Source organism: Dromiciops gliroides, chromosome 1, assembly GCF_019393635.1.
Source record: "Dromiciops gliroides isolate mDroGli1 chromosome 1, mDroGli1.pri, whole genome shotgun sequence".
In the NCBI taxonomy this organism is placed as follows: domain Eukaryota; kingdom Metazoa; phylum Chordata; class Mammalia; order Microbiotheria; family Microbiotheriidae; genus Dromiciops; species Dromiciops gliroides.
Window position 1 is genome coordinate 222,818,376 of NC_057861.1, and position 288,358 is coordinate 223,106,733.

The 288,358-nt window shown below is 39.2% G+C and overlaps 2 pseudogenes; both read left to right on the forward strand.

The window, feature by feature from the left end:
* Positions 1-45,029: 45,029 nt before the first annotated feature.
* Positions 45,030-210,074, forward strand: LOC122747555 (annotated as a pseudogene).
* LOC122737839 lies at positions 155,065-155,149 on the forward strand (annotated as a pseudogene).
* Positions 210,075-288,358: the final 78,284 nt, after the last annotated feature.

The window sequence follows — 288,358 nt, forward strand, 5'->3', positions numbered from 1 at the left end:
TTTTTAAATTCAGTGCTGACACCATAAAGGCCTTTTTGAGTGCTTTACAAGATCACTTGGAGGAGCAAGTCTGGGAAGTCATTTTTCTTTAAAGCATTTAATAAAATTCAGTAAAAAGAGAAAAATGTGTTATATCTATAGTTGTTTTGTTATTGTTCCTATCACCATTTGTTGGTATTACTACAGTGAGAGTTAAACATTGTGCAGTTAACCTTACTTGGAATGGTAATAGAATTGATCGGTACTATAGACTAAGAGCTTTGAGAGGTTAGGCCTGCATAGACTAAATATTTTCTCTTCTCCAAAGCACAATACAGGATTTTGCATGTAGAAAGCAATTAATAAATTTTGTTTTCAGTATTGCCCATTCTTTCCCCACATGTTTATGCCTGTGTTTACAAATAATTATAATGGAAATTTTCACAAATTATATTAAATCTTTCCTAATTTGAACATTCTGTGTCACAACCTTAGCTTTAGTCTTGCCTCATATTTTACAAAGAAAATTGAGGCCATTGGCCCTGAGCACCCTCTTCTTCCCTTTCTTTCTCATCTCCCAATCTCTCCCTGTCTACTGGTTCATTCCCCACTGTCTCCAAATGGTTCCCCAGCCTCAAAAAAACCTTCATTTGATCTTTCCATCCTAGTTAACTAACCTCCATTATCTCTTTTGTCCTTTGCTGCTAAACTCCTTGAAAAGGTCATCTACAATAGGTGCCTCCACTTTCCTTTCATTCTCTTCTTAACCCCTTACAATAGAGGTTCTGACTTTATCAATCCACCAAAGCTGTTCTCTCCAAAGTTACCAATAATCTCCTAGTTGCCAAATCTAAATGGTCTTTTCTCAATCTTCATTTGCTTTGACCTCTCTGAAGCCTTTGAAGCTACTAATCACTCCCTCCTCCTGGATACTCTCTTCTCTCTAGGTTTTCAGGACATCGCTCCCTCTATCTACTTTGCTGGATCCTCTTCCATATCAGATTCTTTAACTATAGATATCCAGGGGCAGCTAGGTGGCACAGTAGATAAAACACCAGCCCTGGATTCAGGAGGACCTGAGTTCAAATCTGGCCTCAGACACTTGACACTTACTAGCTGTGTGACCCTGGACAAGTCACTTAACCCTCATTGCCCTGCAAAAAACAAAACAAACAACAACAAAAAAACAACTATAGATATCCCACAAGTTCTGTCTTGGGTCCTCTTCTCTTCTCCCTCTATACTACTTCACTTAGTGATCTCTTCAGCTCCCATGGATTCAATTATCACCTCCAAACTGACAAGTCTCAGATTTACCTAATCTGTTTTAGTCTTCTTGTTTCTAGTCTAATCTGGAACTGATTTTGATTACTGTTCTGACAAGTCACTTGATTGACAGTACCCAAATGGCTGAGTGAGAGATGACCCCCATATCATTAGCCAGTCATTTCCTGTCAAGATATATAAGAGACCCCATCATCCAACCTGTCATAGCGAGGTCAGGAACAAAAAGGACCCAATGCTTCCTTTCTCCTCCCAGAAGCCTCCTATCTAAACTGGAAAACATCAAATGTCACTTCCTGTTGCCAAGGAACTGACCTTTCAAGCCACATGGCTTGCCCTCAGATGCCTTCTCCTCATGGTGGAGCTTTCCTACAGTAACTCTCCAGCAGGTGACATCACTCCAATTGTTACACTCAATACCTCCTAAGTTTCTTCTTGAAGAAACAGTTCACAATATATGAATATCTGTGTATGTGTATGTATAAGTGTGTATGTGTATATGTATATATTCACATATACACATACACACATATGCATGTGTGTATATGCATGTGTGTTTATATATTCATGTATATGTGGATGTGTATATATGTGTATTTACATATAAACAAATACATATATATCTTTTTCCTTTTATTTATTAATCCTCAGACATATTTTCCAACATATTTTTAGCACACTCTTTTATGTTCACTTCTGCACTCAAGTCACTGAGTATTAAGAATATGTTGAATTATTGGATGGTAGTATTGAGTCCCAGATAAGCCAAGTGATTTGCCCATAATCAGTAATCAACTCAGGCCTTCTTATTGTATATCTATACTTCTTTCTCCTTCTCTATGCTGCCACCCCGCGTAAACTGGGTAAGGGCCATTGTATTGTGAGCGATAGAGTACTCTAGAGATCATTTAGTCCAACTCTCTCATTTTATAGATGAGAAAACTGAGGTTCAGAAATGTGAACCAATTTGCTCAATATCATGCAGCTCGTATCATAATCAATATTAAAATCCAAGTTCCCAAATTCTAGATCCAGTGCTCCTCCATTTTTATGCTATCACACAGCAGATAGGACTGGGAGAGTGAGGCACACATGCATAAAAATATAAATAGCCGCCCAAGACATTAATGGTACCTCCGTTGATCTGGTAGAAAACCCCAAAAGATACTCTCTACTATGTTTGACAATCAATGTCTTGGCCCTTTCCCCACTGGAAGACTTGCCTGGTACTTGAACATTGATTAGAGCTGCTCCAAATTTGGGGTACCCTCTTCTCATCTGCCCTTATGCATGCATATGAAAATACATTTAAGAATAAACACACAAATATAGCCACACATTCACCCTTTATAACCAGAAAACTGCTTGGAAAAATAGTTAATTCAGAAAGGATCTCGCCATGCCTCTGGGAGAACTAACTGGACTTTATTCCTCCCAGCACTCAGCATAGCCATGGTGCAATAGTCTTACCCTGATTCTATATTTCTGCTCTTGAATGATTAATCTTGGATCCTTAGTGTTCAGTGTTCTGTATATGAATTCTGGCCAGTTTGTTTGTACAGTTACATTATGATAAGTTCTGAGTGATGAATACAAGAATCTTCTTTATAAAATCCCTGAAAGAAGGTCATCCAGCCTCTTCTTGAAAACTTCCAGGAATAGGGAGCTCACTACCAATAAAGTCAGCACATTTTATTTAACAATAAAGAAATAAATTTTATTGATGTCTTTTGTTTTTTTATCAGACACTTCCAGACACAGACACAGCAAATTAATTTTCCCTAATAACAAAGAAAAACAATCAGACCAATATTCCAAAATCTTCCAACACTCAGCCAAAAGGATTAGGAAGCTTCTTCATCCCTTCTCAAAAGCAAAGGTTGCTCATTACTCAGTATAAACTTTCATTTTTGCATTCATTTCATTTTATATTATTGAAATTATTGAATATATTATACTCCTGGCTCTGTTTGCTTTACTCCACAATATTTTATACAAAATATCCAGTGTTTCTCTGGATTCCTCATATTCATCTTTTTTTAGAGTGCAGGAAAAATTCATTACATCCATGTGCCACAAATTCCTCAACTATTTCCCAATCGATGGGCACCCACTTTGTTTCTAGTTTGGTTTGTTTGTTTTCTAATGACAAAGTATAACTGTTAATATTGGGGTTTCTTTGGGACATTCTTTTCTGTCTTTACCCTCCTTTGGGTATGTGAGCAATAGTGGAATCTGAAACACTGAATAGTTCAAGACTCTTTCTCCCATAATCCTAAACTTTTCCAGAATGATAGACCCTCATCCCATTTTCAAATAGCTGAAGATGTTGGGAAGTCCTCCCTCATTTTGAACTCCAGTTGTCTTCCTTTTAACTCTTACCCACTGATCCTAGGTTTGCCATCATTTGGTTTTCTACCAAACAAGGTCATTTATTTTCAAATACTTTACTGGAATGTTAAGGAAAGTAAATGTTACCAAGTGAGGAATTCAAACAGCCATTACCAGGATTGTTGAAATCATCATTGGTCACTAGGCCTTTTCATCTTCCCTTTATCTCTTCAAAGGTATATATTAGATCAGCCTCCCTTTCATATCTATGAGAGCATCAGAAACATCTGAAATTTAACTATTTTAAGCCCACTGTTGCTACTACTGCTATAACTAATTATTATTAGCAGTAATTATTAACAGGATCCAGGTTTTGCTGTTTGCCCACCCAACCCCACATTATCTTTATCTAACCTGTTATTATGGCCACTGGTTTGTTTTTCAGGGATAACAGATGCATATAAACAGAATGAAAAAAGAAACAAATAGATCTAAAGGCATCAGTGTAGATCTAAGAGGTGACAGGCATGTTTGAGAACAGGTGAACAGATCAAAAGCAGGTGAGCAGATTTATGTCCACAACTGGATTAGAACTTTGCTAGTCTGGAAGTTTTCTGAGAAATCCAGGTTTAATTAAAGCATTTATTCTAAGTCTTTCTAAGAGAGATAACCAGGATATAAAGGAAAGGGGGAAGAATGCAACAAAATGGAAAGAAATAGATTTTGAAGAAAAACAAAGAAATAGAAGCATTTACTAGAAAATGGCATATGTGCTATAGAGGAAAGAGCTAATGGATTTGGAATCAAAGGATCAAATAATGACTTTACCACTTAGAACCTGATAAAGAAAAAGTACCTTCTTCCCTTGTCCATTGTTGAATACTTGAATTAAAAAGCATTTGCTAATCACTTACTATGTACAAGAGAGATAATCCCTGCTTTCACTCTAATGACAACTAGCTGGTATAGGGCAGTGGTGTCCAACTCAAATAGAAATGGGGCCAAAAAAGGGTATAAAGTGCTTTGCAAACCTTAAAGTACTATATAAATGCTAGGTAGTCATGGGGGAGATTTGGGAATATTTGGGAGTTGTGGTCAGGGAAGAAATTGGCTGGTAAGTCACAGGAATGGTGACTTGATCCATAGGGCAATCAATTGGAACTCCCTTTCCAGAAACAATGATAAGATTGATTTGATTATTGAGGCCAGAGTAAGAGATAAAAAGAGGCAGTAAGACAGAGATGGCAAAATAGCCTCTGTGAATGGCTCGATGAGATGTGATGGATGACTGAATCTGGTCCAGTTTGGTGGTCCGGGACAGTGAGATATACTGGACTATTTGAGTTTGTGTTTATTCACTTACCAGTCTAAACAGTTTGACCAAAGGCAGAAATTCCAAAATTGAGTGGATTAACTCCCCTCAGGGACTGATGACAGCTGTTCCACACTTGCAAATTATTTTCTTTGACTTTTGTCTTTTTCCTTCCTAAATAAGTTGAAAATTGAACTTAAGCGGTATTTTTAATGAGTTTTTCGTGCCTTTTCCAAAAAACATGTTTTTATAGGTGAGGTAAAGAGTGAAGAAAAGATCAGAAGTACTAAGGAATTAGTGGGTGAGTAGAGAAAAGAACCTGGTCTTGGACAGTCAGGGCTTACTAAAGGCCAAGCACATCAAGCAAACAGCAGGTTTAGCCAATAAGAGAATAAAGCAACCAAAAAGACACTAGAAGTCAAAGGGAGCAAAGAATAGGCATTCATTACCTGGAGGACTGTGTGGATCATGCCTGGTGAAAACACCAAATGAGGGAAAGAGTGCCTTAATTACCCCATCTGTAAAATGGATGTGACAGGTTAGATGACCTCTCAAGTTTCTCGCAGTCCTAAAGCTATCATGCTGTTATCCTACTATTCCTAAAACCTGGAGCTGGCTGTGTGTCCTTCTCCATTTTCAGTAACTCCTTATTACCTCCTCATCCTGGAGTTTAAAGCTCTTCCCGATCTTGCTTCAGCCTACTTTTTCCTGGTTTATTTAACATTATCTCCTTCTAGCTACTTCAGCTACCTGGATAGCTATTTCAGCTATAAATCTAGAAGCAGAATGGACACCCTCAGAAAGCAGTAGGTGATATTCTCCCTTAATGGTGAAGGCTGGATGACCACTTATCAAGTATGTTGTAGAGGGGATTGGACTAGACAGACAATGAAGTCCCTTCCAATTCTATAATTCTGTGATTCTGTTTCCTAGACTCAACATTCCAATTCTTCTCTCTTCCTTTGACTTTTTACTAGCTGTTTCCCATGCCTGCAGTTCACTCCCTTCTAACCTTTCACTGTGAGAATCTTTAAGTTCCCTTAAGGCTCAGTTCAGGTATCACCTACTAATAATACCTAACATTCATATGTCATCTACTACATGCTACATGGGGTGTTCAGGGAGGACTAGCACATCTCCTGTGAGGGTTTGCTGAGCCCTTTTCAGTGCACTTTTTGGTGCCTACCTTCACCCGACTCTCACCTGTGGTTCCAAGTAGTTGTAGCACGGACAGTGACCATGCCCACAAAACCATCTCTGTAGATGGGCTAAACCAGGTTGAGGGTAACTGACAGGCCTCCAATGCCTCGTGAGTTAGGGAGATGTCCACCCCAAGCATACGAAGACTTCCCCTGGCAGAATGGGTGGATGAGAACAATTTAACATGAATGCACTGAAGCAGAAGCTATGAAGTGCTTAGAGTTTGGTTAGACATCGAAGGTGCCAAGGTCATCCATTGCATCCTGGGCCACCGTATCCAGGCATCCTAATTTTTGTCTTGCCAGTGGATTTTGATGACTCTAGAAGAGAGAGTGAGGCTAATAACTCTGCACAACTCTGCCTCCCTCAAATCCAATTCAAGTACAAGTCTAGACATTGTATTGGTCTTCTTTGAAAATGAAGGATGGGGGGGGGCAGTGGCTAGGTGGTGCAGTAGACAAAGCACCAGCCCTGGATTCAAGAGGACCTGAGTTCAAATCCGGCCTCAGACACTTAACACTTACTAGCTGTGTGACCCTGGGCAAGTCACTTAACCCTCATTGCCCTGCAAAAAGAAAGAAAAAGAAAATGAAGGATGAACAATAGCAGCAACAACTACTATATGCCAGGCACTGTGCTAAGCGCTTTATAAATATTATCTCATTTGATCCAAACAATAACTCTGGGAGGTAAATGCTATTTTACCAACCCCTTTTCACATTTGAGGAAACTGAGGCAAACAGAACCCTGAAGGCTCTAGCCTTCTAATCACACTTAAACATCTCAACCTGAAAAACCTACTGGTCTTGCACACTCAATATTTCCAAAATTAAATGTATCATCTTCCTCCCAAAAATCTGTCCCCTTCCAAATTTCCTAGTTTCTATTAATGGCACCATTATCCTTTCAGTCACCCAGGCTAATAACCTTAGTATTATGTTTGATTCTTCCTTGTCCCTCACTCCCCACACCTGTAAGTTAACAAGGCTTGTCAATTCTACCTTTATACTTCCTGCAAGTGTCCCTTCCATTCCATCACCACTACTATTACCTTAGTCTGAGCCTTCATTACCTCTTTCCTGCACTATTAAAATACACTACCGGGGGCAGCTAAATGGTGCAGTGGATAAAGCACCAGCCCTGGATTCAGGAGCACCTGAGTTCAAATCTGACCTCAGACACTTGACACTTACTAGCTGTGTGACCCTGGGCAAGTCACTTAACCCCCATTGCCCCGCAAAAAAAAAAAATACACTACCTTACACTATTTTCTTCCCCCTTCCATCCATCATTTGCAACACTACCAAAATAATCTTCCTAACACAGAGATTTAGTAATGTCACATCCTGACCTGAAATCCTTCAGCTGTCTATGAGGTGCCTAGGAGACTGGGCTTAAAGTTAAAGAAGACTTAGCTTCAAATCCTACCTTTTACTTACTAGCTATGTGACCTTAGGCAAATCACTTCACTTCTTGGGGACTCCATTTTCTTATCTGTACAATGAAGGAGTTAGATTTAGTACCTTACAAGGTCCCTTCTAACTCTAAATTGATTATCCTAAGATATATATATATATATATATTCAAGGTTTTCAACAATATTGCCCCAAACTGATTTTCTAGCCTTATTACATAGCCTTTCCCTTTATATGCTCTGTGTTTCAAGCAAACTGGATGATCACAACTTGGATCAAATGATATGTGGGGCAGCTAGGTGGCGCAGTGGATAGAGCACTGGCCCTGGAGTCAGGAGGACCTGAGTTCAAATCCGGCCTCTGACACTTAACACTTACTAGCTGTGTGACCCTGGGCAAGTCACTTAACCCCAATTGCCTCACTAAAAAAAAAAAAAGATATAATGTATGTAAATCATTTTGAAAACCTCAAGATGCTACTTATTGTCAGTTATTATTTTTTCTTACTCTTTAAAGCCTCTACATTATACAAGATATCCTCCACGTTTGGAGCAGCACCACTTATTAAAGTACTTCTCTTCCTTCAGGGCTCAGATAAAGTATATCTTCTTCCACAAAATTTACCTTTATCTCATCCAGCTAAAAGTGTTCTTTCCTCCCCAGATTTGACTTCTTCTATGCACTTATCATGTTCTAATTTGTATTATATTATTTGTGTATCTGTCTCCATCCCCTCTCCAACTAAATAGGAAGGTTTTTTTGAGAGAAGGCACCATCTCTCTCAGTAACTTATATGCAATTGGCATTTAATGTTTGCTTGATCGAATTGAATTACATTAATTCCAACTGAACTGAAGATTTGGACAATTTCATGGCTGAAGGACCCAAACATTCTCTGTAATTTGAAGCATCTCAGGAAGGCAAGTCATCCTCACAGTATTTTCAGATCGATCCAAACCAGAAAGTAGTACCCCTGAAAAAAAATCTGTTGTGGGGATCTGGCCCACGAGAAGATACATTCTACCTACCCTGGATTCTAGATCAAAAAGGGTATTGGCTAAATTGAGAATTCATATTCAATCATTTGTGTGATTTTCTTGTGAAAATAGTATTATGCTCTTTTAAACTAATGTTCTTTACCTCTCCTCTACAAAAAATCATTCATATTGCCCCCAAAATCAATCTCTCTCTCTGACTCTGTCTCTCTCCCCGCCTACACACATTCCCACCATGTACATTGGACACCAGAATATTCGTGAAATTAACAAGCATTTGTCTGGTGCTGATATTAGTTCTATTTCTTTTCATATGAATTTAACAATCATCATTCAGGCATTCAGTGCATTTTCATTTAGTAAACAGGTGACCAGGTTGCCACAAGAGAGGAGACATAGCTACCAACCTCTGAGAGCAGCAAGGCAATAGCTTCTGCTGATAGCCCTGACCAGGACAGTAGCTCTTCCACCCCTGGGCCAGCAGGAGCCAGCAGTAAATTACAGGAAGAATGTCAGATATTTTTCTACATTGGCCTACTACCCTGCAGTTATGGAGCCTGCCACCTTGAAGGAAGGAAAGAGAAGAAAGCAAGATCAAACCTCTATATATCATAGAGCAGTAGGGCTGGAGATCTGATGACTTTCCTGGCAGATCTCTGTTCCCTTTTATTATGTGTTTCCTTCAAACCTCTGCCCCCTTAGTCTTATGTAGCAGACTATGTGGCAAACTTTCCAGGGTACTCAAGACAGAGACAAGCAGTGTTTGGTGTTGATCAATCAGGTTCAGCAATAGTCATGGATTTGAAAAGACTTCCTGAGAGATCTCTGAACCCTCACTACCCACAATGATCTGGCTTAGAATGTGGATTACCTTCATTAATTATTGATAATGAAGCATTCTCAAAATTGAAACCTGTCAAATTAAGTATATTTAATAAGCATATTCAGTAGGGGCACAGTGGATAGAGTTCCATGCCTGGAATCAGAAAGATTCATCTTACTGAGTTCAAATGTGGCCTCACACACTTACTAGCTGTGTGACCCTGGGAAGTCAACCCTGTTTACCTCAGTTTCCTCATCTATAGGATAAGCCAGAGAAGGAAATGGCAAACCATTCCAGTATCTTAGCTAAGAAAACCCCAAATGGGGACGCAAAGAGTTGGACAAGTCTGAACAACAACAAAATTAGCATATTCAGATGTCCTTTGAGTTAGATCCAGCCCCTCCCTTAAAGGAAGAGACTTTTCGATATGTTTCCTCTAGAACTGCTCCCATCAATAGACATTTTACCAACAATGCTGCCCCTATTGGAGTATGGGACCTAGGTTGAAATATAATTCAGGAAAATGTGGTTAAAATTAAAATCGAGGAAGATCTTAAAGGGGAAAAATGAAGAGAATAAAATGCAAAAGTACAAATTCATCAGATGTGTGTGTGTGTGTGTGTGTGTGTGTGTGTGTGTGTGTGTGTGTGTGTGTGTGTAGGCCACTAATCCCCACACTTTGATGATGGCAGGTGAGTTGAAGGTCGAGCCTCTGGACTATCTTAGCAGTATAACCTCCTTCCCCAAACTCAAATCCACCACCCTTGTAATCTTGCTAAGGCAGCTCTGGCTACCTGATCCCTGCAGTAGCATCCCAAAACTCGGACACTGGGGAGATGGCCCTCATCTGCCACGCCTTGGGGAGAGCTCTAACCTTGCAGGTTTGTCCTTTGTCTTAAAGGCACATGTGGTCAACAATATCTTCAAATAGCCATCAACACTTGTCAAGGACCCTTTTAAAAAAACCTACTTCTCAAACCTTCTAATTCCTTTTATATTTTCTTTAACAATCTTTTTTGGCCCTTCTTCAATGTTTTTTCTTTATGACTTTCAGTTGCCAATGGATAGCTCAGGTATCAAAAGTTACCCTCACTGTGATTTCATTCATGTTTGATTAATTCAAGCTGTATATTGCTTTTAAGTTTCTGCATGTGTTGGCAATCTGTCCCTGGAGCATCAGGCTTTACAGCTTAGCAGAGCTTTTTGGATCAAATCCTGGGTAGGAGAGACTCTTTTTGGACTGGGATCCTTCATATCAGGATTATATCTTCCCCATTACCAGGTAAGCCTGTGTAAGAATGGCCTCTGTCTAAGTCAAACCAAGTCAAACCACCAACGTTTATCTGAGATTCTAGCATTGGTCTAAATAACAGGGTTTGGGGAGTTTTTCAGCTAGGTGTTGGCTTCATTGTTTACTGGACTCTCTGTTCTTATTCCAGAGTTGTTCATTGTCCAACAGCCCTGGATGAGGTTATCCCAGGTCTGCTTATGAACATCCTGAGCATGAGGCTATATGGTTTCAGCTGAGTGTGATCAGTGCAAAGCACATTGAAAGCATTGAATATTAGTTAGTTCATGGCATGATTTAGCATCAGGGGTACTTAGTTCAAGTCCTAACTCTACCATCTATTACCTACATAGCTTTGGGCAAATCCCTTCACCTCTCCAGTCAATTTTTGGTGTCTATACAAAGGTGAAACTGACCTGGATTAGAAGTAGCTAGGTGGTAAAGTGGATAGAGCTTCAGGTTTGGAGTCAGGAAGACCTGAATTCAAATGTGGCCTCAGACACTAAGAAATTTAATAGATGAATTAGGGTATGTAGGTTGCCCAGTGGATAGAGTGCTGTGCCTTGGGTCAGGAAGACTCATCTTTCTGAGTTTGAATCTGGCCTCAGACACTTTGTAGCTGTGTGACCCTGGAAAAGTCACTTAACCCTGTTTGTCTCAGTTTCCTCATCTGTAAAAGGTGCTAGAGAAGGAAATGACAAACCACTCCAGTATCTTTGCCAAAACACACACACACACACACACACACACACACACACACAAATAGGATCACTAAAAGTTAGATAAAACTGAAAACAACTAAACAATGTCCTGGATTATCTCAGAGGTCCTTTCCAGCTCTCACTCTGTGACCCTTTGAAGGAGCTGGACTAACTTCTAACTGTAAAGCCTATGATCCTATTTGTGGGGATGGTGGAATCGTGAATGGACTTTAAAAGCACAAAAGAATGAAATCAAAAAAGTAAATTAGGCAAACCTAAGTGAACCCAGATCCCAGAGCCATCTGGAGCCCAGGGACGGATCTCCACTGCCTTAATCAGACACAGTGTTCGTCTTGCCTCCTAAAAGAGAAGCTAGGAGCCTGATTCTGAGGAATGTGGGCTGCCTCTCATGCATTTTAGCCAGACTCTACTTATGCGTGTCCACTATTATGTATGGCGATAGCTGTTTGTGTTGGCAACCAGAGAGAAGTGGTATCTAAAATCTTAATCTAATTGAATTAGGTGAATTTCAATTTCTAATGAGAAGTGGGAAGCCATATACTGTTACATTTCTTTCCCTTTCCCTGCTATGTTCCTGTTATTTAGTCTGGGATGGCGTTTTTAAACTATCTTCAAAGCCCCACATTCTGTAAGGCCTCAGGGAGCAGTGGATAGAGAGTTGTCCTTGGAGTCAGAAAGATCAGCATTCAAGTCCCTCCTTTGACAGATACTGAGTGTGTGAACCTGGACAAGTCATTAAATCACTAGATTGGGAGCTCCCTGAGGGCAGGTGTTGTCTTTTGTCTTTCTCTGTATCCCCAGAGCTTAGCACAGTGCCTGGCACTGTAGGTGTTTATTGACTGCCTGACTAACTGAATCTCTCAATGTTCCAGACAATTCTCTGAATCTCTAAATTGCAAAGATATTTTGAATCTGTGTTGATAGAAGAAAATTATCACTGGGAACTCCCTGCCCTGATTAAATCACAGATCCAATTTTGTTTGTTTCTGTTTGTTTGGGTTTTTTGTCGGGGCAATGAGGGTTAAGTGACTTGCCCAGAGTCACACAGCTAGTGTCAAGTATCTGAGGCCGGATTTGAACTCAGGTCCTCCTGAATCCAGGGCCTGTGCTTTATCTATTGTGTCACCTAGCTGCCCCCCACAGATCCAATTTTTTTTAAAGTTCTGGGTTCAAAAGCTCCCAAAGAGGCACATGATAATAGGGTTAGAGATTTAGAGCTGGAAGTAGGGGTGTGCTGAGTCAGTTCATGTTGCCAGAAAAGTCTATTGTTAATATTTAGTGTGAGAATTTATCCCTAGAAAATCAGCCACTACAAATCAGGACTTGGTCGATCATTTTGTTGATTTCTAGACTTAGGGAAGTGATGGAGAAAATATTAATAAAGTAGAATAAATTTTAAAGTGTACCTTGTGTACTTTTTTTGAGAACCACCTGTTAAACATTTACTGTCAAAATCTCTATCTAAAAGGAACCTAAGAGGTCATCAATTCTGATTCACACCCCAATGCATTTTACAGATTAGAAAAGTGAAGTACAGAAAGGTGAAGCGACTTTCTCAGGATCCCACATTAAATTTCAATTGTTTTCAAAAGTCATCTTGGGAGGGTGAGAAGGGGAGAAAATGTGGCACTCAACGTTTTATATTTAAAAAATCAATGTTAAAGCTGTATTTACATGTAATTGGAAAAAATAAAATACTATTAAGGCTTGGTGTTTTTTGTAAAGTCATTTTAGAAAATGATTATTCACTCCCACTCCCACCTACCCCTCAACTCGCACTCTCAAACCTAGGTTGTAAAAAGAATTAGACTTTGGGATTGAGAACTTCAGGCATTTGTGATGAGCATCAGTGAGACATAATGTAATTTGGGAAGATGTCAGAAACTTGCTGTGTTTCCACCCTGACTGCCCCTGGCTGCTCTGCTCCTAAATGAAGCCAAGAGCAGGCATCCCATTTGGCATAGCCTATGACAGGACGAATGATGAACTCAAACTTCTTAGAGGTGACCTGGGTGTTCAGATACAGTGTTCCTCTGCTGGTGAATCACTACAGTGTCAGAGAAATACAGCCCTCTGGATAACAACTTAGATTGAAACCTCGAGCTCCAGAGTCAGGTATCTTAGAGACTCGAATCACCTGCCAACACCAAGTCACTTCTGTTTGTCCCCAACATGCAACCTGAGTCTAACTGGCTTTTCTACATGCAAACAGACATTGAACATGTTTGGGTTTTGGCTGATTGCCATTTTTGACTTTCACATTTTTTTTTATTCTATGGTGAATAATTAGACCTTGCTTTGGAAAGTAAATGAATTTTTGGCACTGGGATTTTTTTTCCTCTTCAATTTCTAGAGGACATTTCTGTTATTAATATATCAAACTTGGCAAATCAGATAATATTCCTCCTTGCATTCTGTCCTCTATACTACGCAATGAAAAAAAGAAAAGGGAATCAATAACCTTGGGATTTTTTTTGAACAATCAATTAACCAATAAACATTTATTAATCACTTAATATACAGCAGGCACAATGCTAGACTCAGCATACAAAGACAAAAATGAGAGTCTCTGCCCTCAGGAAGCTTACCTTCTTTCAGAGGAAACAAGATGTACATATATAAGTGCATGCAAAGACACACACACATATACATATATATGTAATATGTCTGGGGTTCTACCTTCTTGGAGGTCTTCAAGTAGAAACAACTATCACTTGTCAGTTATCTTTTAATGGGAGTTCTTTACATGTATAGGTTGGACTAGACAGCCGTGAGGTCCCTTCCAACTCTCAGGCTCTATGAATCTGTACATAGAATGTAAGTGGGATGAAGAGAGGACCTAGCAGCTGGGTGAAGGGTGAGGGAGAACCAGGAACATTCACTCTAAAGAGAAACAAGCTCTGGGATTCTCAGTCTGGGATTCATAGACAACTGTGAGTCTGGTGCCCTATTCACTGTACTAAAACTATCTATATCTCTAAGGGTTCAAGTTGCTCTAATAAAAGAGGCAGAGTAATGTTTAATTTTGACAACTCCTGTGATAGCATCAGAACTCCTTGAGTTTATTTTACATTGATAGGTGTTTCAAGTAATCACTTTAACTGAACATTTGTAAAGCCCTTTATCTTTCAAAATCACTTTTTAATCACTCATTAGTTGATTTACAAAACAATCTCTGTGAGGAGAGATCAGCATTATTATCCTTGCTTTAAGCCCAAAAGAAAAAAAAAAAACATAAACTCAAGAGGGTAAGTAATGTGTCTGTGCCCACACAGCAGATGAGAGAGAAATCTGACATTAATGATCTTGAGTTGCTAACTGACCTTTCCTGATGCCCCATGGTTACCCAGAATTAGCTGTCACTTTTTGGCACACGTTTTCAATTCTATTGTTGGACTACAATAAGCAAAACTAACTGGATCCATTTTTTGTTTGTTTCCCAAGAGAATGCTCCCCCTTTTTTCCCATTCACGCATTTGTATGAGTCTGTTCTGCCTTTGATTTATGATTGTGAGAATCCCCACAAATCTAACGTTCATGATCTGAGATATGAAAGTGGGAAAACACAGAACATGTTCTGCTAATAGTAGTTGGTCCAATTTGTCTGGAACATAAGGTATGTATAAGGTAATAATGGAATATAAAGCATACTGCCAATATGCTTTAATAACAGGATGATGATGGTGGTGGTAGCAATGATGATGATTGATGATTGAATGTATATAATACCTATTGTGTGCCAGGAACTCTGCTAAGCCCTTTACAAATATATCTCATTTGATATTCACAACAACCCTGCTAGGTAGATACTATTATTATAATCCTCATTTTACAGTTGAGGAAACTGAGGCAGAAAGAATTCAGGTGACTTGCCCAAGGTCACAGAGCTAAGTGTCTGAGGTCATATTAGAATTCAGTTTTTCCTGACTCCAGGGCAGCTAGGTGATACAGTAGATAGAATGCCAGACCCAAAGTCAGAAAGACCTTAGTTCAAATCCAAACTCAGACATTAGCTGTGTGACTGTGGGCAAGTTGCTTAATCTCTATCTCTTTCAGTTTCCTCAACTGTAAAATGGGGCTAATAATAGCACCTACCTCCCAGGGCTGTTGTGAGGATCAAATGAGACATCTGTAAAGCATTTAGCAGTGTCTGGCACAGAGTGGGTGCTTAATAAATGTTTATTTCCTTCCCTTCCCTCCCTAGCATCCTTCCTCTACTAGATCCAAGAGTCTGAACCCTATGACTTAGATGCCACATCTCACCTCATGATTCAGAATCCCTCAGCCTAGGTTTGGCCCTAGGATTTGGGATGTCAGAGAGCAAAGTCCCTCCTGCCTCAATCTGAGACTTTCTTTAGTCCTGTCATCAGAAGAGGAAAGAGCTAAGCACCGCCAAGTGCGTAGCCACTTGTCAGTTCCTTGTATATAACATTTAGCCATCTCTGCTCTAGGGATAAGGTTCAGATCTCAGACAGCAAAGTCCCTTTCCTCCCATCCTGGGAGACGGGCACTGCAGCTTCCCCATAAACTGCCTGGTGCAGTGGAAAGAGCCCTTGATTTGAAGTCAGAGAACCTGGATTTCAACACCAGCTATACCACTGACCAATTGTGCAATGTTTGGAAAGTTATTATGCTGGCCCCAAGTCTTCTCATTTGTAAACTGGAGGGGATTGGGGGGGGTGGGAATAGATGTTCTTTAAGGTCCTTTCCATGGACCTATCAACCTATGAAGAGTGGAAAGGAATTGGCTTGTAGTTCTACCTCAAACAGAGTAATGATTGATGTAATTGGCAGGGGACACAAAGAAGAGAGAGAAAGAAGAAAAAAGAGACATAAAAACAGAGAGAGCGAGAGAGAGAGAGAGAGAGAGAGAGAGAGAGAGAGAGAGAGAGAGTGACACAGAGAGAGGACAGGAGGGAGGAGAGAGAGACACACAGAGAGAGAGAGTGTGTGAGAGAGACAGAGACAGAGAGAGACAGAGATAGAAAAAACATCACTAAATCATTTCTAAGCATAGAAGAAAACCAAAAAGTATACAAAGAAAAAAATAATTTGAGAGAAAAGAAATGTATCTCTTATTGCATAACCATCTTTTGTCAATCAACTAGATTGTGGTAGAAAAATTGGGAGTAAAACTTCCATCATATACCTGAACTTGGCATTCAGCTTCTATAGAAATTCAGCTTAATGAAGGACAGTTTTAAGACACAGATATCTCTTGCAATATCTTGAAGTTTTTAGAAAGATCCCCAATCTTCCCTTAGAGTTCAGTTCAAAATCTGTTTGTAAAATAAACAAATAAATGGATGGATAGATAGGTAGGTAGGTAGATAGATGGATACATAGATGATAGATAGATGATAGATAGATGATAGATAGATAGATGAAAGCAGAAAGGGGGCTAAAATCGCAATATCAAAACTCCAGAGCCATATAAATACTTCTTTGCAATCATTTTGTGATACAGACAGGATAAAGCTAAGACTTGGAGTCAGGAAGTCCTATATTTTAATCTTGCCTGAGAGACTTACTAGCTATGTGATTCTGGTCAAATCATTTAATTGTTCTTTTTTTTTTCTTTCTTTCTTTTTTTTTTTTTTTTTTTTAGTGAGGCAACTGGGATTAAGTGATTTGCCTAGGGTCACACAGCTAGTAAGTGTTAAGTGTCTGAGGCCAGATTTGAAGTCAGGTACTCCTGACTCCAGGGCCAGTGCTCTATCCATTGTGCCACCTAGCTGCCCCCATTTAATTGTTCTTTACCTCAGTTTCCTTATCTGTAAAATGGGGATAGTAATAGCACTTTGTTCAGTCATGTCCAACTCTTCATGACCCCATTTGAGGTTTTCTTGGCAAAGATCCTAAAGTAGTTTGCCATTTCCTTTTCCAGTTCATTTTACAGATAAGGAAACTAAGGCAAACAGGGTTAAGTGACATGCCTAGGGTCACACAGCCAGTAAGTATCTGAGGCAGGATTTTAATTCAAGTCTTCCTGACTCCAGACCTGGTACTCTCTCCTCTTTACCACCTCACTGCCCCAGTAATAGCACTTACTTCACAAGTTTGTAGTGAAAATAAATATATGTGATATATAGATACATTATATAGATAGAAATAGATAGATAGATAGATAGATGATAGAAATGCTAGCTATCATTCCTTTTTTAAGCAGCTATTTGTGTGTGACTTCCCTAGATCCAGCTTAGGTGGCTTTGGGAGTAGAGCATGGGACTTGGCATCTGGAAGACCTGAATTCAGACACTTACTAGCTATGTAACCCTTGGCAAGCCACTTAACCTCTGGCTACATCAGCTTCATCATCTGTTAAATGGGGAGAGAAATAAAAGTATGTACCCCATGGGCTGGTGTGAAGATCAAATGACATAACATATGCAAAGTGCTTTGCACACCCTAAAGCCCTATAAAAGTGCTGCTTATTGTTATTGTAAGCCAATCAAAGGGATCTAGCCTTTTAAAAAAATAACCTATCTGGCAAACCACAAAACATGTCACTTGGAGGGACCTGGGGCCTGCCTCGTGGGACACTGCCCATCCACAACAGGCTATCTTCAACTTAGAGGTGGAACAGGAACCCTGCAGGGCACAAGCCTTTAGAGCCACTGCCAGCTTTGTGAGATGAAAAGCCATCCCACAGAGAAGACCTTTTGATGTGTCAGTAGTACAGACCAGATTAATTGAGTTGGACAGAGAGTTTAGCCATTTCCAAAATAAATTTCCCCTATACCCTTCAGTTTGTCTAACTGATAAAACAAAGGTGAGGCCCCAAATATCCTTTCCTGTTTCTCCATTTTCACCTATGGAATTTGGGCCAGTCAATCCATTGATACATGTGAAAACCCTGATGACTTACAAGATACTACCCCCCTAAACACACACACACACACACACACACACTTCTGTCCTATCATCTTCCAAAAGTTAATGTAGACTTTCCAGTCTAGATGGAACTCAGCTTGAGTGCTTAATACATTACTCACCAGATGTGAAAGGCCCAGGGGTCAATATCTAGTTAATATTTACCCTGCTGAATCTGGCCAGTGGCTGATGTTTTATGTGCTTACATCTTGAAAGCTGAAAACTAAACAGTAAGTATTTGGAAAGAGAAGGGGTCTAAGGAGAGGGCTGCCTTGGTGGAGGGAGGAAGGAGGGCTACAGTTAGTAGAAGGAGTATTTGCCTATGTTGCCATTTAGAATTGCTCTGACCAGTACTGTCAGCTGCTCTCTTTGTTTTATGAAACAGTTATTTTCAAAAAACAGATACAAAGACAAAACAATACATCCAGTCTAGACCCATTTTAGGAAGTTCTAAAGCAACCGGGACTTAGCGCCTGCCTCTGCTTACATTTTACTGTAGAACTGTAGTTTTCTTTACATATCAGGATGAATAAGTTATTAGTCAGATGAAGGGTGTTATGACTGAGAGCCTGAGAGAGTTGTCACCAGCTACACATATATAATAAAAACAAAAATTTGGAAATATGGATAGAGATGGAGGATGAAGCCTGGAAGGGGCTTCATCTTCTTGAGGCTGTTGCTATTTTGACCATCTTTTGCATAGAAAACTCAAAGGATATTGGACCATGGGAGAATTTTGGTGCCTAAGATCCAGAGATCTTCTTGGGGGGGGGGGAGAACCTCCCCAAATTAATGAAATAAATTTGAAGGCATGACATGCCCCAAAGGGAGCAACTTACAAGGAATTCCTAAGACTAAAATAGTTATCTGCAACAATGGATTATGATTCAGCCCAAGAAACAGTAAAGTTTGAAGACAAAGTAAATGCCTTCAGACTTTCCTTACTATATCTAATTGTATTGTATTCTAAAATAGTCCAGCCCCAAGAGGAAACGACTATCCTTCTGAAAAGAAAAGTTATCCACTTACCTTAAGTAAGACACCTAAAATTCTGGGAGCTAGATGATGCAGTAGATAAAGCTCTGGGCTTTGAGTCAAGAAGACCTGAGTTCAAATCTAACCTCAGACACTTACTAGCTGTATGACCCTGGGCAAGTTGATGGGTCTCAATTTTCTCATTTGTAAAATGAGAGGATTGAACCTAATGCCATCTAATGTATCTTCCGATTCTAAATCCTCTGACTAAGAACTTGGATTCTTCTTCCTGTAAAAAATAAAGAGTTAGAAACATTTACCTAGTCTAAAACTGGATATGAAATGGCTTACTGCCCCACTAAAACATCTAAGCTTAATCATCTGGACACTAAAATAAAAGAAAGCTAGTATATAACCCATTACTCTTATAAGGAAGAAATACTACCTCAGCTAAAGGAGACAATACAATACAAGTGAAAGAACATTGCAGTTGGGAAGGGGAAGGAAGAGAATGAGCATTTATTAAGCACCTACTAAGTGCCAAGCACTGTATTAATAAGCACTTTACAAGTATTCTCTCATTTTATCCTCATAACAATCCTGTAAAGAAGATGCTATTGTTACCTACATTTTATACTTGAGCAACTGAAGCAATTGAAGTCAGAGGACCTGAATTCAAATGTTGGCTCTTTTCCATGCAATTTATATGAGCAAGTCATTATTATTATTTTTTTTTCAGGGCAATGAGAGTTAAGTGACTTGCCCAGGGTCACACAGCTAATAAATGTCAAGTGTCTGAGGCTGGATTTGAACTTATGTCCTCCTGAATCCAGGGCCAGTGATTTCTCCACTGTGCTACCTACCTTCCCAGAGCAAGTCATTTTTGAGCATGCTCAATGATTCCAGCTGAAGCCAGATGCGAGAAGCAAAACAACAACAACAAACAACAGCAACTCACAATCACATACCCCAAAGTATAAAATGCATAGCAGACACCATAGTGGCAAGAATGATAAGGCCAACAGGAGTTATGAATGACTCACCTAAGACTAGTAGTGAGAAAGCCCAGTCAGATTAGCATAATGATGTCACAGAAAATACTGATGACCCTACAGCATTAAAGGTTCTTCTTTGTGCATGTGCCTGTGCCTGTGCACGTCCATGGGCATGCCATACATGTTTTTATACTTATTTTATTTTCAATTCATGGAACAAAGCATGTTTTCTGTGTGTATGCCCCTTCTCCATGATTTCCTTTGCCACACATATTTTCCACGTGTGTCCTCTAGCCACTTATGTTCCCTGATCACATGAATGTTCATTTATAGTCCAGTGGAAAAGTATACTGGACTTGGAGTTAGAAAAGACCTGAGTTCAAATCCTACCTCTGACACATATGGGCTATGTGACAATGAGCAAGTAACTTAACATCTGTTAGACTCAGTTTTGCTACCTGTAAAACAATGATAGTACATACAGTACCTACTTCAGGGTTGCTGTGAAGATCAAATGAGATAATGTATATAAAATACATTGTAAGCCTTAAGGAGTTGAATGAATGGAAGTTATTAATATGTATTATGACTAGTTTTACATCCCCTGCTCTAGCTCATTCCCTACCTAGTTGAACGTAACTCAGTTGGAGACAATTGAGATAGAAAAAAGACTATGGGAATCTGTTTTTGTTATTCTTGCTACTGAATAACTCTAGTCTCTTCTTTATGGCCCCCAAACCCTGATTTTTCAAATTGCCCTCATCTTCAACTTTCAGAAAATGATTGAGACCTATCCCCCTAAAGCAAAAGTATCTTCTCTCAGAACCTGGGAAGCAGCTGCAGGGAGAAAGGGAAGAAGACATTGGTACATGACGAGAATACTATACCTAAAATCAGGAGAGCTTATTGTTAGTACTTCATCCCTGTCCCCAACTCCCAGCTTCAGCATCTTCTGCTTCCAGGACCATGCTAAAGTCACAGAATCTGAGAGATTAAGGTAATTTTTAAACCTGTTATTTTATCTCCTATATTGGAATAATAGTATCTGTACTATCTACCTCATGGGGTTCCTGTGAGAATCAAATCTAATGAGATGCAGCAGAGATCATCGGAAGAACCACTGCTCTATTTTATGCCCCCCCCCAATCCATTTGATGAAATTACAGAGAATGGAACTTTGCCAAAAGATGACCACCTCCATAGAACTACTCTTGTGTATTAGTGCCTTGCTAGTGTGGTAAAAATTATTTGTGGTAAAGATTAATATCGAAAATTTTAGCTGAATCATTTGGGAGGGGCCACACCTGGCCCACCCTGAGACTGCACAGGCTACTAAGCTGCTTTTGAAGGACCTCCCCTTTTGGGGAGGAAAAATGCCAGACCTCCCCTTTTGTGGAAGGAAAACTCCACAGGAAGTGAGGCAACTTCTGGTGGGTGGGGTGTTCAAAAGGTGACGCTCATTCAGCCTGGAGAGCAGTCTGGTGTTTTATGCTCAGTCTTGGGCATGCTGGTTCTCGGCCTGGCGGGCAGTTCAGGATTGGTGAGTTTTATGAAGGAAAATCCTAAATTCCTTTGAACTAGCTTAATCTCTGGGATCGCATAGACTAAGCTTAGAGTTAAGACTGTCCATTTGTATTTCTACTTCCTTATTTCCCTAATTGGTTTCACCTTTGTGGTCTAATTAATTCCCAAGCAATAAAACCTGATCCTTTATGAACTAAAGCTCAGAGGCTCCTTTTCTTATTGGCCTGGGAGGTATATATAAAAGGGAAAGTTTAAAGGGGAGATTAATGCTCCATATATCCAATTTTGGCCCTCACACTAGGAAGACATGAGACACTCCTGATTAGTCCCCAGTGACTTGGGTTGCACAGAACATAATTGGTTACTGAAAATCAGACTCTTCTCAGAGGAACCCACCCATGGTCTATAACAGTAGGCTGTGAAAATGGTTAAATCTGTTTTTTGGATGATTATCCCTTTTCTCACACTTTTTTCTTCCTTGTATTTCCAGCAAGGAGGGGAGAATTTTCTCTTTGTACAACAGCTATGGAGGCTTGGAGTTGAATGAAGCACACAGTAGTGGGGAACTTGGTTGCCCAAGAAATCCTGAAGAGAGATTCTTTGACTCTGAATTCTCATTTGACTTCCTTTGCTTTTTCCTCTCCTTTTTCTGAACACAGGTCAGTGACTGACGATCCTGAGGAATGGGCATTTTCCTCCTTAGAGTTACCCCATGGGTAATCCTAAGACTGAGAATTCTGAGTTCCAGAGTTTGGTGCCAGCTTCTCAAAGGAAGATACACTCTTCAAACAGCATCTCAGAGAAGTAGATGACCATTACCAGAATCAAGAGCCTAGAAATCTAGGTCTTGCCAACCCTCCATGATATTTGCTGTGAATTGTTCTAACAATATAGGTTCAAGGGAAATATCAGATATCTGTTCAACAGTCTGACAAAAAAGTCTTTATGTTCCAGGAGAAATAGGAGTGCAATGGAATATTTGCATGTTTTAGCTTCTTATATGTGTTCATGCACATCTTTGAGTCTTTATCATCTTACAAATTTCCTATGTCAGAAGAAATAAAATGGTGTCCTATACCCAACATGGTACCTTTGTGGGAGGGGAACCTGTTACTTCCTCCTGGAGAGAACCTAGACATGAGCCACATCTAAGCTTTGCTTTAGAAAGTTTCCTGGGGGCAGCTAGGTGGCGCAGTGGATAGAGCACTGGCCCTGGAGTCAGGAGTACCTGAGTTCAAATCCAGCCTCAGACACTTAACACTTACTAGCTGTGTGACCCTAGGCAAGTCACTTAACCCCAGTTGCCTCACTAAAAAAAAAAAAAAAAAAAAAAAAAAGTTTTCTGGAGGAATCTGGGTCAAAGCATTAATCCAGAGAGAAACATACTCATTTGGGATGGTGTGAAAGAGGCTTCTGTAATTGAATTCTAAGCCCATGTGAGCCCAGCATTCCCTTAAGACAGCTCCCTTGAAGCCACAGCTAACAGAGACAATGTGAAGTGTTTTGTAAAATATAAAACACTATATAAATAGTAATTATCATTACTACTAGAATCATTTATCTTCTATGTTCAGAATAGTCATCCTGGTCTTTAGTATCCCTACTTATGTTCTTTTTTTTTTTTAATGTGGTGCAATGAAGGTTAAGTGACTTGCCCAGGGTCACACAGCTAGTAAGTGTCAAGTATTTGAGGCCAGATTTGAACTCAGGTCCTCCTGAATCCAAGGCCAGTGCTTTATCCACTGTGCCACCTAGCTGCCCCCCGACTTAGATTCTATAGCCCACCTTCAGATATTTTGGATGTCTATGCAACATTATGCTTTATAGTCAGGCAAAGTATGCTATAATGTCAGGAACATCAAGACATCCCTCTTCTGCTGATAGAGTGTGAATGCAGATCCCAGGCATATTTTTTGTTAACTTTCTCTTTATTTTTCTTGTTTTCTTTTTCTTTTCTTTTTTGGTCTGTGTTCTCTTTTGCAACATGGTAATATGGAAATAATTTTTGCATGACTGCTGTAAGGGGCTAAAATTCTAGCTATACTGTCTAAAATTCTAATGTGTGGTCACCAATAAATTAGAAGCTTTAGCAAGAGTTTAGACTTTTAAGCATTTATTAAGGAGCATAAGAATTTGGTGAAAAGAGAGAAACAGAGCTAGATGCCAACATCTATCTATCTCAGGGAGCCATCATTTCTAGCTCCACTCCCCATGAGGTCCAGACGAAAGAGAGCAAGAGAGCCCGCCTCACCCCTTCTTCTTCCCACAAGCCTCCTGTGAAACCGAGAACATCCCATCCACACACACACACACACACACACACACACACACACACACACAGCTCCAAGCTAATTGGCTGGTAGCTTTGATCAACAGTACCTATGAGCAAACATTACTTCCTGACCCCAAGGAACTGACCTTCCAAGCCACATGGCTTGCCCTTAGATGCCTTGTCCTCATGGTGGGGCTTTCCTACAGTAACTCTCCAGCAGGTGGCATCACTCCAATTGTCACACTGCCCATGTATAATCTATATCACAGTGCTTGCCTTCTCAAGGTAGAGAAGAAAAAGGAAGAAAGGGAAGAAATTTGGAACTCAAAAAATTATTTTAAAATGAATGTTAATGGGGGCAACTAGGTGGCACAGTGGATAAAGCACCGGCCCTGGATTCAGGAGGACCTGAGTTCAAATCTGGCCTCAGACACTTGGCACTTACTAGTTGTATGACCCTGGGCAAGTCACTTAACCCCCATTGCCCCATAAAACAAAACAAAACAAAAATGAATGTTAAAAGTTGTTTTAACATGTAATTAAGGGACAAAATCATTCTTTTTAAAAAATTGTCACTATTCCCTTCAAATTCCTCCTTCACTAATGCTACGCATTCCACCAATGGAGCTTCATTATTTGGAACCCAAGTGAAGTATACTTTCTTAGTATTTAAAAATGGTTAATTATCTGAGAGTGGTAACACATTTGGGGGGGGGGCGGGACAATGAGGGTTAAGTGACTTGCCCAGGGTCACACAGCTAGTAAGTGTCAAGTATCTGAAGTCGGATTTGAACTCAGGTCCTCCTGAATCCAGGGTCAGTGCTTTATCCACGGCGCCATCTAGCTACCCCAAGTGGTAACACATTAAGATTTATGGGTCATTTTTACTTCATTGTAGCAGAGTTTATTTTATCCTTTGATAGAGCTGTACCAGGGGGAATAGGGGAGAGATTCAAAGATAAATAATAAGGCAAAATCCATGTCTTCGTGATCCCCTTCATCTGACAGGATAATATTGCACATATACAAATAACTGATATCAAACCATGATATCTGCATTAAAGAAATACAAAATTCTTTGAAAAGTCTGAGGAGTGAAAAAGCACCGATGGTGCATGAGATCAGATTAGGGAAGTGCAGATGGAAGAGGTAGGATTTCAGCTGGGTTTAAAAGAAGGTATAGAATTGCATAGAATCACAGAATTTCAGAGTTGGAAGAGACCTCCATGGCTATCTTGTCCAACCCATATCCAGAGAAAAATCCCCTCTACAAGTAACTGGACAAATGATCACCTCGCCTCTGTTTGAACACTTCTGATGAGGGGGAACCTTCTTCCTCCAGAATAAACTCATTCCATTTGGGGCTAGTTCAAATAAATATACTTTCTGCTACTACTACCCATTGTTTCTACTTCTGCCTGGGTGGGGAGAGGGAGGATGGAGAAAGATAGAGCAAGTCTAATCTCTCTCCTACATAAGAACCCTTCAAATACTTAAAGACAAATCACTGTTGTCCATAGGCCTTCTCTGCTGTAGGCTTTGTTGTTGTTGTTCAGTCATTTTTCACTTGTGCCCAGCTCTTCATGACCCCATTTGGGGTTTTCTTGCAAAAGATATTGGAGTGGTCTGCCATTTCCTTCTTCAGCTCATTTTGCAGATTAGGAAACTGAGGCAAATGGGGTTAAGTGATTTGCCCAGGGTCACACAGCTAATAAGCATCTGAGGCAGGATTTTGAACTTAGGAAGATAAGTGTCCCTGACTCCTATTTTTTTTTTCAACTGAATCAACTAGATAATGGCTAAACAAATTCGGATAAGAGAGGTAAAAAAGTAACAGAAGGGAAATTATGAGGGACTCAGAGAAACATGGGGAGACATATTTGCATGAACTGATATAGAGCCAAGAAAGCAGAATCAAGCAAATATACACAGATACAAAGTGACAATAACAATGTAATTAAAGACAGTACTTCAAAGCAGCTGATCTCGGATTAAATGCAATAAACAATCTCCATCTTCTTGATAGAAAAGCAGATAACTATGGGCCATGTGGTCACTGTGTTCATAGTTTTTGCTTAACTGTTTTTGGGGGACTACATAGGGTTATATGAAGAGGGGAAAGATGACATGGTATCAGAAATGGAAGTGGTATAAGAATTAAAAGGGATCAATACAACATTAAAAAAAAAAGAAATGCATTGGCAATGTACACTCACCCCACCCCCCACCATGGGTAGAGATTTACTAAGGGGGGACAGCAGGCAGAGTCTGCCACATGGGCACCAGCTCCCTTCCCTACCCCCTCAGTCCCAGTCAGCAGAGCCAGCTTGGACCTAAGGCTTAAGCAGAACCATATGGTAGATGGAGGAACTTCCAAGCTTTCATTTAACCCTGTATTGGCCCTCTAAGAGATATTAGGCAATCTTCTCTTTCCATTACCCCAAAAGGAAGAACTACATTTATTTCAGCAATAGTGATGGTTTACATTGTGGAGCATTAGTGCTAAGGATTTAAAAGTGCTGGGGAGAAGGAATTACATTTGCTAGCCCCTGGACATCTCACCCATATCACTTGTGGGTCATATTTTCCCTACTGCTTCCAAACAAAGACCATAGCCTGGTTGTGTCATTCCAGCCAGCTCCTCTCCATTCCTCTGGAGTTTCTATGTGTCTATCAGTAGAGTAATATCATAGGACCATAGCTTCAGATCTAAAAGGGACCTCTGAAGTCACCTAGTCCAACCTCTTCATTTTATAGATAAGGAATCTGAGACAGAGAAAGATTTAATGATTTACACACAGCAAGTAAGTGTCAGAGCCAGGCTATCCCACTAGTCCTCTGTCTCCCCCTCCCTCCCTCTCTCTCTCTCTCTCTCTCTCTCTCTCTCTCTCTCTCTCTCTCTCTCTCTCTCTCTCTCTCTCTCTCTCTCTCTCTTTCTCTCTCTCTCTCTCTCTCTCTCTCTCTCTCTCTCTCTCTCTCTCTCTCTCTCTCTCTCTTTCTCTCTCTCTCTCTCTCTCTCTCTGTTAACAATTCATTCTTTCCATCATCATTTGTCTCTGCTCCATGGAAGGGAATATGTGACAAAGAAACAGAAAGGGGCTTTGGCTCTAAACTTTCCAGGAAGGAAGAAAATACCCTTTTTCTACTTCCCGTGTTTAGGTAATTGCAATGTCAGGCGGATTTTACTCATTAAGTGCTTAGGCTAATTGGAAGGAATAACAAAAGTCATATCCAAAGTCCATCAGAATGCATGAAAAACATTTATGAAGCATTCACTACATGCCAAGCCCTGAGCTCAAGGACTTAGGATACAAATACAAAAGCCAGGTAGCTGCTTTTGTAGAACTCACACTTGCAACATTTCTCCCTTCTCTCAGACACCAGCACCTAACTGACACAGGCCCTCATCATCTCATGCCTAGACTACTGCAACAAGCTGATGGTTGGTCTCCCTGCCTCAAGTGTCTCTCTCTCCACCCTAGTCCATTCTCTTCTCAGCAGTCAAAGTGATTTTACTTAAGCACAGATTTGAATCTGTCACTCTCTATTCAAAAAAACTCAATTGGCTCCCTATTACCTCAAGGACCATCTATAAAAGGCCTTTTAAAGCCCTCCATAACCTGGTAACCTTTTCAGTCTTCCTTTATCTTCCTCCTTTCCATGTATTCTTCTTTCTTTCTTTCTTTCTTTCTTTCTTTCTTTCTTTCTTTCTTTCCTTCTTTCTTTCTTTCTTTCTTCCTTCCTTTCTTCCTTCCTTCCTTCCTTCCTTCCTTCCTTCCTTCCTTCCTTCCTTTCTTTCTTCCTTCCTTCCTTCCTCTTTCTTTCTTTCTTCCTTCCTTTCTTTCTTCCTTCCTTTCTTTTTCTTTCTTTCTTTCTTTCTTTCTTTCTTTCTTTCTTTCTTTCTTTCTTTCTTTCTTTCTTTCTTTCTTTCTTTCTTCCTTCCTTCCTTCCTTTCTTTTTCTCTTTCTTTCTTCCTTCCTTCCTTCCTTCCTTCCTTCCTTCCTTCCTTCCTTCCTTCCTTCCTTCCTTCCTTCCTTCCTTCCTTCCTTCCTTCCTTTCTTTCTTTCTTTCTTTCTTTCTTTCTTTCTTTCTTTCTTTCTTTCTTTCTTTCTTTCTTTCTTGTGAGGCAATGAGGGTTAAGTGACTTGCCCAGGTTCACACAGCTAGTAAGTGTCAAGTGTCTGAGGTCAAATTTGAACTCAGGTTCTCCTGACTCCAGGGCCTCTGTGCCACCTAGCTGCCCCTCCATGTATTCTTATGACCTAGGAACACAGGCCTCCTTGGTTTTCCTCTCATAAAACACTCCATACCCCAACAGTGCATTTTCACTTGCTGTCCCCAGTGTCTGGAATTCTCCCCCTCCTCACCTCTCCCTCTTGGCTTCCCTGGTTTTCTTCACATCCCAACTAAAATCCCACCTTCTGAAGAAAGCCTTTGCCTATTCCCCTTGATAGTAGTGCCTTCCCTCCGAAATTATTTCCAATTTATTCTGTATATATCTTACTTACACATAAGTGTTTGCTTGTTGTCCTACCCCTTTGCCATTAGATTATCAACTCCTTGAAGGCAGGAACTATTTTTGCTCTTCTTTATGTCCCCAGAATTGAGCACAGTGCCTGGCACCTAATAGGTACTTAATAGAATTTCCATTAATTTGATTTGAAGATAATGAGGTTAACGACATATGTGGTGGAGGAGTGACCAAAAATAGAAGTCAGGATCGGAGAATTCACAAAGATGGTGAGTGAAACAACAGGGACGTCCCTATTCTAACATATATTCACTAATGTTCTCAAATGGATTCATGGATACACTGAATCACCCTTTCCAGATTCAATGATAGTGTTGATTTAATTTGAATTTTCTGAGCAAGAGGTAGCAAGGTGGAGGAAAGGAAGGGTACTTGTGGCAGGACAGAAAATGGACAAGTAGAGACTGGGCTGAAGTGCCAGGGAATGAAGAGTCCAAGTGGTTTAGTTCCAAGCTCAATTTCCCAAAAGCAGATAAGTGGCCTGGGGAAGGCTTTGTCTGAGGTTTGAAAATTGACCATTGCTGGAGGCCTAACATGAAATAAATGAATCAGTTCTCTGATTTGTAATGGCAACCTGTGCCTACCATTATTCATCATCTCTCTCCTTTGAACCTCTCCAGAGGCTGGCTTTATGCCTATTCTAGCCAACTCTCTTTATCCTTTCTTTTACACACACCCTCAATGGGCAATTTGCTCCACTTTGCTATTAAGAAAGGCAAGTTTGTATTATCTGATCACTTACAATAGGGGCAGTTAAAGTGGCCCTTGCTGAGGATTTCCTATCAAAGCAGCTAATTCTGTCCCTAAGGGCTCAGGGAATGAAGACAGGCAGAGGTTTTACAAAGCAACAAGCAGAGTCCCAATTCCCTCTATAGGAAATTGATATGATTTGAAAGGATTTGTCAAAATAGGCACGTGAGGTTTGCGTTAACCTCTCTGAAAACTGAAGTAGAAGAATGATTCTGTTGTGAGCTGGATATAGCCGATCTGCAGGTTAAAGCCTCTGAGCCCTTCTTTGGCTTGGCTGAGAGACATCTGGAATCATTCCACTGCCATGTTTTATTAGAACATTCAAGCCACCTCATTAAAGGCCATGGAGGAGACTGGGAAAGCCAGATGATTGCTATCAGATCAATCACAGATTGATCCCATGCCATCTGTATACATCTCCATTTGTCATATCTGTCTTTTAGTATGGCCACCAACTAAACAGGTTTCAAATTACTTTTTTTTTATCAGTGTTTCCTAGGATTTGCAAAGAATAACGAGTCCCATCACATTTTCCAGACATTGCTGTTGAGTGAATGAGTTGATAAGAAACTAACTCATCCATCAAATGACTCTTAATGAAATTACTGAAAAGTGGCAGCTTCAGGATTTAACCAGGAACCTTTCCTATCCTGTCTTATCCTTTTCTATCCAAGTCTAAGATGGTTAAATGACAATCAAGGTGTGTCCTTGTATCACTGAGGGAAGGAAGCAAAAACAAATGGGGAATCATTATATTATAGAATTCTACCTAAAAGCAATGTGTAACGATTGGAATGACGCCACCTGCTGGATACTTACTGTAGAAGAGTTCTTGGCGGGAGGAAGTGACACGGACTAGTGGGAGGAGGAAGGAAGAGACTGGCGCTGACTCTGGGGGTCTTTCCTGAGGACGCTGGAGGAGAAGGGAGCTAGAAATGTGCTCTCCCTTTAATAGATAGGAATCTAGGCCTTTCTCTCTCTCTTTACCAAATTCTTATTCTCCTTAATAAATGCTTAAAAGTCTAACTCTTGCTATTATTGGCGACCACTCATTAGATATTTTAGACAGTTTAGCTAGAATTTTAGCCCTTAACAAATGCCACATCTCCATATGAACCCCTCAAAAAGTCATTTTACTTAGAAAATAGGAGTATATTTGGAGTTGTAGGACCCAGGTCTGAGACCTCTGCCACTTACTAGCCAGGTGATCTCAGGAAAGTCAATTAATTTCTCTGGGTCTTTCTCATCTGTAAAATCTGGTTGTTGGACTAGCCAGTCTCTAATGCCAAAGAATCCCAACAAGTGATGTCCCTGTGGTGGACTGTCTTCTAGTTCAAAGACTGAAATTCAGGAACTTTTGATTATCTTCCATAAGGTCTCTCTCCTACTCCATCATTATTTAATGATTTTTATAGAAGTTAATTGGGGCAGGGTTGTATCTTCAAGGGAAGTGTGCAGAGGAGAGTACTTTTGATTATAGCCACCTCCAATGGGATTATCTCTGAAACACTCCAGTGAAAATGTCATTTCTTGGGTATAGAGAGACAGGGTATCTCACCTCAGGTTTCCCCCACACTCTTGATCTCATCCAACATCCATAAACAAAGCAAGGCCTGTCTGCCATGCCTTAACACTGAAATGTTGATGAGGGTGTGTAATAGAACATTGGCAAGCTTTAGACAAACAGAATTACAATATTTATATTAACGCTCACAATAGGCGTGGTCAATTAGCCAACATCTGGAGCCAGAGGCACACAAAAGGCTCATTATGGAAAACATACCAGATATATCTCTTGCAAATATTGTGTTTTAAGGAAGCATTAACCACATTCCACCAAGTCATAGAAAGGCTTTCAATTAATGAAAAGATGATGCCTTTATCACTTAACTAGAAATCAGCAGATAGCTAAGTTTTGGAGCTAATCAAGATATTTCATGTGTTCAGGCTTGATCTTCATTTCTCCAACATGTTCTCTCTGGCCTTTCTTCACACTGAAAGAGAAACATTTATCTTCCAGTCAGACAACTGGACTTTTCATTACTCTGGCTCTAAGCACCTCAACTGTATTATAAACCCTTTATGAGCATGCCTTATTCCACTCTGTACGCTGTCCTCAGCACCAACTTGCCTAGCACAGTGCTTTGCACATAGTAGATGTCTGTTCTTATCTATTCCACACCTGTGATTTCATTGTGACAAGGAACTCTCAGTGTGAAAACTCCTACAAATGCAGTTGGCATCTTCTGTGTAATTTATAGTCTTGGAGATTTTCCTGGGGCACTGATAGGTTAAATGATTTGCCCAGAGTGACCCAATTGATATGTGTAAGAGGCAGGATTTGAATCCATGTTTTCTTTAATGTGAGGCCTCTATCCACTAAGCCACAATGTCTTAATAAAGAAGTGCTTAATAAATTTTTAGTAAATGCTTCCAATCGTCCTAGGTTGATTTTTTTCCCTTTTTCCTGCAGAAGTATTCTTTGCCCTTCTGACTTTGCTGATTACATCCAGGATGCCATTTTATGAACTAGCCAGAATAAATAACATATTGTAGCTAAGCTCCCTGCAATATTTCACTCATACAGTGAAATAGGATGGTAAGAGTGCTAGACTTTGTGTCAGGGAAAACCTGGGTTTTGCTCTGCATATATATATATATATATATATATATATATATATATATATATATATATATATATATATGGCTGTGGGGAAGTCACTTAACCTTTCTGGACCTCATTGTCATCAGTAAAACGGGGACAATCATACCTAACCTAACAAAAAGGAGTTAATGCAGAAAAAAGTATTTTGGAAACATTAAGGCATATATAAATATCCACTATCATCATTAGTATTATTAGGCAAAGCAGGAAGGAATTACTGGTAGAATAAGTCTACTTTATTGTTGATAACAAAAGCAAGCTTCCAATATAGAAGCTTGAAGGTAATCAAGATCATTTCTCATGGGGAATTCAGAAGGGGAAAAATGAACATTTTACAGTTTTAGAGAAAGGGAAAACATATCTTCATGTTCTATAATGAATGATTTTTAATTCTTTTAATCTTTTGAGCCAAATGATATAGCTTTGCTCTAAAATAAACTGCACGGTAACACCGGCTATCATTATAACATTATAAATTAATTATAAATGCTAGGTATTATTATATCACCAGTCCCTGAAAGAATCTTGCCAGAAGCCATTCCTAAGCTCCTGCCTTTGATTTTTCTTTCTTCTGGTCCGTTGCTGTAGCTCCTCCCTCTCCCCCCTTTAATATTAGCCCTTCTATTTGGCTTCCAGGCATAGGCAGTGGCAAGTAGGGAGGGGGTGTTCTGAAGGGGTTTTCTTTAAGTGGGGAGCACACACAATAAGCCCTTGTCACAGCACTTGTTCATGCCTTTAAGTTCCTGCCTGGTGAAATCCCTCCTGGAGTTGTCATGAAGCACAATGAGAGGTCACTATACAGAGGATGCCTGTCTTGGGCCAGCACAAAGATTCCTACTTCAAGGAAAGTCTAGGCTTTGATGGAATACAGTTAGACACTTTTTGGAAAGTGACACAAGAAGGACAATCTTGTCTGATGACCATTTTTGTCTGAAGCTTCATGCCCCTGGGACTAGTTCAATGATCGTTTGTGTCATCTCACAGTAGGGTTCCGTTCATTTTCAAAAAGCCCCAGTGACTCCCCTCTGCTCCCTCTCCTCACTTTCTCCATCAAAGAATGAACACCCTTTCTTTTAGAACCCAAGTTCTGAACCTGGAATCCACAGACCTCCACAGATAGATCTCCAGGGGTCTGTGAACTTGGGCAGGAGAAATGATATCTTAATTTTCACCGACCTCCAACCAAAATTTAGCACTTCTTTCATAAAGTTTGTTTTTAATAAAACATTATTCTGAGAAGGGGATGGCAGTCTTCAACAGACTTGCCAAAGGGGTCCATAATACAAGAAAGTTTAAGAACCTCTGCTTTAGAGATCCATCCCCAACCTTCTCTTGAGACCTTCCACTAAGGCAACAGTTAAATCACTGTATATGTGTGTGTGGGGGGGGGGGACTAAGAGAAGTATGAGTTAGACAAACCAGTTATTTCAATGCTGTGTAGATCTCAAATCCAATTTTACTGAAATTCACACTTTTGAACCACTTGGTCTAACTTCTCCTGGACTTGTGATGTCTCCGTAAAACTGACTAAAAGCTGATTCTTTAACTCGGTTCTTTAGATGCCAGTCAGGTTCAGAGGCAATAACCACAGCCCAGTGCAAAGAACACTGGATTTGGAGTTTGAGGACCTGGGCCTGACTATGTCACTTATGTCTATGACCTTAGGCAAGTTGCTTGTTCTTTATAGGTCTCAGTTTCCTCAACTGTAAAAAGGGGGAACGGGGGGAGGGGTGGACAAGATGGTTTCTAATATCCCTTCCAGCTGTAAATCTCTGAACTCATAAACATTCTTTTGTTAATGTCCAAGTTCCAGGGAGACTGAGACAACCCAAGAGCAGCCCAGCTGAACTAATTAAAGCGGGAGTGTGTCTGGTCATGCTCAGTCTCCCACAAAACAGGAGGGAATAAAGAGGGCAGGAGATCTCTGAGAGCTCAAATAGGTGACCTCCCTCAGAAGGCTTCCCTACTTTCAATTTTTCTCATTAAAAAAGAACATTTTTCACCTAGACATCCACCCACGAGAATAAACCAGCAAGCCCCCGTTCTTTTCAGGTTGCTGGGCTAGGACGTCCTAAGGCTCCTCCCCGCAAAGTGAGTGGGCCAAACCCTACGAAGCTGCTTCGTGTAGCCGCAGCCAAAGGACCTGGGCAGCAGCTGGACAGGTGTGTCCCAGACCGTCCGCCCCGCCCCTCCTCCATAGGCTTTATCTCTTCGGGTGTGATTGCTCCCCGGCTTTCCGCGATCCCCGCCCTAGGTGGAGGGGTTTGCCATCTTCCCGGAAGAGTAGACCCTGGGCAGTTAATAGGCGGGCTGGTGGGCACCTCGCGGCGGGGTAGGGGGGGGGCGGAGAGGGCTGCGGGGCAGGTGCACTTCAGCCTGCCACTGAGCAGTAAATTTCGTAATTACAGGTTAGGGAAGTGGAGGTGCCCTTTGATGTGAGAGACTTTCTTGTAGTTGCTACAACGGATACAATTTGGCCAAGATATCAAATACAGATAGTAAAAATTTAATTAACAAATCAAAGCTTTTATCTGAACTTAAAAAAAAAAAAACAACTGAAGCCAACAGGTTTCTTCAATCTGAGAAACTCCAGTCAGAGATGAAGAGGAAAAAAGCAGGATCTTGTAGTGCAGAAAACTTACAACCTTTCCTTGGTGATTGCCTCCAGAGATAAAGCTTCTCTTAACTGCCTGTTCTTTGCAAAGAGGTTTTCAGGCTTCCCTGTAAAGTGAATCCCTTCTTAAATGGCCTTATTTAACGTTTGGGGGTTTTGTTTGGGGGGAGGGGGGCGTTGCTCTCATTTAACTCTTTGTTCTGAAGACAACGTGTGTGTGTGTGTGTGTGTGTGTGTGTGAGAAGCCTGGCTATAAGGTTTCCTGTGTACTCTTATGTGGTCTTAGAAATTAGTTATGTGCCTAGGACATTTTTTTAAAAAGTCATTCAATATTGACTCTTCAAAATCTCATAAGACTATTTCTAATACATAGATCCAGAGAGATTCTTTTTAGATGCCAATTTTATCTATCATGAGAAAACAAAAGGGCATGAGTCTAGAACAGGTTTCTTAAACTTGGGGTCCATTAACTTTTTAAAAGAATATTTTAATAACTTCATTTCATTCTAAATTAGTTTCTTGGTAATCTTAAGTATTTTCTTTTATGAATTTAAAAACATGATTCTGTGAACGGGTCCTTAGACTTCACCAGACTGTCTAAGGCATCTATGACAATTTAAAAAAAAAAAAAAGGTTAAGAACCATTAGAATAGAAATTCATTTACTCATAAAAGGAATTCTTTTTTAAGATGCAAAGAGACATTGCAAGGTAATGGGAAACTCACAAAACATTTTAAGGTACTACTAAATAATCTTTTTAAAAATAAAAATAAAAAATCCTCACTCTGGACTAATATTTTACAATGACCTTCTAGGTGATCATCAATGTTCTAGGCACTATCTACAGAAGAAGAAAATACAAACCAAAAAAATAAAATAAAATAAACAAACACCTTTACATTTATATAACATTTTGCCAAGTGAGGCACCTTAGCATAGTGGATAAAAAAGGTATTCAGGGAAGACTTGGGTTCACTTACCATCTTTGAAACATCCTGCCTGTGTTACTGACCGTACTCTTGAATCACTTACCCCCTTAGGGTACCCTAAGCAATTCTTTGAGATTACAGGTCACAATGAAGGTCTTGACCTGCACTGGTAGAAGAAATGTTCTTCATCCTGGAGTTCCCTACTACGACATCACAGGTTTGGTCCCTATTCACTGAGGATACTGCCTCCTCCCTCAAAGACCGTAGGACCTAGTGGGGAGAAAAGACTAGCATAAGAGATTCACCCAACATAAACACATGGTTAAGAGCATTTTTGTGTGGTTCAAACTTTAAAATGCCATGAAAATTCCAAAAAGAGAGCTGAAAGAGTCAAAGAAGACTTCATAGAAGAGGAGGAGAAACTTGAACTAGATGAAAGATAAGTGTCAGACCTAGAGTCAAGAAGATTAGTCTTCCTGAGCTCAAATATGGCCTCAGACACGGTCTAGCTGTGTGACCCCAGGTAAGTCACTTCACCCTGTTTGCCTCAGTTTCCTCATATGTAAAATGAGCTGGAGAAGGAAATAACAAACCATTACAGTACCTTTTGGAAGAAAACCCCAAATGGAATCACAAAAAGTTGGACAGCTAAAACGACTGAACAACAAATAAAAGGGTTTTTTTTCTTCCTTTGTTATTCAAATGGAAAAGTGAAAATAAAATAAAAATACTTAAAAAATCAACAGCACTGTAGTTTCCAATTTATTTCTTCAATTGACTCAGCCTATAATATATTTAACAACAGAGATTATTTTTATGTGAGGCCTGTTTTTAATGCACTCCTTCCTAATTCTTTGGCTTTTGCTTAATGATGTTTTAGGACAGGAGGGATTCTTTTTTTTTTGTCTATGTATCCATTGTTTCTACAACATATAGTAGGTGTTTGATAAATACTTGTTGAATTGAACTGAATAGACTAAGAGCTGTGACAAAGCTCAGAAGCTGGCATAGAAGACCCACATGGAACTTAGATCACTCTACAATGAGGGATTCTGTGCCCAGTGCAGGGAACAGAACGATGCATCTGGAGTCAGAAGAGGAAGATTTGAATCCTGCCACTGCTACCTTGTGACCCTGGCCAAGTCACTTAATCTCTGGGTTTCAATTTCTTTTTTTGTAAAATTAGAGTCTTACATCCCCCAAAAGAGAAAAAGACCTATTTGTACAAAAATGTTTATAGCAGCTCTTTTAGTGGTGATTAAGAATGGGAAATCAAAGGAAAGACTTGTACGAACTGATGTATAGTGAAGAGCAGAACCAAGAGAACATTGTGCACAGAGACAACAATACTGTTTGATGAAAAACTGTGAATAACTTTTCTCAACAATACAATGATCCAAGACAATCCCAAAGGACTATCCATGAAACATACCAGCCACCTCCAAAGAAAGAACTGATATTGATTGAACACAGACTGAAGCATGCTATTTTTCACTTTCTTTAATTTTTTATTAATTTTCTTGTACAAAATGACTAATATAGTGGTGTTTTACATAATTTCACATGTATAACCCATATCTGATTGCTTAATGTCTCAAGGAGGGGGAGGTAAGGAAGGAGGGATAAAATTTGGAACTCAAAACTATGAATAAAAAATGTTTATTTAAAAAAAACAAAAAATGGAGTCTTGGATAAGATAAATATATTAGATAAATTCTATCAATATAATTAGGGGTTAAGGGCATCTGTGAAACTGATGCCCTTAGGAATCTTTATTTTCACTAGCCTCTAAATAAAATTTAGCATTTCCTTCAAATATTTAAAAATATTATTCTGAGAAGGGTCCAATGGACTTCACTAAACTGCCCAGGGGGTCCATGGGCCATAAAAAATGTTAATATCCACTGATAAAGAACCTCTTCTCCAGATTCCCCAAAAGAACTAGTAGTTGTTTTTGAGAGTTGTCTTAAAGTGTTATTGGCAATGTAGGATTACAGGCTCAAAGATGTAGAGTGATAAGGGAAAATAGACATCATCTAATCCAATCCCTTCATTTTGCAGATGAAAAAACTGAGGCATGGATATTAAATGACACAAGGAATTGAGCCAGTGCTGGAATTCAAGTCCAGGTTGTCTGATTCCAGGTGCCGGGATTACACTATGCCACACTGACTCTTCCACTCCACTGTGACATGTTGGCATGTCTTCATGCACTTAAGCTTCAATTTTTATGAGATTGGCTATAAGCCAGGTCATGATGGAAATCAAGTTCCAATCCAATGAAAGGACAACTTCATAATCTCCACCTACTTGGGACTTGCTCTCAGGTACTTGCTGAATACACCCTATCTCATTTTCTTCCATTTGAGTTCAAGGTAGACAATTTCCACCAAGCAAGACAGGCAAATTTCTAATACACCAGATTACCTGGCAGTGTCCTGGGAGAGCAGAACACTGATTTCCCTTCTCCCAAAGGGGTAAGGTGAAAAAAACTAGTGATTTACCTGAACTGGCAAAATGCCCAATACTTCTCTGAGGTTGCCCCACTCTGCTTCTGCTACAAAACCCAATTATTAACTTGATTAAATCTGACAAACTTATGATGAGAAGTAATAAAAATAAGGATAAGAATGTTGTTGCTGAGTTGTTTCAGTCATGTCTGACTCTCTGCGATGTGCTTTGGCAGTATTTCGGCAAAGATACTGGTTTGCCATTTCTTTGGCTCATTTTATAGATGACCTAACTGAGGCAGAGTTAAGTGACTTGCCCAGGGTCATGAGAAGCATTCTATCCACTGGACCACTGTGCCCTTAGTATAAGAATAGTTAGCATTTGTTTAGTGCTTTAAACTGTGTGAAGTATTTTACAAATATTATTTCATTTTATTGTCACAGCAATCCTGCGAGATAGGTGCTATTATTATCTCTATTTTGCAGACAGAGAAACTGAGGCAAGTAGCTGTTAAGTGACTTGTCCAGGGTCACCCAGCTAGAAAGTGTCTGAGGCCATATTTGAACTCAGTTCTTCCTGACTCTGGGTCCAGTGCACTGTGCCACCTAGCCACCAAACTGACGAAAGGGGCAAAGGACCTTGGTATTACACCGCCCTTCAGGCATCCATTCCTGAAGAAAGAGTGAAACTTAGTGAAGGGCCGAAATGAGGAGCTTCCTTGTGAATCTACTTTGTCTCCTTGCAGTTACAGAAATCCTGAAAACCTGAGTTGTGCAAGTTACATTTTGTGAGCATTCTGGGAAATGTAGTCTCCTGTGTTGCTCTTCTCAAGGCTTCCCAAGGATTCCACTTATTGGAGGACTTGATGTCTGGGTTGTGATTCTGATGTAACCTGCCACTTTCCCATGAAATTCAAGGATGGACTGCACATTTTAGACTGCTCTGTCAGCTTGGGGTGATGTCTGGGTATCATTCATGTGCTGCCATATCCCTCTCCCCAATGAATTAACTGAAATCTCTATAAGGGAAAAGCAGCACCAGTGAACCTTACTTTTACTTAAATAGCCAAGCAGAAGCCTGGAGCCCATGTAGGACCTTCTGTAGGATAGTTCTATTACATGACTCAGGGAACCCCTAGTAAGATGCCCGAAGTTGACAGAATAGAATAAAGATGAGGAAAATAGGAACTGGTCATTTTAAAGTGATTTTATTTTTTATTCAGTTCTATGATATATAATCTATCGATACAGATATATTCTATGATATACAATCATGATATCAATACAGACATATTCTATGATATACAATCATGATATCAATACAGATATATTCTATGATATACAATCTATCAATACAGATCTGCAACTATTCTACAACTTACTGACACTAAAAAGCCACATAACTTGACCAGGCTCACACCACCAGTACTTGTTAGAGATGAGACTTGAATTCAGGTCTTTTGGATTTACAAGCCAGCTCTCTTGCCATCAGCAGCCTGTATCTCACAGGAGCATGTAATTCAGAGCTGAAAGGGACTAAAACGATTCAACAACAACACTTTGAATAAAAAGGATGATGATGTGTTACCACTAGTGGACTGTTTCTTTTCCTCGGTTATCCAGTCCTATTTCCAGAAGCAGTGGAAAGGGAATAGGAATAATTGTGTGGCACCGTGATTGAAATAAAGGTCCTTACAAGGAGTTTCCTTCTTGTCCCACTCTCTCACTCTCTCCTTCAGAGGAAAACAAGCCCTGGCAGATTCATCATTGAATGTTCTGCTCATTCCCATTTCCTTCCTGGCTAACTCTCCTTCCCGTAGAAGGGGGTAAGAAGCACAGTTCCTCTTCAACTTCTCATTCCAATCTTCCTCCATTCCCCACACACTTGAACTCCCAGAGGCATCTCTTCCCATTAAGAAGTTAAGGAAGGGGGCAGCTAGGTGGCACAGTGGATAGAGCACTGCCCCTGGAGTCAGGAGTACCTGGGTTCAAATCCGGCCTCAGACACTTAACACTTACTAGCTGTGTGACCCTGGGCAAGTCACTTAACCCTAATTGCCTCACTAAAAAAAAAAAAAAAAAAAGTTAAGGAAGACTGAGCCAAAGGGAGTATGTGTTGCTAGAGGCCACTGTTTATCAGTTTGAGATCTAAACTACAGGTAAGAACCAGGAAAGTTATTTTCCACCCTACATTCTGCTTTCCAAAGCTGCAGTCAAAGGTGGGAAACACAAACACAGTTGCCTAAGCCACCTCATCAGAGGCTGTACCCAGGAGGAAAACCTCTCTCTCTCTCTCTATGCCTGTAAGGAAAAACTCTCCATGCCCATGTGCCTCCACCCTAAAGACATTTCAGTTTTCCCTAGATCCCTGACCTTACAACCTCTTTCCACTCTCTCTTCTATCTCTAGATAGATGATAGATAAGTGGATAGATAGATAGATAGATAGATAGATAGATAGATAGATAGATAGATAGATAGATAGATAGATAGATAGATAGATAGATGATAAAGAGAAAACATTTATTGAGCATTTACTGTGTGCTGGACTCTAATGCTAAATGCTGGGAATACAAATAAAAGCAAGCAATACAGTTCCTGCCCTCCAAGAGTACAGCCTCTGATTGCCTGGCAAAATGGATCCACTGGACAAGGAAATGCAAATCACTCCAATATCTTTGCCAAGAAAACCCCAAACGGGATCGCAAAGAATCAGACATGACTAAACAACATTTATATAGTACTTTAAGGTTGGCACAGTGCTTTACAAAAATGATCTTATTTGATCCTCACAACAATCCTGGGAGGTTAAGTACTATTATTATCCCCTTTTTACAGATGAAGAAATCAAAATGGATAGTTGTTAAGTGACTTGCCCAGGGTCACACAGTAAGTATCTAAGTTTGGATTTGAACTCAGGTCTTCCTGATACCTGGTCCATTGTCCTATGTATTGTGCCACCTAGCAACCCCTTCAATATACCTTACACATAGTCATTTAATCTTTGCCTGAAAACCTCAAATGATAGGGGACCATAACCTTCCCAGGGCACCCCATTCTACTTTTGAACAGCTCTGATCATTAGGGATTGTTTCCTTATATCAAGACTAAATCTGTCTCTTTGCAACTCCAACCAAGTGCTCCTAATTCTAGGCTATGCCCTCTTCCTTGAAACAACCCTTCAAATCCTTAAAAAATCAATCAGTTATTGTGCCTACCACAAAGCCATTTTCTCTCAATAAATAGTCCCAGTTATTTCCACTAATTCTTCTATGTCTTGAGCTCAAGGTCCTTGACCAATCTAGTCACTTTCCTCTGGATTCACTTTTTCTTCAGTTGTTTTAGTCATGTCCAACTCTGCATGACCCCAGTTGGGTTTTTTTTTTTTTGGTAAAGGTACTGAAGTACCTTCTCTAGCTCATTTTACACTTGAGGAAACTGAGGCCAACAGGGTTAAGTGACTTATCCAGGGTCACATGGCTAGTAAATGTCTGAGGCTGAATTTAAACTCAGGAATATGTCTTCCTGATTCCAAGCCCAGTGCTCTATCTTCTGTGCCACCTGGCTGGATGCTCTGTAGCTTATCAATATCCCTCCTAAAATGTAGCACCAGCTCTTGGCACAATATCCAGATGTTGTATGAGCAAGGTGGACCATTGGGTCACTGGTCTAGACATTCCTATGCCCCTATTAATGAATTCTAAGATTACTTTAGCTTCTCTAACTATTACATTGTCATTTGCCCAGGCTCACACAGGAAATAAGTGTCAGAGGAGGCTCCTAACATCTCAGATCTTTTCCAAAGTGCTATCTAACCACACTTCTGCCATGTCCCTGTCCCCATCTTTTACTCATTATGCTGATTTTTTTCAAACACAAGTGTAAGCATTTAAATTCATCCAAATTAAATTTCCTCTCACTAAATCCATTCCAACACAAAGGCTGTAAAGATATTTTTGAATCTCAGTTCTCTCCCTCAGCATGTTAACTATCTCTCCCAGCTTTGTGTCATCTGCAGATTTGACAAGCACTGTAGTTATGCCTTTATCCAAATCATTGCTACAAATGTTGAACAGCACAGAGCCCTGACACATTGCACTAGAGACCTTCCAATTTAACAGTGAACCATTAATGACTACTCTGGGGGCACAGTGGAGAGAGTTCTGGGCCTGGAGTCAGAAGACCTGAGTTCAAATCCAGCCTCAGACATTTACTTTTGGTGTGATGTTAGACAAATCATATAACCCCTACTTGCCTCAGTTTCTTCAACTATAAAATGGAGATAATAATAGCACATGAGGATCAAATATTTGTAAAATTACTTGGCATAGTGCCTGACAGCAGGCTCTATATAAATGCTTATTTCCTTCCTCTTTCATCTAGCCCTCATGTATCTTTTCCATAAGGCTGGGGGTCTGGGATGGAAAGGAAGGATCTCTGTCAATGGATTGATCCTACATAAATGAGCCTTAACCCTTTTTAATCCTCAGGAGCACAGTCACCTCCTTGCTAGCCTACACTGCTAGCCAACACCTCTGCTACAGACCTCCATACCTTCCATTTCCTTGGCATGGCCCAACGCACCATTTTTGCCTGACCCCAATCCCCACATGTCCATAGGAAACCACAAACAGCAAATCTTTTGCATTTGTCTTTGATTTTGCTATTCCTTTTTTTAAATGACATTCATTCTTTCTTTGTATATTCAAATCCTCCTCTCTCACTTTATTTCCTCAATGTTCATGATGTCTCAGATAGAGAGGGAATAAGTTCTCTGTCACTAGCCAATAGTTTAAGGTCTTTTTCCTCTCTTGTGCTCAGCCTTCATCCTTGATCCCTTTGTCCTAGACACTTTGGGCCACCTCATATTAGATGAAAACCCCTCCTACCTTCTGCTTCTTCTCTGAAGCTGCTAAACCATCGTGGAAGGTTTGGTGGGCTGGGGGTTTTTTTGTTTTTGTTTTTGTTTTTGTTCCGGAAAGAGCCTAGCAACAGGATTTCTATGTTTCTCACCAAAGAAGTTTTATTGAAGGCATTAAAAGTTTATAGCATATACAAGCCAGCAGAAAAGCACCACATAAAATGTGTTCTTTAATTATAATGAGATGGCGGCCAACCAACCCAAAGAAACCCTTTTTCATAAAGGCTCCTTTAACTTAGGAAGAGTTCAGTGTCTTTCACTCTGTTATCACCATGTATCTCTGCTTCACTCAACAAAGCATTAATAAAACTCCAAAGTGTTTAAGGTGGAGCCAAACACCCATTTGCCCTGGTCAATCTGGTTTTATGCTTTTCAGGGAATGTAGCCCTGAAACAAGTTCTGTTCCCTAGATCAATACTTTTATTACATTAAGATCTGGGGATGAAAGGGACAGGATATGTTGTGTTACTGCCTGCCAAGAGTCTGTGAAAACTATTTTCATTTTTGCTAAGAAGTAAAATATTTATATCTCCACATAGTACAGTTACTAAGAAATAAGTATATTTATAAATAGCCACACAACGAGCACATACAGAGCCACGCTGTATTCACAGACTGAAAAGAATCCTTTGGAGTTGCAAGCATCCCTGTCCAATCCCTGCAAACCCTGAGTGAACAGAGCCAAAGAGATCCATGGCCATGAACTTCAGACCATTCCAAATTCTTCAACAAACTAATAAGTAGGTGCCAATGTTGGTTCCTAACTTTGGTCACTTGTCTTGTTTCCCTTCTGTTTTCTCCATCCAGGAGAAAGACCTGTGCAGTAGAGATGACAGAACATAAGCTACTACCACATAAGGGATACCCAAGATAAATATGGACATGGTAGGGGAGCACCTAATTGCCCTTAAAAATTCAAGTCACCTGGCCCAGATGAACTATATTCTGATCCAAAAGAAGTACTGGATGTATTTGCTAAGCTATTGTCAGTGATCTTTGAAAGATTAGAAAAAAAAAAGCCAGAGAAATCCACAAGATTTACAAAAGGGCAAATGTTCAAGAAAAAGGAAGAAAACAAAATCTGAAAATTATAAGTCAATAAGATTGACTTTGGCAAGACAAGGAAAAGACTGGAGTATCCAAAGCCTGGACAAAGGCAATTTTTACCAAGGAAACTCACTTTTTAATTCAAGGTTATACCAAAATCATTGTCAGAAGGCCAGGTATCATTTGCACATCTTTATCTTGACTATGGAATATCTACCCCCTAAAAAAGTGTTTTGAGGATTTTTTATATCCAATTGGCCTAGAACTCTGGTCTCTCTTGAGAGAATGATTCGTTCAGATTAATATATTGATGTATTGAGAAATAAAATTATTCTGAAATTACAGAAATTCCCAAGTAGAGATGGAATACTACAACACAGACTTGCACCATGCCACACAACATGAAAGCTTCAGAAATGTATGCCAAAGATGGACATAAATATGCTTTGGTGGGCTAAGAACGCAAATTCTATTGAAAACCTATGGACTATAATCAAAGCTAGACTTGAAAGATCAAAAGTATCAAAAGTATGCTTTATATGCAATATGATTTTTTAAAAAAAAATGTGGCTTCACTACAAAGAATTACAGAAAACTTGTCAAAATCTTGTGATCTCACTGTCAAATTATGTAAAACTGGTGACTGCGTCCAAAGGTACCCATAATGCATCTAGTTCTTCAAAGACATACAAAATTGTCTTACAGTATGTCAATTATTTTGCCTTGTTGCAATTAATGCACACACCAGTGTAGCTAGAGATGTAAAAGATAGATAGAAACACTGGCCACAGACACTTTGGATCCAGAGATTATTTGGCCAACTTGCTCTTTTCCTCTCCCATATATATCAATAGAGCCTGGTTTGATTTTTTTAATCCAATTCTCACTTTTAAACTGACAAGGAGAGGAGAAAGCCATATTCTGGCCATAACAGCTAACCCTCGGTGCTTCAGGAGCTTGGATTACAAAGGCTATGAAATCGGAGGGGGGCGGAGAAAAACCTTAAAGGATCCTAGCCATTTTTGTCAGCCAGTCTCTCTCTACTCTTTACTGCTGAGTTAATAACAATGTGAAGGGGGGTGTAGGGGGGAGAGAAGTGTGCTGGCACCAGATACAATTACGTGACCAAAATACTATGGCCTTCAAAGTTCAGGCGGTTGTCAGTGGGATTCAGAAAGCAAGCACCAAGCAGTGGCTGAGGTTCTACCAGATGTTTTGGAAACTGAGACTTCACTGTCGGGCAGTAGCAGAAAACAGACCTAACTTTAAGAATACCCAGGTGATGATGACTCCAATTCTTCAAGAGATGGCAATATTCAAAATCCTTCTGGAAATAGTCTTAGCATTCATGGCTGTTCCACATGTGTGTCAACACATTATCATGGTCTGAATAAAAGTCCAGAGAGGGTCCTTGGGTAGATTGAATAAAGTTCTCCAATACCTTGGTTTATAGGTAAGATTGATTTTGTGTTGGCCTTCATTTAAATGACTAGAAATGAGTCCCTTGATATTCACAGTGCAATAGAATGAAGTAAAGGGGATGGTGTAAAAAAAAAAAATCCCAAACCAAAAACACATTCACTTTATTTACTAGCTCTTGTATTTTTCTGTAAATGATTCTCTTCTCTGCTCCATCACGGTAAAATGGTGAGTGTGTTGCATGATAGAGCCAAGTTAACCACAATAAAGGTAAGGATTGAATTGAAAAATTTGCGAGTTTTAACAAATGAAAAAAAAATCTACCAAGCATTCTAAGTCATAATTAGACACATTCTTCCCCTAAACTACCCACCCAAAAAAGTAGTGTTAGTTCAGGGCTCAGTCATGTTACATTTTAAGTTCAATAGAATGTAGATGCATAGTTCTGTCTATACTTGAAAATAAACACTCTCTCTTTTGGAGGGGGAGAGGGGAGAGTGGTGATAGGACTTTCCCCCTCTTTTTTTCAATTAACAAGCATTTATTTTCTCTCTACAACATTCCCATCCTCAATTTTAAAAGGTGGGGAAGGGGCAGCTAGGTGGAGCAGTGGATAGAGCACCAGCCCTGGAGTCAGGAGGACCTGAGTTCAAATCCGACCTTAGACACTTAACACTTACTAGCTCTGTGACCCTGGGCAAGTCACTTGGCCCCAATTACCTTACACACACACACACACACACACACACACACACACACACACACACACACACACAGGTGGGGAAACCCCTTCATAACAAGTATGGATGGTCCAGCAACACAAATTCCCAAACTGTCATAGTAGGAGGTGGCTGCCATACTTTATCTTCAGTCCTCTGGAATCATGGTTTATCTTTACAATGATAAGAATTTTAAAGTCTTTCAAAGTTGTTTTTCTTTACAATTCTGTTCCAGTTAAACATACTATCTCTTGCATCTTTCTCACACGTATGTGAGATAGTTAAGGGAAATATTTTAGTTGTGTCTATATTCAGGATCAGCCTCATTGCCCAAAAGTCCTTTATGACTAGATTGTGAAACCAAATGGCCTTAAGACTAATATGACATTTCTCCCTTAAATAACTCAGTCTTTTTTGTTTTATTTGCGTGGTTTTTGTTGTTGTTAGATGTCAGTAGTATTGCTCTCTAAATCTCTTGAAAGATGTTGGAAGTGCATTTCGATATTTCTGGATCATTTTTCTACCTCGTCACCTTCCTTCTTTATCTCCTCATTTGTGTTTCCTCCAAGTACTCAAAGTAAATGAGAATCTCTCACTTTCATTTAATTATTAACATTTTTGTATTATTTCTTGTTGAGGGGGCATTTCACATCCCATCAACTCAATGGACTTTGGCCCACAGAGTCAGAGAGTAACAGAATATAAGAGCAAGAAGGAACCTTAGGAATCATATAGTCATTCCCCTTCATTTTACAGGTGAAGAAATTGAAACCCATGTATAAGTGGAGAACTGACTTGGTCTCAGGTTTTTTATCTGCAAATAGGGCAACAGACTATGTCAATAAATATGAATGGATTAATAGGGTAAGTGTTGGCTTGTTTTGTGACCAAATATTTATTGGACAATGGCCAAAAATAAGAAATTGTTATTTATCTTGAATGCTGAGTTTTGGGCAAAGACTTTGATATTTTGATGGATTCATGAGCTCATCAATGTGTGTTTTCCTTCCAGTGATTTAGTTTGCCACCCATCTATATCTGCCCATCCTGTGTGACTCTAAACATCCCCAAAAGAATCCATCAAATATGCTAACAGTCTTCCTCTATTTCACATGGATCCCAGTGGAGTTCACCAGCTGTCCATCAGTTATCCTTTGTTCTTGCCATGTGTCCAGCTTATCATTTCTGTTCTCAAATTTTCTGATGCCATCTTTTGTGGCACTTCTCCACTCAATTTGTTAGGAATCTTTCTTCAGCTCTCTTGACTTTGCATGGATCCCAATGGAACACATGGTGGGGGCATAGGTTATTCCTTGCTCTCCTCAAATGCTAGCTATTATATGACCAATCTCTTATTTTCCATTCATTCACCTCTCTAATGACAACATTTGTACTGCTTCTCTGTCACAGATTTGTGCCAGAGAAGATAATTTGTGATGCATTGCAACCTGCTCACACCCACCATGTGCCTCTCCATTGCCCTTTGGATGACCCTCAACTTTAATTCTTTAGAGACTCTGGTATTCCATGACTCACAGCTACACAGCATCACCGGAAGTATAATGTTGTTTAAAAGATGGGGCTTTGTTTCAGGGAGACCCTTGGGGTCATTAAAAGCACTACATAGTTTCCTGAAGGCAATCCAGTCTGCTTTCTTCCTCCTGTTCAGTGTTGGGTCCAGTCTGTCATCCCTCCATAGAATCTGTCCAAGATACCTCTCCTGATGAATGAGGTCTATGAGCTATCCATCCAACTGCATGTCATAGTCTAGAAGACAATATGGATTCTCTTTTTGAGGGAAAAATGGCTTTAATTAGTGGAAAATGAGAAGACTGGACAATTTGGAGAAAATTTTGAAGGGGAGTTCTGGATACTTTCAAAGGCTTTGAGGTCAATGGTACTGGTTCCTTATATCTAAATTTACTTCACAACTCATAGTTATCCTTTCTTTGATACAAACAAGCTACTATTGCTACTTCTAATGTATTAGAAACAAAGTGACTTTTATAGCTTTATTTATATTTGTTAGAGTTTTATTTGACAAATAAAAAAAGAGGAAGAAAAAAAGAACAGAAAAGAAGAGATTTTACTAAGTAATTAAGAAAGAGAAACTAAAGAGGGACACCCAAAAAAGAGAGAATGGACTATGAAATGGAAGGACTGGGAAAAGTCCGATAGCAGGATTCAATTTCCCTTGTTGAAGAAAAAAAAAAATGCAGTGATGAGGATGAAATCAGATCAAAGAATTTGATCCAAGTGGTGTCTGCCTAAGACAATTTGGTCATTTGGGTGGTAAATTGTCCTTGAGGTAGGAGGAGAAGGGATAAAGAAGTATTCATAGAATCATTGAGTTTTTGAATCTTAAAGGGCCACAGAGGCCCACTACTACAAGAATTCCTTCTAAAATATCCCTGGTCACTCAGCCTCAGCATGGTATACTAAGTGGCAATATGACAGCATTTAGAAAAAAAAAACACAACAATTCTAGAATTCAGAAAACCTTGGTTTAAGTCCCTGTTTTCCCAATAATAGTATGGCCATGAGTAAGTCACATAACTTCAATTTCATTAGTTGTAAAATGAAAGATGAGATGATCCCAGTTCTAAAATTTGATATTTTCATTATTCTCTAATTATATATAGTAACAAGGAACTTCCTTTTTTGCGGGGTGATGAGGGTTAAGTGACTTGCCCAGGGTCACACAGCTAGTAAAGAAGGGGGCAGCTAGGTGGCACAGTGGATAAAGCACCAGCCCTGGATTCAGGAGGACCTGAGTTCAAATCCAGCTTCAGACACTTGACACTAGCTGCATGACCCCGGATGAGTCACTTAACCCTCATTGCCCTGTGCAAAAAAAAAAGGGAGGGGGGTGAGGATTTTTTCCAATTTGTTATTTTATTTATTATTTTAAACATTCTTTTTTTTTTTATAATTGTGAGTTCTGAATTCTCTGACCCTCCAGCCTTTCCTCCACCCATTGAGAAGGAAGATAGTATACTATCAACTATATATATATATAAAGTTATGCAAAGCATATTTTCAGATTAGCCATGTTGTTAAAAAAAAAAAAAGAAAGAAACAAAGTGAACAAAGTATGATTCAATCTGCATTCGGAGTTCAGCAGTTCTCTCTGGAGATGGACAGTATTTTTCATCATGGGTTCTTTGGAATTATCTTGGATCATTGTCTTGGTCAGAGTAGCTAAGTCTTTCACAGTTGTTCATCCTTACAAAATTGTTGTTACTATTGTATACAATGTTCTCTTGGCTCTGCTCACTTCACTTTTCATGAGTTCATAGGAGTCTTCCCAGGTTTTTCTGAAGTCATCCTGTTGATCATTTCTTAAGCACAATAGTACTTCATCACAATTATATACTATTATGTTCAACCATTCCCTAATTTATGGGCATCCTCTCAAATTCTAATTCTTTGCTACCACATACCCACAAAAAAGTTTCTATAAGTGTGTTTGTACAAATAGATCCTTTCCCCTTTTCTTTGATCTCTTTGAGATATAGATGTAGTAGTGGTATTGCTGCTGAGTCAAATGGTATGCACAGTTTTATAGCCCTTTGGGCAGAGTTCCAAAATGTTCTTCAGAATGGTTAGACAAATTCAAAATTCTACCAATAATGTATTAGTGTACCAAATTTTTCCACATCCCTTCTAGCATTTATCACTTTCCTTTTCTGTCATGTTAGCTAAACTGATAGGTATGAGGTCGTACTTCAGAATTATTTTAATTTGCATTTCTCTAATCACTAGTGACTTAAGAGTGTTTTCATGTGACTACTGATAACTTTGATTTCTCCTCTTGAAAACTGCTTGTTTGGGGGCAGCTAGATGGCAAATGCATAAAGTATTGGTCCTGGATTCAGGAGAACCTGAGTTCAAATCTGGCCTCAGATACTAGGCACTTACTAGCTGTGTGACCCTGGGCAAGTCATTTAGCCCTCATTGCCCAGCAAAACAAAAACAAGAAACAGAAACAGAAAAAAAGAAAAAGAAAACTGCCTGTTCATATCCTTTGACCATTTGTCAATTGGAGAATTGCTCTTATTTTTATAAATTTGGCTCAGTTTCCTATTTATTTGAGAAAGTAGGCCTTTATCAGATAAATTTGCTGTAAATTTCCCCCCAGTTTCCTGTTCTCCTAATTTTTGGCTGCATTGGTTTTATTTGTGCAAAACCTTTTTAATTTCACATAATCAAAATTATCTATTTTACTGCCTGTGAGCCTAACTATCTCTTGTTTTGTCATAAACTCATCCCTTATCCACAGATCTGACAAGTAAAATTTTTCCATGAAAGGAGCTTACTTCTTCAGGAAGCAGCCAGTTATACAATTGGATAATTCTAGCAGCAAAGTTCTTTTCAATATCAAGTATCAATTATTCCCCCCACCTTTCACCTACTATATAATAGAGTTATAGAAGATGAAAAGTATATGAGACCTTAGTTATCATATAGTCTCATTCTCTTATTGTACAGTTTAGGAAATTTAGGTCTAGATAAATTCCTTTCAAGTCTCTATACAACCAATTAGTGACAGAAACAGGACTAATAATAATGACAACAATAATTACAGCTAGAATTTATATAGCATTTTAAAGTCTGCAAAGTGTTTTACAAATATGATCTCATTACATCTTTCGGACAATCCTGGGAATGGTAGGTACTATTATTATCCTCATTTTACAGATGAGGAAACTGAGGTAAGCAGAGGTTAAGTGACTAGTCTACAGTCCCACAGTTATTGTCTAAGTCTAGATTTGAACGCAGGTATTCTTGATTCTAGGTTCTGCTCTCTATCTACTATACAGCTTAGCTCCAAAGTCACCTAATTCATAGCCCAGGTCTCTTTCCACAATGTACTTTGTCTTCTCCTTCCTCTATAGGACCACATACCAAATGTTTGATAAAAAAAAATAATCAGGCATCCCCTTAACCTAAACATCCCTGGGTCCTTCATTGGAACCACAATTCTTCCTGTGGGATGATTTTCAATGACCTCAACATCTTGGATGCTTAAGTTGTGACTATCCCACTTAAAATGTAACAACCAAAAGTAAATTTAATATCCAACAAAAAAAGCCTGAACATCACAGAATACAGTTGGACTTTTTCATCTAAGCATAATGATTTGTAAGAGGGTATTTTAATAGATTTTTATTGCAATCTTTTATTTTTATATCATCTACATCCCCCCATATGCCTTTCCCATCCCAGAAAGTCCTATCTTATAACAAATAATAAAAGAAAAAAGAGGAAAAGAGAAAATCCATCAAAACTGATCAATACATTAAAAGCCCTGACACTCTAGTAATGTTACACATCTGTGGATCACTCACTACTCCCACTACAAAGGAGATGAAGGGGAATATTTTCTCATATTTTTACTTTAGGACTGAACTTGTTCTTTCTATTCTGCATTATTCATTTTCAATGTTTTACAGTAGTTATTACCATTTACATTGTTGTAGTCATTGTTTTTATTGTTCTCCTTACTCTCTTTGCTTCACTTTATATCAGTCCAAATCAGTCTTCCCATGCTTCTTTCTACTCATCATTTCTGTTTGTTTGGTTGGTTTTTTTGTGGGGCATTGAGGGTTAAGTGACTTGCCCAGGGTCACACAGCTAATAAGTATCAAGTGTCTGAGGCCGGATTTGAACTCAGGTCCTCCTGAATCCAGGGCCGGTGCTTTATCCACAGCACCACCTAGCTGCCCCTCTATGTTTCAACTTTTTTTGTAGTGACTTCCTTGAAGTATATGCCTGGCATTATAATCTCTAGGTCACAGGATATGAACATTTTAGCCACTTAATTTGCATGATTCCAAATTGCTTTTTAGAATGATTGTACTAATTCACAGTTCCACCAACAATGCATTAGAGTGTCTATCTTTCCACATCTCCTGTGAGGGATGTTTTTAAGTCAATATTCATAATTCAGGGAGTATATATAATTTACTAAAGCTCTCATGGATAAAAAATATTTAAAGCATATCTTGCTAACTTTACACCTTTGGGCACTAAGGGCAGAAGGCCTTTTTTTATGTTTGTCATTAGGGGAAGGGATAAAGACGGATTTTGGAGGGGGGGTGTGATGTTTCTTTTTCTACTTAGATCAACGATAGCTTTTACTTCAGAAGGAATTTGATCACCTGAATCCATTCTGGAACCTCTCTTGAAAGGTAAGATTGCTCTGTTCTCAACAAGGTCTTTATGAGTTTACCGGGGCCAAGTGATTTGACAAGGTGGCTTAAATTTCTGTTTTCACTAAATACCCCCTTTGAAACATTATTTAGACGTGTCTCAGACAATAATAAACAAATTGTTTAGGCATTATCCATCAACACACCTCTACCAAGCTCTACTCAGATGCCTCTTTGCAGTAAGCATGTGACTCTGAATCTTTAAAGACATATTCTATACATCATAATCACTGTTTCTCACCAAAATGAAATGCTTTTGGTCAAGTGCTAGTGATGGATTGTGACTCTGCCTGAAAACTAGTCTCACTAAATTGGGAAAGGAATGCCACTAGAAGATTGTCCAACAGGTGATAAACTTTATTTTGTCATAGGAACTCATAAATGCCATCCACTTAGATGTAGAATGGGGGATAGCTCATAAGTCATAGATATAGAGTTATTAGGGCCCTTAGAAGTCATCTAATCAGGGGGCAGTTAGATGGCGCAGTGGATAAAGCACCGGCCTTGGAATCAGGAAGACCTGAGTTCAAATCTAAGCTCAGACGCTTGACACTTACTAGCTTTGTGACCCTGGGCAAGTCACTAAACCCCCATTGCCCTTCTAAATAAAGTCATCTAATTAAACCTCCTTATTTTACAGATGATCAAACTATGTCGTAAAGAGGTCGATTGATTAACCTTAAGTCACACGGGTTTTAAGTGGTGAAACCAGAATTGGAACCTAGTTTTTCTAACTCAAGATCCATTATCCATTCCACTGCCTGCACCATGTGCATGCCTATGAAATCTTATATGTATATTTGATATACTTAAGTATTACCAATCTAATCCTGTGGTATTTGTGGGCATTATTCACATTTGCTCAATATTTACTCCCCCTGAAAAAACCTGATGTGTTCTCAATGGCTTCATTTGAAAAGGACCCCAAATCAGGGACTCTTCATAAGTACAATAAGGCTCTAAAAATTCCTTAAGATCTTTGTAACAAAGTTCTGGAAAGTCACTCTTCCCTAAGCCATGACCCCAACTCCACAGGCTGTATCTGTAATTAAAGAACTCCAGTGCCTCCCCTCCTATGACTTTCTATGGTTCTGTCCTTGGTTGGTGAGGAATGCACAGTGAAATGTAGTCTACCGTGAGTCTGAAATGGGAATGGGAAAAAGAACAACAAAGAGATGAGAATGAGGGAAACAAAACACAGGAACAGGAAACATTATGGCTATCTCGTCTTCCAGATGGTCCTGTGATTCCCCAAAGTCCCTCTTCCACACGGGGTAAATGAGTCTGACCAAATTCCCTTTAGAGCTCCAAAGGCCGTCTGATGCAACCCTCAGTTCCTAAGAAAAGAAGTAGTCCTTTCTCTAACAGTGATATCCTGAAATTGATTCATTGCTAGGATTCTTTTATATAGGGCAAACTGTTTGCTTGTTGCCCAAATAGTAGATTAAATGAAACTTTTCTTGGCAAACAACCAGGTTAATTTTTCTTTCACTGTTTAGTGTGTACACAGAGGCTGAATTTCATCTACTTTCATCAATAACCAAATGTCTTTTGTTAAGTGACACTTTATAATATTGTTTTAACCATTTTTTTTTTTACGAGAAAACTGAAAGCAAGGCAATTAGCCAGAAATCACATAGGAAGCCAGTGGTAAAGCCAGAATGTAAAACAAAGGTTTCAAGATCACCAAGCCATAGTTTCCTCCTGTGCCTGCAGAACAACGTGTTTTATCATGTTGCCTTTGCATTCAAAGCAATTTTAGTCCTTAGCAAGTGTAAAAAAAAAAAAAAAAAGAGAAAACCTGAGCAACACTAATGAATTTTATTAGCCAATTTGGATCCTTCCAGTGGTAGAGATGGAAAGAGCTAGTTGAATTCCAGGCAGCATTTTCATCATCTCTCCTAACAGATCTGGCTGAATTTCATGAGCCTTATAATGAATGACTGGTTTAGCAGCCATCCCGATCCTGTTTCCTAACTGAGAAGAATGCTGAGATAAGAAGAGGGAGATACTGAATATCACCATTGACCAGATGTTCTCCATTTCCACTGAGGACCAAACAAGAAGAAATGGACTGGGGTTAATGTTTCAGCTGATTGGATTGAGGAGAGAAGCAAGAGAATTTCCTGACCCTGGAATAGTTCAATGATGGAGTTTTTCTTCTCTGATAGTATTTTAAAACAGCAAACATTCTTAAGTATCTACAGAGCCATTACTAGGGTGGGGTGACCTGGGTTTTGCCCCAGGAGCCAACACTTAGGCAGTGCTTCCTCCTCAGGGATGTCCTGGGACCATCTCCATTCCTCACAGTCCTCTGCCAGTCCATATCACCACAGGATTTTGGGAGAGAGCACCAGGACAGGGTTAATAAATCAAAAGCTAATGAAGTAGGGAGCCGCTAGGTGGCACAGTGGATAAGGCACCAGTCCTAGATTCAAGAGGACCTGAGTTCAAATCTGACCTCAGACACTTGACACTTCCTAAATGTGTGACCCTGGGCAAGTCTCTTAACCCTCATTGCCCTGAAAAAAAAAAAAAAGCTAATGAAGTAGAATGTGGGTGAAAAGAGGGAAGGGCACAACTGTACTCATGATCAGACTGTCTCTACTAAGGCCTACTTGTAACACCACCATCACTATACACTCCCTCACTCCCCAAAATTGAATTTATCCAAAGTGGCAGCTAAGTGGTATAGTGGATAGAGTGCTTGACTTGGAGTCAGGAAGACCTGAGTTCAATCTTCAAAGCCTCAGTGACTTACTAACTGTGTGACCCTGGGCAAGTCACTTAACCTCTGTCTGCCTCAGTTTCCTCAGCTATAAAATGTGGATAATAACAGCACCTACCTTCCAGGGTTATTGTGAGGATAAAAATGAGACATCTGTAAAGCTCTTTGTAAACCTTAAAGTGCTGTGTAAATGCTATCTGTTATTATTGAATGCCAGGATTTCTGGGCCTAAAAGCAGAGACAGTGGTCTTATAACTTATAATCTCTTCTATCTTTCTAAAAATCTATTATTATGTCTTTAGCTGGTTTGTAGCCATAGGCTAGTAGTCATTTGCCTTCTTAATAATAAACTGTTCTCTCCCTGGGTCACTTTACTTAATTGCCTTTTTTTTTAAAAAATCCCTTTGTATGTACAATTAGGAGATAGATGGCAAGGTTATAATTATCAAAAGCTCCAATAGATCTAGCAGCCCTATTAGAACAATGTCCTCATATACTAGATTTTAGAAAAAGAAAAGCCCATAGAAGGAATGCCTGAGGGTAGAGTAGCCAAGAGGGGCCAATGAAAACAGACTATAAGAAGCTTCCAGCTATCTGGGAACAAAGGACCATCCCTGGGCATGGTGAGCAAGAGTGAATTTGTCTGCCTCATAATAGCTTAAGAGGGTGATGTGTCCTCACGTGGAGGCTTCTTTCAGCAGAGCGTCACTGTGAATCACAAGATCCATTAATGGACGCTTGTGGAGAGAATAAACAAAGATATCACACTATGAGACATTCGCCAAAGTGGGCTCCGAGGGATGCTGCCCTCCAGCCAGACTCCAAGCATCAAGAAGCTCAGCATCAGCCCTGCCTGGACTTCACAGATCAAAGATTTTTTTTTTCAAAAGGAAGTTCTGAATTTGACAGGATTTTCCTGGACATGTTCAAAACAGGAATCACATGAGAGTCCAGAAGTAACAGTCTCCCATGCATGCAACTCTAATTACAAGAAGGTCAGGTACACACAGGACATATACATAGGAACAGGCAGATTCCACAGGGGCACCAAGAAAGAAAAAACATAAATTAAAAAAAAAAAGATCCTCCAGCTCAACAATTCTCAAAGCCTGTGGCAGAGTCCAAGCAAAAGTAAGGAAAGGGGAAGGGGGGAGGAGGGGAAGGGCAGAAGTAATTCCCTGTGCTCAAAGGAAGCAAATTAATTCCTTGACATTCATATCGCTACTTTTGACACCTTGATAGAAAGAATCTGTTTGAGCATTTGAAAGGCCTCCCCTCTCCACCACCACCACCAGGAAAGGAGAAAAGGGAGCAGAAGAGTTCAAAGTGAATAATTACCTGTTATTGATGTATTATATTTAAAGACTCTGGCTGAGGATTAAAGCCAATCCCGGGGCTGTTAACAGCCCGCTGTAAACAAGTAATGAATCAGAGAGAGCAGAAGGGGGGGAAAAACTGAGGGATTTCCCCCATTCATCTTGGAGGTCTCAGTCAGGTCAGACAAAATGCACCACAGGTACATTACAATAAAGCACCTTCTTGGATACCAGAACAATGCATTGACTTCTGCTGTAGTTCTGTTTCCTGGCACTGAATTCTGCCATACTTTCACCATAGAATGGATAGACCCACTTCTTACTTTCCTTTTCCAAGACTTCAGTAGGAAAAAAAAACAGTAAGATGTTCTCACTTTGGACTGTTTCTGCATGGTGAATGAAGACGGCCCTATCTATCCCTTGTTCCCTCAGCTTCCAATTCCTTTTTCCCACTTGCCTGTCTGCCCTATGGAGAAAATTTGGGCAGTCCTGAAAATCCAACAAAGACCATGTAGCTTCCTTTGCCCTCTTTGCCTCCTATCCCTGGACTTGATGATCCAGTGTTTTTGTTTCCCCATCTGTGGTATCTGATTCTGTGATCTCTCAGCTGAGGCCTATTATTCTAATAAAAAACACTTCCAGGAAATTGGTCCAAGACAGATTTAATTTGATGTGGAAAAAAAATTCCAAATGTACAATATGTCCATCGGAAATTGTGACCGGCTTCAGCTTTCAAGTCCCCAGATCTGAAGATGACACAGTGCTTTGTAGGAAATGGAGAGGAATAATGAATTGGGGAGGGGGAGGCCTCAGGAAGAGGAGGGAGTTGGATTTTGTTTGTTTTGCTTTGCTTTGCTTTGTTTTTCGTTTTTATGATGAAGCAGAAATGTCCTTCCACTGAGGACAAGACAAATTTTGGCCAACAGAATGACCATGATTTTGAACAAACTATGCCAGCAAAGCCCTAATTCCATGAGGTCAACAAATAGCCTGGAAAACACTGCTACCCACAGCCACACATATCTCAAGAAGCTTCTCTGTTTCCAAGTCAGGTCAAGGAAGGATTTGGATTTGGATTCCGGAAACCTGAGTTCAAATCTTCATTCTGCTACTTCTTATACGACTTGGGCAAGTCATCTTGCCACTCTGTGTCCAAGTGTCCTCTAGGACATCAGGAGGGTAGGACTAAATGATCTCCATGATTCTTTCCCCACAGAAAATATCCCTGAGGAGCATGGGCCATAGGAAGTCGAAGAGGTTCCAGATTCATATTCCTAAAACACTTTCACCTTCTGGTACAAAACCTCAAAGATTTATTGCCTATAGGTCTAAACTCCTTCATCTGGCATGCAATCCTCTCCAATCCTCTGCCTTAACCCATCTAATAAACTTAAACTTCTACAACTCTGCTACACCAAGCTTTAAAATCCTGCCTCCTATGCCCCCCCCAGCTCCACCTTATACACACTAAAATAGCTTCTCTCCTACTTCTCAGCTATCCATTCTTCAATATTCACCTCACATCCCACCTCCTCTATGAAGCCTGCCCTGACAATTCCAGCCAACAATAATTTCTCCCCCCTCTGAATTCTTATAGTCCCTTGTAATGCTACCTTTTCATCAATGTTTTTCATTTTCAGCCTTAAATTATAAACCATTTCATGAGTACGGCTCTATCTCATGGCTTCCTTTATGTCCCAACTAAAATCCTACCTTCTACAGGAAGTCTTTCCTGATGATCCCTTTAATTCTAGTGCCTATTGATTATTTCCAATTTATTCTGTATATGGATTGTAACTGGCAGTTTTCATGTCATCTCCCCATTTGACTATGAGCTCACTGAGAACAGGAACGTTTACCTGTCTTTGTATCTCCAGCACTTAGCACAGTGTGTGGCGCATAGTAGGTAGTAGATTGTAAGTTAAATAAAGGCAGAAACCATGTCCATTACTTCTATTTGATCCCCATAGAGCGTAGACTAGTGCTTTGCATGTTGTAAAAGGCCAATCAATTCATTAATTGATTGCAGGGCTGATCTTGGTTTTCAAATCTACTTCAAGTTGACTGAGTTTAACAAGTTACATTAATTTTAAATTAAAACTATTTATTGTCATGTGAAAAAAAATGTTCTAAATCACTAGTGATCAGAGAAATACAAATTAAAATAACCTTGAGATAACATTTTACACCTATCAGATCAGCTAAAACAATTGCAAAGAAAAGTGACAAATGTTGGAAAGGATGTGGAAAAATTGGGATGTATGCATTCTTGGTGGAATTGTGAATTGATCCTAACATTTTGAAGAGCAGTCTGGATTTTATGTCCAAAGATTTCTTAAACTGCCTATATCCTTTGACCCAGCAATACCACTCCTGGTCTATTTCCAAAGATGATTAGGGAGAAAGAAAAAGAAAGTATGTGTTCTAAAATATTTATAGCAGCTCTCTTTCAAGTGGCAAAGAACTGGAAATTGCAGGGATGCCCATTAATTGGGGAATAGCTGAACAAGCTGTGGTATGTGATTGTGATAGAATACTATTGTCCTATAAGAAATGATGAGCTCAGGGGCAGCTAGGTGGCGCAGTGGATGGAGCACCGGCCCTGGATTCAGGAGGACCTGAGTTCAGATCTGGCCTCAGACACTTGACACTTACTAGCTGTGTGACCCTGGGCAAGTCACTTGACCCCAATTGCCCCACAAAAAAAAAAAAAAAGAAATGATGAGCTCAATAATCTTAGAAAAACACAGATAAACTTGCATGAAATAATGAAGTGAAACTAGTTGAACCAAGAGAACATTGTATACAGTAACAGCAATATTCTTTTAAGCATTACTTTGAGTGAATAAGCCATTTTGACTACTACAAATAAATATCCAAATTAACTATAAACTCTTTTACCTTTTAGCAAACCATAAACCTCTGGCTGACACTCAAGCTATCTCATGTTTAGACTAAGTAGGACTCACCTGTGCAATGTGTAACAGTAACTCCCTTCTAGAGGAAAAAGGAGGGTGGAAATGTGTTCTGACACATTTACACAGAATAGTACACATAATCAAATCTTTATGAGAAGATAAGAATGATTTTTTTTAATTTTGTTTTGAATTCTTGGATCAATAATAATAAAGTAAAGTAGAAAGAGCCCTGCATTTGTAAATAAAAGTCAGAAAATCTGGATTCAATTCCTGACTCATACTTACTTATTACCTGGGTAACCTTGGGCAGCTTATACCCCAAGCTGCTAGATAATATAGTGGATAGAGCGCTAAGCCCAGAGTCAGGAAGACCTGAGTTTAAATCTGAACTCAAAAACTTACTAACTGTGTGAACCTGGCCAAGTCACTTAACCTCTGTCTACCTCAATTTCCTCAACTGTAAAAAAGGGATAATAATAGCACCTACCTTCCAGGGTTGCTGTGAGGACCAAATGAGATAATATTTGTAAAGCACTTAGCACAGAGCCTATCACATAGTAGGTGCTATATAAAATGTTAATTCTCTTCTGCTTCTAACCTTGGGCAAGATGATTCTCTTCTAACTCTAAAATCCTATTTACATTACTAAAACACTTTGAGGTTTTTAAAGCACTATTCTGACAACACCCTATCAGTATTATTAGCCTTATTTTACAAATTAGGAGACTGAGGCTTAAAGAGATTGTGATATGCTTATGCTAACAGAGCTAATCATATCAGAGCCATGATTTGAAATCAGGCCTCTGACAACAATTCCAATTCTCTATCAATCACTCTACCTCCTTCCCTCAGTTTTACAAAGTGCTGGCTATAATATGGCTTGAAAATGCCCAGCCCTCCTGGGAAGACTTACATTAACTGATGCAAAGTAAAGTGAGCAGAACCAGGAGATCATTTTACACAGTAATAGCAATATTGTAACAATGATCAACTGTGAAAGATTTACATACACTGATCAAGACAATGATTCATGACAATTCCAAAGCACTCATGATAAAAAGAAATACTCTCTACTCCTAGAGAGAGAACTGACTGATGCACTGAGTTCAGATTGAAGTATATTTTTTCACTTTATGTTTGTTTCTTCTTCTTCTTCTTCCTCTTCTTCCTCCTCTTCTTCTTCTTTTTCCTCCTCCTCCTTCTCCTTCTTCTTCTTCCTCTTCCTCCTGTTTTTGCAACATGGCTAATATGGAAACAAATTATATATTGCTTGCTTTTTCAATGGGTGAGGGAGGGCCAGGAGGAAGAAAGAGAATTTGGAACTCAAAATGTAAAAGAAAAAAGTGATTGTTAAAAATAAATATTTTTAAAAGAAATTTCAAGATCATTTCAATTCCTTTAAAATATCTCTGGGGTTGCAACTAGGTGGTGCAGTGGACAAAGCACTGGCCCTGGATTCAGGAGGACCTGAGTTCAAATCCAGCCTCAGACACTTGACGCTTAATAGCTGTGTGACCCTGGGCAAGTCACTTAACTTAAAGGTCAAATGACAAGCAGAAAGGCATATGTAGGACTAGGGGACTAGAATTTTCCCACAGAGGCCAAGGTTGACAGAACCCAGGCATGGGCCCTGCCTAGGAGTAGAAAGGCCTGGGGCTGACCCAGTGACCTTGTCTCAAGGGCCACTTCCTAGAATGTCTAACTGCCTTGGGAAAGGGGGAAATTCAGGCATCAGCAGCAAGCTGAAAAGACCCTCTCCCACTGCTTAGCTGCTTCTCTTGAGTCATGAGACCAGGAACCCTATTTTGGGAGGGCCTATGTCCACATGCCCAAAGAGAGGCCCAGTTTCAACAACCTGAAAAATCAGAGGGGCAGCTAGGTGGCACAGTGGATAGAGCACTGGCCCTGGAGTCAGGAGTACCTGAGTTCAAATCCGGCCTCAGACACTTAACACTTACTAGCTGTGTGACCCTGGGCAAGTCACTTAACCCTAATTGCCTCACTAATAAACTAAAATAAATTTTTAAAAAAAAAATTAAAAATCAGTGGCCTGGGAGTCAGGAGGATTAGGTTCTAGTCCTTACTAGACACTAGACATTAGCTCTAAGTGTCAGTTCCCTTTTCTGTAAAATAAGAGTCAGAAAGATCGCTCCAACTCTAACAATCTGTGAGTCTATGAAAGTTGGACTGGATCCAACTCTACCATATCTCAGTCTCAGATTCAGTAACGGTTCAATAAGCCTTCATCACCTTAGACAAGAAGCTTCTTTCTAGAACCTCAGTTTCCTCCTCCATAAAATCAAGGAGTGAAATTAGATGTTTCCTAAGGCCGGCTTTGCTGACAGAGTAACCAATTCACTCCATCCCCAGAATCAGGCTGCTTGTGATGTAGAAGGCAAAAAAGGGTTAATAGAAAAACCTAAGACCCAAGCTCTAATACAGATATTAGCTCTAAAAGGGAGTTAGATCCCAGTTAATGGATAACTTATGTTAGGATCTCGTACCCATAGTGATCAACATCCATAACAGACCAGAACGGGTCAGGACAAAATAACAATAAAGGAAAAAGACAACCTATGGAAATTCTAATGAAAAATGATTATATTTTGAAACTAGCCAAGGGAATCAGAAAGAGACATGCGCAGAAAAGGCCAAATTTGTCCCCAGATTCACCTTATGACTTGTAAACCCCCAACACACACCTCCACTGAAAAAGGTACCCGCCTCGGGGGTTGGCTTGGAACTCCAAATTAGGATAAGCCCTCCCCTGAAACACCCCTAGGTGGAAAATATTATAAAGAGAAAGACAGACCCTCCTTTGTACCTCCCCAAGGTGGAGATTATTATAATGAGACTGATAATCAATTTATCCATACTATAAATATGACTGTCTTTCCTTTCCTTATTTGAGAGATACCTTTCCACTATTCTGGTTCTCTTCCTGTGGTCACCCACAATATTGCAATAAAATTTGAGGAACTGAGTCACTGAGTCTTGTAATTCTTTTGGGATGACTCATGACCAATTTGACCCCCAAATTCCATCCCACATCATTTGGATGCCAAAAATAAAGGAACAACTGACCTTATCATCTAGTTATCAGTGATAAAGTTATGGACCAGACCTATGATTTCATTCATTTAAGGAACTCCCAGCTAGCTCCCTCTACCAATACAGGTTGGCACCTTAGAGAATTGTCTAGATAGTTATCAGTAATATTTAATTTAATCATAAGACATCCAAATAGCCAGGCTCCTCAGAAATGAGCATTCTCCCCATCATCCATTTTGTGGCATCTTAGGATCTTTATCTTCCCCAATAGGGTCAGTTCTCCAAACTCCTCAGCCCAAATGAGGGTACCCTTCATATTGCATGCTCTAGTTATTGCTGTGCCTATAGCATTTGCCTTGCCAGACAGGCTTAGATGAGATCATGCATGGAAAATGCTCTTCACATTTTTAAGTCCTATGTAAGATATTAGCCCTTATGACTATTACTGCCCATATATGGAGCTTTCCCTAAGTAAGAAACAGACTTTCAACTCAGCCTAAAAGTACAATAGTATTAACAGTCATGTGTCTGACACACTCTGGAAGAGGGATACACTTTATAAAGTTGACTTCTTGTTGGTAAGCATAACAACCCTAACAAGGAAACCCAAAGTACTTAGAAGTTCAGGCTTGGTAAATTTGGCCCTGATGACTTAGAAAAGGAGAACTAGTTCCCACCCAAGGAGTGGTTTATTTATCCTACTTTATCTGAAGCCAGAACCAACAATGTTAATACTGAATAGTCCTACATGTTTCTTCCTATTTTGGCAGAGTTAAACAGCTAGCTTATTTGCAAATCTGCAAATGGAGCAAATTGCCAAATGATAATTCCATAAGATAGAGAAAATACTGAGAGACAGAAGCATGACCTGGGTATAATTAACTACGTGGATGTTGGTTTTCCTTTTTCAGTAATTCAAAAGAATTAAAACTCTATTAGTATACGTACTAAACCAGTAAATGACATCCCTTTCAAGCCTTAGTAGGCATGGTCTTCATGAGTACAGTAAAGACCTATGGAGAAAAATGCTAAAAACAAACAAACAAAATAAAAAAACATCTTTTGGAACTATAATAGGAAAAGATCTCTAATATTCAGGATTGCAACTGGTCCTGGGAGTATACATAGCATTTTGGTACTAATGGTTCCTCATTCATGAGTTTCAGTTAAGTTTTTCTGCCTTTCAAATAAAAGCTTTATTCTGCATTACTGAGAACTGCCTGCTTACAAGAGGTAAATCTGTTGGGAGCAGGGTAAGGAGAAGAGAAGAACTGTAATAGAGAAGAAATCAGCTGTTTTGCTTGTAAGATCAAAAGTACCATGCCAATCCCTTCTCTTCTACCATCTAGTTTTTAAAGAGTAAAGTGGAAATATTGAAAAGAAAAAATTACTAGAATATAGGATAGAAGGAAATGAATAATAACAATAATAACTCTGAATATGAATTTGATGAACTCACCCATAAAAAAGGAAGAGGATAAGGGGCAGCTAGGTGGCGCAGTGGATAGAGCACAGGCCCTGGAGTCAGGAGTAGCTGAGTTCAAGTCTGGCCTCAGACACTTAACACTTACTAGCTGTGTGACCCTGGGCAAGTCACTTAACCCCAATTGCCTCACTAAAAAAAAAAAAAAAAAGGAAGAGGATAGCAGAATGATTAGAAAGTATCAGAAAGCAGAATCCAACAATATGTTAACAAGAAACCCACTTGAAACACAAAATCCACAAAGAGTTAAAATAAGGTGCTGTAGCAAAATTTATTATGCTCCAACATAATAAACTAAAATAAACTTTTAAAAAGAGGGGTAGCATTGGTATTTTCAGAGATGATTGGAGTAAATATGGAAAAATAGAAAGATATAATAAAAAAATTCATTATACTTAAAAGAACTATAGAAAATGAATCAGTATTAACACCTAATAACATAGCATCTAAATACATAAATGAAAAGCTAATCAAATTGACAATAAAACTATAATAGTTAGATAACAATGCACTACTTCCAATATTAGACAGAGCTTACCAAAATATAAATAAGAAATAAATTAATAACCTGAATAGTACTTTAGAAAAATTTGAGATGATAGAGCTCTATCTGTTATTAAATAAGAATAGAAAGGAATTTACATGCTGCACAGTGGCATATATCACTTTTGCAAAAATTGAGAATGTATTGGGGTAAAGACTGAACAGAAAATGTAGCAAAGCAGAAATAATAAACACATTTCCTGATTATAATGGGGAAAATTGTATTCAACAAAGGGTTCTTGAAGAAATAATTTAAAAATAATAAGAAACTAAACAAAATAATTCTAAAGAACTGCTGGGTCAAAGAACAAATCATAGAAACAATGGAAATTTCATCAAAGGAAATCACACTAATGAGACAACATACTAAAATTTATGAGATTCAATTCAAGCAGTTCTATGAGGAAAAATTATATCTTTAAATCCTTTCATAAATAAAATAAATAATAGATCAATCAACTAGGCATAAAATTAAAAACAACAAATCAAAACTCCCCAACTAAATTTCAAAGTATAAATTCTGACAATTAAAAAGATTAATAAAATTGAAAGCAAAAAGACCGCTGAATTGATCAATAAAACTAGGAGTTTTAAAAAACCAATTAAATAGATAGTTAACTAATCTGATTTTAAAAGAGAAGAAAATCAAATTATATCAAAAATTAAAAAGGAGAACTTACAATATTTGAAGAAGAAATAAATGAAATTATCAGAAACTATTTTTCCCAATTATATGCTAACAAACATAACTTAGAGGAAATACATAAATGCTTAGAAAAAATATAACCTATTCAGATTAACAAAATAAGAACTATGTTATTTAAATAACTCAATTGCTGAAAAAGGAAATGGAGTCATAATTGAACTCCCAAAAGGAAAAAACACAATTCCATTGCCAGATCTATACATAACAATCAAAGAACAACTAATTCTAATGCTACATAAGCCATTTGCAATAGTAAGAAAAGAAGGAACCTGTCCAGGCTCATTCTATTATACAAATATGGTCTTAATACCTAAAACAGAGAGAGACAAAACAGAAAAAGAAAGCTATAGATCACCATCCCTAATGAATATTGATACAAAATTTTTAATTAAAATTAACAAAGAGATTGACAGTATATATGGAAGAAAAAGGGGACAGCCATCCCCCAACATTTACCATTCACAGATCAAACAACCTAGACTAGCAAAAGGAGCAAAGCACCCTGAGGAAGAGATGGGAGAAGTGCACACCACGCAGGTTAAATCACTTCTACCACCTTGACCAATATCTCCCCTCAGACTCAGATAGAGACAGCCTAGGACCCTGAACCCAAGAGCCTTTGGAATAGCAATGCTTCCAGTCCAGTACTCTCAGCCAACATCCTAGCAAACAACCCCATGTGGAGATGCAGCCAAATCTATTGAAGACTCAGAGAAGAAGGTTCTTAACACTGCCAAATTGTTCAACAACAGAAACTGATATGATTTTATCAAGTGGAAATGATGTTAAAAAAGAAGAACTTAAGGACCATGGAACTTTTCCTTCTGACTTGTAGCTGAAACCTTCCATATGTTCTGTTTTCCCCAATAGACTGTGAGTTCCTTGAGAGCAGGTTAATGTCTTACATATATATATATATATATATATATATATATATATATATATATATATATATCCCCAGAGTTTACAGTGTTCTGCAAATAGTAAATACTTAATAAATGCTTCATTCATTCATTCATTCATCTCATTCATTCATTCACCTAATATAGTATCCAGGTAGATATTCTTATATTTTAAAAAAGTTAAATCATAAACAAATTATAGGAGTAAGGAAGAAAGCATTTTGCAAACCTTAAAGCTCTATATAAATGCGAGCTACAGATGAAGAATGTACAGGGTCAGCCAAAAATCATGATGTCTTAATAACTTTTTGAAAATTATTTTTTCTTTATTTTTTACCATTATTTTTCACACATCATATAAATTTATTTCCTATATATACTACATATGATGCTATGGTATTATAAATTAAAAACAAAAAAGGAGTTATTAAATATTGAAACCCCTTTATGACTATTGACCCACCCTTTATAACTAAACAAGTAATAAAAAGGCTCACACAAGATAAAGTAGACAATTTCTACTATATACAATTAAAATACTTGTGCACAAACAAATCTAATATAGTAAAAATTTTAAAAGAAAAAGGTAACTAAGAAATAATCTTTACAAAATGTTTCTTTGATAAAGTTCTCATTTTTATGATTTATAAGGAATTGATTCATTGAAACCATTTCCCAACAAAAGATTAAGGCATATGGGGGGGGCAGTTAAGTGGCACAGTGGCTAAAGCACTGGCCCTGGATTCAGGAGGACCTGAGTTCAAATGCAGCCTCAGACACTTTGACCCTTACTAGTGGTGTGACCCTGGACAAGTCACTTAACCCTCATTGCCCCACCAAAAAAAAAAATTAAAGAATATGCACAGGCTGTTTTCAAATGAAGAAATCTAAATTGCCACCAATCTAATTAAAAATACTTTAAATCACTAATAAGTATAGAAAATTAAATCAAGTCTAAGGTCCAACCTCACATCTATTAGACTAGCAAAGGTGACAAAAGAAGAAAATGACAAGTGCTAAGGGGCTATAGAAAAACTAGTACACATTCAGAGAGAGAAAGAGAGAGATTTCTAGCAGTTCTTTTCATGGTACCCCAAAATTGGAAACTAAGAGGCTGTCCATTTGGAGAATAACTAACCAAATTATGGTATGTGAATATAATGAGATATTATTATGCCAAAAGAATTTATACATTAGACAATTTTAGAAGAAATTGAGAATACCTTTATGAATGAATGCCAAATGGAGTAAACAGAACTAGGAAAACAATTTATACAGTGATAAAAACATTATATAGAGAAACAATTTTGCAAGACTTAAGAAGTTTTATCAGCACAATGAAATATATACACCATGAGTCCAAAAGAATAAAGATGAAACATACCACTCACTTCTTGACAAAGGTGAGGAATATAAAATGAAGAAACATATTTTTGACATAGCTAATGTGGGAATTTGTTTTAACAGACCATGTAGATTGTATTGAGGAATTTTAAGGGGGGAGAGAGAAAGAGAGAAAAAGAGATAGCTTGCTCAATATGGAAAGGAGAGTGAGAGGGACAAGCTCATGTTTTTTAAGTATTATTTAACAAATTTAAAAATGGAAAAGATTATATAGCTAAGGAAAGACTATGACTGTACCACATCCAGTGAAAACTACATGATTAGAAAAGAAATGGTACAGCAAGACCAGCACAATTTCAACCCAAAAAGATCTCAGTAGTCCTTCAGCATCACAGACATGAATTGCCATGACCCAATGTGTTCCCTACATGTGATTTCCCACTTATGCTCCCAATATGTGTCATTCTTTCCAATGATTCTTGTATTCATCAATGTACCCTATATTGTAGGGGGGGGGGTGGCAGGTAATGTTTTACTGTTAATTGTTTTACCAAGCCATTTCATTAAATGCCTTTGGTTGTTTTGTTTTGGAGGGGCAGGGGGATCATTTTAATCAGTTCTTTATATCTTGGACATGAAATCTTTGCCAGAGAAATGATGTCAATTTTTCACCAATTACCTGTTTCCCTTCAAATATTATCTATGTTGGGTTTGTTTGTATAAAACCTTTTTTATTTTATGTAATCAAAATTGTCCATTTTATCTTCCTTATCCTCCTTACCCATTTATCATTAACTCTTTCCTTCATTAATAGATCTGAAAGGCAATTTCTTCTGTGATCCTCTAATTTGTTTACCGTGTGACCTTTGCCATCTAAGCCATATATTCCCTAGGAGCTTAGAGAGCTTAGAGCTTAGATGTTGTGAGATGTTGGTCTAACCCCAATTTCTGCCAGACTTTCATCCAGTTTTTTCAGCAGTTTTTTGTCTAATAGTGGGTAATTCCCCCAGTAGCTGAGGTATTTGAGTTTACTGAATACTAGGATACCATGCTATGTTTGCTTCCTTCTATATATTCTATGTCTAATCAGGCAGCTATGTTGCAGTGGATAAAGTGTTGGATCTGGAGTCAGGAAGATCTAAATTTAAATCCCACTTCAGATACTAGGCAAGTCACTTAAACTCTCTCAGTTAAGTATTGTTTCCCCAAGTGTAAAATGGGGGTATGATAATAGCACCTAGCTTATGGAGTTGTTGTGATAATCACATGATATAACATGTTATATATATATATATATTCTATATACATATGAATATATGTTCTGCTATTTATGTTCATATAGTATATATTCTATAAGACTTTAAGTGCTATATAAATGTTACATAGTGGTTGTGGCAGTGGTGGTAATAATACTTTAATCCACTGATCTGCCTCTCTATTTTTTCACCAGTATCAAATTATTTTGATAATAATCCCTTTGAGGTGCTCCTTCCTTCCCACTTTTTCTCATTATTTCCCTTGAGATTAGTAACCTTTTGTTTCTAGATCTATAAAGTAATACTTTGGGACTTTAATTGGTATGGCACTGGATAAATAAATCTAGGTAATACTATCAGTTTTATTATATTGGCTTACTCTACCCATAAATAGTTGTGGGCTTTTTTTTTAAACATTCAGGTTTTTTAACATTCAAGTGGAATGCAATTGGCTCTTTTGTCCTTTATGGATTTCAGTTTCTTCTTCTCATCTAGAATCTTCCAGAAAGAAGTAAAAACAAAATAGGGAATAGAAAGCAAGAGAAGTTATGAGGAGAAATAAGCACCTACTCAGCATTGCTTAGCTGAGTGACTCACTTTGCTTCAAGGACCCTAAAACTTGATATTATTGCATTTCAAAGGCACTAGAGGCAGTGTCAATAAGAACAACAGAATAAAAGTACTAAGGAGATAGAGGGTGATAGAAAAGGACTGAAGAATAAAGCTTTTAGAGGCAATATTATTTTGTAAAGGAAAAATTGTGGGAAGAAAGAGGTTAGGTAAAGGTAATGAGGAAGTAAAATGAATAAAGGCACAGGGAAGTTAAGGGATTCACTCCAGGTCCCACCACAAGTCAATGGCAAAGCCAAAATAAAATTCCAAGGCCCCTGAGAGAATGTGCTTTCTGCTAATCCACACTGTATCTCACAGCCAATAGTTATTTAAACAGATACAAGTGGTTCATGTTATGATGAAGTCAGTTGTAATGAAAATTCCACGTCTGTGAAACATGTTGATGGCCAGCTGGAGTTTCCTGCACAGTTACATTCCATTAACCCCAAGATGTTTTTGTTGAAGTTTCACCTACATTCTCAAACCCAGGTTGTTGGGGCTCATTGATCATTCAAGCAAGCACTCAAAACCGAAGTTTATACAACATAAGTTTGATAGGGGGCAGTGTGGTACAATAGTGATGGGTTCCCTTGGAGATCCATCTTGTTCTGTACCTTTTGAATTTCAGACCAATAATTAAGTTTCTTTATTGCTGTAGTCCAGACAACATTTTGGTTGTCTGAGCCCATATTGTCCCTTAGTTGACTAAGTAGCGAGCTAGGTGAATTTATACTTACTCACCAATCAGGACAGCTCAGCCCAAGGACTATAGAGTCAAAGCTGGATGGATTAATGAGGCACATGATTTCTGGATTCAATGTAGATGGGTCCAGACCAGGTCAGCTCCAGAGTTTCTCCAGAGCACTGAAATCAGAGGGAGTGGGATATAAATGAGAAAACAATTGCAGGAGCATAAGATTTAGGCTGAAAGATCAGTACTGGGCTCCAAGGCAAGATCCAAGGTGTGTGTGTGTGTGTGTGTGTGTGTGTGTGTGTGTGTGTGTGTGTGTGTGTGTGTGTGTTTGAATGTAACATTTGTCTCATTCAAAACACCTCACCAAGCTTCAATCTTTTATGGTAGCTACTTGTATTCCCCAACTTCACCTTGTACTAACATGCCAGTATAGTCTCAGGCTAATCCAACATAACTCTTCATCCTTCAATGGTTCTGGTGAGGCTTGGAAGAAGCATCAGATGAATTTTAATCTGTCTTGTTATGGCACCAAGGAATCTTTTACGCTGTGTAACTTGTTTGATGAGACATCTCCCATTGGAATTCAAGCTGTCAGATCCCATTTTTAATCTCCATCTTCCAATATTTGGAATTGCACTTCACCCTTCCATTAAGCATTTTTGTGAGAGATTTCCTCAATGATTAGGCACTGCAAATAAATAAATATGTGCTTGTATATAAGGGGAAAAGCTATGAATAACTTTTCATGTGATTATGTTGCCTCATCAGTAACACCAAGTGTTACCCTCCACTAAGGCTGTTCCATGTGTTTATAATTAATGGCTGCATACTAGGTACCTTCAGCATATATCCTGGCTCTTGAATTCAACATCAATAATTTTGAGAAGATCCAATAAAGCCTGGGGAAGGGTTTGGCCATTAGTAGCTTAATATGAATACTTTAAAAGCCAGATAACTGTTCACTCTCCTTTAGGTTACAAGATGTGGTGATTTTTCCATTATGTTTGGCTTTCACATATGTGCGTGCTTTGTGTGTGTGTGTGTGTGTGTGTGTGTGTGTGTGTGTGTGTGTGTGTGTGTGTGTGTGCAATGCTGGGAAAGGAAAGTTTCCACTGTATTATTCTAGTGGTGGTTATGGATGACAAAAGGACCATATTCCTCATTAAAGTTAACAATTCTTTTTAGGGGTTTGTTTTAAATTTGTATGGCTCCTTGTGGGACCATTTCTATGTTTCATTTCAGATAATGTACATATTGTTTGTTGTTTGTCCTTGGTTTTCAAGGAGAACCAATGACATCATGTGATGATGTCTTGACTTGAACATGAATTGAATTGAAGTGAGGCAGAGTTGCACAAAGTCTTCAGCCTCACTCTCTCTTTTAGAATCATCAAAGTCCAGTGGCAAGACAAAAGTCAAGACAACTAGCAACGGCCAGGGATGCAGTGGATGACCTTAACATCTCTGATGTCTGATTAAGTTCTAAGTACCACACAGCACTTGCTTCAGCTGTCTTCATGGGACAAATTGTTACCCACAATTCTTCTGGGGGAGGTCTTCACATTCTCCTAACTCACCTATAGGTTTGAGGCCTATCGGTTACCCTCAACTTGGTTTAGTCTGTCTGCCAAGACAGATTACTGAGGGTGTAGCTACTGCACCTGCTATAGCTTCTCAGAGCCACAGGTGTGAGTGGAGAGCCAGGTGAACACCAAAGGTGGATGAGCAGCCCTGAAAAGGGCTCAGCAAGCCCTCACACCAAAGATGCTCGTCCTCCATGAATACCTTGTATACCCGTTATATATAATATACCTAAAGAAGATACTTCTGAGATCCGGCTTTGTGAACTGACTAAATTATTCTTCTGCAAATGACAAACTATCCTTCATACTAGACTTGTTCCTTTTATACTCCTCCTATCTCTGGTGCTTCCCACCTCACCCCCACCTCAAACCCCGAAAAGACACTGTCCCTGGCCATCATCCCCAGCAGGAGATGTACTTCCAAGCATATTCCCAACACACTGAATCAGGGCCTCTTGCAGACCATCCCTATCATTATTACTCAGGTCCTCTCCTCCTTTGAGGACACATATCAACCTATCCAGATGCTGATGTATGTTACAGAATAGGCCCCTTGTCATAAGAACATGAAGCTAAAGAGACTTCTGAAATCACCTAGTCCAAACCTCCCATTTTACATATGAGAAAACAGAGACCCAAGGAGACTAAATGACTTTTCCAATGTAGTACAAATAGTAAGCGTCAGAAATGGGATTTGAACACAGGTCCTCAAATTAGAGCCAGTGATATCTCCATTATATGATAATGCCTACCTCCTTCCTCAAGGAATTCAGTACCTGGATTATAACCTCTCTCTCTCTCTCTCTCTCTCTCTCTCTCTCTCTCTCTCTCTCTCTCTCTCTCTCTCTCTTTCTCTCCCTCCTTCCCTTCCTCCATCCTTTATACTTGAGAACTTTGATTTCCATGTTCCTGTCCCCTAAACCTCCTAAATCCCAGTTCCTCAATTTCCTTACCTCTAATAATCTGTACCCTTAATTATATTCCCTCCCATCTTCCATAGAAGCTTACCTTACTGATCATTCCCTTCCTTTCTCTCCCTAATTTTCAATCTCTCCTTGTCCATTGGCTCTTTCCTTAAGGCTTACAAACATTTTCAATTTCCCCCCATTCTTATAAAGCCTTAATTTGGTCCACCACCACCTTCAACTACCATCTCTAAATCATCCTATTACCTCTAAACTCTTCTTTGCCTTCACTTTCTCACAACACTTCCACTTTGTTCCTTACAGTCTAACTTTTGGCCCATTACTCAATAAAAACTATTCTCTTCAAGGTTGTCAATGGTATGATTGTCATACTCAATGATTTTATCTCAGTCCTTGTCCTTCTTGACCCCTCTGCAGTTTTGGACATTGTTGATCACCTCTTCCTCATAGGTACTCTTCCTTCTCTGGGTTTTCATAACACTATTCTTTACTTATTTTCCTCCTAATTGTCTGACTACTCTTTCTCAGTCTCTTTTCCTGAATCACTATCCATGCCTCAACACCTATGTGTGAGTATATTCTACCCTCTGAAATCCTAATTCCAAACTTACTTCTCTTTTTATGTTTTCTTTCTTGGTTATCTCATTAGCTCCTACGAGTTCAACTATCACCTCTTTGGAAGAGAATCATAGATCTATAAATCCAGTTCTAGTTTCTCTCCTAAACTCCATTTTTCCAATGACTCTTGGATATCTCCAACTAGCTATCCAATAAATATCTCAAACTCAATATGTCCCAAGTAGTACTTGCCCTTCAAATTCTTTCCTCTTCTTAACTTCCCTATTTCTGTTGAGGGTACTTCTACCCTTCAAGTCACCTAAGTTTACAACCTTGCAGTTATCCTTGACTCTTCTCCTGAACTCCTCACATCCAAATAGTTGCTAAGTCTTGTTAATTGTGCCTCCATAATATAGTCAACACAGACACTGTGTTAGTTCAGTTCCTCATCCACCTTTGCCTGGACTATTGAAATAACTTCCTAATTGCTTTCCCAATATCCAATCTCACCCCTCTCCAATCTATACATCTTCCCTTAAGTTGCCAAATTGATATTCCTAAAGCATCAGTCTAACCATGTTGCTCCCTGCTCAAAAAAAAATTCCATTGGTTGCCTGTTTCCTCTAGAAGTAGATTGAAACTCATTTGTTTGGTTTTTAAAGCCCTTCACAATGTGACTCCAGTCTCCCTTTTCTGGTTTGTTATATATCACTCTCTTTCACATACCCTACAGGTCAGCCAAATGTGCCTATATGCTATTCCCTGTATTCAACATTCTGTTTCCCTCTTCCACTCCCACATACTCACTTCTCACATCTGCCTTACAGACTCACCGGATTCTTTGTGATCAATATTAATTTTTAGTTTTCTCTTTCATATTTCTTTTTGAACCATATTTGAGGTTTTGGTGATCTATGTTCTCTGGGGATTCTGTCTTTTATCAGGTACTATTGGTTCACTTTCATATTATAATATTTTCTAAGTGAACTTTTAATCCTCTCTGAAGTTTTACAGAATTTGTAGAATTGGCCAAATGGGAAAAGATGCATAAAACTTTACTGATGAAAATAACTCCCTAAAAATCAGAATTAACCAAATGTTAAAAGAGGTACAAAAGCTCACTGAAGAAAAAAATTGTTTCTTAAAAAGCAGAATCAGGCAAGTGGAAGCTGATGACTACATGAGACATCAAGAAACAAAACAAAACAAAACAAAACAAAAAGTCCAGAAGAATGAAAAAAAATAAAAGGAAATGAAATATCTTCTTGGATAAACAACTGACCTGGAAAATAGATCAAGGAAATATAAAAAAGGTTTTACTCATTTTTTCTTCTGTTTTTACGTTCTTTGTTGATTTTTCTTCATGTGCACTAGGCTTTTCTTGAGATTTCTTCGCCTGTATATCTTTGGTGTTTCTGACTTTTTTCTCATATTCCTTCATCACTCATTCTCTGGTACCTCACCTTCCTTTGTAGTCAGGCTCCTGCCTTGTCTGAAGGGATATGAAGCTTGCTTGAGTCTCTGTTCTGAGTCACTTTTAGAGGTTGGGAATACACCCAATTTATTTTCTAGTCCTCTTTCTCTCTGGCCAGATGTAGTTACCTCTGTCTACTTGTTTTTAGACCATTTAATGCCTCCAGCCATTCTCCTTTCTTTCATATGGTAGGATAAAATCAAATTTGTTGCTCCCTGTAGGATGAAGGTTGGAGGTATTCATTCAGGAAGAGTTACCCTGGAGGCTTAGGAGGGTGAAAGGGAGTGGACTTGCCTTAACTGGTTTCCCAGTTTCTTTTTCTTCTTAGGCAAAATAGTTCCTCTTGATTGTGTTTTCAGTTTACCTGATACCCCTCTTTTATTTTCTTTTTAATTAATTTATTTATATTCTTATTTATGTTGTTTATATTTATATTATTTATTTATATTCCTCCTTTCCTTCACATGACTAAGGGCATTACCATCAACATCTGCCTCTTCTTGGTGGTGGGAGAGGGGGCACTTCCTACTCTAGGGACAATGTCCAGGCACAACCCCATGAGCTGGCTCATGTTTGCTGCCCTGTGCATGTAGAGTCAAGTGAGGAATGGGCATTGAGTACTCTAAAGTTCTTTCTGGCTAATTTGTAAGCATAATAGAAATCTGGCCTGGGGGAGTCCAGCCCTTATGGACATACTCAGTTTCATGTAATCCCAACATCAATTTTGGAACATGTACCAATATTCCATAATTCTTTCTGGCACACTCACTACACTTTTTTTTGATTGACTACTGATACAGAATTCAGTTGCATACAAGAGACTCCCATAGAGGCAACCTTCTCTTTCCTGCCTGGCTGTAAGGAAGCAGTAATTGTTGTAAACCTCCTGGTAGGAATAGTACCAATGGCCTACTGTCCTCACCCAGGTCTACATGAAGTCATGAGAACAGAGTCCTTCTGTTTCTTCTGTCTCTGTTCTATCTATTCTTTCTTGCCCTAAGTGAAAGCATATCAGAGATAGAAGGGACTAGGCTGTGACATTGTGAGCTTCAAAAGGTCAGAAGAGCACCAGGGGACCTAGAATTAGAGTTCATGCTAGAATTTGTAGACCTGGTGAGGAATGAAGCACTGGTTGACCTTGCCTAACCTACCCAGTCCAATAGTGTTTTTTGCAAAGGAACAATTTTTACTTCATCCGTTAGCTACACTACATTCAAAGTGAACTTGTTGGGGAAAATTATCTGAAGCAACTGTTTTAAGTGAGCCTAGTCTTCCTAGGAGCTGAGTGGGTAGAGGGGAGTTTGTCCCTAGCTCAGGGGAATGTGTTTGTTCTTCTAGCCTTGCTCTATATTCTCAGGAAAACATCCCATCAGTCAAGTAATGTTAAAGGTGTATTAACTGGCACTGGCAAGTGATGTTGGAGAGAATATACCAGAATAGGACCCCAGACTGACAGCATGAGAAAAGTCCTCCTGCTCCTCAGGACAAGTACCCTTATAATGTTGAGGGGGAAGATGTGGTTAGCTAGCCTGCCAGGGACCCAAGTCAACAGAGCAAATGGGAATTGGGATAAGGATTCTAAGAGCTTATTTAGGCTACATAAATTTTCAATGCACTATTTTGCTTTTGTATCCTCAGCAACTAGTACAGTGACTGACACATAATAGTCACTTAATAAGCATCTGTGGAATTGACAAGACAGAACTAATCTGGAGATACCCGTATACTGGGAGTCTGGGGAGTAGATGAGTCCCAGAAGGTTCTTTTAAGTCAGCTGAGTTGGAAGTCAAGTCCAGAGAGGTCAGCTAAGACAGGTAACAGCAGGCAAGCACTTCATGTCACAGGGATCCATAGAGCCGAATGTATAGGCTTGTGTACAGGCAGGTAGAGTTAGGAATGAATAGGCAGGAGCTAAAAGTCTAGGCTTGCAAGGTCCAAGGTTGGGAAGGGCATGCGATATGAATCAATCTTGATCAGACCTGTGCAAATGCACAGAAACAGCAGGATTATTCTGGCAGCTGTGCAAAGGATGGATTAGAGAGGAGGGTGACTAGAGGCAGAGTCTTTGGTTGCACATGCTCTGTACCTATACATTATGTGGTAATGAAGGCTGCCTCAGGTCTCTCCCCTCTAAACCATCTTTTTACACAGTTGCCAAAATAATCCTCCTGTTTCTGTGTATACATACGGGTCTCACCATTCCATTTCGTGATTCCCTATAATAGATCACATAAGACATCAATGTCAGAGTCAAAGTCTCTGCTCTGATACTAACTACCTGTTTGACTTTGGGGAAATCACTTGAAATCTCTGAGACTCAGTTCTCTACCTACAAAATTAAAGGTTTGATATGACCTAAGATCCTAGCTCTAAATTTATGATTCTATGTCCTTAACTCTAGTATTTAAAACCCCTACAATCTGGCTCAACTTACTCTTCAGCCTTTTTTCCTACTAACCCCTTTCATAAAGTTTGTTGTTGGTGGTAGTGATGTCCGTCCTTAATTCTCAAAGAAGATCAATGACATCATGAGTATGAGGGCTTGACTTGTGAATGAATTGGATTTAAGTGAAGCAGAGTTGCATAAAATTGTCAGCCTCACTCTCTCCTCTAGGGACATCAAAGTCCAGTGGCAAGACAAAAGTCAAGACAACTAGCAAAGACCAGGGATGCAATAAAGTTTGTCACCTTCATACTAGACTTCTCGTCTTTTTCCACCTACTTGTAGTCACAGAAACTTTTAGGGGCAGTCGATTAACTTCATTTCCTTTGCTTATGGTTTTCCAGAAACAAGCAGATGGGGTCCTCACCACAAAGATGTTAATGCTGACAAACAAAACACTCACGTCCGGAGAAGGGAAATAGCAACTTCCAAGCAGATGACCTTGGGAAAGAGAAAATTATCATTATCAGAAAGAAATGAAGGGGGTGGGAAGCATGTCAGAGGCACTTTGTAAGGCAGCTTGAAGGATCTGTCTTATAAACATAACTATGCTCTCTGAGAAGCTTCCATAATCTCTCTGGGATCACCAAACACAAAAAAAGTTCCCTTCCCGTGGATAATATTTGGAAAGGAAAGCTGGGGAGTAATCGGATGCCTTTAAATAGGCTTTCACTTTTTAAACAAGTCCACCAAGATAGTCTAGCCTTGATCACACCGCATCCCTGGCCACCCTCTCCAACCCCTTAACACAAGCCATTCCATTGACTTAGAAGGCAATTCTTCCTCATCTCTTCCAGCTAAGATCCTTCTCTCCTTTCAAGACATAGCTCAGGTACCATTTACCCCCATGAAACCTTCCCTGATCACCCCAGCTGAAAATGAACCAGACCTCTTCAAATACTCTTTATGCCTGTGTTTGGGTTTTCCTCTACCATTATTGAATTATACCTTTTGTCATACATATTTGGGTACATTTTTTTATCCTTCCTATTATATATTCTGCAGGCTCTGTGAGAATAAACATGTAATCACTTTTCTTTTTCATTCCCAGCCCCTAGTTAGTATGTGATAAGTCCGAATTTAATTTAATTCATCAGCCAGCATCAGAAACCATCTTTCTACAATGGAAAAAGCTCAGGGTCCAAACTAAAGAGATTTCGTAAGGTCAGACAAATGAGTGGAATAACCAGCGACAGAAGCCAGAACATCTGGCCTAGAAATAGCTAAGAGGCAACATAGCCTAGTAGAGAGATGACTGGAAAGCAAACCAGAAAACCTTGGCTGAAGTGCAGGCTAATTGACCATTTGTATGACCTTGGGTAAGTGATTTAACTTCTTAGGGCTATACAATGAAGAGTTGGAATCGATGACTTCTGTGGTCTCATCCAGTTCTAAAATTGTAACAATAAGATTTTTGAGTTTGTTACAAACTCAGGACAAAAATTCTCAGTACCCCAGGGTCAGGATCTAGATAGGGAGCTTAATAATAGCTGAATGTCAGCAGCAGTTATAATGACATTCGATAGTAACTTTTCAGTGGAAGGGGTTCTTTATATGCTTCCTGTCTAGGATCCAAACTGGTCTCAGAGTGTGGGCAAGCTTGAGTTCACAGGGTCAGATATATAAATACTCCTCCTGGCTTCTTCATAATAGCAGTTTCTAAAATGATAGCCACTTTGTAGGAGGGTATAGAATAAAGCATATCAATGGCCAGGAACAGTTTTTTTTTCCTTCCAATGTGCAAAATATGGTACCATATTAGGCACTGGAAAAAATTTCTGATCTGCAAAATATCTTTAAGCCTAGAAGGTTTTTTAAAACTTAATTTAATTCAACAAGAACTTATTAATCACATAGTAGGTGCCAAGCACTATACCAGGAGACAGGGATACAAAGAAAACAAATGGAATGGTTCCTATATTCAAGGAATTCACATTTAACTGAGGGAAAACAACCCCGGGGTCCTACGGTCGTACAAAGGAAGTCAGATGTCATCTGGTCCATTTCATCATAGATGAACAAACTGAGACTCAGAAAACTTAAGTGTTCTTTCCAGAGCTGAGATTTCAACCCAGTTCCTCTGATTCTAAATCTAGGTCCCATGCCATCACTTCACACTTCTTTTCTTCATTTTAATTAGAATAACGGATTAGGAATTTCAGGTTCTGTCCCTGAGTAAATCCTTTCAACTTGGTGCTTCCTTATGAAATGGGGGTTCTCAATACTGGCTGATGTCACGGGGGAGTAGTGACATTGAGTAGGTTGGTGTTTTCTCATGGCTCTAGGTCATTTGGCCCCAAATCAAACCCCTAAGAACAAAGCTCTGTCATCCTCTTTGGCAATTTCCATTACTGGAAAGCATGAGGGACCTCAGCAGCCTGCTCCTCACCTGATGTGAGCCCTGAAAACAGTTGCATAATTCTATTGAGCCTCCACTGCATGTGGCATGATCAGAGATCAGCAACATAAAAGCTTCCCACAATGGTCATGGGAAAAATCATCAGGCCAGGTTTCTTTTTGTTCTTTTGGGGCATTTGATTAACTTATTTTCTCTTGCATATAGTGTTCCAGGAATAAGCAGATGGGCTCCTCACAACAAAGATGTTCGTGCAGACAAACAAAGCACTCATGTCAGGAGAAAGGAAATATCAATTTCCAAGCAGATGACCTTGAGAAAGAGAAGAATTATTATTATCAGAAAGAAATGGAGGGAGTGGAAATGTATCAGAGGCATGATTGAGTAAGACAGCTTGAGTTATCTGTCATATAAACATAACTATTCTCTATGATAAGTTTCCATGATCTCTCTGGGATCACCAAACACAAAAGTTCTCTTCCCACTTATAATCTTTAGGAAGGAAAACTCAGGAATGATTGGTTGTCTTTAAATAGGCTTTCATTTTTCAAACAAGTCCACCATGATAGGGTCAAAAAAAACAAAACATCTCCTGTGAAATGGTAAGGGTTTAAGAGACTGAAAAAATATTCTCTCTAGGCCTTAGACACTAAATGAGACTGACATTTCACATATGGAGAAGCAGGCATAACACCAACAACCACTTACCCCTTGATCCCAGAAGCAAAGTAGGCCAAGGAGCATTTGAGTAGACAAGTCTGACCTCCACAGTTCTACCTACTGTATATAAGTTCAAAATAAAGAGTCATTGATGACTTGTAGTTGTATAGAAAGTAAAAGATGAATGAATGCAGGGTCAGCTAGGTGGCATAGTGGATAAAGCACCGGCCTTGGATTCAGGAGTACCTGAGTTCAAATCCGGCCTCAGACACTTGAGACTTAACTAGCTGTGTGACCCTGGGCAAGTCACTTAGCCCCCATTGCCCCGCAAAAAAAAAAAAAAAAAAGATTAATGAATCCTTGTATCTCCCCTAGGGTCCAGAACAGTGGTAGGATCCAGTAGGCACTTTATGTCATCCTAGTCTAAATTTAAGAATCACTACTGGGCTCAGAAGAGCTATATTCACTCCTTACCCCTAAGGAGCCCCTTTTTTTCCCCAACCCATGCATGTGCTCTGAACCAGGTTCAGTCAGTCCTCAGGAATCCTTGCCTCAATGAGAGGGATCTATCCCCCCTTTTCTCATACTCATTGTCTCATCAAACTCCTACCTCAAGGGACCCTCAAAGACAAATTATTTAAAATTTAGATTTTGGCTCATGTTTAGGGATTCCCCAAAAAGAAGAGAATAAAAAGGTGTTCAATGTATAACATGAATCAAGTATGAGACAAGTATTTATTTCCCACATGCAAAATAAATGCTAAAAGACCCAAAACTCAGCCTGCATTGACAGATTGACTTACAATAAGATTCAGTAACTTAACTCATAACTAGTTTCAATCTCTCTCAGGAGTCTGACAATTAAACAATATCAGAACATAAAGTAATTCATGAGATTGGAAAATAAACATGGAAACATTTTGCATTGACTCCACATTGTCCAAACAGCTCCTTGACATCTTCTTCAGTGAAGAAACTCTGATCTCCATGGATCAGCTGGACCTGTTGAACCTCTAGACCACTTACTTTGATAAGATCACCTCCAAGGTTAGACTCACCCAGGGAAACAGAGAGAGAGAGAGAGAGAGAGAGAGAGAGAGAGAGAGAGAGAGAGAGAGAGAGAGAGAGATCAGAAAAGGCAGCCAGGAGGCCAGGAGCAAATTTGTCTATCAGAGTGCCCCATTCTAGCAGCCATGAGAGAATAGTCATCACATGCTAGAGTGGGAAAGAGCCACCCTATTCCCAACCCCTCACTGGAAATTTGAGTTATGTAATGCCACCTAAAAGGTCAGTGGAAAATAGGGGAGTTGCCTCTCCTTTTAAGTAATAAAGTATCCTGCCTCCCTACAACTGTCACTAGAGTGAAAATGGACCAAGGGACAAAATCAAGGTTTCCTTCATCACACCAAAGTGTCAAGTCTTTTCATTCCTCAGCTACCATATGGCCCAAAACATCATCCTCATAGGGCCCAAACACTTAATCATCACATTCCTGGAGTCCATGAAACTTTCCAGGGAAGCTATAGATACGCACCCTGTGGGATCACCTCTGCATGGCAATTCAACCTCAACTACAATAGAATCATAGATTTAAAGCTGGAAAGGATCTGAGAGGTCACTGAATTCAGCTTTCTTGTTTTACCAGTGAGGGAACTCAGGTGCAAGAAGGTTTGTTTTTGTTGTTTTTGTTGTTGTTGTGTTTTGTTTTGTTTTTGTTCAAAACCTAGATCTGAAGCCTGCCTTAAATGCCGACTTATTTATGCAACCCTGAACTAATCACTAATCTTCTTTGAGACTGTTTCCTCATTAATACAATGGGGATAATAAGAGCCCTGATTTAAAGGGTTGTTTTGAGGATCCAATGAAGTACTAGTATATGTCAAGTGTACTACAAATATTAAAGTACTATATAAATGTCAGTTTTAATAACTATTATGTAAATTATTTTTAATTTCATAAATTTTAGTTTTTTAATATTAGTATTTTCCCAAAGTCACATAGGTAGTAAATGGCAAAACTTGGATTTTAACCCATGTCCTCTGACTCTACATTTGTTGAATTGAACTAAATCCAATTTTCTGAAATAAATTAATCCAGATTGTGGGAGGGAGGCAGAGCCTGAGCCCTGTGCCCATATTTTGAGGTGACCTATGGAAAGGAAAGTCTTGCGATAATACTATGAGGGAGATCTGACAAAAATTTCTTGCTCTGATTAAATGGTACGGATTAAACAAGATGAAACCAGCTCTCAGATTCAATTCCCTTGACTTAATTCTGTATTCATTTTACTTGACCCTTAGAGAACTACGAATTCTCCATTAGACCATGATATACTTGACAACAGGGTCTGTCTCTTACATGTCTTTTTATCCCCAGAACTTAGTTAGCATAGTACCTGGTATATGGTAGGAACTTAATATTTATTAACTGATCAAGTAGCTGATGATCTCTGGGAGGCTTAAGAGCTAAAGAACATTCCCTTTCCACTATGCCTGGGAAGTGAGTATGGAGAAAAGGAAGCTTTTAAAAGGGAATAAGTGAGGCTACCAGATGTTCCTAACTTTTAGAAGACAATTTATTCCTGGTTTCATCCCAAACCAAACCTATTCAGCCAATATACAGCCAAACCCTATTCTATCATCCAGATGGGGAAGGATTTGTGTGGTTATGTTGGTGTGAGTTTATAAAATACAGTCAGGGTGTGTTTAAATAGTGAGAGACAGGGAAAAAAAGGGTTACTAGGTAGGAGTACAAAGGATATATATGTTAGAGGAAATGCACTGTGTGCATGTCAGAAGAGGGCTGCAAAGGGCTTAGGAGGTGGGAGAAGGAAAGAATGTAGATGGGGCTCATCCCACTCTCTTATAGTAATTCCAAGCCCCCAAGAAATGTGAGATTTATCGAGGAAGCAACAAGAGCCTGCTGGAGGGTGTATTTCCGGGGGTTTACAGCATACCTTGGGTGCACAGTGAGGCTCAATGCCAAAATGAAGGGAGTTATTAGCCAACCAAGAAGAGCAATAACCTTTCAGAAATGTACTGCCTGGAATATTTCAAAGTTATTCCCAAATAGACAGTCCAAATTTTGAAAAATGTAAAAATGAAAAGGTCAGATCTAGGTTGGGTGTAACTGCTAGCATTGTGGTCCTATTGGTTCTGTGGAAAGCCAGCTGAACTGCAAAAGTTGAGGCCTAAGTTCCAAACCTAGTTCTGGCTCTGACCCGAGCTTTGTGATGAAGGCCAAATTTTCAGAACCTCAGTTTTCTCATTTGTACAATGGAAATGACACTCTTCCTACTGCTTCACACAAAGTGTCATTATAGAGAAAGTGCTTTGTAAACCTTCTACAGATCTAAGTTGTGGTTATTATTCACACTGGTGCATGGCCTTCTTAGGATATTCCTACCCAGGGGCCCCAAAATTCCTGTATTCCTGGGTCTAGTGGCAAAGCCCAGTAGATCTAGGGAAGGAAGTCTTAGGATCTATAGCTACTCCAAACCTGCCTCAGCCTGTGACTCCCCAGACTATTTCCCAAGCTTTGTTCCAGTTGCGTAGGCATAAATGCCTCCTCTACAGTTTCCTTCTTTGATTGGTGAGCACATTTCCCAGAAACTTCATAAGTTCCCAGGTGGGCCTTATCCTATAACTCCTGGACCTACTCCTCTCCCCACCACAAACACATTATTCAGTTCTTGCTTCCTTTTATGTACTGTCTTCCTCTATTAAAATGTAAGTTTCTTGAGGGCAAGGTCTATCTTTTTTTTTTGGTTTCTATTTGTGCTTAGCACAGTGTCTGGCATCTTTGTTGTTCAGTATGTCTAACTCTTCACGAACCCATTTGGGATTTTCTTGGCAAAGATAGTGGAATGGTTTGTCATTTCCTTCTCTGATTGGTTTTACAAGTGAAGAAACTGAGGCAAACAGGGTTAATTGACTTGCCCAAGATCACACAGTTAGTGTCTTAGGCCAGATTTGAACTCAGAAAGATGAGTCTTCCTAATCCCAAGCCCAGTGCTTTATCCACTGTGCCACCTAGTTGCACAAAGACTTAATAAATGCTTTATCCATCTATATCACTATCTAAGAAATTATCAGATCTCGTCTTATTTTACATATCAGGCAACTGAGGCATTAAGTGGTTTGTCAAAGAGCAGACAGGTAGCAAGTAGCAGAGTGAGGTATTCTCTTTCTATTCTACTACACTACCCTCTTGGCAGGCATCAAGGTCTAGTGAAGGGGGAGGGAGAGAATGTGATAAAGGGGGCCCCAGATGCAGAGCACAGAGCTCTCGGCTCTGCTCTCAGTTGCAATCATACTAACCACACAGCTACTTCTTAGTTACTAAGAATTATAGAGTGTGTACAATGTATGATTTATATAGCCAAGGACCTTTCCAAAGAGCTTCCAGATCTCCACCCATATTTTCTCATTTGGCTTCCAAACATTCCATAGAGGTGAGCAGGGCATAGACATCCTGCTTCTTCTCATGATAGAGCTAAAGAAACTGTGCCTAAGAAAATCGAAATATGTTTGGGAATGGCAAGGTCACCTGAATGCCTAACACAAAAATCTTGTAGCTAGTAAGTGGCCCCACATAGACTAGGAGGTGTGCAGTATGAAGAACAGGACAAGAATCTTACCCAATTCTGGGCAAACTGAGGCTTAGTGAAGCTAATTATATTATAGGAATACTGTGGGGAAGAAGGTGAACCTGTTATTTAATAGGGAACTCCTGCCAAGGAAATCCTCTTCATCAGTGCAAATCTGCCCCTTCCCTTTAATTTATAGACTTAAGGAGTCACCTGGAGAACTGAGTGAGTGGCAGGTTCACATAACCAGGATACATCTGAAGGTCTTCTTAACTTTGAAGCCTATTCTCTAGGCTAAGCAGCCTAACTATAAGGGCATTCTTTCAATAGTTATATTTATTAAACATTACATGCAATAACTCTGTGTCTAACACTATTGGTTATGCAAAGTAAATAAGATTCAGTTCCTGCCCTTTTAGACCTTATAATCTATGAATAAGAAGCAGACATCCACCATAGTTGTAGGGGGAATAGAGATGAAGAAGAGCACCTCGGTACAAACCACAACGCTTTTGGGTGAACCAGCATCCTCAAGAGGTCACAGGTCATAGGCAGGTCCCTGGGGATGTTGATGTTTAAGAGAGAGTTCAGCAAGAACTTAAGGTTGAAGGGTTTTTTTACATTTTCAAAATTAATATCTTTTCTCATGACCCTGATTGTGAGGGAGAACATTTGTGTTGTATCATGCTGTTCCTTCAGAGATTATGGGTATGCCTCACTTTGCAGATTTGTATAAATCAAATTATAGTTTAAATACACTGAGGGAGCAACTTTGTAGAAGCAACCTGCAATGAATCATTTAACAAAAAGATTAATCATTCTCTGATCTGTTTTAATTTGAATTTTTTTGGATTCAAGACACTTTAAGGGGAAATGGTATTTTAATGAAGAGCTTTGTAAACTATAAAAAAAATTAATACATTTTGTTTTTATATCATTTTTATTTCTAGATATATCTTCCTTTACCCAAAAATCTAACCTTTATGTAACTGGGGACTGGCCAATAGGAGCTCAGTGGAGGGGGGGAGGGGAATGGAGGAAAGGGAACAAAAGGGGGAAAAAAAGAAATGTACATGATAACTTTATTATATATTTTTAAAGAACTAGCAAGTTCTACATAATCGATTTGCAGTTTCATGTGCAATCATCTTTTTATTATATTATGTTATAAAAATGCTTTTTTAATTTCATAAATTAAAAATAAAATTTTTAAAAAGAGAGAGATGGTCTGGTTGGTTTCAACCACATGAAGGCTTGACTAACTTGCTTCTGGAAGTGTTTGATGGGAGGGTGGCCCTTTACCTCCTGCTTCAGAACATGCACAGGTATTCTCTGTTTCTCATGGACCTATACATGATAATGAAAAACCTAAACAGACCACAGTATGGCTGAGAACATACAGATCCCTCAATTTCTACTATCGGTCTTGTGTTCATCCTTTCCTGATTAGTAGCAGAGATAGAACAGAAGTAGGTAAGGAGACAGTGGATAGAGTGCTGGGCCTGCAGTCAGGAAGACATAAGTTCAAATCTGGAATCAGAAACTTATTAGCTGTAGGGGTCTGAGCAAGTCACTTAACCTCTGTTTGCCTCAGTTTCCTCAAATATGAAATGAGAACAATAATAGTATCTACTCCCAGGGTAATTGTGAGGATAAAATAATATCTGTAAAGCACTTAGCACATATTAGGTACTATATAAATGCTAGCTATTATATTATTAGAACAGACAAGATTATGAACTTCTGACCTTTCAACTGTGATGTTTAAAATCTATATTGTGTGATCGCCTTAAATTAAAAAGCTTCAGTACCAGTCTTTGGGTATTAAACATTTATTAAAGCATACAGATATTTACAAGGAGTTCAGAAAGTTAAGAAAAAGAAGTCCTACCTAGCCTAGAGTTCCAGCTTGGTTGGGTTCTTCCTCAAGTCCTCCTCCACGAGCCTGCTTTAATTAGGAACTCCCCAGCAAGCTGATTGTGGAAGTGTTTTATAGGTCTGGAACAGAGGCGGTCCTTACACACTGCTTCAAGGTGATTGGTTGCTGTCCTCCAAATCTTGGCTTTGAAGGTGTTCTCAAGTTGAGTTCACAGTCTAGTTTCTGAGAACAATACCTTCTTAAGGGCTAGCCAAGTGTGATTACAATCCAATTAACTTGAAGTAGGCTTAATCATCGGTCAATCACTCTCACTTGATTCAATCAGTATAGATTAATCTCCAGGTGGGTCTTTGAGTATCTGCTAAATCCCATTATTTCATCACACAAGGTCAAAAGAACAATCAGTGGTCTCACTATTAGACTCCATAACTAAGTCTGCTGGTATCCACAGTAGTCAAGCCTGATGGGGAGCTAGTCAGAAAAGAACTGAGGGAAATGCTCATTAACCAGCTATGCCACACCCAGGAGAGAACTTGGTGGGGTGGAATGTGGATAGTCACCAGCTTAACTAGGAGTCAACTCTCCTGGGGTGGGGATAGGGGCTATGTTTAGGAGACAGTATCTCTCAACACTTCAGATATAGCTGTGTCTCCTTGGTAAATGCTTTTGTAAAATCTAATTGATGATAATTTATATCAAGGTGATATCAATAGCTTAATTGATATTAGGAAAACATTAAGTGGTGATTGAGGAAATGTTAACTGGGAGGAACCCACTGGATAGGGATTCATGAGCTATAATACTAGAGAAAAACATTCCAAACCTTTAAGGGTTATACCTAGAACACTGAAGGGAGTTATGATGATTAAAAAGAAGGGGCAGCTAGATGGCACAGTGGATAGAGTACTGGCCCTGGATTCAGGAGAACCTGAGTTCAAATCTGGCCTCAGACACTTGACACTCACTAACCGTGTGACCCTGGGCAAGTCACTTATCTCTTATTGCCCCACACAAAAAGAGAGAGAGAGAGAGAGAGAGAGAGAGAGAGAGAGAGAGTTTCTGGATAACTTAATCATTTTATTAATAAGGTCAGCAGGCTGTTAATAAAAGGATGGTCATTGGCCGTCTCTCTCTGACCAAAGACCCCATGATGGTGGGAGACAGAGTTTTATACCCTTGAAACAGTAGGTGGTCAATGGGACCACAAATTGACCCCTAAACAGAGAGATTATCTCCAGCCTTGGGCTGTCAATTGAAAGAATCTCTTCCTCTTCAATAGAGAACTCCCAAGTGACCTTCCCCCTGGACTGACCTTCCCCTGGACAGAGAAGCGTTCAGTTAGCTAGATAAACTGATCTGTCTCACCCAAGATTCCTTATGAGCTTGGGTTGGACCTAACCAAGATGAAAACATTCAAAGTAATCTTATTTTCTTTTTTTCTGTTTAGAATTTTATTTTCCAAAATGTATGTAAAAACAAATTTTGACATCAATTTTTTAAAACTTTGTGTTCCAACTTCTTTTCCTCCCTCCCTTCCTACCCCCCACCCCCAATAACTCAAGCAATTCAATATAAGTTATACATGAGTAGTCATGGAAAATATCCCCACATTAGCTAGATTGTGAGAGAAAACAGTTAAAAAACAAAAACTTCAGATTAAGGAATTGTCAAAGAAAAAAATGTGTTTCAATCTGTTTTCAGATACCATCAGTTCTTTCTCTGTAGATGGATTGTAATTTTCATAAGTTCTTCAGGGTTATATTAGATCATTGCCATGCTGAAAATAACCACGCGCTTCCCAGCAGATCATCTTACACTATTACTATTATTTTGTATACAGTACATTTCACTCTGCTTCAGTTCATGTACATCTTTCCAGGTATTTCTGATAGCATCCTGTTCATCATATCTTTTATATAGTACCTTAAACTTGACAAAGAATTTTCTTCATAATAGCCCAACAAAGTAGGTACCATACATTTTGCCATTATAGTCAATTATCATAACTATTTCCCTCTATCCTATTCCCTTCCCATGATATTTACTCTATTTTCTATCTTCTTTTACCCTATTCCTCCTCAAAAGTGTTTTACTTCTGACTGTCCCCTCCCCTGCTCTGCCCTCCCTTCTTTCATCCTTCTTTCCTTATCCTCTTCCCCTCCTACTTTCCTGTAGGGTTAAATAGATTACTCCTCCCAATTGGGTATGAATGTTATTCCCTCCCTGAGCCCACTCTGCTGAGATTAAGGTCTTTGAGCTAATTTTGTGTTCTAAATTTTTCTTCCTCCCTCCCTCCTCAACCCTCCCTATGAAATCAAGCCATTCAACATGTCATACAAAGTAATCTTATTTTCAAGGAGAACTGGACCTTGCAGTGGCAGGGTAGGGGTGGAGGGAGTCAGGATTTTGAAAAAAAAAAAGGGGGGGGGGGAGAAAACTGAATCTCCCCAAGATATCAGTTAATAATTATTTCTTACAGAGCTGTAGCCTTGTTTTGGATACCCAACCAGCTAGTCCTAGTATGAGTTGAGAAGGAAGCATCAGATCCTATATGTGCTACAATAGTAACCAAAAAAAAATTGTCTTAAGAATAAAGTACAGAGGCAGCTAGATGGCACAGTGGATAAAGCACTGGCCTTGGATTCAGGAGGACCTGTGTTCAGATACAGCCTCAGACACTTGACACTTAACTAGCTGTGTGACCCTGGGCAAGTCACTTAATCCTCATTGCCCTGGAAAAAAAAATAAAGTACAACAAGAAAATTTCAAAGGACTCATGATGAAAAAGGCTCTCCAAATCCAGAAAAAAAGAAAAGAAACTGTGGAATAGGGACACTGATTGGACCATACTATCTCCTTTGTTTTTGGTGCTGTTGTTTTTGGTTTTTTGAGGTTTTTCCTTCTTGCTCTGATTCTTCTTGTATAACATGACTAATGCAGAAATATGTTTAATGTTATATATCAGATTACCTGCTGTCTAGGGAAGGGGGGCAGGGAGGGGAGGGAGGGAGAAAAAATTTTAAATTGGAAATCTTATCTAAACAAAGGTTGAAAACTAAAATTAATTAATTAATTATTTATTTTTAAAAAGAATAAAATACAAAAAAAGCAATTCAATAAAATCAACCAGAACATCAAACAAGTCTAGTAGAATGTGTAATAATCCATACCCAGAGTCCCTCACCTCTTCAAAGGCAGGAAATAGGGATATTTTATTGACTTCTTATATATGCATTTTTGTTCATTTTTTTCTTATAGATGCATTTTATATTTATAACATTGTTTCCTTCTTCTGTCCTCTCCATTTATTTTGTTGCAATCATTGTGTACATTATTGTCCTGCTTCTCCTTACTTTACTTTCCATATGTTCAGATAAATCTTCCAATGTCGAAATCTTCATTTCTATCTATTTATAGCAATCTAACTGGGAAAAACTAGGGGGAAATAGTTTAAATACCCATGGATATCCAATATGGTCCTATTGAGATCCATAGATGAAAAATAGCAAGGACAGAAGCAAGAAAATAATTTTTGCAAAATAGGAGTCCTTTATCTCAATTGATTCTCACAAAACCCCTGGGAAGTCAGTATTATTATAATTTTATAAATTATAATATTTGTATGGAATATATAATGAGTTATAATTATAATTTATCATAATACAAGTATTATTATCCCCATTTTGCAGATGACAAAATAGAAGTTCAAAGATTAGTAATAGAAATACAAATAGATTTGGGGTCAGAAGACCTAGGTTTGAATCAGAATTATAGATTTAGAGCTGGAAGGAATCTTCAACATTATCTCATTTTACAGATGAGTAAACTGAAGCCCAGAGATAGTGAGTGATTTACTTAAGGCCAAACAGGCAGGAAGTAGAGAGTCCATATTCTTACCCATGTCCTCCCACTGCAAAAGTGCCATTCTCCTGGCTTGTGGTAAGGTAGCCTAGAAAAGAGAAGAGGACCTGAACTCAAATCTTGGCTCTACAACTTACTTCTTGTGTGACCTCATTCCTTTAACCTTGGAATCACTGGGCCCTTCCATCCACCACATAGATAAACTCTCCTCTAGACACTGTCTGCCTCACTTAGAAAGTGAGGTCATTGAGAGCAGACACTACCTAGATTTTTCTATTTGTAACCCCAGCACTTACCATAGTATTTGGCATATAGTAAGCACTTCACAAATTTTTTTTTCATGAATTTCATTCATTCCAGTTCTACATTCTGCAGTTTTTCTAAAGACAACTTTAAATTGTGATATAAATGGGAATTTTATTTATTCTATAACTTTTCCTAGTTAGTGAAAGGGCTGGGACTGAAACCCAGTCTTTCTGATTCCCAATCCCAGTGTTGTTGTTGTTTTTCCACTAAGCTCAATTGTCCCTCCAAGAGACCTTAAGAAGGTTCACAAACATTTTGTCTATCAGATTCAACTCTTCCATCAGTGGGAATAGTTTTATTTCAAACTCTCTATGATCTATAAATGGAATGTTTAGGAAGAGCCCCAACAATCCAGGGAAGAAATCATTAGTGGAGCAGAAAACAATACATTCCTTCTACTCAAGATGAAGATCCCTTGAGGTATGCCCATTCCTGTATGTGTGACAGCCCTCTAAGTCACTAGAACAATTGGTCACTTACTTCCTTTCTTGAGGTAGTTAGGTGGTGCAATGGATAGTTAGGAACACTGGCCTGGAGTTAGGAAGACTCATCTTCATGAATTCAAATCTGACCTTAGACACTTACTAGCTGTGTGACCCTGGGTAAATCACTTAATCCTGTTTGCCTCAACTTCCTCATCTGTAAAATGAGCTAGAGAAGGAAATGGCAAACCATTCCTGTATCTTTGCCAAGAATACCCAAAAGGGGGATACAAAGAGTCAGACACAAATGAAAAATGACTAAACAACAACTTTTCTTCTTAGCCAACAATTACAATAATTATAAGTTACATTTATATAACACTTGAAAGTTTGCAAAGAACTTTGTGTATTTTACCTCACTTGAGCCTTATAACAGACCCATGAGGTAGATATTACAGTATTTTACAGAAAAAGAAAATGTAGTTTGGAAATATTAAGTGATCTGCCAATGGTCACAGAGATGTTAAGTGTCAGAGGATGGATTTGAACACGGTTAAAAGATGAAATGACTGAGGAAATAAAGCTTCAAGTATTATAAGCCTATCAATTTGTTAAGCAATGCATGCCAATTGTCCACCAAATCAGGACTAATCACCTTCCTTACTTTTGGCACTGTGCCCCAAGTATAAGGGGAAACATGTTTATACATTTAAAAAAATTAATCAAATAAGACCAATTAATTAAAAGGAAACAATTAACCAAGACAAAATGTTAGGTAATCTGATTTCTGATTGGAGGAAAGATTAGGGACTTCCAAGTTGGGAGGGGAAAGTAAACAGGTTCAATTATCTGAAATTTAAAAAAAAAAGGTGTCCCATTCCCCCCATATATCTGTGAACAATTAAAGGAACATGGAAACAATACCTGATTGATCAGTCTGAATCTAGTTTTCAGATGAGACATATGGGGTTGCTTGAGATGTACAGTTGTGAGAAAACTCCTTCCATCCATCTTTGGATCTGATCAAGTTTCTGGTCAGCATAACCTAAGTCCTTAGTTAAGGGACTCAGCAGCAGGTAGAGGAGGTGCCAGACATGCCAGGCTAGGTTCAAACAATGTCATAGTTTTCTCATGATTCTCATAATTGAATAGTTTTCTCACAAGACAGAGCTTGGAGTAGATCCACAATTGAATAGAAAGGAAACTGAGCTAGATCCAGAATTAAGTCACAAGATGGAGCCAGTGTGGTTCACTCAATTTCCACAATTAACCAATTGCTGTTCTAATCCCCTCAGTTACCTCATAGGTCCTTCTGACTCTATCCATTATGCCTCACCAGAGATATCATACAACGTCCAGGATGGAACCTGTCATTCAATAAGTATAATCACTGTATTTATTTGCAATGTTCAAGTAACTCGCACTATTTTTTTTAGGCAGCTAAATGGAGCAATTGACAGCATATTAGACTTGGAGTTGGGGACACCTGAGTTTGAATCTTGCCTTGGACACTTAAAAACTGTGTGACCTTGGGCAAGTAACTCAACCTTCCTCAGCCTCAGTTTCCTCATCTGTAAAATAAGGATAATAAGAGCACCGGGCTTCACAAGATTATTGTGACAGCTAAATGAAGAGAACATAAGTAAAGAAAGTATTTTACAAACCTTAAATGCTATGCAAATGCTAGCCATTTATTTGGTGATATTTTATACTTTAAAGAAGAATGGTTAAAAGATAATCCATGCCACCAATAACCAATGAGTGATCAGAATGAGGTTTGAGATTTAGGGGTATTTTCCCCTTGTCAGTGCCAGGCCATTGTTTCCATTACTTTCACACTGATAAAGGAATTTTATGAAGTGTATAGAGAAGAAACTGGTAGCCACAGCCTTGCTTGTGGTTCAGGGGTATGGAAGAACACTCTAGCACCTCAGCACTCCCTAGCACATAAAACTCCAACAGGACACATTCCCAGTTTAGAACAAAACTGAGGAAAGAGCTAAAGTGTAAAGCTCTGAGTCTTGGCTCAGGGGAGCTTTAAGTGGTTCTGCAGGCTTGTACTGATTTTCTTCTGGTTGTCAGAGAAAGGGGGGGTGCAGATTTGTTTCACACAAGAGGTTTTATAGTTTGCAAAACTCATGCTTTTGTGATTTTTAAGAGAAAAACAAATGTGGCTTTGTTGATTTTTTTTAAAGCTCTGCTTTTACTTAACTACTCTGATCAATACGATGATCCAAGAAAATTCCAAAGGACTCACAAAGGAAAATGCTATCCATCTCTAGAGGAAGAACTGATGAGTCTAAGTGTAATTCTAAGTATAGTTTTCTCACTTTATTTATTTTTCTTGCTTTTTTGCACAATATGGCTAATATGGATATATGTTTTACCTTATTTTACATGTATCATTGCTATATTGCTTGCCTTCTCAGTGGGTAGAGGAGGGGTGAGAGGGAGGGAAAGAATTTGAAACTCAAATTTTTTTAAAAGGATGTTAAAGATTGGGGGAAGCTAGGTGGTACAGTGGATAATGCATGAGCCCTGAATTCAAGAGGACCTGAGTTCAAATTCAGCCTCAGACACTTGGCACTTATTAGCTGTGTGACCTTGAGCAAGTCACTTAACCCTCATTGCCCCAAAAAACAAAAGTATGATAAAGTTCTGCTTTTTATTTCTCTCCCAAATATTGTTTTTACCATGAAGTGGGAGATTGGAGGGGGAGGGAGGAGGTAAATATGAAAAGATAATTTGTCAAAGTTTGTTTTTTAACTCAAAGTACAGTCAAATCCTGGAAGGATGGCACACACTGGAAAGAGGATCTGGGTTCAAATTCAGCCCCTGATAATTACTGCCTATGAAACCTTAAACAAGTCACAATCTCCCTCGGTTTCTTCTTCTGTAATAATCTCTTTGCTAGTTTCCTTATCCATAAAATGAGGAATAAAGATGTTGTAAAATCAAAAGACGAGGTGAAGAACTGGACCTATGATTTCATTGACATGTGATTTTTTTTTGTCTTTAAAAAGTTTTATTTGTTGTATGGGGATGAGTTTCTGGGAGAAGAATGGGGAGGGACATGGGAAATTTTTGGTAATATAAAAAAATCGACAAAAATATATTTAAAAAGAAATTATAGAGAATGACCAGACTCTCTACCAATGAAGTTAGAACCTTATCTGTCAGAGTTGCCTCCAGTAGAAAAATTAAATCACCAGCCCTGGGTCACATAACTAATATGTCTCAGAGCAGGGACTTGATCCCAGGTCTTCCTGGTTCTGAGATCAGCTCTCTCTATTTACAAAAGATATCAACAAAATTCAGATTAAAAAGCGATATAATCAAATATATTAAGAAATTGTAACAGAAAAAAATATGAATAAAAATATTTAAAACACCTCAGCCTTAAATTCTTGCTTGAAACCTTTCTTAAATCTCCACAGTGATTTGCCCATCACTTGAAGACTTGGAGCAGGCCAGTTCATCCAATAGCTGGGTAGTGAGCCTTGTTGAATGAGATGACCTCTGAGGTCTCCCCCAGATGTAGATCTTTGAGCCTATAATACCCAAAATATTTTTTCTGAGGTGTGATCAAAAATACTTCCTCTCCCTGGGCATTAGTTTACTGCTAAGATGACTTCAGAGGTGTTCTAATATTCTAAAATTTAAGAATCATAAGGGATATTTCTAGGGAAAAAATCATGGTATAATGGAAAGGGAACTGTTTCCACAGTAAAGGACCTGAATTTAAATTCCACTTTTGATGCCTATGTGACCTTGGACAAGTCACTTATCTCAGCCTTAATCTCCTTATCCCCAAAATGAAGGAGCTGAACTAGATGACGTCTGAGGTCCCTTTAAATGCTAGATTCAGTAGCAGCTAGGTGGAGTAGTGGATAGAGCACTGGCCCTGGATTCAGAAAGACCTGAATTCAAATCCAGTCTCAGACACTTGACACTTACTAGCTGTGTGACCCTGGGCAAGTCACTTAACCCTCACTGCCCTGCAAAACAAACAAACAAAAAAATGCTAGATTCATGGTTTTGTGAATTCCATTAAATTCACAGGTATAGAGAAGAGAATTAAGTTGAAATAATTATTTGGGGAGAGCAAAATAAAGATTAAATCCACTTATAATCACCCAGATTGGCCTTTCCCATTTTATGCTCCTCACCTTTAAAATGGCCTATCTTGGAGGGATTCTAGCAACTCATTGTTCTCCTGCTTCTGCTCATCTCACTCAGTATCAGTTCATATAAGTCCTTCCAGGTTTCTCTGAAATCCACCTGCTCATCATTTCTTAGAGCACAATAGTATTCCATTACATTCATATACCACAACTTGTTTAGCCATTCCCCAATTGACGGGCAACCCCTCAATTTCTAATTCCTTGCCACCACAAAAAGAGCAGCTATAAATATTTTTGTACATGGGGGTCCTTTTCCCTTTTTTATGATCTCTTTGGGAAAAAGCCCTAATAGTGATATTGTTCGGTCAAAGGGTATGCAAAGCTTTATAGCCCTTTGGGCATAGTTCCAAACTGCTGTCCAGAATGGTTGGATCAGTTCACAGCTCCACCAACAATGCATTAATGTTTCAATATTTCCACAGCTTCTCCAACATTTATTATTTTCCTTTTTTGTCATATTAGCCAATCTGATAGGTGTCAGGTGGTACCTCAGGGTTGTTTTAATTTGCATCTCTCTAATCAATAGTGATTTAGAGCATTTTTTCATATAGCAATAGATAGCTTTGATTTCTTCATCAGAAAACTGCCTGTTCATATCCTTTGACCAGATTGCAGCCCTTTTGAAACTTATCATCTCACAGCACTTCTGAAAACCCAAGGTAGACTACTGCAGAAAATATTTCCTGTTTGGCTTTAATATTGTCTTCTAACTGCTGAGGACTCTATTCCTAGATGGAGCTCTGTCAACAAACACTTATTAAGCACCATGAAGTATTTAGTCAACCTGTTCCAGGCCCTTGGGCTTCCAGGGAGAAAAGTGCCCTTCCCAAAACCTTCCCAAAACTCACTCACCCGATCAGCCTGGATGCTTCGATTCATTGCTGGCTGTATGGAGCCTACAGAAAGCCATCTTACCTAAGCTCTTGTCAGTATTTTTCAGCTTCACCTCTCTGGAGTTGGCCACATGACTCCTGGCCTTTGTCTGCAAGGACTGAATTGGAGACCAGCGCAACATATTCATCACCCACACTGTCATCTAATCAGGAGGACACTAGCATAAAAACCTTCTTGCTTTTCTTCAAGAATATTGGTCCTGCTGAGGAGCCCAAGGACCCTGTGACTAAAACCTCAGCATACATGACACTTGAGTGGAACCCCAGCTGAGAGATCTGTGGCCTGCCCTTCTCCACATAGGGGACATTCTCAGACAGGAACTGGAGCAACATCACTTCAACTACATAAAAGGCAGACCATGGAATTTTGAAAAGTAGCTTCAAAACAACCTGGTTGTGGTAAACAGGGTCTCCATGGGCATGCCATGCTCCAGACCTTTGGCATTTGTCTAACCCAGGATCTTGTAAGTGACATGAATGTGGTGGAAGCTAATTTGTGAGGCTAGATAGGGTGACCCCAAGGCAGCAAGACCCCCAGCCTTAGGGGAAGAGCAGTCCTGCTCAGGCCAGGGATGGTTGTTCCAATGAACTCCAGGGGTAACCTGAACAGGCAGACTGTAAGGGGCACCCTTCAGCACCATATTTGACAGCCCTGATGCCTGTGAGCTTTTCCTGGATGGACAGAAAGTATATTATTTTTAGGGTATAGAGAACTCATTGGGAAGTGTGGAGTAGATTATTCATATACAGGGGGCACTGTAAGGAGTACAACTCACCCCTTTCTCCCTGGACATAGCTGTGGCACTTAGAGATGATTCCAAGGACCTCTGAGGTGATTGGGTGTTCAACTCCATGAAAGGAGGGGTAGATGTTGTATAAAAAGATGTAGACCAAACATTGGTTCCTGGGGATCTCAAAAGAAGGAAGATTCCATTCACTTCTACTGCCCAGACCTCAGACATTGTAGTAAGTTTGGGGAGGAGAAGGGAGATTGTTGTGGTATATAGAGAGTTAGATTTAGATTCAGGAAAACCTGGGTCCAAATTCGACATATTCTGGTTGCGTGACCATGGGCAAGTCACTTAAAACTCTTAGGGTCTCAAGCATGAAGTTTCCCACCCCCACTCCCAACCCCTAAACGGGGAAGGGGAAGATGGTTTGTTCATCTCCAAGGGGTAAGGGGGTTGGCAACTTTATATCCATTAGAAGCTCCCTCTCTCCATGGGTTTGTTTTTAAATACCTTGAATATCATAGGACAAGTTTAAGCTCTCGATGAGAAGTGAGAGATGAGATTCAGGAAAGGGGTGTGGAGGAGCTACATGGAGAAGTGCCGGGAACTCTGCAATCTTCTCCCCATCCTCATTCTATTCTAACTGGATGCCAGGAATTGCTGGCACTGAGAACCTGAGCTGGGAACAACTCAAGTGAATCACAAGAAAATCACTTTATGAAATGGGAAGAAATTTTGGTCACTCTATCTATAGAGGAGGGGTGGGGAAAGGGTGGGGGAGGGGTGGAAAGTACTACAGAAACATTTCACACATCTAGAAAATGGGAATCCTCTTTTTCAACATAGACCTAACCTTCCCTGCCCCCATTCACAAGGCCCATGTATATTGGCATTTGTTTCAATTACATCCCTTCTCTTTGGAACTTGGCCCCCAGTAGTCCTAAGTGTCCCATTTCCACTTTCATGTCCAAAAGGCAACCATGAAATCAAACATAAATTTCCATTGTGTCCAGATTGTCCAATTGCTATAAGCCCTACAGTTCACTGCTGAGGTTCATTTCTTGAAGTCTGTTGACCATTTTAAAATATTTTTAATGGAGTGGGGTGGGTTTAGCAGTATTTTTTTTTAAATAAAAGATGCCATTGAATGGATTGTTAAGACTCTCTAGCAGCTCATATCAACTGCAATGCAGGGACAAGGAATATGTGATTACAGAAGCCTGGCCGGGGTGGGGGGGGGGGGGTTCAAATATGTGTCTGATGTCTCCTAAGCCATGAGGTAACCATTTTGGACTTTGAATTTTTGGCTGAGTTCATGGAACTCAGATAGTAAAAGCAGACTTCTAAAATTAGTTTAGTGGATGTTCCTCATCTGACCACCCTTCCCCCTTCTTCCATTTTCAAAGACTCCTTTCCCTACTCCATCCTCCCCCCCAAAAAAAGAAATAGTTTAATTCAATTCAACTTGCATTTATTAAGAAACCATTATATGCCAGGCATTATACTAGGCACTAGGAATACAAAGTCCCTGCCTCAAAGAACTTACATTTTACTAGGTGGAAAAAAAATTTATACATATACATATATGTATGTGTATAAATACATATAGATACAGAAAGTGATACATACATATATATACATATATGTATATATAGAGAGAATGATACACCACACATATAGACATATATAGACACACACGCATATATACACAGATAGGTACAAAATACATACAGAGTAAATGCCAAATAATGATGGGATTCAAGGGGAAAACTATATAGTGAAACAAAGAAAACTAATATGTAATTTCCTACATTTGATTTCATAACTGATTTCATTGGTATGAAGAGCTCCTAGTATACAAATTCCTCCACAAAAAAAGATGACCACCAACTTTTCAGCAGCTTTTCAGTTTAGTGACTTGCCCAAAACAGTAAGGAGTTGTGGCTTGCCCAGGTTCACAAAACTATTAGGTGTCAGAGGCAGGATGTGAACCCAGATCTTCCTACTCCAAGGTTAACTCACACTTCACTCCATTGCACTGTCTACTTAATATCCTCCTCCCCCCCCCAAAAAAAAATCCAGACCAACTAAATGTGGTCTAAAGGGGTTGTTTGGGGGGTTGTTTCCTCTAGTCTTTAAGCCTAGAGAAGTTTATAGAAAGTGAAATTCAATACTTTAGAGGAAAAAAGAGTCAGTAAGCATTCATTTAAATGGTAGACAAAAGGACTCGAGTAACTAGAAATGGCCTTTAGTTAACAGAGCATTGGCCTAAGTCTAGATCCTTGGAAAAGTGAGACTTGGTAAGTCTCTGGGTCTGTATCCTCTTCTATAAAAGGAGGGTAGGGTGGGTGATCTTTATATCCCCTTCTGACTAAAAGTCTATCTATTATTGTAGAGAAATAAAAGGAGAGATGCTTCCTTGGAAAACCACTTATTTTATATTCCACGTTGTATCTTTTCAGTTGAAGCAACTTGGAAGCAAACTTTCTGCATTGCATAGGTTGAACAGACTCAGACTCCCAGTGGAAAATTCATACAGTTCCATGCCCATCACCCACACTGATGGGAAGCAGGAGGGACAAAAAATAAATGAAGTCCTAGAGCTTCTAGGTGTCTCTGGTTTGTGAGTCATTCACCAGTGTATAAGTGATTTGAACCATAGGGTCAGTCTGAGAACCAAAACTAGGCAAGGAAGAATCACTTGAGACTTGTTGAAATGGACAACTAATATCCACTCATAATGATTCATGTAGAGAGAAAAGGACCTAAAGACTACGTCTGGGTTTATGAAGTTCTGGGCAGGAAACTGGATTTCTTGGTAGAGAGAAGCAAGGAATGTTCTTATCCCTGCTGCTGATTGAAATCAAGGGTTTCAGAAGAAAGAGTCAAGTTTGTGAAGTGACCAGTTAAATTAGTTAGTAAGGAAGGTGGTATCAGAGAATAGAGTTCGGATTTCTAGATCAGGATTTAATTCACAAAAATAGCATCCCTGCTGCTTAAAAATACACAGAGCGCATAAAACTGGGAGGGATCATTCATATATTGAACTAGGGAATCAAGACATAAAAAGATCTTGACTGGATGACACAATGGGCCATTCATTTCCCCTACTAGACTGTAAGTGTCTTTAGGGAAGAGATCCTATCTTTTAATATCTCCTTCAGTGCCTAGTGACTTTCTCTTAGTGGCATAGCCAAGTTTCAAGTCTGGAGAATTTGCATGAGACTTTCCTCACTGGTACAGAGTATGATAACGTCATACTTTGTGCCCCCACAGTGGAAGGAATTGGTATAATAGCTTTGGAGAGAAGAAAAATCTCCTTTTCTGCTTCTCCCTCAAAAGACACATGTGTTTCTAGGCTCTGTTGGGGGAGAAACTCATGGAAAGAGAGAGAGAGGGGAAAAAAGACTTTGGAAGGCAGATATGTAGTAGGAAGCTGGCTCCTCAACATATCTCTTATATCTCAGCTCAACCAAGGGAGAGGCTCCAATTTCAGCCAAGGGAAAATTACTGGAAGTCCCTAGGGAGGAAAGTTGGAAGTCAATGACATATCAAGGTTTTCTGAACATATATACTATTCTCATTAAATCACAAGTCCAATTGCTGTCTCTATCTTCTAATTGTTGTTTAGTTCAGTCATTTTCAGTTGTGCCCAACTCTTCATAACCCCATCTGGGGTTTTCTTGGCAAAGATACTGGAGCTCCAGCTCATTTTACAGATGAGGATGAGGAAACTGAGGCAAACAGGGTGAAGTGATTTGCCTAGGGTCACACAGCTAGTAAGTGTCTAAGGCCAGATATGAAATCAGAAAGATGAGTCTTCCTGACTTCAGACCCAGCACTCTAACCATGGCACCACCTACATATAATTTGACTCCATTTGTCATCAGCACTTCTGTTTGGCTTCATTTTGATTGGAATACCATCCCACCACCACCACCACCTATCTCCACCCCAGGATAAATCGATCACCTGAAATCTCATCACCAGAAAGCTCCAGATTTGATATTCAACACTTCAACTCTTGCCCAATTGTCTTTCTATTTTGATTGAAGGGCTGGAGGGTAGAGCATTTAACTCCTCTCAAGGCTTTCCTTTATTATAGAAGGCTCACAACCTTCTGGGTAACTCCATTTTGCATCAACAACTTTGCTTGGTTTCAACTAACCCCATGACTGACTCCAGGGAAACACTATGCCCCATCCTCCCTGGTACCCCACCCCTCATGTTTTCTGCTTCATTTTCTGTTGTCTTTCCCCACTGTAAGCTCCTTGAGGACAGGGACTGTCTCTTTTTTTGTTTTTTGTATCCCCAAGGTTTAGCACCATGCCTAACACATAGTACTCACATAATGAATGTTCATTGAATTTAATTTAATTGACTTATCCCCAAGGCTCTGCAATCCAGTTCTGTGCAATAAACCCAGAATAGCTTAACATGGCACATTCATTTCAGTGGCAGTGTCGACAATGATCATGATTCTGGGATAATCTCATTGAAATCTATCATGAGACAAAAGTTTTTGGACATTAAGAATGCAATTTTTTTTGTTTGTTTGACAGTGCATATATGTTACAAAGGATTTTTTTCTTTTTTTTAAACTTGGGGTGTAGGAAGGTGAGAGGGAGTTAGCAATAGGGCTGCCAAAAATAAGAAAAAAAAGGATTATTTTAGAATTTTTAAATGCATGGAATGGAAATAAGGAAAATCAGAAGGAAACAGACTAGTAAAACACTTTTGAAAATTATATATTGTTGGGTGGGGGAGAAGCACCCTAACAATCTTTTTATGGGATAAGTATAGTTCTAATACCTAAAACGGGAAAATAAGACACAGAAGGAAAACCATAGGTCAATGTTATTAATGAATATTGACTCAAAAATTTTATGTAAAATCCCATCAAACAGACTGTAGCAACTTATCCAAGAAATCACTTAATATGACCAAGTGGGATCTATGTTGTTGTTTAATTGTTTTCAGTCATGTCTGACTCTTTATGACCCCGTTCAGGGTTTTCTTGTAAAGATACTTGAGTTGTTTGCCATTTCCTTCTCCAGTTCCTTTTATAGATGAGGAAACTGAAGCAAATAGGCATAAGTGGCTTGCTCAGGGTCACAGAGCTAGTCTTATGCCGAATCTGAACTCAGGAAGTTTTTCTGACTCCAGGTCTGGCATTGTGTCTACTGCATCACCTAGCTACCCTGGTGGGAATTGTATAAGGGATGCAAAGATGGTTCGATGTTGGAAAAACAATAAACATAATCATATTAAAAATGAAAATATCTGGGAAGCTAGGTGGGGCAGTGGATAAAGCACTGGCCCTGGATTCAGGAGGACCTGAGTTCAAATCCAGCCTCAGACACTTGACGCTTACTAGCTGTGTGACCCTGGGTAAGTCACTTCACCCTCATTGCCCCACAAAAATACAAAAAAAAAAAAGAAAGAAAGAAAGAAAAAAAATAAACAACAAACAACAAGAAAAAACTATATGTAAAAAATGAAAATATCCAAAACCACATGATTATCTTAATAGATGCAGAAAAAGCCTTTTGACAAAATATAGCACTCACAAATGCTAAAAAAAAGAAAGAAAAGAAAAAGGAAAAGGAAACAACCTAGAGAATATAAGCATAGAGGGAATTTTTTTTAATAGCATAAAAAAAGCATCTATCCTAAACAAAAGCAAGCATCATACACAATGGGAATATACTAGGACCTTTTCCAATAAATTCAGGAGTGAAGCAATGATGCCTAATCTCTCACTATTATCATATATGGTTCTGGAAATTCTATTAAAAGCAATATGACAAGAGATAATAATTAAGTGCATAAAAATAGGTAAAGAGGAAACAAAAAATATCCATATTTGCTGATAATATGATAATATGCTTGGGAAATCTTAGGTAATCAGGAAAAACACTAATTGAGACAAAAGCTTCAGCAAAGTTACTGGCTACACAATAAACCCTCAAAAGTCAACAGCATTTCTATAACAAATTCCAAGAAGAAATAATAGGAAGAGAAATATCATTTCAAATAACTACAAAATGTATAAAATATGTGGGAATTTACCTACAACACACACCAAAAAAAAAAATGTATAGATTCAAATACAAAGTGTTCCTTAAAGAAATAAAGAACAACTCAAATAGCAGGAACAATGAATGTTCAATGTTCATGGCTAGGCCAATATAATAAAAATAAATAAGCACCATATTTATACTTTTAATGTTATCCAATCAAATTACCAAGTAGAAACTTTATAGAACTTGATAAATTAATAGCACAATTCATTTGGAAAAACAAAACATCTAGAATATTGAGGGAAATGATAGAAAGAAGTAGAGATGAAGGGAAACAGCACTTCTAGACCTCTAACTATATTATGAAGTTATCAAAAATGCCTGGTATTGCTTTAAAAATAATGATTAATCATACAAACTAAACATAAGAGAATTAGGAAAAATAAAACTCAATAAACTAGTGTCTGATAAAGTAGAAAACATAAATTACCTAGGAAAAAATCCTTATTTTATAAAAATTGCTAGGAAAGCAAGAAAGCAGTCAGGCCAAAATTAGACTTAGACCAACACCTTTTACCACACTCCAAAATATATCCTAAATTAATATAGTACCTTAATATTAAAGAAAATATTATTTTTTTAAATTAGAAGAGAATCAGATCATATGCTTTTCATAGCTATGTGTAGGAGAGGTATTCTTAACCAAACAAGAGATAGAGGCAATTACAAAAGGTAAAATAGATAACTGGTTACATGAAACTTAAAAGCTTCTACATAAACAAAATTAATACATCTAGAATAAGAAGGCAAGTAGTTGAATAGGGAAAAATTGAATAAAATTTCTCTAATAACAGTTTGGTATCCTAGATAGATAGAGAGATAGACAGACAAACACATCTTTACATACATATGTATGTATATATACACATACACACATGTGGGTGAAAGTATATGTGTGTTCTTATATTCATATACAATGTCAAAAGATAAGTGGTCAAAGGATATAAACAAAAAGTTCTCCAAAAAATTGCAAACTACTCACAATGACATGAAAGAATGCTCCAAATCACTAATAAGAGAAATGAAAATCAAACCAAATCAGAAGCTTCACCTTATATTTTGCAAACTGGAAAAGGTGACAAAAAATGGCTATAGTCAATGTTGAACAGAGTTATAGAATGATAGGCCTATTCTACAGCTCATTTTTCAGAGGAAAAAACTGAGGTTTAGTTATTTAACCCAGGGTCACACAGCTATTAAGTGTCTGAAGCCAAATTTTAACTTGGGTCTTCCTGACTACAGGCCTGGATCTCTGTCCACTGAGCCTTAATAAATGTTTATCAACTAGATGAATGAATTAAAGAGTATTGAGAGACAAAAATAGACCAAGCTATGACCTTGTGAACTTTGAAAGGTCAGAAGAGCCATTGGAAATCCCCTCAGCAACCAGATTTTATAGGAGAGACCACCAGAGCCAGTAGCAGCAGTAGCTTACTATAGTGAGAAGCCAACCATCCCTGAGTAGTGATTTGATTGATTCACCTCAGCAGTAGATTATCCTACCAGCCAAGACACAGTGTCCTATAAAGAGGCAGCCCAGCTGAGCAAAGTTGTGGCTCTCCACATATACCAAGGTATTTATAGGAGCACATTTTGTGGCAGCAAAGAACTGAACACTGTAACGATTGGAATGATGCCACCTGCTGGAGACTTACTGTAGAAAAGCTCCGCCATGAAGTGAAGGTCTTTGAGGGAAAGACCAGGAGTCTTTTCTTTGGCATCAGGAAGTGATGTTTGCTGGTAGGAGGAAGAAGGGGGGAGGCTGGCGCTCTGACTGGGGCTCTTTTCCTGAGGACGCTGGTGGAGAAGGGAGCTAGAAATGCGCTCTCCCTTTAATAGAAAGGAATCTAGGCCTTTCTCTCTCTCTTTACCAAATTCTTATTCTCCTTAATAAATGCTTAAAAGTCTAACTCTTGCTAAAGCTTATAATTTATTGGCGACCACTCATTAGATATTTTAGATAGTTTAGCTAGAATTTTAGCCCTTAACAACACAAAGTATATGCAGATGGGTTAATTAATGGCTAAGCAAACTTTGGCACTTGATGACTACTGAAAAGCATGGGAAGACTTATATGAACTGATGCTGTTAGGTAAGCAGAACCAAAAAATAATATACACTATGACTTCAACAACAGTGTAAATGGAAAGGACTACCACAAACAACCAAAAGTGAATCTTATGAGAGGATTTTTATCCTCTTTACTCTTTTACAGAAGTGGCAGATCCATGGGTGAGAAACATTGCATATGTTTTTGGGGAGGGGTAGTGTTTGTTTTTGCTATATTTGATTACTTTTACTGATTTTTTTTTCCTTTTCTCCATCTCTTTCTTCTAAAAAAATATTCTTTGTTATATGGTATGGCTCTCTGGAAGGCATACAGAGGGAAATTTAGGCAATGTAAAAACAAAAGATATGAATAAAATTTTATTTTTAAAAATGCCAGTTTTGGGTAACTAGTTAAATGATACTGACAGGAACACACTGGATGGGAGCTCATGATCAGTAATATTAAAAGGCATAATCTTTTGGATAAGCTCCTATAACTCTGAGGGCAAAAGGAGTCATCAGCTCTCTGGGGCCCAATCTGCCAGGAGGAGTTCGAGAGTGAGGCCAGAGATAGAAATGTTTATTTTACTTGGTATTTGTTAGGTTCAGAATCATATGTGTGTGTGTGTGTGTATATAGGTATGGAGAGAGAGAGAGAGAGAGAGAGAGAGAGAGAGAGAGAGAGAGAGAGAACGCTAACTCTCCAGTTTCTTATTATGTGAGGGATGTTGATATTGAAAAAGCAATGAAAAATCTGATTAGACAAGAGCATATCTCAATTACCCTTGGGGTTTGTGGAATCAAGTAAAGTGGAGGTTAATAAAATCCAGCAAGTGGACACTAGGCTCACATAAGCAAGCGACCTTCAATTTCAAAATCTCGGGCCTGGTGGACTCCTTTGATTCATTTAATTCATTTCTCATGCAGTCTCCTAGGGAGGTGACTGATGGACATAGATTTCTGGCCTAGGTTACATGGCCCAGAAAACAGTACATGACCATTCCCAGCTGTTACTCTTACAGTGGGTACTGCCAGCTGTCACAGCAGATCACATCACAAAGTGAAAAGAAAGAAAGCTCTCATCTTCTCCCCTGGGACAAGAAAAAAAAAGACATGAAGAAAAACTTGGAAGTTTATGATTCCTGTTTTCCCTGGACTGAGGGGAGGGGTTTGGGGTGGGGGGTGTCTGATTCATCCAATTACAAACGACCTTCCTAGGAAATGGATGGAAAACATGGTGCAAATCCACCTCCTGTATACCTAGCCCCCATCACTACAAACACTCTTAAATTCTTGGCTGCATCTGGGCTGAAGATTTCCCCAAAACACAAAGCTTGACAATCTGTTATATGGTTTGGCTCAGTCATCGTTCCATTCTCTATACTATAGTTTCAGCTCAGGGGAACACTAAGTCCAAATGACAAGAAGTTCTAAATCCTTATTTTTCAAATAATTGCTTTTTCAGATATCTTACCTCGGTTTGTGATGAGAAAGGGCTTAAAGCAGCCCAGATTCCTGATTTCAATTCCATTTTGAGGAGCCATTCTCCATCTATTAAGTATCCATTACATGTCAAATACCGGACTGTGAAGAAGACAAGTTGGGAAGCATGGGTTTTGCTGCCTAGAAAGAAAAAAAAAGGATGAAGGGAATATAAATTTATTAAATGTCATCCTCAACTTTAAGAAATTACCTATAGTCTAATTGTTATTCAGTGCCTGGTAGCCATCCATTCTCATGGTTATCCTTTGCTTTTCAGAAAAATCTGGGGAAGATAAGACAATCACAAACCTCTCATCTCTTTCCCTTTACCCCTTGCCCCAGGATTCCATGAAGCTCTTGAACTCATGGGGATGAGGCAGAGTGGAGAGAATACATGTCTATTAACTACCCCTGTACTCTCTCCCTCCAGACATGCTCTTGTCTCATCACCTTATTTCAGAAATGTTCACTATTTGGGGATTAGATATAGTTTGATTGTTAGTTTCAGATTAGGGTTTGAGGTAAGCAATTTGTATGTGAAGAATAACCCTCACATGTCAGACACCTAATCTAGAAAAGCAACTCCAAGTCAAATATACTCTATGGGTCTGCATTAAAACCACTTAAAGCTATTGGGAGTGCCTACCAATGTATTTACTTTTATTAGTCAGTCAAGGTACACAATCAGTACAAAGCAAAGCATTTAATGAAATAAGTAGTAGAGTAAGAAAAGAAACAATACAACATTCCTCCCTTTAACCTGTTTATATATGTGTGCGAACACATATATACACATATGTGTACATGTCTATGTAAATATATTTCTATACCTAAAAAACATATACATACATTTACATATGTAAAATATATATTATATAACATAATATCTATGGCTATATCTATATCTATATCCATATCTATCTATCTATCTATATCTATAGATATAGATATATGATCAGTAGGATGAGAAGACACATACAGTTATTGAGAAGCTGTGTGATACACTGTGGTAAACTTCAAGTCAGAAAAACCAGAGTTTATATCCTGCCTCTGACACTAACTCTCTGTGTGACTTAGAGCAAGATACTTAACTTCAATGATCCAGAAGTTCCTGTTCTATAAAACACAGCTAATAATAACTGTAGTACCTACCTCACAAAATTGTTATGAGGATCAAATGAGATAATAAATGCAAAGTGCTTTGTGAACTAAATAAGTATCTGTTTTTATTGGATGAACTACCATACCACTACTACTCAGAAATTCCAGGTTCTTTTTTTCTGAATGGGCAAAAACTACTCTGAAACATGCTCTCTAATTCCTTCTCTCCCTCCCATGTCATCTCCTCTTTTCTCGCTATTTTTCTTACTATATTCTAAGTATTTTTCTCTCTTCTTTCCCTCTGCCTCTCATTTTCCAGTTGCTCTTTTCCTCTCCCTTTCATCTCTCTCCTCTTTTTCTTCCCTTTTTCTCTCATTGGAGAAAGAAAAAAGATGATTGCAGGGGACTTTATGGTGCTGATGAGTGATAGAGAATACCTTATTGCCTTATTTTTCTCCCTCCCCTGCCCCCACCCTGCATCTAGTCCTGGTTTGGATGTGGGTGAGTATGGGCAAATATCTTTCTTTTCCACTGTACATCCTAGGAGCAAGAGCCTTTTGAATACAACATGCAAGTTTAAATCATAAAATTGACAAGTGGGGTATGTCTGGATTAATAGTAAAAACATCTGGTAACCTGAGTACCATCTGCTTTGTAGTGGTATATAAACATCAACTGGGGCAGCTAGGTGGCGCAGTGGATAGAGCACCAGCCCTGGATTCAGGAGGACCTGAGTTCAAATCTGACCTCAGACATTTGACACTTACTAGCTGTGTGACCCTGGGCAAGTCACTTAACCCCAATTGCCTCACTACAAATAAATGAATGAATGAATGAATGAATGAATAAATAAATAAATAAACAAACAAACAACAACTAGAATCCTCCAGGATTTGTTCATGGGGGGAAAAAATAACATGAAAAGGAGCTAAAATTATATGACTTTTCTCATTTCAGGATAAACAAATAAAATCAAATTAATGAATATTTGCTAAATACCTACTAAGGCTTCATGCTGTGACCTGTGAATGATTCTTTGGAAGGAGGAAAGTTCTCTGGTCAGGAATGTTCTGGAGTAAATGAGGTGATCCTTCTATGGCAGAGATATTGAATGGGAGTGGAATGATTAAAAAGGAGGGGGGGAGCAGAGTATCAAGTCTCTAGAGAGTCCCAGTGTCACCCATACCTCTCTCTTCTAAACTGTATCTACAAACTATGACCTCTAGAAAACCCAGAAGCACTGACAAGCAAAAATGAGCTAATAACAATTCACCCAGATAAACACTTATAAACTTAAAGATAAATCTGTTAGATCTCCTCCTATCTCCACCTGCAACCAGCTAGAGTGGGCCTTAGGCATAAGGAGTTAGAGACAGTTGACTTCCTTATTTTGCAATTTTTCCTAGGGGCAACTGTGACCACAGTGGTGCCATTACTGAAAGGCAACAGTTTGTACTTACCACATCTGAACCTGAATGCAAACTCAGACATGGATTTATTTTAGCCAAAATATGATCACAGGCATATTGCCCATATCAATAGAAAACACAGGTGAGTTTCCTTTTCCACATTCTGACCTCTAGCCAAGAGAACATAAGTCATAAAATTACCAGCCAAGCAAAAATAAGATCCTCTCTTTATTCTTTTAATCCTCCCAATACAGTCATCAACTACAATCAATCTCTAGCAGATCTACCCAACCACCAAAACCCATGGCCCTCTCTTAAAAGGCAAATGTTTCCCAAGACTTCTTTGAAAAGTAGCAGTGGTAACTTGCTGTTCTAATACAGGTGTGCAAGCAGGCCTAGTTGTTCATTTTCAGTCATGAAAAATGACCTTTCGTGACCTCATTTGGGGTTTTCTTGGCAAAGGTACTGGAATTATTTGTGATTTCCTTCTCCAGCTCATTTTTACAGATGAAGAAACTGAGGCAAACAAGGTTGTGACTTGCCCAGGGTCACACAGTTAATGTCTGAGGTCACTAAACTCAGATCTTCCTGACTCTAGGAAGATTGTGTCTCAGACATAAGCTGTGTGACCCTGGGCAAGTCACTTAACCTTGTTTTCCTTTTAATTCCAAGACTCCAGCCACAAATGTTTCTTTGGAAAAAAAAACAAACATCTCTTTTCCCTGGCTGTTCCCAATGATTATCTATCAAAATTTCACTTAAACAATAGCAGAAACCATCTAGCAATTCATTTACAAATAGTTTTATCACATTTTGGCTCAAGAAAACAAATTAAAGTTTTCGACCTCAAGGGTAAATGAACTTTTGAGAAAAAAAAGAAGCTTCTCAATGCCAGGGAAAATGTCAAGCCGGGAACCCACACTGACCTTCTAGGGAGAGAAAAGGAAAAGGGGAAGGGAAGAAACTGAAGATCATGGGCCTTGGTCCAAAGTCCAAATTGATTTCAGTGGCACAGGATCCACTAGGCCAGAGCTAGTACATGCTTTGTCTACACAGCCTTGGCTCAGGAGGCCCTTCATCCAAAAGTGGATGGGGTAAATTTAGAGGGGAATTGGGAGCTGCCAGTTTGAAGGGCAAACTGAACATGGGAGTGGGAGAGGGAAGGAGAAGGAGGAGGAGGAACATACTGCACAGATGGATCCCCTTTATCATCACCTAATCTCCCTGGGTGCTCCCAGAGGTACAGAAGTTCATTCTGGACCTGGCCTGACCTAGGGGAAATGTCCTATATCAAGTGTACTGTTGCCTGTTACCCTCATGCTCGGCAGCATCAGTTTTGTTGGATTTATTTATGATAAGGCCAATGTCTTGATAAATTTTGTTTAGGGTGGTCTGATTACTATAACTATATGTTGATTTATGCACTACTGACAGAAGTATAGCACTAACTAGAGAAATTAGATAAATGTAGATATTTTCACCATTTTACAGATGACAAAACTGAGGCTCAGAGAGGTTAAGTGATTTGCCCAGAGTTACAACTAGTAGCATCTGGAATGAGTTTTGAATCTAGGTAGCACAGGATATGAATTTCTCCTATAAAAAGGGAGGCAAGAAATTATATGTTACTATTAAAAGACTCTCTGTGATAAAAAAACCTATCATAAAATCTGGGCTGATGGGTGAGAACTTTCTGATCTTTTGTTCCAGATAACTTCTGGATGTAGCCATGGCTGGCTGCCAGGTCCTTATCCTAATTCACTGTGTACACAATCCAGACTACAAATAGCTGATGCAGATGAGCAGAAATGATTAATTTTGTGTGAGAGATGAACTAGGAAGCTTGGAAACAGTAATATTTCAAATTCAATGTAGTTTCTAATTAGCTTAAGGTTAATGAGAAGCTTCTTGCTTCTTGTTGAATTTTTTTTAATGAATTACAGCTAGGTCTCAATTAGTGCAAATAATTGATCCTGCGACTTAGTTACAGGTATTCAAATTCACATCAGTTATAACTACCTAAAATATGATCATTGGTTTCAGCCCAGTGGAATTATGCAGCATGGATCCAAATAATGAAACCACTTCACTGGAATGTGTTGTTCACAATAATTGGGACCTAGCTGTTGAATATGTTTATGCTTGTACTTTCTCATTAAAAGGACTTCCCTCCATTATCAACTCATCTATGCCTTAATACATATTCCTTAAGCATTTATAATAGACAGTTCGGCTCTGAAGTTCTGTGACTCTATGTTCGTTTCTTTTGAGCACCCTTCTCTGTCCCATTCCCATCCTTCCACATCAATCAAATACCTCGATCGTCCTATCCTTCCAACCCTATGAATTCTACCACTGATCTTTTAGAACAAAAAAGAAGCTAGTACCATATTTGGAGTCATAGGACCTAGTTCAAATTCCAACTGTTACTCTCTGTGTGACTTAGTATAAATCACTTAAACTCAATAAAATTGGGAAATGAAAATGGTGGAGACTTAGCTCTATGATTTCTGAGGTCCCATCTAGTTTTAACTCTATGATCCTGAGATCTTATTTTGAGATCTTGTGGGGGTCATAATTGCCCAATCTACAAGAAAAACCACTGTGGCAAAGCTCTGAGCCAGTGGCACTTTATTAAATGGTCCTTGGTCCCCTCTAATGAAGTGGACCTCAGATTTTCCTCATGATCTGAGATGCCCCCTTCTTCCAGGGCCTTATTTTTATAAGGCTTGATACCACATTTAATACCTGAATGCTCTAGACAGCCTACACAAAATATAGAATCCCATTGGATGATAGAACTTGCTTCAAAGGCCAAGAAATGATGCATTAGCCAGAATTGGTATGTCAACAAGGGGGTTATAGATTGGGCAAAGTATGGGGCATCTCCACTAACTAAGTGGTCACAAGATGGTTACCTGCTCATGTTAGACAAGAAAGAGTGGTCTGGAGGGACAAAAATAAGTTGGGGGACTTTCCACGTAATTGAATCACTTCCACCACACTGGGCTTGGTCACCATAACAAAGAAAAACAAGGGTGGAAGACCTCTTGTTAACTTCCTATGATTAAGCACATGAACTTACAATCTGAAGCTCACAGCTCTGGGGCCTAGTATACAGAACTTATAATCACTACCCCTATAGAATCATATCAAAGTGATTAATACTGATTGGAATAGAGTAGGTGTCCAAATGAACCATTTCTCGCAGTCTCAAGTTTGATTCAACATAGAATTCACTCCAAAACAATCTCCTTGGAGACTTAGACCTCTTGTTATTATTAAATAATAATTGGGGGCAGCTAAGTGGTACAGTGGATAAAGCACCAGCTCTGCTTTCAGGAGGACCTGAGTTCAAATCCAGCCTTAGACCCTTGACACTTACTAGCTAAGTGACCCTGGGCAAGTCACTTAACCCCCATTGCCCCACCAAAAAAAATAAAACAAACAAAAAATAATTATTGGTTTAATTAATAAATATGATAATTATATAACTATAGTGCTTGCTTCAAGAATTCCATTGCTATTTCTGGCTTGGTGCTAAAGGGAAACAACTGTTACATTTGCAGTGTGGTTTTTCAGCTCTCCCTTTTTTCCCCCCAATACATTGGAAGAACAGAGGGAAGGAAAAGGAATAAGCATTTATATAGCACTTACTATGTTCCAGGCACTGTGCTCAGCACTTTACAAATATTATCTCATTTGCCCCTCACAGCAACCTTGCAAAGTAGGGGGTGTTCTTATCCCCATTTTACAATTGAAGAAACTGAGGCAAACAGAAGTTAACTTGCCCAAGGTCACACAGCTACTTGTGCCTGGGATCAGATTTGAACTCAGGTCTTCTTGTCTTCAGGCCCAGAGCTCCATCCATTGTACCACTTAGCTGCCTCATTTACTCAGCAACAGGCAAAACCAGAAATAATCATAACATTTATTAAGAAGGAATAATCAGATATCCCAGTTCGCACATAAAGCTGGCTCACACTCTCCCACCAAAGTGGGAGCACCCATGGAAGAAAGTGGGCATGTGTTAGAAAACTAGAGGTAGGTAGGTGAAGGGGGTGGGGGGAAGGAGTCCAACTTCCCAGAACAGCAACTCACAACTCCAGGTTTCAAGGTCTGATATCTCTAGTCCTTTCAGGAACAATCTACTTGAAGATTCTTTTCTCCTAGCTGCTCCCTATTTGGTCCTCACCACTCTCCTGCTGAGCAAAGTCATTCTTTTCCTGCTCTCCAGCAGATGAAGCAGTGGCTAACTCTTTTTGCTCTCAACCACTGTCAAAGCAGTGCTGAAAAAAAAGTTACAGTCTTAAGTGGCAGGAAGTTCCCTTGAGCCAAGGAACTTCCAAGTCCCCTCTGATCTGGAAATAGTGGAAGATTTTGCTTTGCCTGATCATCCCCAAACCTCTTCTGGCTTAGAGCTCCCAGCAAAACAGACAGAAAATCTCTTTCCTCTGCTCAACTTGAGGACAGTAGAAGGAAGCACAGGCATCCCTGAGATGTTCCCTTTTTCTCAGACCACAGGGAGCCACAGAGAGCAATAAACTCAATAGTCTTTCCCATAGCTCTCAGCCAATGAGCTTCAAGCAGGTGCTCCAGCCCTTTCTTTAGCCAATCAGCAAAGCAACATCTCTCTTCTAGTTATCAAGTTCCCCCCAAAAGGCAGCCAAAAAAATCAGCTGCTGGAAGCCTTCTATATCTTCTTTCCCTAATTTGTGGTGAGTCCTGCTGATTTCTCAAATCAGAGCCTGCTGGTGGTCAATGACTCATCTTTATCCTATGAAATAAAAAATCAAGGAGGTAAGAATCCAATAATCCTTATATAACTTTCCCACAGTCACCAAATCATTATTTGATTTGTATTTTTGTCAGAAACTTCAAAACTCTAAAAACAGTTACATGCGAATGAGTTGATGGACCACAATGCTCTGCAGTCATTATTACCTCAGTCATCTCTCTGCCCTCAAACAGTTCTTCTCATTCCCTTCATCTGAGGAGCAAGGCTCTATCCAGTCCTTATAACAGTATATTTTTCTCCTTCACAGTTTATCTGGAAGATCGTGTTGTTTTACAAGTGTGTTTTATCATTTTTCCTTACACAAACATTGCTTGTGTGTGTGCATGTGTGTGTTTATGAAAGGAGCAGTTTCTTTCAGTTAGTTTTACTCAGTGGTGTGCTGGTAAATGTTTAACGACAGCTCTCCAAGAGAAAAAAATGTGCATAAAACACAATTTTAAGTTTAATCTGTTTATTAACATTTTCTCTATTACTTTCCAGAAAATCAACAAAACAATAAGTCAAGCCCTGATTTATATGTGTAATCTCTGAATTTCCAAGTGCAAATGCATACACTGAAAATTTAACAATCATCTCTTAAGCCAAAACAAGCTAACTCAATATCCCTTGTTTTACTGAACCACTTTTTTTCCCTTTTTCTTTTATCACTTCTTACAAAAGACAGTTCATTGAAGAGGTGAAGGAGAAAGGTTATATTCAGATATAAAGGTAATATAAAAACAAAAATTATAAATAAAAATTAAAGGAAAAACATCATCTCAAGGAACCATTGAGATGATAAGTTCCATGAGGAAAGGGACCACATATTATTAATATTATTTCCTCAAACATAGTTCCTTGCTCATAACAGGTAGCCAGTATATGTTTGTTGATTTGAACTAAATTGAGTTGAATTGGGGAAGAACTGAAAAACACTTTTTTCAAAGTAACATAAAAATGCTGATGCCTTATGTGTTAGACACTGATCTCCAATCATCTGAGATTTCCCTAGGGACTCTAAAGAATTGGTCCTGGTTCATTCTGATATGGAGGGGGTCCTGGGTTCTTTAAGCCAATATCACTGAAGCCCTCTCTGGAAAATCCTCCCAAGCAAGAAGGGCTTCATTGACTGTGGGTGGACTGTGAAAACTGAAGGGACTGTGTCTGTTAGCTGAAAACAAAACAAGAAAAGTTCAGATTTTGGCCACCAGGTGATAAATATTTTTGGCCTCTCAGAATGACTATCCATCCAATAAGGAATAGAAAGGTCATAATCTGAATCATAGAAGGATGGGTCACACCAATGAAATCACCAATTTTTTAATATAAAAGTATTATAAGCCTAATATGACACTAAGTCTCAGTCTATGAGAGGCTTGTAATCTAATAAAGAGATAAGATGTACACAAAAAGGGATGTCAGTCTATTAACATTAATTAAGTGCCTATTATGTGCTAGACATCATGCTAAGCATCAGGGATACAAAAAGAGGCCAAAGGAAGTACCTGCCCTCAAGGAGCTCACAATCCAGTAGGGGACACAACAAGCAAATCAATATGTTCAAATAATATACAGGGTAAATAGGAAATTATTAACAGAGGGAAAGCACTAGGATTAAGAGGGGTTGAGAAAGGCTCTCTACAGAATGTAGGATTTTAGTTGTGACTTGAAGAATACAGGAAAGCCAGGATGAAGAGGGAGAACATTCAAACCATGGAGGGGCAGCAAGAAGAAATTTCCAGAGCTGAGAGATGTCTTATTCCTGGAACAGCAAAGAAGCCAGTGTCATTGAATCAAAGAGCATGTGGTGGGGAGTAAGATGTAGAAAGACTAGAAACATGAGAGTTGAGGTGAAGGGTAGAATGGTAGGTTATGAAGGGGCATTGAATGCCAAACAGAGGATTTTGTAATTTGTCCTAGAGGTGATGGGGACCATTAGTGTCTATTGAATAGAAGGGTGACATGGTCAGAACTGCACTTTAGAAAAGTCACTTTGGTGACTAAATAAAGGATGAATTTGGAGTGGGAGAGACTGGAAGCAGGCAGATCCACCAGTAGGTTATTGCCATAGTCCAAATGTTAAGTGATGAGGGCCTACACCAGGGTGGTGAAAGTTTCAGAGGAATAAATGGGATGTATTCAAGAGATATTGCAAAAGAGAAGTCTACAGGACTTGGCAACAGATTGGATACAGGGGGTTGAAAGATAGTGAAGAATCAAGGATGACACCTGGGTTGTAAGTTTTGGGGTTTGGGTGTTCTCTATGGTAATAAGGAATGTTTAGAATAGGGAAAAGTTTTAGGGGAAAGTGTGAGATTTAGAACACTACCAAACTTGAGAAAGATATTGCAAGGAAGCTCTGCCATGAGGAGAAAGCATGTGACTTGGAAACCATGTTACTTTAGCATCTGAAAGGTCCCACCTGTTAGTTGTGTCTGCCATCTGTGGGTAGTTGTCAATCAGTGCTACCAACCAATTAGCTTGGAGCTGTGTGTGTGTGTGTGTGTGTGTGTGTGTGTGTGTGTGTGTGTGTGTGTGTACGGCCCTGTTTCCTGTTTCACAGGAGGCTTCTGGGAGAAGGAGGGAGGAGCAAGGTCTTTCAGGTCCTGACCTTGGCTTTGGCGGGTGAGATGTGGGGCGCTGTTAGAGATAATTAGATTTTTACCTCTCTCTCTTTCCTCACCAACATCTGATGCACTTTAATAAATACTTAAAAGTCTAAACTCTTGCTAAAGCTTCTAATTTAAGGTGACCACTAATTAGATTTTAGACATCATAGCTAGAATTTTAGGCCCTTACAAAAGATAATAAATTCAGTTTTAGACATGTTGAGTTAAAGTGTCTAAAAGACAATTGGAGATGCAAGATTGGAGGTCAACAGTGAGGTTAGAGTAGGGTAGGTAGATTTGAGAATCATCAGCATAGAGATGATAACTAAATCCTTAAAAATTGATAAGATCACAGAGTGAAGTAGTATAAAGGGAGAAGGGAAAAAGACCGAAGACAGGGCTTTATGGAATACCTACAACTGTAGAGGAAGTGACCTGGATAAGGATCCAGTAAATGAGACTGAGGAATGGTCTGATAAGTAGAGGGAGAAGCAGGAGAGAATAGTCTCCCCAAAAACCTGGAGAGAAGAAAGTATCAAAGAAAAGAAGGTGACCAAAGATATCAAAGGCTGCAGAGAAGTCAAGAATGAAGACTGAAAAAAAAAAGGCCATGAGATTTGGCAAATAAGAGATCATCAGTAACCCTGGGGAGAGCAGTTTCTATGGAATGAAAAGATGAGAAAAGCTTGATTGCAGGAGGTTAAGAAGAGAGTGAGAGAGAATGGAGGCTCCTATTATACACAGTCATATATATAATACAACGGCATTATTTGTACACTGATATACTATAGTACAGCCTCAAGTAAGGCACTTCCCAGCAGCTCTGGGCCTCACTTTCTTCACCTGCGAAATAAAGGAAATTGGACTTCACAGTATTTCAAGTCCTTTTCAGCTCTAACAACCTAGGATTCTGAGTCCCTGTATGCAACTCACCATGTCAATGACTATAATTCATATGAAAAAAGTGGTTTTTCTATACCAACTATGCAGAGTGAAACAGCTGCACACACATGCAAAAAACATGTCTAGCCCACTTCAAAGAACCCTATGCACGTCTTAACCAAACCAAAGGAAAGAATTCTGAAAAGAAAGCCATAAATAAGTCTTTGGGGGGAGGACGTGTTCGGCATGTTTGATTTCCTTGTTGAAAGGAGGGTTTTATTTTGCTGATCTTGAGCCAGTAATACCATCAACATAATTTTAAAATTTAAGAACTCATCTAATATGGAAATGGCCCTCACCATGGGGTTAAAATGAGAGGGATGTGTGGTGTGGTAAAAAAGAACACTGGGCTAAGTCTTGGGAGACTTGGGTTTTAAAACCAGCACATTAACTAGCCTATGTAACCTAGAGAATGTGAATTCATAGGGTCATGTACTTAGAGCTGAAAGTTTCCAACCCTGTCATTTTTTTTTGCAGGGCAATGGGGGTTAAGAGACTTGCCCAGGGTCACACAGCTAGTAAGTGTCAAGTGTCTGAGGCTGGATTTGAACTCAGGTCCTCCTGACTCCAGGGCTGGTGCTCTATCCACTGTGCCACCTAGCTGCCCCCCAACCCCGTCATTTTACAGATGAGAAAGCTTGGGCCCTGAGAATTTAAGTGATTTTCCAAAGGTCACATAGTTGGTTAGTGTCAGAGCTAGGACTCCAAATCTAGCAGTTTTTTCAATGTACCATAATTCCTTCCTCAATTTACCTATCTAAGCTTCCATTTCCTCATCTAGAAAATGAAGAAGTTAGACTAGAAGATCTCTAAGGTCACATTCCAGCTCTATCAATTTAGTGGTCCATGAAGAAGAGTTTGTGAGGTCTGCTGTGAAGACATTGTGTAATGGAAATTGTTTACCCCAGTCAACAAGCATTTAATGAAGCACCTACTATGTGTTGGGGATGCAAAATAAAGTAAAAGACAGTCCTTGCCTTGAGGAGCAGTCTACTGGGGAAGGTTGGGGAGAACATGTAAATAACTATGTATGAACAAGCAATTTATAGGATAAATTGGAAATAATCAAAAGAAGAAAGACACTAGAATTAAGAGGAATCAGGAAAGACTTCCAATAGAAAGTGAGATTTTAGGGGGCAGCTAGGTGGCGCAGTGGATAAAGCACTGACCCTGGATTCAGGAGGACCTGAGTTCAAATCCAGCTTCAGACACTTGGCACTTACTAGCTGTGTGACCCTGGGCAAGTCACTTAACCCTCATTGCCCTGCCCCCCCCCAAAAAAAGTGAGATTTTAGCTAAAATTTTAAGGGAGCCAGTCAAGGAAATAAAAAATCCAGGTCTCTGGGTAAAAAGCTTAATCCCAGAAAGTTGTTCATGTTTGTTTTTCCCAGTGGCTAAGACAAGCTCAGAGGAATCATGGTATAATGGGAAGAACACTAGATCTGGTATCAGAAGACCTGGATTCAACTTCTACCTCAGCACCTTCTTCACCTTTATGATGTTGAATATGTCACATAACTTTTCTCAACCTCACTGCTTTCGTTGTGTAAAATGAAATGTAAAAATTCATTCTTAGAAATCCTAAGACCTCTTGTAGCTCTGAATCCTCTGATTCAACAATTGCCTATATGGTCTGCAGTCAGCCTTGAGGGAACCCAGGACGTTATCTTTCTTTCTTTCTTTCTTTCTTTCTTTCTTTCTTTCTTTCTTTCTTTCTTTCTTTCTTTCATTTTCTTTCTTTCTTTCTTTCTTTCTTTCATTTTCTTTCTTTCTTTCTTTCTTTCTTTCTTTCATTTTCTTTCTTTCTTTCTTTCTTTCATTTTCTTTCTTTCTTTCTTTCATTCTTTCTTTCATTTTCTTTCTTTCTTTCATTTTCTTTCTTTCATTTTCTTTCTTTCTTTCATTTTCTTTCTTTCTTTCATTTTCTTTCTTTCTTTCTTTCTTTCTTTCTTTCTTTCATTTTCTTTCTTTCTTTCATTTTCTTTCTTTCTTTCATTTTCTTTCTTTCTTTCATTTTCTTTCTTTCTTTCATTTTCTTTCTTTCTTTCTTTTTTGTGGAGCAATGAGGGTTAAGCGACTAGCCCAGGATCACATGGCTAGTGTCAAGTGTCTGAGGCTAGATTTGAACTCAGGTACTCCTGAATCCAGGGCCGGTACTTTATCCACTGTGCCACCTAGCTGCCCCTTTTTTGTTTATTTGTTTGTTTTCAGGATATTCTATTTCACCATAACATCTTTCAAGTAGAGCTACCAGTTTTCATCCCTGCTCTTTTATTCAAGTAAAAGGTATGGAACCTGATATAGTTAAGGCAAAGACCTTGGGATTTTTCCAAGTCAAAATTGAAGCGTTATTCTAATACCTACATAGAAATGTTGATGTATTTTTCCTTGAGTGTTTTAAGAGTCATGACTTGCTAATGTTACTTGCCAATGACACTTGAGAACCTTATGTAGTCTGTCTTGAGTAGGGTGCAAAGTCACCAGAACCCAAAGAATCGAAGGTTATACTTGAATTAGGGACCAAACATTTCTCTTGATTATTGAGCCTGAGTTTTCCAAGACCCAGGAAGGACTTCACAAAATCATAGGAAGCTCTGGAGAGCCAAAGAGCATACGGGACCAAAAGGCACAAAGACTTGATGCATTAGAATGTATGAACATCCATATTTTTTTAGAGTCCCCAGGTTTTTGGTTCTTTAGCCTTGAAGAGACTATTGCTCAGGCCTTTTTTGGTGGGAATATCATCAGGTAAAGAGGTTGTTGTTTGTTCTTCATTCTTGAAGAGGATAATGACTATGTCATGACTTGCACTGAATTGGATTTAAGTGAGGAAGGAGCTGTGCAAAGTCACCAGCCTAACTTTCTCCTCTGGAGCCATCTGGGTCCAGTGGCAAAATATGTTATCAGGACAACTGGAGATGGCCCTCAAATATTTAAGGCAATTGGAGTTAAGTGATTTGCCCAGGGTCACACAGCTAATAAGTATCTGAGGTTAGATTTGAACTCAGGCCCTTCCAACTTCAGGACCAGTACTCTATCCACTGCACTACCTAGCTGCCATAAAGTGAAAAGGTATTAAAGAAGTCAAGTTGCTTCAGGACTCTCATTGTTTATTCTGCCATGTGACAAGAATCAAAGAGTAGGGGTATGATTCTCAATTGGCTGTGGGTAGGGGAAAATAAAATAAATATAAGGGCTGCTAGGTGGCATAGTGAATAGAGCACCAGGTAAAGTGTCAGGAAGACCTAAATTCAAATTCAGCCTCAGATATTTACTAACTGTGTGACCCTAGACAAGTCATTTAACTCTGTTTGCCTCCATTTCCTCATCTATGAAATGAGCTGGAGAAGGAAATGGCAAATTGTTCTAGTATCTATGCCAAGAAAACCCCAAATGGGGTCATGAAGAGTTGAACATGACTGAAACAACTGAACAACAACAGGGGAAAATAAAGGCAATAAGACTAGGAGAAGATGTGAGGTGATAACTGGACCGGGAGCATTCTGGAAACATCCAGAGAGCAAACAAACCCATCAGAGACACAAAAAATCAGATCAGGCTGAAATAGCAGCTTTGACAGTAATAACAGTCCAGTCCATAGCTTTGCTTCTGCTCCTGTTTGCCCAGAGCATTGTGTTGGGAGAAGCTCCTTCTCCCTTCACCTTGCCAATCATTTTCCTTTCCATTGCCCCTCTAGGGGAAGGTGGGAAGAAGGGAAGAAAATAACCCACTTATTGCAGCTTGCCATTATTTGTGTTTTCTGTACTATTTGGTACATAGCCATTGATAGTCAATTGTCAAATCTTATGATTAAGGTGGTCAAGACTGAAAGGAGCTCATGGGAAAAAAAAAAGGAAAAATCAAGCTAAAGAGAGTTTTGTATTTGGCATAATTTTCTGTTTACTACAGAATATATCCACTAGACTATCTTTGAACCCAGACATAAGGTGAGCAAGGAGACAAGCCTGGAAAGCAAGGTTGTGATTGACTTTAGGTGTAGAGGCAGCTCTGCAACTAGCCTATCAAACAGAAGGTTTGGGCCTAGAATCAGGAAGAGTTCAAATCCAACTTCAGATACTTACTCTAGCTGTGTGACACTAAGCAAGTCACTTAATCTTGTTTGCCTCACTTTCCTCATCTGTAAAATTAGTTGGAGAAGGAAATGGCAAAACCACTGGCAAAATCCACTATGTAAAAAAAAAAAACCAAATAGTGCATAATCACAAAGTGTCAGATATGGCTCAACAACAACAACCAAACAACCCCTGCTCCCAACACACACCTATATTTAAATAAAGTCATGGTGGTTTCTTTTTTTGTCAAAATTGCTTCCTAGACAGATAACCATGTCACATTGTATTTTCCTGACAACAAGCCTATGAAGTTAGTAGTATGACTATTCCTATTTAATGGATAAGGAAGTTGAGGCTGAGAAATCAAATTAATTCACTATGGTTTTCCAGGTAGTAATGAGATTCAAATTCAAGTTCCCCATCTCCAGCTCCAACTCCAACATAGTTTGTGCAACCCCACACTGCTTCTTAGTGATAGCTGTTGTTAAAGTTGCTGGTAACATCTATTTCAGGTGTTAAATATGGATCACCCTCTATGACGGTTCAGAAACACTAAGAAAGACAATCTCAAGAGTCTTTAAAAACCAGTTTTTAGAAGGAAACAAGATTTCATTGTCCCCATTATACATGGAGTTGATATAGAAGAAGAAAGAATTGAGAGGAAAACGACCCCTGCTCAATAATTCTCTGGAATTCAGCGGCAGCAATATGTCAAAGGCTCATTTATTCTCATTCTCCAGAGAAAGGGCACCCCACTGTGCAGCTGGTGGGTGCAAAGAACGGGGGCTTGAAGGCCCTGTTTTAACCCCTAGTCCCTAACATGAATGGACCCTCCCCTTTTTCATCACTGGCTGGATTACTCAAGGGTAACAATCTATTTGGGAAAGCTAGCTAACCTGAACACAGTATTCTTAACCTTAATTTCCATAATTATTCTTTGAGTTCTTAGGTAATGGGGAGGGGACACGGGGACATCCCTTCAATCCTCCCAGAAAAGGACCTAATTGAGACCAGTTCAGGACTACTTGCCAGAGGGGAGGGAAGGGGGACTGAGACCTTTCTTTATCCTCAAACAGGTCTGGAGGACTGTAATTTGAATGGTGATGGTTATATCCTTATTGAGAGAAGACCATCACCCACTTCCTCACATATTGGAAGCAAGAAACACAGACACTTATTTATTCATTTTTGCCATGGTCTACACTAGCAAGCAGAAAATGACTAATTCGACAAAGTATCAACCATAGAAACAATTCTAGGAATCATCTCATAGACACTTGGACAGACAAAAAAGCAGAATTCCAGCAGAGAAAATGTAAGGCTAGAGATAGAAAATGCAACTCCCCAGAATAGCCAGTGTCTCTGAGATCACAGGTGACACATCCCAGGAAACAAATTCAGTAGAAAAAGTAAAAGAATAAAATGTCCAGAAAAGTGACTTTTTACCTACTGATTTGTGCTGACAGCTGTCATGGAGTCAAGCAATTAAACCCCTCATAGTACAAATTAATTTTATTAATGACTAGTTCCAGCTGGATACCAACCCAAGTGACCATGGGGCCCCAGGGCACATAAGCTGAACTTTACCTTCAAGGGTAAGAAATTTGGTACAGAGTGCGGGTTCGATAAAACCCAGTACATCTAGCTTTGGTATTGGATGGGAGAAAATGAATGAAAAGGGGTACTTTTTTTTTTTTTGGCGAGGCAATTGGGCTTAAGTGACTTGCCCAGGGTCACATAGCTTGTAAGTGTTAAGTGTCTGAGGTTGGACTTGAACTCAGGTCCTCCTGAATCCAGGGCCAGTGCTCTATCCACTGCGCCACCTAGCTGCCCCAAAAAGGAGTAATTTAGAGGAAGATGATGTATACCATTTTCCACATAGTCTGTAGATCTATCACTGTTCTTATAACCACAGTGGAGGCTATGCTAACTTCTAGTTTCAAAAGATTGTTTAGAAACACAGGACTTACAGGAAGAAGGTACCCTCAAGAAATGATATGTTTCGGGGGCAGCCAGGTGGCACAGTGGATAAAGCACTGGCCCTGGATTCAGGAGGACCTGAGTTCAAATCCGGCCTCAGACACTTGACACTTACTAGCTGTGTGACCCTGTGTGAGTCACTTAACCCTCATTGCCCTGCTTAAAAAAAAAGGCGGGGGGGGGGGGAAGAAAATATATGGTTCATTCCCTTTATTTTACAAATGAGGCAACTTGTACAAGCAAGTGGTACAATTAGTTTGGCCAAATTTCTTTCTATCTGAAGGACTAGATATCTGGAATCTTGAAGGGAAGCATTCTTTCATCCATTTGGACAAGTGGTGTTGATCTCTCATAGATTTTACCAACATAACATTTTAAAATGTAGTCACTGGTTTCTTTCCCCTATGAAATCTAGCCCTGTGGTTTTTTCTTATGTATTGTGGGTTGAACCCCCATGGAGCATCTAGGAGGATAAGCCTTCAGGGTTCATGCATACTTTGGGGGAACTATATGGCTCAACAAATTCCATTTGGAATGACACAGCAAACCCCGGGTTGTTCCTTGTTCCTCCACCCTACAGCAGCTGTTGGGGGGAAGAGACTGCTGCATCAAAAATGTATCAGATAAAAAAATAAAATAAAAAATAAATTAAAATAATTTAACTTTTTTTTAATTTTAAAAAATTATCAGATTAGATTACCTACTAAACCAGGAGTAGGAGCCTACTCTGAACTTTATAAAAGGAATGATTCTGTCCTCTCTCTCTCTCTCTCTCTCTCTCTCTCTCTCTCTCTCTCTCTCTCTCTCTCTCTCTCTCTCTCTCTTTTCTTTTAACTCTTCTGGTGATAGACATGAAGTAATTTGAGAATTCCCATAGGGGAGGAGTGCCCTGCTCCACACCAGCAGTATGAGGATTGCTCCCATGGAATAACTAGACCAGGAGCTCAGCTAGGAGCTAGTTTAAGAGAACTGAGCCTAGAAGGCTCCAGACCTCTCATAGCCTTTTTTTTTTTTTAAATATAGTGACTTTCTAGGGAGTGTTAACCTTGGTTATATAGGGCTAACCCTCAGTACTTTTTTTTTTTTTTGGTGAGGCAATTGGGGTTGACTTGCCCAGGGTCACACAGCTAGTGTTAAATGTCTGAGGCCGGATTCGAACTCAGGTATTCCTGAATCCAGGGCTGGTGCTCTATCCACTGCACCATCTAGCTGCCCCCTCTCATAGCCTTTTCAAATGTGGGTTTCTTTCTCTGAGCACAGGTGATAACACAGCAATCCTAAAGCGGACACATTCAGTCTTGGAGGCCACCTTGGGAGTTTCTAGGTCCTTGGCTGAACTACACCAGTGTCCCTTACATACACTACAGCACTTCTTAGAGGACAAAATGACTGTGAACAGCAAGATAGGCACAATCCCTGGCCTAGCTTGCCAGAAGACATGGAGGGAATTGTCTGTACAGTAAACTGGAAAATACCTCTTCAGCAATTCTGCAAACTACATCATGTCTTCATGTTTTAAGTGCTAACCTCCCTGGAGAGTGTGCAATCATAATTATGTTATTGCTGCTGCTTGCTTATGTTTTTCTGTCAATCTGTGCTTGTGATTATTGCGTATATTCAGCATTTTTTGTGTGGATAGACACTTAGGAAAAGGTTTGGATCTCTGCAGGAGAAACATTCCCACCTCGGTATATCTTTGGCTCAGGAGAGAGAAAAGGTGAACAAACAGAAGTCACAAATATAGTGGAGGCACATTTTTATCCTACATTTAGTATCGTTTCGTTATCTTTAGGTGTTGATCAGTGGGGTCCGCCTGGAATGGAAAATTCTATGAGATAAAGTCCTCTCTTTAAAACAGTGGCTGGTAGGGGAGCAGCTAGGTGGCGAAGTGGATAAAGCACTGGCCCTCGATTCACTGAGTTCAAATTTGGCCTCAGACACTTGATACTTACTAGCTGTGTGACCCTGGGCAAGTCACTTAACCCCCATTGTCCCTCAATAACAACAACAACAACAACAACAAACAGTGGCTGGCAGAATCCTCTGACCTGCATGTTTTAATGTTTCCATATGCAGACTTCGACAGCAAGACATACTTCTCTAGCCAGGAAGATCAGGGTTCTACACCCCCTCCCCTGATGAATACTGGCTTATTGACTCTGGGCAAGTCATTTAATTTCTTAGTGGGCCCCAGGAAATTGTCTAAAGCCACAAGTTTCAGAGAAGGAGTCAACCTATACTAGTAGAAGGAGTTTCCTCCTCAGACAATCCCAATACCATTTAAATAGCAAATCCATATTTTAAAAATGCAAACTTTGAATGGTAATATTTACTATTTAGAGAGGTCAACTGGTAGAGTGGGAAGAGAACAGAACTGAAGTCAGTGTAACTGTATTGAATCAATTAATAAACATTTACTAAGTGCCTCCTCACTACGTGACCTACACTGTGGTAAGCACTGGTGATACGAATTTCAAATGCTCAAATGCAAGTTCTGCTACTTACCATCTGTGTGATCTTGAACATATAATTTAATTTCCCTGAGCCTCAGTTTCCCCACCAGGAGAGGGATATAATTAAAGGGGTGGATTAGGTGATGTCTGAGGCCCCTTCTAGCTACAAACCTAGGATTCTTTGGTTCTGCTTTGTCAGGTTAACAGGAAATAGGAAAGCCCTTCAGTACAGATCTAGAGCGTTCCAGTGGTTATAATGAAAGCCTAAATCCCCAAGCCTGTCTGAGTGTGACTGTAGATAAGGCTATTTCACAGGCTGAGTCATTTAGAAGAGAAGGCCAAAAGGAGAGCGATGCATTTGCCACCAGAGGTGTAGGGTCTTCTGATGGAATCCTAGGAAACAGGCAAGAACATTCCAAGTTGAGACTTACCCGGGACTATTGTGATTAGGGGTAGGAGTAGGAGTAGCCCAGAGCATGTTCATTTCTGTGTTGTCAGCAGACTCTCCCCCACAACAAGCCTGATGATGGATGCATGGGTGATTTTATTTTATGATGCCCTCTGAATCTGGCCAAGGTTGGAGGGGATCTTTGAAGGAGGGAAGCTGTGCGCTGGGCTACTACATTCCTCACCTGGGGCCTGTTCTGCTTAGGGAAATGTGGGGAGCAAAGGGATTTACAGCCCATAGCTCTGTCCTGCCATGCTGCAATCTGACTGCTCACTGAAAAATGTTCCTCAAGGCTTCTTCCTAAGGTTCAAAAGATACTCATTAAAAACTGAATGTAGTCTACAACCCACATGGAAACCAATCCACATTTCCACAACATTTTTTTTTTTTGGCAGGGCAATGAGGGTTAAGTGACTTGCCCAGGGTCACAAAGCTAGTAAGTGTCAAGTTGTTTGAGGCCAGATTTGAACTCAGGTCCTCCTGAATCCAAGGCCAGTGCTTTATCCACTGTACCACCTAACTGCCCTCCAGATGAGAGATATTACTGAAAGTAGAGGATGTTATAAATATACATTTTTTTAAAAAGAGAGATCCTTGGGGCAGCTAGGTGGCACAGTGGATAAAGTACTGGCCTTGGATTCAGGAGGACCTGAGTTCAAATCTGGCCTCAAACAACTTGACACTTACTAGCTTTGTGACCCTGGGCAAGTCATTTAACCCTAACTGCCCTGCAAAAAAACAAAAATAAAAAAAACCTCTCATATGCTAAATTCTACCATGTCAAACTTATCTATCAGAAAAATAACTAATCCAGGAAATAAGCAAGGAGGGCCTCAGAATAGTCAACATAGCTGTTAAAAAGTCTTTCAGAAGCAGAATTATATAATGAATAGATTCCTGGACTTGGCACCAGAAATCTCTGAGCTAAAATCTCCCTTCAATACTTAATATCTCTGTGACCCTGGGCAAACTACTGAAACTTTCTAATCCTCAATTTCTTTAACCGTATGGTGGGAATTATAATACCTATAAATGCCTGCTTTATGGGGCTGTTGTAAGGTTTAAATTAGATAATATACATCAAGTTTTTTGTAAACCTTAAAGTACTATTTAAATATCAGTTATTAATATTATCAAAGAACATGGTTTGCATGACTACACATGTATAACTTATATTGAATTGCTTGAGTTCTTAAGGGTGGGTATGGAGAGGGAGAGAGGAAGAGAATTTGGAACACAGTTTTTCAAATCGATGTTAAAATTTGTTTTTAGTGTAATTTGGGAAAAAATTCTAAATAAATACTATCAAAGAACATATATTTTATTCATCGAATTAAGGGTCTGAAGACCTGTGTTCTAGTCCTAGCTCTCCTACCTAGTAGCATGATCTTGAGTAAGTCACTGAACCTTTCTAAGTATCATCCATAAAACAGAAAAAAAAATACCTATAGATTTACTCTATAGGCTCACAGAGCTCCTCTGAGGTTTACATGAAATAAAGCAATTTGTCAACCAAGCCATATATGGCACCCACTTTGGAATATTCCCCCAACTAGTGCTCATAAGTACTAGTTAGGTCCCCAGAAAGGAGCTGCTATCCTCAAGTTCTAGTATACCCTCTGAGTCTACACTTCTAAAATTAGAGTTAATGAACCCCTACCACTGAGCTTCCTCTTAATAATCAACCCGTAGACATAATAACTTAAAGTAATGGTATCTACTTAGATGGCATAATAAGAACATAGCCACAAAAAACACACCTTCCTTAAACCTGGGTGTATTTCAATGCAATGGTACAGAAGAGTTCCAGGGAACTCATGATGGAAGAGGATCTCCAAATCCAAGAAAAAAAAAGAAAGAAAGAACTGTGGAGTATAGATGCTGATTGAACCATATTATTTCTTTTGTTTTGGGTGCTGTTGGTTTTTTTTTCTTTCTATTTTGAGGTTTTGCATCACTGCTCTGATTCTTTCTCTTGTAACAGGATTAATGCAGAAATAGGATTAATGTTATTATGTGTATATATATGTGTGTGTGTATATATATATATCTATATCTATATGTATATGTATAGAGATATATAGATATAACCTATATCAGATTACCTGCTGTCTAGGGGAGGGGGAAGGGAGGGGTGGGAGGGAGAAAAATCTGAAATTGTAAAGCATGTATAAATAAAAGTTGAGAACTATCTTTACATGTAATGGAAAAAATAAAATACCTCATACATTAAAAAAAAATAAAAATCATTTTCTTCATTTAAAAAAAAAAACCTGGGTGTATTCTCCCCCAAATACACATAGTACTCATGGGAAGAATGGGCACAAACTTAGAGTACAATTGCAGTGAGGGGCACACAGGGGGAATGAATTTGGCCAACACTCCTACACTTACACTCAGACAGAAGCTCAAAGCTTCCATTCCCCAAATCTGTTTTCCTACTAGAATACTTAAAATTCTCTGTTTGTCTTTAAGAGTCATTCAAGTATAACCAATCTTATGCCCAGCCAGTGGCCAGCTTTCCCTTCTAATTCAACCAAGGAACTTTTCCCCTCTTTTCTTGAGGGATTAGGGGTATAGACATAATCTTTGTTGTTGTCCAGCCATTTTTCAGTTGCATCCAACTCTTCATGACCCCATTTGGGGTTTTCTTGGCAAAGATATGGGAGTGTTTTGCCATATCCTTCTCCAACTCAGTTTACAGATAAAGAAACTGATGCAGACATGGTTAAGTGACTTTCCCAGGATCACACAACTAGTAAATATTTGAGGTCAAATTTGAACTCATGATGATGAGTCTTTCTGACTCTAGGCCTTGTGGTCTATTCACTGCATCACCTCATGGCCCCATAGACATAATCTTTACACTTAGTTTAACATAATTTACCCATGCCTCACTTCTGGTGATTATATCCTCAGTTAGGAGTTGATTCAGTACTAATTTATCTATATATAGATAAATCTAAGAGGTTTTGCTTCTTTGTTTCTTTTATTCATTCATTACACACACACATCTTCCTAACAAGTTTGCTTATCTGGTTTCTAAAATAGTTGCTGGTGTTGGGAGCAGGTAGGAATCACAGCTCAGAAGCAGCAAATTAGCAGTGGCAAGTCCAGCTCCTGAAAAGTGATTCAGAAATGAAATGACAATGTGGCATCAAAGGAGGCAAAGACTAAACATGTGGTTGGTGCTTATCCTCATTGAGGAGACTATAGACATAGCCTGGTAGTCAAGAAGGCAAAGGGAGACCATCTCAAAGAACTTCCCTGCCCCCACCAGCTGATACCTTAGTTCCACCCTCCCCACTTTAGCTTCCTTGCACATGGTGTTATTCCCTATTAGAATGTAAGCTCCTTGAGGGTAAGGACCATCTTTCTGCTTAAATTTGTATTCCCATCTCTTAGCCCAGTGCCTGGCACACAGTAAGTGCTTAATAAATGCTTGTTGACTAACAAAGCAGTGCTAAACAAATAGCCTTGGTAACAGAAGTTCAGCCATCTGAGAACACTGATAGGGATGGTTGTCTTCTTTTTTGCAATTATGTAAAACATGATCATATTAGTCACTTTGTACAAGAAAACTTGGATAAAAGAAAAAATGAAAGAAAGTGAAAATAGCATGCTTCGGTCTATGTTCAATAAATATCAGTTCTTTTTTTTGTAGGGTGATAGTATGTTTCATCAATAGTCCTTTGGGATTGTCTTGGATCATTGTATTGCTGGTAAGAGTTGTCATTCACAGTTCTTAATCAAATAATATTGCTGTCAATGTGTATAATGTTCTTCTGGTTCTGCTCACTTCACTAGACATCATTTCATACAAGTCTTTCCGGGCCTTTCTGAAATCATCCTGCTTGTCATTTCTCATAGCACAATAATATTCCATCACATCATATAGATGGTTGTCTTCTGATGTTACCTTTTTATCTCTCCTACTCTAGCTCACCATCTTAAGATTACTTGTTTGGGGGGTGGCTAGGTGGCGCAGTGGATAAAGCACCGGCCCTGGATTCAGGAGTACCTGAGTTCAAATGTGGCCTCAGACACTTATTATCTGTGTGACCCTGGGCAAGTCACTTAACCCCCATTGCCCCACCAAAAAAAAAAAAAAAAACTTGTTTGGCTGTTAGAGGAAGGTTATACTTCCAGTGTGATGCCTTCCTTCTCTACTTTAATGATTTCACTAGGTATGGGTATTCCCTTCACTGGAGGAGATCGCATCCCCTCTATAACTTAATGGTTGATCCTTTGAGAACTACCGTGACTTAAAAAAATCCCCCTGGAGGCCACCTCCTAATGATGAAGAACTCTTTATAAAGACAGTAAAAAAGAATAAATGTTCCCCCCCCCAGTTTTTTTTCCCCTGAGAATAATTTCCTATTAGATCTCTTCTTTGCTGCCTTCTGTTCAAAGAAATGGGCAGTTGATTGTGGTCTTTATTCAGATGTGATTGTTACAAATCTTGCTCCTGATGCTGCTATTGTTACTAGAGTTCCCCAGGAAAGAAACTAACTAAATGCAAAGAAATGATACACTAAAAACCACAAAAGGAAAGAACCACAATATTTAGAAAATCCTTTAATAAGAAATATTTGAGTGTATTCAACAGGTGGAAAGTCCCCATGGAAAGAACAAAGGCATTGAGCATAAATGGGGCTGAACTTAATGATGAGTAAGGTAGAGAGAGTCAATATTTATGAAGGAAACATCTGTAAAACACATTCCTGGGTCCCGCTCATAAACATTAACTGGGTATAAACCACATTGTTAACATTAGAGCCAACATCACACTGAGTTTCATTACTAGAATCAAGGTAGGGGAGTTATAATCTAACCAGAAGTGTAACTACTGTTGCCTAAAGATCAAGTATTGGGATGGAGATAAGACAAGGAGAGAAATATTTAGAAGAGAATGCCTACTATTCCCTACCATGTGTTGTAGTGGGCAGGGAACAAGACTTAAAATCAAGAAGACCAGGGTACAAATCATACCTCAGATACCAGGTACATGTTCCTGCACAAGTCAACAACTCTCTCAGCTTCTATTTCCTTATCTGTAAAATAAAAGCTGGCTTCGATGTCCTCTAAGCTCTAAATCTCTGATCCTATGCTCCTATTGTGTTGAAGAAATTTTTTTGCCACACAAGTTATCTTCCTCCCCCTCCCTTACATGGGCACTTAGGAGATGTAGGGGCTGTTCAGTCAAAAGCTACATTTCCACTTCGGGTGTCTACAACTCTTGCTGTTATTGTTCAGTCATTTCAATCATGTCCTGCTCTTCATGACCTCCTTTAGGATTTTCTTGACAAAGATACTGAAGTGGTTTGCCATTTACTTCTCCAGCTCATTTTACAGATGAGGAAACTGAGGCAAGCAGGTTTAAGTGACTTGCCCAGGGTCACACAGCTAGTAAATGTATGAAACTGAATTTGAACTCAGGTCTTCCTGACTCTAGGTTCAGTGCTCTATCCACTGCACCACCTAGCTGCCCTATTTGCCTCTAATTTAGAACTCTACCTATATATCCATTGAGACATAGAGTTAAAGTTGGAAGAGACTTTAGAAGTTTTCAAGACCAACCTCCTTATTTCACACATATGATGAAATGAAAATAATGCCCTGAGAGGTTACGACTTGCCCAAGGTCACCTAAGTAATAAATTACAGAAGCAAGATTTGAACCCAGCTCCTCTGACTCTAAAGATGATGTTCTTTTGGTTATGACTCATCTTTACTTGGCACCCCAAGCTGCTGACAATTTAAGCAAACACCTGCACGGATTTGGAGTATGGGAATGTGGGCAAGGACCTCAAAGAAGATTTCCTATTTCCCGATCCATGGCTTAGAACTCAAGGTATTTTCAGATTAGAGAAAGATGGATTTTCTCAGTGGGTAGCTCAGAAGGGCAAGATGGGGTAGGGGGTAGGGGGGAGAGGGATGAATAGGGAATGAAGAAGTTTCCAAGAAAAACTAGGGAGGGATGACAGTTTTATCACTCTGCAGCTGGAATGTCAGTTTTAAAAGCCCAAGTCTATTTATGAGCAATAGTTTAACCTCTGTGGAATTTGAATCTTGTATGGATTTGTATTTCCAGATCCTCAATAAATCTCTGTGTGTGTGTGTGTGTGTGTGTGTGTGAGAGAGAGAGAGAGAGAGAGAGAGAGAGAGAGAGAAAATTATGCTTGCTCAACTCTAGATAAGGGATTGCCCATTCTTGTTGCTCATATCCAATGATCTCAAAGGGTGTTACATAAATTCTTCTCTAAAATCTCAAGACAAATCTTTGATTTCATCCTAATTTTAAAAATAAACACAGGCCATTGCATTTGTATGGAGAGCATAAAGAATGAAACCAAACAAGCATGCTACAGCATGCTTGTCACAATTCTAAGAAGATTGAAAGTGTTCTGGATACACACACTCACACACACACACACATCCACATGTATATCCATATCCATATATGTATACATGGATTTCTTTTTTCCTGTGTGTCTACATGATTTTTTTTAAGACAAAAAAACTTGTTAGTCACACCTTTATTTGTGTTGTGTAATCACTTTTGGGTGGAGGCATGGAAAACCAGCTTAAGGCAATTGCAGTGATTAGTCAGTCAACATTTTTCAGCACCTACCTTACAGAGGAGAGCTTTGCTCAGTAGCCACAAAAAGAATTTGTTTTAGACTCTAGAGATCCTATAGGACAAATGAGGAGAATGCACCAAGGCAAATCACAATTAACCCTGCCCTCCATGTCCTTTCTCACCCCTTGGGCCTCATTCCCTTCCAGCAGGCCTGGGCTGGTCCCTTTGAAGCCCAATGTATTCACAGGGTAACTGGGGCAACCCCAGAGAGCTGCAGAAGCAAAGAGAATAGGTGGAGCCGCTCTGAGAGCGATTGGGAAGAATGTATTGAATGTTGTTCAACCATAGGACTTCAAGAAGGGAAAGGATGGTCCTATGCCTGCAGCATTTAAGTAGACCTCAGACACTTGTTACTTTGGGACATTTTTATATTAGGAAAGCTCAATGGTGGGGAAGAAAACACAAGGAAGACTGATGGTCAAGCATCTGACAGCTGGGGTATTGTAGCACATTGCCCTCCTCATCCCCAGGGCCTTTCTCCTCTTTGTCAAGTGCTCATTCCCCTTCCTCCCTGCTAGCAATGCCCCTGCTAGGCAGGTTAGGAGTGAGGGAAAGAAAGAGGCAGGCCCAGATAAGATGCACTGTGGGGCAGCCCCACCTGTGGTTCCCTATCTGACATGGGCTTTATCCTTCACTTTGGGTTGGGTAAATTCTTCTGATTCTGCACTGGGAAAGCAAGAAGAGGGGTGACTGTTGCTTCTCTGGGTTTTCTTTTCCCCTTTCTCACCTCAAGTCTTGAGGTACATTTGCTAATAGCCACATTGACATAGTGCCTACTATGAGCCACAGGGGGCAGCTAGGTGGTGCAGTGGATAAAGCACTGGCCCTATCCAGGAGTCAGAAGGACCTGAATTTAAATCTCACTTCAGACACTTGCTAGCTGTATGACCCTGGGCAAGTCACTTTACCCAAATTTTCTTACAACATCCAGGGCCATCTCCAGTCATCCTGATATATATCTTGCCATTGGACCCAGATGGCTCTGGAGTCAATGCAGCAGCATCTGTTAGAAAGGATGATATGGTGGAGAAATTCTATGAAGAAACTTGAGAACACACTCAATCAACATTACCTTGACATTCAGTAACTTCAAATATAAAGGTGGGCACAGGGAAGCTAGGCGGTATAATGGATAGAGCTCAGGTAGACTTTTCCTGAGTTTAAATCTGGCTTCAATACTTACTAGTTGTGTGACCCTGGGCTAGTCACTTCATCCTGTTTGCTTTTGTTTCCTCATCTATAAAATGAGCTGGAGGAAGAAAATGGCCAACTGCTCCAATATCTTTGCCAAGAAAACCTCAAAATGGGGTCTTGGAGAGTTGGATACAACTGGACAAAAGGGGAAGATAGCCAAAAAGAAAAAGTTTAAAAATGTAGTTCAGGATCTAGGAACAAAAGAGGCCACAGGCTTGTAGACAACTTAGAAACTTCACATCCATTTATTGTGAGTATTTTCTTTAAGAAAAGAGTTGGAAAGGAACTAAATAATATGAACACCAAATAGCACAAAAATGAAATTGTCTATAATTGAATCACCAATGTAAAAGGTATTTCAAAATCAACTATGTTTTATCAAATCATCAACTAGTTGGAGCAAGGGTCCAAACCCATACTAAATAAAAGTAAATAAATACCAAGTTAAATGGAAGCATTAAGATGAATGAAAGACCCTGCATGTAATCATAGCAGCCTCAATCCAACCTATTCAGACCAGTTATTATCTTTTGAAAGATGGGATCAAAATAAGAACACTGATTTTATCCCCATTTTTAGAGAAGCCTAATAACTACCCCAAAAAATTGCCACAAAAAGGAAGCAAAAGGAACCCTCAAAATGTCCTTAATCAGTAAACAACTGAACTTCTTGCCAAGCCATGTCAAAGTTGGAAATATCATCAAAGAGGAATTAACTGTGTGCCAAGAGTACATAATTCCTGACAACTGTCAACAATTCCCTAGGCATATTTAGTAGTGTCAATACATTCTATTGACCCTGTGGTCAAGGAGGTGTGGTAAAAAGAAACTAGCCTCTGGGAGTGATAAAGGAAAGTATATGGACAGAGTTAATGTGGTGTCAGATTGCATTTATGGAGAGAATAAGAGGGAGGGAATGGAGAGTGATTGTTAACCCCAATAGTATAGCACCAGCTAATTTAGGATAATTATAGCAGTAGCTAACTTAGAAAAATTATTGGGGATGAAAAGGGTGAAAATCATGAGCAGTATGGCTTCACAAAATAACAAAAAGCAGGCAAGTGGAAAATGAACCTATAGAGGACTTGACATAAGACCCAGCTAAAGGAAATGAAACCAAAAAAGCATTAACAAATAGCCTTGAAATCAAACAGATCTGTTGACATTTCCTTAGCAAGCTCTCACTATTGGTAACAAATACTGGAACCAACACATTTGGACTTGACCACCTCAGTGGTCAACATGTCATGTGAGGAAATAGAAATGGGCTCAAACACATTATGGAAATAGCACATCTACCCTATACATACATACATACATAGATATACATATATATACACACATAGATATACATATACACATATATATGAATCCATGCATGTATGTATGTATATATAGTAAGTGTCAAGTGTTTGAGGCCAGATATGAACTCAGGTCCTCTTGAATCCAGGGCCAGTGCTTTATCTACTGCACCACTTAGTTGCCCCACAAAAGCATATATTTTTAATACCAATCTTTTACTCCCAAAAAATCAAGTCAGAAGAATCAGTTATAAGCAATAAAGCAACTAAAAGACCTCATGATAAATGCAAATAGGCTGCAATTTATTATCAGTGATGATATGTGCAAGAAGTGGCATCAAACATACAGTATGTTAGGATTTACAACATTCTATATCTTGGAAGGGACCTTAAGAGATCCTGTCTTCCATATAATCAAGGATATGTCTGACCAGAAAAAGAAGCAGAAAAAGTAATATAGTGAAAATGAGGAATAATAGAGGAACTTTGCAAGTCCTACAATGGTACCCACACAATATTCAAAGACCTAGAAGACCTTCAGCAAATGGGTAGATGCTCTCTGGAGCAGAAAGACAATATAAAACATAATATGCAATAATTTAGGTACAAAGTGCTGTATTAGTTCAGAGGAAGAGTACTCAGTGGTGCATTGGAATCTGCTCAGAACAAAAAGACAGCTGGTTATTAAATTTTTAGTGTGAGTCTCAGAAATGGACAAATGCTACAAGTCAGGGTTTGATTTATTGCTTTGTTAATTGTCTAGACTTCAGAAAATTATGGGGGAAATGTCAAAATGCAGATTAAACTTAAAAGTGTGCCATGTGTCATTTTTTTTTCCAGAGAGCCAGTTGTTAAACATTTATCACCATATCCCTGAGTAAAACTGTTAAAAACTCAATGGAAGTAAATACATTGTTTGTGGCAAAGGAAATCAGGGAACCAGGAAAAACTAAGTGAAATATGGGAAACAGTCTTTCTGAATAGAAGCTGATTTAACAAAAAAAAATCATATGGTGGGCAGCTAGGTGGCGCAGTGGATAGAGCACCAGCCCTGGAGTAAGGAGTACCTGAGTTCAAATCCAGCCTCAGACATTTAACACTTACTAGCTGTGTGACCCTGGGCAAGTCACTTAACCCCAATTGCCTCACTAACAATAAAAAAAAATTAAAATTAAAAATCATATGGTGCCATGGAAAACATGCTGGATTGTATTATATTATATATTATATTATATTTGTTCATAATTATAGGACCTGACACTTACTACCAGTGTGATCATAGGCAAGTGACTTAACTTGGCTAGAAGACCTCTAATGTCTTTGACAAAAAAAAAAAATATATAGCAGGTTCTATGCCAGCCTAAAAGGGACAATGTTTACCTGATTCAGCTTTCCTCATAAAAGCAATATCCAAGCACAAACTGTGAGAACCATCAGGGACCTTGGAGATCAAGTACTTTAACCCTAACATTTTACAAGTGAGGAAACTGAGGGTAAGAGAGCTCAGTCACATGCTGGAGGCCCCCAGGTAATTAGTGACAGAGCTGGGACTAAACTTCAGGTCTTCTGACTCTCAATTCAAGGCTCTTTTCATTCTACTGGAGTACCTCCGTAAGATGTGCTTGCTGATAGAATGTTCCATTTGATAATAAGTTATACGCTTCCTAAAACTGAAGGACAGAGAAGACTGGTTCTGTTTAGTTACATGAATATGGCCACCACATTTTTGTTGTTGTTGAGTTGTTTCAGTCATGTCCAACTCTTTGTGACCCCATTTGGGTTTTTCTTGGCAGAGATACTGGAGTGGTTTAGCCATTTCCTTCTCCAGCTCATTTTACAGATGAAGAATCGAGGCAAACAGAGTTAAGTGATTTGCCCAGGGTCACACAGCTAGTGTCTGAGATCAGATTTGAACTCAATGAGTTCCTGACTGCAGGCCCAGTACTCTATCCACTGTGCCATCTAGCTGCCCTCCATTACATTTTCTGAACCTCAAATCAAGACACATGGTTAGACACAAAAACATTTGGCTCGTGAATGGGACAGGATATTTGAAATTGGGATCATACTAAAAACTCTGAAACATATAGCCAACATATACAGGTAAAACACAAACTATTATTATCAATGTTAAAGGGACTCGGACCCACCTTTAATTTTAAAATATGTCATTTAACAAATATCACATAAAAGGGACATTTCCATACACACAGTAGAATAGACGAAAAAAAGATTACACATGAAATTACAAATCTGGTGTGTACAGCTTGCATTTCTTTAAAAATATCTAATAAATTCAGCCTATAGCTTTCAAAGTTGTCCTGCACGTCTAGGATTCTTTCTGGATCAGAAGATCCAGCTGACCTAAGTTTTAGATGTTTTATTGGGTCTATTTTAAAAAGTTAATAATGAGGCCAACTCTCTCTGTCTTTTACACACTCTCAGGAGCTGACTCCCCTGGATTACACAGGATCATATACTTAATGTTGAAAGAGACTTTATTCCCCAATTGAGAAATGGTCAAAGGATATGAACAGGCAGTTTTCTGATGAAGAAACCAAAGCTATCTATTCCCATATGAAAAAATGCTCTAAATCTCTAATGATTAGAGAGATGCAAATTAAAACAACTCTGAGGTACCACCTGACACCTATCAGATTGGCTAAAATGACAAAAAAGGAAGATAATAAATGTTGGAGAGGCTGTGGGAAAATTGGAACACTAATGCATTGTTGGTGGAGCTGTGAGCTGATCCAACCATTCTGGAGAGCAATTTGGAATTATTCCCAAAGGGCAATAAAGCTGTGCATACCCTTTGACCCAGCAATTCCACTTTTAGGTCTTTTGCCCAAAGAAATCATGGAAGGGGGAAAGGGACCCACATGTACAAAAATATTTATAGCTGCTCTTTACGTGGTAGCAAGGAATTGGAAGTTGAAGGGGTGCCCATCAATTGGGGAATGGCTGGACAAGTTGTGGTATATGAATACAATGGAATACTATTGTGCTGTAAGAAATGATGAGCAGGAAGAGTTCAGAGAAACCTGGAGGGTCTTACGTGAGCTGATGATGAGTGAGAAGAGCAGAACCAGAAGAACATTGTACACAGTATCATCAACATTGAGTGTTGACCTACTGTGATGGACTATATTCTTCTCACCAATGCAATGGTACAGAAGAGTTCCAGGGAACTCATGATAGAAGAGGATCTCCAAATCCAAGAAAAAAAAAGAAAAAAAGAACTGTGGAGTATAGATGCTGATTGAACCATATAATTTCTTTTGTTTTGGGTGCTGTTGGTTTTTTTTTTCTATTTTGAGGTTTTGCATCACTGCTCTGATTTTTTCTCTTGTAACAGGATTAATGCAGAAATAGGATTAATGTTATTATGTGTATATATATATATATGTGTGTGTGTGTATATATCTATATCTATATCTATATGTATAGAGATATACAGACATAACCTATATCAGATTACCTGCTGTCTAGGGGAGGGGGGGAGGGAGGGGAGGGAGGGAGAAAAATCTGAAATTGTAAAGCTTGTATAAACAAAAGTTGAGAACTATCTTTACATGTAACAGAAAAAATAAAATACCTTATACATTTAAAAAAAAAAAAAAAGAAAGAGACTTTAGAGCCCATCTGGTCACATCCCCTTATCTTATCAATGAGGAATTTGAGGAAGAAGTAGATTAAGAGACTAGAACAGATATGGACACAGTTAAAGTAGCAGAGCTAGGTTTTGAACCCCAATCCTTGGGCTCCAAGCCCAGTGTCTCTATTATATGATATACCATAGCACTAGGCTAACAGTTCAAAGTTATGTGAGGGCAAGGTGCCAGAGCTATGAGTGCATGAAGGTCTTTCTGCCCTAGATACAGACAGGATTACTTCTGGGCCAGGTTGGATACAAGGAATGACCCCACCCCCCAATATGTTGCTCTGGCAATTCTACCCTATACCTCCTCTCTCCTTAAAACTAAAAACAAAATCAACCAGTGGAAAGGACTTTTTCAGCTACTCTTCTATCAGTCATTTAAATGAATTCTCCACTGGGGCAGCTAGGTGGCTCAGTGAATAGCACTCTGGGTCTGGTGTCAGGAAGACCTGAGTTCAAATTCAGCTTCAGACACTTACTGGTTGTTATGTCCTTGGGCAAATCACTTATTTGACTATTTGACTCAGTTTCCCTAACTGAAAATTAGGACAATAGTAGCACCTACTTTATTGTTGTGAAGATTAAATGAGATAATATTTGTAGAGACTTTTGGTACCAAAGGGCCAGCCTGGCTGCCACTCCTTCTGAAAATCTACGGAGAGAAAGGGTTCACTCTACCATACTCCTTCCTACCGTTTTCTTCATGCCCTAAAAGGAGAATGCGTATATTGCATCCTGCCATGCTCACAGGAAATTGGAATCATTCCATCCTAGTACAGCATGATATGACATGACATGACACAATAAAATGAAATGATATGCTATGATATGATACCATATGGCACTGTGTGGTATGATAGGATTTAATATAAGACAACACATCTGTTGTTCTATTTACTAAGTAAGGCTCTTTGATGCAGATTTTAACTCACTGATTCTCATAGCATCTATGAGAGGCTAAGGGCAAGTGGAATTAGATCTTAATTAGCTACACAAATGGAAGGGCACTAAAGCCTACCAACAGATTATCCAAAGCAGGAGATAATCCCCAAGTCATTGACACTTGACTCTGTAATGCAGTCAGAAATACACTCAGTCAGGGATTTACTCAGCCACATATGACATGCACACATTCAACGCATGTGCACAAATATATATATACACATATGTATGTATGTATACACAGTTATATACACACACACATATATTAACACACACACACACATAATGACATCTACTTTGTAATGAGACCCCAACTAATAAGCTGCCAGCTTGGCCTCAAAGCTGGAAGGGGTTGCAGAGCACAAAAGAGACAATATCCCCACAGAAAGAAATTAAGAATAACTGTCGCCATGTCACTCTTCTCATTTTCCAGGTAAAGAAACTGAGGTACAAGATCATAAGTAATCATAAGAATGGATCCTTAATATAGCATCTTCCTTCCCATAGTGCATCTCCCAGGGATCTGTAAGTGAATCAATTCCAAAGAATTCAATTTTGAAGCATACTTGTTTTATGTATCCACACTTAGGCAAGCACCACTGTGTTGACACAATTCTAAATATGTAAGTGAAAATTGAAAAACAATCTATGAAATAAACATTTCCCAATATCAAGATGCTTGGCATTGTGTAGACCAGTGATCTGGCTGCTGGAATGGATTTTTCTATTTTGATTCAAACATTCACTCATCCAGGAGTTACACCCTGTGTGTTGGCACTTGTCTAAGCCAATGTGGCAGAGACAAAAGAAGTATAAGATGTAGTCTTTGCGCTCCAAGAATTCACTGTGTAGTAGGAGTTTATATACGGAGTGTTTGCCATCATGCAGACAGCCTGCTATGTACAGAGATGGGTGGGCGATGGATTAGATGATGGAGTACCAGGAAGCAGTTACTCACCATTCTCAAATAAGATGACCACCAAGTTTTAGGCTGGTACATGATATTGGATGTTTGAAGTGTCAAATGTTCCTTTTGGACCCAGTGCATGATGGCCAAACATATGTTTCAATTGTTACTGACATGTTTTTACTCCCATTTCTACTTGTTTGGAAATTATATGATTCATTTCAAGCCATATCAGGAAAGGGTAAGGGGAGTTTCTTTAGCACATGTATCTCTTCCCCTATTTTCTGCTTTCTCTTACAGCCATTTGCTTTTCTTAGTACTGGATACCAGATTTAGAATATTGTAATTCAGAGTTAGATCTGACTGGTACCTTTATGCTCTGGGCTTCTAGAATTGTGACATTTTCATCAGTAAGTAACTTGCTACAGAATTGATGCTTTTGAATTGTGGTGTTGGAAAAGACTTTTGAGAATTCCCTGAATAGCAAGGAGATCAAATCAGTCAATATTTAAAGAAATTAATTCAGGCTATTCATTGGAAGATCTAATTCTAGAGCTGAAACTTAAATATTTTGGCCACATAATGAGAAAATGGGACTCACTGGAAAAGACCCTGATGTTGGGAAATATTGAAGGCAAAAGGAAAAGGTAATGGCAGAGGATGAGGTAGATAGTCATGGAAACACTGAACATGAACTTGGACAGACTTTTGGAGATAGTGAAGAATAGAAAGACCTGGAGTCCTATGGCCCACGACGTCACAAAGAGTCAGACACAACTGAATGACTGAACAATGACAACATCAGTAACCTCCCTAGCCATTATTCAGTTATCTTAAGGATTTAAAACTGTAAAGAACCTTAGAGAAGACCTGAAAAAGACTCAAATCTCCTCATTTCATAAAGGAGGGAAACTAAGGCCTGGGAAGATGAGATAATTCTAAATTTAAACAGCTAGTAAAGAGAATGTCTGGGATTCAAAACCAAATTCCAAATTCCAGTTCCGAGACTGGATGGATGATTAAATGAAATCCTGAAACACTTTAAGGGCCATTCCATGAAGAATCATGAGCACACTAAAATTTCCAATAAAACTGCCATGGAGTCAAAGAATCCATCCTTAAACTTCCCAAGGCTAAAGAGGAGAGTAAATATTTTAGGAATCTGAATCTAATTTTTCTTCTCCATCCATATTTCTTTGTGAACTTATTCATCCTCTTGTTTTTCTCATTTATTAAGTGATTATGTTCCTTCCTGAGTAAACAGGGTACAAAGAGTAATAATGAACTAATAACAACTAGGGAAAATTTTATGAAAGTAAGAGAAACTAAGAATTATGAACTGACTTTACTGTACTGTCCTAAAAAATAATTCTTTAGGAATAATATATGCCTACATAATCCAATTCTCATTAAATCACATTTATACAGCTCTCCTAAGATTCATGAAATACCTTCCCCACAAAAACCCTGTGAAGTAGGTAAGATAATTATTATCTCCCTCTCCCAACTTTCAGAGATAAGGAAATCAATTACCAGGAAGATTCAGTGACTTGGTTACATGGCTAGTAAGTGTCAGAGTTGGGCAGTGAGATATGCAGTGGATAAAGTGCTAGGCCTGGAGTCAGGAAGTCTCATTTTCATAAGTTCAAATCTGGCCTCAGACACTTACTAGTTGTGTGACCCTGGGCAAGTCATTTAACCCTGTTTGCCTCAGTTTCCTCATCTGTAAAATGAGCTGGAGAAGAAAATGACAAACCACTCCAGTATCTTTGCCAAGAAAACCCCAAACATGTTTACAAAGAGTCAGACATGACTGAAAAGGATCAAACTATAACAAAGTGTCAGAAGCAATATTTCTACCCAAGTCTCCCAACTGCAAGTTCAGCATTGTTAGACCTCCTCACGTGCCATTTCTCCTTCCCTCTTCCTGAGAAGACTACCATAAACTTCCAGAATTGAAACCTGGCAGATGCATGGCCCCCTCTCAACTTAGGAAAATAAGTGCTCAGCACATCTTCCATACCTATGAGTCATCCCAGAATGAAAGGAGTCAGAGCCTTGGTGCACCATATTTTTAAAAAATTTTATATGAATTTAACACCAAATAAAATATTTCTACATACATAGTAGAATAGTAAAGGGAGTTGTTCACAAAACTGTGAATCTTTATTATGTTTATCTTGATTTTCTTTTTCATTATATAATTCAATGCAACTTTCAAAGCTATCCTGCTTGTCTGAGGTTCCTTCAGTCCTTTCTATTCTTTTCTATGCATTTTTAAATGCCTTAATTACTCTCTTTTCTTTTTCTTTTTTCTTTTTTTTGCAAACCCCATTCCTAGCCTCACTCACTTTCTCTTCTTCTCCCCTCAAAACTGAAGGAAAAACAAAAAACAACCCTTCGATACTAATATCAATAACTAAATAAAACTAATTCCCACATTGACTATGTCCAAAAAATGCCTTTTTATGCACTCATCACTTCTCTGTCAGAAGGTGGATGGTATGCTTCATCATCAGTCCTCTAGAATCATGCTTGGTCATAGTACCCAATCTTTAAAAGACTGTCAAATCTAGTTCTAATTTCAGGTAATATATTGGATCAATTCCAAAGAAGAGGTCCTTTATTATCATAACTATATTACCAACAGGAAGTACTAGCTCTTACTGAGATACTTCTCCATGATGGAATCACAGGGTAAGGTGGGTTCAATAGGTTTGTCTTCCTTTGATTTGAATTAAATAATATACAATGTTTATACTCTGAACCATATTGTTCAGATAAGAAAGAAAAGAAATCTTATTTCTTTTGAAATATACAAAGTCACCACAGCTACTGTAATGTACTAAGTGGTAACCTGCAACTAGGATTAGTGGCAGGGAAAGTAGGCAAACACCTAAGATACAACATGCAAAGGGGCATAAGGAAAGACATGTCTTAACATTCTTTTTTTATACAAGTCCTCTTTTTAATGCCAGAACATTCTGCTTTCTTTGGCTCACATTGATTGTGGCAAATCGTGTGTTCTGAAGAAAAGGGTAATAGTAACACAGGGGAATGCAAATATCAAATAATAGGGAGGAAGGTTGGGGGAATGGGGTGCAATTTTTGATTATTTCCTGGGGCATACAAAAATCTCATCATAGCTCTGGCCTAATGGTACTTAAGTTAACACACGTCTCTAAGGACCATCCTTGTCTTGAGTTGTGTCTTTGTTGGTACCTGTTGTTGTTTGTCCTTCATTCTCAAAGAGGACCATGACATTGGGTGACATCATGACCTTCCATGAATTGGATTTAAGTGAGGGAGGGCTGTGAAAAGTCACCAACCTCTCTCTCCTCCAAAGCCACCTGGGTCCAGTGGCAACATATATATCAAGATGACTGGAGATGGCCCCGGGTGTTTAAGGCAACTGGGGTTAGTGACTTGTTCAGGATCACATAGCTATTAAGTGTCTGAGGTAAGATTTGAACTCAGGTCCTCCCAACTTCAGAGCCAGTGCTCTATCCAATGTGCCACCTACCTGCCCTTTGGTACCTGTAGACCAGGGAACACCCCTCTTCCACATAAGGCCCTAGTTCTAGGCTCAAGATGACTGAAGTTCAGTCTTAGCTGACCACTAATAAAAGAGGAAGTCAGGCTTATTCTTGCTTTCTCTGACTCATTACTCCCACTTTAAATTGCTCCAGGAAAATCTCTGGAAACATAGCTTAAGTGTGGTTCACATCTAGCAATATCACCAAAAGGTATCAGCAGAAACATTTCTAGAAAAGCCACTCAATGTACAAAGTAATAGATATATGGTACAGGACAGTTATTTATTCCCTCCACCACAAAGAAATAATTAAAACACAACAGTCCCTTTTATTGATGTAATACTTAAAAAAATAACTACAACCCATTACCTCTATTTTGTTCTCCCAGGAGGTAAGGATTCCTGGGAGATTTGTAAGTCTACTGAACAGATATTTTACATTCACCCATGATATGTGCTGTCTACTTAGCAGTCAAAGATCTTATATATATTTTGACTTTAACAGACATGTAGTTCTTCCTGCTAGTAGTAGCCATCTCCTCCAAGGAAGATGTAATTTCAAGTAGCACCTTCCACTGGACAACCAAGGACTCAAGACCTCTCCATTTTTTAAAGTACCTACCAAGGCTGCAAACAGCTGTCTCTCAGGATTGCTGTTCATTAGACTATGCTCAGGGAAAGAAACACAAAGCAGAGGAAATGGCTAGGGACTTGAGATCCAGTCTCAGGCTCACCTAAACAAAATACATGTTTTCACTGTCCTGTGCATGTAGTCAACCTAGTTGTTGCTGAGGAAAGGGTAGAGAAAGAAATATATTTAACCCCCATTGGAAGTACAAGGGGCAACAAAACCAACCCTAGAAATCTAGGTACATTTTTTACTTTTCAATAGCTTATATTGACTTCAGATTATACCTTGTTGCTATTCAATCATTCAGTCACATTCAAACTTTTCTGATCTCATGGACCATTGCACATCAGGCTCTTCTGTCCTCCATACTGCTCATAGGGCTTTCTTAGCAAAGATACTAGAGTGGTTTGCCATTTTTTTCTCCAGTGGATCACCTCTTGTCAGACTTCTCTACTATTACCTATTTGTCTTCAGTGTTTGCTATGTAAGCTCCCCGCACCACAACACAAAAGCAATGCAGGAAAGGTTGGGTTATATCTATATAGGACTAAGACTTCCAGTTGATATGTCCTCAAATTTGGTCAATTACATTGAGTAGGACTGGAAAGACTCGGTGGGGAGATGACTGTTGAACATGCATTAACTGAATTTTTCACTTTTCAATCATTTGTTTCTTTGTTTTTATAGACTCTGGAAAGAGAAGATCTGATACATGAATAGAAAATTAGCTACTTTTCCAACTTGGTCATATTGATCCCATGCTACAATTTCTGGTACCAATGATTATGAAACCAAATTATCATCAATCTCAAGTGTGTGTCACCAGAGTACTAAAGGATAAGCCAGCTGCACTGGCAGTATTTGTGCCAAAATAAACAGCCTCTTGGAGGTCATTATTTTAATTAGATAATTTAATCTTCTTTACATATTTTCCATACACAGGCAGGAACATGCTGGAGCAGCCATGAGGGCAATTCTTTTGAAAAGTCTGGGGCTTCCATTGGCTCCAGAGAAAAATCTAAGTGATCTTCTGAAAGTTGACTTTTTCATAATTTTTATAAAGCTTTCCTGATGGGTCCAGAGAAGGAAAAAGAGCAAGAGTCTGAGAGCCCAGAGATTACTTAAAAGGCTATTCAACTTTTCTAACCATAATAAAACCTGTAAATGCATATCAGTCTGCAGGATGACACTGACATTGTTACTATGAAAGATAAGGACAAGAATAGTCTAGAAAATGTTTAACAACTGGCTCCCTATAGGAAGGAGGGGGAATGCAGGCATGATACACTTTTAAGTTTATTCTGCATTATTAAAATTTTCTCCATCATTTTCTTAAGTCTAAATAAGCAGCAAAATGATGGATCAAGCCCTAACTTGTAGCATTTGCCAATTTCCAAGGTATAAATAGTCACAATGAAAATTTAACAATCAGCTCTTGTGACCTGGCATGAGCTAGCTCCAAAACATCACTGGGTAAGGGGTATAAGTAAGACCATGGAGGTAGGTCAATAAATTTTTAGACACTACTTCTGAAATTTGGGCAGCTGCCTCAAGGTGAATAATTGCACCTATGTGATTAGTCTTTCTTTAGGTGTAGCCATAACACATGATCCGCTCACCTATTTTTTCCTACAAATACATGAAGGTCATAGATTTAGAGCTGAAGGGAACTTAGATGTGTTCTGTATACATAGCAAGGTAGCACAGTGGATAGAGTGTTGAACCTGGAATTAGGGATACCTGAGTTCAAATCTTGCTTCAGACAGTTAGCTTTGTGATGGTGGATAAGCCACAACCTCTATTTGCGGGTTTCTTCATCTATAAAATGGAAATATTGATATCACCTCCCTCCCAGATTTGTTGTGAGGATCAAATGAGATAGTATATGTAAAGTACTTTGCAACCATAAAGTATTATTGTTACTTAGCCCTTTTCACATGACATAGGAATAAATTGAGGCCCACAGAGGTTCAATGACTTCTGCCAGGTCAGGATAAGTGGTAGAATAAAGATTCAAATTCATGTCTTCTGATTTTAAAATCATAGAGTCTTTAGAGGCCTTCCACTTCAATCCCCTCATTTTACAGATGAGGAATCTGGTGTCCAGAGAGTGAAAAAGGCAGCTAGATGGCATAATGGATAGAGTGTTAGACCTGGAGTCAGGAAGACCTAAGTTCAAATCCTGCCTTAGACATTTGATAGCTGTGTGACATTGGGCAAGTCACTTAACCTCAATTTCCTCATCTGTAAAATGGGGATAATAATAGCATCTATCTCACAGGGTTATTTTGAGGATCAAATGAGACAATATTTATAAAACTAGCTCATTGACACATAGTAGGCACTATAGAAATGCTAGCTATTATTATTTGGTTTGGGGGGGTTTTTTTGTTTGTTTTTTTGTGAGGCAATGGGGGTTAAGTGATTTTCCCAGGGTCACACAGCCAGTAAGTGTCAAATGTCTAAGGCCGGATTTGAACTCAGGAATTCCTGAATCCAGGGCCAGTGCTTTATCCATTGCGCCACCTAGCTGCCCCTGCTATTATTATTATTAATTGATTTGCCCAAAGTCCCATAGGTAACAACAGACAGAATCAGGATTCAAACTCAGGTCTCTGGATTCCAAGCCCAGCACTCTTTCTACCATGCCATGTTGCCTTCCTTGTTGCTGTTGTTGGTGGTGGTGTTGTTGTTGTCATATATATCCTCCACTAAAGTAATACACTGATGACTCATTCCAGTGTAAAGGTGACCCTACAAAGTCTTGAGTTCAAGGCCTTCCTCTAATATATACAGGCTGTGGGAGTCTGAAAAAGTCATTTAACCTGTCATTGCCCCCAGACAGTAAATTGCAGAATTGTTGCTGATTTACATTGATAAAGGGAATTCTTGGGGGCAGCTAGGTGGTGCAGTGGATAAAGCTCTGGACCTGGATTCAGGAGGACCAGAGTTCAAATCTAGCCACAGACACTTGGCACTTACTAGTTTAGCTGTGTGACCCTAGGCAAGTCACTTAACCCCCATTGCCCCACATAGATAGATAGATGAATGGATGGATGGATGGATGGATGGATGGATGGATGGATGGATGGATGGATGGATGGATATGTAAGGAATTAATTGTGATTTGGGGTTTTCATAACCCTATGTTTGCTTTATTATGGTCAGACTGAAAAAAATGTAAACTTAAAAGCCTAAGAGAATATGGGTGTGTACTTTGGGAGGTAATTGAACAAACAAGAGGAACTCTGACCACAGGGAACATTTATTTGAAACTATGTAACTAAACCTCCCTCTGAAAGCTTTCCCACATCCACATGGGTCTGGCTAGATTATAATGGGGACAGTCCATGTGGGTGTGATGAGCCAATCGGAGACTCAGCATGGCTAGGTACCACCCCTCCCCTTCCTGTGGAAAAGTCAGTTAGATTCAGTTGAGATTCAGTTAGGGGGAGTAAGAAGGAGTTAGAAAAAAAGCAGTTTGAGAGGGTTCTGAGGGAGATGGGAAGGAAGGCAGACATGTAGAGGAGCTGCTGGTGTTTGACCTTCAGACAAAAACAGAAGAGACTACACAGCTGATTCTCCTTAAAGCTGCAGATTTCAGGTGTGGTGAGTTTGTTTTGTTTTTGAGACAAAGCTCTCTCTCTGGAGCTAGCTGGGCTGGAGGCAGATTCGGTGCCTGGGGCCTTTTTACCCCAAAGATTTATACATTGTTTCTAGTTCTATTAATCTCACTTCTGTGATTCAGATAGTGTTTTAAACTTGTTCCTATTAATAAACCCGTTTTGTTTTTTGAGAACTACTTTTTTTTTTAAGTGAGGCAATTGGGGTTAAGTGACTTGCCCAGGGTCACACAGCTAGTAAGTGTTAAGTGTCTGAGGCTGGATTTGAACTCAGGTACTCCTGACTCCAGGGCCGGTGCTCTATCCACTGCGCCATCTAGCTGCCCCCTGTTTTGTTTTTTGAAAGAGGCTGTTTCTTTTCTTACCTCAATATTAAGGTGAGCCACCCAATTAACTTTTCCATTACTAAATTTTGGCCCTTACAGATAGATAGATAGATAGATAGATAGATAGATAGATAGATAGATAGATAGATAGATAGATAGATAGATAGATAGATAGATAGATAGATAGATAGATAGATAGATAGATAGATAGATAATGAAGGGAATTCTTCACTGAAAGTTCTCTACATCAATGAAATCACACAACAGAATGTGTGTGTGTGTGTGTATGTGTGTGTGTGTGTGTGTTTTAATGTGAAGACAAGCCCATTTCTTCACCTGACTTCTGGGGTTATGTGCCCAGTAGTTGATAACTGTTCTGGGTCTAAGGAAACAGACTCTTTGTGTCTAGTTCAGTGAACTGAGGGGGATTAAGCTTCACCTATTTGGACTTTGACTTTGCTGCTCAGGGGGTCTCTCTCCCATTAGACCCTGATGTCATCATGGTAAAGCTCATTTTAATATGGACCACTCTCAAGTCATGTCAACCAATGGAGTTGAATGATGCTGACCAATTAGCTTTGATCAGTGTGTAGTGACACGCATCTATCAAAAGAGGATAAAAGGAAGGAACACACTAGGCTCCTGGCCCACACCATCTTGGAACACATTCTAGATCTGGTGAGCACTCCCCTCTAAGGACAGGGTAGGCTGTTAGGACATGTGCTCTCTCTCTCTCTCTCTCTCTCTCTCTCTCTCTCTTGGAAATATGGCGCCTGGGGGTTTTCGACTTGTGTTAACTGCCTCACGGTTAATATTCTTCTAATATTTAATATACTTTAATAATAAATGCTTACTGCCTAAACTGGTGCAATAGCCATTATTATAAGAATAGCCCTTAATATATAATTAGCAAATATTTTAGAAAACCCAGCCTAGCCCCCCAGGAATTTAACTAGAAACAGTTGGTGACCCAAAAATTTTAAATAATGAAATTTAAATAACTTCAGGCTAATTCGACCCCTGCTACACTTCTATAACAATGCTTATTTTGATTGCTCCTACCTGAAATCCTTTTACCCCTCCCCCTAGGATCTTTGGTACCCTTAAGGAGCTTAAGGGTTTCTCCCCTCTGCCATAGGCTCAAGCCTCTATTGATTGTGTTTCCCCAATTTTAGGGGTCCCCTGGATCTCAGTTCCATTTTAATCACTTAGCAGTAGGATTAGCTGTGACAAAGGAATATTTACTTCAAAGATATATCAAGAACAAACATACAACCCCCCTTCCATATGGGGAAGGGGGAGTAATTCCCCCCTTGTATCAACTGAGTCTCTGGGGAGGGAAGGGGATTAGATTCAAAGTTTAACTCAGTTCTATATAGCACACTCCTACCAAGTTGCAAGCCCAAAGCCCCGCTTGGGCACAAAGCCCTTTTATACTCCTGAGATATTTTTATCACTCTTGACTCTTTTGGGTTGCTATTAAGAATAAACGTATTTATTATCTCCTTAATAATAGCTTACATTTCCATGGAGTTAAAGGATCATGATGCTTCTTTACACAGATTATCTAGTTTGATCCTGATAACAAGCCAGAAAGGCAGACAATATTATCTCCATTTTATAAATAATGATACAAAGGCATAGAGAGATTCAGTGACTGGCCCAGGGTCACATGAGTAAGATGCTTCTGAGGCAGAATTTGAACCTAGATGTCATCTTCACTCCAAGTATAATTATTCTTTCCACTTATAGCACTTTTTTTTGGGGGGGGGGCAGGCAATTGGGATTAAGTGACTTGCCCAGGGTCACACAGCTAGTAAGTGTCAAGTGTCTGAGGCTGAATTTGAACTCAGGTCCTCCTGACTCCAGGGCTAGTGCTCTATCCACTGCACCACCTAGCTGCTCCAGCACTTTCTAATACTGTCTCCTTAACACTTCCCTCTCATTTCTCTTCAGCCAGCTTCCAGAGCTCTAAACAATTTTTCATCCTGTCTGTCTCTGTTCTGTGGCCTTTACTTCCCCTTTTCAAAATAATAATACATTTCTATAGACCTTCAAGACTTTCCTCACAATTGTCAGATAGTGGAAATATTACTGTCCCCATTTTCAAGGTGCAGAAACTGAGCTTCACAGAAGTGAAAATGACTTATCCAGAGTCACAGGGTAAGTCATTGTCAAGGCAGGATAGATAAAAAGGTAAATCACATAGCTGCATGTAAAGCCTTCTCCCAACTCATTTGCTTAGGGTCCTAGGAACAGATTTCCATGATGGACTGTGAGGAAAGAATAAGACAGACCTGGGGGAAATCCAGCCATAACTATGATATCTTGGTGTTGAGGGGACTTGCGACCTGGATGGGGAGGTGAGGAGGACTGGTTCACCTGAAGAATCAGAAGTCCATAGCAAGTCTTGTCAAATAAAAAGAGATTTATTAGGAGAGAGTAATATATGGCCAGAGACAGAATCCCTATGGAGACTGTCTCTCTGAGTAAGAGCAAAGCTGGTCTTTTTGTATGTTTACAAACAAAAACTGTCAAAGCAACTGGGAGGAGCAAAACAACTGGAGTTTGAATTGTACCCATCCATATCAATATGTCATCTTTGTTCCACATCCCTGAGGTGGGAGGCAGAGCTGCTTTTCCCTTGGGAAAATTTAAGGATTCATTGGGGGTTATGGTCTTTGTGTTTCTTGGGATCCCTTGTCCCACAACATTGGGAAGCTAAGATCTTGAGGATGTTCTCCACCAAGCATAGGCTGCTCAGCTTCTCATGGTTTTTCCTGCTTCCTTTAGTTGTTAGGATTCACTATCTCCTCAAAATAATGAGTGTATACATGCTGTTGTTCCAAGAGAATATAAGCTCCCTGAGGAGACTATTTTCATATCCCTAGTGCATAAGACAAAGTAGGAACTTCATAAATATTTAAGGAATTGAATGGTCCTTCCATTTAGTTCACCATAGACCATTTTTTTCTTCTGACAATTTTAAAACTATCTAATAATGTCCATAATGTTGTATGGTTACAAGTAATAGAAAATCGCTGACTGGCAAAGTCAAGAATCACCCAAACAACCATGGAGAAGTGTATAGTTGGCATGCACAAGCTGCTGCCCGTTACACATGAGATATTCTGCAGAAGAAACAACCTCAGAAAAACACGTGACCAGAAAAAAATAGAAGGGATGGTCCCATAGTAAGAATAAGGCATAACCATGGATTCCACTGGGATCCATGCAACAACAAGAGCACTAGAAAAAGACAGAGAGCATGTTGGGTGGACCCCCTATAGTAGATCTATAGGATGATATGGACAAGAATCTCCTAGGATGGGCTGGCATGGGTGAGTTGCAATCTGCATATTGGAGGGAATACTCACTCTAGGAGGTCTCAAATACATTAAAGCATTAACATAACAAAATAGGACAAATTATAAACAAGGTCACATGCGGTTGTAGGTAGAGGTCTATTTTTGGCCTCCCCACCTTCAATGTATAGCAGAATATAGTGAAGGGAGAAGAGGAAGGCCTGAATTCTCCTCATGCCTCTGACCCATGCTGGTTGTGTGAGTCCTGAGCAAGTCATAAAATGATTAGTTTAGAGCCGGAAGGGACCTTGGAGGCCATCAAATCCAAACAGATTAGGAAATGGTCTGAGAGAGATTAAGTGACTCACCTAGGGTCACACAGCTAATAAGTATCTGAGGCAGGATCTGAACTCAGATCTTCTCAGTTCTCTAGGCAATTTTCTAAGACTAAGTTGACCTGAATTGGTAGAAGGAGATGCCTTACCTGGGCATTCTTTATCCCAAGGATATCACAGCTCCACCTCTCTACCTCACTATGTCTCCATATCCCTAAAAAAGTAAATCTGGAAGAAATTTCTCTCCCTACAATTTTTTAACCTTTTTCTAACTTTAAATTCATTGAATAAATGATATGTCATCACCTCAAGCTCCAAAATGCCAATCCTCTCAATCTATTCCCTTCAGCTGAGAAAGCAAGTGAGAAATCCATCTCTCCTAACACCCTTTCCCCTCCAAATTGTCAGAAAATAATTATTAATAATTGATTTCTTGGGGAACACAGAGATCACTTTCTCAATCCTTTCTTCCCTTCCCCCTTTCCCCCTCTCCCCAAAGTAGAGTTCTCCTTGAGGAACTTCATCAAATCTCATCTGGAACAAACCCAAGGGAACAAAAGGAATGGAGCTAGATTCTTTTGTCTAGATCACTGAATGACTGATGAGATTAAACCACAGCTAGACTTTGCCTTGAGCAATTTGAGGGAGGGGTTTTGCATTCTTTTCCCTGATGTCATCTCTACAATTCATTATAATATAGACCACCTTTAAATCATGATCAATGTCTAATGACCCACCTCTATCAAAAGAGGATTTAAAAAGCCCTTGGAAGATGCCACAGAGGATTTCTGGGGCATCATCTGGGTGTCTCTTGGTTCTCTGAGACCACAGGGTCTCTGTTTCTCTAGCTTGCTCTCTCTCTCTCTCTCTCTCTCTCTCTCTCTCTCTCTCTCTCTCTCTCTCTCTCTCACCCCACCCCCCTCAGTCTCCTAGAGACCACATGAGTCTCTTGAGGGCTTTTCTCCTGTTCATGCTAACTGCAATGCTGAAGCTCTCTCTCTGCCTTCTCTACCACATGGCCCAAGACCATAAGAAATTAGGGAGATGTGGTAAATCTTTTACTGGTATAATATTGATAAATTAACATATACTTACCCCCAAATGGTGTCTATAGTAATTCTTTTCAATGCAACAAAATCATCCCTGCATAGCGATTACCTAAAAGATCTTACAAATTTTCCTTTGGCAGTTGGTAGAGAATTATAGATTTCATTTGTGGAAGTCTCTACTTCCACCAATGTGGCTACCTACTATTCATAACCATTTGATTACAGAGAGAGGTACAGTTTACAGATGAGGAAATTGAGTTGAGGTATCTTAGCTCTGATCCCCTGTCCCATGGCCCACAGAGGACAGTTTAGAGAACAGAAGAGCTGTTGTCATAGCTTTAGTCCCTGGCTTTCTAAGCTAAACCATATCTGAGAAGATTTAATGGGGGAGTGGGGGAGGAATAACATCTGGGAAGTTGGGGATTGGGAGGGCAAGTGGGAGAAGAGTAAAAAATTAGAAAAACAAAGTTTGGTCTCTGAAAACCACTTTCCAGCTCTGAAATGAAGGGAGTCTCGTTTTTCCTCTTTTATATCCCCAACCAGTTAAATATAAATCCATCTTGATTTATATTATGCTGCCCCTAATTGAATCATGTTCTTCATTTGTTCAGTTCATAAACAATGAGCCATCCTGGGCAAATCCCTGGGAACCCCTCCTACCATTTCAACTAAGTGCAGGTTCACAGTGAGAACTGGCTACACAGGAAGAAGGACTGGTAGACTGTTTCCAATGAAAACCATACAAGCTTTCTCTCAGGAGCATTTCATGTTCTCTGCATTTGTACCAAATCATACAGCTGCCAAATGCCAGCCTCTGGGGCTATGATTCATGATGTGGGGGCAGACAACTTATAGAGGAAATCAGAGTCGGCGGGCCTGGGCTCAACAGAAGATCCCCATGTTGCTATTGGGATTTCTGGCCTGTCAAATCAATTTAAAATGACATATTTGTGAAAAAGGTGAAGGCTTTCTCAGATCATCATCCTTTCCACAAAAAAGCAAAATCCCAGGATGCTGAAGCCAGAAGGGATCTTAGAAATCAGAAAGTGTAGGTCTTTGATTCTGCAGATGCCTTCAACTGTGGTGGGCTCTGACATTTCTATGAGTTAGCTGGCCTGACAATTGACAAATAATTATTGAATCTCATTTCAGTTGCTATTCATGCATACTCCTTACCCAGGGTTTTGTTGGGGTTTTGGGGTTTTTTTTGGCAGGGCAATGGGGGTTAAGTGACTTGCCCAGTGTCACACAGCTAGTATGTGTCAAGTGTCTGAGGTCGGATTTGAACTCAGGTCCTCCTGAATCCAGGGCCAGTGTTTTATCCACTGCGCCACCTAGCTGCCCCCTTACTCAGGGGTTCTTAACCTGGTATCCATGAACTTAAAAAAAAATAGTTGGAGCAGCTAGGTGGTGCAGTGGATAAAGCACCAGCCCTGGATTCAGGAGTACCTGAGTTCAAATCCGACCTCAGACACTTGATACATACTAGTTGTGTGACCCTGGGCAAGTCACTTAATGCCCATTGCCCCACCCCCCAAAAAAAGATAGTTGTATGAAAGGAGAGAAAGTTAGCACTCCCTTTGATAAGGATGGAAGAGGTCCTAGTGACCTTTACCAAAAAAATATATATGTGTGTGTGTGTGTGTGTGTGTGTGTGTGTGTGTGTGTGTATGTATATGCAGATCTTATCTATGGAGAGGAGAACAATTTATGACCAAATAAGAGATACAGAATATTATGAAATACAAAATGGATTGTTTTGATTACATTAAATTAAAAAGGTTTTATACAAACAGAAGCAACTCAGCCAAAATTAGAAGGGAAGCAGAAAGCTGGGAAACAATTTTTACAGACAGTGTTTCTGATAAAAGCCTCATTTCTAAAATATATTGGGAACTAAATAAAATTTATAAGAATTCAAATCATTCCCCAATTAAGAAATGGTTAAAGGATATGAACAGGCAGTTTTCAGATAAAGAAATCAAAGCTATCTATGGCCATATGAAAAAATGCTCTAAATCGCTATTGATTAGAGAAATGCAAATTAAAACAATACTGAGGTATCACCTCACACCTATCAGATTGGCTAATATGACCAAAAAGGAAAATAAAAAATGTTGAAGAAGCTGTGGAAAAATTGGAACACTAATACATTGTTGGTGAAGTTGTGAACTGACCCAACCATTCTGGAGAACAATTTGGAAGTATGCCCAAAGGGCTATGGGATTGTGCATACTCTTTGACCTAGTAATACCACTACTAGGTCTATATCCCAAAGAGATCATAGAAAATGGAAAAGGATCCACATATACAAAAATATTTATAGCAGCTCTCTTTCTGGGGACAAAGAATTGGAAATCGAGGGAATGCCCATCAATTGGGGAATGGCTGAACAAGTTGTAGTATATGAATGCAATGGAATACTATTGTGCTGTAAGAAATGATGAGCAGGCAGATTTCAGAAAAACCTGGAAGAATTTAAGTAGACTGATGCTGAGTAAAGTAAGCAGAACCAGGAGAACATTATACACAGTAACAGCAACATTGTGTGATGATCAACAGTGATAGACTTGGCTGTTCTCCGCAGTGCAATGACCCAAGGCAGTTCCAAAGAACTCATGATGCATAATGTTCTCCACATCCAGAAAAAAGAACAATGGGTTCTAAATGCAGATTGAACCATACTGTTTCTACTTTATTGGTGTGGTTTTTTTTTCTCATTTTCAAGGCTTTTCCCTTTTGTTCTGATTCTTCTTTCACAACGTGACTAATGCAGAAATGTGTGTAATGTGACTGTAAGTATAGAGATTGCTTTATGTCTTGGGGAGAGGGGAGAAAAATTTGAAACTAAAAATCTTAAGAAAACAAATGTTGAAAACTATTTTTACATGTAACTAGAAAATAATAAAATGCTTTTATGATTAAAAAAGACAAATATGTAGATAGATAGATAGATAGATAGATGATAGATAGATAGATAGATAGATAGATAGATAGATAGATAGATAGATAGATAGATAGATAGATAACTATATTATAATTGGTTTTCTTTGTAATGCTATTTTATGCATTTAAGAACATTATTCTGAGAAACGGTCAATAGGCTTCACAGATTGCCAAAGGGGTTTGTGATTAAAAAAAAAAAGTTAAGAACCCCTTCTCTATAGATATTGTAGCAGGTGGATGTCCAGATGTAGTCCTAGGTCCTCACTGCCATCCATGGGTGAGAATTTTGATATTTTTTAAAGGAAAACTAACATAAATCAATGTCAGAATAAGGTCCTTATTTCTAAGCAACAATAAAGACCCCCAGACAGTGCCTGGACTTTCATCCTTGACAGTATCTGCATGGCACAGAGCAGTTGAGTACCCTAGGTACCCAATTTATACTTGGGCATAATTAGACAATTTACTTAACATCTCTATATTGCTAAATAAATCAGCTCTGAAAAGCATATTGTTTGTGACTCCCTGGCTTGCTGACCTTATAGATAGGGTAAAAGAAGGAGACATCCCTTTACAAAACTCAGTAGCATGCATGAAACTTGCTAGAGGACCAAAAACTGAGTAAATTCATAAAAATTTAAGTCTTAAGATGTTAGATAAAGTAAAAACTGTCCATTTTATATTAAGCTATCTAAAGGTGAGTTTTCATGAGTTATTGTGAGTTCCATACAATTCTTATCACATGTGAGTGGTACAAGGAGTCTAGATTTAGACTGGATGACAGAAAAGGTATCTCTAAGATCTTTCCAGATGGCTATGAAGACTTTCAAAGATATTCTGCTTCCCTGAGATCAGAAGGGATTATTATTTGGGTTTCTTTAGGTGGCTCCCAGGGAAGCTGGGTGGCTCAATGGATTGAATGGTAGGCCTGAAGTCAGCAAGACTCATCTTCATGAGTTCAAATCTGACCTCAGACACTGACTAGCTGTGTGACCCTGGCCAAGTCACTTCACCCTGTTTGCCTCAGTTTCCTCATCTGTAAAATAAGCTGGTGAAGGAAATGGCAAGCCACTCCAGTGTCCTTGCCAAAAAAACCCTAAATGAGGCCATGAAGAGTTGGACATGACTGAAAATGAGTGAACAAAGATGGCTCCCACTATTGTTGTGGTTTCTAACCCATAAGCTAAAGCAGGAATTTGAAATTGCAGAATATCAGAATTGGATAGGACCTCCAACACCATCTAATCATTTGTCCCTGACTGAGCTGTATTTTAATCCCCACTGCAATATCTCTGGCAACTGATCATCCGACCTTCACCTGAAGGCTTCCACTGATGGAGAAGTGACCTCTAGTTCTTTGGCAGCTCTAGTTGTTGGGCAGATTTTCCTTGTGTCAACATGAAATCCACCTCTTATAAGTTCTACCCATTGATTCTGCTTCTACCCTGTGGGGTCAAAAAAGAAGTCTAATCCTCCTTTCACATGACAAATACTAGAATACTGAAGTCATGTCCTTCCTAAGACCTCTCCTCCATCCTATCCATCCCCGGTTCCTTCAGCCAACCCCCATTTAGCAGCACCTCCAGTCACCTCACAATCTCTGTCACCCTCAATCCTGAGGAAGAAGGAGTTTCCACCACTACCCCTACCCCCACCATCCCCGCCCAGGTGCTATGATACTTTGCTACTATTTGGAAAAAGCACCAACTGCCTTCAAAGCTCCTATTATTTCATGTCAATGTACCATCTTCCAGCACAATTGTGAGCCCAGGGTTTCTGTGGGTTCTCCATTTTCCATCTGATGTGGTTTTAGAGAATACAGCTAATCCTTAAAGAAAGTCTCTTATTGCAAACCACAACTCAAGGCTATTTTCCAGGAAGGATGGTAAAATCTGTTCTCTGCATCCTCCTCCTGCTTTAATGTTAAAACCCAGCTGGTTTAATTTGATCTATCTTCCTCTGGAGCCTCAATGACAAGGCCAAGAAGATGGGGAGTGTTCAAAAAAAAGAACTTTTTTCCCTAAACTTTTCTGGTAACCCACTTCCTTCAGTGATACTGCTCTGGCCATCTCTGACTTGCCCCTTGTGAGGAACTGACAAGATATGTTCCATGCAGACAGAATCCCAGGCCTGATTTTGGGGCTCATTAGCATAAGTATGCATGTACTTTCTCATTCCGATTTTGTGCATTTAAATTCTACTAAAAAGGGGGAGTATCACTTTTCAATAAAAGGAAATAAATAGGAACTTTGACCACTGATGGAACAACAGCTGAAAGTTATCACTTTTAATCTTCAAACTGACTTTGGATATTTGCTCTGGAAGACACATTTTCCCTGTAAAGTGGTTCCACTCTGTTTCCTGCAGCAAATGGGATGACTAAACCAGCAACATTTCCCAGTTTATTATTTGGTTTTCAGAACAATCACAGTGAGCAAGCTCAGTTTTGTTCTGCCTTCCAAACCTTATGTCTGTGTTCTATTTTATGAAACTGACCATTCATCCAGAGGCTTCATTCACAAGTAAAAGCTTCATCAGGTTTTATTAGGCCAATATATTATGTGGATCATGAGCCCCCTGTGTTCTCCCCTCAGTGGGACTCCTAGCAAACAGATGGAATCCCTGGAAGGCTCAAAGAGACTTGTTTGATTCCCTGGCATTCAGAGCATGGAAAATCTCTACATTCCCTGGCAATGCCACTTTCTAAAGGGAGCACCCATAATACATGACACAAGTTGCAGAGGTTTGGTTTGAAGGAACTGGCTCAGAGATTCTGGAATTTATCCTAGTCATTTCTGACATAGGGGTACAGAGAACTAGGAATTGGGCACACTAGCAGCTGCTGGCTGCTTCAGCAGCCTTTTATTTTATTTTATTTGGGGGGGGGCGGTTCTTGATCCATATTCAGAAATGGGGCCAAGCCTGGCAGTTTGAAAATGTAAATGTATAGAAAACTAGGCCTGGAGTCAAAAAGATCTGAGTTCAGATTTGGTCTCAAACACTTACTAGCTGTATGACCCTCTGCAAGTCACTTAACCTCTGTCTGCTTCAGTTTCCCCATGTGAAAAAATAAGGACAATAATAGCACCTACCTCTCACAGTTGTTGTGAAGATTGATGAGACAGCATTTATAAAGTGATTAATATATAACCTGGAATATAGTAAGTACTTAATAAATGCCCTTCCTATGACTAAGAGCTATGACTCAAATTTCCTAACCAACTATCTGCTTTAATAAGAAGAACTAACTTTTATATAATGTTTTAAGGTTGTTGCAAAGCACATAAGTTGTCTCTTTTGCTCCTCATGACAATCCTATGAGGGAAGTGGTATCATTACGTCCATTTTATAGAAGAGGAAACAAATACTGAAAGACGCAGGGTCACAGCCAGGAAACGGTTGAAGGAGGCTTCAAGCACAAGTCATTCTTGGCTCCAAATCCAACATTGTGCCACCCAGCAGTCTTTTTTTCTGCCTGAACTCCTCTGCTCACATTCTAAGGATAACAGAAAAACACAGTCTATTCATTAGAAAGTGGTTGTACTCTCTGCATAAAAACATACTCTCTTCCTTGAAGTCCCCACTCCCAACCCTTTCTTTTCCCTCCCCTCCTAAAAATTCATCATGACAGCACTCAGTTGCCTTGAGCACAAAAGTACTTAGTTTTAGCTTGTGAGAACAAAGAAGAGATATATTGGTTTTTACATATGAAATATGTAAATATTACTAGCAAATACTCTGTATTTGTGTTTATATTTTAAATATAATATAGGTACTTTTTTGTATTTTTAAATATATGTACATACACACACACACACATAAGACCTATTGCCAGTAACCTAATCACTAGGTTATTGGCAAGCCTTGAAACAAAGAAAAATACAAAATGTCCCTCACTCCTGAGCAGCTTCCTTTAAATGGAGCAGAGAGTCCTCAGAATTATATAGATTTTAGAAGGATTATAAACTCTACTTCCTGGCTATCTCCAAACCATGCTCCCCATTCTCCAGCCTTCATCCTCATCTCCTCCCCACCAGACTTTGAGAAATTTGGGCCCAGAACCACAACTGAAGGTATGCTGGCCGATGGTTGTTGACCATTTCTGAAATAATCAAATGTATGCATGACATACTTTTAAGTTAAATCTTCATTATTAACATTTTATTCATCACTTTCTTAAATCTAGGCAACGAACAAATCAATAAATCAGGCCCTGGTTTTTTAGGCTTTGTCTCTTTCCGAAGTATAAATGCTCATGCTCACATTTTAAGAATCGTCTTTCAGAAGCTAGTAAAAAGATGGTTCCTGGCCCTGCCCCTGGTATAGCTCTGATAAGTAAGTTTTTGACTTCTCTTTCCAGACCCAATCTCTCTATGCTACATAATGACCTTCCCTATACCATGCTACTGTTGGCATCACCCGCTTCTAGCCCCATTGATGTGTTGTCTTCCCCCATTAGCACATAAGCTCCTTGCAGGTAGGAACTATTTTAATTGCTCTTATTTGTATCCCTAGCACTTAGCACAGTCCCTGACATGTAACAAGTGTTTAATAAATGCTTTATCTATCTTGAAATACTAATTTAACTATTGAGATTCTAAATGAGAGAATAACCAATGTCAATAGACCATTGGAAAAAAATTAATCATATCAATAATAACATTCTTATTATATCTAGCTGGGACTAACCAAGCTTCTATTTACAACCCTGCCTGCCATCTTCTGGCATGCTGGTTGTTCTTCCATGAGATCATGCCCTGAAAGATTTAACCCTTTCAGCTCTGCAACTCCCACCCTAGCACTTGGGCTATTGTGATGAACTAGTGCCTCATATGGACCACTGTATCAACTCCAGCCATGCTTCACATTACATCCCAGCAATCTTCTTCCCCATCACGGCACATGCATTCTCTCCCCACCTCTCTGCCTCTGGAACCATAATTATATAAGTACTGCCATTACTAAGAAAAAGGTATATCAAAATACTTCTCCGTGACTCCACTCACCATACTTGTGGTTTTCCAAACCAAAACATCCCTCTTTGGTCAACACTCCCTTTTATGTGTTGTTTGTCCCTAATGATTTTGTATTTGAATCCCCAGTATTTATCAGAGTGGTTAGCATGTAGTAAAAATATGACATACTATTTCATTTGTTTATTCATCCAAATGAAACCAAGAGATATAAGGAAGCTATTATGAAATGTAAAGTTGGTTCATAAGTTCTTTTTGGAAAGCCAAATAGAGTCGGTGGTGGAGTTGGTTTTATCAGCCATTTTAAGACAATAAGAAACATTATTTGTGGCTACTGGTCATTTTGCTATTAAATGTATATGATGAACATAAAGTCAGTCAATGAAGCATGTATTAAATGGGTTTTTTGTGTGCCAGGAACAGTACTAAGTGTTGGAGAAAACAAAAACAAAAGAGCAAAAGATCTTTATGAAAATAACCTCACTTTATACACCAACATCTGTTGCATGGGAAGATAGAAAAGAATTTCCAAATCAATCAATATAGATCTTAATACTCAGTGATTTCAGTGCAAAGGGAGACATAGAGGAGAATGGCAAAAAGTATATTGGAAAACTGGATATGGTACCAAGAAATGAAGTTGGCCAAAGGCTTGTAGACTACACAAGAACTTTATGTCTGTTATAGATCAAGAAGGTACTAGATATGACACGTTCTGAACAAAATCACAATAAAATGAAATTGACCACATCTTAACAGACAAGATCAACATGAATGCAAGATCAGAGGATAGGGAAAAGATTAGAAGTATCAGCATGCATATGACCTATTCCAGCAATCTATTGATATCCCCCAAAAAAACTGCAGAATAAAGGAAAAGAGAACAATATTAAGTATTAGCAAGGCAATGATCCAATATAACCCTGAAGAACTTATGAAGATTGCAGCCCATCTGCAGAGAAAGAACTGATAGTATCTGAAAACAGATGGAAACACATTTAAATTATTTTTTTCTTTTCCTCTTTGACAATTCCTTAATCTGAAGTTTTGGATTTTTTGACTGTTTGCTCTCACAACTAGCTAATATGGGAATTTTTCCATGACTACTCAAGTATCACCAATTCTTGCAGAAGTTCAGTCAATGAAAACAATTACCACAAGGAAGAGGACAAAAGAATTTTTAAAACCACCCGAGCTAGCCTACACTTGCTCTTCTTATCAAGGCAAATAGACATAGCAGTCGCAGGCAACACTAATTTAGAATATGAACCCATTTGCAACATTATAGTATGTCTCTTAAGAATGGGGGAAGCTATGTGGCACAGTGGATAGAGCACCAGCCCTGGAGTCAGGAGGACCTGAGTTCAAATCCAGCCTCAGATACTTACTAGCTGTATGTCCCTGGGAAAATCACAATCCCAACTGCCTTCAACAGCCAGGGTCATCTCTAGTCATCCTGACATATATCTTGCCACTGGACCCAAATGTCTCTGGAGGAGAAAGTGATGTTGGTGACCTTGCACAGCCCTTCCTTACTTAAATCTAATTCAGTGCAAGTCATGACATGACCCCGATGTCACCATCCTCTTGAGAATGAAGGACAAGCAGCAACAATCTCCTCTTTTAGATATCTCAAGAATAGATCCCTCAATGCCCTCAAGATAGAATTGTCTCCAAGACAACTCCATGTGTACTTGGTCTGGACCAGCTGCTTTTCCTGTCTTTGTTTCCTTTAGGGACTTTGCAATTTCCTTATACAACACATTCAGGACTGAGATGTTGGAGTCCAAATATGGTGGTTCCATTGTCATCGATGAAGGTCATTAATGATGAAGAAAATAGTTTATTATAGAAATGTTGACAGATCTTTTCCATTTATGTGTGTCCTTGTAGTTTCATTTTTTAAATGCTCTTGGGGTAATCTGGCAGAATTAGGTCTACTGTCAGGCTTAAAAAAGAAGATAAATGATCAGGGCATGGGGGAACAATCACAAAGTGTATTGCCACTGGGGGGAAATGGAAATCAAAAATACAAATAACTGACAGGCTTATTCTATTGATGAAAAATCCTTATGACAATCACCTATCCACATAATGATGAAAATCTGAGATATTTGCAAGCAGACTTTTGCTAACAATAAACTGCATGTGTTCTCTATATAGAGTAATGAAACAATATACACAGCAAAATCTTATATTTGCTCTGCTTTTACACAAATGACAAAAAGTGAACCAAATAAAAGATTTTACAGTGTTTAGTGTTTGTTTACTATTGTTTTAAAAGCATTTGATTCAATAGAGCAAAAAGCAATGCTGAACACTTTCCTCCAACAAGGATTTCTCCTTATATGTTGAAAATACTTCAAATTGATTGCCAGATCCAACAATAGAGAATTCTGTTAAACGATCTACTGATTATCAAGATCAAGGATGGCACCAAACAAGATTGTTCTTATTTGCCAACTTCTATTGCAGGGGATGAGAAGATAAAGGAACAATTTAAAGAACCCAGGAAAGCCTACAGATTTCCTACAGATGGTGAGAATCCCAGATGCTCCTCTTTTCAAATGACATTGTGTTGATTGCATCAAGCATGGGAATGCTATAGAACCTCCTGTAGAAACCCACAAACAATCAGGAGAATTCAACCAAACAATCCACACTGGAAAAAACAAGTAGATGAAGATTTCCTTTTGTCTAGAATATGATAAACACTTGGATGAACAAACCAATGAGCCAGTCCACCACTACATATATATCTTGGAAGCACATTGAGGACAATGAGCTGAGCCCAGAATTATACAGTAAGAAGTGGGAGAGGGGGCAGCTAGTTGGTGCAGTGGATAGAGCACTGGCCCTGGAGTCAGGAGGACCTGAGTTCAAATTCAGCTTCAGACACTTGACACTTACTAGCTGTGTGATCCTGGGCAAGTCACTTAACCCCAATTGCCTCACAAAAAAAAAAGAAGTGAGAGGGCTAGATTATATTTAAGAACCTGTGCAACATATTCAAGGACCCCAAATTTCTCCACTAAACAAAGATTCATCTTTATAATACCAATATTCTTCCTTAGATGAATGTGAGTAAAAAATCATGAAACACTATGATCTCTAAGTCCTCAAAATTACAAGTGGCCTAAAGAATTAGTAGAGAAATAACACTTGACAGAGGTTACCTCATTTGAACCTTACAACAGCCTTGTGAGATAGGTATTGTTATTATCCCATTGTGAGGATGAGGAAACTGAGACTGGGAAATTAAGTGTAACCAGATAAAAGATTTTATAGTGTTTAGTGTTTGTTTACTATTGTTTTAAAAGCATTTGATTCAATAGAGCAAAAAACAATGTTAAACACTTTTCTCCAATAAGGATTTTCTCCTTACATGTTGAAAATACTCCAAATTGATTGCCAGATCCAACAATAGAGAATTCTGTTAAACAATCTACTGATTATCCAGGGACACTGTAAGGGAAGTACTTTCTATAAAGTGCTATGTGAGCATTTAATATTGTTATAGTATCCCACACTCAGGCATTTGCAATGGGGTACTCATCCCAAAGAACCCAACATACTAGGCCAGTCTCATTTTATGTACTGTTTGATACAAAGGTGGTATTTCCATTCTCCCTTACCTCTGGGGCCTGGCAGGTAAAGCTGATTACATCTTAGGTGCCCAGTTCCGTAGTATCTTTCCAATACATGCACCTTTAGGGTGAATTTATATAGCACAGTGAGAAGTGGGATTTGGCAATGATGTGGAAGCAATTCTCTAGGCTTATAAGTAGCAAAGCAGGTGATTATATGTATTGGTCAAGGGAATTTTCTCATCAGGAGATCTCTATACAGATGAAACCATAGGTCTTATTTTTTTTTAAAGTGGAAGAACATAGGGTTTTCTGTTCTCTGTTCTTGGATCTTAAAACTACTCAATGTATAGTTTTAAGATTTTGCAACTGCACTAAGCTTTTTTGGGACACCCTGTATAAACCCTGCTTCTCTTTGGCACTTACATTGGTATAGAAGAAAGTAGAGGTGGACATAGCAGGGTAGACAGTGCCATTTGTCAGAACGGTCCCCTCTCTTTACTTCTCTCATGGTCACAATAAAGAATCAAACAGGGGCAGCTAGGTGGCACAGTGGATAGAGCACCAGCCCTGGAGTCAGGAGTACCTGAGTTCAAATCTGAGCTCAGACACTTAACACTTAATAGCTGTATGACCCTGGGCAAGTCACTTAACCCCAACTGCCTCACTAAAAAAAAAAAAAATCAAACAGGAGGGGCAGCTAGTTGGCACAGTGGATAAAGCACCAGCCCTGGATTCAGGAGGATCTGAGTCCAAATCTGGCTTCAGACACTTGACACTTACTAGTTGTATGACCCTGGGCAAGTCACTTAAGCCTCATTGCCCCACCAAAAAAAAAAAAAAAAGAATCAAACAGCAGTGTAACTACTATAATAACTATGGTAGAGCCACTAGACTTTATCCCTGGTTGCTGAAGTTTATCGGAAGCTGAGAGCACTTAAAATTCTTTAGCAGCTGAGAAACCACAGAGCTTAATTAGCATCTAGTTAGCTAGTGAATATAATTAGAATCACATAATTGGTGAAAATGGGAAACTACCAGCTGGAATGATTGAGGTTGTCTGTGCTCCAGGTAATCTAGTCCTTGACCTAATTCCACCATTTCACACTTCCTGACTCCCACCCCTACTCCTGATCAACTGAATTGAAGGTGTATTTTGTACTTCTTGCCCTTGAAACAAAAACTGTCTGTTCTGACTCTGGAATAGAACCTATGTCTGAGAAGATTCTTCAAATCTATGGATATAAGTTAAACCAAAAAAAGAAAAAACCCTTTGAATTATTCTTTGCAGGATTCAAAAAATAACTTAAGTTGAGATTCTGCTGGATTTTCTACCTACATATTGATGTAGAAGGAATCAAAACAGAGTTAGGATTGCTTACAGTGATGTTTTATCCTGACACTTTTTATTTTGTACCTGGACCATGGTCATAATTTACCACTCGGTCACTCAGTGTTCAGTCCCATGACAAACAATCCTAATAAGTTTTTGCTAAGAAAGTGTATTTTGGGGGCACTCTCTAAGTCAAAAGGATTTAGGAGGGTAACCTTGTTCGTACCCAAGTGATTTCAATCTTCTTTAGAAAGTTCATCCACGAGAGCAGCTAGGTGGTGCAGTGGATAAAGCACCGGCCCTGGATTCAGGAGGACCTGAATTCAAATCCAACCTCAGACACTTGACACTTACTAGCTATATGACCCTGGGCAAGTCACTTAACCCTCATGGCCCCTCAAAAAAAAACCACACTCTGAGCCTCCCTTTTCCTATCGATAAAATGATAAAATGGTAAGATTTGCAACTTTCCTCAAAGGGTAATTGAGAAAGTTCATCCACTCACTGAGAATTTTTAAGCAAATAGAACAGTAGTAAATCTATTCTCACATAATCATTAAATTAATTTGGGCTGAGGGACACTTTCATTACCACAGTATCCTGTGCTGCTTGTACCAGGTGTCTTGTTATTCTGTTGAATATGCCTTTTCTTTAAGTAGCAAATGGTCTTTTAGAAAAAAGTTGGTTTGTAAATGACTAATGCAGAAATATGTTTAATGTGAATGTACATATATCACCTACATCAGATTGCTTTCTGTCTTGGGGAAGGGGGGAGAGAGGGAAGGGAGGGAGAAAAATTTGGAACTAAAAATATTATGAAAACAAATGTTGAAAATATCTTTACATGTAACTGGAAAATAATAAAATACTTTTATGATTAAAAACAGTTGGTTTGCAAAAAGCAGTCTCATAGTGGGTATATGTGTGAATCAAACACAGGGGAGCTCATATATATGGCAAAAGCAGTTTGGTGAGTTGGAAAGAGATAAAGTCTTGTGGATTTTCATCCATTAGTAAATTGTGAGGAATTTCTAGGAGTCCAATCCTCTACCTTCATCTCTTGATCGGGGACAGAGAATGAATGAAAAGTGAAAGCGCAGCATCCTCAGGTGCCCACGAGTGTCATAAAGGCACCAAGAGCCACTGGATCATCAAGGCTAGAAAGAAGTAACTCTGAAATAAATGGAAAAATGAATAAATGAATGAATGAATAGATAAATAAATAAAATGGAAAAAAACAAATAAAAGGAATAAAGTGAAATAAACACCTACTATCCCATCTTGTTTAGAGCAATAAAAAGAATGCTAAACTTGGAGCTGGATTCCATATCTTGCCTTTGCCACTTTCTAGCTTTGTGAGTTTGACTTCTCTAAGTATCTGTTTCCTCATCTGTACAATGAGGACGATAATACTATTGACTTACCGACTTATAGGATCATTTGAAGAAATCCCTTGATAAGTATAATGGAGGGCAAGGGAGGGACTGGAAAATAATGACCTAGTCCTTAGGGCATGAACAATGTACTCTGCCTGGTGTCAACCCATGTGGAGGCTTCTGGAAATGTATGCTATGAGGGAGGGACCCTTCCCCTTCCTGCTTCAGAACATGCCCAGGTAATCCTCTTTTTCCAGCCACTTACTTGGTGATGATGAAAGGCCTTTTAATGGGGTACTAAGCTAGAGGTGAATGTACATACAAGAGATCTGAACAAACAAAATCTCCTCCTCCTCCTCCTCCTCCTCCTCCTCCTCCCTGGAGATTTTCAAGTAATCAAATAAGGAGGGAAAAAAAGAAATTATGTTGGAGAGAGGGGGGAGGAATAATAGCAGCTGCAAAAGTAGCAATAACCTTCCACCAGGCCCCCAATGATGCTTGGAGAAGGCATGGTACTGACTCTGCTCCGATTTTATTTTCTATCTATATAGATTTTACAGATGAGTAAAATGAGTCTTGGAAAGTTTATGTGACTTGCCAATGATCACATGGTCCATAAGTATCAGAGCTAAAATTCAAACTCCAGCCTCCTAAGGTCAAGGCCAGCGTACTTTCCAGTACATCAAGCTGTATGAGGAAGAGTTTAGCTAACTACTTTCTGGCTTCAGTCCCAGGTATGAAAGGACATCCTCTCAGGAAGCCTCCTATAGAAAAAAAGATGCTGTGCAAGGTTTAAAAGAAGAGCTGTCCATATGATTGTATTATGAGAATCTTGCAAAAATCCACATGGATTACTCTATGGTGCTTAGAAATCTGTGTTCTGTGTGAGGGGAGGGTGATACCAATGCCATTATTTTTAGAAAATTGTTATTGACATTGGCTGGAATCACTCAGGGCCAGTTAATCATAAGGAAGAGGTGATAATAGCATCTTTATGACATTCAGTTATGTGATAAGAGGCAGACGTAATGAGAAATCTCTTTTCTTCTGGAAAAGATTAATAACATGGAATCCTAGCTTTGGGAAGCAGAGGAGGGAAAAGACTCTTTGTCCTGCTAAAATAAAGTGACCAGATGTCTTGATTTAGGCAAAATAGGACTGATGTTGTAAGACTAGTTCCCATTTGTGGTTTTTCAATTGTTCGCCCTGCACTAGCTCTTATTCCATATTTTGGGTTTCTGATATTCTTTAAAAGTGTCTTTGGCCCTTCCTGTTGCTATCCTGCCTGCCCCTCAGGTTACTCAAATGGAGTTTCCCCTGTTTCCAAGGGAACCAGTGGTGGTGGTGGTGATAGGTGGTGGTGGTGATGGTAATGAAGATATGAGGCAGGCAAAACAAGTATAACTGTCAATCAACCAATCAACAAGTATCTACTAAATGTTTACTATGTGCCAGCCACTAAAGTAAGTAATGGGGATACACACATAAAAAGACAGTTCCTGACCTCAAGAAACTTACATTCTAATAGGACGTGATAACACACAGGAGAATGCTTATAGCTTGATTTCTTTAAGACCCTAAAAATCTGGGCCAAAGCTTATTTTCACAGCTTGCCTCAGTGGCCTTAAGGAAGATGACTTCAAAACAATATCAGGCACTCTCTCTTACCTCAGTCATTTTAGATTCTTTGGACATTTTCTAAAATAATGTTTTGGATTTTGATACACGAGAACAAGATTGTATTGAATCCATTATCCTAGATATATGAGCTACTGAGGATAAATAGGAAGGACAGGCAAGGTTTGAGAGGGTCTCAGACTTTAAAATAAAAACACCAGGGGCAGCTAGGTGGCGCAGTGGATAGAGCACCGGCCCTGGAGTCCTCAACTCAGGAGTACCTGAGTTCAAATCCGGCCTCAGATACTTAACACTTACTAGCTGTGTGACCCTGGGCAAGTCACTTAACCCCAATTGCCTCACTAAAAAAAACAAAAAACAAAATAAAATAAAAACACCATCATGCAAAGTGTCAATAATTTCGGAGGCAGCCAGGTTCACCCATCAGCACACCAAGTTTTTCACTTTTACTTTTCCCCTTTGCTGTGAGGAAGGCTAATTTTAACCCTATACCCACTATTCCTTGTGAGATGATGCACGATCTAGGGGTAGATACTTCTGGGAAGTATCAATAAAATTATTTCTGTTCTTTCTTAGGGAATGGCAGAATCTCAAAGTTGGAAGAAACCTCAAAAGTAATTTAAACCAGAGGTGTCAAACATGAAGCCTATAAACTACATATGTACACAACACTTCCCAGTGAGGCTGAACCAGATTAAAATGTAATTGGAAAATATTTAACAAAATAAATTAAAATACAATAAAGCAAAGATAAGGACAACTAGGTGGTTCAGTGGATAGGGTCCCAGTCTCAAAGACTCATTTTCCTGCATTCAAATCTGGCCTCAGACACTTCCTAGTGTGTCCCTGGGCAAGCTTCTTTTCCTCATCTGGAAAATAAGCTGGAGAAGAAAATGACAAACCACTCCAGGATCTTTGCCAAGAAAATGCCAAATGGGCTCATGAAGTGTCAGACAAAACTGGAAAACGACTGAACAGAACAAGGCATAGATAATACTAATATGTGATTTCTAAATCAAAATATAGGCCACCAAGAGTGATTTCCCACTTCTATTTGAGTTTGACACCACTGATCTAAAGCAATCCCTACCTGAAAAGGAATCTCTTTCACTAACATTCCCTGATATGTGATCATTCAGCTTTTACTGGAAGACATCTGCTGAGGTACAAGAGAATCAAAGGAGAGTTCTTCCTTAGACTACAGCCCAAGACCTGAAACTTTGCCACTTACTTTTGTTCAGTGTCTTTTGTTCACAAGGAACTGAATAAATCACACAGTCAGTCAGCTCCAAAGGATTCAAGCTCTCTGTTATGACAGTGTCAGGCACCCCAGGGTGAATATTACATGTAGTGAGTCAGATTACAGGTACACAGCTAAGTACTTGAGTGGTGGCACAAGACAAGACCAGTGTTTTATACTTGGAAATGAATTCATTCATTCCTAAACATTTATTAAGTACCTACTATGTGCAGTACACGGAGCATAAGAAATATTCTGATTTGAGGGCAGCCCTGGCATTTTTCCCACATAAGCAATTTCTCAATTGCTGCATTTGCTCTATTACAAACCACCAGGACCACCCAACTGAAAGGCTACACCAAATGCTTTTATTTGGCAACCTTCAGTAGGCATGTTCTTTCTCTGTGTGTGTTGCAAAACATAAAGGGACCACAATATCATATATCATATTTCATCAGGATGTCTCCCAGAAAAATTCCAAAGAACATCCCAGTTTTGTTTCTTAACTTTACAAAAATAAGGACGGAATTTTCATGTTGGAAATGCTCTTTTCCCCAATCTTACATATTTGGATAAATACAACTACACCCTTTAACATAAATAATCCAGAATTTGGAAAGATATTCTGTAGATGTTAAATAAAAGAGAGAGTGACCTGACTGGTAAGTGCAGATGTGGGATGTTGAGTCTTTAAATGGCTGTGCTTAGAACTCCTGTGGGAAGTAAGGGAAAGCATTGAAATGTGAGTTCCCAAGGCTGAAGACATTCTAACCTAAAACATCAAGCTGGGAGTTGGGAGAGCTGACCCCTGCCACAAGCTGGCAGCTACTGATACCAACTCTGGGGTGGCAGCAAAATTGTGATTGGGCTACTTGCTCTAGAAGCATTATGGAGTCATCCCTAATGATTTAAGAGCCATTTAAAATTAGAACTGCTAGAGAATTCCAACACCAAACTTTACAGGAGCATATAGAGCTTTCTTAGAACCCTTACAGAGATATTCTGAATTCTGATCATAATTTTCCATTTAAATCATAGGGCTTGATGAAATAGACCTTAGAGGTCATAGAGTACAAACCCCTGGTTTTTGTACATGAAGAAACTGAGGCTTAATTTGTATTGTCTAAGGTCACACAGCTAGCAATTATCTCAAGTAGGTTTTGAATTCAGGTCTTTCTGAATCCAAGTTCATCATTCTATCCACGATGTCACATTGCCTCTCCACTAATCAGTCATAGACTATACCTATGGCAATATGATCAGTTCAGACCTAAAGGTAACCATTGCTGCTAAGTATTCTGCCATGTGTAAACTAAACAATCTCTAAGGTTGCTTACAGATCTAACATTCTATGATTCTATGATTTGCCCTAAACTAGCAAAAATCAGAATTATGCAGTAATAATTTTCCTACAGTATTTATAGAAATATTATATTCTGATGCCCAATGAATATATCTAAACATTAAATGAGAACTTAGTGACCTAAAGAGGTATATAAGGTATATTAAGAGATATATAAGGATGGTATTGTGAATGAACCCTACAGTTAACACCAGAAGACCTGAATTAAGTCCTGGCTCCAAAACTTACTGTGGGACCATGATCAAGTCCTTTAACTTCTCTGAGCTTCAGTTTCCTCATCTGTAAAATGAGAATAACCATGCTTTCACTGCCTATCTGTCATAGCAGATACCACCACCCCCCCCCCAATTAATGGAGTGCCCGCCATTTGTTAAAGCAGTCTCAGTTAGCAATGTACTACATACAGTCATCAGGAATGAGACCCTTCTCAACTATCATATCATCAAGCTGATCGAATTGAACTTACTCTATCAGCTCTGTTCCTATCACTCCCTATCCCTATGATAATATGAACATAATATGAATGAATACTTTAAAAACATTAAATGTCATATAGAAATGATGAATATACATACATACATATACATATATATGTATATGTGTGTGTATTGTAAGGACCAAATTCCAATTGAGGAGAGTTAGCTAGGCAACTCGATGCAATATTGGGGCAAGGAAGGAGACCAACACCCTCCCTCAAAAACAGAACAACATTTATTAACAAGAACAAACTTAAAAACACAAGCAAGATCAGTAGAATTAAGGGAAAGGGGAAAAAAAAAGAATGGGGGAAGGGAAACAATACAACCTGAATCACACCCACAGCCCAGGGCTCAGCAGAACACACAGCCGCATCCTGCCTTTTTCCAGCTCCACGCCAGAATGGTGAAAGTCCTCCCTTCTCCTTCCCAGCAGACCCCAGGCTGTCTACACACAGCCCCAAGCTAATTGTCTGGCAGCCCTGACTGACAGTCACATGACTGCCCCCACTGGGCTTCCAGTCATTATAATTTTGCCAGGCCCATGTAGGTGTCGGTGAGTGGTGATGATGTGAGGTGCCAGTGCCATGGTGGCACATGGGTCAGAAATATTTGCTGAATTCAAATCTGGCCTCAGACACTTATTAGGCTGTGTATCCCTGAGCAATTTACTTCACCCTGTTTGCCCCAGTTCCTCATTTGTAAAATGAACTGGAGAAGGAAAAAGCAAACCAGTCCAGTATCTTTACCAAGAAAACCCCAAATGGGGTCATGAAGAGTCAGATACTACTAAAAATGGCTCAACAACAAAATGTGTCTTAAACTTGGGCTCAAAAAATCAGCTCCAGAAGTACAACATGGGGGAAGCATGGCTATTTAGAAGTTCTTCTTTAAAAGATATAGAATCGGGGGCAGCTAGGTGGCTCAGTGGATGAGGCACTGGCCCTGGATTCAGGAGTACCCGAATTCAAATCCGGCCTCAGACATTTCACACTTACTAGCTGTGTGACCCTGGGCAAGTCACTTAACCCCCATTATCCTGCCCCCCCCAAAAAAGATATAGAATCTATGAAAAAAAATCAATAAAATAGATAAGCCTTTGGTTAATTTGATTTTTATAAAGAAAGAAGAAAACTAAATTACCAGTATCAAAAGTGAAAAGGGTGAATTCACCACCAATGAAGTGGAAATTAAAGCAATAAATAGGAGCTATTTTACCCAACTGTATGCGAATAAATTTGAAATCTAAAGGAAGTGGATGAATATTTACAAAAGATATGGGATTCTTTGTGTACTATTAGGGCAATATGAGTCCACGATATGATTAGGGCAGTCAAGAAGAGTAATGTGAATTCCCTGACAGTTTTTGAGTGAGTAGGATTTCTGTGAGCCACAAGTTGGGGAGGGGCAGGCTACCCTATTTTTGACCCATCTGCCATGTGCCTGTGAACATATGGCACCTCTGATTCTCTTATCCCTTTTGGGTTTATACTTTAATTGTAAATTAATGGGGATGTGGCTATAGAATTGAGCAGGTTATAATCTTGTGATCTTTGAAAGGTTAAAAGAGCCATTAGAAGTGTCATCAGCAACCAGAGTCAGTAGCAGAGATAATGAGCCAGTTGCAGCAGCACTAAGGAGCCAGCCCTGAAGAATGACCAGCCTGATCCAGTCCAACAGTGGATTGACTTATCAACAAAGACATTTCCTCTTGGAAGGAGCTAGCCTAGTTGAAAAAAAAAGAAATAATTTATCCATTTGACAATGCTATACCAATGCTATACCCAGGAGAGGACTTGGTGGAAAATGCAAAGGAAAAAAAAACTCCTAGGGCCAGGAATCATTAGATACACCTCATGCTCTCTATATGTGTGCCTGACATCCTTTGTACTTTAAGTGTGTACCCATTCTCACAAGGGACCAAGTATGTACATAAAAGAGAAGTGCACTCCCAATTTCAGGGATATTGTTATAACATCTGTCCTTGTTCTATCTTGTCAGTAAAGATCTCTTGGTAAAAGGTTTTTTATATCAACAGATTAATCAATATTAGGGGTGCACACTGGATAAGAGGCTCATGAACAATGGTATTAGAAGTCAATATCCCTTGGGGTTACTCCTAGATACCTCAGGAAAACATATTCCAATGGGAGAAGCAATAATCACATACACAGGATATCTATCCCAGAAGTCTCAGTGCAGTTTTAGACTCTAATAGCTTAAAACTGAACTAGAGGGGCAGCTAGGTGGTGTAGTGGATAGAGCACTGGCCCTGGATTCAGGAGGACCTGAGTAGAAATCCAGCCTCAGACACTTAATACTTACAAGCTATATGACCCTGGGCAAGTCACTTAACCCCAATTGCCTTTAAAAAAAAAAAAAAACCTGAACTAGAGCTTAAATAAGATTTAATAACTTAAAACTACGCCAAGATTTTTGGGACAACCTGCATAAATATAGCATATACAGAATAATTGCAAAGATAATAAATAAAAAGTAGTTAAATACAAGCTAATTGGGGAGGGCTCAGGCAAAGCTTCTTGTAGAGTGTAGTGCTATAACTTGAAGAAAAAGAGTTTCTATAAGAAGTACATGAGGAGGGAGTAAAATCCAACCATGGGAGATAGGAGATAGAGTGACATATTTGAAAAATATAAGAACAAAAGGAACATTTATTAAGTACCTACTATGTGCCAGGCACTGTGCTAAGTATTTTATCAATATAACTTCACAACCACCCTGGGAGGTAGATGATATTATTAGCCCCATTTTACAGACAAAGAAACTGAGGCAGACAAAGGTTAAGTAACTTGGCCAGGATGATACAACTAGGTAATGTCTGAGGCCAGATTTGAACTCAGGTTTTCTCAACTGTAAGTCAAGGACTCTTATCTACTGAGTCACCTAGCTGCCCAAGGCCAGTTCAGCTGAATTGCCAGTGGGTATAATGTACAATGAGGTCAGAAAGATAGGCTGGGACCGGGTTATGGTGGGCTTTAAAAGCTGAACAGGAGTTTATGTTAACCTAGAAGCAATGGGGAGCCATTGGAGTTTATGGATGATTATCATATTAAATATTAAATTAAATATTAATAATTAAAACATCACCCCTCCAAGACATCATTTACATTGTAACAATAGCCTTCAGTGGCCTAATTCAAGGGGATAAGTAATGTGTAAATTTCAGATACAACAGTAAGAACAATAGTTCAGTGCTCCCCACACACACAAATAACAAATGCATTTAATAATAGCAGCATCCATTTATGTAACCCTTAAGAATTACAAAGCACTCATCCTGTGGGATAGGCAATATAGGTATAATTATGCCCATTTTATTGATAAGAAAACGTCAGTGAGGTAAAGTGATTTTCCTATATCATACAGATAATCAGTGATGCAGCTGGGACCAAATCTTCAGACTCCAAGCTCTTCTATATCAAGCCCTGAGAGTAGAGAAATATTCTTACTTCCTTGTTTTTCTCCTCTCACCATAAAACCTGACTATATCACTGGAGTCACACACTGGAAGGGCTACATTCCAAAACACCCTCTCTGCCAAGGAAATATGCTTCCTTGAGATATGCACATAATTAAGCTTCTCAAAGAATATACTGGTGGTTCATGCGCTGTCTTTAGCAGGGGTGGTGAATTGGAAGGCCTTGAAAGGTCTATTCATTCTCCACACAATCTGTGAATAGAAAGGTGAGGATTTTATAACTTAACAAGTCCCTTGGAATACTTCGTGAAATGGGGATGAGCTAGATAGTTCAACTTTTGCTTGACTTCTCCACATTTGACATTAAACTTTTAGCATTTTATTATAGAGGAATGTTTTTGAACATAGTATTTGTCATGCTGAATATTCAGGACTAGACCCCATACTCCACCATGGGCTTATTTGTTATCTTAGGGGTTCACATGAGAGCTAGCAATGTGCCTTTCTCAAGGCAGGGAGCAGAAGTACCTTTCTCTACATTCCAACTCCCAATGGTTACTGGGGGTTTCTGGAAATATTGTTCATGAGCCCCTACCAAGGTGTTTCCCTTTCATAATTGGCTTTTGTGAGAATATTATTACCAGGGGCCCCCTGTTGAGAGAGCATGGGGTGACCTTTACAAGGTTTATTCATCATCCGGAAGTTACCTCACAGTTCATGGACCACCTTCAAGTCATGTCTATCAATGGACTTGAATGCTACCAGTCAATTAGCTTGGTGCTGTGTGTGGGGATGGCCCCTCTTCCTGTCCCATAGGAAGCTTCCACTCGAAAAGATTTAGCAAGTCACCTAAAAAGAAAAGTGACTTGCCCAGAATACTACAGCTATTAACTGTCTGAGGCAGAATTATACCTCAGGTCATCTTGACTCCAAGTCCTGCACTCTGTCCATTACCCCACCTAGCTGTATTAGATTTAGCTTTTAGAAAGGGTATTTACTAAGCAGATAAAGCAAATACAGTCACTGCAGAAACACCTCCCTAAACTCAGGTCACACTCTTCTCTTACACACATATAATTGAGAGAGAATGAGCTCATATTTAGAGGCATATTTGGCTGAAAGGTTAATTTCCAGCTTCTGGTTACTGAAAATCTTTTTATTCCTTTGTGTAGTCCTCATGAAGTTCTTTTTAGGTGTAGCTTTCTTCTAGTTTCAGTCAGAAATGGAGCAGACCAAAGTGTTCATGCAGATCAGCTGATTGACCATTAAACTTTTATCCTGGGCAAGATGTGGAAAACTGCGGGGTGGGGGTGGGGGGAATGACACACTTTTAAGTTTAATCTGCATTATTAACATTTCCTACATTACTTTCTGAAGTCTAGACAATCGACAAAACAATAAATTAAACTGTGGTTTAATGTAACTGCTCACACTGAAAATTTAACAATCAGCTCTTGATGGCACAAAGCTGGCTCCATTGAAATGTGTCCACTGTGGGGGCAGCTAGGTGTTGCAGTGGATAGAGCACCGGCCCTGGATTCAAGAGGACCTGAGTTCAAATATGGCCTCAGACACTTGACATTTACTAGCTGTGTGACCCTGGGCAAGTCACTTAACCCTCACTGCCCCACAAAAAACAAAAACAAAAGAAATGTGTCCATAGGACCCAAAGGCTGCTTCCATTAAAATCAGCAGAGTGCTAAAGAAATATCACACACACACACACACACACACACAAATATTAAGAACTTAAAGAATTGTCTGGAGCCAGGTATGATGGTGCATGACTACAATCTCTATGGCTGGGCTGATAAATGACTTGAACTTGGAAGTTCCAAATTATAGTAAGGCAAGTCAGTCATGTGTTCACACTAAGACATCATTGTGATAAGCTCCTGAGAGTAAGGATGCCTAGGATGTGTAAAGAGGAGAAGAGAAGGGAAGGGGAGGGAAAAGGAGCAAACAGGGAAGGGAAGGGAAGGGAAGGGAAGGGAAGGGAAGGGAAGGGAAGGGAAGGGAAGGGAAGGGAAGGGAAGGGAAGGGAAGGGAAGGGAAGGGAAGGGAAGGGAAGGGAAGGGAAGGGAAGGGAAGGGAAGGGAAGGGAAGGGAAGGGAAGGGAAGGGAAGGGAAGGGAAGGGAAGGGAAGGGAAGGGAAGGGAAGGGAAGGGAAGGGAAGGGAAGGGAAGGGAAGGGAAGGGAAGGGAAGGGAAGGGAAGGGAAGGGAAGGGAAGGGAAGGGAAGGGAAGGGAAGGGAAGGGAAGGGAAGGGAAGGGAAGGGAAGGGAAGGGAAGGGAAGGGAAGGGAAGGGAAGGGAAGGGAAGGGAAGGGAAGGGAAGGGAAGGGAAGGGAAGGGAAGGGAAGGGAAGGGAAGGGAAGGGAAGGGAAGGGAAGGGAAGGGAAGGGAAGGGGAGGGAAAAGGAGCAAACAGGGAAGGGAAGGGAAGGGAAGGGAAGGGAAGGGAAGGGAAGGGAAGGGAAGGGAAGGGAAGAGAAAAGGGAAGAGGGAAGGGAAGAGGAAAGGGAAGAGGGAAGGGAAGGGAAGAGGAAAGGGAGGGGAAGAGAAGAGGGAATGGAAGGGAAGGGAAGATTTTCCAAACATCTGTAAAGCATTAGGGGAATAGGGGATGTATAGTGGAAGGTGGTAAGGGAGGAAGTAAAAAGTATTGAGTGGGGAGAGGGTTGTATATTCCCATCTGAGACAGTTTAAGCCAGCAAAGAAGCCTGTCACACAGCTGGAGATCCAGACTTCCTAAATGCCTGTTGGATACTCTTTCTCCCAGACTCCCTTCACCTGCTTTTACAAGCAACTGTCCATGAAACTTGTCTTGCACCAGCCTTCAGATTTGTCTGGATACCCTGAGGTTTTCAAGGGGTGCTATAAAAATCTCTACTCACCAATGGAGACCTTCCCAGGAGCCAGGCCTGCAGTGGTTCAGGAAGCATATGGAGTCTTTCTAGGATCATTTTAAGTGGTTTGGTAAAATTGGGCGCAATAGGAGGGGAAGAGCAAGGAGAGAAGAGAGAGCAGCCACAGCCCTTCCAGTCAACTTTCCTTAGGAAACATGATTTACTGGATTAAATCAAGTTTCCAAGAGATGTGTTGAAAATAGACCACACCACCACCCTATAATCCACTGGGGGATGAAGTACATCAAAAGCTTCCTTTCCTCTTTGTGTTGCTGATTGCTATGCTTTTGGCCTTTCTTGCTCTGTCTTTGGAGGAGATGGACAAATCCTTTTCATCTGGTCAACTCTGTGGTGGGAACTTTAAGAGTTTGTCCCAAGAGTGAGGAAAATGACCTAAAATGCTAAGACAACCTTCCTATAAGTTGGAGGAAGAGAGATTAGATTTTTTTTCTTTTGCAATTTTTCTAAAAAGCCAGAGACATTAATAGAAGAAATGGAATGAAAGAAATAAGCCGCCTCAATCTGGGGATTGTTAACATTCTTACTGCATGACGCAGATCCCCCATCCTCTGTGCAGATGGACAGCCATCTTGTCCATCTCACTGAGACAGTAACCACTTAGGAGGAAAAAGTCTGGTTCATGGGCAATGTGTGGGAATGAGGTTAGGGATGACCCCAACTGCACCTACAAAAAGTCAAGTATCTACACAAAAATAGACAAAGATAATCTAAACCCCATCCAAAACCCAGAACTCTCCAAACATCTGGAAGCTTGGCACTGAATAGATAGATAGAAGCACCTGGATTTCTGGCAGAGTTTTTCATTTTCTGACTTTTAGGTAATCACAAGCTAGGTAATGTTTTCTTGAGGCTAACAGGGACCTCGTTTTCTTAAGCTGTTGTTAAAATCCTTGGGAAACTAAATAAGATAGTTATCTGCAAGTATGAATCTTAACAAGTGTGTGAAGTACACACATGCGCATGTGCTCATCTTAGAAAAAGAAAATTTAGAGTATTTAGGTGATCATAAGATAATAAATCTGGCCCTAGAAGGGAACACAGAAGCCAGCTTGTCCAACCCCTTATTTTACAAAGGAAAAAACTGAGGCACAGAGAGGTTAAGTGACTTGCTCAAGGTCACCACACCACCACCACCAGTAGTAGTAGTAACAGCAGCAGACATATTAGTAGTAATGGTGGTGGTGGTGCTGTAGCACCAGAAGCCAGAATTTCTATAGTGTATTATTTTTAATAAACATTTTTATTTAAAGTTTTGAGCTGCAAATTCTATCCTTCCTTCCCTCCCTCCCCTTCCCACCTCTCTGAAGCCATAAGCAATCAGATATAGGTCATACATGTGCAAACATTACCATTCTGTAGTGTTTTAAGGTTTACCAAGTGCTTTACAAATATGATAACATTTTATACCCAGAATATCCCTGTGAGGTCAATGCTATTATTATCCCCATTGTAAAGATGAAGAAACTGAGGAAAACAGGGGTTATGTGCCTTGCCCACAGTCACACAACTGGTAATTGTCTGGGGTAGGATTTGGATTCAGGTCTTGCTGACTCTAGGTCCAGCTCTATCTGAGGTTCCATCGACCTCATCCAGGTAGTGACAACCATCAGGAATGAGATTGGAACATGGGTTCTCTGACTCCCAAGCTAGGGTCTTCCCTCTATACTAGGATGTCCAACCTTCAGTGAGCACAGCACATCCCAATTTGAAATGCCTCCACTCCAAAAGCCTAAATGATTAGCCTAAAGAATAGATGCTTTATTAGGAGCGATAGGAGCCAGCCAGTTAGGTTATGCAAATATCTGAAAACTGATAACCATAATAGGTGACATTTAGAAAGTACTCTATATATTTTATCCAATGTATTCATTCCTGTAAGGTATACTCATTCCCCTTTTTACAGATAAGAAACTCAAGGTCAGAGAAGTGGAAATGGCTTGCATGGCATCACTCAACTAAGAAGTGTGAGGGGCTGGATTAGAACTCAGGTCATTCCTGACTCCAAGGACAAACTTTTCTACTACCCCAGGCTGCCTCTGTGTAGAGAGGCTAGAGGCACTGGGAGGCCTCCCACCACATACCCACAAGCTGAATGAGAAGGCCAGCTATCTTGAATGAAACTTCAGAGGGAAACTCAGTAATTCCATTCATCTTTCATTTTATACCCAGATCAGACCACTAGGAACCTCTAACAGGGTTTCCTCTGGCTTCATCATATATTCTATGTATCTCTGGAGGGGAATTAATGGTTGGAAATTATACAATCTTTGAGCTTGATCTCATCATGATAAAGGATTTCCTAATGATTAGATAAAGATAAAGATGAAACCTCTGATTTCATTGGTATAGGGAAACTCCAGGTAACGAAACTCCCTCTACCAATTCATACTAGCACCTTCTCTGCAAATGTATGGTCTTTGAGAAGTGACACACCCAGGTTAACATGGCCAATATTGGAGACTTGAACCCAAGTCTTCTCGACTATGAAGCCAGCCCTGTATCAAACACGCCGCTGTAAGTGGAGCTTTCCCAAAATGGAATAGTATGTTCCTCATCACTGGAAATGAACTAACATGATGGATGGTAACTTTCTGAGAATGTTGTCCAGATGATTCTTGTCTTTGGCAAAGATTAAGCTCTATGACCTCTAAGGTCCCTTCTAATATTAAATGTTCATGAGCCTATTGTTCTTTTATGGGCATCTACTGAGCCCTCACAGGCCTCTAATGGTCATTTCTGTGTGTCTCAGGGTTTGCATTGGACAGGATCTCAATCTTTCCATTGAGCTTTTCTTTTTTTAGTAGATTTTAGTGGATTAGAATAGTCAGTCAATAAACATTTATTCAGAACCTACTGTGTGCCAGACACTGTGCTAAGGAGTCAGGGAAGGGGCACAGAGTAAGGGGAGCTCACAGTTTGATACTGAAAAACAATACATAAAAAGTTGAAAAGGAGGATGGGGCTGGGGAAGAAAGATACCCTTCCATAGGGCATGATGAAATCCTGCAGCCAGGTGAGAAATGATGAGGTGTCTGCCCTAGGTCCCCTCCTTATATAGTGGATCTGGGAGGAGCTCTCCAATCAGAGGTATTAAAGGGTCTAAAGGACAAGGGGTACTGAGGTGTGAGTTTCAGAGCTGATTGATCTTGCAGGGAGATGAGTGTAATAGGATAGAAGGCAGGACTATCTTCTGCCTCTTTTTGTATTCTCTGCTCTTAGCATAGTGTCTGGCACATAGTAGGTGCTTTATTAATGTTTATTGACTGACCAGATAGAGACTGAGCCTGTGATTTCACTGATGTTGGGAGCTCCCATCTCACAGAGTTGTCTAAAATACTGAGACGTTTAAAAAATGTTCCAGGATCACAGAGCCAGTATAGGTCAGAGCTAGGCCTTAAACCCAAGTCTTCCCAGGTCCAAGGCTGGTAATCTATCCACTGTACCATGTTGCTTCTATGTAGGTAGGTGATGAAAAGAAATGTTCCCCTGAACTGATGGAGGGAGGGAAGATCAGAGAACTGGGACCACAAGGCAGAGATTCCCAGGCAAGAAAAAGAACAGAGATAGTTGGCCAGTGAGCCTTGCCATCTTTCCAGAGAGATCCTTCTCAGGGTCTCTGTAGTCCCTTAGCCACTTTCTTAGGTCTGTCCTGATAATTAGGTTAAAGAGAGGGTTCAACGGTCTCAAAAGAAGTAACCTCTTCTCTAGCCTATAAGCCAAAGTGAGACATGAAGAGCACAATGGAAAGATGGAGAGTCAGAGGGATGGCCTCTGACAGGACTCAGGCCTGGGTACCTGTTGGCATTGTCTGAACTCTGGGGCCGGGCAATGCAGTCCCTAGAAATTCTAAGAACTGGGTGTGATCCCATGGATTGTCCCACAATTTTGCCACGCTAGTTCACTGAATTTCCTTTTGCCCAAGCACAAGCGTGTACACTTTTGATCTAGAGACAAAGGAAGACACCACCCAGGTCAGCCACTCAGAGATGTGTCCTTAAATATCTGGCTGCTCACTACATTCTTCTCTCCTCTCAGGGGGCAAAGGGTACAAAGGGAGACCGGGCCTGTTGTGATTAGGCAAGTGAGAATGACAAAGGACAGCTGAAGAAGTCCTAGGAGACATGTAAATTAGGCCTAATAGGGCTGTATCAACCTTCTGCATGACTCTACCAAGCCCAGATCCCCCATTACATAGAAAGGGTGCTGTAAGGTTAGGCTGGAGAAGTAAACAAGGAAAGGCAAGAAAATATAAAGCTGGAAAATTAGGTTTTTTGGAGGAAGCTTCCTTTCAACAATTATGTGAATTAGCTACATGTACCCAAATTAAATGTATGCAGAGATTGTCTAGTCATATGATTGAGTACTCATTCATTCAATCAAGAGCTAAAATCTTGGTCAGGGGTTACTCAGTTACCATTTAAATGAACTCAGGTGAGTAAGTGGCTTGTGGTGCTGAAGTGGAGACTGATTGAGGAAATTCTAACATTACTGCAAGGGGCAGTTCAGTGTACTATAGTCATTCGGGAAAAGTGAGTGGCCCATCCTCCTGAGAATCTGGGGGGAAACTTGAAAAAAGGCACCAAGATCATGATCACCAAAGAAAGGAAAAACTCACTTTCCCCGAAGGAGGATGAACACCCCTCCAGATGTTGGTACCCTAGGTCAAAGCCTCATATGCCTCATGCTAGTTACAGCTCTGCACTCCATTGAAATAATACATCTAGGTGGAATAATGGAAAATGCATGGAACTTGGAGTCAAGAAGACTTGAATTCAAATCCTGCTTCAGAGAGGTAGCTGTGAGACCCTGGGCAAGTCACTTAGCACAGTGTTTGGCACATAGTAGACACTTAATAAATGTTTATTGACTGACTATTCCAATCCACTGTAATCTACTAAATCCAAAAAAAAAAAAAGAAAGGAAAAAATGAACAGGAAGATTTAGATCCTGCCCAATGCAAACCCTGAAAAACACAGAAATGACCAATAGAGGCCTGTGGCTACAATGAAACTCTTGAATGATCATTGGACTTAATTGATCTCTCTATCCCCCACCAACAAGGTCAACTGAGAACCAGAAGTACACTGCCCCTCCCTGCAGGAGTGTCTAAGTGTCCAGACAAATGATGTAAGGTGGCCCCAGACAATATCTTTTCACATGAAGCCCTTAATACATAATAACCAAGCCCTACTGTCAAGTGGTAATTACTGTAACATCATTCAGCCCATCACCAATTTGTAACATTGCTCCTGAGGAGCTGCCCCATCTACCGATCTACTGTAATTTCTGCAGAACCAATTAACAATGTTAAGTAGAGTATACATGTACTAAAATAACAATAATAATTAATATCTATATAGTGGCTTAAGGTTTGCAAAGTGCTTTATTAACCTTAACAATAATCCTGTAAGATAAGTCATACAGCTGTTATGATTATTATCCCCATTTTACAGACAAGGTCAAGTGATTTGCATAGGGTCAAACAGTAAAGCAGGATTTGAACTCAGGTCTTCCTGGTTATAGATACAGCATTCTAGTATTATGCCATACCACTTCTTTCAGTTGGACATGCCCTAATGTCATGGAAAGACAGCAAAACACTACCAAATTGTAGGTTATCTAGCCTCCTTCCCTTTGAATTGAGGGTCAACATCATTCAGTCAATTAGTTGACCTTTCCCTGATGTTGGCCCAGGCTCTGTTAGTTGCATATTACACAAAGGAGTAGCTGGAAGCTGACTTCAAATTCATAAGCCCCCTGAACTCCAGGTCAACAAAAGAAAATGGTGCTTCTTCATGAATAACAGGCAACTTTTCATTAACCCATACTCAATATTCATATGTAATTTGTATTCTGAAAACTAGGTGAAGATAGGCATCGATTCTCTTCCTAGTCAGTTCCAAAGAACCCGCTGTCTTCTCCACTATTGCCAATATCCCTACTGGAACTGTCACCAGATCCATTGTGTAGCATATCTTCTTAATTGGGCATTATATTTCAAATTTTAATTAAACATAGCATTCTCCTTCCTCTGAAAATACTCCATTCCAACCTACCTCTTTACTTTTACCCAAACTGTTTACTAGGTTGGAATGTCCTCCTTTCTTACCTGCAGAAATCCTATCCCTTTAAAGTCTAACTCAAGATCCAAGACCATTGCAAAGGATTTATGATAAAAAATGCTACCTACCTTCAGAGAAAGAGTCTGAATGCAGATTGAAGCATACGTTTTAAACTTTATTATTCTTCAAGGTTTCTTGGTCTGTGTTTTCTTTTCCAACATGGTTAATATGGAAATGTTTTACATGACTGCACAAGTAAAACCTTTATCAAATTGCTTACCTGGAGTGGGGGGGGGGAGGGAAGAGGGAGGGAGGAAAAGAATATGGAACTCAAAATCTGAAAAACAAATGTTAAAAATGTTTGTTTATATGTAACTGAAAAAATTAAAATTAAAAATAAATAAAGGGGCAGTTAGGTGCCATAGTTGATAAAGCACTAGCCCTGGAGGACCTGAGTTCAAATCTGATCTCACACACTTGACACTTACTAGCTGTGTGACCCTGGGCAAGTCACTTAACCCTCATTGTCCCATCCCCCCCCCCAAATCTTATGAATATTCATAAGGCAATCTGAAAATAAACAAAATTGATGGCCTTTTCCCTTGGACTTCACTTTGTGTTTTGTTTTGCATCTCTATAATTTACTTACAATATATTATTGTTTCTTTTAACTCCAATTGTTCATACCTTATCCTTCTACTAGACTGAGGGCAAGGGGCCACATCTTCTCTAAACTTATATCCTCCTCCATTGGCACAGTGCTCTGCCAATAGGTGTTTAATTAGTGTTTAATACTGTGAATAAAAGCTGTAAGCATTGAAACTACCTGGCAGGAGGAACCAGAGAAATAAAAAATAAAAATAAAAAGAACACGGTATTTCCTTGTTTCTGGCCAAAACAAATTGACAATAAGTAAGGCATACTTATGGATTAGTTCCTTTCACTATTTATTCCCCTATAAAACTAAATCATGTAAAAGATCAGGGGATTTAGAACTGACAAAGAACTAGTTTAGTTAGTCTAAATAGTCTTAGATTAGAACTAGTCTAGTCCCTTTAGTCTTACTATTAGAACCTGTCTAGTCCTTCAGAGGAAACTGAGAGCTAGAGATCTTAATCAACTGGACCAAGATCACACAGGTAGATGGTAATAGGTCCCAAAGTTATTTTTATCTTGAAGAGTTGTTTATTGTTTTCTTATGGTTGTTTTTTTTTTTTATCTAGTGTGAAAACTTTTCGTCCTTCCATACTCCATCCATATATTTGATTTTGAAAACACCCAAGAAAATGCTAGCTAGTAATGATGATGATGCTGATATAATGCTGTTAAGGTGAAAGGACTGGCTTTTCTCCTTGCTTGGGGATTCAGGGGATGCACATTTTACCAATATCGTACAAGAAAGAAATTATGTTATAAGTATATGACTATATAAGATTGAGCTTCAGCAAGGTTATTTGCTCCCTGGAAGCCTATAGCAAAGAAAACCGTGAATCATTATAAAGTAATTCCGTATTTGCAGCACACCCCAAGCCAGACTCCTGATGGCAATAGAACAAAGCCTTGTTCTTTCGTGTGTTTTCCTTGGACGCCCGAGTGTCTCAGAAAAAGGACAAGTATCTACTAGTAGATTAACATTATGAAAAAGTCAGGATTACGGGAAAAAAATCAGAGGGCCTGTGTAACTCAAGTTCTACAGCAATTCAAAAGCACAGGCCAGTAAGCTCCTAGCCACCGAGCAGTCCAGCCCAACACTAATCAGCATAGAAGCATATGGAGTGAAAGAAATCGAGGAACGTATGGGGTATACTGTGGCAACCACCAAGGCTTCAGAAGCCTCACAGAGGGCCTATTAATTTATTCCCTTCCTTTGCCCAAGAGTGCTGACCTCCCCTCTAATCCTGCCCCTTCAGGGTTCCTCATTTCCAGCGTTGCTCAACCCAGTCAGGCCTGTTTAACAGTTTCTTTTCTGAATTAGTCTCTTTGATGCCTTCCTATTTGTGTTCAGTGACATGAAAGAGATACTGATGCTGATTATCAAAGGCATGCGCTCCAAACCACCAAGCAGCTGATGCCCAAGGGACGTAACCTTATCTCTTCCTTCAGATTTTACATCCTCCCACTGAGAAGGAACTGGTGGTTTATGTAGCACATCATTTTTCCCCTACTAATTTCATATCAGAGATATTCATCTGAGAGAGGAAAAAATGAATTAATACCTTAAGCTTGTAGGTCACACTCAGGCAAACAGACTTACTGAGCAAAGTCCAATGGGGGGAAGCAGGTTTCTCAGAAGCATTTGCTTAGCCACAGCCTGGATTCAGCTTTTCGCATGGTTCTACTTCTGGCCTCTATGTACGGATTGCTGCCAGCAGTGCCCTGGAAGCAGTTTGCTGAGGCCCAGATATGGTTTTGGATGCAGGAAACACTAAGCTAGAATTCCTATAGCCCACAGCATACAAGATGAAACCCTCCTCTGTGCTTATTGCAGGATACCCTTCCTGGAGGCTCAGGGGGTAGCTGTCAGGAATAGTGAAAACTGTCCCTCTAAAAAGTCTGTCTTGCATATGCCCCCAGTGCTAGTGGTATATCCAAGGGAGAAAATTTGGGGTTACATTTTATATTTTCAAGGCAAAAAAAGTGATGGAAGAGAGGGTCATCCAGTGATGACACAGGGAGATGGACCTTATTCTAGGATCATTCTTCATGTTTACCAGTAATTCATCATTCAGAAAGTTCAAAGCCTTTAAACAAGGGACAGGTCACGTATGTCCTCACACCAGCAGCCAGGGATGGAGTCCTCACTTAGGACATGGTAGAAATGGTCCACAATCTGCAATAGTTGTGCATATTGTGTTACTAAGAGCGCCTTGGAACAGGAAATGTCAGAGGACATGGGATGGCAGCTGCATCTCCTCCCTGGGGAAACTACTATCTTTGTGCTTCACTTCATAGTCTTCTACCAGTCTATGCCCAACCAGGCAACCATCCCTAGGGTCCTGTTACCACAATGCCCATCTCCTCAGGCCTACCTTACCTTCTGGAAGGTTGCTCCCTTACTCAGAAAAACTAAATCCCTGGTCAGTGTCTTCTGGACTGCTACAACAGCCTCTCTCCCTTTTCCAACCCTCTCCCCCACCCACCCCACCCCACCCCAGGCAAAAGAATTCCTAGTTATGGTTCTGTCTGTAGATACACAAAATTCTCCTGATTGTTCATTTCAGAACCATTTTCTTTTGACTCAGCCAATGTCAGGCCCTTTGCTGTGGAGTGATGCCTGCTAATTAAATACAGTGAACCTCTTCATTTACACAAGGGGCAGGGAACAGAACTCACACTCACCTGATGGACTAACCATTTTGTATCAGGTATTTTATTAGTTGGAGTTTATATGGTGAGGGGGGACACTGGCTAAGATTTGATCTGTGGTATACCCTTTGGTATAATCCCCTTGGGTCATAGTAGTTGATTCTAATTACTGAGTTTTAGTCACATGGCAGAGGTTGTGATTGGGGAAGGGTCAGAGGCAAGAAGAACTTTTATAGAGGGGAGTGCCCTTCTTCCCAGGAGATAATAAGGGTAGCCTCAGCTCCAAACAGAGGTAGGTAAGCTGGGCACAGAGCAGGCAGAAGCCAGGAGTCAACTGAGGACAATGGAAATAACAAGGGACAGTTAGCACTGTCCCTGGTCCAATGAAGTCATCTTTCTAAGGAGTTGGGGGAAGGGAGAAGAGAAAGGGCTTTTTAGGCTGATGTAATAGAAGTCCTTGCGTATGTTATTTGAGGGCCAAAACTGTATTTGAATTTCATCAAACCAATAAGTAAAATTAGAAAATATCTTCCCCTCCATTGTCCTTCCCTTTTAGCTTATTTGACCATTGTTTCGAAACGCCCAGTCAGTCAGCCATGGGCTACCCCAGCCCAGCATTTCTCAGCAGTGCCATAAACAACCCAAAGTTCTATAAAGCTATGTCTGAGGATTTGGGCTCAAACAGACTCTGCTCTCCCTGTGCCCCGTGTGTGTGCACAAATAGATTTATTGCAATGGAAATGAATGTGGCAAGGACCACGTTTCTCACCCTAACTAAACTAATATTTAGCCTCAGACCCCTGGAACAAAAAACATTCTTGGTGTCTGTTGAGCAACTGTGTACATAAAAGACCAGTCAGGGTGTTTGGAAGGAGACAGACAAAGGGGGAGAAAGGGGAAGAGGCAGGTCATTCTCCTTGCTTTTTTATGCTTTAAAAATAAATGCTAAGTTTCACACACACACACACACACACACACACACACACACACACACCACCACCACCACCACCACCAACAACCACCATCACTACCACCTACCTAAAAAAGAAAGAAAGAAAAGAATGTGAGAAAGAAACTTTAATCCCCCATACAGCCAGAGTCAATAGCATTTCAGGTCTCTCCAAACAGGCCCACCCATGTGCCCCACCTCTGCCCCAGGGGGACTAACTCTGGGCATCTGTTCCCATGTTCTTCTCTTGAAGGAATTCTCTAGAAAGTAGCCCAAAACAGGAAGTGGTGTGTCCAACATTCCTAGCATGATACTCCAAGAGGGTAGGAAGTGGCCCTTGCAAGCCTATCTTCATAAGGCCTGGCAAAAGGTGACCAGACCTACCTTTATTGAGTCTCAAAACCAAAGTTTCCACAAATGCAGTCTTTTTGCAGAAGTACTACTGCTAGCCTGCATATTCACACTTCTGTCTTTTTGTGTCTCAGTTTCTCTATCTCTCTGTCTCTCTCCCTGTTTCTGTCTCTGTCTCTCTGTCTCTTGATTCTGTCTGTCTGCCTCTGTCTTTCTCTGTCTCTGCCTCTGTCTCTCTGTCTCTGTCTCCATCTGCCTCTCTCTGTCTCTGTCTCTATCTGCCTCTCTCTGTCTCTGCCTCTATCTGACTCTCTCTGTCTGTTTCTCTGTTTGTGTCTCTGTCTGTGTCTCTGTCTGTGTCTCTGTCTCTGTCTCTGTCTCTGTCTCTCTCTCTCTCTCTTTCTCTCTCTCCTCTGTCTCTCTGTCTCTCTCTCTCAAAAGCATCTCTGGTCCCTCTATAGCATCTGTAAGAAGAATCTCTAGTACTTAGAAGCAAAGTCCAAAATCCAACCCTTAAAGACCTACCCTTCTCACTGCATCCCCAGTGTTCCCCTCCCCCCACTAACCCCTATCAGAGCAGCTCCTTGCAAGGACCTGGCTTACAGTGTATCTACAGTTCTAGTGCCACCAAGTGGCCTCTAAGAGATATGATAAGGCTTTGGGGGCATGGGCCCCTTGCAAGTAAGGGATGGTGGGCAACAGCAGAACCTGGCCATCCTCCCCTGGATTACTGCTAGGGTAAATCAGAATCATTCCCAATTTTCCAAAATTCTAACTCAGGGATCAGTAATCTCTATGTTTAAGATTTAATTGTCCATGTGGATTGTAGAGTGAATCAGCCAAGCATATCTGGTGAACAGCACAGCCTGCTGGGATGTTAAATGTCTTAGAGACTTTTACCCCCTATGGTTGTGGAAAGAAATGGAAAGAGCCCTTGTCTAGGAAACTAGAGACCTAAATTTGAATGCAATAGACCGAAGACAAGTCATTTAACCTTTCTATATCTTAGTTTCCACATATCTCCTCTACAAATCTCAGATTATTAGGAGGGACTAGTAAGAAAATATATATGAGGGCACTTTGAAGAACAGCTGACATTTAATAGGACCTTAAGGGTGCATTGTACCTTCCTTATGTCATTTGATTCTCATCACAACATCATGAGATAGGTATTATGATTTTGATTTTACAGATGAGGAAACTGAGGCTCCAAAAGGTTAAGTAGATTTTGTGTTCTCACTGACCATGGATATGCCTTACAGCAGGGCAGATGACAACCCATTTATTGCTGCCTGTCTTGTCTAACTCTTTTCCTTGTGCCCCTAAAAATTCACCCTAGGAGGGGGGATTCACATTTGTGCTCTAATTATTGAAAACTGAAGTTGAGAATCATTGATTGATTATTCAGGGGAAGCTTTACAGTCAGCTAGGTGACAGGATAGAGCAGTGGGTATAACACTAGGCCTGGGATCAGAAAGACTTGATCTTACATCCAACCTCAGAACACTTCTTACCTGCGTGACCCTGGGTAGATCACTTAACGTCAGTCAGCCTCAGTTTCCTCATCTGTAAAATGGGGCTAAGAATAATACCTGCCTCCCAGGGTTGTTGTGTGGATCAAATGATATCTACATGTTGGAGGCCTTTTTTGGTTCTCTAATTGCCCAGATAACAAAGGAGCACAGGGGTTGTCCATTGGTCTATTCCTCAATGTAAATGATTTGACACATTTTTTCTCTGGTCATTCATTTCTCTGATGACCTGATACCATTCTCCAATCTGTTGTCAAATCTTGTGGTTTCTATCGCCACATCTCACATGTTCATCTCCTTCACACTCACACAACTGCCTATCCCCTTAACTGTGTTTGGACCCTCATCACATCTCACTTGGACTATTCTAATAATTTTCTAATTAATTCCCATGCCTTAAGTCTCTCCCCACTCCAATTTATCAGCAAACAAAGCGATTTCTCTAAAATGTAGGTCTGGTTATGTCACTTCTCTACTCAATAAACTCCTTATTGGCATTTAAAGCCCTTCACAGGTCAGACCCTTCCTTCCTTTCCAGTTGTCTTACACTTTTCTCCCCTCTACACACTCTATATTCCAGTTACTTTGACCTCTTCACTGTTCCTTACCCAATTCTCCCAATTCTAGACATTTGCATTCGATGTCCTACATACCTGGAAAATACTTCCCTCCTCACTTCCAATTCCTCATTTCCTCCTCCTTTCGGGACTCGACTCAAATCCTACTTGAGATGTTTGTCTGTCTGCTCTCCTTGACTTCAGAGTTTTCCTTCTGAGAACACCTTCCACTTGTATGTAACTTGTATATAAATAATTATGCTCATGTTATGTCATAGTTATCACCATGTTAGAACATTAAATACTCAAGAGCAGGCAGCTTTCTTTGTATGACCAACTATAAGAATAGCTAACATTTGGATGTTACTTTAAGGTTTGCAAAATACTTCACAAAAATCTCACTGGATCTTCACCACAACCCTGGAAGGCAGGTGCTATTACTTTCCCCACTTTACAGATAAGGAAATTGAGTCTGTCAGAGGTTAAGTGATCTACCCAGGGTCACATAGGTAGGAAGTGTCTGAGGCTGAATTTATGCTCAGATCTTTCTGATTCCAAGTCCTCTACCCACTGCTCTATGCAGCCACCTAGCTGACTATAAAGCTTTTCCTGAATAATCAATCAGCAATCCTCCACTTCAGTTTTCAATAGAATACAAATGTGAATTTACATAAGGTGAGAACTGTCTATATTCTCTAACAAATATCCTTACCACAGCATCATTAGAACACTGCTATTAAAATATGGCCCTTTGTTCCAGGGAAAATCTTGGAATGATTAAAACTGCTATTTACCAAAGACAATTCAGCCTGTTTTCCTCTTGTTCAATTCTGGGACCTGTAGTCACATATCTAGCAAGTTTGGGATACAAGATTTGAACTCATATCTTTTGTTAAACAAAGGTGGGGTTGGGGGGAAGCTAGGTGGCACAGTGGATTAAACACTGGCCCTGGATTCAGGAGGACCTGAGTTCAAATCCAGCCTCAGGCACTTGACACTTAGTAGCTGTGTGACCCTGGACAAGTCACTTAACCCTCATTGCCCTGCAAAATAAAATAAAATAAAAAATAAATTAAAAAATAAAAGACCAGGGGCAGCTAGATGGCACAGTGGATAGAGCACCGGCCCTGGATTCAGGAATACCTGAGTTCAAATCTGGCCTCAGACACTTAACACTTACTGGCTGTGTGACCCTGGGCAAGTCACTTAACCCCAATTGCCTTACTAAAAAAAAAAAAGAAAGAAAGAAAAATAAAAGACCAGTGGTCTTTCCATGTCAAAGGTATAAAGCACTATATAAATGCTCCTCTACTAAAGTTCTATTCCAAGGCTTCCTCTGTCGGGTACAGAGGTGACAATGGGTTCTCGAAAGATGTGCCTAGCACCTGCCCAGCTAAATCTGGAGAGCTCATCACCAGCTGTTTGGCCACAAGCTACTGAATTTATTCTTTCCATAGCTGCTTGTGAAGACACTTTTCTAAGGCTTAAAGGGACAGTGATTTGTGTCAATGGTAGGAGCACGTGCAGAGGTGAAATCACAGCACTGAGAAAAATTGAAGGATGCAAATGTTACCCAGGAGTTTACTTTGCCATCAGCTAGCTCTGGATAGATGTGCTCCCTTGCACCCATAAGTTGGATTCAGTGAAATTAAATTCAGTAGCATTTATGAAGCAAACACTGTGCTAGGCGAGTGAGGATATAGAGAATAAAGCTAAATATTAAAAATTGTAACTTCAAGTATCTACTGGGTCATATAGCATCCACAAATAAATCAAGGTAAAGTAATACAGAATAATTTCAAAAGGGACAGAACGCTAACAATTGTAAAGGTTTAAGAAGGCTTCCTAAAGGAGGTGGCAACTAAACTGTTTTTTAAAGCAAGGAGTCAAATAGAAGGCCTGCGGGCCTTCTTGCAACACTACCCAGTATGTCCCAAATCACATTAAAATGGAAATGGAAAATATTTAACGAAATAAATAAAAATACAACAGAACATAAATAATGTTAACATGTGGTCTTCTAAGTCAAAATGTGGCCCCTTTTTTCTATTTGAGTTTGACACCACTGTCATAAAGCAACTCCATATAATTTTAAGTTATGTGGAAGGTGTTGACTTGCATTGTTGTTGTTCAGTTGTTTTCAATCATGCATGACTCTTTGTGATGCCATTTGGGGTTTTCTTGGCAGTGACACAGGAGTGCTTTACCATTTCCTTCTCCAGCTCATTTTACAGAGGAGGAAATTAAGGCAAACAGGTTTGGGACCTGCCCAGGGTCACATAGGTAGTAAGTGTCTGAGGCCAGATTTGAACTCATGAATGAAGATGAGTTTTCCCCACTCCAGGCCCAGCTCTCTATCACTGAGCCACTTAACCACCCTTACCTAATGATGTAATTTATTCTTATTCCCTCTCTACCCACCGACATCCACCTTCCTTTAAAGCAATGGTGTCAAACTCAGATAGAAATGGGGGCTCACCAAACCATACATAAGATTTTTGCCAGTTGTATATAGACTTAGAAAAACACATATTAACATTATCCATGTTTTATTGCATTTTAATTTTTTTGTCAAAATTTCCCAATTACAATTTAATCTGGTTCAGCTGCACTCAGAAATGTTGTAAGCAGCACGTAGCCAGCCATGTATTTGACAGCTCTAAGCTAAATTACATCAGGAAATTGTCACAGAACTTTTGATGATCCCAAAATGATGTCTGCTGCAAACATCCATCTTTTAACCATCAGTAGACTCTATTGTTATTGGAATTGGGAACACTTATGAGTTAATTCCTTCTACCAATGCAGATTGATACCTGCTCTATCATTTATTGTCTCAGAGAGCTTCCAGAGGCAGACAGGGTAAATGCCTCCCCCCTTGTCAAATATATCAGCATCGGTCAAGGATAAGACTTGAATGCAGGTCTTCCTGACTTCATTACAACCCTACCCATTCATTCTGGTGCCAGGTCCCATCAATTCTACTTTCACAACATCTTTCCTATATGCCACCTTCTCTCTTCTGACACTATAACAACCCTGATATAGGCTCTCTCACTGCATGCCTGAGTTACTGCAATAACTTTCTGATTGGTCTCCCAACCTCAAGTCTCTGTACTCCAATCTGTCTTCCATTCAACTGTCAAACTGATCTTCCTAAAGCACAGGTTGTGTCTTCTCCCTGCTCAATCAATGCCAGTGGCTCCCTATCACCTCCAGAACCACATATAAAATCTTCTGTATGGATTTTAAAGCTCTTCATACACGGCCCTTTCTTACCTTCCCAGTCTTCTGGGAGGGGGATTACTCCCCTCCAAATACTGTACAATCCAGTGACACCACTCCTCCACCATTCCTCCCACAAGAAATTCCATCTCCTGGCACCATGTGTCTTCACTAGCTATACCTCGTGCCTGGAATGATCTCCCTTCTCATCACTGCTTCCTGACTTCCCTGACTTCCTTCCATATTTGGCTCAAATCTTCTGCAAGAAGCCTTTCCTGATGCCACTTCATGTTAGTTCATTCCCGCTGAGATTACCTCCAATTTACCCTGTGTGTATCTTGTATTTATCCAATTATTCATGTTGTGCAGTTGTTTCAGTCATGCTTGACTCTTCCTGACCCCATTTGGGTTTTCTTAGCAAAGATACTAGAATGGTTTAAGCATTTCTTTTGCTCCTTCCTTTCTTATTCCCTTTTTTCCTCCTCTCCTCTCTTCTCTCCTCTCTTCTCCTTTCTTCTCCTCTTATCTACCTCTTTCCATATAGGAAACCATACCCTTACTTACAGGTGCTCTGCCCAAAGGAATACAAATTTGTCTGCAGAAATCTCACTAAGATTTCTGGGGGTTTACCTACAAGATGACTTCTAAGGACCACTCCTTAAACCTAAGTAACTCTGGCCCTCATCGATTGGCCAGCAATAGGTCCCTGCCCAGGCCTCCTTTTGCCATTGTTTGACCTCTTGATGGCTCAGGGTGGGCCTGGTTGGTTAGTTGGTTGTTGTCCTTCATTTTCAACAAGCACCAAAGTGACATCACTATGTTAGAGTTAAGTTACAGTGTGTCTGACTGTGGCTGATCAAACCAATATGAGTTTGGAATGCTCTACCACAGGTCAGGCACAAATAATCCATGTGAACATTTGGGTTGGATTCTCTGAATCTGAGCATCTCACATTTCTTTTGAGCTACTTCAATTCTGCTTTGCTCATAGAGCACAGCACCTTTTCTGAGGAGGACACGCCATGCTGGGTGGTCCTGTGCCTGTGTCTTCCATGTCATGCAATCATTTCCAAAATTCTTAAGAGAGACCATGAGAATGTTCTTATATCTCTTTTTTGTTTTGGGTTTTTGTTTTTTTTTGCAGGGCAATGAGGGTTAAGTGACTTGCCCAGGGTCACACAGCTAGTAAATGTCAAGTGTCTGAGGTCAGATTTGAACTCAGGTACTCCTGAATCCAAGGCCAGTGCTTTATCCACTGCGCCACCTAGCTGCCCCTATATCTCTTTTTCTGACCACTATATGAGCGCTTGCCTTCTGTGAGTTCTCCATAAAACAGTCTTTGAGACAAGTATACATTTGTCATTGAAACAGCATAGCCAGCCCATCAGAATTGCACTCTCTGCGGTAGTTTGAAAGCCTGACTTGAGAGAGAGGACCTCAGTATCTGGTATCTTATCCTGCCAGATGATCTTTAGAATCTTCCTAAGACAATTCAAATGGAAGAGATTCAATATCCTGGCATGTCACTGGTATAGTGTTCAGGTTTCACAGGCATTCAGCAATGAGGTCAACATAACAGCTCTGTTAACCTTCAGTTTAGTAGTCAGTCTAATACCTTTTTCTGTCCCATACTTTTCTTCGGAGCCTCTCAAATGTTGAGCAAGCTCTGGCAATGCCTCATCAACCTCATTATTAATATGTACATTCCTAAAAAGTATATTGCCAATGGGGCAGCTAGGTGGCACAGTGGATACAGCACCAGCCCTGGATTCAGGAGGACCTGAGTTCAAATCTGACCTCAGACACTTGACACTTACTAGCTATGTGACCCTGGGCAAGTCACTTAACCCTCATTGCCCTGCAAAAAAAAAAAAAAAAAAGACAGGGAACATCCTCCATTAGTGGGCATTCCATGTTTAAAGATCAAGCCAAACAGACTGAGAAATAATCTCATAGGTAGGAAGAGACTCAAGAGAGAGGATAGTTATGGAAACCCAGAGAAGAGAGACTATTCAGGAGAAGGTAGTCAACAGTGTCAATGACTGCAGACAGGTCTGAAAGATGAAGTTTGAGAAGAGGCCACATTAAATTTGACAGTTAAGAGATCATTGATAACTACTGGAGAAAGCAGTTTCACTTGAATGATGAGGTCAGAAGCCAGGTTGCATAGAGTTTATAAGAGAACAAGAAGAAAACAAGTGAAGGTACCAATGGAAGATGGCTTTTCCAAGGAAACTTGTCCCTGTCCCTAGAGCCATCTTGGTCTTGATAGATGAACTTTTGATATATTCTTTTTTTTTTGGACTGGTCAATGAGGGTTAAGTGACTTGCCCAAGGTCACACAACTAGTAAGTGTCAAGTGTCTGAGGCCAGATTTAAACTCAGGTCCTCCTGAATCCAAGGCCAGTGCTTTATCCACTGCGCCACCCAGCTGCCCCCAGATTTTAGCTATACTTTTTTTTTGATAGATGAACTTTGACCTTATTTTTCCCAGATCTAGTCCTTCATCTCCTCTCCAGGCTATCTCCAAACCATGCCCCACCCCTCACTTTCAAGCCCCCTTTTATGTGTTACTTTCCCCCATTAGAATGTAAGCTCCTGGAGGGTAGGGACTATTTTGCTTGTTTATATTTGTTTCCCCAGTGCTTAGAACAGTGATTGACATATAGTAAGCATTTAATAAAAGCTCCATCTATACACCACCATCAGTCTGTCAAAGAAATGGCTTTAAAATCATGACCAAGGGCACTACACACAAAAGAAAGTGGACCAGTTATGTAGCAAGAGTGCTATAACAGATAGGCAGCCCAAGGGCTGATCCAATGGTGTCTCAAATTTTTCAAAGAATTCAGTGAAAGTTTCCAAAGTATTGAATGACTATTTGATGGAATATTTTCTGAAAGATATGGAAAAGGGATAAGAAACAGGCAGGGCAATATGCCCTGACAATATACACACCAGTGAGATCATGGAACTATCTGAATATCCAAGCATAGGCTTAACAGAAAACAGCAATTCCTTTAGTTTCTAGAAAAGTGTGAAGAGTATAAATGACTTCCTCTTATTTGTCACCTAAAATCAAGCCTGGATGTTTTCCACTTGCCTTTAACTACTGTGAAAGCTACTTAGAAAATTACCACTACTCAAAGTCCACCTGGCTAAACCATAGTAATTGTATCCTATTCTGTACCTCAACTAGGAGTCAATGGCTATAAACTAGAGCATGTGTCCTGGATCCATCTTTTTACTCTGTCTTGGACCACACTCCCAACCAGAATTCCATGGAATAAGCGAATTGTCCATATGTGGGATTCCTATGCCTATGTACAAAAGAGAATACAGGCAGCCCTCAACCTCCCCCATGCCCCATGGACATTCAGGACTGCCACTGGGCAAAATTGAGAAAGGTGTCTTCTCTTTATCTTTATTATTCCACTGTCAACGTCTGCTTTTAGGAAATAATCTGATATTAATAATTTATACCTTCTAAAAAAAAAAGGGGGCAGCTAGGTGGCACAGTGGATAGAGCACCGGCCCTGGAGTCAGGAGTACCTGAGTTCAAATCTGGCCTCAGACACTTAACACTTACTAGCTGTGTGACCCTGGGCAAGTCACTTAACCCCAATTGCCTCACTAAAAAAAATAAATAATTTATACCTTAATATCAATTTACCAATATATTACCTCTCTCAGGGGGTTCCATCAGACATAAGGAGGAGGTGGGTGAGGTATTTTGGGGGGCAGAATGGGCAGCTACCTGTTCTATTTAAGCACAAGCTCCCACACTACGTTTTGCATAGGTCCATAGAGGAAATTCACGAGTTCAGTTATTCACTTTTCATCTCCCACATCAGGCTCACAAAAAGTGAAGGAATGATTATAAAGAAGCAGCATGTTTGGAGTTATCCTCGATTCCTTACTCTCCCTCACCCCACTTGCCAAGTCCTGTTGTTTCTAACTCCACAATATCTCACATGCATTCACTTCTGTCCACTCACAGGACTACCACCCTGGTGCAGGCCCTCATTATTTCTCACATGGATTATTGAAATAGCCTCCTAAATGGGTTCCCTGCACCAAGACTCTCCTTTCTCCAGCCCACCCTCCACACAATCACCAAATTTATTTTCCTTAAGTTCAAGACTGACCCATGTTAATCCCCTGTTCAATAAATTCCAGTGGCTCCCTATTACCTCTAAGATCAAATATAAACCTTTCTGTTGGTTATTTAAAGTCCTTTAGCCTACCTTTCCAGTCATACTACACAAGGTATACAATGTGATATTTCCTATCCCGTCCCCCCAACCCTTACTCAAGTCTAAAAAACCTCGCCTTCTCTTGTTCAGAACACATAACACTCTCCTATTTCCATGCCATTGCACTGATGGTCCCCAATTGCTGAAAAGGATTCCCTATCTCTCCATTTCAGAATTTCTAGCTTCCTTTAAAGTTCAAGTCAAATGCTACTTTATACATGAAGCCTTTCCTGATTCTTGCCACCCCCCCCCCAGCCGCTAGTACTTCCCAAGCCATCCCAACCCAACCCCAGATCACCTTGTATTTATTTCTTATATGTTTTGCATATGGTAGCACAGTGGATAGAGTGTGGGCCTGGAGTCAGGAAGACTCATCTTCCTAGCTGTGTGACCCTGGGCAAGTCTCTTCCCCTGTTTACCTTAGTTTCATCATCTGTAAAATGAGCTGGAGAAAGAAATGGCAACCCAGTCCAGTATCTTTGCCAAGGAAACCCCAAATAGAGTCACAACTGAAACAACTGAACAACAACATACTAATATGTATATTGTATGTGTTGTTTTCCCCTATAAAATTCAGACTCTTTGAAAACAAGGAACTGTTTCATTTTTGTATTCCTATTGCCTAGCACAATGCCTGGCACATTAATAAATTGTGTTAATTGTTGGACCAAGGATAAAGCATGAATAATTCTGAATTCAAGTACATGGCTCTTACCACTAATGAGCTAAATGACCTTGGGCAAGTCATAAGTATGTCATAGTCATGAGATCTTTTCAAGGCCTCACTCTCCTTATCTGTGAAATGACAAGGTTAGCTTCAATGATTTCCAAAGTCTCTTCTACCTTCAAAAATTCTGTGACTCTAGAACTCGATGCCTCATAAGTCAATACTAGAGTAGAAGAATGAGTAAGCCAAGCAGTTATTAGCCATAGGATCAGAAAAGTAAAGTGGAACAAGTCAAGAGACATTCGTAATTCAAGAGTAATTTCAAGTTAAAAGCTGCAGTAGGGTAGGATGCCAATGTTAGCAGTGGGAATCTTATCCTTTTCTTTTCTGGAGTGACAGCTTATGCTGGCCAGGATTCTACCCTGTTTGAAGTTTAAAGAACGAAGTTTGAAGAAGACCATAAAAGAGATATTGTAGTCAAAGGCAGGAAGCGATTAGGACGTGGATAAGAATTTCAGTAAAGGCAGGGTGAAGATTAGACTGTATTTTGGCAATGTTTCTGCCCTGGTAATAAACAGATTCAGAGACAATCGTTCTGTGGGAGGAAGATAGGAAGTCTGTGGATAAGAATGGATCCAAGATTGTTTTACCAAAGAGGGTAATAATGGCATTTGATACTTCAGATCACATTGATTTTTGTTTTTTGGGGTTGGGTTGGCTTTGTTTGGGATTTTTTTTTTTTTTTTGCCCAGAAGAAAGCCTCCATTTTTTAAGCCCTTAGTAGCCAGAAGTTAGTGGATAATTTATGGTTCTCAAAGATAAAAAGCAAATGAAGAGAACTGAAGAACAACCAATGAAACTGCTTGAGTCGGTATTGTCTGCACAAAAGTGAATGAACTATAGAAGTTCTAAGCGACACCAGCAATGTTTAGCATGGCATGCTAAGAAAACTGGCTCTTAATATCTTGCTTTGGGATAATGCTCATATATTTCAAAGAGAAGAAAAGGCAAATCTAGCTCTGTGATTCAGAGAATAGAAGAAAATGACTGACTCCAGAAATGAGATTATTATTAGGTATGGATAGACATGAAAATGATGCCCCTTCCTCAAAGTGCTCAGATTAATCCAGTGGGGTTTTTAATAAATTTATATTTACATGCGTAATTTTTTACATAATCTGTCACTCCTACTATCCCCTCCCCCACAACTGAACAACAGTAACAACAAAATGGAGAACAAAAACCCTCATCATAAACATACATAGTCAAGCAAGGAAAATTCCCACAATGACCATACTGAAAAATGTCATGTCTTACTGAGCAGCATTTTGGGTTGCGGTGAAAGGCATGCTTTATCTCCAGTCCTTTGGATTTGCACTTGATCATTGCAGTAAGGGTTCTGAAGCCTTTCAAAGTTGTTTTTCTCTGCAATACTGCTGTCATTATATAAATTGTGCTACTAGTTCCAGAGCAATCCATTGTTGAAAGTTAATATACTGGAGGAAGCTAGGTGGTGCAGTGGATAAAGCACGGACCCCAGATTCAGGAGGATCTGAGTTCAAATCCAGCCTCAGACACTTGACATTGTGACCCTGGGCAAGTCATTTAACCCTCATTGCCCTGCCCCCCCCCAAAAAAAAGTTAATATAAAAAAATAAACCCAAGATTGGGGTAGGGGTGAGGAGCAAAGTTTTTATGTGCTCTCTTGAGAAAGAAAACTTCATATTTAATTAATACTGAGGGATATAGAATCTAGCTCTAGAATATCTGGAATGAAACAGATACATTTCAGGAAGAACCTATCTAATCCTTTGTTTCTTGCTCGCCAACACAAAAACTCATCTTTTTTCACACCAGAGCTTGCTGTTTGTGAATTCTGGATCAACAACTCCAAATAATCAAAATTTTTAGTTGGTTCATAGCAATGGAGAGAGCCAAAATGGGCCTGAGTAAATTGCTAAATAAGTTGATGATAATCTATACCCAAGAGTTCACATTAGTAGCTCTATACTACTGGGCCACCTGGCCTAGACCACCTCTGCTGCTGTTCCTGCTGACAAGGGCATACACAGCCATTGTGAGATCTTGAGGTGAGACCAGAAAACATTCCACTCATCTACCTTCATCAGGATAGTTCCTGCCACCCATTGATACTCTGCCTAGATTCATTTGCAAATACTTAGCAAACTCTCATTTCCTCTTACTCTCCCCATCCCCTAGATTTAAGATCCCAGACTATCAAAGAGGAAACCCCTTGTACAACCCCTGCTGTCTACTCTTGTGTACAGATTCATCATCATCGACAACTAACATTTATATAATACTTGCTATGTGTCAAGCACTTTACAATTATTATCTCATTTGATCCTCCCCCAAACCCTGGGAGGTAGGTGTATCATTATTCCCATTTTACTACTAAAGACACTGAGGCAAACAAGTTGAAATAACCTACCCAGGGTCACAGGACTGACAAGTGTTTTAGGCTAGATTTGAACTCAGATCTCCTTGCCTGGAATGCTCTCTCTCCTCCACTCCTGGCTTCCTTTAGGTCCCAACTAAAATCCCATCTTCTGCAAGAGGCTTCCCCCAACCCTTCATAATTCAAGTACCTTCTCTCTGTTAATTATTTCCTGTTTATTATACATATTTGTGTGCGTGTTGTTGCCCCTTTTAGATTGTAAGCAGGGACTGTCTTTTGTCTTGTGTATTCTCAGTGCTTAGCACAATGAATGGTACACAGCAGGCATTTAATAAATGTTGGTTGATTGATTGAATCAGGCCCAGTGCTCTATCCACTGCACCACCTATCTGCCACAAGCTGAACCAACAGAAGCAGTAACCACACCACATTTATATTCCAAAGCCACTGAAAGATTAAAATGTGGCTTGGGGCAGCTAGGTGGTGCAGTAGATAGAACATTGGCCCTGAAGTTGGGAGGACCTGAGTTCAAATCTCACCTCAGGCACTTACTAGTTGTGTGACTATGAGCAAGTCACTTAACCCCAATTGCTTTAAACATCCAGGGCCATCTGCAGTCATCCTCATAATATAACTTGCCACTGGACCCAGATGGCTCCAGAGAAGAGAGTGAGGCTGATGAGTACATTCCTCTTTGAGAACAAACAACAAAATGTGCTTTAATCCTTTAAAAAAAAAAAAAAACGGGTCAATGAGGGTTAAGTGACTTGCCTGGGGTCAAGTGTCTGAGGTCTGATTTGAACTCATGTCCTCCTGAATCCAGGGCCAGTGCTTTATCCACTGGGCCACCTAGCTGCCCCCAAAATGTGCCTTAATCTTACCATTAAAATTGTCAATCATTTGATCCATCTACTTCTTTGACAGTAAGTGAGAAATTAATGGTTCTGTGGATGTTAGATGTAACTCAGCAAAATCAACAAATTTTAAGGAAATTTTTTAGAATGTATAGGATATCTAATCATTTAAGACTTAAAATTAGCTGTTGTTTTATTTCTATTAAGTAGCCTGAACCACAAGTCAAGTTTAAGCTATATCTTGATATCCTTTAGTAGTACTGGAAATTTCATCAAGATCAGACAACTCCTCTCAAGGTTATTGTGGAATAAGCAGACAAGAAAAAATGAAATTTCCATTGGCCAAATTGCAAAAGAACTTCACGTGAAAATCAACACTATTTGATTTCAGAACACTATGATACAGCTTGTGTCTGAGGATACCCAGATCATGAGAGTTTCACCACCCTTCCTAATTAAAAGTCATTTCATTTAGGGAACAGTCCTATGAAGCAATGAGGATTAATTTAATGAGAATGCAGAAATTAAATGTCCTCAAACTTCTTCCCCCAGACCACACATTGAGCCAGTGGTAGTCAAATTTGGAATTACACATATTTATATATTTGTGCAAGGTCTATGATTGTAGTTCTTTGGCACAGATCAAGGTCATGGTAACTTTAGGCCTCTGTGGAATTACCAACTCTTGATGGACAGTTCAGGAAAAGCTAAAGGAAGGAAAACAGAGTGAATCTAAGCCACCAAATGGAGGAATATCTGAATTGACAGTGAATGCAAAGATTCAAGCTTTTATCTCAAACCAGCTAAAAACTCAGAAATGTTTCACTATTAGGTTAATTATTCATTTTAATAATGGTGATGATGACAATTAAGGTATAGTATCTCTAAGCAACACAAATTGGAAAAAATTATCTTTGTTAACCACCCTAAGAATATTGAAACAAATCCAGAAGGCTAAACAAGCCTTGATATCTTGCTATATTTCCGTAATGGCTGCTCTCTGTCTTTTCTCCAGGTTACTGGATCCAGTCCTTATTTCTTTTCAAATTGGTTTGAATTTGGCCCTTGTCTTTCTCTGGCCATGATAGATACCTACAGTCTTAGGGCTGAGGAGGAAATGCTGCTGTTCCTGAAATATGGACTAAATTGCTTTTCCAACTATTAGGCCTCTCACTAGAGTCTTGATTGGCCAGAGGCTCTTTTTCTGGGCAAGAATTTTTGCATACAAAGCAATAAATAAAGCTGTGGTTGTGGGAGAAAGTAACCCTTCTCCTTCTACTCCTTTCTCATTACACAATCATCTTTCAGCAGTTTTGTGGTGAAGGGTGACGCACACTTGGATGGTAGGAAGCAACTGTCCGGACTCATTTGAGCCTGGCTTAGCATGAAGGGCAGCCCTGAGCGGACATCTTTGATCAATATGCTGAAGGTCTTACTTAAGAATTACCCATTTTTTAAAATGAAACACTGGAATAAATTACCTCACGCAGTGCTGATTATGGCCAAATACAAGAATTTCCTTTAGATGATGAAAGCACAAAAATATCTTTGTTGTTGCAAAGTCTTCCTCCCACAAAAAAGTAGAGGGGCAAGGGGGCTTCAAATGGTTCAGCCTGAAGAAAGAGCAACTAAAAGCATTAGAAGGATAGAACCTTCATCTTCCTGTCCCTTTCTTCCCTGCTTCCATCTGATGGCCAGGGAGTGCCTCTCACTACAAAGGGAGTGCTATACCGAAGAACATACAGCACTGAGAATGGGTCATTCTAAAATTTAGTCATTCTAAAGATGACTTGATTCTAGCTCCCTACTGGTTTGGGGGGGATGGAGAAAGGATGGACATAGGAAGGAGTACTTGCCTTTCTCCATTCTGAGCCAGCTGATAGAGCCTCAGGCTTAGAATCAGGAAGATCTGAGTTCAAATCCAGTCTTAGATACTTTCTGGCTTTATGACCCTAACCAGCTTAACCTCTTTGCTTCAGTTTCCTTATCTGTAAAATGGGGATGATGATGATGATAATAATAATGTCACATAACTCTCTGGTTTGTGGAAAGGAAAAAATTAATATTTGTTTTTTATTGTTATTGTTTGTCCTTCGTTTTTGAAGAGGAAAGATGACATCACAGGGTGATGTCTTGATTTGCAGGTGAAGTAGATTTAAGTGAGACAGAGTTACACAAAGTCCTCAGCCTCACTCTCTCTTCCAGGGTCACCAAAGTCCAGTGGCAAAACAAAAGTCAAGATGACTGGCAATGTCCCAGGATGCAGTGGACGCATTGGTATCTTCAATGTATATGCTGTCTCCAAAAATTTGAAGGACTACCATGTGGAAGAAGTATTAAACTTGTTCTACTGGTCCCCAGAGCACTCGGTAGAATTCAAAGCAGAGGGTAAAAATGCAGAGGCATATTTCAGTAGAGCTACACCCAGTGGGTGGAAGTTATAGGAAGACATTTTGGGGCTCAGTTTGGAAAAACTTTCTAACAATGATTTCTCCAAAAATGGAATGTGTGAGTGCTCCATTACTTAAAGTCTTCAGTAAGACACTGAATGAACCCTTGTTGGGGATATTGGAAACAAAATGTGTGCTTCGGTCAAGGTTATATTAAATGATCTTGGAGGTTGCTTCCTATCCGGCAATCCTATGACCTGTGATTTTGCACACCTGAAAATTAGTGGTCTCTACACTAAACATTTCTACATGTTATTAAAAAGGATTCTCTTCTTTGCAGTAAAGTCTGAGAAATGCTTTCATACTTCAGTGGGATTATGATCACTTCAGTGTGGGTATTGCTTCCACTGGTGTAGATTTCAACCCATCCATGGCTTCTCACCCTCTGTAGTTTTTGTCCATGTTTCCACAGAGCTCTTAGAGGGTCCACGATATGCCAAAGGCCTTCCTCTATGGCTCTTCACATGTCAAGCACACCAACAGTGTATTCCAGCTGTACCTCTGTTATCCCTCAGCCACCTCTTTTTCTGAATGTAGATTTCCATAACTATATACCTTATACGACCTCTCAAGAATAGGGCATCACTGAAAAAATACTGAAGCTTACTTGTGCCTACCGTGCATTTCTCCATTCTTCTTTAAGTCACGCACAATATTAATTCCTCAAAGAATTAATAAAATGAAATAAATAATAATGATATAATAATAATAAATGATAAAATTGAAATAAAAAGCATTCCAAGACTCATAACCAGAACCTCTCCAACATAAGTAGCAATGCCCTTGCCAGAAGACGAATAGCTCCTCATTGTGATTTTTAAACTATTCTACCTCCAGTCTTCAATAAAAATTTTCTATTATCCCTCATTACTATAGAGTTTTCTTCTTTACAAATAAATACATGAACACTACAGTGACCCCTAGCTGTGTATGTACGTGTGTATAAAATATCAAGTTAATTCCCTAGTATTGATTCAGGTTAAGCCCAACTTGCCCTTTCAGCCAAATTTGTTTCTTATTTTCCAAAGACAGGAAAAGCTTTCAATCTGTCACCTTAGAAAGATATCACTGAGGATGCATGGCTCTATCTGTTTGAAATACTTATGGAAGAGTTAGCAAATGTAGTGTAAAGAATTAATTGTTATTTGAGGTTTTTATGCCTCAACGCACACTGGCCTGGGGCTCCGCAAACCGCATGGTGCTCCACCCACTGGTTGTAGCTATTGCCAGGGCTCTGGCACCTCATGTCATCACCACTCACCATTGCCTACATGGACCTGGAAAAATTATAATGATTGGAAGCCTAGTGAGGGCAGTCATGTGACTGTCAGAGCGGCCATCCTGTTGGCTAGGACTGTGTGGGGTGTTTCCACGTTTGGGGGAGGAGAATTGGGCATTCTAGGTGGAAGCTGGAAAGCGACAGGTGTTCTGCTGTGTATTTTCAGCTGATTCCTGGGTGGTGGTATTTTTTCAGGTATTATAATTTCCCTTTCCCCATTTTATTTCCTTTCCCTTGATCCTACTGATCCTGTTTGTGTTGGTTTTTTTTTTTTTTAAGTGAGGCAATTGGGGTTAAGTGATTTGCCCAGAGTCACATAGCTAGTAAGTGTTAAGTGTCTGAGGTCGGATTTGAACTCAGGTACTCCTGACTCCAGGGCCAGTGCTCTATCCGCTGCACCATCTAGCTGCCCCTAAGTTCATTCTTGTCAAAATGAATCTTGTTCTGTTTTGAGTGAGGCTGCTGGTCTCCTTCCTTGCCCCAATATTGCGGCAAGCCGCTTAGCTAGCACTCCCCAATTAAAAATTGGTCCCCACAGTAGTCAGGAAGAGATGGTTAAGATGACCTCTCAGTCGCACACTTCAAATTATTTTGCTTTTAATTTCTTTGATATTACATGTTCAAAGTGCTTATTTAGTTATCTCCTCTAAAAGATGTTTTTAAAGAAAAATTATTTAACCAACTTGTTATTTGCTACATTAAATACCATACTTGATTTTAAAATTACTAGATGGCTCGGTCAGAGGGAGTAGAAGTGCACGGAGAAGAGATCATGTCCTGGAGGCATACTCCAAAGCGACAGAATCCCATGTTCTACTTGGAATGTTCTATTTAGAATATTAGAGCTGGTTAGCTCTTTAGATTCCTCTATTGTTTTAAATTCTGTTAGCTGGCTCTGTCACAAAATCTGGAGTTGAAATTTTTCCTCTTTATCCACAACTTCTTATCCTTCCCATTTTTTTTACTCTTTGATTTTTATTCAAACTGCTCTTCACACTTAACATAACCTTTTCCCTTAAATCCCTCTCTAGTGTCCCAGTTTATCTCCCCCTTTCTGACTTCATTTGTCAGTAACTAACCATCAACATGGGCAGCTAGGTGGTGCAGTGGATAGAGTACTAGCCCTGGAGTCAGAAGGACCTGAGTTTAAATCTCACCTCAGACACTTACTTGTATAACCCTGGGCAAGTCACTTTATCCCAATTGCCTTAAAAAACATCTGGCCCATCTCCAGTCATCCTGATATTTATCTTACCACTGACCCTAGATGGCTCTGGAGGAGAGAGTAAGGTTGGTGACCTTCCACTGTCCTCCTTCACTTAAATCCAATTCACTGCAAGTCACAACATCACCCTGATGTCATGATCCTCTTCAATGACAAAGGATATCACCCTAGTATCCCTCACTTCCTTGACCTTCTGTCTTTCCTAACCTACTAACTAATTTTCATTCCTGCATAACTTTGACCATCCAATGTTCACATTCTCATCTTTATAAAATTATTAGGAGCATTATCTGTGCGAATTTCAAGGACACCATTAATGGACATTGGGAAGAGAGAAGCAAACAATCCTCTACAGGAAATCACATTACATTCACACAATTAACTGGAAAAAATGTAGAGAATGCAGGAGCCTGCTGTGTTTATTGATTGTTGTTATTTTTTAGGAAGCATTTGACTTGGTAGAGAAAAATGCAGTCCTAAAACACATTGTCTCTGGTATGTGTTTTAGGGTCATAGACTATTCTTTGATACATGCAACCACAGGAATAATTTTGCCGAATGACCTTCAGGTTATTAACATCAAATAACACAAAAGTAAAAAAATGTATGCTCACCAAAAGTGTCTGCTTTGCTTCCATGATTAGATGATGCATTGTTGCTGTTCATTCATTTCAATTGTGTTCAACCCTTAATGAACCCTTTTGGGGTTTTCCTGTAAAGATACTGAAGTCATTCTGCCATTTCCTTCTCCAGCTCATTTTTACAGATGAGGAAACTGAGGCAAGCAGGGTTAAGTGACTTGCTCAGGGTCACACAGCTAGTTAGTGTCTGAGGTCATATTTGAACTCAGGTCTTTCTGACTGCAGGTGTGGTACTCCATCCACTGTGCCAGATCCATTGCATGAACTCTAAATGGAAAGGAGACGTCCTATATATGGTAAAGTCCTTCCGATGCTCTTATCTATAGTCTTGTAATGGTTATAGAACCCTAGATCTTCAAAGGGCCTCCAGAGTGAGATGTATGATTACTCAAAATCACAGTCTCAGAGTACAAAGGGACTTCAGAGACCTTCTAGTACAAGCCATGCCTAAACACAAATTCACTCTCTACAACACACTGCAAAATTGGTCATGCAACCTTTATTTGAAGACATCAAATAAAGAAGAACCACATCTTCCTGAGGCAGCCCATTCTACTTTTGGAAATTGGTATATGTCTTATAGAAACTACATTATAGATTATGGTTATGATCCGACACTAGCCCATAAAAACCTAATAGCCATAATGTACCTGGAAAAATATCAATGTACAATGAAAAATTTAAAAAATACAATAATAGGATCACAGGATTTAGAGCTGGCAGGAATCTCAGAGGTCATTCATTCCAACTCCAGAACCTGTTTGTAGATTGGGAAACAGAGGTACAGTAATAGATAAATGACTTGCCCAAAGTCACTCAGCTACTAAGTAACAAAGACATCAGATAAAAAATTACCATTGTCCACCTGTCCATCACATTAATCCATCAGCAAAAAGAATCTGTCAGGAGAAGGCACTGCAGTGGGATAGTGAGTTGGGCCTAAATGAGAAGGAGAAAAAAAAGCAGGATGAGTCACACTTGAGAATTTATGTGGTGCTTTTAGAAATCTCAATCTGGCTCTTCCTTGTCCTCCTCCTCCTTCTTCTTCTCCTCCTCTTCTTCACCATCACCAGCACCATCATCTTCCTCCTCCTCCTCCTGCTCCTGCCGCTGCTGCTTCTCCCCCCTTTCCCTTGGAGCGGACCATCCTGGTGCCTCTTTTGTGAAGTGGCGGCTGAGGAGACCCCCAGGCTCACCATGGCCGAGGAAAAGTCAAAGGAAGGAGTCAAGACTGAAAACAAGGACCACATTAATTTGAAGGCGGCAGGACAAGATGGTTCGGTGGTGTAATTTAAGATTAAGAGGCACACACCACTTAGTAAACTAATGAAAGCCTATTGTGAATGACAGGGTTTGTCAATGAGGCAGATCAGATTCCGATTTGATGGGCAACCAATCAATGAAACAGACACACTTGCACAGCTGAAAACGGAGGATGAAGATACAATTGATGTATTCAAGCAGCAGACAGGTGGTGTTTACTAAAAAGAGAACCTGCAACTCTACTACAGAACTATACTCCCAAGGAAAACAATACATTCACAATTAGAAAACCAAGATTCGGTTCATCCACATCCTGACTACTGCAGTATAGTTTTCTCTCTTCTTTGATTCCCTTCCCCCATTCTTTTATTGTACATAAAGTAACTGGTGTATGTGCACAGGCATAATGCATATTTTTTTAACTAAATGGCTGATGGTATGTTTTGATCAACATCAAATGGAGATGGGGAGGGGAAAAAACAAACTGGTTCTGTGAAAATATCCCTTTTCGCCATCAGTGGCATGCTCATTCAACTTTTATCTTTATATTCCAGTAAGTTATTGATTGGATAATTTCAATGTTTTTCTTTTATCATTGTAAAACCAAGGACAATTTTATAACTTTTTTGTACGTAGCTGTTACATGTAGGGCAATCTCTGTCTCTCAGTAGGGATAAACTACTATAAAGAAATTGATAGTTTTCCCTTCAAGTCAAACATTTTGTTGTTTAAATAAACGTCTTGTTTAAAATTAAAAAAAGAAATCTCAATCTGTTCTCTCAAAGTTGTACATATGAAATTATACATATATAAAACACATGTATGTGTGCATTTGCATATCTTATATAAACTGTATATAAGAATATAGGGTATATGGGGTGTTCATGGAGGACTGGTGTGAGGGCTTGCTGATCCCTGTTCAGGGATGTTCATTCATCATTGGGGTCCACCCAATTTACCCAACTCTCACCTGGGCCTCCAAGAAGCTATAGCATATTCATTGGCCATACCCTAATAAAACCATCTCAGCAAACAGACTAAACCATGTTGAGTGTAACAGACAGTCCCCAAACCTGTTGGTAAACTAGGGGGATGGTTACCCAAGCATGTGAAAAATTCCCTTGGTAGAATGGGTGGATGAGAACAACTTGTTCCAATGACCATGAAGGCAGCTGACCAGGTACTGTGGTGTCCACAGAGCTTGGTCAGATATTGAAGATACCAATGCATCAACTGCATCCTGGGACATTGCCAGTCATCTTGACTTATGTTTTGCCACTGGACTTTGAAGACTCTGGAAGAGAGAGTGGGGCTGATGACGTTGTGTAACTCTGCCTCACTTAAATCCACTTCACCTGAAAGTCAAGACATTGTCCTCTTTTCATTAGTCCTCTTCCCAACAAAGGACAAACAACAACAACTTTCCTCCAGAAATTCAAGTTCTTACCCTTTAATTCTTCAGGAAAGAGTCTTCAGGATTTGCAGTGGAAAAAATTCATCTCCTAGTGGCCAACATTTTCAGAATGAACCTTAAAAAAAACCACTTAGGACTAGAGAACACTGGGTATTTTTCCCTTTTTCATGAGTTACCATAGATCTCACCACCTAGTGGCCAAACAATTGGTCCTCAGATGAACTACATAATCTATCACTGTGATTATGGTCATAACTTTGTGGCACCTGTTAGAGCCTATGCTTAGCCTTTAAGAGCCTAGGCCCACCTCTATACCATGTGCAGGAAGCAGTGGAATGAGTAAAGGGTATATTGCTGAGGCACCCAGGGAGAGAGGAAGCTGTGATAAGTCAAAACAAGTCAACATAGAACTAAGGAGAAAAATATCGCTTGCACAGTGCAAAGGAAAATGGTTCCTGGTCCCTGGGAGGCCTGTTGTGCTTGAGGTGGAGGGCTAACAGAACTTTAGTAAAAGAATAAAAGGATTCCAGAAACAGATGCAGCACCTGTACCTGCTTGGGAGCTTTACCACAGATGTTCTGGCAAATCTGGAAGAACAGAGCTGGCCCCATGAGAAAGAGAATGCCCAGCATCTGCTGAAAACTATGAAGAATTTTAAAGGAAATACTCCCTGTAGGTAAAACAGTGCAGATGGCAAAAGGAATAGGATCAAAAGCACCAATAGGTGCCATTGGGCCTTAGTTTCTTTATCTGTAAAATGCGAGATTGGAACTTGATGACTTTAGGTCCCTCCCCACCTAGTTCTATATAGTTATGATCCCATATCCTGTGCTCTTATCTCCTGTTATTTCCCTAAACAAGTAGGGGCAGTTAGGTTGTTGTTTGTCCTTCTCTCTCTCTCTCTCTCTCTCTCTCTCTCTCTCTCTCTCTCTCTCTCTCTCTGGGCAATGAGGATTAAGTGACTTGCTAGTAAGTGTCAAGTGTCTGAGGCTGTATTTGAACTCAGGTCCTCAAAGAGAACCATGACATCAAGATGAGGTCACGATTTGCACTGAATTGGATTTAAGTGTGGGAGGGCTGTGCAAGGTCACCAATTTCACTCTCTCCTCCAGAGTCATCTGGGTCCAGCAGCAAGATATACATCAGGATGACTGGAGATGGCCCCATATGTTTAAGAAAGTTGGGGTCAAGTGACTTGCCCAGGGTCACACAGCTAATAAGTATCTGAGGTCACATTTGAACTCAGGTCCTCCCAACTTCAGGGTCAGTGCTCTATCCACTTCACCATCTAGCTGCCCTGTAAATGTAGATATATAGAAATAGAGATAAAGAAACATAGAGATGGAAATAGAAATAGGAGTGATTATAGAGATAGAGATGTAAAGATAGAGATAAATATGGATGTAGCCATAAATATAATGAAGATAAAGATCTTATTCATACAGTCATTTACATGTTGTCTCCCCATTAGACTGTGAGTTACATGAGGGCAGAGACTGTTTTTGCCTTTGTTTATTTCTTCAGTGCTTTGCCCAGTGCCTGGCATATGGTAGATGGTCAATAAAGGTAGCTGATTGACTGATTGACTCCTATGAGTGGTATCTCTCTTCCCATTTCCATGCTGGTTTATTGTGACTTATTAGTTTGCATCCTCTCTTCCTCAGTTCCTTTTATTCACTTCAGCTATCCCAGTGGGTTTAAAGCTAAGGAGGAATAGGAATGGAAGTATGTTCCTCTTTCTCCAATTGTCCCTCAACCCACTAAGACCATACAGGCCTTGGGGAAAAATTTGCTCCCTGGTAAGTATTGTTATTTTTCATGGGTTTTGATATGACTCCTATTTGTTTCCCTTAACCTCTAAATAAACCTATTCATATCTGAACCTTGTGAGCCTATAAGCTTATAACAGAAGTTGGTGACAACATACTTTAGTAGGAGGCTGATGAATGAGGAGGAAGATCAGTTTTCAGATGCTAAAAATCCCAGCTTAAATGGATCTTTGGCAATGAGCCAGAGAAGTGAGAAGTCACCCAAAGTGTACCCAGGCACTGTGTGTTCTGAGGGAGTTGCTGACACAGGATTACCTCAGCATGTTCTATATCGTTTCCACAAAAGTCTAATCATGGTATGGTGGTGACCTTGGGTTCTCTTAGCCTGTCCCAGCAATTGACCCAAAACCTGGTCTTATCAACTCACAAGCATCTTCAATATGTATGTATTCCCCACTTACTTGGCATTTCATCAGACCTGGCTTCCTAATGACTGATGAGCAGATGTACATTTAGAGCCAAAACTGACTGCCTCTTCTGAAATCAGGTCAAGAAACAGGAATTTACTGTATATTCCCAGTTCTTATATAAGTCCCAGTTGGGAAACAAAAAATAATAATAATAAATCTTTTACTGTCCCGGGGCTAGCTCCACCCCAATACAGTCCTTCTCCCAACTCTTCGCTCCCACCCCACCCCATTATTCTTAGTCTATCTGGACTTTCCTTTTGTCATGATTCAGTTCAAGAAAAATGCCATCAACCCATTAGTGTTGCTGTGCCATTCTGTAACAATCATAATAGCCTGCATTTACATAGATGAGGGAAAGAGGGCTGGGGGGGGCGGGGAGAAAGAGGGAGATTATTTACTATGTTGGGGGTAGCTAGGTGACATAATAGACAGAGTGCAAGCCTGGAGTCAGGAAGACTCATCTTCATTAGTTCAGATCTGACCCCCAAATACGTACTAGTTATGTGACCATGCACAAGTCACTTGGCCCTGTTTGCCTCATTCCCCTCATCTATTAAATGAGACAGAGAAGGAAATGGCAAACCCACCCAAGTATCTTTGCCAAGAAAACCCCAAACGGAGTAATGAAGAGTCAGATATAACTGAAATGGCAGAATAACAAACTTACTAGGTTCCAGACACTGCACTAAGCACAGGGGATGCAAGTAAATGCAAGTAAGACCATCACAAAGCTTACATTCTAATGGGGAAAGACTGCACAGAAAGGAAGATTGAACATTTGAATGGGGATTAGATCATACATAAAAGAGAACTGAACAGCTAGAAGGAAGTGTAAGGCAAGTGAGAATGTGGCCCAATAGAGAGAGTACTGGCCCTGCAGTTGGGAGGACTTGAGTTCAAATCTCACCTCAGACACTTACTAGCTGTGTAACCCTGGACAAGTCACTTAACCCCAGTTGCCTCAAACACCTGGGGTCATCACCAGTAGTTCTGATGTATGTCTTGCCACCGGGCCCAGATGGCTCTGGAGGAGTGAGGTCAGTGACCTTGCACAGCCCTCCCTCACTTAAATCCATTTCAGTGCAAATAATGTCATCATCTTGATGTCATGGTCCTCTTTGAGAATGAAGGAGAAACAACAAAGATATTAATCAGAATAGTCAGACCTCTAGACAGAGGTTTATAATCTCATTGAATTCTCATAAAAGTTTTAAGGGGTAGTTGCCATTATTCTCATTTTAAAGATGAGAAAACTTGAGACTTGGAGTGAATGAGTGGCTTGCTCAGGGTCACTCAGGATCATTATTAAACATGTGAGGTAAGATTCAAATTTATTCAAGATTATTGAGAAATCTTCACATTTTAAAATAATTCTCTATATAAAAAGTATACACTTATCCCTACCTTGTATTTTTATTTTTATGCCAACTTCCTTACAGAATTATGTAATCAAAAAATTGGATGGGAACGTGAAGGATTTCTATTCCCCATTTATACCTGGTTAAGAATATACTTACCATGTGCTTATCCAACCACTCTTTGAATTCAGTTCATGAGAGAACAATCTCTCCATCCCCATTTACTTAATAAAAGGAACAACTAAGTGTTCAGGATTTTTTGAAGCTCTAAGTAATGGTTTCACTGGTGTCTCCATATCCTCATACTTTCTTTCAACTTAAAAAAACTTGAATAAATTAGTGTAACTCTTTGAGACACCAAAGTACCTTTTAGTAAGCATCAGAGTAGTCATTTTCTGGTGGTCAAAGACTTAAATCAATTCCAAATGGTGGTAAAGCAAGAAGTTCTATATAACCACACTGAGTCAGACCAAACTATTCTTTTCACTGACTGCCTTGCCTATACCAAGTGCTTAATAAATATTTGATGATTGATTGATTGAGTTCCTGCTTGCCAAGCCAATTAATATCAGCCAAAAGAATTTGTTTGGGTTATATAGCCTAAAGAGAAAGGATAACAAGTTTACCTGAAACAGACGTTTAAAGTATTTTCATATAGAAGAGTAATTAGATTTCTATTGTTCAGTTCTAGAAGGTAACATTAAAACCAATGGAAATTATTTAGAGAAAGGTAGCTAGATCTCAGTTTTACACAAGGAAAATCTTAACAGTTGCAAAAATTCCCAAATAAAATGAGCTGCCTCAGTGGGGAGGAAGACCTCCCATCATAGGAGGTCTTCAAGTGGAGACTCGATGTCTCAATGTTTGGAATATTGTAGAGGGGATTTATGCTTTAGGTAGGGGTTTGGATTAGACATAATCTAGGGTTCTTTTCAAGTCTAAGATCCTACATAAGTCTCTCCATTTGTGTTTGTCATTAATATGGTCCCATTAGGAACATTCTAGTTCCCATCTACTTCAATCCTGGAACTAGTCATGTAAACCCAGCCCTACTATTAGGGAGCAGCTGATACACTTGGAGAATCTGGCTCATTATATTCATCTTGTTGGCTGTCAGCACTTAATGAGGCAAATCCTTTTAAGGGAAACAAAAATGTTAGGTTAAATTCCAAATATTATTCATGTTGTTATTTTATTCAATAAGGACCTGCCTCTGCATGTCTGAAGTCATATCTGCAGAGGAAGCACACACACACACACACACACTCCAGACAAGGTTTAAGATGAGGGAGCTTTTCAAAATTTTTGAATTTTAGGTATGTTATTTTGCCACTGACCACATCCTCTGTCAATATAAGCTTCCAAAGGAGGCAAGATCATCCACAACAGCAAGCATGAGACAATGCTTTTCTCTCACACCAACAAGATAGAGTATCTTCTCCATCAGCAATTCAAAACTAGGGTGAATACTGTAGAAAGAGTCAGAAGACGTCAGCTGACAAACCAACCTTAACAGAGGACAAGGCATTTTCCCTCTATGAATCTGCTTCCTCTTCTATTATATAGGAATTAGAAAGACTTGCATTGCCTACTTCAAAGTGCCACAGGGAATAGTCATTTGTAAACCCTAAAAGTGCTATCTTGTTACTATGTAAGTATAAATGAGTAGCCATCATCATGGAAAGATTCAAAGTCATCTCCCTCACACTTCAACTACCCACCTCTATCCTCCAGGGAAAAGAGGAAATGTAGAAGGAATATTTCAGTGTTGCTGCACCAGTGTTCATCTATTCAGAGAAAGAATGCTGGCTTCTCAGGTCTGACTCAAGGTCACAAGGCTAATATATGATAGGATTAGGATTCAAACCCAGGTGTTTTCATTCCCATTCCAATTCTTTTATCTCCCTCCCCTGACCTTTCAAAACTCACAAGGTTGTCAGGTCTCATTCACCCAAAGTGAAAGAACAAAAACTGAGGTAAAGGACTAATAAGGCTTGCCAACACAGGCCATGTGACGGCCTCAGATGGGGAGAGCTAAAGTTCTCTCCCTTCAAAAGACCATCTCTCTTTCCTCACCAGAATGCCAACAACCAAAGTCAGCCAAATAGAGAATAATTAAATTAGTGCCTTTTGAATACACCCTGAATTTGAGCTGGAGCAGGCAGGTGACACAATGGATAGAGCACTGTCCTGTAGTTGGGAGGACCTGAGTTCAAATCTACCTCAGATACTTAATAGCTGTGTAACTCTTAACCCCAAGTGCCTTAAAAACACTTGGGGCCATCTTCAGTCATCCTGTTATATATCTTGCCACTGGACTCAGATGGCTCTGGAAGAGAGAGTGAGGTTGGTGACCTTGCACAGCCCTCTCTCACTTAAATCCAATTCACTGCAAGTCATGACATCACCCTTTTTGAGAACAGGACAAACAACAATGAAAACGGTTTCAGGCTATGTATAGATCTGCAGTCAATCAAAAAAGACTCCTAATAACCATACAGTTGGCAGACCAAAACCAGTTACAGAATGCAAAGTCTCTGTGAGAACTCCATTGGTTGCACTCTACACATGTTCATAAGGACTGGACCAGACACACTGGCCATTACATTTGACATTCTCATTCACCTTCACCTTGATTCAGGAGCAGAAGAGGCCAGTCCCCTGATCCACCCACATACTTGTATATGTACATGTTGTACATGTCTCCTCTGGTAAAATCTAAGTTCCTCAAGAGAGGCACTGTTTCTTTTTGTGTCTTTATATTTCCAGCACTTAGGATGGTGCCTAGCACATAGAAGGCACTTAATAAATGCTTGAAAAATAAATGAATGAATGAATAGCCAAACAAATAAATGAACTAATAAATGAAAAGATAGATGATAGATAGATGAATGAATGAATAACTAAATAGACAGAAAGATAAATGAATGAATAAATAATAGATAAATGTTTGTCAATTAATTAATTGTATCCTTAAAGCCAAGCTCTTGGTATGCTGCCAAGTCCTGTGTGCTACAGAATCTCCCATCATGTTTGTCCAATGGAATCCAGAATGGAAATCTCTGCACCCACACACACACCCAGCCCCCCAAAAAGGAATAGTGCACATTCATTAGCTGTGATTTACGCAGTCCACATGATGTTTTCCCCTTGGTACCAGAGACATATGCCAAAAGCACATCTGAACAAGATTCACCCTAAGTAGGACAGAGCTGCAGGCAGCATGAGATAGATTTATGATGAACAGATTATTTTGGATAAATCATCTCTGCCCTGGATCTACTAAATAAACAGGAGGGGAAAAACATAATCTCAGAATAATCCTCACAGCCTAAAGGAATAGGAATGAACAGAAATTATTCTGTTACCAAAAGTGCTTTTCTCAAGACTCTTAAAAGCGCTCAAAAGTCCTCATGCTACCAGCAAGACAACACAGGGCAGTAGTAAGGACACTAACTGGAGAGAGAAGACATGTGCTAACCTTATGCAAATCATTTTGAATTTCCGGGCCTCAGCTTTCTTATCTGTAAAGTGAAATACAGTTGGCATCAATGACTTCTAAAGTCCTTTCCAACTCTTAATTGCATGATCCTTATGAAATGGTAGAAGGCAGTTAAGTGGCACAGTGGATACAGTGCCAGGCCTGGAGTCAGGAAGACTCATCTTCTTGAATTCAAATCTAGCCTCAGACACTCAGTAGCTGTGTGACCCCAGGCAAGTCACTTAACCCTGTTTGCCTCAATTTCCTCATCTGTAAAATGAACTGGAGAACGAAATGACAACCCACTCTAGTATCTTTGCCAAGAAAATCCCAAATGGGGTCATGAAGAGTCAGACATGACTGAACAACAACAAATATGAATTGATACTAGATAAGGCAGTTAAGGTTGAAAAGGGACCAAAGGACTGCCTTTTATGCTGAGTTATCTCCAAGGAACATTAAAAGAAATAACACTCAAAGAAACTGACTATAATATGTCAGAGAATACTAGGACTGGAAAAGATGAGCTGGACTTATGGTCAGGATGAACTAGATTCAAACCCTATTTCAGACACTTACTGTGTAACCCTGGGCAGATCACTTAAAAATCTCTGAGTCTCACCCTTAAAATAAAGATAATAATAGCACCTATCACAAATAGTTGTTGTGAGAATCAAAGGAAGTAATGTCTATAAAGTGCTTTGTGAATCTTAAAGTATTATATAAATGTGAGTTATTATTTTATTGGCTTCTGTTCATCTTTGTGTTATTCGTAGTTGGAGCAGTCACTTGTTCTTATCTTTTTCTTTTTTTTCTTTTTTCTTTTTTGTGCAGGGCAATGAGGGTTAAGTAACTTGCCCAGGGTCACACAACTAGTGTCAAGTGTCTGAGGCTAAATTTGAACTCAGGTCCTCCTGAATCCAGGGCTGGTACTCTATCCAGTGCAGCACCTAGCTGCCCCCTGTTCTTATCTTTTTCAATGGCATTCACATAGAAACTATTCTGGGATAAGTTGCTGTCCTGCTTTCACTTTTTTTTATAATGAATATTGTGCACACTGTTTCACAAGTGGATAAAATGACAGCCTTTTGTAAGTGAATGAAAGTTGTGAGAAGTTAGTTTATTTTCTATAGGCTCACTGAAAGCATAATCTTATGGATATTTTGGGATTAAAATTGTATTTAATAAATGCATCAATTTAGTTGATGGAGAACAAGTTTCTGGTGTATAATTCTGGAGAATTGATTGTGTCTTTCTCCTTTTCTTGCATCCTCCAATATGTTGCACACTTTCTATTCTCCTTGTGTAGTATAAATCAATCAGTAACTCTGAGCTCATTAAAGATAACCTTTATGTAATTTCTGTTGGCAGTGACCCATTCCATCATAATCCCCTCCATTTCTATAAACAAATCCAAATGACTCAGCCATTTTTTCAACATTCTTGGATGACAGTTTGAATTCATTTGAATGAGTTCTTGGGGATGTGACCTTTTGACTCTAAAATTTTAACTATTTCATAAGTTCCATCTAAAGGCAAACAACTTTCAGTTACATTCAACAAGCCCCGTGGTGCATACCTTTACTCTTGCTTTGTAAAGTGATATTAGTTTATTTCCAGAGGATTTCTTTCTCTCTTTTATTGGTGGGGCAATGAGGGTTAATTGACTTGCCCAGGATCACACAGCTAGTAAGTGTCAAGTGTCTGAGGGCAGATTTGAACTCAGATCCTCCTGAATTCAGGGCCGGTGCTTTAACCACTGTGCCACCTAGCTACCTCTAGAGGATTTCCACTAGGTTTTTTTTTTTTTTAACCTATTCATCATCTACTATGAAAACATCTATCATTTCCTTCTTCTTGCCTTGAGGTGATGGGCCTTGTCTTTCATTACTATTGTATTGATTCTTGTTTGGATACTCTACAAATCGAATGTCATATATTTTAACTCTTCCAATGGTATATTAAGACTTGTATTGTACAGATGTGAATTAGTCTACATGTATTCTTTTCATTGAACTTTGAGTTCAAGATGCTAAAGTCTCTTGCCATATATAGATGTGACTTTCTTCTTGTTCCACTATGCTTGATATCTTTCCTTGAAGAGACCAAGGTATGAATAAGCATTGTTTTTGTCCATTGGTTCAATTTGACCTTGAGATTCAAACTCAAAGCTTCCAGTTTCTATCTTTCCTTGGTATACAATAAAAACTTGACAATTATTGAGTTCAAACGATATTTTGATAACATTGGAGAAAGTTTAAATGAGCTAAAGTAGATATTTAATGCATTTTGAGGTAAACTAATATAATTGAATCTCATTTATGCACTTTGATTAACTAATAGGATGCTTAGATACAACCCTTTTTGGAGATTTTTTTCCCTCTATTTTAAAAATGTTTATATTGAACTTATCAAATATCAAATAAAATGAGAATTTTCATGTATATCATAGAATATAAATATTATTTTACATGGAACTATAAATTTCTATTTTGTATAGTTTGATTTTCTCAAGTATATAACCAATTCAACATGCAACTTTCAAAACTGTGCTGCTTGTCTGTGATTCCTCCTGGCCTTCCTTCTGTTTTTATTCATGTATTTTTAAAAAATGCTTCACTGGGGCAGCTAGGTAGCGCAATGGATAGAGCACCAGCCATGGATTCAGGAGGACCTGAGTTCAAATCTGGCCACAGACACTTAACACTTACTAGCTGTGTGACCCTGGGAAAGTCACTTAACCCCAATTGCCCCACCAAAAAAAAAAATGCTTCATTGACTTTTTTCCTCTTTCTTTTCTTTTTCCTTCTTGGTTTTATTTTCTTCCTTTATTTGCTTCTTTTTTGTTGTTGTTGTTTGGCAATCCTATCCCTTACTCCTTATCTCCTTCCAAAAAGAATTTTTTTTAAAAAAGGAAAACAAAAACAAAGTCCTTGTAGCAAATACACATAATCAAACAAAACAAATTCCCAAGTTGGCCCATGACTTCTTCTTTGACTCAGATACTGTACTCCCTTGTATTCAGAAGAGATGATAGTGGCCTTAAAGGCTAGGCAAAAACCATAATAGATTTTAACTATCTCCCTCAATCCCTGAAAGATGTGATATTTTATATCAAATATTCTTGCCATTGTTGTGTTGGTCACATATTAAATACAGAGTAGTTTTCCATATGAGCATCAAACCCTCAAGCATTTTCACTGCAATTTTGTCTATTTTATATATTTATAGTACATGACAAAGCCTTGAGCATAGAATATAATAAACAGTTTTGCAATAATAAGTGTTATAATTATTATAATTTGTTATCATTGTATATCATTTGTTTCATGTAATTTGAAATAATAATTATAATAACTTTGTAACTACAATTATCATTGTTATGTAGCATTCTTTTCATCTTTCTCATATAGAAAGAGTCTTGGACAAGTCACCTTCCTTCTATTACTCTCATATATAATGTTCTACAGAGTTTTGCACAGGTGGACAAAATAACTGATTTTTTGTAATTGAATAAAAATATTAGGATGTGTAGGCTTACAAAAAGCACCCTTGGAACTCTAGTAGCAGACATTATGATGGGGACGATATGTACCTCATCCCATTCTGTACATGATCTCCATTTCTTCTGGTTACTCTCTATTTTAAAAGCATTTCATTTCATATAGCTTGGAAATCATGAATATATGGTAGGACAATATCTATTAAAATATTGTTCTTAAGTTTTTGTATACTCGTGTGCTATTTGGGAGGTTATAGCTATTGGTTTGATCTATATAATGTGCTGGTTCCAAGAGAGCTGATTAGATGAGTTCTCCAGGATATCTTGAAGTCTTTACTTTGTAGTATGAGGAATTTTGTCCTCTAATATTCCCTGAAAGAAAGCAGACTTCTGATATATAATTCTAACTATAAAATCATGTCTTACTAGAGAGTTGTTCAATTGTTTTCAATTGTTTCTGACCCTTTGTGACCTGATCTGGAGATGTTGTGGCAAAGATGCTTTGGCAATTTTTCATTTCTTTCTCCAGCTCATTTTACAAATGAGAAAACTGAGGCAAATAGGGTTAAGTGACTTGCCCAGGATCACATAGCTGGTAAGTCTGAGGCCAGATGAGTCTTCCTGACTCCAGGCCCAGCACTCTATTCATTGTGCCACCTAGCTGCCCTACAGTGTAGGGTTAGAGGGTTGGTAAGTGCTAAATTTTTGTGGCACAAAGTGAGGTTGAACAATTTCTATCTTTTTGATACACTATAAATATCTCCTTCCACCAATTAATTCTCTTCCCAGTTTCCTCCAAGATCTTTGGGTAGAGTCAGGGAAATCCCTATAGAATATGAAATCATTATGCATGTGTAAAGGAATGGGGAGAGGAATTTTTACTACCCATCTCAGGCTCAGGGACTAAAAAGAAAAGGCAGGGAAGACACTCTCCTGCAGACACATGGTATTCAAGAGCTTCTGTCAAAACTGTTTCTTCTGAACTACATTGGTCAAGGTATCCATGCTTCTCCATAAGATCTCTGACCATCCCATGTCACTCTTTTCCTGGAAGGTTTAGTGGTTCAACTTCTTGCCCCAGATGTACTCAGAGCAAGGCAGGCAGTCAATAAGCATTTATTAAGGACCTATTATGTGTCAGGCACTGAATTATGGGCTGAGGATACAAAAAGAGGCAAAAGATAATACTTGTCCTCATGGAGCCCACAATCTAATGGGAAATATAACCATAAGACATATGTGTACAAACAAGCTCTATATAAGATAAGTAGAAAATAATTGACAGAAGGATGGTTCTAGAATTAAGATGGATTGCAAAAGGCTTCACATAGAAGGTGGGAGATTTTCTGTGTCTGTGGAAAGAAGGAAGAAAAGAAAGAAGGGAAAGAGGAAGGAAGGAAAGAAAGAATGAACGAAGGAACAAAGGAAGGAAAATAGGGAGGGAAGAAGAGAGGGAGGGAGGAAGGAGAAAAGTAATTTATTATCATTTATTATTATACTTTGTGCTAAGCACTTTACATGACAACACTGAGACTTGGGTGCTTTTGTGATCCCCATTTACAGTTAAGGAAACTGAGGTAGAAAGAGGTTAAGTGGTTTGCCCAAGGTCGCACTGCTAGTAAATATCTGGGGCCAGATTTAAACCCAGGTCTACTCACTGTACCACCTAGTGTTCTACCCACTGTACCACCTAGCTGCTGGAGGTAAGGAAAATCAAGCTGGAACTGGATCATGGAAGACCTTAAATTCCAGGCTAAAGAGTTTGGACTTAATTCCACAGACTATGAGAAGATATTAAAGGCTTTTAAGCAGAAGATGGGGAGCCATATTCTTTATCCTGCAGTATTAGATACCCCTTGACAGTACAGAATGTCCACCTTTGTTCTCACAACAAATGTCTGCCTTCTGCCTCCAGAAGATTCTAAAGGACAACCAGTAATCACCCTAATATCATCTCTCACTTTAAGGGGTAAACATGGGAAAGGCCACCCATCAGACAGATCCCTGGAGAAAACCACAAGACAAATGTCTTGGCACCTGGAAAGTTGCCAGAGTGAAATGTCAATGTATTTGAAAATGTGCTTTACCCTCACCAATCCACCCAGCACCATCCCCGCTTTCCCACTCAGAAGTTCATTTCACCATACCAAATACTAAAATGTAGAATATCCTAACAAAGTTATAAAGAGAAGAACCAAAGCTCATAGGATTCTTCCAGGCTTCTGGCTGGATATCATTGTAATATTTTTCATGTTGGTTTGATGCTTTCTGCGTGAAGCCAGGGATAGACTGAGTGACATGTGTTCTCACAGAGTTGCAAATATATGAGATCAAAAGATATCCAGAAATATTTCCAGAAAACCCTGAAGGAGTATTGCTAATCAGAGAGGGATTTCATGTCACTAAGAATATAATAAACACTGAACTAGGAAACAGGAGCACTGGGTTCTAGTTCTAAATCCATCATTAACTTACCATGGAAACTTAAGCAAGTCCCTTCACCTCTCTGAGACTCAGTTTCCTAATCTGTAAGGTAAGGGGGATGACTCAGTGATTTTTATGGTCTCTTCCCCCTCTAATCTATGAAACCTGACTGATCCAAGTGCAAACATATCAGAGGAAGTGGAAGTCAGTAGTCGGAGTCCAAGAAATCAAGTTCAAGAACAAATAAGGCCTACCATCCTATCAAAATGTATAGGAGATGGTAGACTGTCCCTGGCACAAAGTTCCAAACCAAAAAAAGGTCTGGAGAAATGAGGAAATATAAGAAGAGATTCATGAATAATGTGAAAAAACATTTTCGGTTAATATGCCACAGAGAGTGGCATCCTTCCTTAAACCCTGATGACGAGAATTAATGCCACAAGAACTAAAAGCAGAACCTCAAAGAAAAAAAATGTCTTGGCCACAAGAATTACAAAGATACTTGAAAGAAATGAAGCAAGAGATTTTCATTTAAAAACCTATAAGTTAAATTACTGGAGAAGGAAATGGCAGATCATTCCAGTATTTTTGCCAAGAAAACCCCATAGACAGTATGGTCCAGGTTGTCATGAAGAGTCAGACACAACCAAATGGCTGAACAACAACAACAAAATAAGTTAAATTGGAACTTAGAAGGAATGAATTAGAAGACTAAATACCTTAAAAATGAAGATAAGAAACTGTGTAGTAAGGACTCCCTGAAAATTAGAATGGACCAGATAGAAATCAGTGACTCCACGGAGATAAGATATATTAGAACTAAATTAGGGGCAGTTAAGTGGCTCAGAGGATAAAGCACCAGCCCTGGATTCAGGAGGATCTGAGTTCAAATCCGGCCTCAGACACTTGACACTTACTAGCTATGTGACCCCGGGCAAGTCACTTAATCCTCATTGTCCCACACAAAAAAAAGGGGGGGGAACTAAATTAAAAGATTTTTTTAAATAGAAGAAAATGTGAGGTATGTACCAGCAAAAATATATAACTTGGTAAACAGGTCATTGAGAATCACTGTACTCATGACCAACAAAGAATCATGAACAACAACCCCCAAAAAATCTGAAGAATATTATTTTAAGGTTCATAAGCAAAACCTCCCAAGACATATCAGAACTAGAGGGCAAAGTAAAAATAAAAAGAATCTACCAGTCACCTACTGAAAGAAACCCCAAATTGAAAACTCCCAGAAACATCACAGCTAAAACTCAGAGCTTTTAGAACGAGGTAAAAAATATTGTAAGGGACACGTGGGGACCAATTTTTAATTTGGGAGTGTTAGCTAAGCGGCTCGCCGCAATATTGGGGAAAGGAAGGAGACCGGCAGCCTCACTCAAAACAGAACAGGATTTATTTTAACAAGAATGAACTTAAAAAAACACACACACACAAACAGGATCAGTAGGATCAAGGGAAAGGAAATAAAATGGAGAAAGGGAAATTATATAACCTGAAAAAATACCACCGCCCAGGAATCAGCTGAGAATACACAGCAGAACTCCTGTCGCCTTCCAGTGTCTAGCTGTCCCCCAATCCCAGAAAAACCCCACACAGCCCCAGCCAAGGGGATGGCTGCTCTGACAGTCACATGACTGCCCTCACTAGGCTTCCAATCATTATAATTTTGCCATGTAGGTGTCCGCAAGTGGTGATGATGTGAGGTGCCAGAGCCATGGCAATGGCTACAACCAGTGGGTGGAGCACCATGCGGTTTGTGGAGCCCCAGGCCAGTGCGCACCAAGGCATAAAAACCTCAAATAACAATTAATTCTTTACAGACAAAAAGAAAGATTTTTAAAATACAAAGAATACAGTATTACACAAGTCTTGGAAGCAACTACCTGAGAGAAGAGATAATCATGAAATACCATATTCCAAAAGGTGAAAGATAAAGTCTTATAACCAAGAATAAGTTATCCTACAAAACTAAGTATAATCCATCCTGGGAAGACAAATACACTAATGTACTTCTCTTGTGGAGAAGAGGCCAGCTATCCCCATCCATTACTAACCATCACCTACAAGAAAGGCAAATCAACCTAGCTGAAGGGGCAAGGGAGTTTGAAGTAGATACAGGTGTAGCAGATGCGTTAAGCCATTGCCACTACCTTGACCATCACTTCCCCTCAACTGACCAAGGAGATAGTCAAGTACTCTGAGCCCTAGAGCTCTTGTAGTAGCATTGCCTCCCAGACCAATGACTTGCTTCCAGTCTTGCCAAAACAGCCACCCTGCAGAAAAACAACCTTGTGGAGATGTGACCTGGCAATTAAGTTTGCAAGTTCTGTAGATTCTATAGCCTCTGCCTCCTTAGCAGCTACAACTAATGAAGATCCAGAAAATAAAGTTCTTCCTACCAAATTCCTATCAAATGTTTTACCATCAGAAATAGATATGGCTTTATCAGTGGAAATTCCATTAAGAAGATACATTACCATCTCTTTGGTGTTGTATCATAAAGACCATGGGATATTTCCATCTGACTTGCAGCTGAAATTTTCTATATGTGTTGTATCCCGTTATTAGAATATGAGCTCCTTGAAGACAAAGACTGTATTGCTTTTTTCATTTGTCACCCCCGATCTTATCACAGTGCTTTGTACATAGCAAGTGCTTAATAAATGTGATTTCATTCATTCATTCACTGTTGGAACTGTGCATTGGTCCTTCCATTCTGGAAAGCAATTTAGAACTATGCCCAAAAAATTGCCAAGTTGTGTGTACCCTTTAGCCCTATGATACCACTACTAGGTCTGTACCCCCAAAGACATTTTTAAAAAGAGGGAAAAGAGGGGAAGCTAGGTGTCATGGTGGATAAAGCACTGGCCCTGGATTCAGGAGAACCTGAGTTCAAATCCAGCCTCAGACACTTGACACTAGCTGTGTGACCCTGAGCAAGCCACCTAACCCTCATTGTCCCAGCAAAAAAAAAAAAAAAAAAAAAAAGAGGGAAAGGCCCTATATTTACCAAAAAAAAGTTATAGAAGCTCTTTTTCTAGTAGTAATGAACTAGAAACTAAAGGAGTGCCTATTAACTGAGGGATAGTAGAACAAAGCACAGTATGTGACCATAATGGAGTATTACTGTAATTTTTTAAATGATTTTTTTTAAAAGATGGTTTCAGATTACCTGGGAAAACTTATATGAAATGATGTAGAATTAAGTGAACAGTACCATGAGAAAAATTTATATAATAACAATATTACAAAGAAAAACTTTGAAAGATTTAAGAACTCTGATCAATACCAAACACAACTCCAGAAGGCTAATAATGAAGCTTGCTACTCATTTCTTCATAGAGAGGTAACAAACTTAAAGTACAGAATAAGATATGCATTTTTGGAGACAGTCAGTATGGGAATTTGTTTTGCTTGTATGTGTATATTTATTACAAGGGTTTTGTGTTTCTTTTTTTGTCACTTTTCTTTGGAGGTACGGAAAAATTGGGAGGGAGAGGGGGACAAGTGATAAGGCTATCAAAAGAAAAAAAGAGTGGGGCAGCTAAGTGGCACAGTGGATAAAACACTGGCTCTGGATTCAGGAGGACTTGAATTCAAATCCGGTCTCAGACACTTGACACTTACTAGTTGTGTGACTCTGTGCAAGTCACTTAACACCCATTGCCCCTCAAAAAAAGAAAAGAAAAGAAAGAAAGAAAGAAAGAAAGAAAGAAAGAAAGAAAGAAAGAAAGAAAGAAAGAAAGAAAGAAAGAAAGAAAGAAAGAAAAGAAAAAAGTCATTAAAGGAATTTTAAATGGACAAAAGAAAATCGAAGGAAGGCCAGAATGAAAATTAGATAAGCAGGACAGTTTTGAACAACATGTTGAATTTATTATATACTTATGGGGAAAAAGCAAGCTCTACACAATAGAGATTTGTGGCTTCATGTATAATCCTCTTTTTCTTTCATACTTCATATATAAAAATACTCATTTTGTTTGTTTGTTAGGTTTAGATTTTTTTTAATTTTTAAGAAAAGAAAGAACCAATGACAACCATGAGAGGAGAGGGGATGGAGACAACAGCAAAGACCACCACACCTACCAGGATCAGGAAAAGAGGACAGAGACAGTGGGGCAATAGAATCCTGGCAGGAAACAACTATCAAGGAAAACTGCAGGCAAAAGAGCAATGAAGTACAGGAATGTGAAGGAACAAACACTGGCCTTCTCCCTTACTGGGACCAAATCCAGGAAAATACCATAAGTCATAAGAATTTTACAGGTTCCAGAGGGAAGATAGCCTACTGAAGAAAGGAGGGAGAGGATGTTAGCTCTTCTGGAGCTCAGATGCAAGTGCTTCTATTTCCTTTATTTTGTAAATTAAAATGTTCTATGTTTCCGGAAAATAATGGAATGGGTAGGTCAAGAAAGAAATCAAAGAAACAGTAGATAATTTCATCAAGAAAGTGGCAAGAAAACAACATATCAAAACTTTTGGGATGCAACCAAAACAGTACTCATAGAAAAATGTATTTCTCTAAATACTTTCATCCACAAAATAAAGAAAGAACAGCACAACAAATTGGGCATGCAAGAAAAAATAAGAAAAGAGCAACAAATAAAATAATCCCAACTAAATGCAAAAATAGACATTCTGAAAATTAAAGGAGAAATTAACAAATTTGAAGCAAGAAATAAACACTGAATTTATTTTTACCTTATTTTATTTTTTAGATTTCTATTTAGAATTTCATGTTTTCCAAATTATATGTAAAAACAAATTTATTTTTTAAATTTTGTGTTCCAAATTCTCTTCCTCCCTCCCTCCCCACCCCCCTTAAGAATGCAAGCAATTCAATATGCTACTCATAAACATTGAATTTATAAATAAAACTAGTAGGTTTTGAAAAAACTAATAAAATTGATAAAGTATGAGTTAATCTGGTTTAAAAAGAAAGGAAAACCAAATTGTCAACATTAAAAATGAAAACAGAACAGCTAGATGGCACAGTGGATAAAGCACTAGCCCTGGATTCTGGAGGACCTGAGTTCAAATCTGACCTCTGACACTTGACACTTACTAGCTGTGTGACCCTGGGTAAGCCACTTAATCCTCATTGCCCCATGGGGAAAAAAAAAAAGAAAAAGAAAAAAAATCAGAGCAAATTAAGAGAAAATAAGGGAAAATGTTAAAAAGTATTTGCCCAATTTATGTCACAAAACTTATAACTTTAGTAAGATGGATAAGTATTTACAAAAAATATGAAATATACAGATGAACTGGCTTAATGTTCACTTTATTGTATGGCACTAAGACTCAAAAAACTGCCTCCAAAGAACAGCATTAGAAAGAGAGCAATGGAAAGGGGCCTAGTGAGTGTGAACAAGTTTCAACATAGCACCTACAAGGAGCTCCAAAGAACAAAAATATCATCAAGGAATTGTATGACAGAAAGAGAAGATAGTCTGGTCAGAGAACAAGAGTGGATGACAGGTGGATGGCTATAGTATTCCCCTTGCACTTTTGCAATGTTGGGACAAGGTGAGAAAGGCCTCATTCATACTGTGTTAGACCTTCTGGAAGTACATGGAGGAGTACTGCATAGATTGGACAGTTATGGATGATTTGTGACCCACACCACTGGAGGAAATTCTCAAACTGATGAGACCATTGGTCTATTTGGATATTTGAGTATCCAGATTAAGAGAACAAGAAATAGTTAATTTAAAGAATTCAGGAGAAAAAAAAAGAACTTAAGCCATAAATGAACTTGCAAAGGAAAAAGCCCCAAGACTAAATAGATTTCCACAAGAAGTCTATCAAACTTTAAAAAAAATTAATGCCAATATTACATGAAGTGCTTGCAAATATTTAGGGAAAAAAGATCATACCAAATTCTTTCTATGAGGTAAATATGGTTGTATATTTAAATGGGGGGGGAGTAGAGAAAGAAAACAATAGACTAATATCCCTAATGAATATCAATGTAAAAGTATTGAGAAAAAATATCAACAAAGAGGCTATGGAAAGATATCAAAAAGATTTTCCACTATGAGCAGGTTGGATTTATATCAGAAATGCAGGATTATTTCAATATTAGGAAAACTTTAAACATAATAAGCCCTACAAATAATAACAATAAAAATTCCATAATTATGTCAATCAATGAAGGAAAGGCTTTTGACAAAGTTACCGAAAGTTTGACAAAAATACCCATTGCTATTAGAAGAAAATTTAAAAGTATAGGAATCAATGAACCTTTCCTTATTATAGTAAATAGTATATATCAAGGAGGAGTGGCTTCCAATAGCAAGGACTAACAGAGATGTGAGAGAGATCAGGAGAAAGATCGGTTTCAGTTAAAGTCAGGTAATAGAGGTATAAAGAAAAAAGTTAAGGATGAAAATAATTCCATTAATAACATAGAAAATATAAAAAGCACCAAGCTATGAACTTAGGGAAGAGAGAACTGGGTTTTAATGGGTCTTGGAGGGAAATAGGTCTTATCTAAATGAGTAGAGGATTCCAGAAAGAGGAAGTAGGAACATTCAGCTTGCCACTATGACAGTAAATCTTAACAGCTATAACTGGAGAACAAATATATCTTAGAAAAGAACCTGATATAACATTGGTACTGGGAGAAGCAGATTTCATTCAATTAGACATTGTATTATAGAACCACAGATCTATAGCTGGTATAGATCTTAAAGGCCATCTAGACCAACTCCCTGGTTTTACAGATGAGGAAATTGAGGCACAAAGAGATAAAACAATTTGCCCAGTATCTCAAAGCTGACAGGTGTCTGAGGTAGGATTTGAATCCAGGTTTTATTGAATCCAAGTCCAATGTCCTATACACAATATTATTGTTCCACTCAAAGGTAATCTTGAATACTTAGGTGAAAAATGAAGTTCTAAATAGAATATTGGTGTTTGGAAGTGATTCATGAGATCTCACATGGAAGGGTTCTACTGAGGGGTTTGGACTCTTGTCAATTAGCTTTAAGAAAGAAGAGACAGGTAGCATCATACAGTAGAATCATTACTGGATTTGGATTCAGATGACCTGGATTCAACTCTGACCTATGTCTTTGTGACCTCAGGCAAGTTACTTAACCTCTCCAGATCTGCTTCCTCCACTATGAAATGAGGAGGTGGACTGGGTGATCTCCAAACTCTTGATCAACTCTAAATCTCTGAGCTGTAAATGACTTCACCTCTCTGACCCTCAGTTTTCATCTGTAAGATGAGGCAGTTAGACTAAATGAGCTCTAAGGTCCCTTCCAGATTTAAATCTATGACCTGATAAGAGGTTAAATTGGCCCTTCTGGTTTTGAAAGAAGTATAGGTCCAATTAGACAATACTTATGACCTTTTATTGATGTGCATGGCCAAAAAGTGACAAATAAATGTTTTTTTGTTTTGTTTTGTTTTGTGGGGCAATGGGGGTTAAGTGACTTGCCCAGGGTCACACAGCTAGTAACTTGTCAAGTATCTGAGGCCGGATTTGAGCTCAGGTCCTCCTGAATCCAGGGCCGGTGCTTTATCCACTGAGCCACCTAGCTGCCCCCAAATAAATGTTTATTAATAACAGATACACATATTATAGGTAAGGAAACTGAGATGCATCACCAAAACTATCTGACCAAGTCAATCCATTCAATTAATAGCAAACCAAGTCAACAGTGGAACCAAAATCCTCTAGCCCCACCCCTTTATCGCTCTCTGCCTCAACTCTTTGATTGCTAAGTTCTACTTGGGGGAGGTGTTCATTAGTGTACCCTTAGCAAGGCCATTCTCCAGTCCATTATAAAATGAAATTATAAGACCTGAAGCCATGCGAACACAAAATCTCGTAATACCTGGGATTCTCTTAAGTAACAGATGAGCATCTTCACCAGTTTGCCTGTCTCCAAGTTAAATTTCCCATTGCCTTCAGGAGCTCAGGATTCTTCTGAAATCTTAATTTTCTAGTGCCAGGAATTTCAGAATAGTTAGTACATTTAGCAATAAAGAAATAAGAACAGGACATTAAGTTTTGATTTATATATTCTATCACAGGAGCAAATTGGGGAGGGGGGAAAATAGCACTATTTATCAAATTCTGCTTGGCAACCCAAAGGTACCTTGAGAAAGCTGGGGAGTTTGGAGAAGCTAGCTATTTAATCCAACATCAGGGCCATGCCTGATCCTTATTTAATTCACAAGAATAATTCTTCTTTGTTTTAAAGGTGACATCATAGAGCAGGATATAGTTCAAAAAGGTTAAAATATGGGCCTTGACAATGAAAAATCTGAGCTCCAATCCCATGATGCCTTCCTTCTCCCCCAAAGTTATTGTTAATGAGTTCTCTTCTGTGTTTACAACAGTCTGTCACAAGGCAGCAACAAAAACCTCAGACATCTGTCCCCGGCACTATTTCTGACCTTGCACTAATGAAGTGAAGGACAAATTCAACAAAGCCCATCAAAGATTGAAATGTAATATTTGTAAATTTCTGCTTCAGGAAAAGCTTCTAAAAATAAAGCCCTGAGAAAGCCCCAAGGATGGGTTTAGAACAGCATGTGAGTGATCTTAAAACACATTGGGTGAGCTGGTAGTTAGCATGATTTTATTATCTCCATGAATTTGAACTATGCTAAGCTAGATAATCACACGGTCTTGTTTTAAATCACCTTCTTTTTTGGTTTACTTCAGTAAGTGTTAGGAAAAGAAATGACCAGTTCTCCTCACGATATGCAGGAATTTGTGTTTAGCAAAAGGGGGCAGCTATTGATCTGGCATGTGGTGGCCTGATTCCTCTAAACTTGAAACGTTTTTAAAAAACATTGTCATCATCAGTATTCGCTCTTCCTCTGACCCATGAAGGAATAGGGCATGTGTCTTATTCCATTTTTTTTTAAATCAGGAGATACTAAATCTTAGAATCAGAGGAGATTCAATCTGAGATACAACCTCATTTATACTCTAACTTATTATAAAAACCCCATGTAGGTGGTGCCGTGAATAGAGAACTGGGCCTGGCATGAGGACAGACCTATGTTCAAATCTACCTCAGACAATTACAAGTCACTCTAACCTCTGCCTTAGTTTCTTCATCTGTAAAATGGAAATAATAATACCACCTATCCCTGGGTTTGTTTAGAGGATCAAATGAGAATCTTTGTAAATTCTATGAAAACCTTAAGGCACCAGATAAATGCTAGCTATAATTGTCCATGTCATATTGTTGCACTCCTGGTATAGCTCCCCTTTTTACACAAAGTATTCCTTTCCTGGAGCACTAAATCTGGAGTCAGAGGATTCAGGGGTCCAAATTCATCATCTCTGGTTCTTTCACTTACTAGCCAAAAGATTTTAGGCAAGTCACTTAGTCTTTCTGTGCCTTTCCTCATGTAAAATGGGGGTGATGGTATCTGCCCTTCCTAACTCATAAAGTTGCTACAAGGTTCAGATAGATAATGTATGTAGAACAAATGTAACCTCTCCTACCATTTGCCTACCATCAGTGTGACCTTGGACATGCAATTTCCTCCTTCTGAGCCTCAGTTTCTTCATTTGTGAAATGAGAGAATGAGACTAGATCAGGGGGTTCTTAACCTGGCATCTACAGATAGATTTTTTTAGGGGGAGGGGTCTGTGAATTTGGATTAGAAAAATAAATACATCTTTATTTTCACTAACTTTGGTTTGCTTTCTAATCCTATTTTCCTTTATGCATTTAAAAATATTATTCTAAAAAGGGATCCATAGGCTTCACTATACTCCCAAAGGGAATCAAGACACACAAAATATTAAGAACCAATGGGCTGGATGATGTCTAGGGTTGCTTCCCACTCTAAAAATCAAAGATTGTTATGATTCCTAAGATCTAGCGAATTAGGTGGGCTCTAAGGACACAAAAATATGAAAGACTGATGAGCTACTTCCCTGATCTTGACAAACTTGTTCCAGATGTTTAAGAGGGAAGGTAAAAAGACCCAGGATGCAACAAGCCAATTGTGCAACACTCCACCCTAGGGCAAAATATTTTATCTTGGCCTGAGCTGATATTCAACAAAGACAAGCCATAAAATTCAAGGATTCATAGACTTCCTCACTGTTACCCAGCCTGTGGAATCTTTGAAGTTAATCTTCCTATGAAGGAATCATAGGGAGTTAAATGGTATTCTTTTCTAAAATAGCTTATTTTTCTCACTCCTCTCCTGTGACAGAATGTTCATTTGACTCAGTCATGAAGTTTTGTAGCTGCCCCAATTTGCTGGGAAATTATGATAAAATGCAGAATCCAGTGCAGAGGGGAAGTTCATTCCCTCCAAGGTTTCTCCCTTCCTTCAAAAGACTTCTTTTCTCCTAAAGAAAAAGAAAACATCGAATAATAATTTTTTTAAAAAATTTTTAAATTAAAAGAAAAAGAAAACATCATATCAATCTTCAGAAACACTGGGGGAAATGTCCATGGAGAAGAAAGATACCAAGGAAGCTTAGGGCCTCATAGTTCTACCTCCAAAATAAGTCATCCCTCTGTGTCTCAACATTTCCATAATCAGAAATCATTGTGAAACGAAGCTTCCTGTCTTCCCCAGGAAAGAAGTAACAACACCACTAGATCACACGGTGGATAAAATGTTGGACTTCAGGTCAGAAAGACTAGTGCCCAGCGTAGTGCTCAGCATCTGGCACAATTCCTGGCACACAATAGGTGATTAATAAATGCTTATTAACTAACTGACCTTCTTATTTGTCTTTGCTCCCTCAGACATTTAACTAGCTTTGTGATCTTGGGTAAGTAATTTAACTGAAAGCTCCATGACATCAGGGAATGTGTCATATCTTAACTTTGTATCTCTCCCAGAGCCAGTACATGGCTCTGCATATAGTAGGCACTTAATACGTGTTGATTTAATTAAATGTGATGAATATCAGAAGCCAATGAGACAGTTGTCCTGTGGTACTAGGACCTTGTCTGAGGATGAAGAGAAGCCAAAAGAGATCGCTATGATTATGGGGTATGGAATGCTTGGTGATTGTTCCTCTGCTCCTGCCACAACCCTTTGGTCCCATTCATCCTGAGGAAAGAGCACACATGTCACAAGTCCAGAATGAGCATACAAGGTGTTTTTCTCTGCCCTGTACATGTGCAAGAACTCAGGGATAACCTTACCATTAGATAAGAAAGGACATTCTAACTCCCTGTAAGAGTTTAGTATCAGGAAGGTCCCAACGATACCATAGACAACAAAGTAATACCAATACTAAACATATATGCACCAAGTGGTATAGCATCCAAATTCTTAGAGAAGTTAAGTGAGTTACAGGAGGAAATAGACAGTAAAACTATACTAAAAAATAAATAGGCCATGTATTAGGGCATAAATGCCTCACAATCAAATATAGAAATGCAGTAATATTAAATGTGTACTATTCATATCATAATGCAATGAAAATTATACTCAATAAAGGGCAGTGGAAATATAGGAAGGACCCAACCAAGGATATGCTGGAGCCAGTTCACACCAGCTTGCCAGAACCGATTATTAGTTTTCAGCGTGAGCATTTACACTTCACAAATGAGCAAACAGGACAAATTGAGACTTGATTGATTGTTTCATCTAGATTTAAGAAAGTGACGGGGAAAATGTTAATGAGCTGGAGGATATGGGTTCAAATGCTACCTCTGATGCTTTTGAGAAAGTCACTTAGCTTCCTAGGCCCTCGATTCCATCTTCTATAAAATAGGGATATTAGACTCTATGGCCTCTGGGATCTATGATTCGTTCTTTTTAAGGATTTGGATCCTATTGAAAGGCAAATACAAGGCAGCTAGGTGGCACATTGGATAAAGGACTGGACCTGGAGTCAATGAAACCTCAGTTCAAATCCAGTCTCAGCGACTTAACAGCTGTATGAACCTCGGTCTGCCTCAGTTTTCTAATATATAAAATAGAAATAATAATAGCACCTACTTCCCAGAGTTGTTGTGAGGTTAATATTTATTTGTAAAGAGTTTTGCAAATCTTAACATGCTATGTAAATGCTATTACACTCTGTCAGGAGTAGACTGTGATCAGCCACAGTGTAGCATCTTTTACTAGAAGTAAATTTGGATAGGGGAAGGGAAAAAAAAGAAGATAAACAGCATGTAGAGATGGATTTTCCCACTAGGAAGTGGGTAGATAGGGGTTGGAGAATGACAAAGAACAGGCAATAGGAAAAGTGTGTGATGAAGATAAAATTCACTGAATCTGAAATGTTGCCTTGAGCTGACTCTCTATGATTTGTTTCAGTGCCTGTCTTATATAAGATTATTATTCCCAGTAAGAGTCAGAGGAAGAAGACCTAGGTGTCTCTGTCTCCTTGCTACCCTCTAATTTCTTCTGCTTGGATGGTCCAGAGAAATCCGGCGTTATGGAGACTCTCCTATGTCTGTCTAGCACGTGCCCGTAAAGGAAACTTCCATTCAATCCTCCTCAGCTCAGTGGGAGTTCATGGGTACTCGGTAGTTCTAGAAGTCTGCGAGTTGTTCTGAATTTTTTCATTCGAAGTTTCTCTTGGAAATGAAATGAAGCCTTAAGTCCAGCCTCCTGAAGTGCTGAGCCCCAAAACTCCCAAGTCTCTTGCACCCACAAAAATCACCCTATTTATAGGAGGCATCGTTTTGCCTTCTCTAATTTCTAGGTAATGTTTTTGTACACAAGGCAGGCTTATGTCGAAGCTAAATTCCTCTGAAAAACAGCGATTTATAATGTTATAGTTACGGGGCCTTCATACTGTCAAAATAAATCTACCTCAATTTTTCTCTACTCCAATTTCTTTTCCATTACTTATCACCACCCTTTGCCCTATCCCTACACACACACACACACACACACACACACACACACACACACACACACACACACACACGATGCCCAGTGTCCTCTTTAATTTGATTTGACTTTAATGTAACAATGATGCTTCAGGATTTCCTCCTGGGGCCATTGGTTTCCATTTCCGTGGTTTCATCTGCTGGCTGGTTGAACCCAGGACGTGTTTGCCAGTGGGAGCCCTGACTTAAATGGCAGTGACAGGTATGAAATCAAGCACTTAAACTTCCAGATGGAGCCAATCAATATGCTCTGCTTTGCCAGGCTGAGCAAGAGTAGCAATAGTTCTCATTTAGAGTGTATTGCCCCTAACGAAAAGCTTTCTTCACAACCACATTGGGAGATGGAATGTGTATTATTATTATCCCCATTTTACTGATTAGCAAACTGAGGCTCAGTGAAGTGAAGGGATTTGTCCATGGTCACATGGTAAGTTGCAGGGCTGTGGCTTGAACCCAGGTATTCTGATGATATTGTCCCATGCTATAAGATCATCAGACCCATGACTTCTCAAGAAATATTGACTGTCAGCACGCTTGACAAGTAAGGAAGCTGAGGGGCAATTATCACACAAAGTTAAAATATGATCCACTCTCTGACTTCACAGAGCTTCCAATTTGCTAGGGGAATAGAATATATACAAATTATATGTTGATTAGAGAAGTAAATGTGGTGGGGGAGAAAAAAAGAGAAAGTTGTTATATGCTAAAGAGAACTAGTAAAAACTTCATAGAGAAGGCAGCAATGGAGATGCTCTTTAGAAGATAGAAATTTAATTACATTTTCTTTCTTTAAAATTATGAACTTAACAAGTATCAACAAACATATAAAGGACTTTGAACCAAAGGTTGTTATTATTAATAATAATAATAATAATAATAATAATTTTGAATCACTATCATAATTTACCCATTGTCCTTCCCTAACAATTTGCCCCCAATAAATAAGAGCTCTCTTGTAATAATAAAATCAGTCAAGCAAAACAATTTCACAGACTGAAAGTGTCTGAAGATCACTGCCTTATTTAGCACTTTTAGCCTATTGCCTCTCTATCAAGATGTGGGAGGCCTACTTAATCACTGTTAGACATTTACTTGGTCAGAGTTCTTTAAGTATTTTTTAAAAATTGCTTTCCTTTGCATCATTTTTGTCATTATGTAAGTTGTTCTCCTGGCTCTATTCACTTCATTCTGTATCCATTCATACAAATTTTCCCAGGTTTTTCTCAAGCCATGTCTTTCATAATTTTTTATTGGGCAATAAGAGTCTATTACATTTATCTACCATAATTGTTCAGCCACTCCCCATGGATGGGTACACATTTTTATTTCCAGTTCTTTGATACAACAAAAAGTTTTTGACTGCCAAACATGCTACTAACATATTAAATTATTCATTGGTCACCAATTAAGGATCTCAGATTTGGAGTATCATCCGTTGAAGTGATGTTTATAGACAGTTAAACACTTTGATTTCTTTCTTTTCTTTCTTTCTTTTTTTTGCAGGGCAATAAGGGTTAAGTGACTTGCCCAGAGTCACACAGCTAGTAAGTGTCAAGTGTCTGAGGTAGGATTTGAACTCAGGTCCTCCTCAATCCAGGCCCAGTGCTTTATCCAGTGTGCTCCGCCTAAACACTTTGATTTCTAACACACTTTGCTTCCTTTTTTTGCTATTCTGCCATTGTCATTAAAGACATTCAAGTAAACCATACATGACATTTTGTATTATCCTTCCTTTGTTTCATGTGTTTCTTTGGCCAATGAATTCATTACTGATGGTCAGCCTATTGGTGATGAGCCCCTCTATCTTTAGCTAGGCTGGTCCTGAGAAATTAAAGTCTGTTGGTAGGGCTGTCAACCCCAAAACGAAAACTCCCAGGAACATTTATAGCCAAAATTCAGAGTTTCCAGGTCAAAGGAAAAAAAACAGCAAAGAGACAGAAAGAAAAACTTCAAGTACTGGATAGTCAGGCTCACACATTATTTAGCAGCCACCACTTGAAAGAAAGAAGAAAGAAGCAAAGAGCTTGGAATATGATATTCTAGAAGGCAAAAGGACATAGATATTCTAGAAAAGGACATGATATTCTAGGACAAAGGACATAGACTTACAGGGAAGAATTACTTACCCAGAAAAATTGAGGATAACCTTACAAAAATGAAAAATGAAAAATGAATCTTTATTGAAATAGAAACCTTCCAAGCAATCCTGATGAAAAGACCAAAGCTTCATAGAAACTATGAAGTTCAAATACAGGAATTAAGAGAAACCTAAAAAAGCAAATGCAAATGAACAATTATAAGACCCTAAATAGGGATAAACTGCTTACATTCAAATATGGGAAGATAATATGTATCTCCTCTAAACACTAGGGGTCATAGAAGAAACTAATTAAATAGAAGGCCAAGGAATTGTTGTGTTATGTCTTGATGATCATAAGAGAAAAATGGAAAGATAAGGGAAGAGGAATACACTGGCAATGGAGGAAGAAAGAAAAGTTCAGGAAAATTATCCTAATCTGAGTATGCAAGTAGAAGTCTATACAAAAAAGGAGGAAGTAGAAAGAGCAGGTGACACTTGAACCTCACTTTCATCTGAACTGGGCAAAAGAGAGAACACACACATACACACACAGAGTTGAGTACAGAAACGCATTTCATTCATCAGTGAAATAGAAAGGAAAGAGGAGAAGAAAGAAGGAAGAATTAGAGGCAAAGTAGCTTAAGAGAGGGATGTGCCAAGCAAAGCAAAGGATGTACAAAATATTTAAGGATATATACAAAAATATTTGTGGTTTTTTTGAGGTAGTAAAGAATGGGAATCTGAGGAGGTCCTCATTAATTGGAGAATGGCTCATCAAGTTATAATATGCAAACATGACAGAAAAATATTGGGCTATAAAAAATCATGAAGGGGATCATTTTAGACAAACCTGAGAAGACATGTATAAACTGACTCAACGTAAAGTGAACAGAATCAGGAAAACAATTTATACAATAATGGCAATATCCTAAAGACAAAAAGAAAGACTAAGGTACCCTGATCAGGGTAATGACCAACCATGATTCCAGAGGACTAATGATGCAAATGCTACTCACCTCCTGATAGAGAGGTACAGAATACAGAAACTAAGTGCAGAATAGGGCACTAGGCGGCACAGTGGACTCATCTTCCTAAATTCAAATCTGACCTCAGATGCTTACTAGCTGTGAGACCCTGGGAAAGTCACATAGTCTTGTTTGCCTCAGTTTCTTCACCTATAAAATGGGCTGGAGAAGAAAATGGCAAACCATTCCAGTATCTTTGCCAAGAAAATCCCAAATGGGGTCAGACATGACTGAAAGGACTGAACAAAAGAATATTAAGAGTTAGAAGAGACCTTAGAAGTCCTCTAGTCCAGCTTCCTACCCCAAGCAAAAGTCTTCCTTATAACATCTATGAGTTTTCATCATCCATACCCTTCATGAACACTTCCAGGGATGGAGAATTCACTACTTCATTAGGCAGCCCACTAGTTTTTCAAAAAGTTCTAACTGTAAAAAAGTTCTTATACTGAGCCAAAATGTCTCCAACTTAGGCCCATTGGTCCTGCCTTCTGAAGATAAATAGAATATGCCTAATTCCTCTTCCACGTAGACCTCCACATACAATCATGGCCTTTGGGACAATGGCGGGAGCCTATGGGGCTACTGCTGCCACATTGTGACCTACCCATTGCACAACTCTTCTCCAACGGCAAACCTACACTTGGCTTATATGTGCCCTGCTGAGGTTTCTAGCTATGTTCTCCCTCAATTGGATCCTAAATATCCCAGTCCTATCTGAGGAAAAGAACAAATATATGCCATCTCTTCTCAAATTCCTGAAAACAGTGCAATGTCCTCCTTAGATGTTTTAAAGTGGGTTATTCTGAAGTTCTACAAGGAAATACAGAGTTGGTATCATAAAGAAAGAAGTTGGAAAGTATGTACAGGTCTTTTCAGTCAATCCTGGCTTTCCTTACACACTCCCAAGGGACTTGGCTTTGCTCCTTCTTAGTTTTTTTTTTTTTTCCTCTTTGGCCAACTCTTCACTTTTAATCATATTCCCAGAGTTAGCCTGCTAGATGTTATCTCAGTTCACAGTCTTATATCTCTGCACTTAGTCTCAAGTCGGGGATTTTAGTTAAGGAAAGCCGAAGGTGTCTGGAACTTTGGCAACCCAATTTTCCAAGCCTTAGTTCTGGTTCCAAAATTCTTTTAACCTTGACCGATGCCCCCACTGCCCTCAGGGGAGCTTTCTGTATGCCCAAACAATGAGTTTAAATGAGTCTGGTCTTGCTTCTGGCTCCCTAGATGAGATAGCCCTCACTGATCTGCTCTCCTATAGGAGAGCAGAGCTTATCCCTTTAAGGTTTTAGTCTGACTGCACCAGATGACTTACCCATCTCACCCCCTTTCCTGAAAGTCTTGGAACTCTAGCCCAGACTCTTTGTCTCTCATCCAGACCCATCTTTTCTATCCTGCTTAGTTGAATGTGAAGTGTCTCCTCTGATTGCTGCACATCTGGTATTGCCCTTATTTTAAAGTTAATTTTTCTAACCCATGGCCCTACACTGCCAATTGAATCTCTAGCCTTGCTGAACTCAATCAACTTTCTAGGGCATGGAACTGATCCAAGGTGCCTCAAAAACCCAAATTCAATAAAATCACCACCCAAGGCCTTTTATCTTATGCCACTTTCTAAACCTTCCTACTCAACTGAACCTTAAGTCAAAGCACTAAACCTGAATTCTTTTGGGCCCTGAAATTCCCTGACTTCCTAGGTTTAAGCATCTTTCACATCTGATCAAACTACCTGCCTCCCCTGTATCTTGCTGTCTAGTCCTAGCACCAAGTTCCCTCTCTCCCCACCCCCCCACCCTATAGCAAATGTATACCACAGGCCAGAAGTAAGCATTTTCTAGGGTTAGTTACAAGGGAGAGGAAAAAGATACAATTTCTAAAAAAAAATCTAGAATAAGATACCTAGAAATACCCATAATCAATCTATCAATAAGAATTTATTAAATACTATATGCTTAGAACAGTGCCCGATACCTAGTAGGCACTTAATAAATGTTTATCAATTCATGTGCCAGGCACTTTGCTAAACTCTGCAAATACAAAGGCAGGCTAAAACTGTCCCTGCCTTCAGAGAATTCACAACCAAATGGAAGAGACATACATGCATAACTAGGTAAATACAAGATATATACAGAATAAATGAAAGACAATCTCAGAAGGAAGGCTATATAAGAAAACTCCCTACTCTTATGCTGAGTAGTGCCTAAACTTTCTAAATTATTCTACCTAATTACAGTTTCTTTGAACTAGCTTGGCCCCAAGATTTTCCTTTAATCTCAAAACATCTACCTGTCTTGAGCCCCATCACCCAAATAAAACATCAGCTTCCAACTTAGAACATCCTCAGACTAATTAGGGATTCATACACCTAGTCACGCTGGACTCAGCTGATTTACCTAGACTGTAACTCCAGACTCACTGAGCAAATCAGGAAGTCTATTCATTACTTGAGGAGCAGTAGAGTAAACCTCTTTGTTTGATCTGCTTACATTCCTACCTAATTAGTAAGTATCTAACTTTCCTCTTCCCCTAAACCAAGGAAGCCAAGAACATATAAACAGGGAAAACTATTCAGATCACCTAAAAAATCAGAATAATTCAGTCCAATACCCTAGGCAATCTTAAAGTGCAAAGGACAATCCCTTTGTTTATTGGTGCTAACCTACTTCCCAGGGATAGTATTAGAAATGATTACCCTATTAAACTAATGTACAGTATTTTCCCTCTCATGTATTTTTATTCACCCCACATTTTTCTGAGATGGAAATCAAGAAAATGGTTTTCCCCAGGGAATTCCCCCCTGCTACATTTATTCTCTTTACCTTAAAAACTAACTTATCCTTGTCAGTGGAAAAAAGTATTTTTACCAGTTACTTCTGCAATTCCTACGAAGTGACAACGTTCTGCAACTCCATGGGAATACTTAGAGCATTTTCTTTTGCCAGTTGACAACGACCTAACCTCTAGTTCAGAGAATCAGACTCAGCATTTTAAATTCTATCATGTTTGTTGGAATTACTGGAGTGAGAGAATGTCTCTCACTTTTACATTGCTATCACAAGGGAGAAAGTCCTACTATATTGCTTGTTCTGTCCCACTTCATTTAGATTTTTTAAATGTAACTGGCATGAATGCCTTGAATTTATGGTTTCTGTTATTTTGATTTTGTTGTGTTAAATAAATGTTCAATGTTCTCTTTATGTTCCTGAAACAAATACTCATTCTTTTAGCCCCAATATAATTCCAATGATCCTGTATGCCTGCACAAATTATGGAATTGTACAATCTCCAAAGAATCGATGATGACTTGTGCATTAAGAAGTAACAAGCAAAGGAATGCCCATCAATTGGGGAATGGCTAAACAAGCTGTGGTGTATGATGGTGATGGAATATTATTGTGCTATAAGAAATGACAAGCAGAATGATTTCAGAAAGGCCTGGAAAGACTTGTATATATTGACATATAGTGAAGTGAGCAGAACCAAGAGAACACTGTGCATAGAGACAGCAATATTGTTGGATGAAGAACTGTGAATAACAACTGTTCTTAGCAATACAATGATCCAAGACAACCTCAAAGGACTATTGATGAAACATACTAACCATATCCAAAGAAAGAACTGATATTGATGGAACACAGATTGAAACTTGCTATTTTTTACTTTTACTTTTTTTTCCTTTATTCAAGTTTTCTTGAAAAAAAATAACTAATGTGGTAATGTTTTGCATAACCATGCATGTATAACCTATATCTGATTGCTTACTGCCTCAGGGAGGAGGGAGGAGAGGGAGGGAAGGAAGGATAAAAACCGGAGCTCAAAACTATAAATAAAAGTGTTTATTAGTTTAAAAAAAAAGTAGCAAAAAAGTTATTGCCAGGAAATTATTGTTGTTGTTTATCCCTCATTCTCTTCCATTTGCTCAATCCTAATTTTTAAGGAGTTATTTTCTTCAGAGAACTTTTGTACCTCCTTTTCCATTTGGCCAATTTGGCTTTTTTTTCTTTTTTTTTAGGGCAATGAAGGTTAAGTGACTTGCCCAGGGTCACACAGCTAGTAAGTATCTGAGACCAGATTTGAACTCATCCTCCTTAACTCTAAATCCAACACTTTACCCACTGAGCCAAATGTCAAATTTCACTAAACCCAGTAAAAATAATGAAAGGGATGTGCATTTAAAATTTTTGTTGACTGCCATTTTATTTCAAGATAGACAGTGAAGACAAAAATTGAACCTAATGTATATCTTGCTGATAGCTTTTAGTGTTTCAGGATTCACCTCTTAAAATCATCCAATTCCTCTGAGTGTTATTGTGAAATGAAATAGCATGGAACAAATATAATATTGGGTGAAATGCTAAATGGAGCTGAAACTGAGAATTCATTTCATTTGGTCAATTACCTGTCTTCCTCTCAGGCCATCACTAATCCAGGATACTTAGGATAATCCAAGCAGTCTGAAGGATTCATCATGCATCTTTCAGACCAGTGACCACCCTGATTTTGCAGTTCCAGATGCAGGGGCTACACTCTCCCAACAACAATAACAATAGTAGCATGGAAAGATAATTGGATTTTGAGTCAGAGGGTCTGAGTTCAAAACTTAGCTCTGCTACTAACTATTGCTGTGACAAGTAAATCATCTGCGCTCTTTAAATTTCCATTTATTTATTTATTTTTGCAGGGCAATGGGGGTTAAGTGACTTGCCCAGGGTCACACAGCTAGTAAGTGTCAAGTGTCTGAGGTCATATTTGAACTCAGGTCCTCCTGAATCCAGGACCGGTGCTTTATCCACTGCACCACCTGGCTGCCCCCCATCCACCCTCTTTAAATCTCAATATTTTCCAGGCAGCTAGGTGGCGCAGTGGATAGAGCACCGGCCCTGGAGTCAGGAGTACCTGAGTTCAAATCCAGCCTCAGACACTTAACACACACTTACTAGCTGTGTGACTCTGGGCAAGTCACTTAACCCCAATTGCCTCACTAAAAAAGAAAAAAAAAATCTCAATATTCTTATCTTCAAAATGAGGGGGATGGGCTAAGGCCCCTTCCAGTTTCTGAATATATGATCCTATTAGGAATGATAGGAATAGAGACTGTGATTTCATTGACATAGGGAAATCTTAACTGAGGAAACTCCACTCAGTCAATGAGCATTTACTAAGCACCTATATGAAGCAGTTAAGTGGCACAGTGGATAAAATGCCAGGCCTGAAATCAGGAAGACTCATCTTCCTGTGTTTAAATCTGGTCTCAGACACTTACTAGCTGTATCACCCTAATCAATCATCTAACCCTATTTGACTCAGTTTCCTCATCTGTAAAATGAGCTGGAGAAGGAAATGGAAACCACTTGCAGTATCTGTGCCAAGAAAACCCCAAATGGAGTCACTAGGAGTCAACTGAACAACAACAAGCACTTACTCTGTACCAGGAACTATGCTAAGCACTAAAGACATAGCCCTTTAAGGCTTGCAAAGTGTTTTATGTCCCAACATTTGATTTCTCAAGCTCCCTAGTGGAGAAAACTCTCCACAGACTGGAGGGACACTTGTTGTCCTTCTCCCACAAAGAGTGCCAGAGAGTTTCCCCTCCAACCTCCAAGCCACAGGATGAAGAATCAGCCTCCTTCTTCATTTAAAAAAAAACCCAAAACTTATAATTATTCAATTATGTTGCAAATCTATTAAGACTTCGATCAAAGGGAACCTGATTTGAGAACTTTCCTGGGACCACAGAAACACTGCCCTGAGCCTGCCTCTGAGGCTGCCCAGTGGGGTGAGCTGGAGGTCTTGCCTGCTAACTGAGCTGGGGTGGGGAGGCAGGGAAAGATTGATCACCAAAGATCGCTCATCTGATTATCCCTCCTCTATTCCCTCTTTCAATAAATCATTTTTTAATTACAAACCTAAATGTTCTTCTTTGGACTCATTCCTCATGTATGGTCTTTGTTTAAAGGAAAATCAAATGCAGTTAGAGGTAATGTTAGAGAGGTTTTTCCCCAAGTCTTTCCATTGCTTTGTTGTTGTTAGTGCTCTGATGTGGGAGGACCTCTTGGCCAGAGGCACCAACCCCCACTTACACACAGCTGGCAAGAGAAAACAATATCAGAACATCTCCATTACACATCAGGCTTTTATATGGCAAGGTTTCATATTTTACTGCAGTTTCCTTTGGAAATGCTCAAAGCAACTACATCTGTTTCCTTTCATTGGGATTTTTGTGTTCTTCTAGCCAAAAAGGAGAGAATAAAGCTCATTAATTCAGCATAGTAATAATTATAGTGTCCACATAAATGGTGCTTGGTTTTGTACTTTTTAAAAAATGCTCCATTTGTCTCTTTTTTTTTCTTCCCTTCTCTGTTTTTTTTTTTTTAGGTCCAAACTGGTTATTAATTATACTCATGCCATCTACCCACTTATTCTTGCCTTCAAGGCTAGAAGGTGCCCCAGGATTCTTGGGGCCCATGAAGTATTAATCACTGGTCCTCCAAGGGGATGGTGACAATAGGAGCCATTTCCCCAGTCTACAGCCCAGAAGATGGGAGAGACTTCTGGAAAAGAAAAATGGGACAGCTACTGTCCTTATATTTGGCCAAACCTCATCCTAGTGATAGCTTGAATGGTACAACACATTAAATGCATCTCAAAAAGCTTTGCTTTAAGAAAAATGGGAAAGAAACCACCTGTTCTATTCTGCAAACTATTGTTAGCCCTTGGTAGGATCTCCCTACCCACCTCACCTTCCCTTTACCCCAACTTCCTCACCCCCGCTCCCGTCTCTGAGGAATAGATGGTGGCCAAAAGCAGCGTGCCCTTCCTCCATCACTATGCTTACTTGCAGTGTGACTAAAATACCTAAGAGCAAACAAGGCTGGATAGCCCTGTAAATGAGGTGGGGCGAGGGCAAAGTTGGCAGCTTTGTAATCCAGGAGTTACCCAGTCGAGCAAGATTCTGTCTCTATTACAATAGCTATACCCCAAAATAGCTTTCCTGTGCCACTTTTAAAGCAACGTAGGAAAATTATGTGGCATATGGCCTCTGAGGCCAACTGGCTCCAGGAAATCTTGTCTCTCCTCAGTTTTCAGTTCGAGGGATATAGGAGGGAGCTACCAGAAATATTTGGAAGAATTTCCTAATGATCAGTGCTACCAAAAATGGCATTTACTGCCTAAAGAGGTAGCAGTCTCTTTATCATGAGAAATGTTCAAGTCCTGCCTAGATAACCACTTATTAAGAATATTTTAGGGGGCAGCTAGGTAGTGCAGTGGATAAAGCACCAGCCCTGGATTCAGGAGGATCTGAGTTCAAATCCTGCCTCAGACACTTGACACTTACTAGCTGTGTGACCTTGGGCAAGTCACTTAACCCTCATTGCCCCACCAAAAAAAGGATGTTTTAGATAGAATTCCTAATTTATGTTTGGACCAGATGCCTACTCTAGTTTCCTCCAGTTCTGGGATTTATTCGTTCATCCAAAAGACATTTATACTATATGTAGGTAACTGTGTAAAATTCTGATGGAAATACAAAGCTTAGATAAAACAGAATACCAACTCTCAAATGGCTGGACTTGGACTCAGAAAAGCCCTGGGTTCAAGTCCCACCCATGACACTTATTAGTTATGTGACCATAAATTAACTTCCTAACTTCTCTAAGTCCATTTTTTCACCTGTAAAAGGGAAGAATTAATTCTTGAATGAACAATGAATGAAAAAAGCATTTACTAGACGTTTACTATATCCTAAGCATTGTGCTAAGTGCCAGGGATACAAATAGAAAAGCAAGACAATCTGTTCTCACGGAATTCACATCCTTATAATAATTGACATTTATATAACGCTTTAAGATGTGAAAAGTGTTTTAAATATATATGTTCTGGTTCACTGTCCCAGAGCTAGGTTCTGCAAGGAATATTTACTTCAAAGATAAAGCAAGGACAGAAGTACAAACATTCCTCTGCAACAGTCCCGGGGCATGCTCTCTTCTATCTCTCAGTAGAGCAGGCTCAAACTTAATACAGTCTCTACTGTACTGGCTCCATCAAGCTCACAGAGAAATGAAGCATCATTCCTGAGTGAGTCCTTCCTTGTCTCAGCTGTCACTGGGACTGAACCAGCTGGCTACAAATCCGTATATAGACTCTGCTCTCTGATTCTCTGACCTTTCAAAATTCATAAGGTCATACATATGTAACTTCTAATCTCCTTCACCTAAAGTGAAAGAACAAATGTTAAGATAAAGAAAGGAAGCCTTTACTCATTGCCCATATGTCATCTTCAGATGGGAAAGCCCAGAGGCCTCTTCTCTTGTGGTATTGTCTCTCCTCTCTCATTAAAATGCTGTTGACTAGGTGGCACAGTGGATAAAGCGCCAGGCCTGGAATAAAAAAGATTTCTCTTCCTCAGTTCAAATCTGGCCTCAGAGGCTTATTGAATGTATGGCTCTGGGCAAGTCTCTTAACCCTGTTTGCCTCAGTTTCCTCATCTGTAAAATGAACTGAAGAAGAAAATGGCTAACCCACTCCAGTATCTTTGCCAAGAAAACCCCAAATGGGGTCTCAAAGAATCAGAGGTGACTGAACAAACAGACAAACAAAAAAGGCAAGATGACATCAGCCAAAGAGAAACGACAGGTTTTGTTTGACTGATGCCTTTTGAGCCTCCCCCAGCTCTATCTGGTGGGCCATGACCAAGGAAAGAGGATCTTCCTCATCACATGGCTAACAAACTGGAACCAGTTAGAGGATGTCTACAAAAGCTCTAAATCTCTCCAGAGGGCTTCCATTACTTATCATCAAGACACCAAAAACAGGTCCTAGTCTCCAAAATGTGGAGGAATGCATGGGCCAAGCAGGCTGATCAGACTGCCCACCAGCCCCACCCCCTTTGAACTTATATTACCTCATATAAGCCTCACAACAACCTTGTGAAGAAAATACTAGGAATATTTTTATTTCTCTTTTATAGATAAGGATACTTGAGGCTCCAAGAGGTTGAGATTTGTCTGAGAAGACCCAACTAAGCAGATGTCAGGGACAGAATTTGAACCCAGTTCTCTCTTATCTTAAAGTTGAGTACTTTTCCCACTATTCAACATATTCTGAAGCACAGCCCTCATAGAGCTAAAGTGAGGATCAAATAAGAAGCTAAATATAAAGCACTTAATACATCCTAAAGTGCTAGATTGGTATCTGTTAATGTTGTTATTATCATCATTATGATAATAACATTATGATCATTTTTTTAAAATTTTTGTTGATAGAGTTCAGATAGAAAGGGTCCTCAGATCAGTTGCTATCCTGCTATTATTCATTTTTGTTTAAAGTCCTATAAAGTACTATACAGATAGATCACTGGGCAGCTAGGTTGCACAGTGGGTAGAACATAGGGCCTGGAGTCAGGAAGATCTAAATTCAAATCCAGCCTCAGATATTAGCTGTGTGACTCTGGGCAAATCACTTAACCCCATTTGCCTTAGTTCCTCATCTGTAAAATAAGCTGAAGAAGGAAATGGCAAACCATTCCAGTATCTTTGCAAAAATAAAAATACCCAAAATGGGGTCATAAAGAGTCAGACACAACGAAAAAATAACAAGATTACTACTGGGTGGATAAAGTAACTGCTTTACTTTATTCAAATCAAAGGATTAGGCATAAGCTTATACTCTGAAAGCTCAGAAAAAGCACCCTTTGTACAATCAATCAGTCAATCAACAAATAATAAAAGGCCTAGCATGTGCCAGGCATATGCTAGGGATACAAAGACCAAAAAAGTGGGGGAGGTGGTAAATCACTAATCTCAAGGATTTTACATCTTTAGGACAAAATATACATATATAAGTATATACAGAATAAATAAATACAACTACAGTAGCAGTCAGGACTATTGGGATAACATACACCTCTGTTCCCACATGATTCTTATGTCCTCTTTAAGGTTTCTATATTTTTTAAGTTTTTAATTATATAGCTTAGAAATTATGACTATTTGGTATGGTGACATCTAATAAAAACACTATTTCCAAATTTCAAGAATTGTGGTTGTATCCGGGCAATTGTGAAAAAAATAGGTTGGTCTATGATAACATCCCACTCCTAGTACACTTGGACATAGTTGAGTTCTCAAGTATTTTGAGATCTTTATTTGAAGCTAAGGACATTCCATCTGATAATCTATAGAAGATAGCAAACTTCTAACAAATAATTCTAGCTTCTAGGTAATATCTTGCTAGGTCTTTGATAGGTACTAAACTTTAATAATCCTACAGTTATGTGCTACACAGTTTGTACCCTTTCCATTAATCATCTTTCTATATTACTAAGTGTGAATTCCAGGGAGGAATCTTCTGTAATTTCTGGCGGCAATGACCTGATCCTTAATTGCCATCATAAACTCCTCCATTTCCATACCATTCAGCCCATTGTTTCATCCTTCTCTGTCGACATATCATTGGCTGAGTTCATGTGGATATTGACCACAGAGAGCCTTTTGATCCCATTCTTGGATGTTGGCCATTTCATAAGCTCCTTTTGGAGATAAACCACTTTCAATTACATCCAACAGATCTAATGGTGTGTATGTAATGTCAGCTTTGACTATTTCTTTGTGAAATGACACCTATTCATTACAAAAATATTTCCTTAATGTTTTGAACTATCATGTGTTCTAAGACTGTCTATCATTCTTTTGGGAGGAGAAAGTATTCATCTTTCTATATAGTTACTTTAGAGTAATTTGTTTTGTGTTTCATCAATATTATATTAGTTTTTAATTATTAAATTAATATTAAATTTTTGTGAAAATATTTTTCCAAATCTGTTATGGTCCATTTTACAGATCTAAAAGTACACATTAAGACTGGTGTTGCATTGGTATTAGTGTTAAGCCTATTCAGTTTTGATTTCAGGATACCAATAAGTCTCTTGATATATTCAGTTACAGTCTTATCCTTGAAGTCCTTATATTCAATATGTTTGGCCCAGGGTGGAGGGGGGGGAGGGAACAAGGTATTTATAGCTTATCTCCTTCATCCATTGATTAAATTTGACATCTGGATTCTAGTTTGAAGCCCTTACTCTCTATTTTCCTTGGTACGTGCTAAGAATTTTACATTTACTGAGTCAAATAAGATTTTTATATTATTGGCAAAAGATTCCACAAGATGAAGGAAATATTTAATGTATTTTTCAGTGGAGCCACATAATTTGATGTCATCCATGTACATTAATAAACTGTTTTGAACCAACTTACTTTTATATTGGGACATCATACTTTGTTCTACTTAGGAGAGATGGTAGGAATCATTATTACCGTTTTGAAGAAAAGACATAAACACAATAATTACAATATATAATATTGTATATATTCTTTGAAAAGTCCAAACCTAAGTGCTGTAGGAGGAGAAAGGGGAAAAGTAATTGCCACCTCAGGAGAGCAGAAAAGATTTGTAGAGGATATGGTATTTGAATCAAGTTTTAAAGGATGTATAGGAATCCAATAGGCAAAGAGAGAAAGGAAGAACATCTCAAGAAAAGGAAATATTGTGAACAAGGGGTTGGGGATAAGATAGTGCAGAATATGTTTGAAGACAGAGAATAATCTGATTTGGCTGAATTGTAGAATTCATGGAGGAGAATAACATAAAATAAAGCTAGAAAGGCAAGGTGGAAACAGGTTGTGGAAAGCCTTAAATCTTACTTGGTAAGCAACAGGCAACCACCGAAAAGGTTTGAATAGAGTCATGATCATATATATGCTGGGATTCTGTGACTTTTTCTTCTGAGACTCTGGAGGAAGTCCCACACTCAAACGAGAGAACTAGAATCAATTAATTAAGTGTATAAAGTAACCTATAACAAAATTCTCACTCAAAACACTTAGTTTTCCATCTCTGTACTGATCCTTTTCTAGATAGAGGTTATAATAGGACACTAACAGTCATGTGATTGATAATCTAATTGCTCATTTTTAGAACAGAAGTCTACTAGTTTCTGAACAAATGATGAAATCTACCCCTTTCTTTCATTCCAAACACACAGTCAGCAACCTCATGGGATTCTCTTAGTTTGTCTTCCATTTTTAAGCTCTCTCTATGGCCATTTTCAGGGACCTTTAAAGGTTTTATTTAGTTCTTTGGACTTTCAAGCTAGGATCACTCAAAACTGGAAGGGACTTTATAAAGAATTACAATGCCCTCATTTTACAAATGAGAAAAATAGGAGTCAAGTGACTTGCCTCAGATCACACAGCTAAATAGTAGAGAAGACACAATTAGAACCCAGATCTTACTCTCAGTCAACTGTTTTCTTTCTTTTTCTTTTCTTTTTTTACATTATCAAGCTAATTTGTTCTTTCTCCAGCCATATTATTTTGTTATACCAAAACTCAAGGTAGTTGAATGCAGGTGAATTTTTTTTTTCATTTTTAAAAAAGATTTCCAGGGGCTTGGGCAATTGGGGCACCTATAAACTTGAATATTTATGAGTCAGATCCTGTTTTGAACATTCTACCCATTTCCAAACCCTCTTTATAGAAGTGAACTCCTCAGGGAAACACTTTTCTATCCCCTTTTCTAGTATCTAAATGGCGTTCCACTGTAGAAGTCAATTTATCACACAATAGAAAATAGTTACCTTGAAAACAATCATTTCCTTGCTTTACCAAGATTAGCCTGGAACTGATTCAATTTTAATGAAAATGGGGCCACAATCAAGTGAAATGAAACAGCTGTCTAGAAAGAATACCAAACGAGACTAAATGGAGACAATGAAGAGCACTGGGCCAGGAAAAGTTTGCCCAGTAAACTCAGGAAAAGAATAAATAAATTCACAGAATCTCAATCAGAGTTGGAAGGGAACTCAGAGGTCATCTAGTTCAACTTTTAGCTTAGCGGAACATCCTCTATGACATTACCAAAAGTGGTCATTCAGACTTTGTTCAAAAGATTTCTAGTGATGAAGAACTCACTTCCTCCCAGAATATCCCATTCCACATTTGGACAGCTGTAATTGTTAGGAAATTTTTCCTTATTTAGAGTAGAAAATCAGCCTTTCTGAAACTTCCACCCAATGCACCTACTTCTGCCTTCTGGGGCCAAGGGAAACAAATCTAATCTCTCTCCCCTATGATAATCCTCAAAATACATAAAATAGCTCTCAAGTCCCCTCTAAGCCATCTCTTGTTCAGGCTACATGTCTCTTATGACATGGTCTCCAGTACTTTTAATATTTTCATTGTCTTCCTCTTAACTGGTTCCAGTAATGCCTAGAAATGAATATTCCAGGTGTGTTCTGAGGCAATACTGTATTCCAGATATTGTCCCTCTCTCATCCTAAGCATGCATTAGTTTTTTTGACTATCATGTTACTATGTTGACTCATGTTGATTTCATAGCTATTTTTATAACTATCATCCAGTCTTATCTTCCCTATCTTGCAGTTTTTTAAAAACTCCTCTTGGCATGAATGAGCAAGATTTTATTATAATGACATTGTAGCTATCATAGTTGAAATGGAGGACATGGAGGACACTGGGCCATTCCAAAGATCAGATGTGATGGCCTGGCTAAGCCCTTCTGTAAACATATCAAAATTCTTCTCAATGGGACAGAGATCCCCCAGTGATTGAGTGGAATTAGTCTGATGGCTGATAAATATGGAAGACCAAGATAGCACCAAGTCACACATTCCCAGGGTATTGTTAACAATCCTGGAAAAGTTGTATAGCCAGCATAAGAAAAATAAAAGTAAAACTGTCTGGGTTCATTTTACAACTAAAAACAGAATTCTTGGTTTCTAAGGACCCTGCTTGAAAGGCTAACTCACTCATGGAGCTAGTAATTGCAAAGTTAAAGAGATAATGTTTCTGAGAATGGGAACCAACAGGCTGCTGGTGGGAAGTATGGTCTCCAAACCAGAAGTTTTACTGGAAAATATGTTGAATCCTCCTAAGATCAGGACTCTAAAGGAAAAGATGAGTGACAGTAAGAATGAAAACTGAGAAGCTGCCACAGTGGGTTGTAAGCCTTGGACTACCCTTATCACCTCCAGAGAATGATTTCTTCCCTGAGGTTAGGGAAGCTGCAGATCAGAAAGTGAGAGGGGTTTCACCACCAATGAACTAGATCTATGCTACCCCAGCATAGCTATTGACTCCCTCTTACTAAGCCAGCATCAGTGGCAAATAAATTCTACCTGCTTTCTGGGCATGGTCCCAACTGAGTGGATCTAAACTTTAGTCATAGACTCCTCTGTCACTTTACATTACAAACATGGGAAGATGTCCCAATGAAACATGAGTGGAAGATCAAGCCACCTTTATTGACTTCTCTGGTAAATATGGCTATTCATGTAAATAGGAGCTCTGGGGATGGTGGGAGGAGGCATAGCACCAAATGATATCAAGCAACCAATGGGAAGGGCAACCAATACTTCCCTAGTGATCAAAATGAAGGAGTCTGAAGTACATCATTTCACTGGCTTCTCTTACAATAACCCTGGGAAGCTAATGAGGAAGACAGATGGCACATAACAACTTAGAGTAGACTGACGGGAGATAGAGAAAGTTGCCACACCAATCATTGAGGCCATTCCTGACCTCACCAATGTGGTAGACTAGGTAGCATAGGCCATGGGATAGTGGTATGGTATTGTCAATGTCACTAATGACTTTTTCTCTAATCCTGTGGTGGAGACCAATCAAGTATAGTTCCCTTTTTCCTGGGAAGACTACAGTTTAACTTTACCATCCTTCCCCAAGGCTACCTAAACTCTACCTCTTCCTTCCCACAGCCTAATGGGCAGAGATCAAAAATAGGCCTACCTTCCTGAAGGCATTGATTTATACCACTACGTCACTGACATATGCTGACAATACCAGAGAAGATCATGGTCGAGAGGTCCTAGATTGGATGGTGGTCCACATAAGGGCCAAGGAAAGGAGTCCAACCTGCTCAGTCAAATTTTGGAGAACACGAAGCTTAGAAAGGACCTAGAATGGTTCGAGATAGTGCCAAAGTACTCATGATGGAAAAGGCTCTCCAAATCCAGAAAAGAAAAAAAAAAGAGCTATGGAATATGGATGCAGATTGAACCATACTATTTCTTTTATTTTGGGTGGTGTTGTTTTTCTTTTTTGAGGGTTTTCCTTTTTGCTCTGATTCTTCTCTTATAACATGACGAATGCAGAAATATGATTAATGTTATTGTACATATATAACCTATATCAGATTACTTGCTGTCTTAGGGAGGGGAGGGAGGAAGAAAAATTTGAAACTAGAAATCTTATAAAAACAAATGTTTAAAACTATCTCTACATGTAACTGGAAAATAATAAAATACTTTTATAATTTAAAAAAAAGAAAAGAAAGGACCTAGGTGATTCCAGAAACCAATGGTGCTTTCCAGGAAAGGAGAGGCTCTTCAGTCCAAGAATTTCTTGGATCTGGTATCCAGATCTGATAAAGCTTTTGAACATAGTTCCAGGCAACCTTTTCTGGCTCTTTTTTATTGCATCTCCTGCAAAAAGTCACCCAGGCCTTAAGGTCTTGGTGTGCTCAGGAGACTCTACATATCCCAGGGAAATTATTCAAGTGCCCCTCAAATAGCAGATCTCTTTTGCTCCAAGATGGCTTGGATAATTCCTTCCCAGGAAAGATTTGGGGAAACATGGAGGAGAATTTTTGGCAAGTTCCTTGCTTCTTATTGATAGAGGGGAGGTAAAATTATCTCCACATTATTATGCATAAATGTGTATTTATCTGAAGTAAAGAAGATCCTTGAAATGATTTGGTGCCAATTCCTAAATCCTAGATGAAAAGAAGAAATAAACCTTGTCCAGCCCATGGAAGAAAGAGACAATCCCTCAGCAGAGGCCTCTAAAGAGTTCATATGAGAGAAAAGGAAATCCTGACTAGTGGGCCAGAAAATATTAAGGTAGAGGGCAAGTCTCAATATCAACCCTAAAACCATGACTGGCTATATGGAAGAAAGTAATGACATCTTGGCTCCCTTACCACAGATGACCCCTGACATACAATAAGGATTTGATATTAGGACCATCTGTGCTGTAGCCCTGATGTTCTGGGTACTGCTCCTGCTCATCATCAACACTTTCCATCAGGAGATCCACTGTGAATTGCCCCCAACATCACTCATCATTTGGAAGATCTGGAACTTAGTCCTTCCAAAGTGGAGAAGTGAAGCCTAGGAATTCTAGTCTTCATTGTCCTCTTTAATCAGTTCCTCCCCACCCCACCCGATACAGCATTCCTTCAGGAGACAATCATGTTGCTTTCTTACAGTTATCTCTTCCACATCATGACTACACATCACAGTTTCAATATACCACAGGTTGGTATAACAAATTACTGTAAATAGGTCTCTATCCCTCTCTATCTAGGCCTCTTTCATTCCTAAAGTCAAAGTTGTCTAATTCCAGACCTAAGGCCATGTAAATTGTAGACAACCCAGTAGAAGATCTCGAGGACCTTTGCCACTAAGGGGTAAGGTATGGTAGGAGCATCATCTACTAGGGTCCCTGTCACACTTGCCAGGCTTGTTTTTACCTAAAAGCTATCTGCATGAGTTGATTTGTCCAGAGAACTAGGTCTTGAGCCATTAATGCAACTTCCTTGTTATATAGACCTAAAAGAGCCAGGCTGCTAGGAGTCAGTGCCTCCTCAAACTTCACAGATATCTCATTATCATGCAAATCAACACACCTTTCTGACTCATCACACCTTCTGACCAGATGCATTTCCATATGCAGAGAATGAAGACTGAGTCTACCTGGACCAGTGCTGTATCATTGCAGTCTCTGTCCCATTTTACAGATGAGGAAACTGAGGTAAACAGTGTTAAGTGACTTGCTCCGGGTCACATAGCTTGTAAGTATATGATGCCAGATTTGAACTCAGGTCTTCCTGACTCCCAGCCTGGTGATCTATCTATGGCACCATCTAGCTGCCCTACCATAGGTGAGCAGTCAGTCCTCTTTTTGTTTGGGGGGGGGGGGGCAGCAGGGGAATGAGGGTTAAGTGACTTGCCCAGGGTCACACAGCTAGTAAGTGTCAAGTGTCTGAGGCCAGATTTGAACTCAGGTCCTCCTGAATCCAGGGCCAGTGCTTTATCCACTGTGCCACATAGCTGCCCCCTCAGTCCTCTTTTAAAATGTAAATACTCTACTTGAAAAGGATGACACAGTAGATCCCTCACCCTGTAGGGTCAATGAGCCTATTAGATCACTATCCTAAGAATTCTATGCCCCCAAAGGTATATATAAACATTCAATTTTTGCCTAGGGAGAAGCAAAGCAAGATGACAAGACAGTAAATGCTGCAAGGTAATTAGAAAGGAGAGGGAGGGTGGTACAGGAGGAAGAGACTAGAAAAAATATCTCTCATAGTGCCAACAGCTAATTGTTCACCAAGTCCATTCTTGCCCATGTCAGACACTCACATTGCCACTACTTCAGTTCAGGCCTTCATCACCTCTTGTCTGGTGTGAGAAAATGGGTAGTTGTCTCCTCTCAAGGAGAATATAACAGTCAATCATACTTCTCCTGACCTGTTCGTAGGACAAAGGTCTCAGATCCCCTCCTCCTCCTCAGGCTAACAAAATCACATGGTTCAAGAAGCCCTGTTCTCAATAAGGTCCGCTCTAGAGTCGTGTCCATATAAGGAAGAGGGATGGGAATACTGTGTTCCGATTAGCTAGTTTTTGCGTGTAGATTGTAACCCTTGAGTAATAGGACCAATGATGAAAAAGGAGAGGGTCCATTTGCATTAGGAACTAGGGTATAAAACAGGGCCTGAGAGCCCCCTTTCTTTGCACCCACTAGCTGCACACTAGGGTGCCTCCTTTTCATGAGAAGAAAATAAAAAAGCCTTTGTCACATCACTGCTGAGTTCCTGAGAATTATTAAGAAGAGGATTGTTTTTCCCCTCACATCTGGTCTATTATAAAAGTTTCTAACTAGTCTCCTTGCCTCCGATCTCTCCTCTCCAATCCATCCTTCACAGAGCTAACAAAATAATCTTCCTCATTCACATTTCTTACCTTGTGACTTGTCTGCCTTTAGGGGTTCCCTTTGCCTGTAAGGTAAAAAGATTCTTTAGGGTGCTGTTTAAACCTCTTCATAATCTAGCTTCAAATCTACCTCTCTAGCCTTATTTTACACTATGCTCCTTCGTGTAAGTAACTTAGCCTCCCTGAGCAGCCGTTTCTTTATCTGTAAAATGAGAAGATTTGAGGAAATGGCTTTTAAGGTCCCCTCATGTGCACTATTTTCAAGCCAAACTGGACTACTATTTTTTAGCTCCTCAATTTCTTTCTCAGTGAATTTGCCCCTATGATTGCAACATACCCCCTCTTCATCTGATTTACTGAAATCTTCCTACAAGGCCCATATAAAGAGAACCTTATCTTCATCTCTCCATTGCTTCTCTCATGTTTTATCTTGATCATTTTTATTTGTATGCATGTTTTATTACACCAGTAGAATGTAAGCTCTTTGAGGTCAGGTACTGTGACATTTTTTTCATCTTGTATCCCCAGTGCCTGGAACAGTATGAGGAAATAATCAATTTATTGAGGGTTTTCATGATTCAGCTAAGGGTATGGGTATTTTCCAAGGATGAGATTCCCTAATTTTATAATTCCACATTGTTATTCTTCTGTTATATTGGGTATATAAGACCCATAAATTGAATTGAACTCAACTGAATTGGAGGCAATATGGGAACAGTGGTAAAAGAAATAATGCTGACTCAAATCAGAGGACCTGGATTCACATCCTACCTCGCATTTTTACCACCTATGTGACCTTAGGCTAACCATCCTGGGCCTCAATTTCTTCAACTGTAAAATGGGAGTTTTGAACTAGATGGTCTCTGAGTTCCCTCCCAGCTCTAGATCTAGAAATTTATCTAAAGCAGCATCAGATTGAATTGAACCAGATGGTCACCATATTAAATGAGGAAGGAAAGGGTACCCTTGAGTTAGAGCAAAAATGGAGAAAGCAGAATATGGTCTGCACAGATAGGAGAGCCAAGCATCATCCATAACAATAGTCAAACCTTATGATCTCTGTTCATAAAGGAATCTGAGTGCTGCTTTAGATAAATTTCATTCCTGCCAGCTTAAAGGATAGTTTCCCCAAGAAGGATTTTTTCCCCAAAGTTTGCATTTGCCAGTTTTCAAAAGAATGAGGGTTAAAAAAACCACACACAGAATTTTTTCAGTTACTTATCTTGGCTAGTTTTGCCCAGAATCCACACACATCAAAGGAATCCCAGCTCTGGGGAATGGAAAACCAGGGCTATTTTCCCTCTTGTGTCATTAGGCCCCATGGATGGATCCTAAAGAATCAGGGGTGTGAAAAGAGGAAAACCAAACGGCAATGGGAGAGATGCCAAGTTCCTTTCCCTGCAATGGATGGATAATCATTCCAAGTGAAAAGTCAGTGAGGAAAATAAACTTATTTGTCTTCAAGCCTAAGGTAAATATGTCAGAGCTGCCCAGCCTGCCTTATTTACACTTAGAAACAGTTATATCAACCCTCTAATAAAATAACATTGGAGAAAATGTGTGCAAAAAGGATATGTTTGCTCTGCAATGTTCTGTTTGCTCAGATAAAAAGTACTCTCAGTACCAAGTTCCCCTCAATGACATCTAAAACTGTCTGCCTTTGGCTCTGTGGACTCTACTTGCTGTAGCTTTAAAACCAAAAGAGACAAACAGCTGGTAAAACTCTTGGTAATTTTTCTAAACAATGATGAATTGAAGAAAAAAAACCTGGTACCATGTGTTTTTTTTTTTTAATCCCCTGATTTTAGCAGAAAGTGAAGTCTATCAAAAAGTTGTAAAAATAATATGTGCCATTAAGATTTAAATAGAATAAAAAACAAAGGTGATTCATGCAATGTTTTAGAGTCAAATGGCCTAAGTTCAAAGTTGAAGTGCCAATTCCTGTACTTGGAGTCCAGAAGTTGTGAGCGTGAGTCAGCCCCCATCCAACTTGTATTACCCTCAGCAAGCCTTAATTAGCCTATTTGCAGAAAGAGGATAATAATATTTACACTACCTATAGCGTTGCTATAAGGAAAGCATTTTATAACCTAAAAGTGTCCTAGAAATGAGTTGTTATTATCAGTGACTCAGATGACTCATTATGACATAACCAATGAATCATCCCTTTATTGAAGCTTCTCCCAATCTGATATGACATGTTGTATTTTATACATAGTAAACAAAATGGGAAGGTAATATTACCTGTCAAATAGGTAGATCTTTGGAGATGTGTTTTCTAAAATTTGTGATAAATTGATGATGCTCCATTTAGTCTATTTCTTAATGCCCTTTATCATTCAAATCAATAATTAAGACCATTCTGAATTAATTGAATGACTATTCCATTCAGTCCAATAAAAAGCAGTCATATGAACTACTCCTGACTAGATCTAGAAAGGTTATTAGTATGGTTCCAACTTAAAACTTCATTCTACTCCAAGCCTTGTTCCTGACTCCCCCAGCTAGCCTTCTCCTTCTGAAAGACCCTTCTACCCTGCGACCCTGTCATACTGGAAGATTCCTCCACTCCAATATCCCTTTCCTCTGATTGATCAGTTCCTCCCAGAACCTCCATTTTAAGGAAGAACCCAAAGGCCATCCATGTTCACTCTTTCATTCCAGTCCAACGCACTCCTCTCTCCAGACTTCTTTTTCTACCATGCCCCCTCACTCAAGTAACTCCTCTCCTCCCCATCCTTTACCACTCCCTTTTAAATATTGTCTTCCCCCTTCTCCCCCCCCCCATCAGAATGGAAGAGACTCAAAGGGCAGGGTTTGTCTTTCTCGTTGCTTGTGACTAGACTAGACTTAACTCATTAGCAAAGTGAAATAATTATGTCTTGAGTTGTAAGGCTCATATGTCTTGGAGTATGTAAGGAGAGCCTGAGAGGGTCAGAATCTGATTAAAAACCATAAAATCATAGAATGTCAGAGGTAGCTGAGATCTTAGAACATCTGGTATAATCTGAGGTTCAAGAACAGTGATTTCTATTTCTTCTAGCAATTCTCAATGTAAGTGGTGAACGAGTAGTTGCATTTCTCCATCAGTAGCAAAGAATATTTCCCCCCATGGGGAGCTTGAGTGGGATATATTTTCAAAGAGGAAGGAGGAAGAAAAACAAAGTCCTAAAAAGACTCATTATGACTCAGAGAACAAGATGCTTAACCCACTCAGTTCCCCTTAAAGGTAGAAATGGAAATTAAAATGTGATTGATTTCTTCTGGATGTTTGTGCTTGGCAGGAGTATGGAGAGAGCAACTCTTACATGGTACCATTTGAACTCTTTCCCTTTAGAAAGCATGGGGTTGGGGCAGCTAGATGGCGCAGTGGATAGAGCACCAGCCCTGGAGTCAGGAGGACCTGAGTTCAGATCCGACCTCAGACACTTAACACTTACTAACTGTGTGACCCTGGGCAAGTCACTTAACCCCAATTGCCTCACTAAAAAAAAAGAAAGCATGGGCTTTACCCCCACCCAACAACTACTATGCAGTGAAAAAGTGCAAAATTTCCTCTCTCCAGCACCTTATGGTATATGAGGAAAATCTGACAGCCCCTTCATGCCTTTCTGATGTTATTTTCCCCTAATACGATTCTCCATAGAAGAGTGTAGAATAGAGTTAGTCTTTCATGCTCCAAAAACATCAATTACTTACTATAGTTAGTTACCTTTTACTTCCATTATTAGGTGGTTTCTCCTTACTATATTGTCCCCAACATATACCATGCCCACTGTACCTTTGCTCGGTCTATTTCCGTGCATACTCAAATGGAAAGTTCTTCCTCCCTTCCTTGATCTGGGACAATAATTTGGATTTAGTGATAGGAATTAAAGGCAAAGCACTAATTTCATCTGACCCCTTTGCTGCTTATAGATTCCTTGTGGCTTGTCAAAGCTCCAGGATAATTTGAATGGCCCTAGTCTAATTTCCAGGTACTTAACAGGAGTTGATGGGAATTTTCTTATCCAAAAATAAAAAAGACCTTGGGGAGGAGAGAATTCTTCCTAATGGGGAGAAAGTGTAGTTGGGGGAGGGGAAGGTTTGAGAGATCTTGACCTTTTTCTGTGCGGGCTGTGTATGGCTAATGAAATTACTAACAAAAAGAGCTAAAAATAAGTTGATTAGCCCAGGCATGTTTTGGTCAGTCTCACAGAAGAATGAAAACCTTAGTGAAGAAAAAGGAAAGTCCCAGAAGCCGAAGGCAGCTACAGTAGCCAGCCAAAGCTCATAAGAAAAGAAAACTAGCCCCAGATAGCAGCAGCAGTTCTATTGGGGGGGGGGGGAGCAGAGAGAGAAATCAGGCCATTGCTTCTTTGAAGAAGCAGCAAATGACAGACAATACTAGCCACTGCAGAGGAGTAGAATTGCAGAGAAGCAGCAATGGAGAAACTGAGTCATCAGAGGTTCTCTGGTCTGGATGCCACCCAAGCTGTGTGAGTTATACAAAGGTATACTCTCTTGCACATGGCATGGGAATCTATGGAAGACTGCTTCCCTTTGTGTGTAGGGGGAAGGAGCGAAAGAGGGATTTTTCTCTCTACACTTACTTTGCTATTCTATCCTAAGTAAAAGGTTTATAGTTCCTAGACATTAAGGCCAAGAAGCAATTGTGATTTCTTTCTCTGCTGTGAACTGCCAATATAATCATGAAGTCATTATACATTGCTTTAGGGTTTCCAAATTCCTTTATGTTTTTTACATTATATATATATATGCATATATATATGTGTGTGTGTATGTATATATATATACACATACATATATATGTATGTGTGCATACATATATAGATAGATAGATAAATACACACACTTACATACACTTACATATAAAAATCAGGGAACTGGCTGATAAGCCCAACATGACCAAGCTGATCACCTGTCTGATGCAATCCCCACCTGTGTTTTGAAGCATGTGTAAACATTCCATAACTATTTCAGAAAAACCTGAAAAGAGCTACATGAACTGATGCTGAGTTAAGTGAACAGATCCAGAAGAACATTATACATAGTAACAGCAACATTGTGCAATGATCAACTATTATAGACTTAACTCTTCTCTGAAATACAAGGATCCAAGACAATTCCAAAAGACTCATGATGAAAAATGTTCTTCACATCCACAGAAAGAACTAGAGTCTGAATGCAGATCAAAGCAAACTATTTTCTCTTTCTTTGTTTTTTTTCCTTTTCTTCTGTTTCTTCTTTCACAACATAACTAATATGGAAATATGTTTAACATGATTGCACATGTATGCTTGCCATCTTGGGGAGGGGAGAGGAAAGGGAAGGAGGGAAGAAGAAAAATTGGGACACAAAATCTTATTTAAAATGAATGCTGAAAACTATCTGTACTTGTAATTGGGGAAAACACTTATTTACATCAAAATTATTTGTTTGTTTGTTTAGATTTTTAAAATAAACAACCCATAACTGATAGTGGTATGTGCTAACCACATGGTAAATAAAAGCCCTCTTTGATTGGATGCATAGACAGAATTGGAGGAGCATTCAAAAGGCACTAGTCAACCAAAACTTTCTCCTCAATTGATTTCTTCCTGATGGCATTTTAGAGATGGAAGAGAGCCGATGCTACAAGGGGAAAGGCTTTAGGCCTTCCCCATGTGAGGTTGCCATGTGGATTATGAATGTGTTCCTTAGTCTCAGAATTCATTCTTTCATTTTAAGTGAAGTATATTGGAGGCTACGACTTTGTGGATTTTGAAAGGTCAGAGGAACAAGCTACTAGGAGCTCCAGTAGTGGAGCTAATGCCAGGGATTTTAGTCAGCTAGTCCACTATGAAGCAGTGACCCAGCCCAGCAGTAGCTGAGACCAGGCCTCGCTGGCATCAATGACTCATTTGGATGTTAATTTGTTGGGACCCATGGGATGTAGAAACCATCCTAAACCTGAGCCCGCTCAGCCCAGGGCCAAAGGTGAGATGTGGAAGAGTATGGTCCCAGAGTGCTAGGAAAATATCTGTGCTTCTGTTCTTGCTGTAGCCCCAAAGTAAAATTATCTTTGTAAAAGCTAATCAGAATTAATTGATTAAATGGAACTGGGGGTGCTAGTCATTTGGTGTCTAACTATGGGAGGCCTCCACTGGAAAGAGGGATTAAGCTAATAGCACAAGGAATCTATATAATATAATATATACTCCTAGAACTCTAAGGGGGAGATGTAGCTTCTCTAGCTCTGGAAGGGCGGAGCCAGAGAGTGTTCACTTATACATATTAATTCCATTTGAGCCTTCATAACAAACTTGTGATGTAGTTGCCATTATTATCCCCATTTTACAAATGAGGAAACTGAGGATCACAGAGATTAAGTGCCTTGGCCAGGATCACATAGCTAGTGAGTCTCTGAAATAGAATTTAAGCCCAGATCTCTCTAACTCCAAGTGCAGTGCTTTATCTAGTATGCCATGACCAAAGGAGAGAATGAAGAGAAAAATGAGTCCAAGTTTCAGAAAGGCAAATTTGAGTTCAATGTAAGAATGTAAGAAAAAACTTCCTGGCAAGCAAAGCTATCCAAAAGTGGACCAGATTGCTTCCAGAGGTAATAATAGATTCCCCTTCAGTGGAAGTCTTCCAGTAATGGTTGAGTGACCATTTTGGGGGGAGAATTGTGGTCTTTGTAGATCTGGTAGCCTCACCTCCAACAATAGATGATCATATGATATACTGATATACTCAATAAGTTAAGTTCTTTACATGCAGTAACTATGATATTTGTCATATTTGTGTCCTTCTGGAGTAACATGGTACCTTCCACATAATCTGTGCTTAATAAACGATTGTTGAATTGAATTGTTGAGAGACACCCTACTGATTGATTAATTTCATTTAGTGCCATGAAAGAAAGTGAAAAATAAATGGTGGGATTCAATCATTACAATGCAATTAAATCTAATAAGCATGTTGAGCATCAACTATGTCAAAAACACTATGCTAGACAAAGGAGACACAAAAACAAAACAACCAACCAAAAAAAAAAGTCCCTGCTCTCAAGTATCTTACCTTCTACTGGAGTATACGACATGCAGACAAATAAATGTAGTACATGGAAAACTGAATGGAGAGGGAACACCAAGAACTAGCTTTATAGAGAGAGGAGCAAGGCCCTGTGAGATGGGCATTGAAGAAAGACAATGATGAAGATGATAAATTTGGGAAATGGCTTATACAAATGCATGGGGAAAAAAACCAAATGCATGGAGAAGGAAGACGGAGAGTTAAGTCTGGGCAACAGCTAGTAATCTATTTTGTCTAGAAGGTAGAGTTTATTAGGGGGAATAATATGAAAATGTCTAGAAAGTTAAGTGAGAGCCAAACTGCGGAGGGCCTTAAATGCCAAGCTAAGGAATGTGCATTTTATGCTAAAGGAAATGGGAAGTCAACAGGAAGGATGAACACATGGAACTCAGGAAGGTTCATCACCATTCAAGATTTGTTTCTTTTGTTTAGGACAGCTTAATTAGTTTTCCCATAAAGTCATCTGGGTCTATATGCTGGACAATTTTTTATCTTAGGGTCATTTAGAGACTCAATAAAAGGTGAATTCATTTCCTTGCACTCAGTGACTTAGCATCATTATTTCTGGTGAACAGCAGAGACCGGGCACTTCAAGGCTCACAGGTTGGGTCAGGAAGGCGCATGTGTCTATCCACAGACAGGCACACTTCCACCTCTATCTCTTTCTTCTTGTTAGTACAGAACTTCTCCCCTGATTACCCTTGAGCTGAAAGAGGGCATGCTCATTGTTTCCTCCTTCAAAATATTTAAGTGAAGATAAAGCTGAGCCAGATAAGCTCCCAAGTATATGCAAACTGCCACAGTACAGTCAGTTATGCAGCCAAGGGAGAGCCTAAACCTTCTATTTCCCTGCTAGTTTCTTTGTACTGCTCTACTCCCACTAATGGAAGAAAGTTGGCTCTATGATTTTTCCTGTTCATTTACAGAAGATTTAACATCTTAACAAGCTCTGCATCCTGTAAAAGACATTTTACAGTGGTATCAAAAATGACATAACACATGTGGTCCTGGCACAAAAATATACGTATGGGAAAGTTAGAATCCAGAGCCCATAAAATGTTGTGTCGAATAAATACATTTAGCTTTTATATCATGGCTAATAGCACACTAATTCCAAAGCAAGGCACCAGATGCCTGTGATTACAGCTGAGCATAGTGAGAATATAAGCAACGGGTGTAACTTATGCTTGTAACTCCTGGCAGGCAGAAGAAACATGGTGCTGTTGATATTCTGCCATGATTTTAGAAAACAACCTTTTTTTGTGGCTTGTGGCTGTCACACCTACTACTCCTCAGTTCTTTATGTGCCTCTCAACCTTCTAAGTACCAAAGAATTGGAAATGGGAAACACATTGACATGTTAAATTCATTCAGTAATTGTTTGTATCTTTTTTTTTTTAAGAACAGAGCAGTCCATGGGCCAAGTCCATTCAATGGAATGAACCTCTACCTACTTCCTGTGAATAACATTGCACTAACCACCAGACATTCCCCAACCACGGTAGAACTTGTCAGTACATTCCATGCTCAGTGAACCATCTCTGACCCCTCTGTTCTCCCCATGATTTGAGAAAAGAGTAGAGAATTTATGTTCCCACCAAAATCTTCTGTACTACTTGTTGCCATCAAATATCTGGCACCTGACAAAGCAGCTGTCCGTCAATGGTGGGCTACAGAAATTGACTGCTTCCGTATGTGTTTGAACATGTAGACTGTTCGGCAACTCTCATGGTAAGTGCTGTGATCATCGAATCACATGTAGGAGGAGTAACATGTTTCTGACGATTTTATAAATGCACAAGGGTGCCCTTCCCCCTGCCCTCACTCAGCATTCACAGATTTGCAGGTTGGGCCCCAGGAAAGTAACTGTTCTCACAGGTTCCAGGATACTTTATAGGTCAAACCCCCCATCAGTGAACTTGACTTTAATAATCATCTAAAAGACACAATCGCCCCAGAGCAAAGATATTTACCAAGATTGTATAGTAAGAATACCAGCTATAAAATGTTTCCCCCACAAACCTGGGGCATAAGATCCTTCAAAAACACAGCATCCGTGGGAAAAATAGGAATAAATTTAAAGCACATTGGAGTGAAGCACACATGTGGGTAAGGAAAGTTACACCTCTGGTTCTGCAATGCCATTCTCTTCTCAAAATGGCCTCTCTCTGATCTCCAATAGCTGCAACATCTTAACTAGGCAGGTTAGTCAGCTAGGCTTCCTGAGTGTATTCCCCTCTTCAGGTCAGTTCCAAATTTCCAGAGCTAATTCTCCCTTGACTGTAATTGGCTCTCTTCCCTACTGCCAGGGATCATGTTTCTTAAAGATGTTTCCTGCCTTGAATGATTCAATTGCCTCTGTGTTTATCTCCCTAAATAATATGTCTCTGATCCCTGGTGGATGTGATATCTCCTATTGGCTAAGTAATTCTGCTGCAAAATGTCCTGGGCCCTGGATGGGACTTTCCTGCCTTAAATGCCTCAACTGATGCTTAAGGCTGTCAGGCTTGTCTTTTGAGGGCTATCAGGCCACAGCCAATCTCTAGCCAGTCAATGGAAAATATCCCTTCAAATTCCATCAAAGAATACTCCACCATACTTAATAAAGCAACAATAGGGCATAGACTTATCTTTGCCCTTAATTTAACACTTCATCTCCTTCTGTTATATGTCCCTTACTTTCTGTGAAAACATCACCTAGTTTGGGAGTGGTGGAGGAGTGGGAGGGAATCTTTTTTCCCCTCCCCTAAGTATATGAAATACCACACTTGTACAAGGTATAAGAAAAGTGTGTGCTGCAAGATACATTGGACTGTGTTGCTCTTATCCATTTCTTTCTATACATATACATACATATAGATATATATATATGCATATGTATTAGTACAATATACACACATACTCAATAGACTATTCATATAGAATAACAACATAAGGTATTTTCCCAAAACTCGGTGTGGCTTTCAGGCCTATTGTGAACTGTCACCATGTTGATGATCAAGTTCCCTATATAGCATCTGTGGGCGTCTCTATAGCTGAGAGATTGTATCAGTCTTTATTCTAAGAACCTGCTGCCAGCTCTTCATCCATTAAAAGGATGGAGCTGATGGGTGTGGATGATTATGGGCAGTTAACAGGAGCCATATGAGAGACTCTCCCTTTTGGGATAGAAAGGAAAGTCCAAGTTAGCATCCAAGGAAATTAATGAAATCCCTTTCTATGTCAAGCTAAAGCTGATGGTTTAGGGAATAGAATGCTGAACTTGGAGTTAGGAAGATAGGGATTCAAAATCTACCTCAAAGTTTTATTAGCTGCTGGAACATAGGAAAGTCACTTAAAACCTCTGAGACAGTTTTCTCACCTATAAAATGGGGTTGTTTTTGAGACTTAAATGAAATAATTTATGTCTAGAAACATTTTTGAACTGCTTAGGTTCAAAGGTCTGTCAGTGTGTATTTTAAACCATAGATCAAGCCCCTACCCATACATCTGTTTGACAGGTTATGCCAAATGACACATGAATTCAAAAGTAAAAGGCATTTACAGAATGTAAAACATTATGTAATATAAAATGTAAAACAGGAGGTACATAAAATTAAATGAATCAGATGGCAAATATTCTTACCATTCACAAACAAGTGACTATCATCTCCCAAACCTCCAGAGGAATACCATTAAACTTTTCATTGAAGCCACTCTGCTTAATTAACATGACATTTCACCTCAGTGTAGTAAATTAGAGAGTACTAATTCCTGAAGACTGGATAAATACTGAAGCCTCTAGTTATACCTCTCACAGCCATCATCATGGTGGTGATAGGATGCTAGAGGTGTACAAACGCTGCCCAAATCCATACCACTCATTTACTCTTCAAGTGATTTCCTTTTTTTCTGTTCCCATATGTGATGCTGCTTGTACCGGACTTTCTTTCTTTCTTTCTTTTTTTGGTGAGGCAATTGGGGTTAAGTGACTTACCCAGGGTCACACAGCTAGTAAGTGTTAAGTGTCTGAGGCCAAATTTGAACTCAGGTCCTCCTGACTCCAGGGCCGGTGCTCTATCCACTGCACCACCTAGCTGCCCCAAAACCATTCACATTCTAAAACCACACTCCTTTCCCAGAGTTAGTACCAACTGACATTGCCTCACTGCAGAATAATAAACAACCTTCTAGGAAATGTAGTCCTATGAATATGAAGAGTGAAACTTTTATGCCCAAGCATTGTGGGAAATAGAGCCCAAGAATTCATCCTTTATATCTATAAAAAGCTTCACAAATTTTAAGGTGCTGTATAATCCAGCCTTAGACACTTACTAGCTTTGTGACCTTGAGCAAGTCACTTAACCCTGTTTGCCTCAGTTAAGGAAATGCAAACCACTCTGGTATCTTTACCAAGAAAATCCTAAATGGAGTCATGAAGAATTAGACACAACTGAAACAATGGAACAACAATGACATAAAAGTCATCTATCATCGTCATCATCATCATTCACACCTAAGGACTATACAAGAATGACAAAAGGGTTTCATAACAATAATCCAAAGCCAATGAAGTCAACATGGGAATTCACTATCAACAAAGCAGTAGTATTTCACCCAGCTTCTACCAAGATAGCCTTTCTTTATGATGATAACATTAGCCACACCTTCTTGCTTTGCTGTGTTGGCACTGCTGTGAAGTACATTTGTGAAGTTCATCAGCCTGTTATATCCAACAAGGTTCTTTTTAGAAGGCTTACACTAGTTCAGTGTTTACTAAACTTAGATATAGATATATAGATGATACAGATATAGATATGGGTATAGAGAGATGTAGATATAGATGTAGATGTAGATGTAGATATAGATATAGATATAGATATAGATATAGATATAGATATAGATATAGATATAGATATAGATATAGATTTTTGCAGGGCAATGAGGGTTAAGTGACTTGCCCAGGGTCACACAGCTAGCAAGTGTCAAGTGTCTGAGGCCGGATTTGAACTCAGGTCCTCCTGAATCCAAGGCTGGTACTTTATCCACTGTGCCACCTAGCTGCCTCAAACTTATTTTGTAATGGAATCCTTTTAAATTTGAAATATATTGACAGGACTGTTTTATCTACAGCCATAATTACAGTATGACCAGAAGACAGTTTGTGTAAGTAAACCACAAATTAAGGATCTGTGAATTAATCCAAACATAGAAAGAGTGGCTTTTTGCATTATTAGGAATTAAAGTGCCCATATTCTTTGACCCAAAAGTCTCATTCTTAAGTATACACTTAATGACAAAAAAAGGAAGGAAGGTCTCATATATATCAAAATACTTAGAGGAACACTTTTTGAGGTAGCTGAGAACTGGAAACAAGAGATACCCATTGACTGGAGGAATGGCTAAACAAATTATGGTATTTGAATGTAATGTCACAGTATTATATTTTAAGAAGTGATGAATAAGACAAATACAGAACAGCCACATTCTCACGCAGTGATGCAAAGTGAAGTAAGCAGAACCAAGCAAACGATATATACAGTCAGTACCAAAAAAATGAAAATGGAAAGAACAGAAACAAATGAAAAAAAACTTATGCTGAAAAGTTGTAATGACCAAGATGGATACAAGATGCAAAATGAGACACACATTATTGGACATGGCCAATGTAGGAATCTTGTTTTGTTTGATTATGCATATTTGTTACAAGGATTTCATTTTTTCTTTTTTCCTAATGGAGATGGAGGAGGTGGTGGAAGGGAAAGAAAATATTTTTTGTTCTTTGAAAAAAGTGAAATTATTTTTTTTAAGTATGGGTCTGGCATTGAGCTATATGTCTGTTTTCTAAGGACCAGCCTGAATAAGCTCAGAAAGTTACATTACTCGGGTGGCTGTTGGGCAATGACATTTTCAGCCCCAGCAAATCTCAGAGATCATTTACTAAGTTATCAAAAGGTTGTTCTCTGCGTCAATGGAGGGCAGACCTTTACCAAAAGATATTGTAGATCCTTAAAGTATTGGATCAGCCTCTTCAGAAATTCTTGAATTGATTTGAATTCAATTAATATTGAATTTCAATAAGAGAAAGAGCTGAATTCCACAGGCTTTCCTGCTTCCCTCCTGTACTGACCTCCCCAGTTTTTTTCTTTGGAAAAGCAAAAATTCAAAGGTTTCTGAAAATTGGAATGAAAAATGTTCTGCCTCAACTTCAACTGGCGTGTGTGAATGAACACTTTGCTTTTTCCAGCTTTGGGAGAACAGGCTACAACTGTGCATAGCTCCCCCCTGACTCTCCCTGGCAAGGTGCCCCCAGGGCTGGCTAAATTTCCCTATAACTGAGAGGTCAGTCCTCCTTCTGACTCATTGGTAAGGCTTATCCTGAGCAGGGTCTTAAATTGTACCAATTCTTAGGGGAAAAAAATTATGAATAGCTTTTCTGTGATCTTAGCAGAGGGAGATTAGAATTTTTTCTTCCCTGAGGAAGGAGAGTAATGGCCTGGCTGCTGAAAAGAATGAGTTATGACACACTGTCTCTTCCCTTTGGTCTCCCCTCTAAGAAAGGCTGATAATTTGAAAATTATCTTACAACCAATTATAAAGGGAGTTTTTTCTTCTTAAGGCTTCTGTAGGTATGTAAGTTTTCATTTCGCCATATCTCTTATCTCTCTGCTTCTTTTTCTCTTTCTGTCTGTCTCCTCTCTGTGTCTTTTTGTCCCTGTCTCTCTCTGTCTGTCTCTGCCTCTGTCTGTCTCTGCCTCTGCCTCTGTCTCTGTATCTGTGTCTCTGTCTCTGTCTCTGTCTCTCCCCACCACCCCTCTCCTAACACAAAAGTGTCCAAAAAAATAGATTGACAGGGGTCTCGGCCATCAATCCAAAATCCTTTCAGGGCATTTAGATCAAAGAATAATTCCTCAAGTTTTAAGATCTCTTCTCATCAAACAGATCAAATGACCTTGGTAAAAACAGCCTCTACTCTCAAACAGCCTTCCTTTGTCAAATTTTATTTTCCAGGCTATTTTCTTCATGGAGTCATGCCCTCTTCTCTTCTTAGGACCCAAAGTCCTAGGCCCTGCTGCCAAAGTCTTCAGCCTAAACTAGACATCATCATCAGAATTCCACCATGAATCCCTCCATCACTCTTAATGTCTTCCCTTTGCCTCATTCCACTAGCTGGCCAAAGTGTTTTCATATCTATCACAACATTATAATCTCATGACTCCTGTCTTCCCTGCAGCTGCTGCCTATTACTTCTTGTGCCACCTGCTTGTAGCAAGTAGAAAAAGTCCAATCCCTTATTGACCCAAAAGGTTTTCTCTTCAAATTACTGAAGAAAGCAATCATGTCATCCCCAAATCTTCTCTTCTTAAATTGAACAACCCCATTTTTTTCAGCAACTCTTTATGTAGTTTTCTTTGATGATTCCTTGTAATAAGCTCTTTCTTTGATCATGGCTTTCAGATAGTCCAATAATTCTTTTTATCATAAAAGTATTTTATTATTTTCCAGTTACATGTAAAAATAGTTTTCAACATTTGTTTTCATAAGATTTTGGATTACAAATTTTTCTCCCTCCCTCCCTTCCCTCTCCCCTCCCCAAGACAGAAAGCAATCTGATATAGTTTATATATGTACAATCTTATTAAACATATTTATGCATTAGTCATGTTGTGAAAGAAGAATCAGAACAAAAGGGGAAAACCTCAAAAAAAAACAACAAAGAAGTAGAAACAGTATGGTTTAATCTTAATTCAAAATCCACAGTTCTTTTTTCTAGATTTGGAGAACATTTTCAATCATGAGTTCTTTGGAATTGTCTTAAATTATCTCTTCACAATCTCTTTTCCAGGCCAGTATTTTTCCAATGAGATATTTCACATTTTCTTCTATTTTTTCATTCTTTTAACTTTGTTTTATTGTTTCTTGTGTCTCATGGGGTTATTGGTTTCCACTTGCCCAAATCTAATTTTTAAGGAATTGTTTTCTTCAATGAAATTGTAGGTCTTTTTTTTTTTTCCATTTGAGTTATTCTGCTTTTTAAGGAATTCGTTTCTTCGGTGAATTTTTGTACCTCCTTTTTGATTTGGCCTGTTCTATTTTTTTAAGGAGTTCTTTTCTTCAGTGAATTTTTGTGCCTTGTTTTCCTATTAGGTCAATTCTGTTTTTAAGGTATTATTTTCTTTAGTATTTTTGTACCTCTTTTACCAAGCTATTGATTGTATTTTCATAATTTTCCTTGCATTCTCTCATTTTCCCCCAATCTTTCCTCTATGACTCTTATCTTTCTTTAATGCTTCCTTTAAATCTTGTTGGACTTGTGTCCAATTAGAATTTTTCTTTGAGATTTTGTTTTTAGCTGTTTTTACACTGTTGTCTTCCCTTGCCACTGTAGTAGCATTTTTTGGTCAAGTTCTTTTTTTTTGCTGTTGTTTGGTCATTTTTTCAATCTATTTCTTGACTTTGAACTTCATGGGTTCTGCTCACCTGGCAGTGGAGGTTGGGGGGACACAAGCTTTGGGCTTTTTCATGTTGCTATTTTCATATTTTCAGAACTATCTGTGGTTCTGCAAGTTTTCAGTGCTTCCAAGGTGGCATGACCCTGGAGAAGTTATAGTCACTGCTCTCCTCGTCTTCACTCTGGTCTTTACGAAGGGGGGGACCTGATCCCCTTTAGACACAAGCACTAGTGTTCCTTTTTGCCTTAGAACTGGGACCAGGACTCTTGTTCCCTTGTGACCAACCACCAGATTTCTCTCCACCCTGGAACTTTGACCCAGAACTGTGTATGGTCAATAGAGTTGCCAGTTAGCACCAGCTATACCCAGTGTCAACAAAGGGTGCCATGTAATCTCTTTCTGAGCAGTTGTCAAATCCCCTTACTATCTCTGGGCTGAGAGTTCCTAAAGTTGCTGCTGCTGCCCCCAAGTGTGCTCTTGTTTTAGTATAAAGGGATCCTTTATGGAGAATTTGTGGGAAGACAAGGACAGCAGTTGCCCAAGATGCCAAATTGTAGATGGATTTTTATCTGGACCATTAGAGAACATTTCCCATCAATGGATTCACAAGTCCACTGAAGTAATAATGTATAAGAAAAATGTAGGGTTCAGATTAAAGGAAGTAACACCTCCCCATGCTCTGGAGTTTCATGTGCAACATTTTAAGAGAGATATTAACAATCAGAAGTACATGCAAGGGGGGCAGCTAGATGGCACAGTGGTTAAAGCACCGGCCCTGGATTCAGGAGTATCTGAGTTCAAATCTGGCCTCAGACACTTGACACTTACTAGCTGTGTGACCATGGGCAAGTCACTTAACCCCCATTGCCTAAAAAAAAAAAAAGAAAAAAAAAAGAATGCAGAAGTACATGCAAGGAGAGGAAATCAGAATCTCATAGGGTCTGAAAACCATGTCATAGGAGAAATAGTTGAAGGAATAAGGGATGTTTATCCTGGAGAAGAGAAAATGTGGAGGACAGGATAGCTTTATACCTATATTTGAAAGTCTATTATGTGAGAGAAGTATTAGACTTAAGCTAATTTTTCTCTTGGGGTCAAACTAAAACCAGCGGGTAAACATTAGAGGAAATTGCATCTCAGCTTAATATAAGGAAAATATAGTTCTAATAGTAATAAGACTTATACAAAGGTGAAATGGTTGGCCTCCCAAAATGGCAGGCTTCTCCTCACTGCTCTGCTCAAGCAGAGGCTCAAAAGGCAATCTGATAGGGAATATAGAAAGATAGGAGGTTATACTCGATGGTCTCTAGGGGTCTTAAAATGCAAACATTCTGTGACTAATTCTATGCATCAAGTCCTGAAGATGCCATTGATTTCTCCTTGAAAGATATTTAGAGGCTCTCTATCTGCTCTCTCTCAGTCTAGTGTCTTCACTGCTGGTACCTGATGAGATATAATGTCAAGGGAGAGGCGTTGAGCCTTCTCCCCTTTGAGGCCAACATGTAATCCCACGAAATGGAACTCAGGCCTTTGACTCTGTGTTTGCTCTTTTTTTTTCCATTTTAGGTTGTAAAATATTTTTAAATTGACTAGCCTAAATTTGGGGGGACTAAACTGACTGGGGTGACTAATCTGGGACTGTTGACTAGCTGGCTATCTGACTGCTATTAATTTAATGTGGGCCATTTATAAAGTTCCACCACACTGCTCCACTCCCAAATTAATAAGCAAAATATTAAGAAGCCTCTTAACTAAATAATCAAAGCAGAGTTTATTTGTGAGATACTATTTAAAATTATGAATACGGGGAAATAAAATGTACAACCTGGCTGCTTTCCTGAGGTCTCTTTCCACTGCATCTCTTTCCCACCTGCTGCACTTAGAACTTCTTGAATACAATAAGGGCCTTAGCCGCTCACCTCAGGGCACTCAGGTACTTTGTACTTTATTCTAACTCTTCTTAATCTTCACTTTCTCCAACCTATACCCTGTGCTGACCTCTCCGCTGCCTCCTGTTCAGTCTGTCTTCTGCTGCCTTTGCTCCTAGTCCTGCGTTGCTGTCCTCCCCCCTCTCTCCTTTCTAATCTCGTCAACCGCCATTTGACCTCTTCTCAGCCCCCTGTCTCCTTGTCCAAACCGAACTCCTCCATCCTTGTCCGCGCCCCCCCCCTTTTTGAGCCCCCACAGACCAAGCTAATCCGCTAGCCAGGGCTGCAGCTGGTGGTGGTGGTGGGCTGTGCTTGAGCCTCACACACCCCAGCACAGGCCCCAGCACAGGCCCCAGCACAGGCCACACCAGAGCCCAGCATCTCTCAGATACCTCCGCTCAGGTCCCAGGGAGCTGGGGGCTTTTTCTCCCCCAGCTGTCTGACCTGGCATCTTGTACAGCCCAAGGGGCTTTTGGGCTCAGCTGAAGCAGAGGGGGAGAGGAAGAGACCCTGAGGGCCTAAGGCTTTCCAATCTCAGCCCAAAGGTAGGGTCACCAAATCAAAATAAATTTCCACAAGGTGAAAGGATTGGAGATTTCCAAGCTTTTCAAAGTTTAGTACAGCAAGACGCTGGGTGTCTTGTCATCCCAATATCCTGCTATCACAGACTACACACACACACACACACACACACACACACACACTGAGCACAAAAGAGAAATTTCAGCTTTAAAGTGTTTTACATGTCACAAACAAATCAGTTGCCCTTGGCAGGTGCACTATCTCCCACTGCACACAAGACTGTCACCCTGCTGAGGAGGATGTTTTCTTGGTCTGCAAATTAAGGTTATTTCTAGGAATTTTTAAATCCAGACTTGGTGGGGAACTTTGCTTCCACATCCAAACCAGTTCACCCTGTTCTATTCTGAAACACTTGTCATAAGTTTCCGAGTTTGAACCTTGGGCCCACCCCTAAAGCCAACTTTGCTTCTAGGTGAGGAGTTGCCTTTAAACCCTAATTATGTTAGTTTCACTAACTTTCTGAACTTAGGTTGGAGAATATCTGGCTCCCTTTCTGTATTATTCAGATTAATTTGTACATATTTACATCATATAATCCTTGAAGAATCCAGGTCTGATTCTAAGGCACCTTTTTCTAAAAAAAGGAATGTCCTTTTAAAACTCCAGTGGAGCTCAGCTGAGGTCAATTAAACAAACATTTCTTAAGCATTTGCTGTTTGCAGGGTATTGTACTGGGTGCTGGACAATAACAACCCACATTTCTATGGGGTATTATATTTTACAAAATACTTTATCACAGCCCATCAAGAAAACTGAAATTTAGATGGATTTCACACTTTGCCCAAAGTTGCAGCTTGATCCAGCTGGTAAAACTGTAGATGCCAAAACTTGGACCCAAATCCAAGTTCAGGGTTCTTTCCATTATACCACTTCACTAAGAAATGTAGATAATAAAGACATCTTTTCTCCTTCCAGTACCAGCCCTTTCCCCAGATAGACTTCCTTCCTCTGCTCTAACCTAATTTCTCCCTCTTCTGGTGATATGGGCTTTGCCCCACTCCCAAAACACAGAAGCACTGAATCCTATTCACCACAAGTCATCACATCACCTCCCTGATGTGATGGTCATCTCTGAACAAAGGACAAAACCAACAATATTAGGACAGAGAAATAATATTATTCCCTAGTAGTTTAGAAGAGATGACAGATACCTTGAAATATGGAAATGTTGGAAGTATCAATGAGTCAGAGACAGTGTCAACTTGAAGGGAAGTAACAAACTACCACTGCCACTATTACTACCAGCACCCTAGAAACAATATGGCAGAGTGAATAGAGGATTGGCCTTACGGCCAGGAAGATCTGCATTTGAGTCCTCTCTCTCTCTCTCTCTCTCTCTCTCTCTCTCTCTCTCTCTCTCTCTCGCTCTTGCTCTCGCTCTCTATCTCTTGGACATAGCCATGTGGCACTAGACAAGTCACTTAAGCTTCCAATGCTTCCAGGCAACTCTCCAAGACTATAAGTTGCAGAGCTGTGATTTCACTGTTGTATAAACTTTGTCACTGAATTGAGATATAAAATTTGGCATCTGCTTCTCAGTAGGGAACTCGAACCTAACTGTCACACATGAAGTTCCCAGCAGGTAAACAATTAGAAACAAGCAATGTAATTTAATTTGAAAATGTATGGTATGGGCAACCAAAGGAATTCCCAGTAAACAAAGATAAACAAATTTCTGAAAATTGAATGTGTGTATATACATATAAATTCAATTTTCAGAAACTTGTTTATACATACATGTATATATGTATGTGCATGCATGTATGTGTGTGTGTTTCATTTTCAAAACTTGTTTATACAAAAGAGGTTTGCTGCTGTTGTATTTGTTGGGAAAAAAATTATCTTCATTCTGAGTCATGCTTGGACAGAAGTGTGGGAATTGAGATTTGACAAAGCAGAAGGGACAATTCCCTTTTGTTGTTTAGTCATTTTCAATCATTTGATTCTTCATGCCCCAATTTGGGGTTTTCTTGGCCAAGATACTGGAGTGAATTTCCATTTCCTTCTCCAGATCATTTTACAGATGAGGAAACTGAGACAGTGTTAAGTGACTTATCTAGGGTCACCTAGCTAGTAATTGTGTAAGGTGAGATTTGAACTTGAAGATATGTTTTGCTGACTCCAGGCCCAGCACTCAATCCACTGTGCCCCATAGCTGCCAGATATTTCCCTACCTCCTTCAATTATACCTTTTATGACAGTCTCTAGATCCTTTAACATTCATACTCCTCTTCTCTGGATGTGCTTCTGTTTGCTGATGTCCCTTTTTAAAATGGGACAACCAAAACCTAACAATATTCCAAATGTGGTTTGCACAATGTGGGCTCAGTATAATGAGAGCAATGCAGACATCGAAAGAGTAGCTGGAGAAGAGAAGAGGGCAGGACCTTGGGAAACACCAAACATTAGAATGTGTGATATGTATAATGTCCTAAACATGCAGCCAGATTAGTGCCTGGTATAGTATGGGCAATACATATGATACATTTTATATATCTAAGTGACTTGCCCAGGATCACACAGCTAGTTTTATCTGTAAAATAAATATCTATAAAACATATGTACACATGTATATGTGCATTTATAATTATTATATTATTTTGTAAATTGGTATGTATATGTAGTATACACACAGCAGATATGTGTGTTGCATATGTCAGTATATGTACATATACTTTCTATATATGTGCTATACATACCTATACATGCATATGCAAATACACTGTATAAACTCATGAGTGCATATAAGCATTATTTCTATATATAGTAAATATATGTATATATAAAAATATACACAAAAATATTTACATATACATATATATGCTATATATCATCTGTATATGATAGTATGTGCACATATACACGAATGTATGTGTGTACACACCTACCACAAAACACTAGCTTTGTGATCCTAGGCAAGTCGCTTAAATATATAAACTACAGGTAAGGAAACTGAGGCAAACAGGGTTAAATGACTTGCCCAGGGTCACATAGCTAGTAATTGTATACCTGTATACCTACCACTGTACCACATACTGCTCAAACCCTATCTGGAGCATCATCCATATCATACTTTCTAACTTTGGTTGTTCCCTGGGGTTCTCTCCTAGGCTCTTCTCTCCTTTCTCTCTCTCCTTTCTCTCAATAGCATTATCAGCTCCAAAAGGCTTAGTGATCATTTCTGTGCAGATGACACACAGATATGTATATCCAGCCACAAATTCTCCCACATCAACCATCGCCTATTGGACATTTCCAACTGTATGTTCTGGAGATATCTCAAAGCCAATGAACTAAAGTCATTATCTGTCCCCCAAAACAACTACTGTATTTCTTCCAGAGTTACCACCATCTTTCTCATATCCCAGGTTTGTAACCTCAGCATTAACCTGAACTCCTCACCATAAGCCCACGTATCCAATCATTTCCCAAATCATGCTGCTTCTACTTCCATCTTCTCTCTCTGCCATCTGGCTTCTTCTCTCATTCCACATAGCCACCCCCTTAGTTCAGGTCCTCATCACCTCTTGCTTAGTTTATCATAGCCACCTTCTCATTGGTCTCCCCACCTTGAGTCCCTCCTTCTCCTACACACTGATGATGCTAAAGTAATTTTCTGAAAGTGTAGATCTTTCTGTGTAACACTGATTTCCTATTAGCTCCAGAATAAAACAAACTCCTCTGTTTAGCTGTTAAAGCCTTTCACAACCTAGTCCCATCCCATCTTTTTGGACTCATTGGACGTAACTCCTGCTCCCACACTCTCTAATACAAACAAATTGGGATTCCCTTGGCTCCTCACACATGACAATCCATCAGTGTCCATTCTTTTGCACTGCCTGTCCTACATGCATGGAATGTACTCCCTCTCATGAAATCCTTCTCTTCCTTTAAAACACAACTTGCAGGGCAGCTAGGTGGCACCGTGGATAGAGCACCGGCTCTGGATTCAGGAGGACCTGAGTTCAAATCCGACCTCAGACACTTAACACTTACTAGCTGTGTGACCCTGGGCAAGTCACTTAACCCCAATTGCCTCACCAAAGGGGAAAAAAAACACAACTTGTTTTTCCTGAGCTCCCCAACTGTTAGTGATCTCCCTACTTCCAAAGTACCTTGTATTTAGCTATTTTTATTAACTTGTAATTATTTGCTTTATACTTATACTATATATATACATATATATATATACATATCCTTAAATAGACTATTTGTCTCCTTTTCAGAATATAAATGTAACCTAGACCTTAGTTAGATGTTGTCTATGACCCTGTAATAGAGAAGGCCATCACAGTATCATCCATAAATTCACAGAATCTCAGAGAGGATTGGCAAGAACCTGAGAAGTCATCTTATTCAGTTCCTATGAAATAGTAGTCAATTGTCAGTCAAGCACATTTGTCAAGCATCTACTAAGAAAGACACTCTCTGCCCTCAAGGAGCTTATAATCAATTAGGGGAAGATAACACACAAAAAGAAGCTGAAAAGGGGGCTAAGTACTTAAACACCAGGGCAGGGTGGAGAAGTCAGGCAGAGAAACCCCAAAGAACAGCCAGGTGAGAAATGAAGAGATTTTTGAGTTGAGATATCCCCTTAAATGAAGGTTGGGAATTCACGGCCCCACCCTCTATCTCTCTGATTAGAGGCTGCCTCTCTGATACTAAGGCTAATGAAATCTTACAGAATGATGAGGTTACCCAATAATGAGCTTCCCGGGGCATGGTGGAGAGGTCCCAAAGGAGTGTATTCAGATGAGAATCAACTCTGTAATATTCCTGACAAATGAATATCCAACCAATGGTCTTCCAACCCATTGGAATGATAGGGAGCTTTCTACCTTCAATAGTAGCCCATTGATATAAAAGTTGAGGTTTTCTGCTCCCAAAATAGCCTGATTATGCAACATTACAATTAGTTAAAGAAACCAAAACCCCAATTTCTTATAATGTCCATTTGAATAATAGGATCATAAGCTTCTGTAGCTCCTCACTTACTTCTCTGTTAATAGCTCCTCTATTTGACATTTAGAGTCCTTTACAATCTGGTGCCAGGCCACACTCTTTTCTTTTTTCTACCATTCATTTTTCTATTATATTTTATTTTGTTGCTCTGGGCTTAGCAAACATTAGGCAGAACAGGCATGTCCATGTGCATTGTAGAGCAGAGAAAGGGGACTGTGCAAATCTCTCTCTCTCTCTCTCTCTCTCTCTCTCTCTCTCTCTCAAGTCTCTATTGTAAGAAGCTTGCTTTTCTTTTTGACCATATAGTGAATTCAACATGTTGCTTTCCAAAAAAAAAGTAAGCTTCTTATGAGATTGTTTCATTTTTTGTACTTGTATCCCCAATGTCTCTTACATAGTACCTAGTACATAGTAGATTCTTAATAAATACTTATTGATTATTGACCTGGAGCATCATATTCAGCTCTGGCTGTCATATTTTAAAAGGGATGTTAGCTATCAGGAACATATCTAAGGAAGGGTAACCAGGATAGTGAAGATTCTGAGGAGGAGCTAGAGAATCATCTTCAAATCTGCCTGCCACCCCCACAAAAGTGTCAAATCCCTATTCCCATACTTGTGTGAAAGAATGACTCAGCATGAAGGAAATCTTTGTCCATCTTTCCAACAAACATAAAAGTAGAAAACTTCCCCACCCATAGGTGACTCACCAGATGAGGAAATTTATTTGTGGACATTTCCAGGCACAGGCAGCCCTCAAAGCACCCACAGCATATCCAGAGAAGGCTCCCCAAGAAGATGAAATCTTCTTAACTTGTCATAAAACCTTGCAATGGTCACTGGGCATCAGAGTTATCACTTTGATGCGATAAAAAAGTGGCATGAAATGTGCCTCTAAACTTTTAAAGATAAATTTAGTTCAAAGTAGAGACCCTAAGACCATGCCCCATGAGAAATTCATAGGACACTGCTGAAGAATCCACTTCAGAGGTAAGGTGATGATGGGGCTGGGCCATATAAAAGAATAGGCCACATGAAGAAACTGGGAATTTGAAGAAAGAGGAAAACTTTCCATTTGGAAGCTTCTCATATTAATTATCCTTACTAATTAGGTGCTAAGTTGAGTTGTTCCTATACCACTAAAAGAGTATAAGTATTGCTCTAAATCTTAGCATCCTGGGGAAAAGTCCCAGTTACCCAATCCAAATTAACAGTATTGTCGGTAATGTCCAGGTATATCTGAGTATTAAAAGGAGGAAGAGTGGCCTACCTTAAGGTATCACAGTGAATAATGAAGAAAATTATCACAAAGTTCTTGATTGATTCCACAGAACAAAAATCCTTGAACACCACCTGGCTATTTCCATAATGTTGCATGAAATATGATGCTTCCCAATAGTAAATCAGTCCATTCATTTTACCTGAAATTTCCAGAAACTCGTTTATCTTCATTTCCTATGAACTTCTCTGCTTACGCATATGACAATTCAGTACTGAGTTACATTGCTTACTTCAGACTATTTGAATTTGGGGAATTTTAGTCTTGGGTCCCTTACTAAGATACTTCTTAGGAACAAAGACTAAGTTTTATAATTCAGTTCAATAACAAATTCAGTAACATCACACAATTGATAAAGTGATATACTCACAACAATCCTTTGAGGTAACTAATACAAGTGTCACGATCTCTACTTTACAAATGAAGAAACTGAGATGCAAATGGGTTAAATGACTTGCCCAGGGTCTTTATCCAGATTCCAACTCAGGGTTTTCTGCCAGCGTCTTTTGTACTACATGCCTCTTTAATGAATATCCAGCTATTTTCAAAAGCAGCATATTCACTCCTCTCGGCCCAGGGAAATAACAGGTGAATGCATCGATGAAAAGAAGAACAAGATACTCTATCATGCCCTGGCAGTCTGACGTGCCTCCAGAGAACATGAACAAACCAGTGTAGCCCTCTATCAGGACCAAAGACATGGCCCTCTTTGAAATACACAGACTGAGAGTTCTTATAGGAATGAGTTTGATTTCTCATTTCCAAGGATGAAAAAGAAAGCAGAAAGGATTGAGGTTCATTGAATAGCTGTCAAGGATGGAACCAACTAAATATTCTTGAGTACTGGGGACAAAAGTTCTGTAGTGTCAGAGTAACTTCGCACCTAGGGAGTTATCCACAGTACTAGAATGCTTTTATCTAAAGCTTGCCATCTCTTTTTCTTTTCCCTAGAACCAGAGTCCCTTCTATGCTTGACTTTTTGCTTCTGCCCACAGGTTTCCAACTATTCCTATTATCAGCTACCTGTTATCTCTATGGGCTCTTTTTCTTCATCTATAAAATGAGGGAGTAAAACCAGATGACTTGTGAGGTTCCTTCTAGTTCTTAAATTCTGTGACTCACTGGTTCAAGGGTTCTGTGACTTTAATTCATAAGCCAGTGCTATTTGCCTAGCCATAGCTCAAACTGGTAACCTGATTCCCTAAGTGAATTCTTAAATGTAAGTTGTTGTTGTCATTGTTGTTGTCATCATTATAGTCTTCATCATCATCATCTGTAATACTTATTTATACTTATTCTCCATTTTAAAAATCGACTCCAGTGTACCATGTAAAAAAATGAACCCTGGGCTCCTGCAAGCTATAATAGTGAAGCATAAGTTCTGTCAGGTTGTTCCAAGCTGATAAGGCATCAAGCACAGATCTAGCAAAGGACTGCATTATCTTTCGTCTGAGGACCAATTTAGCTAAGGTCAGAAGATGGGTCACCAAATGAAGAATTTTTTTCAGTCACAATAATACATGAACAGCATCTACTAAAACACAAGGTTAACAACCAGCATTAGTGAATAGAGTATACACAGTGACAATCAAAAATACCTAAAGAATTGAAATACTTAATCTTCAATTGTCAAGAAACTAACAATTTGTTGGATGGTAGGAGTGAACACATCAAAGTCTCTTCTTTTGCGAGCTTATCTCCTGGTACCAACTTGCAATCCCTAAACTCAGACAACTATCTGATCTTGGAATAGAAAATTCCTTTTAACTCCAGTTAAATCTCTGGTTGTCAGCTGCTTATGCAAAACCATTTCATGGACTCTCCTAATAAAACAAAATGGAGCCACGTAGAAATTAGGATGACAAGGATCCTCTCAACTCCCATGATGCTCCCTGGTTGACATACAAATAAGTCTGAGGCAAAAACAAAAGGACTAGTTGAACATGCAAGACCATCAGGCCTCAGCCCCATCCCCCATACCATATGTTTGCAATTATTTTGTATGTCTGCCAGCACCAAAATCCCCAACTTTCAAGCTAGATTCTAGTCAGTGCAAATCTCAGTGATCTTTCTATACATATATGTGTTAAAACTATGCACACAAACTTTCCAAATAATTTGGTCTATCTGAATGCTGCCCAAATAGTGAGAAAAAGTAACAATCTAGATTTAAACTACTTTAACTAAGTTCAAACAGGGATAAAAGATAGAAATAAAGATTATACTGTGGTTCTACTTGTGTAAGAATTCCCAGATGAGGAAACTCCTTCTACTAATGCAGGTTTTTGAGAATTTCCTGGGCATTGAGAGGTTGTCACCTTCCCAGCATTACGCAGACAGTATGTGTAAGGGGAGGGGTGTATGTGTGTGTGCACTCGAGTGTGTGTATGCATTAGAAGAGAAAATAGTTTTATAATGCCTCACACTAATGTGAGATATTCTTTTAAAAAAAAAGTCTTCAACCTTCCCTGAGGCATACAGATAAATGGTACTAGAAAAATTCAAAAGTGGAAACAACAACAATAGTTCACATTTCTCAAGTACTTTATGGTTTACAAATCGCTTTCCCAACTAGCACCTTGAGGGAGAGACAGATATAATTCTCAAGTTATTATACCTTATTACAAATGAGGGGATTAAAGGTTGTGACTTAACCTATGGTTGCAAAGCTATAATTAGAACCCAAGTGTTCTAAATCCAAAGTCCAGTGTACTTTCTAATCCACCACACTTACTCTCATTAATCTTTATTCTTATCTCAATTTTGTAAAAATGAAGAATCCAAGTATTTATCAAATGTCTTTTAGGGTGGGGAAAGGGGGGAGCCAGGGAGAAGGAATACAGATTTCCCGATTCTCTTTTCAAATTCAAAATACTTCTACAGCTGCAATTACATAATGAATTCACAATTTAATTATTTTAGATAGTTGAAAAGTTTCTTTAAGAAACTCATTAGCTAATAAAGGGAACAAGCAAATTAAGAGCCCTCTTTGTTTTGAGGGTTTTCTCCCCCATTTCTGGAAAAAAGAAATTAAGAATAATAATATTGCCATCTGGTGGTAACATCGAGTTTTTACAATGATCTTACTGAGCTCCAATTAATAAAGCACCTAATCAGCCATGCTCACTATATGCCAATTAAAAGATATTTATCTGTTTACTACTTTAACAGTAAGAGGGTCTTATTAGTTGCCTATAATCTGACTATAATTTTTCAAAAACAAAGACTTTTAGTAAGAAGATTGATTAAAAATTATTCTATGGCCAAAAGGATATAAAACTGTACATACCCTTTGACCCAGTAATACCACTATTAGGTCTATATCTCCAAAAGATCATAAAAAAGGAAAAGGACCCACATGTATGAAAAATATTTATAGCTGCTCTTTTTGTGGTGGCAAAGAATTAGACATTGAGAGGATGCCCATCAATTAGGGAATGGCTGAACAAGTTGTGGTACATGAATGTAATAGAATACTATTGCGCTATAGGAAATGATAAGCAGATAGATTTCAGAAAAACCTGGAAAGACTTATATGAATTGATGCTGAGTGAAATAAGCAGAACCAGGAGAACATTATACACAGTATCAACCATACTATGTGATGATCAACTGTGATAGACGTAACTCTTCTCAGTAATACAATGACCCAAAACAATGCCAAAAGATTTATAGTGGAAAATGCTCTCCATATTCAGAAAAAAAAACTATGGATTCTGAACGCAGACTGAAGACTATTTTGCCTTTTGTTGTTGTTTTGTGTTGTTTATTCTTTCTTGAGTTTTTTTTTCCTTTTATTCTGATTCTTCTCTTACAACATGACTAATGTGGAAATATGTTTAACATGACTGTAATCTATAACCTATATTAGATTGTTTGTTGACTTTGGGAAGGGGGGACGGAGTGAAGGGTGGGAGAAAAATTTGGAACTCGAAAAAAATCTCTACATGTAATTGGAAAAAAATTTTTAGGTAAATTTAAAAAACAATTCTTTCTAAATGCACACTCTGACCATTGCATATTATAAAAGTCATTCAGTGCTGTCCCTCCCACATAGCCCACTTTTCTTGTCCTTAAAATCCAGTAATATTAACTTATCTGGAATAAAGAATTATGAGAAAATAATTATTAATAATGGATTTCTAGGGAACATCGAGATATCAGTCTAATTGCTCTCTCCCCCTCACCCCAGAAACTTTAGTTCAGTTCCTGGGAAGAGCCCAGGGGAACAAAGGAAATACAGGTTGATTCTTTTGTTTAGCTAGGGGAAGAATCACACCTAGCCTCAGAAATTTGCCCTCTCTAGACCACTCTCAAGTCATATCAATCAATGGAACTGATTGAAGCTATAACCAATTAGCTTAGATCAGTGTATGGTGACCCACCTCTATCTAAGGATAAAACTGACTACACCAGGGTCACTCTTTTGCTCTCTTCGTGCCCTTTCTGCTAGCTCTCTGGCTTAGGGGTATGTAGGTACCTAGGCCTGAAGGTCTAAGGCTATGAGGAAGCTACGGAGACACATGGTCAATTCTTTACTGGTATATATGATATTAATTAATAAATGCTTAGTGCCAAATGGGTGCAATATCCATTAATATATAAGTAGCAATAATTTTAGAGAATACAGTTTAGCACCAATAATTTAGAAAACACATAACATTAATGAAAATATAGATGAGGTATTTTTTTGCCAAACATTGGGAGACAGGAAGAGTTCCACCAGGCCAAAGCAGCAGCCAAAGACATGCTCTGAAGAGGGATACTAGGATTGTCGGCACCTTCTGGTATAGCCCTGAAGCTTTCAAAAGTATGATGTGCAGTGTGAGGAAGGGCACCTCCACTAGGAAACCACATAGTTGCATAAGCAAGTTACCCAGCAGGGTTTTTTTGTTGTAATCTACACTGAAGACCATATTTACAGAATTAACATTTTGCTCTCTGGAGTTAAAAGTGCTATGAAAATGTGGTAGAGCATTCATTATGAATGTAACTGCTAACTTTTTTTACTTTTAGCGAATTCCAATTTTCAAATATTGATTGAGATACTATTGGTATGTATTGACTTAAAAAATTTATAGAGTAGCTGAAGCTTCCTAGATATGCATTATTTGAGAATTATGAGCTATATATGTCTATATACACACAAATGCGTTTTTGTATATATGATACAAGTATACAAGTCAGATCAATTTAATCAATTATTAGTGCAGCCAGATTTTCTTCTTAAACCTGCTGGCAATGGTATGGATAAATGGGAGCATTTTTATTAAACATTTTGTATAAACCTTGGCCAATGTTTTTTGACATATTTTTCTAGTTTGATCAAGTTTTCTTTTTTTCCCTTTTTAAAACATTGAGTTACTATATTTACTAGCAAAATACTAAGCATTTTAAAGTATTGCTTGTTTGGCTTTATAGTTCAGATATATAGTAATATCACCATATACTGGTATTTTCTGTATTATATAAATTTTCAATCTCAAATGATTGTACATATTTGCTTAAAAAAAACAGCAACACAACAAATTTCCAGTTTTAAAAAGTTGCGTTCCTGAAAAGGCTTTAACAGAATAATAATAGCATCATTCTTTCCTTGACCCAGACTTCTTGTCTGTATGAATGCAATCAACGTTCATAATTTGAAGTGTTGCACAGAACTGGGGAATAGCTAATCATTTATCCTATTTTTTCTTGTCAGCTTTTGTTATTTTAATTGGCTCTTGATTAAATACTTTTAACAATTCATATAAAAATGCAGTTTTCTATTTTCATGTACAATTGTCATGTATCAATATACAGATACAAACAAAAATATTCAGTCAC